The sequence below is a fragment of the Mesoplodon bidens genome (genome assembly GCF_964165515.1).
Source record: "Mesoplodon bidens genome assembly, chromosome: 16".
Taxonomy (NCBI): Eukaryota; Metazoa; Chordata; class Mammalia; order Artiodactyla; family Ziphiidae; genus Mesoplodon; species Mesoplodon bidens.
Window position 1 is genome coordinate 63,423,579 of NC_138173.1, and position 288,358 is coordinate 63,711,936.

The 288,358-nt window shown below is 45.2% G+C and overlaps 4 protein-coding genes across 20 annotated transcripts; 2 read left to right on the forward strand and 2 right to left on the reverse strand.

Moving 5' to 3' along the window:
- Positions 1-1,380: 1,380 nt before the first annotated feature.
- Positions 1,381-13,661, forward strand: RNF139 (ring finger protein 139). The gene is made up of 2 exons (XM_081214341.1): positions 1,381-1,905; positions 11,671-13,661. The coding sequence occupies exons 1-2, from the start codon at positions 1,725-1,727 to the stop codon at positions 13,482-13,484; spliced, it is 1,995 nt and encodes a 664-aa protein (XP_081070467.1). The 5' UTR covers positions 1,381-1,724; the 3' UTR covers positions 13,485-13,661.
- TATDN1 (TatD DNase domain containing 1) lies at positions 3,711-54,276 on the reverse strand. Of its 9 annotated transcripts, none has more exons than XM_081214351.1 (13): positions 54,230-54,250; positions 43,813-43,878; positions 43,195-43,244; positions 40,968-41,080; positions 38,572-38,635; positions 36,906-37,049; positions 36,762-36,804; positions 27,764-27,849; positions 27,358-27,398; positions 25,602-25,678; positions 19,097-19,167; positions 17,802-17,928; positions 3,711-3,970 (listed from the first exon to the last, which is right to left on the reverse strand). In XM_081214351.1, the coding sequence occupies exons 6-13, from the start codon at positions 37,045-37,047 to the stop codon at positions 3,826-3,828; spliced, it is 732 nt and encodes a 243-aa protein (XP_081070477.1). In that variant the 5' UTR covers positions 37,048-37,049; positions 38,572-38,635; positions 40,968-41,080; positions 43,195-43,244; positions 43,813-43,878; positions 54,230-54,250; the 3' UTR covers positions 3,711-3,825. The 9 variants fall into 9 exon arrangements, with proteins under 9 accessions (XP_081070477.1, XP_081070471.1, XP_081070472.1 ...); XM_081214345.1 differs by having other exon boundaries at positions 38,496-38,635; XM_081214346.1 differs by having other exon boundaries at positions 38,496-38,635; positions 40,956-41,080.
- Positions 54,277-54,348: 72 nt separating this feature from the next.
- NDUFB9 (NADH:ubiquinone oxidoreductase subunit B9) lies at positions 54,349-63,456 on the forward strand. Its single transcript, XM_081214353.1, has 4 exons — positions 54,349-54,499; positions 57,483-57,675; positions 58,250-58,363; positions 63,233-63,456. The coding sequence occupies exons 1-4, from the start codon at positions 54,399-54,401 to the stop codon at positions 63,362-63,364; spliced, it is 540 nt and encodes a 179-aa protein (XP_081070479.1). The 5' UTR covers positions 54,349-54,398; the 3' UTR covers positions 63,365-63,456.
- Positions 63,457-64,219: 763 nt separating this feature from the next.
- On the reverse strand, positions 64,220-228,960 carry MTSS1 (MTSS I-BAR domain containing 1). 9 transcript variants are annotated; one of them, XM_081214332.1, is made up of 15 exons: positions 228,860-228,960; positions 227,878-228,113; positions 206,715-206,776; positions 203,054-203,127; positions 101,008-101,092; positions 98,683-98,774; positions 97,230-97,304; positions 80,591-80,748; positions 79,283-79,390; positions 77,898-77,995; positions 75,389-75,608; positions 70,563-70,757; positions 69,069-69,242; positions 68,554-68,716; positions 64,220-67,164 (listed from the first exon to the last, which is right to left on the reverse strand). In XM_081214332.1, exons 2-15 carry the CDS (start codon positions 227,947-227,949, stop codon positions 66,464-66,466), a joined length of 2,277 nt encoding a protein of 758 aa, XP_081070458.1. In that variant the 5' UTR covers positions 227,950-228,113; positions 228,860-228,960; the 3' UTR covers positions 64,220-66,463. The 9 variants fall into 9 exon arrangements, with proteins under 9 accessions (XP_081070458.1, XP_081070461.1, XP_081070465.1 ...); XM_081214335.1 differs by lacking the exon at positions 228,860-228,960 and having other exon boundaries at positions 64,220-66,702; positions 66,811-67,164; positions 227,878-228,508; XM_081214339.1 differs by lacking the exon at positions 228,860-228,960 and adding an exon at positions 71,586-71,705 and having other exon boundaries at positions 227,878-228,508.
- Between the last annotated feature and the right edge of the window lie 59,398 nt (positions 228,961-288,358).

Consider the following 288,358-nt stretch of genomic DNA (forward strand, 5'->3'; position numbering starts at 1 on the left):
TAATGGATAATAAGGATTAGCTTAATACGCTTTGCCAGTGATTCAGTCTAAGAGTTGTCCTCTTCTTGGTAAGGGAAGGGAGACACCTTTACCAATAGAAATTTGTCCTATTTTTAGGCAAATGGGAAGGAGGGAAGTGTTGAGGTGGAGAGCTTTTTGTTTGTTCCTGCTGTTTCTCAACTGTCTTCAGCTCAAAATAATCATGTCAAAGTAACGTATTTTGGGGTGGCATGTTCTGATCCTCTACAAAAACAAAAATGTATGGCCTCTTCTGCCCTGAGAAGGAAAGAAGGCACTGCCTGGGTGTTCTTACCTCAAAGATTAGAAACAAAGACAGAAGTCAGAGTTCTTGCCCTTAAGTCACATTAGTAATGAGTTCTTGGTACTTCCCTGGTTGCCCAGTGGTTAACAATTCCCCTGCCAGTGCAGAGGACACTGGTTGGAGCCCTGGTCCGGTAAGATGCCATATGCCGCGGAGCAACTACGCCCGTGCCCAACAACTACTGAGCCTGCGCTCTAGAGCCCGCAAGCTATAACTACTGAGCCTGCGTGCCAGAACTACTGAAGCCCGCACACCTAGAGCCCGTGCTCCGCAACAAGAGAAGTCACCGCAATGAGAAGCCTGCGCGTCACAATGAAGAGCAGCCCCAGCTCGCTGAAACTAGAGAAAACCCCCGTGCAGCAACAAAGACCCAACGCAGCCAAAAATAAATAAAAAACCAAAAAAAGGGTTCTTGCCCTTGACATTAGTATAATGTGGCCGACCACGGTCCGCAGTTCTGCCTAATCGGGTAGGACATAGAAAGGATGATGTGCAAAGAGATGAGAGGGATGTTTTTCTCGGTAGCGCCTACCACTCCAAGCCCAATACGACGAAGGGCGGCCGCTCCGCTCCATACACTGCACGCAGCGACGCCTCCGACAGGCGGCCTTGTAGCATCTTCCCCGGAAGGTCGACCGCTCAGACCCGGCTTCCCGGTGGGGTGGAGTAGCTCTGGCAGGCGGCGCCCTTTGGCTCTCCTCCTGCCAAGCAGTTCTGAATCATGTTTATGGGACGTTTAATGGGCTCTAATAAAGCAGCTAATAATTCCCTCCCGAGGAAGTAGTGACTGCCTCACAACGCCAACGCCTTTGCAGGCGAGGCGCCCACCCTGAGGCTGGAGGGCGCGGCTGCCCAACCGCGCCTGCGCCACTGGGTGGCGCCAAAAGCAGCAAAGGCGGCCCCGGCTCCGGAGATGGGCGGAAACCATGGCAACAATAGGGACGTCTGCTACGCCGAGCGTGGTGACCGCGAGGGGAGCGCCCCTAGCGCCCTATTATGACGCGAGCGTCGGCGCGCGGCTTCCGCGGTTTCGCGTGACCGCGGGCGCAGCCTCCGGGCCTGGCAACAGCCGCAACTTGCAGAGGCGGGCGGGCGAGGTCAAGATGGTGGCTTCGCGGGCGGGGAAGGCGGTGGAGGGAGGAGGAGCCAGACCATAGCCGGCCGGAAACACCGACACCCACAGGCCTCCCGGGAGCCGCCGCTGCTGCCTCCGCCGCCGCCTCCGCCGCCTGCTCCAGCTCGAGAGACGCGAGCGGGCGGCGGGGCGGGCCGTGAGAGAGACACGAGAGGAGGGAGGGCGGGGGCGGAGTCGCCCGCCTTCGCCTCCGCCCCCGGCCGCCGTCCCGGCCCCTGCCCCGCGCGGCCCTGCCCGGCCCGCCCAGCCCCGGTGTGGCAGCGGCTCATGGCGGCGGTGGGGCCCCCGCAGCAGCAGGTGCGGATGGCCCATCAGCATGTCTGGGCGGCGCTCGAAGTGGCGCTCCGGGTGCCCTGCCTCTACATCATCGACGCCATCTTCAACTCCTACTACGATTCCAGCCAAAGCCGGTTCTGCATCGGACTCCAGATCTTCCTCCGGCTCCTTGGTGAGGGGGACGGGGTAGCCTGCGTCCGGGGACGGCTCCGCGGGCCGAGACGTGCAGGAAGGAGAGGGCAGCCGAGCACAGGCTGTGGGGTGTGTGTGTGTATGTGTGTGTGTACTAGTTTCGCGGGCCGAGACGTGCAAGAGGGAGAGGGCAGCCGCGCGCAGGCGGTGGTGTGTGTGTGTGTGTGTGTGTGTGTACGCGCTAGTTTCGTTTCCCTCCGGGGGCGTCTTTGCGGGTCGGGCGGGAGGAGGAGATGACATTTGTCTCAGAGTTGACAGCGGAGCGGTCCTCCCTGCGAGTCAGTCTCCTGTTCATTTTTGCCTCTGAGCGAGGGCGGGGAAAAAGCAGCGAGGTGTGAGCCTGCGGCTCTGTGCCTGCTGTTTCCCTAGGGGAATGAGTACTGGCTTAACCGCGTTCTATGCGACAGCCTTGGAAAAACAGCAACTCTGCTTACGTTTTTGATCTCGCCGTGTGTGACCTTGGGCTCGTCGTGCCGAGGCCTGGGCCTCAGTTTCCCCCTTTCCAAAATGCAGAGTACTCGTATGTTGTCATTTAAATGACATCCAAACGAAAGAGAATGTCAGACCTTGAAACTGTTAGAAAAATCCTCACGAAGAAGGCGATACTTACAACGAGTCCTAAAATTTTCCGTGAATAGAGAAGAAGGTATTGAGAACGGTTATAAAAACGTGGCTAGGAAGTGGTAAGACTTGAAAATCAGTGTCTTCGTTGCATATGAATGGAGTGTTAAAAGCATCTTATACTTCACTCCCCATTTTCACTTGCATTACCAGAGTGAGAAGCATTTACGCTTAAAAAGTTTTTGAGTAATTGAAACGTGGCAAATTTTGTTGATGAGGTAGTTCTTGTGTTAGTTTTTAGTGAGGCTGTGCTTTTGAAGTGTTGCTGAGGACGAGCTAATGGTGAGGTCCTTACCAAGCCTTTCTGAATTAGGAGCCATCTGTTGCTGCTTTATTCCTACTTTTTAAAAAAGTGGTGATGTTGAGTTTTGTTTATAACAACACTTTACATTTGTTTGGTACTTTACTTTTGCAGTGGCTTTTCACTGGTATTATCTAACCTAACGTTCAAAAATCCCTCAAAGGAGGGTGGGTGGTGTTATTCTCATTTTACATATGAGGAAACTGAGAGAGGTTAAGTGTTTTGCTTTTGATACACAGCAAATAATTGGTTGCCAGCACCTAGGCTTAACAATCTTCTGACATCAGGCATGGTTCATCTTCCTCCTCAGTACAGCTGCAATCCAGATACAGAATGCTATAATAATGATTATATGCTAGATCTTAAAACTAACAGATGTGAACGTGATGTTCTTTAGCACAAGACTTCTCAGTAACCCACCAGCTACTTAATCCCAGCCATCCTGCTTACCACTGCAAAATGTAATGCCCTCTTATTTGTGGCAAAAATGGAGCTGTGTGATTTCCAATGTATAGGAATAGCGAATCATTATGTTGTACACCTGAAACTGATATAATGTTATCTATTGATTATACCGCAATAAAAAAAGAACATTAGCTAGCTTTAATGTTTTGTACTTAACATATTTTGTTTAATTCTGATAGGGAATACAAGTGAGGTTAGTTAAATAATGTTACAATGAAATTAATAAGAATGGGGACCTGTTGGGAAAGCATTTTATTCCTGCCAGTTAGAAGTCACTCATCATGATCATAAATTAACAGGCAGTTGCTTGTCTCATTATAGAAAGGTGGTCCCAGCTGAGCCTGATAGACTCCCAACCCCTCCCCGCCTCTCCACGTTAATTGATGACATGCGTGCAGTCAAGGCCTGTGCTGATTCCTGGGTTGCGGAGACTGAGAAATGGAGAACACTGATGATTTCTATTCCTGAACCCCACAGGAGAAGAGAGAGTTTGCTAGAGAGAGAGCAGAGGCTCTAGGGAACTTTATGAAATTTGGGATTACCAAGTGTTGTTTTGGGCACTGAATAACCAAGTGTATTGTAACATGGACTTGAGGCTGGTAGGAGGGGCTTTCCCCGCTTCTGCTTGGAGAGGAGGGAGGAGGCCATGGTGGAGGAGCTGGAAAAAAGAAACCAAAACAAAACTGGGTTTGAGAGGATTCACATACTCTTTCTGCCAGTAGTGTAGCCACTGTCTTGAGTGTTCTTCTGGCATGTAACTACAGAGCCTCTGAGAGCCCCTTGGGGACCAGGTGCTTTAGTGCAGTGTACTCAGAGTTGAGCTTCAGGCTAGGGAGCTTTAAAGGAGTATTTTCTTTAGTTAAATCTTTTGTAGTTTAAGAACACTGAATAAAGTAATCTGGTGTTTTCCTTGTACTATATCCCTGCTTCTTATTTTTTGTAGCAAGTCATGGAAGTTTGCATTTGAGAGGTTAAAGAAGAATGTGACCTCAAGCAAGTTACACCTGCTCTGTGCCTCCCTTTTCTTATCGGTACCTTTTTAAAGATGGATCATAATGGTGTATCTCTCTTATCAAGTGTTAAGGGCAATAAATAAGGACATAAGTTCTTGTAACAGTACCTGGAACCTAGTAAGGGCCATTTAATTGTTAGCTACTGGTAAACATGGTAGCTTTAAAAAATTTTTTTAATACTTCAATTAAGACCATACTGTGGGGCTTCCCTGGTGGCGCAGTGGTTGAGAGTCCGCCTGCCGATGCAGGGGACATGGGTTCGTGCCCCGATCCGGGAAGATCCCACATGCCGCGGAGCAGCTGGGCCCGTGGGCCATGGCCACTAAGCCTGCGCGTCCGGAGCCTGTGCTCCGCAACGGGAGAGGCTACAACAGTGAGAGGCCCGCGTACCGGGGTGGGGGGGAAACCATACTGTGTTACAGATATTTCAGTTTTTGGAAGTCATCAGCAAAATGTTGGTGCTGTTTATATGAAAATTTTGATCCCAGAGTATTCTCTGGGTCAGACTTTATGAGAGATACAAAATATTTTCCAAATCTGTCATTTGACTGCTCCTCACATTATGGCAGTGTAATTATGCTAATTTATGACATTTGTAAGAATGCTAAAATTATTAAAAACTGGTTTTGGTGGTAAAAAATTTCATCCTGAATAAAAACAAATGTCTTAACTATTTGAGGACCATTCGATGAAGCATCTTATTTGTTATTGAAAGTGACAGGTTTGTGTGTAAAAGATACCAAAGGATGGTTGAGATCAATTGTTCTACCTGGTTAGTTTTTTAATAATTGTAGACCTCTCTGTGCTACTGTATATAAATCTCAAAATTTGTCACTCTCACCTTTTTCCCGAAAATGGAATTGTAAACATGGAAATCTATTCTGCATCCAGTTTTATTTAGTGTCTGAAGAATTTAGTCTCCTACCCCTACAAAAAACTATTACTGCTATACTTTTATTTGGTATCAAACTAATAAGAGAATTTCAGCAAGTCAGAATATAAAGCATCTCATTTTGGAGATCCAAATAAGGTCATATTATATAATATATATAATTTTTAAGAACATTAAGCTATTCTTAGGTGTTCAATGCTAAATGAAATGCAGCCCAGTGCATCGTAATGCTGAATTAACAAGTCTAAATCCAAGGCAGAAAATGCAAGCATAGTAGTTTGTTTTAATAGTATTACTCATATAATGACAATTCATTGAAGTGGAAAGTCCTTTCTAAACATAAAAGAAAATCCAGAAGTTGCAAGGGAAAATTTGATAAATTTGAGTACATAAAAATGAAAAACTTCTTTATGAAAAAATTCTTTTTTTACAAAGATTCTTAAAAATGACACACTAAGGGGAAAATATTTGCGTCATATTTAGTTGAAGTACTAATAAACGTTTTACTCTGTCAATAAGAAAAATTTATACTCCCAGAGAAAAATGGGCCCAGGATAAGCATTTCACAGTAAATGAAATGCACATGGTCAGTAAGCAAAACAAAAATTACTCAGCCTCATTTATAATTTAACAAATGCAGTTAAAACAAAATTTCACTTATGAGATTGGTGAAGAATTCAAAGTTTTAATAAAAACTAGTTTGGCAGAAGTATGGGGAAATAGATGAAGTTAAACAATTTTTGTAAGGTGTTATTTCTATGTAAAGCCATTTGGTGCTATCAACTAAAATTCATCGTATACCTTTTGACTCACAATTCCAGTTCTAAGAACTTGGCCTGAAGATATAGTTGTGCAAAAACTGTTGGCAAGGATATTCATTGCAGCATTGTTGGTAATAACAAATCAAAAACAAATTGTTAATCTAAATGTCTATTGAAAGAGAATCTGTTCATTATACAACATTATCAGTTTCAGCCATGCAATGAAGTTGTTGGAAAAAATGAGAGTTATTTTTGGTGCTGTAGAAAGAACTCAGAAAACCTGTGAAGTGTAAAAACAAAGTGAAGCAGTTGTAATTATGACTGCATTGGGATAGCCTTAGGGGTTCTCAGCAGAGATACCGTTGACATTTTGGATGGGATAATTCTTTGGTGGGGGCGTGGGGATTGTGGCCAGATGACTGGAGGGGAAGGGAGGGTGTGCAAACTGATCCTGGTTGAGAACTACTGAGGTGGACAAATAGACCAGTAAATAGCACAGAATAGAAAGCCCAGAAACAGACCACCCATGTATGTAGAGAAACTTGATGTGTTTCAGAGATAGAATTGGAAGTATACATTGAGGTAAATACAGACTATTCAGTTAGTGGTTATTTAGTTATTCACGTGGAAAAAATTATACTGGATCCCTACCTCACATCAATATATAAATAGTTCGGACTTTCTGGTGGCGCAGTGGTTAAGAATCCACCTGCCAGTGCAGGGGACACGGGTTCGAGCTCTGGTCCGGGAAGATCCCACATACCGCGGAGCAACTAAGCCCGTGCGCCACAGCTACTGAGCCTGCGCTCTAGAGCCTGTGACACACCTACTGAAGCCCCTCCATCTAGAGCCCGTGCTTCGCAACAAGAGAAGCCACCACGATGAGAAGCCCGCGCACCGCAACGAAGAGTAGCCCCTGCTCACGGCAACTAGAGAAAGCCCGCGTGCAGCAACAAAGACCCAACACAGCCAAAATAAATAAATAAATAAACTTATAATATATATATATATAAATAGTTCTAAGTGGATTAATATCTACATGTGAAAAGCAGAACTTTAAAAGTTTTAGAAGAAAATATAGAATTTTTTTTTAGGGTTAGAGTAAGGGAAAAGTTCTTTAGAAATATGTAAAAGCAAATGTATTAAATAATGATTGATAAGTTCAATGATATTAAAATTAAAAACCTCTATTAATCAAAAGCCAGCATCAGAAAGTGAAAAGAGCGGCCACACATCTGGAGAAGATGTTTGCATTACAGATAACTACAAAGAATCTGTAGTCAGAATATTTTTTAAATGACTACAATTCAATAAGGAAAAACAACTCCGTAAACAAATGAGCAAAAGATAAACTGGCAATTCACAGAGGAAGAAACATGAATGGTCAGTAAATCGAAAGGTGCCCTCTTTGATGAGTAATCAGAAATGTAATTTTTAGAAAAGGTTAAAAAACTCCACTATTATAATGAGATCTCCTTTGGGTAAAAAGCAAAAACAAGTATTTATCCATGAATGTGTGTTTATTTATGCAAAACTTGGTTAACTTTTCATTTAATACCTATAGGGTTGAACTTTTTAAAAAAATGTTCATATATTTCTTTTTAATAAACACATAGTTGTTAAAAATTTAATTTAAAAGCAAATTTTATCTTAATAAAAAACTTAGAATACTTTTTTTAACCTAAAGTAAGAGCTTGATAGAAAAATTTTCTTTATGCTATAGTTTGTCAAGTACACCTACAGACTGACATCCCAAGATGTACATCCCAAGATGTTTTATTTACTTTGTTCTATACTTCATTGCATAGGGTTCCCTTGGGAGTTATGTAGTTAAAACATTTATTTTTGTACTGTTCCGTCTTTATTCTGTCAGGCATTGAAATGTTTTTCCACAGCTTGCTTTAGATTTTATATTAAAGGTATTTAAGGTACCTGGGGAGTTATGTCTTATTTCCTTCTAATTTTTAGTCCCCAACTTCCAGAAAGGTTAAGGATATGAATGGACTTTACACATAAAAGAATTAAACACTTTGCTGTGTAACATGCATGGTGGTTTGTTTTTTGTTTTCAGCTTGTTTTGTTTGCTCATTTTTGGTAATCCAAATTGAAAAGGCCCTGAACTCTTTCATGAATTGAGTTCATGTATATCTTCAAAGCTCTGAATTGATTTTGATACCTGCCGCTTTTCCTACCTTGAGCACTTTAGTGAAGCTCTCTAATCACTGGAGAATTGGATCCCTGAATTGTGATTCCAGTTAATTCTATGCGCCACTGTCCCACGGTGATTTTTCTTTATAAAGTAGCATTTATATATAGCCTTGATTACTTATTGCTGGTCACTCTTAAATCCTAATGAGGAAACTGTCCTGGGGCTTAATTTTCTTAGGCCTACAGGTTAAATATTAAGAGTTGCCTGTCTGAAGTTGTGAAAATGCAACGAAACTTTGATATTATTGACAACACTTCCCGAAGGCCATGAGAGGGACTATTACTTGAAAGACTTGGAAAGTTAACTTTTTTTCTTGTGAAATGAGAACTGATTCTACATTCCATACACAGGAACATGAGTATAAAGGAAAAATTTAAGAATTTTAAAAATTAAAATAATTTTAAATAATAATAATAATAAATTTAAAATAATAATAATAAAATTAAAATAATTTTATACTATTCTTGAAATGTTTGGTCATTATTAAATCTTGGGGAATAATTTTGATCAAGAAAGAGTAGTATCAGGGGCTTCCCTGGTGGCACAGTGGTTAAGAATCTGCCTGCCAATGCAGGGAACACGGGTTCGATCCCTGGTCCGGGAAGATCCCACATGCCAGGGAGCAACTAAGCCCATGTGCCACAACTACTGAGCCCGCATGCCACAACTACTAAAGCCTGCACGTCTAGAGCCCTTGCTCCGCAACAAGAGAAGCCACTGCAATGAGAAGCCCGCGCACTGCAACGAAGAGCAGCCCCTGCTCACCTCAGCTAGAGAAAGCCCGCGCACAGCAACGAAGACCCAACGCAGCCAAAAATAAAAATAAATTAATTTAAAAAAAGATTAAATGGAGACAAATCAACTTTAGGGGTGTTTACTTTAAAAAAAAAAAAGATTAGTATCAGATTGTTAACTTGCTAGGAGACATCCAAACTTTGAGGTTGTAGTCTCACTACATTATTTGTCTATCACACTCTCTTTTGTCCAGAAGTATTTCTAAAACCCAAATAATTCCTTAATCTGTGTAAAAATAAGCTTCAGGGGGGAAAAAAGCTATTAGAATAAAAAGATCTGGTTATAAGTCACAGCAAAGTTCATGAATATTCACAGGTAAAAATTAATGTACCACTTTGTGAATAGCAAGTTAAAAATAATTTACAGTCCCTGCTTGACTTTCTACCTTTTAAAAGGTAACATATAATAGAACTGAAGTTATCTTGGTTTTGTTTTGACGAATTTTAGGAGATTAAGTTTTGTTCCAGGAAAAAATACTTCTGTTTTTCTGTGTAGAGAAAGATTACATATGGCATATGGTGGCTGACTAAATTCCATTTCCTGTTACCTTCCAGAGGAAGGGTTTCTAAACCTGCTCAAAAAAAAAGCCCATTTTCTGTTGAAAGGGCTCTTTGGGAGGATTATTAGTGGCCCACTTGTTCAGCGAATTGGGTGGTTCTTGCGCAGAGGTTGATGTATCTTCCAGGTGATTGTTTTCTTCTGTTGTTCTTTTCACAAATGACCTAACACATAGGCACAGGATAAAATTTTAAGTTTGTGGGCAAAGTCATCATTTGGAGGAACTTGGCCCTTGCTTTTAACTGCAGTAGATTGTGGAATGGCTCTATTGTATTATGCAGTGTTGGTCTTGGTTGCATGCTGAAATCAGGTGGAGAGATGGATGTTTAATTTGGAGTTTGTCACTTTTTCTGTACTCCAAGGTCTGATTTCTCAGCTCTGTCTTACCTTTTCATAGGTTTCAGTTTCCAAGTGGGCTGTATTTTATGGCTGCCTTTAAAAATAGAACACAGAATTCAACAGAAACGTTTATTTCCCCAATTATTTTATTTTCTACAAAATATTTCGGGATCTATAGATGTAAAAGGTAGGATCCTTGCTTGCTATCAAGGACCCTATAATAGAGTAGGTACCTACTCAGATAACTACAAACTTCAGTATCAGGTGGTGTATGAGTATTAGGAGTTTCGCCAAGTTCTATAGATAAGCTGAAGGAACAGTCAGTATCAGGAAAAGTGGGTCTGTAGGATGGGTAGGATTTGAACAGTCAGGGATTTGGGAAGTTGATGGGGCCGTTCTGCCAGGCAAAGAGAAGAGTGTAAATACAGCTGTAATTATGGCAGAGAAGAAGGGGTATGTTTGGGAAGGAAATCTGGAGCATTGGTGTGTGTGTTGGGAGGAATGTTACTTTAAAGCAAATTGGGTCCTTGAATGTTAGGACAAGGAGTGTAGGTTTTAATTGACAGTAATTTCAGAGCTGCTGCAGTATTTTGAGCAGAGACATGAAGAAAGGCAATTTGGTGATGGCTTGTAGATGGATTTGGATGAGAGAGTTTTCAGAGACAGACTAATAGGTGAGTGTCACTGAGAAAAGGGAGGTATAGGTATAAGTAAAATTTGTCACTGATTGTCAGTTTGAGGATGAGGGGCTAGAGGTACTGTTAGGAGAATAACAATGGTACCTCTGACTGACATTGGAAATCGCAAGGAAGAGCTGTTTGAGGCGAGAGTAGGTTCAGTAGGTTTTAGAAGATTTGAGTGTTGCAGTCGTAATGTAGAAGTGGAAGTAGGTGAATATTTGGGTGTGGTTCCCATAGCTGAAACCTTGGATAATAAAGTTTATCGTAATCTCACTTAAAAACTTGTCAGAGCACCAAGAAAGATGGTGCTGGATGCACAACAGACTGTACATTGGTTGCTTACAGAGGGGGGGAGGGGGAAGATTTATTAAAACATGTTGTGGTTTTCTGAATGTTACTTTTGTAATTTGAAGAACAGTAAAAAGGGTTGACTATTTGAAGAAAAAGAGTCAAACATACAGGAAAAAGGAAACTTGGAGGAAATGTCTGGTATCTGTGGGAAAGTATGTACAGAAAAAAGTGAATTTGGACTGACGGAGAATACTCAGATTTAAGGAGCAGGAAAAATAAGAGCCAGCAGGAGTTCAGTTTGAGTAAGAGGAGGAAAATTAGGGGTAAGTGTGAAACTGAAACTTGATTTCCTAAAGAACACGTTTAAGAAAGAGAAATCTCAGATTTAATAGGAACAAGTTTTCCACTTGGGTTATTTTTAATTCTTAATGTTTTTGTAATGGAATTATCTTAAATATTTTTAATAATTACGAATATGTTCTTTCAAGTTTAAAGCTTGTTAAACTGTGTATATCATGACAAACTCATCTTGAAGATAATTTCGTAATTTGGTGTCTGGACATATACTACTACTTGAATTACTTTGGAAATTAGAAATAAGGGGTAGGATTTTTAAGGATATGTTTGACCTGTCCTGTTGAACTTTGACTTTACAAAAAACATTTATTGGCCTTTAAGCCTAAATTGTCTTGAGGCTTAATGTTCATCAGTTTGAAAATATTCATACTTCCTTACTAAGGGAAGAATATCATAACTGTTAGTGGAAAAAACATTCTTTAAAAATGTTTCATTCCAATGTCCTTTCTTTTTTTTTTTTTAGGTATATTTGTATCCAGTATTGTTCTGATCTTGTCACAGCGATCACTTTTCAAGTTTTACATGTACAGCTCAGCCTTTCTATTAGCTGCAACTTCAGTGTTGGTAAATTATTATGCTGCTTTGCACATTGACTTCTATGGTGCCTACAACACATCAGCTTTTGGAATTGAGCTGCTTCCTCGAAAAGGGCCCTCGCTGTGGATGGCACTCATCGTTCTACAGCTAACATTTGGAATTGGATACATTACACTACTCCAAATTCATTCCGTCTATTCACAGTTAATTATTTTGGATCTCTTGGTTCCTGTAATAGGCTTAATCACAGAGCTACCATTACACATCCGAGAGACTTTAGTCTTTACTTCTTCCTTGATTCTCACGTTAAATACAGTGCTTGTCTTGGTAGTGAAACTTAAGTGGTTTTATTATTCCACAAGATACGTTTACCTTTTAGTGAGGCACATGTATCGAATTTATGGATTACAGTTACTGATGGAGGACACATGGAAGAGGATTCGTTTCCCAGATGTCCTGAGAGTCTTTTGGCTAACAAGAATGACAGCTCAGGCCACAGTATTAATGTACATTTTAAGGATGGCAAATGAAACCGATTCCTTCTTTAATTCTTGGGATGATTTCTGGGACCTCATTTGTAATCTTATAATTAGTGGATGTGATTCTACACTCACTGTACTGGGCATGAGTGCTGTAATTTCCTCAATAGCCCATTATTTGGGTCTTGGAATATTGGCCTTTATTGGATCAACTGAAGAAGATGACAGGCGGCTTGGCTTTGTAGCACCTGTTTTATTTTTTATTTTGGCTCTTCAGACTGGTTTAAGTGGGCTAAGACCAGAAGAGAGACTTATTCGCTTAAGTAGAAACATGTGCCTTTTATTAACAGCAGTCCTGCATTTCATCCACGGAATGACAGACCCTGTATTAATGTCTCTCAGTGCCTCTCATGTGTCATCTTTTCGTAGACATTTTCCTGTGCTCTTTGTCTCTGCTTGCCTGTTTATTCTTCCTGTTATACTCAGTTACGTTCTTTGGCATCACTATGCACTAAATACATGGTTGTTTGCAGTTACAGCCTTTTGTGTGGAACTCTGCTTAAAAGTAATTGTTTCTCTCACGGTTTATACGTTATTCATGATTGATGGCTACTATAATGTCCTCTGGGAAAAGCTTGATGATTATGTCTACTATGTCCGCTCAACAGGCAATATTATTGAATTTATCTTTGGAGTGGTAATGTTTGGAAATGGGGCTTATACTATGATGTTTGAGTCCGGAAGTAAAATTCGGGCTTGTATGATGTGCTTACATGCCTATTTTAACATCTACTTACAAGCAAAAAATGGCTGGAAGACATTCATGAATCGTAGAACTGCTGTAAAAAAAATTAATTCACTTCCTGAAATAAAAGGGAGCCGCCTACAAGAAATAGATGATGTATGTGCAATCTGCTATCATGAGTTTACAACATCTGCTCGTATTACACCATGTAATCATTATTTCCATGCACTTTGCCTTCGGAAATGGCTGTACATTCAAGATACTTGTCCAATGTGCCATCAGAAAGTGTACATTGAAGATGATATCAAGGATAATTCAAATATATCTAACAACAATGGATTTATTGCACCCAATGAAAATCCAGAGGAAGCTGTAAGAGAAGCTGCTGCTGAATCTGACAGGGAATTGAATGACGACAGTTCAGACTGTGATGATGACGCGCAAAGAGAAAGAAATGGAGTGATTCAGCACACAGGCACAGCAGCTGAAGAACTGATTAACGATGATACTGATTAAAATAGCATTTACTAATCATTGGTCATTGAGGTATTTGTTTAAAGTTCAGTTCGTCCAAAATGGAGTAATACGCTTCACTTCAGTGTGTAACCAAGCACAAAAACAGTATCAATGTTGAATCTGTGAATGGTTTTCCGTTTACTGTGATGTGCTACTGTAAATATACCTCTTCAATTACTTCTGGTCTCTTTGGTGACCTATTTAAATTTGTGTACATTATTGTACATAGAATAAAATTTTCACATTTTTATGACAAATTTGAACAAATAACTTCTTAACAGATGTAATAATATGGTGCGTCAACTGTGCCAAAGATTCCTCAATGAAAGTATATAATGTATCTAACTCTGGACCCTAGTTTTTCTTTAAAATGGGTGGGAGCGAATAAAAATGCAAATCAGGGGAAACCATGTTAAATCAAAGAAATCAAATAATTTGGACCAGAGGATAAATGCTAAATGTAGAGTATTTTTAAAACTAAGGGAAAAAATAGGCTGCCAGAAGTGATTGAGACACTTTTTTGAAATTTGAGAGTAGCACTGTGGTTGAGCTGGGTTTGAAAGTCCCAATTCAGAGAGTGTGTGAGTTGAGAAATAGGCTTATTTATATGTCAACTAACCTTTGGTACAAACCAGGATGTGCTAATTGTTTTAATTTTGATGTAAAAATCACCATATTTGTTAGCCAATCTGTTTGCAGAGTTGACATAAAATTGTCCTTTTGAACTTTTGAAGAGATTACAACATGAAATACTTGGGGGTTTTCACTATTTTAAACTAAGACATTAAGTGACTTTAAAAAATTCTCATCTGACTTCATGGGTGGCATACAGTGATACAATACCTCTTTAGACAACTTCCAGAGAATTCCTTTATTGAAACTTTTAAGTTTTACCATGAAATTTTATATACATGATGGAAAAATGGGAGACACATACCAATTACATGTCAGGAAAAAAAATTTTAATAGTGTTGTTATATAGCGTATTGGCTAGTTCCAGTGGATCTTCATCTCTTACTGCTGACATTATTTCCAGTATTTGACTAAAACAACAAAAATGGATGATTACATTTCTAAGTACATATTCTGTTTTAAAGGTATTATCTTTTTTCACATAAAGGAAAAGATACTGTGTGTTTTAGCATCTTTAACATAAAAAGCCTAACAGGCGTTGTTAAAGTTTTCAGCAACGTTAACAGAAAGTTTGACTGCTAGGATATTTAAAACAGAGCAGTTAAAGACAAATTTCTGAGACAGTCTTGCATATAACTAGAGCCAGGCACCAGGTTCAAGTAAATTACAAAACCAGCCCATATTATGTGTACCACAATTACGGAATTAACCCAGTGGAAATGAAAAGTCCTTTTAAACTGTGGGTTAATTACACATTAGTGGGTCGTGATGCGCTTTTAAAAAAGAAAAGCACACTGCATTTAGTAAGGTAAGTACTGTTTCATTTTTGTTTGGGTTTTATTTATACATGCAAGTGTACTGAGTCACAGTGTGGTATTGTGGGGATAGCAGTTAAAGTTTGAAAGCCACTGCTTAGAGAACTGTTCGTAAAGGACAGCAAGAAATTGCTGCATCACCACCAGCAGAGTGACAACAAAGGAAGTTAGAACAAGTTACTTAGAACCATGTATGGTTAGTAGGGGGGATGGGGAGAGAGAACTTCCTGTGTTTTTCCCTTCAACAGAAAGGTGTGAATCTTTCTGTTTCTTTGCCTAGAATAATGATAATTATCAGTAGCTGTTTTCTAGCAATATTATATGTAGACAGTATATCTTATACATGAATTAGTTCAAAGTCAGAATTAAACATTGAAATATTCTTTGTCTTAAGCTTTTTGTTCCCTTTATGGGTTTTTAAAATATGAACACCTAAAGGAATCAGGGACAGAGATTAGAGATTAACTGGAACTTTTAAATTCTATAGGAGTAACAAAAGCCTTGTTTATGATTCCTGCCACCAATCTCCCTTCTGGTCCCTTCTCCACACTGATACCAGTTAATAGCTTTCCTGCTTAAAATCCTTTGGGTCCTGATAAAATCTAAATTCCTAAGAGTGGCACACAAAAGCCCTCACTCTCTGGCCTTACAGTACCTTCCCTATCACTTACCGAGCATCCTACTTTATACCACACTGCAGTCATTGTTCCAAGCTCTCCCTCAGTCTGCCTTCGCTGAAGGTGTTTGTCTTGGTCTGGCCTAACTCCTGGTCCAACTTAGTAAACAGATGAAATGTCACCGTAGTTAAGCACTCCATTTCCCCTCAGGGCAGGCAGCTGCTCTGTCCTATGGTCCCAGTCATATGTTCATACCTCTCTAACAGCACTACTATCTTGGATTATACTTTTTACCTGCTTGTTTGCTCCAGGAGGATCCTTGTCAGACTTGGTTAACGCCTTAACCAAAGTGCCTGGCACAATGTACCTAACTCATCTGGTGGGATGAGGGTGGGAACGGTCTTGATTCTTCTGTGTAGTCTCAGTAACTTGTACCTTTCCTGATATTTGGCAAGAGCTCCAAAATGTATTTCAAGGAATTTATAATCTAATGGGGGTGGGGGGGAGATCTCTATACAAATAATTAGAACATCAAACTCTTAACAGATGGGAGTTTATAAAAATGACTTTGTAAGTAGGAGTTAACTTGCTAATTAGTATTTAGCATTAGACTAGGGGCATGTGTATTTCTGAAACGTGGTTTAAAATTTTTCAGTTTGCAAATGTTGATTTTCCCAAGCTCTGCCTACTCAGAACTGGTATTCATGATTGCAGTAGATACTCAAAAGCCGCCTTGGTTCTTAACAGTCTGCATTTAGAAACACCTTGAAATTTTGTCTTGCAAATATGTAGCTAAAGTCAACAGGTATACTTTTACTCAAGGACTAAGGCAGTGTGGAAAACCAATTTAGATACACTGTTGGCAACTACTTCCTCTAAGCTGGCTGCTGGAAAACTGCCAGTTTCTTGTCTCTAGTGTCCTTTTAAATCTCCAAAGAATTACTGAAATGTCTCTGGACTGAACTTGTAAGTACCTACATTTCATAAAAATTACAAGTGTTTCTTTTACTAATTAGAGTTTAAATATATTCCTCACCCTACAGATTTTAAAACATTCAGTTTTAAAGTCTTTGCCAACATCAGCATGTTTATAAAGGAAAATCTTTCCAGTGTATCTTTATAGAATAATTCTTTATTTTTCTGCTCACTGAATTTTAGATCTGGCTTATCTAATATACTCTTACCTGTTAAAACTACTAAAAAAAGATGGAGCATATTAAAGGAATTATTACAACAATCTAATATTCATTTTTATGAATATGTGATAAATATATCCAGTTGCCTGAACTGGTAAGCCGTACTAGATTGATACAGTCAGATTTAAATTAACTGCTTGTGCAACAAAAGAAACTGGATGACGGGCCCATTAAAATAAACGTTTCCTATAAATTACAATATGCTGTACAGCTCCTTGGCAGTTAGATGGGTGATACCCCCCTTCTTTTCACATGTGCTCTGTATTAGTAAAAAAATGATTCTGAATTAGTTTTTTTTTTCCCTAGGAAATAAAATTCTATGAAGTTCTGCCCTTTTTCTCGGTTGGAAAAAGGAAATCATTTCTATAATTTGTCCTTTTGTTCAGAGGCTTAAAGAACTGTGTTATTTCTTAGGTTTATTCAAGCTGTCAAATCACTTGAAACACAGATACCATTAAAAAAAGGTCTCCTGGGCTTCCCTGGTGGCGCAGTGGTTGAGAGTCCGCCTGCCGATGCAGGGGACACGGGTTCGTGCCCCGGTCCGGGAGGATCCCACATGCCGCGGAGCGGCTGGGTCCGTGCGCCATGGCCGCTGAGCCTGTGCGTCCGGAGCCTGTGCTCCACAACGGGAGAGGCCACAACAGTGAGAGGCCCATGTAACGCAAAAAAAAAAAAAAAAAAAAAGGTCTCCTGCTAAGACTGTGCTTTTATACATCAGCAGGAAACCTGCAAGATAACAGAACTTAAGCCAGGTAAGGTGATTCTATGTATGGATAGCTTTAAGATTTTTTTCCCTCCCTACAAAATGACAAATGGCCAAAATCACATGAAGTTCTTACTCTGTAATAAAACCACTCTGGGTTGAGAGGATGTGAAAAAAGGAGCTGATACACAGCAATTAGACACGAATTCCTCCAAATCACTGCATTAAAATGGTCTTTGATAACTTCACTTGGATTTCACCCAACTTTAATTCTGTCCCTTGAGTTCATTTTGTAAATGGCATTTGGTGGTTGACTTTTAATGTTCTGAACACCATGAAAACAAAATACTTACATTATATGGCAGGGTTCATTTCTGTCCTTCAAACAGTGCCCATTTTCCCACTTCTTTTTGGTGGGAAATGAAGTTTTTATATATTTTGATCCAGCATGTGTACCTTTGACTCCACACCAAGGTGCATCTAGAGTTAAGCAAAGAAAGAGAAGTCTCTCAAAGAGATTTTTACCTTTTTAAATTACTTTTTAATGAATATTATCAAACTATTATATAACCTCTAAAATATACGCCATGATTCAGCTTAAAAAATGGTAAAAGGCAACAGAAAACAGCTTTAAGAAAAGTACAAGATAAAATCTTGAACTGTACAAACTCTTAAACTTTTATTTCGTTTTTTCCCACTAACAGTATTGTTGGTGTATGGTATGCTTTAAAAAATCTAAAGCTAAAAGAAATACAACATGAAAACATTTAAGTTGAACTTCTGTTTGCCCCTACTGAATGTAAAACAGTGGCTTTGATTTTTTTGTTTTTTGTTGTTGTTTGTTTTTCTTGGCTGTGCCACGTGGCATGCGGGATCCTAGTTTTCTGATGACCAGGGATCGAACCCCGTCCCCCCTGCAGTGGAAGCTTAGTCCCCCCTGCAGTGGAAGCTTAACCACTGGACGGCTCCAGGGAAGTCCCCAAAACAGTGGCTTTGAATACTGGGATTATTTACTTACCTAAATCTCTAATAAAGAATTATAATAGCTTACACATTTTACAACCATTGTATTTTTAATAAGATAATTCAGTTTTCATGACTCCCCAAGGAAATACACCTGATTTCTTCAGAATGGCTTAGTCTTGACTTTACTAAAGTCCATGTGTATAAGAAGAGCCTTGAGTTCAGGGTAGAGAAAACATTTTTAGCTTCTAACTTTGTCTTACTTTGAGAGGCAGCAGGTTAATTTCTAAAATTCTTAAATCCAATTTGATTTAAATGTTTGCACTTTACTTAAAAAGTATTGTACAATTAAGCCATTACAAAGAAGACATTGTTTTAAAAAAAATTCTGAATAGTTTTTGAAACCCTGAGGTGAAATGCTTAGTTAAGACTCCTTGTTTAATAAAACAACCTCCTTAGTTACCACATAGTCTGACATTCCATTTTTAAGTGCTTAGGCTTAGTCAGACTTCTAAGATTGAAAAAATCGCCTGGATAAATACTTTTCCATTACAACTCCTAAAGACTTCCTGAAAAGTGTAATTGTTGAGGTTGAGCATGCTAATAAACTAATACCTGTTTACTTGTCTCTAGCTCTTTTTGGGTATGGTTTCATACGAAAATTAAGTTCTAAAAGCAAACTTACCAGTCTCGATCATTAATTTTTCACTAGGTATTGACTTCAGAACTTCCAAATTAGCCTCAGTTTTCAGTGAGCTTGAAAAAAAAAAGTTATTCATATATAAAATAAAAAGGTGCATTTAAGGAACAGAAACTTTTTCATATTATAAACTTGTCTAAAACAGATTACAGAACTAACCCAAAATCCTGAAACAAAACTTTGGTTGGCTACAATGGAAGTATACTTTAGAAAGTATTTGCACATTCCCATCCTTACAGAATCCAGATTAAGATCTATTCCAACCAGATCCTGCCTTTAGGGGGTGCAATTTTTCGTGCCTATCAGGTGATCGTCCAATAACTTTCTGCAACAGTCTATGTTGATTCTTTGAAAAGAATTTATTTGCGCCTCTGGGTAATTTGCATAATTTAGAGCTCATAAGGCTGCTTTTGAAGGTATGGCCAATTTCTTTATGGGCCAAATACCCAGGGATTCACTGGTATAAAGGAATCAGATACTCAAGGTTCATGTTTCACTAATCAGAAATAGAATCTTCACAAAGGATGAAAATCACAATCACTGTTAGAACTATGAGTATTTAACATGGTATGAAACTAGAAAGCTGGTTAGGAGATGCCAGTTTTATTATTCCTGTTTAGACCCCACCGCAACCCACCCTCAAATCTGGAAACTTTTAAGATCTTCCATTACTCCTGAAATTCTGAAACGTGATAATGTGTCCGGGCATAAAACCTTTTCATCCATTTAGGCAGCTGGAATCTTCCAATTTAGACTCTTCCCCACCCCTAACTGGGAACACATTATGGAAAAACAGGACTTTTCCTCTTTCATTTTCTTTCTTCTCTCTGGGGCTTTTATTAGTTAATTTTAGGACTCCTGAATTGGTCTCCGAGGCCCTGTTCCTTTCATACCTTTTTTTCTGGGGAATTAATTTTCATTTTCACACCCTTAGACAGGATTATTGGTTCCAATTCTCTCTCATTTGACAGAATTACATATCTGCACCCTTGCCATGATTTCTTAGTAGGAAGAAGGAACCTGAATCTGGCCATGGCCTCAAGACTTGCTTTGACCAATGGGATGATACGGCCAAGAGGCTTGGAATGCACTCTCGTGATCTTCTGAGATTAGCATGCACTAAGTAACTGTACCTCTTCAGCCTAGGCACCCAGAATGAAAACACATGGTGAAGATCTGAACCCAGCATGGAGCCTGTGGCAGAGCTCACCTCTATCAGTTAAACCCCAGCTGATCCAAAGACCCATGAGTGTTTAAAAAAAAAAAAGTTTACTGTAATATGTCAATGAGTTTTGGGATGGTTTGCCATATATGTGATGACTAATACTGTCCTTATGTTGCATTTTTAACTTCAGGACTTGATATAACTTTTCATTATGGAGAGTTTCAAATATACACATAACTAGAGTAACACAGAACCCCCCATCTCCACGTATTTATTACCTAGCCCCATCAATTATCAACTCCTGGCTGATCCTGTTCCATCCACTGAATGCTTTCCTCTGGGATCGACATAAGCGTTCCAAGTCTTAGTCCTCAATATTCCAGTTTGTTCAGTTTTCTTGAGAAAAAATTACTTTTCCCCCTGAGTATAAATGCTTGCTGCTTCTGTACTCTGTGCATGGGAGTGGATATGGGGATTGGTATCTTTCTCTATATAGGCCTTCAATCACCCTGTTTTGGTCGCAGTTCTAAGCCCGAAGCCTTTCTGGGATTCTGTCTGCTACACCTGCTCCCATCTCCTCTGAGGCCCTTTAGTGGTCAGTCTAAGTTTTCTCTTCCAATTTCATCTGTCTTCCAGAAATCTACAAAACATTTCTCCATTAGCAAAATTTTGGCCTTTTTTTCTTTTCCTTTTTGAATATACTTTTACTTTAGCAGGATTTTAGGAGGGGTAGGAGGGAAATGTGTGTCTAGTTTACTGCAAGTACCAGCCTTTTGTTAGTGTTCTCTAGAAAAAACAAAATTCTTATTTTCAGCCAGCTTAATACTTGGTCAATATATTTTCTAAAATATGCTGATATATTTGATATGGATACTAAATTTAAAACATCACCAAATTTTTGGAGTATTTGCATATTTTTAATCTCATGAAAACAAATTGTCTGACTGACTCTTTTCCTACATATATTAATGCTTGTAAAAACTGATCTACACAGACATAGGAAACAAACTTATGGTTACCAAAGGGGAAAGGGAGGCGGGGAGGGATAAACTGGGAGTATGGGATTAACAGATGTACACTACCATATATAAATAGATAAATGAGAAGGATTTGCTGTATAGCACGGGGAACTGTATTCAATATCTCGTCATAAACTATAATGGAAAAGATGTATAACTGAATCACTTTGCTGTACACCTGAAACAATATTTAAATAAACTACACATCAGTTAAAAAAAAAACTGATCTAAATACAGAACTATATACTATCAGAAGAAATATTTTTAATCAAAGCCAGAATCTCTGATAAGGTTTCCCGTTTAAGGAAGAGCATCTGCATAATTGTATGGTCAAATTTGAAACTTTCCCATTTTCTTGGGGGGAAAAATTCTAATTTAATCTTTAGAAACCAAAGACTATATCATAATGTAAACAGATTAAATTACTATACCCCAGAAACTCAGAGTAAGACTACTCTAAACTGAATTTCAAAAGAATAGAAATATTGACTTCGACTAAATAAACTACTGACCCATTAATTCTGAGTTAATGTAGGAGAAAAAAGATCTCAGGTAGTGAACTTAAAGCCAAGTCTTTATAAACTCAAGATCACTTAGAAACCTCTAAGACAGACGTACAGTTCAAGTTGGTGAAATAAAGGTGTCTACCCCCTTCTCTTGAAAATCATCCCAAAATAAGAAGAAACAGCATATTTTGATGAAACTAGGAGACATTTCTAACTCATCACAAAATATAAAGCAGAAAGTAGATAGAGAAATGGTAAATGATCTACGTTTATGTGCTAAGTGACTTAAGTGCTATGTGCCTGTACAGAGATACTGAAGATAAGCAAACCAGTTCTCCCAAGGAAGTTCTAAGAACAGGAAGAACTAGGTACCTAGAAAGGCTGGGGTAGGGCAGGGGACTGAAATGGGGATTGCTTGAAAAGTCAGGGTAAAGAGAAGATGGGGTTCTCAGATTACTTTCCAATAAATTGGTGCAGAGATGACAACTGCCCTGTACCCTGGCCCGAGAGAGAGAGGCAGAGACAGAGAGAGAGATGTGTGCACAGTCTCTGGACTGGAAGACAGGCAGCACGGAGGAGGGCAGGGTGAGGCATGGACTAGAAATGGAGACTGACTGCTTACTGAACGGAGACACCCTCTCTCCAGCACCATCCTGCTCCAGAACATAGGTATGTTTATGAATTCTCATCCCATTTTCCCAGCGGGGATCAGAGGAGCCCTCTCTGGAAAAACTGAACAAACCCAGAGGAAGATCTTGACAAGCTGACATTAAGGATTCCCCGGCGAGAAAGTCAGTTGGCCATCTGTGGGCCTGCAGTTGATGGGCTATCTCCCCACAGAGCTTCCAACAGCTTTTCCCTCTTCATTCTTAAAATATACAGCAAAGAACTGCCTGACATTTGAAGAAAGCCTCTATCATGATAGAGACCAAAACAAAGAGGAAAAGGAACTCAGAGAAAATAAAAGCATTAAATGGCAATATATATATATATATATATATATATATGACACATCTTTAGAGAGATGGGAAGATGCTGCATCTACCAAACAATATGGTAGGAAAAAAAATGAGAGCTTTCAGAGACTGAAAACAAAAGCTTAAGTAAGTTTCCTTAAATAGTTGAAAAAGGGAATTCCCTGGCAGTCCAGTGGTTAGGACTCCAGGCTTCCAATGCAGGGAGCACAGGTTTGATCCCTGGTCGGGGAACTAAAATCCCGCAAGCCGTGTGGTACAGCCAAAAAAAAAAAAAAAAAAAAAAAAAGGTTGAAAAATAAAGCACTTGTTTGAGAGGAGGAAAAAAATTAGACATTGTAGAATAAAAAATGAGATCAGGGACTTCCCTGGTGGCACAGTAGTTAAGAATCCACCTGCCAGTGCAGGGGACATGTGTTAGAGCCCTGGTCCAGGAAGATCCCACATGCCGCGGAGCAACTAAGCCCGTGTGCCACAGCTACTAAGCCTGCGCTCTAGAGCCCGTGAGCCACAACTACTGAGCCCACGTGGTGCAACTACTGAAGCCCACGCGCCTAGAGCCTGTGCTCCGCAACAAGAGAAGCCACAGCAATAAGAAACCCACGCACTGCAACGAAGAGCAGCCCCACTCGCCGCAACGAGAGAAAGCCCACGCACTGCAACAAAGACCCAACGCAGCCAAAAATCAATCAATAAATAAATAATTTTTAAAAATGAGATCAGAGTATCAGCCTGGGAGGTCCAAAGAAAGAATAGAAAAAAAAAATTGAGAAAACTTCTCAGGCCTGACAAAGATGAGCATCTAGCTGGAAGGGGCCAGTGGAGAATGACAAAAACTCATCAAAACACCTTTGCACATTTTGATAATACCAGAGATAAATAACTAAAATAATCCACAGGGAAAAATGTATGTCACAGGTAATGTATTGGGAAACAGAATAGAGACTGGAACCTAGAACTGGAATATTGTAAATCCTCAGTGAAAATGATCTCTAATCTAGAATTTTATGCCTAGAAAAAATATCAAGTGAAAGTATGTTTTTTTTTTCCCCTTTCATTGACTATCCAGGTAAATTTTCAAGAGGAAGAGCAGAATTAATTCATTTGCAAACATGTGTTCCATCAAAACAAAATAGAATACATGGGATTTAAAAATAGGAGTTCTATCACAGAAAAGACACTAGTCCAAACTGTAGCAGAAAGATGGAAGGGTCAGGAACTAATGAATTATCTGATTATCCACACAGGTTTCCTCATGTGGAAAAATAGAAAAAAGCATTTTACAGAGCTGTTGGAAAGTGTGAAGAAGGCTTCAAGTTTTGAAGAAAGCCAAGTAAATAAAAATACGAGGAAAGTTACTCCAGGAAAATAAAAAAGTGGTACATCACATGGCTCAGCAGTCAACAATATTTTACATAGACATAATAATGCAAACACGTAATATGCATATAACCAAAAATTCTCAAATAACTACACTGAGAGGGCTATAGAGGAAATCATGGAGGTGGGGGGGGCAGTATTGGATATAAGAACTAAAGTGCTCAAACACCTTAATGGAAATAGACAAAGGGAATGAATTAAGAGTTAATAGCATATATGTAATATTTAGATACCAGGTGATAAAAAGTAAAGTGGTTGGCTGTGGAAAAATTAACTTGGGGTAGATGGCATGCTGGGAGACTGTGTTTATAAGTCTTTTAGTACTACTTCTTTATGCATGCATTATTTCCATATTAATATATAAATTAATTAAATCATCAATTTATTTAAAATATGAAAGCAGCACCTAGGACATTTATTTATTTTATTTTTTGTGTGTGGTATGCAGGCCTCTCACTGTTGCGGCCTCTCCCGTTAAGGAGCACAGGCTCCGGACACGCAGGCTCAGCGGCCACGGCTCACGGTCCCAGCCACTCCGCGGCATGTGGGATCTTCCCGGACCGGGGCACGAACCCGTGTCCCCTGCATCGGCAGGCGGACTCTCAACCACTGCGCCACCAGGGAAGCCCACTCTATAGCAAATACTTAATTTCATGATTCTATTTTCCAAAGTGGAGTTTAGTAAAAAAAATAAAAAATAAAAAAAATAAAAGTACTTGGAAAAGTAGTGATTTTAAGGAAATGAAACACTGAAGAGGGAAAGGAAGTCTTATTTTTTGCAATTTACTTTGCAATTTATTTCATGAGCTACACTGATAACCTGAGGAAAGACACTGGTAGAAGCTCACCAAATTATTTGGAAGAAAATGAGCCCAGGGACCCAGCTGTGCTAGCAGACTGTACTGGCTGCGTGAGGTTTAGTGTGTGTAACAGCAGGAAGGCCACCAAGTGAGGAAGAGGATACAGGTTCGCACACTCGGAGGGACTTTACTCCTGTTTAACTTCTCTGAGCCTCAGGTCCTTGGCCTTCAGAGACACAGAAGACAATTATGTCACAGTATGACCTTTCCCCCATAGGTGGACATCACTTGTGTATATGTATATGCAGTGCTGCGAACACATACGTTTCAAAGAGATAAACTGATCCGAGAAGAAACTGCATTGCTAGAGAAAGCTACCTGCTAACCTCAACAGAAAATTGGTTTCCATTACTGGAACACAGGATAGCACTTTATAGCTTTCAAGCTTTAATCTGTAATAGTAACATACTGTTTAACTTCTTACATTTATCACTGAAATTCACAGACCAAGGTCAATGCAAAACACACAAATTTTAATAAAAACAAATTTAAATCTTTATCAGTAATTCCCTATAAAACAAGTTAAGGAATCTGCTTAATATAAAAGTTAAAAAAACGAAAACCAAAAAACAACTCAAGGACCTACCAACCATTAAATCCTATGTAGAGACCCAAGTCCATCAAAGCAGCTGCTGCTTCCTTGGTACCGTCAAATGAATGCACCTAAGGACATGAAGGCATATTTTATTATAATAATTACTTTTCTTTAAAATTCTAAATAACATTAATAGGACTTTCTAAGCAAAAATATAAATGCAATAGGGGTTTTTTGAACATGGGGTTTCAAATGTGGCCCCTACAATTTTAATTTTCAAATCAAATTTCACAATTATAACCTGTCATCATCTCCAATGTGATGAGGCAAGAAGGAGATGGCTGCCTAGAATTTCTGTCTGTGGCTGTGCTGAGGTCTCTGCACCAGCACTACTGCTGTACCTCCAGGAAAGGGGACTGGAGGAGAGAGCCACATTCTAGGCAAAAGCATGAGGAAAAAGTAAAATGTTACAAGACTATTTTAAAAATATTTTTAAATGTTCAGTTTTCCTGTTAGAGGATACTTTTTTTTTTCTGGAAGAGAAGTGAATTTTAAGAGAAAAATTTAAGATCTATAAAGAGATTGTAAGAACATCGCTAAGAAACTGTAAATTGTTATACAGTCAACAACATCAGCTCAGCAAGCAAAAAGGATTGAGATGGAATTTTTCTCCTTCAAAGATAAAGGAGTTAAAGCAAAATTTTTCACACTTCAGATGTATTTATGTAATCAAAACAATAAGTGACAAGACTCCTTTAAACACACCTAACAAGTGAAGTCTCGTTAATATAGCATCCAGAGAGTCTGAATACACTGTGGCTAACATGTTTCTCAAAAATAACTGTTACACAGCTGGTCAAAAGGGTTTGTTCTTCCCCTCAGCACTTCCAGCTGACTAGAAAGAAAACACAGCCTCTATCAATATAAGATAATTTTAAATATGACCCTCATAAACCATTTTAGAAAATCAGTTATTAATTCTTTATTTGGCAATTTTTTTTGATAAAAGTCAAACATTTAGGTTGGATTTGTTGTTGCTGTTAAGTCTTTTAAACTACAGCTGACCCTTTAACAACACAGGCCTGAACTGAGAAAGTCCACTTACATGTGGATAACAGCTTTTTTTGCTAGAGACCAGTGAGTCTCTCCTAAAATTACATGTGAAACTTGTACATATGAGCATTTTTCTGAGGCAGATTTTCAAAGGAGTCCATGATCCAAAAGAAAAAAAATTAAAAATCACTGCTGTGGATACCCAAGCTAAGTGATAGACAGATAATATTTATGGAACTTTCTCAAGACTAATGACTGAAATGACCATAGGGAAGTGTTTCGAGCAGAAGCAAACTACAGAAATGAGAATGTGTCTCTAATCAGAGTGGTAATAGTAAATAAATACAGTTGACAAGAAATTAAGAAGGCAAACCTGAAAAGAGTGCTAAAATATTTTAAAATATTATTAAATTTCATCTATATTTTGCTCAAAATTTAAATTGAAGAACATTAAAGAACGGCTGATGGAAGAAGCAGAGAAAAAGAAGATCATGCAGACTCTTACAATGTGCAGGACTAAATTCACGGGGTTTTCTTGTGAACAGAATTCTGTACTCATTCTTGTACTCTGAACAAAGTAAATGTAACTAAAATAGTGTGGTTTATGTTTGTACCATATGTGATCTATAGATTCAACAGTAAATTTAAATGCCCTTCAAATAAGAGAGAGTGGAACCTTAGTAACTTTATTGCTGACATCTGAATCACTTTATAGAGGCCAACATCATTTATTAAAAGCAGTTTCTATACTTACCACCCCACCTACACACCGATCTCTATTCCTTCTCATTATGTCTGTGAATTTAAAACAGAAACAACTTTTAGCAAATAGCTTGATTTCTGCAAATTCTTAAATTTTAAATGAGATTTTAGCTTTAGCAAATAGCTTGATTTCTGCAAATTCTTTTTGTTTGTTTTTTGGTACGCGGGCCTCTCACTGTTGTGGCCTCTCCCGCTGCGGAGCACAGGCTCCGGACGCGCAGGCTCAGCGGCCATGGCTCACGGGCCCAGCCGCTCCGCGGCATATGGGATCTTCCCAGACCGGGGCACGAACCTGCGTCCCCTGCATCGGCAGGCGGACTCTCAACCACTGCGCTACCAAGGAAGCCCGATTTCTGCAAATTCTTAAATTTTAAATGAGATTTTTAGCTTTAACTCACCCAAAAATTCAGCATGTGAGTTCCGACAATGAAGAAACATTGGTAATTTTGTTTGTTCTGACAGTTCAAACTGTTTTTCAAAATATCTGCAAAATGGAAAAAAAATTTTCCTCATTAAAAATTTTATTTTAGCATGAGAAGAATAATTGTCAAATGATTTTTTTTAAGTTAAAGGGCTTTTATTCTCTAGAAATGATAGAACAGAAATAGTGAATTCAGGCATTTAAAACACATTAGGCCTAGCCGAAAGCTTTTATAAAAACTTCCTGAAAGGGTTACTTCATTTTCTGGGATTACAAAATTATTTTCAGAAATGTTTGTTAGTTTTTCCATTGTAACTGCCAGGTAAATTAGGTAGCACTTTACCATTGGTCACTAGAAGTAAAGAGCTGTAAGGTTTAAGTTTACAGTGATGGAGACTGTTCCCCCAAATAAGTACTTTTAACTAGCTTTCTGACTAAATCTCAACAAATGAAGTGGACACCCTCCTATCACCCGTGGGATCCCTCCCCGAAGCATGTGTTGGTGGCCGAAAAGACATGGCCAGCCCCTTGTCCTGAGAGCTGGCTGAGCACCACCAGTGGGAATCAACTCACTCCAGTGAGAAGCCAGGCTTTATACTCAGTGTTTTCTATGTGCTGTTATACAAGGAGTTATTGCCACTAAGCAAAAAGGATTCCCTTTAAAACTAAACACAAGGGGCTTCCCTGGTGGCGCAGTGGTTGAGAGTCTGCCTGCCAATGCAGGGGACTATGGGTTCGAGCCCTGGTCTGGGAAGATCCCACATGCCTAGGAGCGGCTGGGCCCGTGCGCCACAGCTACTGAGCCTGCGCATCTGGAGCCTGTGCTCCGCAACAAGAGAGGCCGCGATAGTGAGAGGCCTGCGCATCGCGATGAAGAGTGGCCCCCGCTTGCCGCAACTGGAGAAAGCCCTCGCACAGAAACGAAGACCCAACACAGCAAAAATAAATAAATTAAAAAAAAAAAAAACTCAACACAAAGAATTTATGAAACAAATGAGCACAAAAACTGAAATACTCTATTTTTCAGAAAAATGAAAATTACATGATAAAATGGCAGTCCTGAACATTTTAGAGTACTTTATAAAAATTTTTTAAGTGCCTTATACCATTGTCTCATCTAATCCTCAAAATAACCCTAGGATAGATAGGACAAGAGCTGGTGTCAGAGGGGTTTAAGACCTTGTCCAAGATCACAACACACAAGAGGCTTTCAAGAAGCCTCTTCCTGGTCCCAGCATTTAAGAACAATATCCAGAGGACATGACAGGGTGGGAGTTTTGTGTGTCTTTTCATTTCAGCACTGTTCCCTCTCGTTCTCATTAATGGTCATGTAGTTTAAGCTAAACCAGGAGTTGCAGACAATAGGTGTCATATTATTTTCTTAAGGGGTTTACCTCTTCTAGGCCCCTAATTTGGGGTAACAGTTTCTCCGTGTATAACTTAAGTCTCTTTTGCTGTTTTCCTATATCCTGTCTCCTTGAAGTGCCAGACAACTATTTTCCTAAGAGTACCCCCTTTGTAAAATTCTTGAAAATGCTACGTTTTAAAATTAGAAATAGAAATGTACTTCTCAAAGAAATAGTCATCCTAAAATTGGTGGTCTATGTCTTTATTATCCAATTTTTTTTTTCAGATTCTGCTGGACTAGAATAAGCAAAAATATTTTTAGTTAGCATGGTGCTGAAACTTCACAGTGTAGGAAATATAAACGAACACTCGGAAAAAAATATTTTAATAATTACTACTGGTCACTATATCCGTAACCTCTAAAGTAATTCAAATGTCAGCAATTAAGTGTTCTCCAGTCATTATGTAAACTTTACTCTGTATTTGGCTTCTGGCTACACACAGCCATACAACCAAGCCACAGATTTACAGAATCTAATGATCAGCTTGGAAATAAGCCTTCTTATTGCAGAGTAGGCAAAAGTACAATTTATGAAAATAACAGATGCCCAAGCAACGTGCTTACAGAATTTTATATGAGAAAAGAAAGGTCGATGTGCTCAAGCCAGCTAGGTATCATAAGAAAACCATGTGGTAAAAAATCATTCCCAATAATACAAATTGAGGATAATTGGTACTTAACATCAAATGACTAGTCTTTAAAGAAAAAACAACCCACTACGGTAACTAGGAATAACAACAGAAGTTAAAGGGCAGGAAGTGGCACCTACTTTTTTTTTAACTAAGGTTTTAAAAAATATATATTTATTGATTTATTATTAGTTATTTATTTATGGCTTCATTGGGTCTTCATTGCTGCACACAGGCTTTCTCTAGTTGCGGCGAGCGGGGGCTACTCTTTGTTGCGGTGCAGGGGCTTCTCATTGCGGTGGCTTCTCTTGCGGCAGAACACTGGGCTCTAGGTGCGTGGGCTTCAGTTGTGGCACTCAGACTCAGTAGTTGTGACGCACGGGCTTAGCTGCTCCGAGGCATGTGGGAATTTCCTGGACCAGGGCTTGAACCCGTGTCCCCTGCATTGGCAGGTGGATTCTTAACCACTGCACCACCAGGGAAGTCCAGTGGCACCTATTAAGAGACTTCTCTGCTTCTTTTAAGATTTTTAAAAATTCATAAATGAGAATCATTCTTTGAGTTAGATTTGCTCATTTTAGCAAAGCTGTAATTTGCCTCTGATTGTAAATATTACTGCTTCTTACATTTTAGGGTCAACAATAGCTAAGGACAAGGGCTTGAAAAGTTCAACTTCAGAGTACCAGCTGTTATTACAGGCATACCTTGTTTTACTGAGCTTCTTGGATACTGTTCTTTTGTTTGTTTTTACAAATTGAAGATCTGTGGCAACTCTACATGAAGCAAGTCTCTCAGCGCCATTTTTCCAACAGCATTCACTCACTTTGTGTCTCTGTGTCACGTTTTGGCAATTCTTGCAATATTTCAAACTTTTTCATTATTGCATTTGTATTGTATTATTGTATTTTCATTATTGTATCTGTGATCAGTGGTCCTTGATGTTACTCTAGCAATTGTTTTGGAGAGCCACAAACCTTGCCCATACCAGACAGCAAACTTAACAAATATTCTGTGTGTTCTGACCTACCAGCGTGTTCCCTGTCTCTCTTCCTCTCCTTGGGCCTGTCTATTCCCTGAGACACAACAGCATTGAAATTAAGCCAACTAATAACACTACAATGAATGGCCTCTAAGTGTTCAAGTTAAAGGAAGTGTTTCATGTCTCACACTTTAAATCAAAAGCTAAAAATGGGGCTTCCCTGGTGGCGCAGTGGTTGAGAGTCCGCCTGCCGATGCAGGGGACACGGGTTTGTGCCCCGGTCCGGGAAGATCCCACATGCCGCGGAGCGGCTGGGCCCGTGAGCCATGGCCGCTGAGCCTGCACGTCCAGAGCCTGTGCTCCGCAACGGGAGAGGCCACAACAGTGAGAGGCCCACGTACCGCAAAAAAAAAAAAAAAAAAAAAAAGCTAGAAATGTTTTAAGCTTAGTGAGGAAGGCATGTTTAAAGCCAAGACAGGCCAAAAGCTAGGCCTCTTGAGCCAGTCAGCCAAGTTGTGAATGCAAAGTTAAAGTTCCTAAACAAAATTCAAAGTGCTACTCCCGTGAACACACAAATGATAAGAAAGCAAAACAGCCTTACTGCTGACATGGAGAAAGTGTTAGTAGTTTAGATATGAGATCAAACCAGCCACAACATTCCCTTAAGCCAAAGCCTGATCCAGAGCAAGGCCCTAATTAACTTCAATTCTGTGAAGGCTGAGACAGGTGAGGAAGCTGCAGAAGATAAGTTTGAAGCCAGCAGAGGTTGGTTCATGAGGTTTAAGGAAAGAAGCCGTCTTCATAACATAAACGTGCAAGGCGAAGCGGCAAGTGCTGATGCAGAAGCTGCAGCAAGGTATCCAGAAGATCTAGTGAAGATAATGAATGAAGGTCGCTACACCAAACAATAGATTTTCAATGTAGATGAAACAGCCTTAAGTTGAAAAAAGATACCATATAGGACTTTCATAGCTAGAGAGGAGAAGTCAATGCCTGGCTTCAAAGGACAGGCTGACTCTCTTGTTAGGGGCTAATGCAACTGGTGACTTTAAGTTGAAGCCTATGCTCATCTACCAACCTGAAAATCCTAGAACCCTTAAGAATTATGCTAAATCTACTCTGCCTGTGTTCTATAAATGGAATGACAAAAGCCTGGATGACAGAATATCTGTTTACAACATGGTTTACCGAATATTTTAAGCCTACTGTTGAGACTTAATGCTCAGAAAAAAAGATTCCTTTCAAAATATTACTGTTCATTGACAAGGCACCCACTCATCCAAGAGCTCTGATGGGGATGTACAATGAGATTCATGTTGTTGTCACGCCTGCTAACACAACATTCATTCTGCAGCCCGTGGATCAAGGAGTAAGTTTTACTTTCTAGTCTTCTTATTTAAGAAGAACATTTTGTTGAGGTTATAGCTGCCACAGATGATGGATCTGGGCAAAGGAAATTGAAAACCTGGAAAGTATTCACCATTCTAGATGCCATTAAGAACATTCGTGATTCGTGGGAAAAGGTCAAAATATCAACATTAACAGGAGTTGGGAAGAAGTTGATTTCAACACTCATAGAGGACTTTGAGGGGTTTAAGACTTGAGTGGAGAAGGTAACTGCAGATGGGATGGAAACAGCAAGAGAACTAGAATTAGAAGTGGAGCCTGAAGACAGGACTGAACTGCTGCAATCTCATGATAAAACTTTAATGAATGAGAAGTTTCTCTTTATGGATGAGCAGAGAAAGTGGTTTCTTGAGATGGAATCTACTCCTGGTGAAGATACCGTGAAGACTGTTGAAATGACATGACATAAACTTAGTTGATGAAGCAGCGGCAGGGTTTGAGAGGACTGACTCCAATTTTGAAAGAAGTTCTACTGTGGGTAAAATGCTATCAAACATCATCACGGGCTACCGAGAAATAGTTCGTGATAGGAAGAGTCAATCGAAGCAGCAAACTTCACTGCTGTCTTATTTTAAGAAACTGCCGCAGCCAGCCCAACCTTCAGCACCACCACCCTGATCAGTCAGCAGCCACCAACACTGAGGCAAGATCCTCCACCAACACAAAGACTGACTCGCTGAAGTCTCAGACGATGGTTAGCATTTTTTTTAGCAATGAAGTATTTTTTAATTAAAGTCTGTACATTGTTTTTTTACACATAATCCTATCACACACTTAACAGACTACAGTATAGCGTAAACATAACTTTTATATGCACTGGGAAACCAAAACATTCCTGTGACTTGCTTTATTGTGATGGTCTGGAACTGAACCCCCAGTATCACAGAGGAATGCCTGTAAGTTGGATTGAGGCAAATCCAGAAGACCCAAAGCGTTCCAGCAGTACACCTGAACCCAGTGTTACTCCCTCCTCTAAGCCAGAGGAGAGACTGAGGCACTCCTTGCCATCATCTGAGGTTTCCTAAATCCACAAATGATTATTTTGAAATTTTGTCTGATGTCTGATTAAAAAAAAAAAAAAGACCTGCTCAGTATTAACATTCTAAAACCCCAAGAAAAATGCCCAAAGCAAATGCCCCCCATTCAAGTGAACAGAACTCTAACTTGCAACAAGGAAAGGAGTGTAGTAGCACCAGGCAGAGAAACTGAAAATACAGGGTATGCCTAAAGGCTAACCTTTCCATAACTAAATCAGGACTTTTCCTTGTCTTCTTGCTTTTCTTCTCTTTTTGCTCTTTAAAAAGCACTTTTCAAAAATCCCAAACAGAAACTATAGCCAGTAGCTTCCTTTAGGTTGGCAGTATTTCTAAGAATAATACAACAGCCACAATTTATGGAGCTCTGACTCTGTGCCGGGCATGGCACAATGGCCTTTACATACTAAATGTTAAGAAAGGCAGGCGGTATTATCCCCATTTTAAAGATGAGGAAATTGAGATTTACAAAGGAATATATAGGTACCAAAAGGCAGTTATGATTCAAACCTAAAGATCTGTTGATCCCAAAGGTCTTTTAATACTATGTTATCTACTGCCTTTACTTACCATTATTTTCTGGATATTCTGTCTATTGCACAGTAGTGGGTTTTTTCTTTTTTTTTTTTTGGTCTTGCCTCCTAATCCATTATACTAATTTATTTTCTATTTTTCTCTTCTCACAGGTCTTTTTTTTTGACTATACGTTTTTACTTAAAAAGTAAAACAAGGGCTTCCCTGGTGGCGCAGTGGTTGAGAGTCTGCCTGCTGATGCAGGGGACACGGGTTCGTGCCCCGGTCTGGGAAGATCCCACATGCCACGGAGCGGCTGGGCCCGTGAGCTATGGCTGCTGAGCCGGTGCATCCGAAGCCTGTGCTCCGCAACGGGAGAGGCCACAACAGTGAGAGGCCCGTGTACCACAAAAAAAAAAAAAAAAAAAAAAGTAAAACAAAAATGACAATCACACTAGTTAATTGTTTCAGATGGATAACTGGCATATATAAGCACAGACCAAAATCTAAATTCTTTCAATAGACTCAACAGTAAAAGCTGAATTATAGGCTTTTTATCCATCATGCTCTACAGGAATCAAAAAGACACTTTCCTTATTATTAAAAATTCAGTGCACATTTATGATGTGCTAAGAGTACTGTGCTAGGTGCCATAGGAACTAGAACATGAGGAAGACCTGGTCTGTGCCTTTGAAGAACTCAGAGACACTAGTTTGTTGTGGGAGCGGAAGTGGTAACACAAACACTTTTATTACAATGTGAGCAATGCTGAAACAAGTACAGAGTGCTGTGCGGCAGAGAACAGGGGTGATGCTGTTAGTACGTGCTATAGGAAAGGAGGGAGCAAAGGTAGAAGACATGGGTATATGTTTCCATAACAACAATCCAAATGCAATTACTACTGGTTTGTCATTTTTTTAGTAAGTCATTTGATGATCTATAATAAAATGAAATTTCAAACTGAACTGCCCATCTATTCAAAATTTCTAGTGTACTTTAATTCGTCCTTAGCTTTACCTGTTCTGGAAGAGGCCTAGGTCACATCCCGTCACCTTAGCAAAGCCTTCTGACTCCCCCAGAAAGTGAGTCTTTCCCTCTGCTGTTCACATACCTTTTTGATAGCACTTTCCAACCTATTTTAATTATTTATGTCCTCTCTTATCTGTAGAGGCACTTATTCTTCTTTGTATCAGACTGAGGAGACACTTGGTAATCATTCATTTAATCAATGGAGTTCAGCTCTCTTACAGATCAACATCTGGACATCTGGCATGTGTGCTGAAGCATAAACTATATACTGCTACATATACATCGTTTTACGTTCTGATCTGAAGATGATGGAGCAGTAAAAGAGAGCTGACACTATCAATGTTTTCATTAAACACACACACAAATCAGGTTTAAAGTATTTAAGTTGCACTTTAGAATCAGTTTAAGTCATCTGGATGACAAGTCATATGGAGGACTCTGCCACTGTCCTTGATGGTCACACCACACAATCTGTTTGCCTCATGAGGCTCATCTTGGCCAAAAACAGACATGAAAGTGGAGGAATTAAGATCTGTGGGCTTAACCGAAGAAGCTATTACAGCCAACTGTTTCTCTTTTTACGTGTGAGTATGTGAACTTTTAAGGTTAAGTGAACTGACCTACATGATACTCGAGAGGGGTACAGAGATTTAATAATCCTGCCAGGAATCACCTGAATGTCCCTGAAAAACACAGCAAATAATATGCTGCTAACTAAACAGCTCTGAAAGGTTCTATAACTGTGAAGCCTGAAAGGAAGAGTCCATAGAACACTACTCTAACCCATCCTGTGTCACTTGGTTATGGTCCTTCAGGAATTCTGGACCCTGAAGTCCAGGGTACGACAGGCTCACTGGTCAATCTGCACCTCACTGGAAGCACTTTCACCTGGACTGGTCACACTGGGATTGTGTGTGTGGGCAGCGGAGGGAGCGGGAGGAAGTACACTTCTGGCAGGTATGGTTTAAAAAGTCCCTTCAGGCATCAAGCGCTGGCTTAATCAAGATCATATGACAAAAAATGGTTAATTACTAAATATTATGAGAGAGCTAGATGGTATCTTGAGAGAATGTGATCCAGACTCCTCCTTCATGTATGAGAAACTAAGCAGGACGGAGGGTTGTTTATTCTTCAATGGCTCTAGGAGCAGATACCTTATTCAGAGTTTTGTACACTATGAGTATACTATGAGTTCCCAGCAGTTTCTTGCACATATTACTCCATAAATATTTGCTGAATAGATGAATAACTAAATGAGCCTCCTTTAGAAACTCATTTTAATGTTTTACCATCTTGACAATTAATACACTCTTTTTGAAATTCAACAAAATGCTTATGTCTTAAATTAAGCCTATAACATAATTTTTCTTTTCAGCCTTCAACACGACCCCACCAGTCTGGTGACAGGAGTTCCAGCTAACAGCTAAAGGCAATGGGTTGTAAGAAGTCTCTGAGGCTTGTGAGCTTGGAGTTTTCTCAGAAGCCACCACTCCCAACATGGATCCTATGAAAGGATTCTCAGGTTCCAAACTGACAATATCCAACACCCAGCAAGAGTAAAATATGCTTTTCTAGCTTTGGTGATCAATCCTATAATCTCTTTTTATTAATAATATCTTTTACTCTTAAATCATATGCCCCACAACTGAATTTAATTCATTTTATTGGAATGGTTCATGTATGAATGCACTTATTATTAAACAAACAAAAATCGTAAGTCTATCATGTAAACTCATCCCTGTTTCTACCATTAAAATCAAGTTAAATGCTTAAACAATTAGGGAACTATATGCTTCCTTATGAATTCCATTCAAGTATGCATGGAATTTGTTCCACTTAACTTTTAATATACAAAGGGAAAAACAAAAAAACCCTCACGCTTAATCTAATTACATTCTGAACTGATAAAATCTACTTGAAAATCGCCCTTAAGATTTTACAATATGATAATTTCTAAAGACAACAAATTTCCTTACTTGAGCTGAGTACCTTTAGGACAAAACTGCAGTCGGTCAAAATCTTTAAAAGATAAAAAAGAATCAATAATTACTCATGACTTGTACACAACAAATCAATTATTTTCAAACAAAGTCACTCTAACGGGATAAGTTGGCACTTACCAAGTCCACATTCCCCTATTGCTACAACTTTCCCCTTGTTGTTTTCAGCGAGATTTTGTAACTCCATCAAGTAAAGATCAGGGTTATTCTTTTCAAATTCATCACATCTTGTAGGATGACACCCAACTGTACTGAAAAACATATCTAGCACAAAATAATGTCTTAGGATTATTTTCAGAATATTTTCTCATATTTATATTTAATATGCAAAAATGATATAATATCAAATAATTTCAACTGGTCAGTTTTTAACAATACCCATAAACTAGTCAAACTACCAGAATTGCACTGGGTTAATCACATAAGAATTTTTGGAATACTAACAAAGTAGGACATGAATATGAAAATTGCCTTAATGTACTGGTAAAAATAATTCAACTCTTCCAAAGTTTGGTATTTACTGAGCCTTTTGAATGGAAAATGAAACAGTTTCTTAGGTAATGACATTTCATTCTACAATTTTATCTTTAATATTCACTGTTTATGTGACTCAGGTTTCATGTATTAACAGTTAAAATGCATTCCTTTCCCTTAAAAAGGGTAACAGAGGTGGAAGTAGGATTCATTTTTCTAATAGAAAATAAAGTTCACTTATTTGGAGGCTGTACTTTGGTATCTTAATCGTGTGGAACACAAGTGTGAGGTTGAAAAGGGCTTAAGAAGCTTAAGGCGCTTGCACCTGCTGAACCCATGGGAGAGACCTGTTGCCTTCCTCAGGCTCCCACGAATATGTTCATGCACAAAAGGAGCTTTTAAAGCAGTGAGGTAGCAGCTATATGCAGAGGAGTGGAAAAGGGTTGACAATGGAGATCCGAGAACTTTTAAAAGCATATCTGTTTGGGGAGTAACAAGTATGCAAGATAATATTCTTATACCCATCAAAAGCTTCTGGGAAGATGATTACTTTTATGACTTTAATCACTAAGAAAAAGTGTCAGTGGATCCTGAAGAGAAGTATGCATTTTAGAAAGATTTCAATAAAAAACAGCTTTTAATGAATAAACATGTATTTTGAAAAATAACATGGAATGCCTAATTCTTCAGTGTCTAGCACATGAAGTATGCTCCCTGCTGCTCCCCCGCAAAAAACAAACAAAAAAAAAGGTTAGGTAAATGAATGCCAGATAAAGGAGGTGTTTTATGTAACTAGGATTCTTGTAGGAATCAACTCCAAAACTTTACAGACTTTAAATAAATGCAAATATATGAACATAAAATGAGCATATGAGGGATTATATATTATATTATTATTTGCATTCCTGGGACCTTGCACAGTGTCTCTGATCTGCATGATGAATATTTAATAAATGATCTTTCACAGCCTAAGTTAAAAAAGAGCAAATAAAAAGCAACTCCTATCTTAAACACATTACGGCATATACACAAAAATTCTACATCAGGGATATCTGAGGTTAAATTCTGTGCCTAGTGAACTTAATTTTCATTAACTGAAATCTTAAAATAATCCTTATTAAATACAAGAGGGTTCATCAAGCATCTGATATAACAATGGGCACTTTCAATTTTTTCATCTTAATCATGTCACACTGAAATTGGTCTATCTTCCTGTTGTGTCTACAGTATTTGTACCTGAGGCAGTTCTCAGAAAGACTTCTTCAAAATAACTTAATTCACATTTTGAGGGGTAAAAGTAATATGAGGATACCATTTGTCTGTGCCAAATGCAGTGCATCTTTACTGTCTTGTAGATTTCCACCTGTAATCACAAACTGAAACAGAAAGAAATAAAACAAGTCCACTTTAACAGGGTGTCAACCAGTTTCCCAAACGTGCTTTCCTGCTGCTTTTTTCCAGAATGCTTCTCTCTCTTTGACTGTCACACACCAACCCTCCTTTAAAAATTCAGCTGAGGGCTTCCCTGGTGGCGCAGTGGTTGAGAGTCCGCCTGCTGATGCAGGGGACACAGGTTCGTGCCCCGGTCCGGGAGGATCCCACATGCCGCGGAGCGGCTGGGCCCGTGAGCCACGGCCGCTGAGTCTGCGCGTCTGGAGCCTGTGCTCCGCAACGGGAGAGGCCACAACAGTGAGAGGCCCGCGTACCGCAAAAAAAAAAAAAAAGACAAAAAAAACCACACAAACAAAAACAAAACAAAACAAAAAATTCAGCTGAAAGATCACCTCCCGTGCAGAGTGGATCCTGAATACCCTCTCCACATGCACACGCATGCACACGCACGCACACACACTACAAAGAATTTGTGACTCCTACCAAAATGTATTCACATGTCTGTCTTTCCTATTAGACCACGAGTTTCTTGAGGACAGAGATCACATTAGGAAAGAATGAATAACTAAAAACTTCTGAACTTAGAATTCTGTTCATCTAAATTAGAGATTCCATAGTTTGACTAAACAGTTCTCCAAGTGTGGTCCTGGACTCTCCAGGGGATGTTAGGTCAAAACTATTATCATAATAATACTACGATGTTATTTGCCTTATTCACTCTCACCTGTCACGCGTGTGCAGTGAAGTATTCCAGAGGCTACATGATGTGTAACATCACAAAAGACTGCAGAAACAGATAATGAAAGCTCAGCAGTCTTCTGTTAAGTCAGACATTTAAAAGATATTAAAAAAAATACAAATTCCACTCGTGTTACTAAATGTTTTTGGTTTAGAAAATACTTTTCATAAAAATATGCTATTTATTTTACATAATGGTCTACTGTTTTAAAATGAATTAATAAATAGATACAGTTGACCCTTGAACAATGTGGAGGTTAGGGGCGCCGTTGACAATCTGTATGTTACTTACAGTCGTCGGCCCTCTGTATCAGGGGTTCCACAGCTACATATTCACCCAACCTCAGAGCACGTAATACTGCAGTATTTACCACTGGAAAAAAATCTGTGTCTAAGTGAACTCACAGTTCAAACCCGTGTTATTCAAAGACAACTGCATTTAAAACTTTTCTGTTTTAATTTCTAATACAATATATATCAATAGATAGAACCCACATAAGAGCTCTTTGGGGTCCTCAATAATCTTAAAGAATATGAAGGGGTTCTGAGGCCAGGTTTGACAATCACTGGATTCATTGATAAAATGCTCTGTAGGGAAATGTATAGCTCTGGGCAAGGAAGCCCTTCTACAGAGTCCACTGCAGTTAGAACACCATCTTTGCTAACCTGTTTAAGGGAAAACGTCACTAAGGAGCTGTGTGTCGATGGTGACTGCTGAGGCAGTGCTGCTTAAGTGCACATTCTTCTGAGGAAGTGATTTAAACACACTGAGGTATATTTTTTAAAGCATACTTCACGAGACTCACTGAGCTAAAATGAAGAATTCATTCTAGGTACACACATAAATAGAACACACAGAAAACACAGGAGATAGTGCAAATGATAAACAGACATTTTCACAGAGTGATAAACTTCTGAAATGATAGACACTGAGTATCTATTCTGCTTGTAAAACATATATTAACAAAAATATTGAGAAAACTATTGTTTACTAACACTACCTAATTCTTTAATAAAGGATGAGGTGGGGACTTCCCTGGTGGCGCAGTGGTTAAGAATCCGCCTGCCAATGTAGGGGACACGGGTTCAAGCCCTGGTCCAGGAAGATCCCACTTGCCGCGGAGCCACTAACCCCGTGTGCCACAACTACTGAGCCTGCGCTCTAGAGCCCGCAAGCCACAACTACTGAGCCCGCATGCCACAACTACTGAAGCCTGCGTGCCTAGAACCCGTGCTCCGCAACAAGAGAACCAACCGCAATGAGAAGCCTGCGCACCACAATGAAGAGTAGCCCCCACTCGCCACAACTAGAGAAAGCCTGCGCATAGCAACGAAGACCCAATGCAGCCAAAAATAAATTAATTAATTAAAATAAAATACTCTGTAATGTCCTATATGGGAAAAGAATCTAAAAAAGAGTGGATATATGTATAACTCATTCACTTTGCTGTACACCTGAAACACGTTATAAATCAACTGTATGCCAATAAAAATTAAAAAAAATAAAAGGATCAGGTGCCCACAACCAGTTTTCAATTATGTAATATACTTTGTAATCAAATCTACCTTTTATTTTACCTGTAACTTTCCCAAATAGATGAAAAAGTAAGGACAAGGCTAGGGGACATATACTTTCCTCTCCCACTTTACGATGATGACGACGACGATGATGACGACAATGACAGCTTCCACTATGAACATAATAAATGCTGCTTACTTTATGCCAGGTACAATATCAACTGCTTTGCATTCTATATTTTATTTAATCTTCATAACAACTCTGTTTATTAGCTATTATTATCATTCTTGATTTAGGGATGAGAAAACTGAAGTCTGGAGAGATGAAGCACCCCAGGTTACAAAGCTCTGAAGGAGGAAGCTGGGGCTGGAACCAAGGTTTGTGATGCCATAACTGTGCTTTTAATCACTACCATAAAGCTACAAGGTACTGGATTAAATTTCAATTTGGAACCATGTCCAAGTAAATTTGATTTCAGTTCTTCAGTTCTGTCATTCCTAAATCCATGTGTGTTATAAATGTTAAGATTAAACTATTCATGGATGACACACGAAAACTGTCTACAAAAAACGTCTCCTGCCATATCAGTCAACAAAGGATGTTATGGTCATCAAGCCCTCAGCCACCGCAGCCGCCTCTGACTGTGCACCCTGAGGGGATTCAGGATGGCGAAAAACAGGACACTTGCTCTAGATAGTGAAGGTGCACATCAAAGGAATGATTTCAACGAGCCCAGACTCTTGCATCTTCCCATATGTAGAAAAGTGCTAAATTCATTAACTTGAGATTTTTTTCTTTAATTAGCAGTAATCTTTTGATGTTCCACTACCTGTTTTTTATGTTGTTGTTTTTTTTTTTTTTTGGCGAAACTCCCATATATCCTGGCTCCTCCCTTACCTCTCTGGAAAGGTCCCTCAGAGCCACCTGAGAGGATTAGGCAGCTACTAGTTGCCTCTTAAGAAGCCTGGTAGGGCTTCCCTGGTGGCGCAGTGGTTGGGAATCCGCCTGCCAATGCAGGGGACACGGGTTCGTGCCCCAGTCCAGGAGGATCCCACATGCCGCGGAGCGGCAGGGCCCATGCGCCATGGTTGCTGGGCCTGCGCGTCCGGAGCCTGTGCTCCGCAACGGGAGAGGCCACAGCGGTGAGAGGCCCGCGTACAGCAAAAAAAAAAAAAAAAAGAAGCCTGGTAACTCAGCAAGTATGCCAAATAAAACATAATTCACAACCTTTAGGTTGTGCATTTTTTTTCAGTTGACAAAATTTAGGAGCTTGGTATTTCAGAGTTTGCAGAAAAACATTTTATAAAGTGATTTACCAAGCAAAGAATGAGCACATAATGAGAAATTATGTTGTAACTTTTATCCTTACTACTTCTGAATAATAACTAATACAATTTTAGAGCTGGAGACTGCAGAACTCATTTAGCCAGGAGTATCGCTTTTTAAAACTGAGGTTTATTTAACTTAGAAACAGTAGCTACTAAGTGCCCTGATACCACACTATGGAACTTAAATCTTTTTTTTTTTTTTTTTTTTTAATATTTATTTGGCTGCGCTGGGTCTTAGTTGCGGCACGCGGGTTCTTTTAGTTGCTGCATGCGGGATCTAGTTCCCTGACCAGGGACAGAAGCCAGGCCCCCTGCATTGGGAGCGTGCAGTCTTACCCACTGGACCACCAGGGAAGTCCCCTTTGGAACTTAATCTTATTTCTTGTGTGCATGTGTGGGCTAGCTTGCTACTTAAAAAAATACTGATTATATTCAAAAAATTTGACACCGAACTAAAATTCTTTTGCTTAGAACGCTCTAAAAGTAGTAGGAATTCTCCTGATTATCAAATTACCACCATAAAAATTAAAGTGTTCTCTCAGTTATCTGAAATGTTATACGTAGTATAAAAGCTAAACTTGGTGATTAGATACATGTCTTCTTGATGATTGCTTACTTCTAACAAATGCTAAATTGTTACAAAATCTACTAATAGTTGCCTCTTAAGAAGCCTGGTAATTTAGTTGGGTTTTAAAAAACTTTTCCAGGGAGACTTGGCCATTTACTACACTTCTGATCACATAGAAGATACACTCACAAGGTTTGTGTCACTTAAACTGCTGAGAACAGAATATTTTGATATTTTATTTCATTAACTTGCTAATATTACATGTTGACAATACCTATCACAAAATGCTAAATGTGGTTTGGCTTTCTCTTCTTTTCTGCAGTATTTTAACCAAAATTTAGTTTTTTTTTAAAAAAAAAAACCATAAGGGTAACAAAAATGAAATGTTACCTTTTTAACACCAATCTGAACAGCTCTCTCTATCACATCCCGTAAGTCATCTGTAAAAGATGAACCCCACATTAAGAAAATGTAACTAAAAATTCACTTACCCATAATTATCCTTTATTGAAAGAAAAATACATAGAAAAATCATATTTACTGAAGTCAAATCAATACTATTTGATGAGTGCTTATCATATAATAAGCAAAGACCTAGCGATACTTTAAAAAAAAAAAGATACCCATATAAGGCAAAATAGATGAATAGTTATCCATTCAATTGTATTTTTATTCTGTTGACCACAACGGGGAAAAGACTGTTCGGCTTTATGGTTTGCCTTTTATGCATATGGTTATCTAAAGTTCTATATTCAAAGTTATAAACTTCTACAGATAAGAAGGGCTTGATAACACTTTGTTGTAATAGGTATTTTATAAATGTTCATGATCATGGTTTACCAATATAGCTTATATGTGTTTCACTTTGTTTATAGTTTTATCCAAGATGCACAATAAATTCTTTAATATTTCAATTGTAAGAGTGGGTGAAGCTTCTTATGGTCTCCCTTGAATCAGAAAGTTTGTCTTCACAGATAAACTATTTACCTTAATAAAAGAAACATTTACCTTGATGCTTTTGAACCCCCCTATAAATTCCTCTGAACATAGGATCTGTCAAGTTGATACCAATATCTGTAGAAAGCAAAAATAAAACACATGATCATTAAGAGCCTCTATTTGAAACTTTAAATAAACTTTAAACTTTAAATAAAAGGTCCTGTTACTAACCTTTTCATTCACACATTCATTCATTCAAACAAAATCTAAGTGCCTACTGTTTGTCAGTCACTATGCTAGACACCTGGGATACAAAGATGAAAGATGTAAGTCCTGCTCTCAATAAACTGTAGAATTGGGAAGGCATTCCCATTAACAGACAATTAAGAAATCACAAGTAGATACTAGCACTGTGGGACACAGAGGAGGCCCACCCAACTTAGTCTGGTAGTTAGCCCAGAAGAGGCTTCCAGAAAGAACGGATTCTTGAACTGAATCTTAAAGGATGAGTTGGAATTACCCAGTAGAAGACAGGAAATTGCAGATAAGAGGAAGTAGCAGAAGCAAAGCTTCTGGGGTCTGAAATAGCACAGTGATCACGGAGAGCTACAGGCTGTTCTGACTGGTGGAGAGAAGTGTAGGGAAGGGAGTGACCAGAAAAGGGCAGACTCAGCTATGTTACAGACACTTGTCTTTAAAATACCAGATGCAACAAGAAGCACTGATGGCTTCTAAGATTTGTATTTTGGACATCTCCTTCTGGTGTCTTTGTAGAAGGTGGGATCTAAAGGGGGCAAATGGAGTCAGGATAGTTTACTTGGAAACAGGCAAGAGCTCATATCTGCAATGAAGAGAACCTGAATTAGGGTAATACGAGTGGAGATGCAGAGAGGGCAATAAATTATTTATTTCCTTTATTCACCAAATACTTATGAAGACCAACACTATGTCAAATACTATTTAAGGAGTTAGGGGGTGATGAACAAGACCCGACGCTTGGTCCCTGCCTTCCAGGAATTCACAGTCTATATGGGAACTACAAATATAATCTGTGATATATAAGAAGCTGCACTGTAAGCAACATGAGGCAAGAAATGTTTCTCTTCTTCAATGCTGTGTCCCTAGAACCTAGCACGATAGTTGGTGTATAGTAGGATCTCTATACACTTTTTTTTTTAATTTATTTATTTTTGGCTGCGTGGCTGCGTGTGGGCTTTCTGTAGTTGCGGCGAGCAGGGGCTACTCTTCGTTGTGGTGCACAGGCTTCTCATTGTGGTGGCTTCTCTTCTTGCAGAGCACGGGTTCTAGGGCACGTGGGCTCAGTAGTTGTGGCGCACGGGCTTAACTGCTCTGTGGCATGTGGGATCTTCTCAGACCAGGGCTTGAACCCGTGTCTCATGCATTGGCAGGTGGATTCTTAACCACTGTGCCATTAGGGAAGCCCTCTCTATACACTTTTAAGCCTGCAAATAATTATTTTACAGCTTTGTGCTTTGGAGCACAAAGAAGTAGCACTAACAGTTTTCGCAAGAATGATGAAAAAGGTTCACAGAAGAGCTAGATCTTGAGAGCTAAAGCTTAGAAGCTGACAAACAGAAAAGGCATTCTACATACAGGTGTGTGTAGGTACACACTGCATCCGGAGAACTGGAAGAGACTCACTGTGCCTGTGCAGCTGAGGTTCACAATGCAGAGCGATTCTGCGGTGCCTCTCTTCTTCGAACCTCTCCCCTCCCCGCCTTCCCCCACCCCAACATTCAGCAATGTCTGTATTCATTTCTAGTTGTCACACAGAGGGGAGTGCTACTGGCATCTAGGCTTGAGGCCATGGGTGCTGCTAAATATCCTACAATGCACAGGATAGCCTCCCACAACAAAGAATAATCTGACCCCCACACCAAGTGCTGTTCCTGATAAATCCTGCTGCCGAGTATAAGGCGACTGAGGGGAATAACGAGATGTGAAGTCAGCTTGTGACGGCCATGGGCAACAAGAACACCTTCCCTATTTAAAACACACACCCGGGGGCTTCCCTGGTGGCGCAGTGGTTGAGAGTCCTCCTGCTCATGCAGGGGACACGGGTTCGTGCCCCGGTCCGGGAAGATCCCACATGCCGCGAAGCGGCTGGGCCCATGAGCCATGGCCGCTGAGCCTGCGCGTCTGGAGCCTGTGCTCCGCAACGGGAGAGGCCACAACAGTGAGAGGCCCGCGTACCGCAAAAAAAAAAAAAAAAAAAAACACACACCCTTTAGCTTTTAGCACTAGGAGAACCTCCAAGTTCATGGTTGGGGTGGACAGTTGCCTACCCACAGACCCCCAAATTATTTCTGCTGAGTTTCGGCTGCTTCTTGGTATCTTCTCACTCTGATTTCTACCAAGCTAGCCCTCAACAAGCTGTGCCGCTTCAACATTAAGCCAGACCTTGAGAGATGAATGGGAATTTGGATAATCCAAGAGATGGTGGGGAGCGTATTCTAGTCATTTGTAACAGCAAGAGAAAGGCACAATGCAAAAAACTTCAAAGATATTTGGGCAACAGCATATATGTCAATAGACGGTAGGAGATGAATTCACAATTGATACCCTTTATAGGGCTATTAACACACAAATGTTACCAAATACTATAAATACAAGGTAGGGGTTCAGTGGAATGGCCCAAATCACAGGAAATCAGCATCTACTTTCTTTTCAAGTAAGGAAAGGGGGAGACTGAGAAAGGAACCCAGGGAAGAGCGCAGGGGTCCTTCTGCCTGCAGTAACCCTTCACACGCTCAGTCTACAGTCACCCGCCACGGATGAGCATTAGGAACATAGAAACGGCCTGTGTCTCTTCTGGCCCATTACCCCTTTGTGCAGCAAAGAGATCAGAATTTTTCTAAAGCAATCTTTTGCTAGAAAACAAAGTGAAAAACAAATGAAACAGCAGCAAGCATATTTAACTAGTGAACTTTATGATACTAATTTTAAAAGCAAATTGAAGATTAACTTGGAGGCTCAGTTTATGAAGCCTTCCCGCGTCCCTGTCTCAACCCTAACAGGAATGGATGCTAAATCGTTCTTCCATGCTCAGCCTGAGGCCAACTCCAGGTGATGCCACTTCTTAGAACCTACCTCTTCCTGACGTGGGTCAGTCTTTGAGGCCCCAAGTCATAGTGTACATCAAAGATCTATATTCAGCTTTGGACCCAGGTGAGCCTTGGGCTTTACGATATCCTGCACTGGCTCAGCCACCAATTTCTACCCCCCCCCCTTTTTTCTTTTTTCTTTTTGCGGTACGCGGGCCTCTCACTGTTGTGGCCTCTCCCGTTGCGGAGCACAGGCTCCGGACGTGCAGGCTCAGTGGCCATGGCTCACGGGCCCAGCCGCTCCGCGGCATGTGGGATCCTCCCGGACCAGGGCACGAACCTGTGTCCCCTGCATCGGCAGGTGGACTCTCAACCACTGCGCCACCAGAGAAGCCCCCAATTTCTTCCTTTTTACGTAAGAATCTCTTGTGACTTATAGCTCTTGGCCCTTTCCTTTCTGACATGTGGTTTGCATGAAGTGTATTCCCCAGCCAGTTATTAAAGCTGGTTTCTGTCCTCTGATGAATAGGCTGCTTCACCTTAGTCAAGTTTGGTGAAGGGGCTCAGGATGTCACCCCAAAATATGCTGCTTTGCCGTATTGGTTATTTCGAGCTGAAGGCACTTAAGAAACAGCAAATGCAGGAAAGGATCCCTAGTGTCTCCTTTTCTACCTAAAATAGGTCATAAAATTTCCCACGAGAAAGGCACTCTCCCTGTACCAGGAAGAGAACATTCTTATCACCAGAGACTGGGAGTCAAGTCGAAATGGAGCTGTATAGCCAAAGCCAAAACAACTCCTATCTTCCATTAGTTTCCCCATTTTTTCCTAGTCACTGTCCCACAGTTTGCATGACTTAAGTCCCTTTGTCTTATCACATCCCCGCTTGGCCTTTCGGTAAGCTTTCTGGTCTAAAAGCTTCTTTGGGTCTTCATTTTCCTTTTGAAAACTCCCATGTATGTGAAAAAAAAAGAAAAAGTATGCTTTTCTCCTGTTAATCTGCCTCATGTCAGTTTTATTCTTAGGCTCAGCCACAGAACCTAAGAGGGTAGGAGGAAGTTTTTCCTCCCGTACGGAGGCAAGTAGCTTCTTTTTCTGGACACTGTGATTCACTTCTGTCTCCTCTCTCCTATCCTGGGTGGCCTCTGGGCCTCTCACACCCCACCCACCGACTCCCCAGAAAACACCAACAGAGTGATTAAGATAATTAACAAGTCAACATAGAGGGGTCAGAGAAAAGTTCAAATTGATGATCAAAAAATATTCAATCTGTGAGCAACTTCCAAGAAATACAATAAAATGGGGAACTGCAGTTTTGGAAAGAGAATGGGCTTTGGAGTTAGAGTTCTTGGAATCCTGACTCATCAGCTGAATGATTTTGGGCAAATGAGTAGGCCTCTGAGCCTCAGTTTCCTCACTAGTAGGGTGGGCATAAAATTTCTCCTTCCAGGAGTGAAATGTGGCTCAAATTGGAAAATGAATGTGAAAGTATCTTGCAAATTAAAAGCCTTATAAAATGTAAGTATTATTATTATTATAAATTCTGTAACATGCGAACAACAAGTGGAATTTTAGTCAACATTAGCTATACTGTCATATTACCTTAAGTGGTTAACACTCCCAATCAAGACCTCATTATTAAATAGCCAAATGTAAGTCAGTTTGTTTATGATTCAGGATGCAACCACGAAAATAAACCAGTCAAAATCCCATTTATTTAACTTGTTCGAAATGTTCTGACATATAAGGGACAGTATCTTTTAAATTTAAAAATTCCTATCAGATGTATGCCTACTGTCAGTAAACTAAAAAAATGAAATCCTGTACAAACATCGACTTCTAGCTTGAAAAACTAAGTACATGAGAGGTAAGGGTGAGAGAGCACGACAGGAAGAAAAAAAGGCAAAGCAGAAAATCACTAACTCTGATTGGGGGGGGGGAAATACTGAGGGATTCATACATTTAGTGGCATGCCATCTTAAAAGGATAAGTAATGTTTCTTTTCCATTAATTTTCTCCTTCATTAGCTGGCTTTAAAAGCATTACTCCATTACTGCTAAAAACTGTTGCCAGTATTAATGAGTTTTATTTTTCAAAACAATGTAAGAGTGGAAAACTGTTTGTAACCAAAAGAAAACTCCATCTCCAAACTGATGCCTCACTGGTCTCAGTGAATCATGTCATACTACTACCACCATGATCTAGGGATACAAAGGGACAGCAAGTAGAGAATTTACGATTGTTTTAGCCTTTAGATATAACTTCAAGTTTACAGGAAATAGAAGCGATTAGAGAACAAGCTAACCACCACTACATGGCAGACCAAGTTGCTTCTGCAAGGCAGTGCCATGAAGAAATGCGCTAGATCAAGGGGTTGGCAAGCTACGGCCTGCGTGCCATTGCCTATTTTTGTTTGCCCCTAAGGTAAGAATCGTTTTTTTAAAAGTTGAAAAAAAAAAGTCAAAAGAAGAACAGCTCTTATGACATGTAAAAATTATAAGAAACTAAGGTTTCACAGTGTTCACAAAGTTTTATTGGAACATGGCCACACCCATTTGTTTATATAGTATCTATGGCTGTTTCTGAGTGACAGGTCAGAGTTGAGTAGTTGCAACAGATATATGGCCTGCAAAATAAAAAATATATACCATATGACCCCTTAAGGGAAAGCTGGCCAATTTCTGTGCTAGATTAAAAATCTGAAGGACACTCAAATACATGGCTCCAGATTGGATATTGTTTTGGACAAGGCCACCTTGTAAAAGAGGCTCCAGAGAGATCCTTTGCTCCTTCTTCCATGTGAGGACACAGTAAGAGGGCACCAGCCACGAACCAGGAAGAGGGTCCTCACCAGAACGTAATCACGCTGGCACTCTGATCTTAGACTTCCCAGCCTCCAGAACTGTGAGAAATAAATTTCTATTGTTTATAAGCTACCCAGTCGGTGCTATTTTGTTACAACAGCTCAAAACGGACTAAGACAATCTATGACATCACCTTCTCTCTCAATCTGTACATACCAAGTAGGTGGATTTTATCCCCTAACCTCTCAATCTGTGCACTGTTTTCCATCTCCACTACCACCGTAACACCTGAAGCAACCAACTCCAGCTTGGATGCTACCCTGACCCCCTTTCATTCTGTTCTCCACCTGACTGAAGATTTCTTTTCATTCATAAATCAGATCATGCTACTCTTACCTGTCACTCCTGATACACCCCTAACATGGGAGGACCTTAGCTCTGCAAACCTCTAGCTGATTCTGTACAATTCTCCCTCCTCCCTCAATGCCTTCCCCACTTCTCTCTGCCCCAGACCCACTGGTCTTCTTTCAGTTTCTCAAAAGTGCTATGCACCCTCCTGCCACAGAATGTTTGCACAGGCTGTTGTATTTGGAACCTTCCCCCTGCCTTTCTTTGCCTACTTAACTCTTAATCTTTCAGAGCTCAGTCCAAGGGACACTTCCTCAAGGAAGCCTTTTCTGACCTCCCAGTCTAAGTTCTGTTCCTCATCAAATTCCCAGAGAACCATATTCCTTTTCTTCAGTGCCCTCTTCTCTGTCACTGTGGTAAAGTCATTAGTGCACTTAAGAGGCTGTCTCCACCACTAGACTGTAACCTAATTTCTACCCACCGCTGAGTCCTAGCATTTAGCACATCAGGTGGCACACAGCAGGGATTCAGTAAATATTTGTAGAATGAATGAATGAATGACCAGGTTGCTCAAGGGAATCCAAGACAGGGAATAGAAAATAAGGTCCAGTCCCTAGCGAGATGGGATGTGTAAGAGGTGGCCAGCAGCCCCAATCAGCCTGCTTCTAGGGACACAGGGCAGGATCAGAATCCCGTTAAAATAACACAACTATAGATAAATCTTAGATACCTAATAGCTCCCAGCTGGTTGGCGCCAAGGGGTAGTTGCTACTAATTACTGCCAGCTGCTCACTGGCTCTTTTGGTGGGAGGGAGCGCAGAGGCTACTAGATAGGAATCACCTTAAACCTACGCTTCTCAAACGAGGGGTATTCCAGAGAGTATGTAACACCCTGGAGTATTCCCTGGAGTATCAATTTTACTTTGGAAGATTTAGGGGATAAAATATCTTTTAATGTTAAAAGGGCTCTATGTTATTTCAAAGTTAAACACAAGACATCCACAGAAATTTTGTAAATGCATCAAGATTTACACATCACTGCTGCCACGCCATCACCCCTGGGGTATACTCCACTCTATGTCCTTAAGTGACCTTTGGAGGGCGAGTTTCAGAGCATGAACCAGCCAGCATTGAAAAGGGAGCTTCCACTCCATCCCAAGTTCTATCACTTTGCAATGATTAAGCATAGATTCTTATTGCTATTCAGACTGAGGATATAGTCATCTGTGGTACGATACTCAATGTCACAGAAATTAGTCTCAAGTATAGCCGAGGACACAATGTTGAAGTGTCCTCTAGGAGGGAGCAATGTTTCCCATAAAACACAAATACATCTGCTTCCCGCCCTCCTTCCCCACATTAGAAACACTGGTTGTAGTTGTAAGGGGCAGCCATTGGTTACGCAATTTGAGAAGGGGGAAATTTAGGATTACAACCTGGTGACAGCTGTCCTAAATCAAAATCTAAGGCTGCTCTTATAACAGTGGTTTTTCTATTACTACTATTAAATTTAAAAAATTTTGGCCGTGCCAGGCATCTTGTGGGATTTCAGTTGCCCGACCAGGGATTGAACCCGGGCAATGGCAATAAAATCGCCGAATCCCAACCACTAGACCACCAGGGAACTTCCTCCACTGGTTTAATTCTTCATGCAACTGTTCCATGTAAAGCTTGTTCATGGACCAATTGTCCATGGGCCTAATATGTTGTTTTCCAAAGTACTGCTCATGGCTATTTTGGGCAGAGATTTGTGTAGTGGGTCGTGTGTAGTGGGCAGAACTTTTTAAATGGCATGGAACAAATATTAACTATCAGTAAGTCACAAAACAAGATAGAATGTATAGTATGATCCCATTTTTGTTGTACAAAAAACACATCGGATATGTTTGCATATTTTTATGATTCTGTATAAATTTTAAAATATGGGAAGGATATAAACTTTAGACACCGGTTACCTCAGGAGAGTGGAAATGAAGGAGAGCATACAAAAAAAAAATTGTTCCAATTAAACCCACCTTCTTTAAGAAATCTTTTCTAGCTTATCTGGTTGAGATTCCTTTCTTACGAACTTAGTACTAAAATAACACATCTTGTTTTACCCACTCATTCATACTTCCATTGAACAGTCACTGTACTAAACCCCTGGGAAACAAAGATAAATACCACCAAGTATCTGCCTTAGAAGAGTGTGGTCTAGTGGGAAAGGCAGATACATATTTTAATTATATAATAACGGGGTAAAGTAAAGGGTAGAGTTATGTAGTCTTAAGGAACAGGTAAAAATCAAACAGGCAAGAGGATATTAGAGGCAGAGGGGACATTACGACCCCAAACTGCCACTCTAAAACCTTATCATAGGCAAGAAACAGCACCTCCAAGTGTTTATAGAGCATAAAAAGAATGGGGCCGGAAAAGTGGGCAGGACCACACCACAGAAAGACTCTGTATGCTATGTTAAGGCACTTCAACTGTCCTGAGGACAGTGACTGAAAGATTTGAAGCACAAGAAAAATGTAGCTGACTTGGTTTTTATACAGACCACTCTGGAGGCTACACAGAGGATGGGTTTAAGGAGACAAAACCTGAGGCAGGGATTTAGTTTTTTTATTACAATACAGACACAAACCTTTAAAAGAAAAAAATAATTGTCTTTTGTGGGGTGTTTCATGGCTCCTACCCCATCTCCCCCATCAATTATATCACAGATTGCAATAAACAGGCTGAGAGACATCACACCTGGAAAGTGCCTAAACCTCTGATGACCTTCCCATCCCCCAACCCCACGCCAGGCTTTCCCACAGCATTTTAAAAAACCTTTAACAATGTGCCACTTAAACATTCTCCCCTGCATTTGCTTTGACTGTACATACCTCTCCAGTCTGAAAACTAATTGCACCACTAGATTCTTTTTATAATTCCACATACTTAGCACAATGTCTCTGTAAAAAATATTGTCTAAAGTAACTGTTAGATCTAAGTTTATAATCCTAAGCTCTCTCCTGAGTGCCAGGCATTTCCAATTGCCCAGTAAATGTCTCCACCTGGATGTGCTGTAAGAATCCCAAATTTAACTTAATCCAAATGGATCTCGTTACATCTCCCACCCACTGCCAAACTACCCATGCTTCCATTTCATGTTTAGGTATTTATCCCAACACTGAGTCATCTCTGACTGTTCACTCTTCCTTACCTACCATAAACACTCAGCTGCTAAATGCTGCATATGTACCGCTCTTCCATTTCTCTCTCCCTTTTCCAGTGCCCTTGTTCAAGCTCTGAAATGCTTCCCTGTCTCTCCCTGTGACCCACCAAACCTACACAACACCTGTCAGGATTACCTTACTAAAGAGAGAGACGTGATCACTGTCGTCTTCCACCTTCAGGTAGCTGGAAACTTCACAAAGACAAGGATCATGCCCAGTTTTACCCACTACTGTATCCCACAGCTCAAGGCTCCCAATATATGTAACTGGCATTCAATGATTTACTTAATGAATGCCCCTTGTCAAAAGCCTTCAGTGAAGCTCTACTCTATACACAGAAAATTAAACTCAGCAACACATTCGAGTTCCAAGTCACCCTTCCAATCCGAGCTCTTACAACCTCCCCCAGGCTTTCCTAAGTCTGGTACTAAATATGCTTACTCCTTTAGCTCCTGTCGAATTCTCCATCTCTTGTTCTACCGATGCCGAATGGATTATTGTACTTGCCAAGTATAAAACTTGTTTCTCTTCCCACTGTGTGTGTCCTCCAGTTCCCCCACCACATGGTGATGCCAGAAGAGCAGGGGCCGTGCCTGTGTTCCTAGGCCAGTGCCTGGCCCACCAGAGGCGCCCAGTAACTGTGATATGAACTGTGATATGAATTAGTGAGTCAACGAGTCCCTCGAAGCCATCCTCCTCTCCGCCAAGGCAACGGGAAACCGCGGGGAGGTGCACGTGGGATGGAGGAGAATATAGCGACAGGCCTTTCGTTTGCTTTTTAGTAGTTTTGCTTCCTTTTTTTTTATTGAACACAACACATATGTTGGAAAGAGCATAAATCGTAACTGCGCAGCTCGTGAATTTTCACAAAGAAGCACACCCGTGAAGCCAGCACCCATACTGAGATCCAGAACATTACCGACACCCAGAGGCCTCCCCGCACCCTCCTCCACGGAGTGCACTTTCAACGCTCAAAAAGCCGGAGAGCTCACGTCCTGGGCCCTGTGGCCGCGGTGCACGAGGCCCGGGAACCGATAGAAAGGCCCCAAACTGGGGGAAAGTCTTACCTACGAATTTGAAGCGACTCATGACTGCAGCTGGCCCAGGCTCCTCCCTGACGGAAACGGAAGCGGAAGCGGCCGTCCGTCGCCCCGCCCCTCATGCAGCCCCGCCCCCTCGCCGCCGACGTCCGGTTTCCCAGGAGCCCCCGCGGCCGCTGAAGGTGATCCGGCAGTCATGGCGTTGTCGGTGCCGGGTGCCTACCTGACCCACCAGCAGAAGGTGCTGCGGCTTTATAAGCGGGCGCTTCGCCACCTGGAGTCGTGGTGCATCCACAGGTGGGCGAGGGGGACCCAGAGCGCGGGGAGGTGACCCCGGGGGCCACCACAGAGGCTGAGAGGCTCTGGGGACCGAGCGGCTCAAGGACTTCTGGGACGGGGTGGGAAGGCGGCCCCTCGCCCCGCGGAGCCCTCCTCTAGACCCGGGTTCGAATGCAGGTGTCGTCGCCTACATCTGGGACACTTTGAAGACTTGTTTATCTGGTCCGGGCCTCAGTTTTCTAATCAGGAAAACGGACGCGGAACCCAGCGCAGAGGGTTGCATGACGGTTAAGAGAAAGGAAGTGCCAAACATGGAAATGTCATGCCTCCAGCGCTCACTAAATAATAGCTTCCTTCGTGACTTTCTCGTTCCTGGTACTGGCAGTAATAATAAATGCGTTATTTTCTTTAGTCCTCACAACTCTGGGTGTTAGGGATTATTTAGCCTTATTTTATAGATGAGAAAATAAGAGGCTAAAATAAGAGGCAAGAGACTGACTTGCTCAAGGCCCAGCAGCTGGTAAGTGGCCGAGCCAGGATTAAAACTCAGGTGTCTTAACTCCAAAACATCATCACCCCTCCCATCAGCTTTCCTCTTTTTAGCTTCATTCAGTCCTTTTCATTTGTTTCACATCCCACCTAATTCTTTACCTCCCACATAATTCTCTTCTTCTTTCCTCCCTCTGTCCATGTGGGACTAGTCTTAGAACACAGTCTTAAAACATATAGGTTTTCGTGATCTAGATGCAATGCGTGGTGGGGTGACAACCCAAGATGTATGAATGCCAGGCCTCCATGCCCTTAGCAGAATCCTAAAACCTAGTCCCAGGAGAAGGGCTTCTGAGAAAAAACCTCTAAACAGTGGGAAACTGAGTATGTCTGGAAGAGTTGTGGAGAGGATCCTGGAAGCCCAGATTGTATATTTGGGATTATTGTAAAGTCATCGACCTACTTCTCTTTGCTAGGCAGGAAGATGGCCAGGTTCAAGGCTGTAGGGTTAGTTACTTCCCTAATTTTTTTATTCATCTGACAATTTGCAATTCAGATTCTATGGTGGCTGACAAATAAACGTTAATAAGGCTTCTTTCTCAGCTGTAGCAGTTTATGGATTAATGAGGAAGATGGACATATAAACAAACAGGTAACATAGAGAATTATCTTTCATAAAGATGAAGTCAAGCCATCAGGAATTCAGGTAGTGCTGAACTACATCTGAGAATATTAATATTATCTTGGAGGAAAGGATAAACGTAGTTACTATGATAACACTGACTTGTCATTTCTTTAAATCTCACTAACATCTTTTCTCAGTACTTGCCTGATTCTCTTCCTTCCATTTGCCCTCATAGTGCTATTTGTTCTGCATGGGTCCATCCTAGGCCCTTGGTCATTGCTGTGTATACTTCGGGCAGCCTCATCTAACGCTGGGACTTGAGTTACCACCTGTGCTCACTTGTCTGTAGAGGTGTATTTCCAGCTGTTTGCTAGATTACCTACAGTTCTCTAAAACTGAACGTATTTTTCTTTTCACTACCTCATTTTGATTCTCTTCCCAAATTCCCTGCCTCAGCTAATGGCATTACTAGTAATACAGTCACTCAGCTTTAAGTCTTAGCATTATTTTCAAGTACTCCCTACTTACCCCTCTGCCAACGACACACATACTTGTATGCCGTTGGACACTGATTTTTGTAAATTCTCTCCCCAGTGTAATAATACTCGTAGCTTACGTTGGGCACGAAGGATGTACCAAGCACTGTCTGAAGTGTGCTGATATGTTTTAGTTTATCCAATCTTTAGGACATCCTTAAGATATAGGTACTGTTATTAACTCTTTTATGGAGAAGGAACCCATGGCCTAAAGACTTTAAATAATTTACCCTGGGTTACACAGCTAGGAACTGCAGAGCTGAAGCAGTCTTAAGCTATCTGACTCCATGGCCTACTCTTGTAACTTTGTAGTCTAAATGTTTTTCTCTTGTCACTATCCATCACTGTTGCCTGCTTCAAGCCCTTGTCATCTGTGGCCTGGATTATCAAAGCCCCATTACTACTGAGCCATAAAAAAGAATGAAATAATGCCATTTGCAGCAACATGGATGGACCTAGAGATTATACGTTAAGTAAGTCAAATGGAAAGATAAATATCACTTATATGTGCAATCTAATATAAGGTACAAATGAACTTAATTACAAAATAGAAACAGACAAAAATTTATGGTTACCAAAGGGGAAATTGGGGGGAGGGATTAATTAGGAGTTTTGGATTAGCAGATACAGACTACTGTATATAAACTAAACAACAGGGTCCTACTGTATAGCACAGGGAACTATATTTAATATCTTGTGATAAACTATAATGGAAAAGAATATGGAAAAGTATATATATGTATGTATAACGGAATCACTTTGCTGTACACCAGAAACTAACACAACATTGTAAATCAACTACAATAAAAAAAATAATAATAAAAAATTAAAAAAAAATTTAAAGCCCCGTAAATGATCTCTGCCCATGGTTTCTTCTAGACCCTGACCGAAACTTGCCTAAGGTCAGGCAGCTAGTGTCAGAGTCAGCATTCAAACCCAGGTCTGTCTGATTTGAGCAACACTCTTTGCACCATGTATCAGTAATACGTGCCTTCTACATCTTTGTGTCTCCAGAATTTAGCACAGTGCCTAGCACAAGGTAGGAGGAAATGCAGTAAGCTGTCATTGAATGAATGTTGAATGATCCTACAGAGGTGATAGAGGAGACAGGGGAAAGGGGTTAGGTTGTATTTATCAGTAATATAGTAGCATTTTGTTGCTGGTGTTTGGGGGGCTGCCAGGGAAGCCGTCGTAATGATGCGGCTGCTCCATTGACAGGGTCCAGGGAGGGGCTGGGAAGTCACGCTACTCACCTGAAAGGTGTTAGTGGAAGTACTGCCTCTTGTCAGACAGTAATACTGCCTGACTGAGTAGATAACATTTCTAATCTCCAAAATCATTTTGGTTTCAGGGACAAATACCGGTACTTTGCTTGTTTGATGAGAGCTCGGTTTGATGAACATAAGAATGAAAAGGACATGGTGAAGGCCACCCAGCTGCTGAGGGAGGCAGAGGAAGAGTTCTGGCACTGTCAGCATCCTCAGCCATACATCTTCCCTGAGTCTCCTGGGGGTACCTCCTATGAGAGATACGAGTGTTACAAGGTAGGTGAGGACCACAGGTGTCTCAAATCCCGAACCTCAGCCTTCGAAACCACTTGCCCTTTTAGGGGCAGCTAGGACATTTCTTTCCTGACAGTTACACTTTTTTTTTTCAGTGTCAGTTTTCTTTCTCCCAGATGCCATCATTTTCTTTCCAAATTCAGTGCTAAGGTCTTGCAGTAAACTTTCTGGCAAAGCAAAGTGCTAAAGGAATTGGTAAATAACTCATTTTTGGACCTTAAAGTTAACCAATTTCAATTGGTGCTTAGTATTCTAAGTGATATTTCCAAATAACATACAGCCACGTTGGATCTTTAGAGAACTCAGGTAGGGGAGGAATGATGCCAGTTCTCTCTGGACTGACCTTGCTCTTTTTCATCCCTAGGCTGTTTCACTCTAAGGCATTCTCCTTTGTCTCGGTCCTCTCCTGTTTATTCCTTAGTGTCAGAAACAGTCTGGTACTTGGAATGGTTATAAAAATGCACCTTGATTTTTGTCTTCTGTCTCTTGAGCAGGCCCTACCCTTGACATGTAAATGTGTCCGGTGGAATGACGCCGCGATTTCCTCTCCTGACAGGTTCCCGAGTGGTGCTTAGATGACTGGCATCCTTCCGAGAAGGCAATGTATCCTGATTACTTTGCGAAGAGAGAGCAGTGGAAGAAACTGCGGAGAGAAAGCTGGGAACGAGAGGTGAGTCTTGCCTGTGTTTTACCATGTAGTTTGGCCCACATGGTCAACACCTGGAAGGAGCTGAGGTTTGGTTCCCCGTGTGCAGAGGTCCACATTCCAGCTCCGACAGTTACTCTGGCCCCTTGCCTCTCAGATATACTTTCTCTTTCAAGTGTGTTAAATGTAACATTTACAGCCATCTTAGAAATAGGTTAAAATGTGTTCCCTGGTCTTTTGGCTTTTCTGTTCCCTGATTTTGCTTCTTCCCTCCTTCCCCTCCATAGTCCTCTGCCTGACCTTGCTCTACCCTACAGTCCCTTAACCTTCTCCACCAACACCTTGGGTATTTTTCCACTCATGATGTCTGATTTATATTTTTAAAAAGTCAATCTTGCTGTAGTGTGAAAAATATATTGGAGAGGGCAAGTGGAGAATTGGAGAGACCAGTTTGGGGTTATTGCAGTAGATTAGTCCAACGATTATGGCAACTAGCACTAGGGTGGGTGCAGTGGATATGGAAGGAAGTAGATTCAGGATATTGTCTGCAGGGGTGTGAAGAGGGATTGGATGGGGGGTGGGGGCGGGGGGTAGTGAAGGACAGGGAAGAATCAAGAAGGATTTCCAGGGGCTTCCCTGGTGGCACAGTGGTTGAGAGTCTGCCTGCTAATGCAGGGGACATGGGTTCGAGCCCTGGTCTGGGAGGATCCCACATGCCGCGGAGCAACTAGGCCCGTGAGCCACAACTACTGAGCCTGCGCGTCTGGAGCCTGTGCCCCGCAACAAGAGAGGCCGCGATAGTGAGAGGCCCACGCACCGCGATGAAGAGTGGCCCCCGCTTGCCACAACTAGAGAAGGCCCTCGCACAGAAACGAAGACCCAACACAGCAAAAATAAATTAATTAATTAATAGACTCCTACCCCCAACATCTTAAAAAAAAAAAAAAAAAAAAAAGGATTTCCAGGTTTTAAGCTTCAACATCTGGAGGTTGGTGGTGGTGTCTATTGAGATAGGGAAGAGGGGAAAAAACAGATGTCAAAGGGACAATCAAGTGTTCAGTTTTAAATGTTAAATTTGAGAGTCCTGTGAGACGTCAGGTGCAGGTGTCAGAGGGTGACTTTGGATGTATGAATCTGGAACTCAACTCAAAGGAGAGAATTGAGCTCAAACTAGAAATGCGGGAGTTATCAGTTGTTTTAAAAGCCACGGAATGAGGGCCTCTTCTGGGTGCCCTCTCCCCAGTAAAGGAAGTGGAGGGAAAGCCACAGAAATGTTTGAGATCCTTAGATCCAAGAGAAGGTGTTTCAGGAATGGCCAGGGGACTTCCCTGGTGGCCCAGTGGTTAAGACTCTGCACTTCCACTGCAGGGGACATGGGTTTGATCCCTGGTGGGGGAACTAAGATCCCACATGCTGCACCACATGGCCAAAAAAATAAATAAATAAACAAGAATGGCTGGGGCCAAGTCATCTTTGATTTGATGGAATAGAGTGAGTACTAGAAATAACATCCAAAGGTTTTGGCTACAGGAAGGGCATTAGTGGCCTTGATTAGAGCCATTTCTATCACACAAAGACGGATCAGAAGGTGAGGAAGAGTAAACAGGAGGGAGTGATGACTCTTGAGAAGATTTCCTGAGGATAACAAAGAAATGGGGCAGTAACTGGAGGCCGAGGGATTACTTTCTTTTAAGATAAATGATGTGTATATGCTGATTAGATCTGGGGTTTGAGGGAGAAATTGGTAATGCTGAAGAGAGGTGGAATAGGTACAGAAGGAAAGTTTTTGAGAAGAGGGGCGGGATCCCAAGCATGTGCGGGGGGCCTTTGGAAGGAGAAGGGATTCTTCCTCCATTCTAATTGGACAAAAGATGTGTATAAATACATTTGGGTTCGAAGTTTTGATGATAGGGAAACAACAGACTTCAATGTGATGGCTTCTCTTCTTTAAGTGAAGTCAGGAAAAGCCAGGAAGTGGGCAAAGCATGTTTGGAGAATGTGGAAAAGGTGTGATAATCGTGGGCAGAGGATGAGCTTGCTGGAGAATAGTAGTAAGATTGCCACGTGGTGGTGAAGGCCCATGTGAAGTTGGGAATAATTAACATGTTGTGACACCAGTTTGTTCCAGTATTTTTTTTTCTCTCTAGCAATACTAAGCTGTATGGTTGCAGGTTTGAAGGTAGACGGTGTGGTTGTCCACTGTCAAGAGTGACAAGGAACTTATTCAAGAGGGAGTGATTGTCGTGATGGAATCTAGCTGGATAAAGGAGGGAAGTAGACAGGGAGGCTGATGGAGAAAGAAGGGCAAGTTGGGTGTGAGGACCTGTGAACTGGCAGTATCTGAGTTTCAGGAATTATTTTCAAGGGGGCATTTAAGCAAATGAGCTGGAAGGGGACACTGCTTGGATAGTGGGTTACTTAAATTCATAATTTTGTGACCAAGGAGGGCAGTGTTTTCTAAGAAGTATGTCAGCATTTGGGAACTCAAGGCATATTTATTCATGGAGAGCAGCAGATTCATCTTGCAGTTGATCACTGTGATAACCACTTCTCCCCAAAACATTCCTCCTTTACCAATTCCATCTCTTTGACATTATTAAACAGCACGTGTGCTTGAGGCTCAGATTAGCCACAATCCAGAGTTGGTTTTTTTGGAGGAAGCTTCAAAAAATCATGGATCTGGAAAGTGGGTGTCATAGGTCTCATCCTCTGTTAGGACAGTGATGGTCTCGGAGATCGCTGGAAAAGGGGTAGCTGGGCAGTGGGGGCAGAACTGAGCACACCTGTACCTGTGATTTCATGTTATTTCTTGTCCTCATTGCTATTTGGGGGGCTTTTAAATTAACATCCCTAATGTATTCAAATTGAAGTTTCTTTTTTGTTTGTTTGTTTGTTTTTGTGGTATGTGGGCCTCTCACTGTTGTGGCCTCTCCCGTTGCGGAGCACAGGCTCCGGACGCGCAGGCTCAGCAGCCATGGCTCACGGGCCCAGCCGCTCCGCGGCATGTGGGATCTTCCCGGACCGGGGCACGAACCCGTGTCCCCTGCATCGGCAGGCGGACTCTCAACCACTGTGCCACCAGGGAAGCCCCCAAATTGAAGTTTCTTAATAGTGCTTTTGGAGACCTCTTAGCTGAGACACAAAAATAAACATTTTTGGGGGGAAAGAGGTGGGGGGACCATAACAAGGGGGAATTGGAATGGTAATTGTCAGGGTTTTGCTTAATGAGTAAGAGGTGGGGGAGGAGGGTTTGTTCTCAGCATTGCTGTTTTAAGAATGGGAAAACATTTAAGGAGAACAGATTTTGTGTCCGAGTTAAAATGTGGGCATAAAGATAATGCAGCTATAGAGTCCCTCCCATCAAGCCTCTTAGATAGCCTCATCCACCAGAGGGCAGAGAGTAGAAGGAAGAACTACAATCCTGCAGCCTGTGGAACAAAAACCACATTTACAGAAAGATAGACAGACAAGAGGAAAAGGCAGAGGGCTCTGTACCAGATGAAGGAACAAGATAAAACCCTAGAAAAACAACTAAATGAAGTGGAGATAGGCAACCTTCCAGAAAAAGAATTCAGAATAATGATAGTAAAGATGATCCAGGACCTCGGAAAAACAATGGAGGCAAAGATCGAGAAGATGCAAGAAATGTTTAACAAAGACCTAGAAGAATTAAAGAACAAACAAACAGAGATGAACAATACAATAACTGAAATGAAAACTACACTAGAAGGAATCAATAGCAGAATAACTGAGGCAGAAGAATGGATAAGTGACCTGGAAGACAGAATGGTGGAATTCACTGCTGCGGAACAGAATAAAGAAAAAAGAATGAAAAGAAATGAAGACAGCCTAAGAGACCACTGGGACAACATTAAACGCAACAACATTTGCATTATAGGGGTCCCAGAAGGAGAAGAGAGAGAGAAAGGACCAGAGGAAATATTTGAAGAGATTATAGGCAAAAACTTCCCTAACATGGAAAAGGAAATAGCCACCCAAGTCCAGGAAGTACAGTGAGTCCCATACAGGATAAACCCAAGGAGAAACATGCCAAGACACATAGTAATCAAATTGGCAAGAATTAAAGACAAAGAAAAATTATTGAAAGCAGCAAGGGAAAACCGAAAAATAACATACAAGGGAACTCCCATAAGGTTAACAGCTGATTTCTCAGCAGAAACTCTACAAGCCAGAAGGGAGTGGCATGATATACTTAAAGTGATGAAAGCGAAGAACCTACAGCCAAGGTGACTCTACCCGGCAAGGATCTCATTCAGATTCAATGGAGAAATCAAAAGCTTTACAGACAAGCAAAAGCTAAGAGAATTCAGCACCACCAAACCAGCTCTAAAACAAATGCTAAAGGAACTTCTCTAAGTGGGAACCACAAGAGAAGAAAAGGATCTACAAAAACAAACCCCAAACAATTAAGAAAATGGTCATAGGAACATACATATTGATAATTACCTTAAACGTGAATGGATTAAATGCTCCAACCAAAAGACACAGGCTTGCTGAATGGATACAAAAACAAGACCCACATATATGCTGTCTACAAGAGACCCACTTCAGACCTAGGGACACATATAGACTGAAAGTGAAGGGATGGAAAAAGATATTCCATGCAAATGGAAATCAAAAGAAAGCTGGAGTAGCAATACTCATATCAGATAAAATAGACTTTAAAATAAAGAATGTTACAAGAGACAAGGAAGGACACTACATAAAAAAAAAAAGATAATGCAGGTATATACAAACAACACTTCAGTAGTGAGGATCAGGGTGTGTCATGACACAGCAGAAACAATGCCGACAGTTCCCTGTAGCAGAGAGATTGGACAGTCAGTTCAACTCCTTTTCTAATTGTTCCTTCCTTACCCCCCCCCCTTCTAGGTTAAGCAGCTGCAGGAGGAAACCCCGCTTGGTGGTCCCAGAACTGAAGCTTTGCCCCCAGCCCGAAAGGAAGGTGATTTGCCCCCACTGTGGTGGCATTTTGTGACCAGGCCCCGGGAGCGGCCCATGTAGAGAAAGAGAGGAAGATGCCTCACCAGTCACGCTCGCAAGTGAAATAAGTTACAGGACATACACTTGCCCTAATAAAATAACTCCATATGGTATGACTGACGTGTTCTTTTGAGGAGTAACATGATGCCAGGTGACTGGGCCACTGTCGTTTTCTTAGCAGTTGTGCATATAAAGAAAAGTACCTGAAACGTAGTCAGATGTATTCTGTTCTTCCCCATTAAGTCATACTGATAACACGTGCTATCGAGGGAAAACTGCAGCAGAACCAGATACAAGATTTACTCTGAAGATTTAGTTGAAACAAACTTGAGTTGAAGGCTTAAACTAGCTATGGTGACTGGAGGGCATAAGAAGCCAAGAAGAGGCATGCCAATACTGAGGACATAAGATACCTTTTCTGTTTTCTAGATTCCACTAACGGAATTTTAGCTCTGATTAAAGGACTACTAAGAAGCACGCATTCAGCAAATAAGCATGGAGTTTATGGGGTTCTCTGGAGTGGAGTTTGATGGCATCCAATGTGGATGACACTTTGGTGGCACTTATTTTGGAGGCAGTTTTCCAGCTTTGCTCCCTCTACCGTAGCTTGGATTGTCTGCAGACACAAAAGGTAAGGGTAGCAGAACTCTAAATGTTTGAAGTTTCTTTTTTTAAGGGTAAAGCCATTTTTAAAGCTCAACCAAGCCCAGCTAGTTTTAGTTCTTGGTAACTCACTGTTCAGGCAACTAGTGTTCTTAAAGTGCACAAAAATGATGTTATCAGTTTTCTAACTAAGCTCAGTCTGAGTCTCAGTCCATTTTCTAACACTTCACTAAGACCTCCACCTGAATTTTAATAAGACTTGAAATGCAGGGCTTTTTTTTTCTAGTGGTTCTTTATTTATAATGTAGGCTGAAGCAACTGATACAAGGTAAAAGGGAGACACGTTACACAATTGTTATTTATACAAGTTTAGAACAAAAAACTGCACAGGGAGAGGTCAACTCTCAGTACAAACTAGCAACTAAACCACAATAATTTACCTTTAGAAACGATTTCTTTATTTTTAGCTGTGACACTGCTTTTACAATATGCAAAAACACAAACAGAACTACCCAAGGCGTTTTGTCACATTCTTTCTACATTGAATTTGGCAACATTTTATATTAAATTTATTCAGATTATACTAACGTTTAAAAACTAAACAAGTGAAAAGCTGTACCAAGGTACAGTTACATCCATTTATTTCAAAGGTTTAAAATACCACTTTTATCTATCGTAATTACCTTGCAGTGATTTCTGCTTTTGCAAAAACCATCTCAAGCATCATATGCACAATGCATCAGCTACTTTTAGTCATCAAGATTGGTGGGCTAAACCACAGGCACTACTGTTGCTTATATTCTGTAAATGGAGCTTGTTTTTCAAAGAAAAAAAGCTTAAACAGTTTCTAATAATCATGCCTTTGCTTGAAAGCCGTAACATAAAATGTTTGAGCGATCACAGCAGTGTTAAATGTTAATATAGAGAACACTGACTATACAGGTATGTTTCTTTCACATCCAGTGCAGTTATGTGTTAAAGCAGAAGATTATGTAATCGACGATTGGAGCCAACAGAGATCTGCAGGGTCTGTGGGACCCACCAGGCTCCTATTCCTTGAGATGTTCGGTCCCAAACGAGCACTTTCAACTGACCCGAAGGGGCTGGCTTTCTTTTTTAAACACCATTGCATTCCCCAAACGTGGTCCCTTTGAATCTACAAATCTCTGCTGGCTTTAGGGGATGGGCATTATATGAAATTTAACTTTCACTTAGAAAAGACAAGACAGAAATCCATTCCAAAAAACATTACCTAGAATACAAAAAAAAAGGGACAGTATGGTGGTCAGATTCCCAGTGACGAGAAATAAATCCTCCTCTCTTCGATGTTTAAATGGCTTCGATGAAGCCAATTAACTGCCATTATTTAAAAGAAGATAAGAAAAACAAGCCCCCAGACTGGTAAACACATTGGCAAGTTGCCAGACTCCAAGCTGGTTACCCTTGTCAAATCCGCTCCAGTTTTTCCAAAATATTTGGGCTTTTCAACGCACCCAGCCTGCTAGGCACGGTTAAGTAAAAGGCATTTGCTATATCTAAGAATTCCCTGCTAGCAATCATTTTTAAATGTTTTCACATTTTTTAAACTGCCTTACCCTTCTGGATGTGTTTGGATTCAATGAAAGTGGGTATAACTAACAGACAAGTAACTGCAGTGGGGGGGGTTCTATGTCTACCCGGTGGCGGCAGCATGCACGGGACTGGAGGTGGGTGCTGTGTGCAGTCAGGAGCGGTCGTGGGAGAAAGGAAGTCCTTAAACACCTACAGAGACAAACACTGCAACCCAGTGTGGCTTACTCGGATGCATTTACCATGAAGCTACTAGAAATTCAACCTACGAGGCTACTCTTAAATGTAACAGGATCGGCTGTGTTGACAGTGTGCCCCTCCCGCGACCCTCCCCCTAGTCCCAACACAGCCTGCCGTTTCCAGAGTTCCCTCACTGACCTAATACTGCGCATCAACTGACTCCCGTTTTCCTCATTCCGAATGTAGTATACTTGAATAAGAATTTTTACCCCTTACCCATTTTGTTTGTACATTACAATAACTTGAATTTGTGTCTAAGCCAGACTACTACAATGCATCTACAAAAGCTTGCAGGAAAGAAAAGAAAAAAAAAAAAAAAAGCTAAGTATAGTTATCCTTTTTTCTGAAATTACTACTTCGTGGTTCCCCTGCCCGACCTCCCCCCCTTATTATGCATTTAAAATTTTACAAAGACTTGTAAAAAATGGAATTTGGCACCTTCAGAAAAATCAAAAGGGAAACTTAAGATTAAAATGTGCAGAAAGAAAACTCAATATTTACAAATTAAAAGATCAAGGTTATGTCAGTTACATATGTTGCTTTTAATTCTTATCTAAAGGTGTCGAGTACTTTCAAAAGAGCTGTGTTCTGAGTTGCCTACAAAATCTTTTGTTTGATTACAGATTGGAATGGATCAAGACAAACTAGGTCTTATTAATTAGACAGTTCGTTCCCCACTGGCAGCATTTTTTGTGAGCCTAAGAGAGCCTAAGTGAAGCGCGGGGCTGAGCGGTCGTTTGTCGTGGTCTTCTTCAGCTTCACGCCCCTGCGGATGGCGTTCAGCATGTCTTCTCCTTGCGGGGCATCCCTTGGGCTCAGGTCTGCAGGGTCACTCTCTGGAATCTGGCCTGGGGAGGCACTGGCACTTGGGGGATCCCTTTCCTGGTCTTCCGCCTCGCTTTCTGGAATTGCTTGTCTGTGCTCCTCGGGGATGCTCGGCTTCGGGCCTGGAAGAGGAGGGTTGACGGAGGCTTGGCCGCTCCACATTGAGGAGGGCATGCTGGTGCCACCCTGGGGGCCCTCACCCACGGACGGCGACTCGGGGCTGTGCTCACCCCGCTCCTCGGGCCCATCTGGAGGGGCTGGCAACACCCCAGGGAGGTCTGGGACGGTGGGGGTCTTGACAGGGATCACGGGTGTTTTGATGGGGATGGGACCAGCTCCTATGGTCCCCCGGCGGACAGAAGGCTTGGTGGAAGGGGTCCGTCGGATGGTTGCAACCCCTGGGGTGACCATAGCAGGTCCGAGGGTGGTGGGGAGGCCAGCAGTTGAGGCTGGGCGCTTCGCTTGGAACATCCGTCGATAGGACTGGCTGATGTCGCTGTTTCTCGGAATGGTGGAGGATTTGTCAAACTCCTGCTGATCTGCCTCCTGGTCACCACTTACAGAGAAATAATCGTAATCTGAAACTGATCATAGGATCCGATTAGAAATCGCCAAGGCAGTGGCTGTGCCTTTTGATCCTTTTGTGTTGGGAGGACAAAGGGCCCCAGAGGCCAGGTACTTCGCCCGCAATCTCATCCCAAGCCTTCCGGGGTTTCTGGGCCAGCCTTAGCAGCCCTCACCATCTAAGAACTCCCTGACAGGGACTGTCGTTTCGTTCACCAAGGGAACGCTGAGCACCAAGAGCAGCGCTGGACACAGCAGGCCCGCACGCAAACACCGCTGAGCGGTGAATAATGCAAAACCGCCAGGCCGCAGCGAGGCTACCTCTGAGCACCTCTGGGAGGAATAAAGGGGGTGGAAAGAGGAAGTAACCTCTACAAGCCTTCCAGCCCGGAATTTGACATGAGAGACAAACCCCACACGGACCATCACAGACCTCACTACCTCCCTCACGATCAACTCGTTAGGCGAGGGCTAGACAAGCAGTGGAACTACTGGTAACGAGTCTCCGAAAACAAGGCACAGAGACAGGTTCCATCAGTGAGGGGTGCTCACTTTCTCTCCAAAAATGGGGTCACATGGAGGGGGGGAAGCATACAGACTGAACATCATAGAGCTCACTTCTGAAGAGCAGCACTCTGACACTCGGGTAAGTTCTGGGGTGGGGGTGGAGCTGTGTGAGGGGTGGTCAGCAGCGTCCCTGGCCGTCTCCCAGATGCCAGCAGCACGCCCTCCAGTTGTGACCACTAAACATGTCTCTAGCCATTGCCAAATGTCCCCTGAGCAGCAAAGTGGCCCTCCACTGAGACCCACTCTTCTAGAGACTTGGACTGAAGGACTGCCGACAGGCTTGGTCAGCTCTCACAGGTCTTTCCTAGCGACCAGCCTGCCATCTTGCTGGCTTGTGTGTGTGTGCTGGCGAGGGCAGTGAGGGAGGCAAGTTCATAGAGAATTTGGCTGGAGTTTGGGCTTCAGACTCTGACAGCCCTTCGACTCAAACTCCAGCTCTGCTGCTTATTGTGTGAACTTGGGCCTCAGTCTCCATGTATGTAAAATGGGGATAAATAGACTTATGACATAAACGATTGTGAAGAATAAATGGGAAAATAAAGAAAGTGCTTGGTACAAAGTGCCGAACACAAATGATGTCGTTATCATTAACAGCATCTGTCTGCCTTCAAATTGGGACATCCCTGTACCCTGATGGTGAGAAACAAACCAAGTTGTGAAATCTGGCCACTTTCCTGCATGGCAGCGACCCGACAACTACAGACGAGCCCTCCAGAGCATTCCAAGATGCTCTACTGTGGCTGGACAGACTCCCGCACGTCTGCCTCCTCCCAGCGGGGAGGGCCTCCTTCCTCACCTGGCACTGCTCAGGAAGCCCGGCTGGAAAGCTCAGGCTCTCCTACCTTGGGAGGGGATGGTGTCCTCAGAGCAGCAGGGGGTGGTGGTCTGGGTGCTGTAGCCGCTGGAGCACTGAAGCGAGTCCCGGCTGCTTCTCTGGGTGTCAAGCTGGAGGCCCCGAGACAGGGCCAGGGCCAGTTCCTCACAAGCCTCCATCTCTTCTCCAGGCTGCAGGTGGGAGGAAAGTGACAGATGAGCCACCAGGGCCGTGAGTCCCCTGTCTGATACCCCCCGAGCCTTTCTGCACTCCTCGTCCAGTGGGGGCCTCAACAGGACTCCTATTCTGCTCCCGTGACCGCCACTGTCTGTGGGCCCAGGGGGCTGCTAACTTGCTTGGACCCTACCCAGGCTCTAGAAAGTTCTAGAGTCTAATTGCCATACAAGGCCTTCCCTGGGGGCCTTCTAAATGCTGTAGCAGGGAGTAGGGGAAAGGGGCTCGGATCCCTCCAGTTGCTGGCCAGCACGTGGCCCCCGCCATGTCTCGAGGGGCCCAGCCAGCTGTAGAGAACAAGAGCGTCACCCTGGTGGCGGCCGACACAGTCATGCTCCGCGGCCTCTGAGCCTCCTCGGCAGCGGCGGGCGTGCCTCCCGCTGCGACGGGGCCTCCACCGCTGGGGTCTGGCTCTCGCTTGTCTTTGCGGCGCTGAAGGGTGTTCACCAGAGGCTGATCGTAAGGTCCTGGCTTGGCCCAGTCCTAAGTGGAACAAGTGTGGTCAGGCGCCAGGGCCTCTGCCTCCACCGGGAGGCCACAGAAGCCTCCAGACAGCTGCCCGCCCACAGAAGGTAGCTGGTCCCCTCGGGGGAAGCTCAGGCTGGGACAGGCCAGCAGCCCCTCCTCTGCCCTCACCCGGCACTAGAAGAAGGGAGCAGAAAATCCTCTGGGGGTCCCCTGGGTACCTCCCCTTTCCTCCCATCCGCCCGAAGACGGAAAACCCGCAACAACGGGGCAGGTAGCCTGAGGGAGACTCAGTTACAGCCATCAAACAACTGACCAACTGCCTATGGTGTCTGAAGGCACCGGCCAGTGGAGAGCACATCCCCAGGGACCAGGCCCTCCCTTCCCATGTCTGGGAGCCCCCTGCTGGGGCCTAGCGGCTCAAGTGACCTCACTCGCCCGGAGTGGCCACCGGGGGGCGCTAAGGGGACTTCAGCCACTCTCCCTGAGGCTGAACCTTACTTCTGGGAAACCGCCCCAAAGGGTGCTTCAGGATGTGCTCTCTGAGGTCCTCACAGAGGAAGGGAAGGCCCCTGGGCCAGAAGAGAGATTCTGAGGGGTCCGAGGGGCCCGCACCACTTGTGAGGGAGGAAGTCACGGCCTGCTCGAGATGGCGGGCCGCCTAGGGGCCTACTATTCAAGTTAGGGACCTTCTCTCCAAATAAAGGTAGAATATCCCCCTGGCGTCAATCGGACTTGCTAGGAAATAATATAAAAACTTTTCGTTTTTATATTAAAGCAAACATGTTTTAATATAAACAAGACTAAAAATAAAGTCTGCAGGTCCTTTTAAGATAAAACATGATAAGCCAAACCACATTTTGGGGCATGGTTCTGTTACCATGGCCCAGTAAGGGTTCAAGGGAACAGTCTGGGGAACGTGGCCGAGGAGGACAATCCTCCCTGATAACAGTGACACCCTCAGGAAACCCCCGGGAGGGCAGAACTTGGACTTACAACTTGGGAGCGACATCCCTGCAATGCCACATCTGGGTCTACTGGGGTCTTACGGGGGTTAACTGGTGTCCCCTAAAGGGAGCTCCTCCAATCTCAGCTCCGTGTGGACATTCCTGTCTCAGCGCTGCCTGCTGCTTTCCAGTTCTCCCCAGTGGGAATTTACTTAGGGAGGAGGTGTTATGGGGAAGAAGGCAGAGTGTGAGAGGAAAGGGGTGGGGGTGGGGTGAGAATCGTGGGGCAGCAGAGGGGTGAGCACAGAGGCAATGAGGGACGGGGGAGAGGGCGAGAGGAGGGCGAGAGGAGGGCGAGAGGAGGGCGAGAGGGGGGCGGAGAGACACAAACCTTCCAGCTAGGGATCTGAGATGACGGGAACATGCCGGGCCCAATGGTGTAATAATGAGCGTAGTCTGGAAGGTGGACAGAGGTGGCCCGAGGGAGCAGGCGGGAGGCGGGCAGGCAATGAGGGAAAAGGCTCGCCCCTACGGGCCCCACGTGGGGCTCGCTTGATAAACTATAGTGAGAAAACCCGTTAGACAACTGGAAACAAACAAAAAAAGGGAGGAAAAAAAAATTAATACAAGAGGATGAGTGTGGAGATACAAGATGGCATTGACATTCAAGGGACGGGGGAGATCTGAATATTTGCAAATAAAACAAACATCAGGGCTCTGCCACTCATGGATGGTCCAGGATGCGAGAGAAAAGCGCTACCGGTGCAAACAATGCCCGCATATTTGACACCAAGTAAGTATTCAGTTGCGGAACTATTTAATCTACATTTTAGAATAGTTTGGAAATGATCAGTGTCCCTAATGTTTGGTGCTCTCAATGGTTTTCGATTATTTCACCAATAATTTCATAGTGACGGTGATTCGCTCATCTCGTGCAAATTTTAAAATTCAAAAGCGTCAACTGAAAGCTGTTCATTCCAGGTTTCCAAAATCATCACTGTTCAGGAGCAGATTCCAAATCAGGGTGAAGGGTGGGGTGATTGCAACTAAAAGGCAGGAAAGCACACAGCCTCGGACGCAGTGAAGTGTCACATCCAAGGGCACGGTGAAGAGGAGGCCATGGTGGGTGGGGGGGTGCAGGGGAGGGGAAGGGGGGAAGACGGATGACCATCCATGTCCTGGGAAGAAGCCTTCACACTCCGAGTTCCCCATACCCCTTCCTCTCCCTCTGGACGACCGCAGAGTCATCGCTCAGGGCCAGGCACCCATTCTGGAAAAAGCCCTCAGTCCTGTCCCTCCCTCTGGCCCCAAGAAGGGCCACGCTTGGTGGAGATTTTGAGTTTCCAGGTTCCTGCGGCTGTGCGGGGAGCAGCTGGCAGGGGATGGGGGAGAGGCTGGGACCCCAGCCGGTCACCTTCTCCGTGGACGCCCAGGCGCCCATGGTGGAGCCTGAGCTGACTGAGGTAGGCGAGCTGCACTCGCTCACGGACTGGCAGGTTTCCGAGGCTTCAGAGGAGGCCGAGCTGGACGAGTTCTGCAGCCGGGGAGGGGCCACACGCCACCGAAAAAGGACGGTCATAAAAAATAAAAGGGTGGGGGGGCAGGAGGGGAGAAGGGCACGCACGGAGAGACAGACATGCATACAGAAGAGGGAAGGATGAGAGAAGCAGAGGGTTAGGGTTATTTTTTCCCCCAAAGCTGCACCAACACAGAGGCCTCCAAGCCCTGGAAAGGAAGCATGAGACCCAGCGAGCCCCAGACCTGCCGGACTGCAAGGCCCCCAGAACCCCGCCGTCTGTGTGTGTGCCTGGCACGGGGGAGTGTGCTCAAGGCGCTGGACTCCCTGCGTTCTCTAGGGCCTTTCTTCCTGTGCCATAGGCCCAGGGCCCAAGGGATGCCATGACTTTTACATCTCTCAGGTGTCCAGGCATTATTGCCAAGAGGACTGACCCCCAACTTGGGTTTTTGCTCCATGTCTGCCTAGAATGGCTCTAATTCCTGGACTCTCTCCCTTTATCCCATGCAACTTCTGGATGTGGGTGGCTTCCAGCTATGAAGCTGCATCTTCACAAGACATGATTTTAGGTCTCTCTGCCTGGGGAGCGATTCTGAGGTTTGAGGCAGTGAATCCCAGTGGTTAGGGTAATGTTTCCAGTGGCCGTCATAGGGAGAGATGAAGCATCCTGGCGAGCTCTGGGACATCACAGAAAGGAGGTCTGGCTTGTGAAAACATCTCTTCAGCCTGATTTTATTAACGCTCCAGTCCCTGCCAGTCTCCCGGTGTCGGCCAGGGAAACCGCTCCCAGCTCCTTAACCTTGGGCAGAGGCAGAGACTGCCTGTTAGCTCATCACTACCTCACGACGTCCTGGTCCTGTCCTGGCATGTGGCAGGTGTTTAAAAGTGCTGAATGGGTGAGTGACAATGACCATCTCTTCCATGTAACTGGGTCCCCCAGGATAGTGCTTTGGGCCCACCCAGGTATCTGCTTTAAGTTTTCTTCACTGTTAACTGCAATCTCATCCCATTCGTATAAGGAAGTCTGTGCCTTCTCTGCTATTTCCCTGGAAGCGTCCCTGTATTCACTGGCAAGGCGGCCAGATGCGTGTTTCTGTCCACCACCCGCCAAAGAAAGGCTCCTACCAAAGGACAGATCCTTAGCCTCCCATCCTGCAGGAGCAAGGAACCGAAAAGGCATTCCACAACGCATGCCGCTCCGAGGAGCCCAAGCAAGGCCAGGCCCCATGGGGGAGGTTCTGGCCACTTCCCCAGCTCGGTGTCTGGTTACCATCCAGGATCTGAAGTCTGAAGGTTCAGATTGAAGTCTTTTTTCTGCCACTTCCCAGTCAAGGAACCATGGGCTTAATCTCTCTAAACCTCAGGTTTTTTTCATCTTTAGAATAGGGATCCATAATATCTATCAGATGAAGATTAAATGAGATCTTGTGTGTGTGTACCTCTGTATATCAACTATAAATAAAAATCAGTTATCACCAGGACTATTTATTTTGGTTCCTGTCACTCAAATATGTTCAATTTTACTGAAAAAAGAACCAGTAAATCACCCCAGGACTGCAGGTTCATATTTTCTTTTTGACTTCCTCATGTTTTTCCTGAAGAACTCCTTGCCTTGATGGAGTGAACAGTGCTAGGCAGGAGCCTAGCTGCACACGTGGTCCATGACTCCTGGGCGCACATGGCACAATTTGAAAAGAGCAGAGTGGAGGAAAACGGGAGAATTCTGAACACATCCTGCCACGTGGCATCCATTTACATCTGTGTACCTGAGGGATCTCCCCCTTTCGGATGTTTGCTCCCTTCCTCCCACCCAAATTAAGGTAACACTACTTCCTCCAGGAGATTGTACTCTCTGGCCTGTGTGATGTGTACAATTTCCTTAAATTTCCCCTCTGCCTTAGAAGCAGCTGTAATGCCTTTTTTTAAAAATAGAATTCTCCATTAAATTTTGCGGTATCCCTGAGTTTATTAAAACTACCCTGGAGTTACTAGTCAAGCATATCTTGGGTACCGGCTTTCAGATTTCAGTAAATCCCCACAAGCTGCCTTCCGCTTCCCTCAACATTACTGGAGACAGAAAGCCCACTGCATTCAGCCTGATCCACACGCGCACAGCAAGGCTGGAACACACAGCTTCTTTTTTTTTAGAAAGGAGTGTCAGTGCACAATACTTTGTTAATGTGTCAGTTGTTAAGAACACACAACGACGCTGCACATTAGAAAAGCCTTTGAGGAACGGCAGATCCCTGCTCCCCCTCTGACCACTCTCACTCTCTGCTTGCAAGACATGCAGGTGCTGTTTAGTGCCACACATAGTGGGGACGGACAGGGGACGGGGTGGTGACCCCTCAGAGACTGAGCCAAAGCACCCCAAGCACATCAGGACTTAAAGCTGCAGCTCCTGGCTCCAAGCGTTTCCATTCGAAATTGAGTGTTGACCCCAGGAAGACAGAGAGAGGCCACAGTGCCCGGGGACGGCTGTAAAATGCCAAAAGGAGCACCGGGCTGAGCAGCTCTGGGTTCACCAATGTCAGCCATGTCAGGCGAGTGACCTAGGCTCCCAAAACACCTCAGATGCCTCTTCTACGTAGAGTGCTCCCCAGAACACTCTGCCAGGGGCACTTTATGGCCAGGGTGGTGCAGAAAGGGTGCTGGACCAGTTGTCAGAAACCCTGGTTCCAGATCCCCAACCTGCAGGTCACATAACTGTGCAACTCGGGCAAATTGCTTTACATCTCCGAGCCTCCGTTTCCACAACAAAACAGGGATAACAACACCCCGCGTGGTTGTTGGCAGGACTACACAGTTAACACAGGCAGAAGCTCCTAGGATGGTGCCTGGCACACAGGAGATATTCGGTGACTGTGAGGCAAATTGGATAGCTGGATGAACAAGACAAGCACGTGACCTTCTGAATCCCAAGGATCTTGAACCAAAGGCTGTGGTCAGCCTCAAAATGTACACGACGGGCTCGGAGCCACCATGCTCCCCAGCGGATGGTGCTGAGAGGCACCCTGGAAGTTCACGTTTCCCGGTGTCTATAGGTCAGGTCCGTGCTGCTTACTAATTTAGAGGCCAACCCACTGGCACAAAAAGAGGACAGAGGGGAGCAGGTGAAGGGTGCTCCAATGCCCACCTCCTGCTCTGGCTGGACCCATTGGCCTGGGCACCTAGCGCCATCTAAGCCAACTGTGGTCAAAGAGACTCAACACCTCCCCTTCTCCCAGGAGCAAGGTGCCAACAGAATCACGTGCATGGGCTCTGAAGATGCTTTCTCATTCTCAACACAAATTGATAAAAGGAAGCTGAGAGTGCCAGGGCAGGTCTCCAAGGCACTGTTCAATGACAGAATCTCCGCCCCCATTGGCAAATGCCCATTAATTACTACATCACGCTAAGCCAGGCACTTACAGGGATGCCAGGGAGTGGCCAAACCTCTTTGAGTCTGTGTACGTGTGAAAACTCCCCAAATCAATGCAGTGACTCAACCATCACCGGCATGATGATCGTAAGCTTCAACCCCCTACTTATGGTATCTCTCCCTTTAGGGGAGCAGCTCCTCTAGAGATGAGAAATTAAACCAGAGGTTTCCCGTCAGAAGACAGGGGTCTGGCCAAGCCCAGGTCCCTCTCTGGTTCCAGCCACTGAGGGTGGTCCAGGCCCCAGGTGCTGCGGCTGCTCCAGGAGCCAAGGACCCTTACCTGGTTGGGGGCCTCCGGCGGCATAGGCGATGGCGACTTGGACTGGAAGGCGTCCTGGGAGATGAACCCTGAGTCATGGGAGGACACGCTGGACAGCCTCACGGGCGCCTGCTGGGCCAGGCTGGAGCCGCGGTAGCGGTAGTGGGAGCTGGGCGAGTGCGAGTGGGAGCCGTGGGAGCCGCTGGACCGCGAGTCGCTGCTGTTGACACTGTTCAGGCTGCTGCGGGAGCAGCGGGGGACAGACGACACGGGACGACAGGGGAGAACGACATCATGCAATCAGCCCCCGGCCCCAAGAAGCAGTGCAAACGGCGAGCCATGTTTTCAAAACACCCCATCATTAAACTAACAAACAAAACGGTTTTTCCTGTGAGCAAGGGGGGGAACACCAGCCACAGAGACTCAGTTCTCCGACGGCACAACCGGGCGTCCTTAGGATGGAGGCCCGTGATTCTAAAGCTCTACTCTGTCACCAACCACCAAAGCCAGGGGACCCGATGTCCGCGGCATGAAAAGGGCTCATCGCATCTGCTCGCAAAAACTGTGACCCTGAAGCCAAAACCGCTAAGGCTTCAGCATGACCCGGTTGGAACACCCAAGTGCCTCCTTTCGATGGACCATCTGGGTCCAGGAGACCAAAGTCAACCCGGCCAACCATCACTCGGCACCCAGACACTCCTCAAGGAGTCCCCCGTACAGAGTATCAGCAAATCGACTCTCTTCGTGTCCATGTGTTTTACATTTTATTTACAAAGTTGGTGTTTTAATGAATGGCTTGACCCTGAACACAGGTTCTCTGTTAAAATATCTGTGGGCCCGGCAAACAGAACACCAGGCAAGAGGCAGGCAGCTTTCAGGGACTCAAGGTCATCAATCTAAGCTGTTTGCTTCCAAGATGGAACAGTAAACAGGATTTCAGAAAATGACACATGCCTCTGGTGTTCTGTCTGCATTCCATTTCCAGGCGTAAGAGATACGTCCTACACTCTGTCTAATCACTCAGATCACGAAACCCAGAAAACTGAACAAAGTCTCGTGGTCCAAACGAGCAGAGCTGACATACAAGAGCAGCTGTAGAAGCATCAGAAGGCGTGAAATAAACAACCCAGCCTGGGATTAGAATGTTTGTGGTTTCTGCTCCTAAACCCGCAAGAAATTCTTGTCAAATTTTGCAAACTCGGACAGCTAATAAGGTAGTCTAGGGCTGCGTGACTGTTCTATACCAGAATTACTTGGTGTGAATGTTCCAACAGGTATAGGGGAGTGTGCTGGAGGGAAATCACTGGGGACATTTGCCAGGGATAATTATCATGATTTTTTGCTTTTCCCCCAGTCAGCCAGAAGAGGGCATTTGGAGACTGACAACAAAGTTCACTGCAATTCCACTGCAGCAAGCTCAGAACTGGTGTTGTCCATGGGACATGATTTTCTATGGAAACTAAAACTGTAGAAAGAAAAGATACTCGTGCAGCTTTGTTTTATACTCATCGAGATAAAGTTTTCTTGGTTACCAAACAAAAAACATCCTCAGTAAAAAACTTGAGTAGATGTGTCATACACACGAACACACACACAGCCCACAGAGGATGACAAGAAACCAACATCTTCAGGTTGCTGAACGTCAGGATAAGCATCTTAAGTCTGAACTTCCTGCTCCGTGTACACTGCACAAGCTCAAGTATGAAATGAAACACACACAAACACACGTGTAGAGAGATATTACCAGACACAGATTCGGCAGATCCATGCTGCTTTTTACCCTCAATGCTAATTCACAGGAAGTGGAAATTCATTTGGCTTTGAAAAGTCAAAGAAAAAGATTAGCAGGTGAAGTGTACCAAGAAAGGAATGATGCACGAGGATCACGGGATGCACCCTCATGGGAAGAGAATAAACTTGGCAGTCAGCAAGCCAAGAATGGGGCTGAACAGAAAACTGCCAGAAAACAGCGTGGCCAATGGCAGAACTATTCCAGTGGATTCTCACTGTGAGTCACTAGGTAACGCTAGCGCTTAACAGAGCAGTGATGGGAGTAGTGGGAGTGGTTAACAGATCAAGAATTCTGTTCACTTTATGAAGCCCTGAGACAAAACTTGGGGGGCAAATGAGGGCAGGAGCCACTGTTACTGCCTTCACTTGTTCTGGCGACAGCAAGATGAGCCTGCACAAGAATCAACCTGTTTGCCTTTTTTTTTAGCCCATGTGCTTCTTACTCTGCTAAACAGGGAAGATCCAATGCGAATTCGTAAGATGGGAAAATCCATACGATGTACACTGAGTGAGAAAGCTGTGGCCACTAGTCCGAGACCTGATGGGATTTTCCTTATGACCCAAAACTAATCCAGAGACTAAAGAGTGAGACCAAAATCATGATGGGATCCTTTCACCTGATCACCATTTCCTGTTTAAAATGAGCCATTTTAGAGCTCAAGACTGACTCTAATGCTCACATTAGCATAAAGAAAAATGCTGTGTCCCCAAAGCAGTGGCCCAGCCGGGCCTCACTTACCTGCAGACACTTGATTTGCGGGACATGGTGGTGCTGGGGGAAGAGGGTGGAGTCTGGTACGACCAACTGTAATCAGAACCTTTCAAGTCCAAAATCACCTAAGGGGATAGAGCCAGGAGGGTAAGCAAGGTGTTGAGAAGCAAACGTTATCTGTCCAATCTTAACAGCCATCATAACAGTGGAAATTCTGCCATCATCGAGGAGTGGGGATCGAAAAACATGCTGTTAAGATTTTTTTTTTAAATTAAAGAAGCGTAGTACCAATCCATCAACGTCACAATCCTTTTTCTGAGACAAGCAAAAATATAATTAATGCGGAGAGGGGAGGAAAACCATGACATAAGTCATGGAAAACCATGACAAAAAAGAAAGAGGAAGATTTACAGTTAGTTACATTAACAATTTATAAGAGCCATTTACACCCAAGGTTAGAATTTGTAGGGTTTTTGCTTACACCACCACATAGACAATAATGGGTTCAGGATGTGTTGATCTTATTACATCTTAGCTACCTGATATTCAGTGGTCACTTGTGCCCTGTTTGACCCTTAAAACCTGACAGAATCAAGAGAAACCAATTCTTTCACAATGACTTCTACATCTGTCTCCCTTACTTGACAAAGAGCTGTTTGAGTACAAGGTCTACCTTCCATTCATACAGTAGGTGCTCAATAAATGTCTACTTACTGAGTGAATGCCTGCAGGCTGTGGTCTGATAAACACAATTTCATAGGATGGAAAATATAAGCTCCCAAATTTGTCTTCCTAGTTGGCTCCCAAGGCAGTGATAAGAATTTTATACAAAAGGCAAAGGCCAGCACATGATTTATCACCTGTTCCCCCAAACAGGTCTCTTCCCACTGGATACAGTGTTAATGTCACATGAACCAAATGAATCAACATTTAAAAAGTCACCTTTTTCATAAGATAAGAGAAATCCTCATGCACTACTTACTTAGAATGGGAGAAATTCAGTGAGAATGATTCACAATGATGACCAAGATACATCACTGTCATGTCTCTAGGAGAGTTTATTTCTAGAGGGTCGGTGAACACATGGTTAACAGCATGGGCTCTGGAAATTGACAGCTTGGTTTAAATCCCAGTTCTACCAGTAACTACCTGATTAAGTGACTTTATCTCTCAGTGCCTCAAGGTCCTCCTCTGTAAAATGGGGTTAATAGTAGAGGAAGTCTATGTAAAGAGCTTAGAGCAGAGCGTGGTACACAGTAGGTGCTGTATAATGACTAGGGAAGATGATTACTAGGCTTCACAATGTAAAACATGAATGTTATTTAAAATGAGATATTGCCACAAGGAACCCTCAGGGCCTTGAACCTTTGTCTCTTCGGCTTTCTCTCCCATGCTTACCCCTTGACTCCTACCTGTTCACTTGAAGAGGGCAGTTTGTGAGGGTCCATGGTCAGGCTTTTCAGATCTTCTGATATGGTCTGCAGGTGAGTTATTTCCCCTAGCATTGAGATTTCTTCTTCCTGAAAGTAATTCACAACCTGTTATGAGTGATTCACTTTATCATCTTGATCCAACTGTTTTTATTAGGGACACTATCTAACACTTTCAGCTTTTCAGAAGAGGCATGCAGGGACTGGTACATCTTTGCTGAAGCCATTACCAGCCCTTTTTTGGAGGAAGTGGAGAGGAAAATGAAATCAGCCATCATCGTGGAGAGACTTGTGCACCTGGGACAGGGGTGAACAAGCCACAGCCAACACGTGGGCCTTCCTTGAAGTGTCTGGGGGCTGGTGGGCCTGCTAGGGTGGTCCGCCTGTGTGTCCTCACGGGCTCCTGCAGCACAGCCCCTCTGCAGGCCACGACCCGCCCTCCCCACCCACGAAGTCACTCAGCTTCAGTGGATGACAACTCTTTGGAGACGTTTTGGCCCAGATTTGACAGCCCTTTGTGACAGCACGTGTGTGTTCCCTGGAGGTTAACGTCCCCCTTCTTTCTTGTTTTCTCCACCAACTTAATCAAGGGCAAGTGAGGCAGGAGCGGGGGACTATGGAAGAAACAGTCATTCACGTCACCAGGGCACCAAGCTGCAGCTGTGGCACCAGGGAAGAATGAAGGAGTCAGGGAAAAGTGCTCAGGGGAAGAACTCAGACTTGGGCGTCTTGCTAGGGCAGAGCAAAGGGAGTTGGGGCACTTCCACCAGCTTCAAGAACACCCACAGCATAAGTTCTCAAGGCCTGCAGCCGATTTCCTTAAAAAATAAGTCTGCAATGACTCACTGAGGCTTCTCCCATATTAACCTCACAGTCACTCCTTGGCATTCAGCTTGGTCAGTGGGTCTCAAAATCAGCTGGAGGACTTGTTTAAAACCCAGATGACTGGGTCCTCACCCCCAGAGTTGTGGATTCAGTAGGGCTGGGTTGGGCCTGAGCATGTACGTTTCTAACCAGTTCCCAGGTGCTGCGGCTGGCCTGGGGACCACACTTTGAGAACCACTCTGCAGGGCCTTCTTGACTTGGGGAGAAAAAGTAAGTGGAACCATCATTAGAACATAGAGTGGGCCGTGCAGCCATCAGCAACTTGCAGACAGCTATTCATCCATAAAAATGACTCCACCATCATGATTCCCGACACACCGCAGCTTCTTAATGCCTCCAGGATAAATAAGGAGGCTCTCCTCCAAACTGGCAGTTCACGCCTTCTGGCACTTTCCACTAACTCACAATCACGGGCCGCAGCATAGAGATGAAGCTGCAGAACCGGCCACGTTCTTCGATCAAAGCCCTCCGGACTGCCTGCTTTTCTGTTTCTTCCAACAGGAGATACTTATCGTTGACGTCTTGGAGCGCGCTGTCCAACTGGGGCTGGATGTCGCCTCGCCCTGCAAACGAAACAAAGCCCCAAGCTTGGCATGCTGAAACACCAGCTCCTGGAACCAATGCCCTCCTCCCTCAGGTCCTTGCTGGAGTAGAAACCACAATTTTCCAGGACTTTTCAAAAGTATGTATTTATACCCAGAAAGGATTAAAAGAAGCTGTTTTCTAGGACCAGCCACTTCCAATTTCCAATGCCCAAAGAGCCTATTTATCCTGGTTTATTCATGACAAGTAAAATTTCCTGGGGTAACTCGTTCTGACCTGCATTCTGAAGAGGCTAAGGGATGAACAAGGTGAGGGCCTATGGATGTTGCCAAAAATGGGCACAAACTGGCTTTGTTGGGTCATCCTCAATGAAGGAGCCTCTGTTTAGACAGAAGTTTCTGTCCCAGAATACAAAGGTGGCCAGCATCAGCTCTCTTGGCTCTGGGGGGCCCCTGGGACGCCTTGGCAGTTACTTTAATTCCCTAGTGGAGAGTCCTGAATGCCCTTCCTGTAGAACAAGCCCAGCAGCAGAAACACCTGCAGTCAGGTCTCTGCTGGTGGAGGACTGAAGAGGGCCTGGGTGCTGAGCCCGGCCCACGCCTGGGAGTCATCTGGCCCTGTCCACACAGCCCAGTTACGCAGAGGCACCCATTTCTAGACTTGTCGACAATTCTAGAGCTTGGTGAGGCAACTGTCTTTATAAAGTCTTATTTGAATGCAGCCACGCCCATTCATTTACAGGTCGTCTATACCCGCGCTCGTCACAACTGCCGAGTAAAGCTGCTGTGACACAGACTGTTTGGACCCTGGACTTAGATGATTTACAGTCTGGCCTTTTACAGAAGTCTGTATAAACATGGGGAAATAGGCACTGTGTCAGAGGGCGTGGCTACTGTAAACCTGATCTGGGGACAAGAAGGGGACTGTCCCCAAGACCAGCTCCTGAGCTTCCACACTGGGCTCCCATGCTCACCTACCACCTGAACCAGAGGAAGAATTTCTAAACTCCTTCAGGATGGAGGCTTGGACTCTCCAAGTCCAGCCCCCAGTGAAATGCCACCTGTGTATACAAGTACTCAATAGGTGTGTAATAGGTGTATACAACAAGTACTCAATAGATGCTTTAAACAGAATATTGGAGTCGAGGGGCGGTAGGGGCTATCCAAGCAAACCTGCTCCCAGTTCAGAGGAGGTGGAGGCCTAGAGAAGGGGAGGGGCTGTCCAGGGCCATTCAGGGGGGCAGGCAGAGTCAGGACAGAGCCCACACCGCCTGACCCTCTGACGCTGGACCCCTCCTCCTCCTCCGCGGCTGCCTCAAGCCGAGGGACTGGATTCCACTTGCCTCCTGGGAAGGGGCCTGACCGGTCACCACGTACCCCTCCTTAAGAATGCGAACGCCATAGAGCAGGAGTCCCCAACCCCTGGCCTGTCTGAGGCCTGTTAGGAACCGGGCTGCACAGCAGGAGGTGAGCGGTGGGCGAGCAAGGGAAGCTTCGTGTGTCGCTCCCCACCGCTCCCTCCCCCTCCCCCTCGCTCCCCACCGCTCCCCGTCACTCCCCACCCCTCCCCACTGCTCCCCACCACTCCCCACCCCTCCCCGTCCCTACCCATCGCTCCCCACCGCTCCCTGTCACTCCCCGTTGCGCCCTATTGCTCGCATCACCGCCTGAACCTCCCTCCCCAGACCCCATCCGTGGAAAAATTGTCTTTTATGAAACCAGTCCCTGGTGCCAAAAAGGTTGGGGAGCGCTGCCGTAGAGAACACTAAATGCAATGTGTTATTTGGTTTGAAAATGTAGAGGGTCAGGGAAAACTACCTCGTATGTAGGAATATATTCTGTATTTTCTCACAAGCAGATGAGAAAGCTTCATTTGGAAACAGAGGCAGTCAGGCGTCAGGAACATCCAACTAGCAAAAGTCACTGGATTTTTGGCAGGAGTTAAGTCCTAAGCTAGCAGAAAAGGGGACTATCATGGGCAGTCAAAGGTCACCCTCGAAACCACCTTAGGTGGCATTCAAGTACAGTCCGTGCCCCGTATGTGGAGCCCTCACTAGTCAGGTGAGCACACACGTATGCTGGGTACAGCAATACACAGTGTTTAATTCCACGCTGGAGCGATTTTATCCAACAATTACGTTACGTGAGAATTTGCTCTGAGAAGTTTCGCTGTACTTTCAAGGTGACCCACTCACCCATTCCTCCACTCAGTCATCGGTCACCATCTCCCATCCTCCCCACCCCCCCATAATTCTACCAGTTCTTCCAGTTTCTCTACCATGGTCACTGTTTCCATTACTTCCGCCAGGATGCCAGAGAGCCACCCTCACACATTACCTGGCCCCTGAGTCACAGGTTTCACAAGTTTTTAGTGGACAAGACACTTGTCAAAGCGTCCTCCCATTCTCTCAGGGGACTTGCAGGGAAGCAAGGGCTCCCTCTTGACACAGGCCTCATGGAGGGTGGGCGGGTGGGTGCACCTCCAGCCCCATGAGATTGGGAGTTTTCTCTATTTTTTTTTTTGGCCACGCGGCACACTGCAGTCAGGGATCTTAGCTCCCCGACCAGGGATCGAACCCAGGCCCTCAGCAGTGAAAGCATGGAGCCCTAACCACTGGACCACCAGGGAATTCCCCAGCATTTTAAAATAGAGGAAACTCTGGGAATTCCCTGGAGGTCCAGTGGTCAGGGCTCCATGCTTTCACTGTGGAGGGCCCGGGGTTCAATCCCTGGTCGGGGATCTAAAATCCTGCAAGCCCTGCGGCACGGCCAAAATAAAATTTTTTTTGAATAAATAAAATGCTGTCTTGCGTGGATGAATCCATATACACCAAACGTGTACATGATACAAGCCCTCTGGTAATGAAACTCCCTGTGCCTCTGCAACCTGCCAAACAGCCTGGCCAACCCCGGGCCCTGCAGGTGAGGCCACATGGTTGCGGCTGCTCCAGAGGCCTCCTTGTAAGCCTCTCAGCCTCTACAAGGATGCTCCAACTAAGGAACCACGGAGGGCTGCAGACCAAGTCAGCGTGTTCTTAACTCCAGAGGAGGGAGGTCTGATGATGGTAGCAATTTCTTTCAGTACCAACTTATAAGAAATTGAGGAGGTATCTTTACGTCCTTTCACAAGTTATAAGGCACACACCTATCTGTAATTAATGACACTGACTTTTAAAAATACACTGACAGGGCTTCCCTGGGGGCGCAGTGGTTGAGAGTCCGCCTGCCGATGCAGGGGACACGGGTTTGTGTCCCGGTCCGGGAAGATCCCACATGCCGCGGAGTGGCTGGGCCCGTGAGCCATGGCCACTGAGCCTGCACGTCCGGAGCCTGTGCTCTGCAACGGGAGAGGCCGCAACAGTGAGAGGCCTGCGTACCGCAACAAAAAAAAAAAAAAAAAAAAAAAAACACTGACATAGGAAAGCAAAGTGACTAGAACCAAGTGTTACCTAATCTAATCTGGTAAATATAAACTTAAATTATTCTATGATTAGTCAAGTTATTTTCAATGTGTATTATGTTATAACTAAAGGACTTCCAAATTGTAGTATTCTAAAATAAGTATAGGGCTTCCCTGGTGGTGCTGTGGTTGAGAGTCCGCCTGCTGATGCATGGGACACGGGTTCGTGCCCCGGTCCGGGAAGATCCCACATGCCGCGGAGCAGCTGGGCCCGTAAGCCATGGCCGCTGAGCCTGCGCGTCCGGAGCCTGTGCTCCGCAACGGGAGAGGCCACAACAGTGAGAGGCCCGCGTACCGCAAAAAAAAATAAATAAATAAAATAAAATAAAATAAGTATAATCTATAAAGACTGCTATAATTATAGAGAGTACATTTCCATGTGGGATATATCATAACCTAAAAACACAATCTTTATTTCTTAAATTCACTAACACAACATGTAATTACATTTATAAAAAACTATTTTTTTAATAAAGAAATTATTCCATGCCTCTGTTGGATGTACTGGTTTTAAGATACAGTCATCTTTCTAGGTCCACAAATTCAGAGTTGTATTGGCATGGCTTAATATACAAAAACCTGTTCATTTCCCTCCCATCAGCAATGTGAGGAGAGCCACTGCTGATGACCTCAGTACAGGTCCTGGCCATGCCAGCCCCCACATGGACCTGACTCTGTCACCTATTTCACCTTTGTTACTGCCACCCTCACTGTGCCACCTTGATCTCTCACCTGGACAGCTCCATCAGCCCCTAATAGGCCACCCTGATTGCACTGAGACCAGCTCGCCCAGAACAGCCCCAAATTCCTTTCAAAATGCAAATCTTATCACTTTTCAGTAGCTCCCGCTGCTTTCAAGAAAAGTCTAATGTCCTTAACGTGGCCTGTCCTGCAAGGCATGTGTGGGTCAGCTTCTTAGACCACCCTCTGCCTCTCCTCCTCCCCTCCTCTGTCCACTTCCCAGGCACTTCTCCAGGGTCTGGCTCCATACCTACACATCCACTCTCCCTCCCCACCTGTCTAGCACCTGTTCATCCTGCAGGGCCCGGTTCTTCACGAAAGCCCTCCTTGAACTCTTTCACCAGACTAAATTCTCTTACTTGATTCTCAGAAGTTCCTTATACATACCCTTCACGACACTCCTCCCAATTCTAATTTTATCTTTATTTCTCCAGTTCTTTGATTGATGGCAGTCTCCCCTACGGATCAGGAAGCCCCACGAGGACAGAAACCACAAATATTTTTGCTCAGTGCTGTATCTTCTCTGTCAGCACACCTGCTTGTAAGGCAGGTACTCAAATATTTGCGAATGAACGAGGCACTGATATAATAGCCTGATCTGAGTTTGCTCACTGGCTCAACCATCATGCCCTTAAATGGCCTAACAATGGAAAATGAGCAAATTCCAGGGCTGTCCATCAGCCAAAAGAAGAGAGGAGGTGCCTTAAACATGCTTTCCAGACAAAATTCCTGAGCAAAGCATTGCTTGTGACCTTCTCTGGAAAATCTAAGTCAACTCAGTCTCGAGAATTTTTTTTTTCCCCTGCTGGTTTCCAGGTCTTGGTTGGATTCATGCTGGAGAATTCCGCTAAACAACAGCCAGCAGCCCCTTACTCCCTGCACAGGGGAAGTCATATGATTATTCTCTTTACAAAAAATGCTCCTGGGGCAAAGCTCTATTAATGGGCACCATGTCATGGGCCAAAGCAGCACCCCTAAAGGAGAAAAGATTTGATTTTTTTTAAAGTAGATAGAGGTCACAAAGCTTTCTGGAATGAAATCAAGATCCCATATTTTCCCAACATTTACATTTTAATTTTCCTTAATCTACATACACATAAACGTTCAACACAGGAATTAACACCCCCATTTGGCAGAGGGGGAAACTGAGACTGAGGGAACTAGGGTGGCTTGCAAGTCCCTGAGCGAGGAATGGGCACAGGCAGATGCAACCCTCCGTCCTTCTCATTCAGAAGCCCACATTCTTTGTAGCTTCAAGCTCACAGCAAACATAAATCCTGGGAACAAGGCGGAAGGGGCTAAACATTCTACATAGTAACAGCCTGATCAAAAAGCCAGTCAAGTGATTAGCGTTATCTGGAACCTCCCAGCCTCTTCCTACACGCACTGCAGCCCATACCTGAGCCTCGTGGCTGAACCAAGCCAGATGCAGGCAAAGGGCTTTCCAACGGGCAAGAACCAACCCAAGACACACTGGGCCAAGCTCACCGTCAGGAACACATCCGAAGTCCTCTTTGCCCCCAGACAGACGTATGGAGAAGCCATTGGAACCCCACAAAATGACTTCCATCTGCCCCTGACACACTCATGCAAATACCGTATTTAATCTGAAGACGCCCACTTTTTCACATTTATACCTTACAAATTAAGATGTCTTACAGTCAGTGGGGATGTCATCGTGTAATCGGCATTTTTTTTTCATCATTCAGAAAATAATAGTGCATCTTACAACTGATGGCATCTGAAGTCAATGGAATACGGGACATAAATACTGAAACATGGGGGTACAGTTTCAGAAACAGACATGCAAGGTGATGCTGGAGATTAGAATTTGGAGTGAAAAATTCTCTTTTTCCACCAAAAGGTGGCTATCCTTATTATGGCTACATATATCATCTTCTACTCTTAATATCCTGCAGCGGTTTTTGATCGATTCCCCAAAGCAAAACCAACCAGAAATCAAAAGACAGAGAGATTTGATCAGATAAGATCGGAAGCTTTTGGACTTAACCATTTTCTTTTTTTTTTTCTTTTGACGTAAACATTTTCAAACAAACTCAATTTCTGTTATTCTTTCAACAGGCTGTGCCTCAGTTTTCACTCATCTGTTAAATATAAAAAAACAGTACCGGGGGCTTCCCTGGTGGCGCAGTGGTTGAGAGTCCGCCTGCCGATGCAGGGGACACGAGTTCGTGCCCCGGTCCGGGAAGATCCCACATGCCGCGGAGCGGCTGGGCCCGTGAGCCATGGCCGCTGAGCCTGCGCATCCGGAGCCTGTGCTCCACAACGGGAGAGGCCACGACAGTGAGAGGCCCGCGTACCGCCAAAAAAAAAAAAAAAAAAAAACAGTACCGGGTTCACATGGTTGTTGTAAGACCAACCAAATGGACTCATTCACTAGAGCATTCAGCAGAACGGCCAGCAGGTGGTCAGCGCTCGGGAAGTGGCAGGTGCTGTCGGCAGCCGCGCAGTGTCTCTGAAGTCCTCCTTCTAACCCGGGGCACCGCAGCAGGGGACAGCGTGCCTCCGTAACGATAAAATGCGACAAAAACTCCGAAGCGGCGCGCTCCAGTGAATCCATCAGCGTGCCTGGCGAGGGCACAGGAGCTCTGTGCCCACCCCCACCCCACCCTGCATCCTACGGAGCTCTTCACCGGGACGCTCACTGGTTTCCTTTATAATAAGTCAGCAGCTGTAAGCACCGTGCCTCCCTGAGTTCCGTGAGCCCTTATAACAAATTGTCAAACCTGAGGGGGTTCACGTGAGAGCCTAAACTTGAGATGGGCTGGGCGGAGGGGTGGGGAGCCTGCGGACCCCGCTTGTGGCTGGTGAATCTTGAAGAGGAGGAAGTCTTGTGGGACTGAGTCCTTAGCTAAGCCAACGCTGGTAGTTAGTATCTGAACTGATGTGACTTGCAGGACACCCTGTTGGTGTCAGGGGACTGACGTTAGAACATAAAGGCCTCCGCCATCCTGGGGACGGCTTGAAGGCAGAGGCTCCTTCTGCTTCCATGGCTGCCAAGGGGCTGTAGCCGAGAGGAGGCACTTTCTATCTACCTCCTGAATGAGCGAAGATGCGCGCTTGCCTCACAGGGCTCCTCTGCGGCGGTCACTGGGGATGCATGAATGAAAGAGAGGCGCCGGAAGTGAAGCAATAAACCCCCTGAAAACTGAATGGCTTGCAACTCAAGAAAGGCAGGACTACACCCCAGCCATCCAGTCCTGCACCCGCACCACCGGCTCAGCGTTCTCGGGGTAAATCAAAACCACGTTGCGCAAGGAATCGATATTTCAAGCACGTCGTCCTTTTTGTCCTCCGGCAAAATTAACACCGAGAAAAGCACTGGGCTCCTGCTGGGGGCTCTCCCTGCCCGCCCGCCCCCCCCACTGTAAATGCATCTTCCCAGCTTCTAAATGCAGCCACAGGGAAGCCAGGCGCTCCACACCTTGACAACAGTCACATCACGCACAGGGACGTTTCAGGGCATCCGTTTCCGCTCCCGCAATCAGCCGTCTGCAGCCAGAGTCACAAGCAAGGCACTTGATGAGCTGCGTCGGGGCAAGGCTTTCCCAGAGACCAGCTCTGCGAAGGAAGGGAGCTCGTAGCTCTGGGCCTCGGGGGGATCTGTTTGGTCTGTTTTTACCTAGAATTCCCTGGTGTGAAGTATGACGAATGAGTCCCCTGGCCTCCGAGGACTACAAGCTTTCATCTCAAAATGCAACAGTCCCTTTCAGGAACTTCTTGGGTTAGATTCCAACATCTCTATTGACTGCAGTTAGGTACAGCGTTCCGAATGCCACCCGGGGTCTAAAACGTGAAGTTTGACCACTGCTGCTTGTACTAAGATAGAAGGAGTCAGGCTGCTTTTCGTTATGCTTTTCCCCCATCGGCCCATTAGCACAGGCTGGCAGGGTCGGCTGCATCACCCACTGACCTCTCCCTTCTCTCTCCTTGCTCTGCTGACTGCTTCACCTGGCATTTCTAGGGCCAGAACCTTATGTCAGGCTGTGGTTCTCTAACACTGACTCATTAAAAAGTCCATTTCACACAGGTTGCCCCATTTAGTAAAACTGTACCCATTCAATTATTTCCTGCATAATTAAATGTGTGCACTCCTATAACACCTTTCCCAAGCCTAGAGTGAAGCAGTGACTCGATAATCTTCCCTGCTGTGTTATGTGCAGTTGCATCTAAATATCCAGAAAGACCACAAGGCTACATACAAGTGGTCAAGCAACCCCTGGAAGTCTAAGTGATCACCCGTCTGCATTTGCAGTCACCGCCTTGACCTCAGAAGGAACTTTTCCAGCTTTAGCTCCAATAGAGAACAATCATTGGTTTGGGCTCAAAGTACCCTTTTCCCAATCGCACTGGTGTGGTGATCCATCCCCCCCAGGGATGCCCACTGGAGGTGAGCAGGAAGTGGGGAAGACGCCTGGAATCATGGACCAGCTCTTTTCACCACCTCACGTCAGCATTCAGAAAGGACCGTTGTTATTTTCGGTTGTCCCTTTGCAGACAGCTGACATGCATCACAGGAGGTGGTCGGAGAAAACATCCAGAGGAGATTTCTGGGGGTCGCTGCCTTCTTCCAGGGCTGGGTCTTGCAACCTAGATCACCGGCAATACAGGGCGGGCCACCCTTGGCTCCATGCTGACTCCAGGGGCCCAGGAGGTCCTGGGGGCATGACAATTCCTGACCACTCCTGGAGGCACACACGACAGACGGGGTTAACCGCTGAGAGGGTCTCTGTGCAGGCCACACCACCTTCTGAGCAGTCTGCTTCTTCTCCACCTCCCTAACTCGGCAGTGGGAATGGAGCAAAGAAGCCTCTGCACTGTGCCAGGCGAGAAAGTCAGCTGACCCATGAACCGATAACCCAGACTTCAGATTTTTGGGTGGGAGTTCCCTCTGGGCAAGAGGGCTCCCAGGGCTACTCCTTTTCAAAAACCAAAGGGGGAGTGGATGGAGGTGGCTGAGACATACTCAGTTTTCACCACTGAGGCAGGGAGAGTGATCCACTCGTTGACTGCAGTTTCTGGGGCATCCCGGGAGTGGTTTTTGCCAGTTTTGTAAGCACAGAAGAAATGGGTGAGGAAATGCAAACATTCACCCTGATGCAGCCAGGGGCCACGGAAACCACTGCACCAGTGGAAAGGATTCAGCATTGCACAGGCTTTTTGCTTTCTCTGCATGGAAGAAAAGAAGGGTGATGGGTGGAGAAGTTGAGTCCAGTATGGGGTCTGATCAGAAATGGGGCCGAGTGATAGAACCATCTGGAGGCAGGTAGCTGAGGCTGACACAGGGTGTCACTGTGGTTCTCAGTCCACCCAAGGTGGAACTGGCAGTCTCCCCAAAAGCTGACTTGGGGTATCACCCGCACTCCCCCTCTGCAGCATGGTCACCCTACCCATGGTTCTGGTGCTCCCGTCTAAGTGGTGATGGCTCACACTGTCCCCTCTACCCTGAGCAGCCCTTGTCCTATTCTCCACCAGCTGACCCCTCTTCATCTTCCTCATCACCCACCCACACCAAGCGTACATGGGTTCCTTGCGCCTTGCCCAGCTGCTACACCTTCTGCTTACACTCATCACGGTGCTGAGCTCACCAGATTAAACTACAGTTGACCCTTGAATAACACGGGTTTGAACACGGGTCCACTTATGTATGGATCTTTTTCAATAAATATGGAATTGGCTTCCAAATCCACAGGTTCCGCATCCGTGGATTCAACCAACCATGGATCGTGCACTATGTTCACAATCCTTGGCTGAATTCGCAGATGCAGAACCGTGGATATGGAGGGCGGACTACAGCACTTGAGCATCTCATAGTCTGAGGCAGGTCCTGGAACCAATGCCCCTCGGATACCGAGGAACGACTATAATTGGTTTCTTTCCACTAGAGTCTCGATTCCTGGAGGGAGCAGTGTATCCCTGGCTCAGTACACTTTATTGAGTTGTAAATTTCGCCCCTGTGGAGGCCCCCAGTCATTGCTTATGCAAGATTCAAGGGAAATACTTTTAACTGACGGAGGGAAAGTTCTGTATATACGTATTATTTTCTTCTTTTGTTAAACCAGGACATTTTAACTGCCATGAAACTTTGTTAAAATACAGATCTCCAGGTTCAAACATGATTTAAAACTTGTAAACTAAAATTTATGAGGGCTTCAAGCCACACAGCTTTCTGAAGTTTCTATGCCCAAGTTCACTGCTATCATCATATGTCACTGTGGCTTAGCCCTGTGAACGGGCCCCTGCAAGACAGAGAACTAGAGGGGGCTGCAGAGATTCTCCCTAAAATGAGCAGAATCTAAGTCACAAAAGGCTGCGTGGTTCCTTTCCTCAGCCCTAATCCTACTGTCCGTCACTTAAAACAAATAGCATGCCCCATTTACTCCCGACTCATGCCAGGCTTTCAAGCAAACGTTCTAGTAAAACTCTGTGTCCTCAAATAGGCCACATATTGTATGATTCCCTTTTTAAGAAATGTCCAGAATAGGCAAATCCACAGAGACAGAAAGCAGATGAACAGTTGTCATGGGCTGGGGGTGGGAGAATGGGGCACGACAGCTTTAAAAGGAAAGGGATTTCTTTCTGGGGTGATGAAAACGTTCCGAAATTAGACAGTAGTGATGGTTGCAGAGCATTGAGAATGCACTAGAGCCACTGAAATGTACACTTTAAAATGGTTAAAACAGTGCATTTTATGTTATATGAATTTTATCACGATAAGCAAAAGAATGGCTGTGTCTTACCTTCCTCCCAAAGGTGCACTAAAAACTGTTCAAGCTGTCTCAGAACCACAACACTGAGGACTGGAGAGGATTATCAGCTTTAAAAGGTGGGGGACAATGGGCTACCCTGGTGGCGCAGTGGTTGAGAGTCCGCCTGCCAATGCAGGGGACGCGGGTTCGTGTCCCAGTCCGGGAAGATCCCACATGCCACAGAGCGGCTGGGCCCATGAGCCATGGCCGCTGAGCCTGCGCGTCCGGAGCCTGTGCTCCGCAACGGGAAAGGCCACAACAGTGAGAGGCCCGTATATTGCAAAAAAATTAAAAATAAAATAAAATAAAACAACTTTAAAAAAAAAAAGGTGGGGGACACTATCCCAACATCAATGTGACGGGAGGGCGGCAGAGCTGTGTCCCCCGCGACAGCTGGTCATCCCAGCCCCACCTGTCAGAGGGGACCTGTGTGGTTCAGGCTCTTCGTAGACGACAGAATCCGCCACAAAAACCTCTTTGGAGCTGCTCAGTGCAAAGGCTCAGAGAACACTCGGGCACACTCAGCAAGATAAACTACAAGGACGGCTCACAGACAGACCTTTCCGAGACACAGGGACAGCCACAAGACACCGAAAGCGACTTGAGGTTTTTAGTAGCGTTGTCACCCACAGAATGAGGGTCAATTTTCAGTCAAGAAGAATCATTTTGATTACTGAATTTGAAGATCTGATACCTTTGTAATGAAGCATTCCACAAACTCTGCTGAAATAAGAAATACTTTTGATATTTTAAAAATAAATGGTTGGTTTTGAAAAAACTATATGGTCCTGGGGGGACAAAGTTAAAGATATGTGGCAAGCTTAATCAACCAAATCCGATTTGGGAATTTTTTTGAGGAGTTATTTAGCATAACTTTCCACGTTTTGTTTGTGATATAAATACACACATATACACCTAGATATGTATGTATAGTTATATTTATTCCCTGTGGAAAGGAGGGTTTAAGTCACTCTGTATTTCTTTTTTCCATGAGTCTAATGCTGAATTATGAGGATGCAAAGACTCTTAGAATGTTGAGCTAACCCATTAAAGGGCCAGACTTCAAAGAAAGAAAATGATTGATTGAAACACACACACACACACAGAGTTTTCTTAAAGTTATGGAAGATTAAGTAGGTACCATTGATTGTTCTGAACTGGCAGGAAAACTGGGGCAACTAGCATAGGTCTGGACAACCACGGAAAGCCCACAGTAAGGACCACACCGTGACCAGCCACCAGAGATTCAGGATGACAGACTTACCCAGAGCGTCCACTGGCAGGGGGGGGGCGTGCGGTGAGAAAGTGCAGGATACACAATTGACACAAAAAGGAAAATAATAAAGTCAAACTGGTATTCGAGCAGCAGTCTTACCTTTCTTTCATGTGTTAAAACAGTCCGTGGCTTGCCACCGAATTTTACATTGGGGCGATTAAACCCACATCCACCAAGAGCTGCAAATCCAAGTTCCCTTCCTTGACTTGCTAATAGTCTTTCCTTCCTATCTAAACAGACTTCCTAGTTAGTAATCAGCACCCCTAGAGAATGCAGCAAGGTTTTTTCTTAAAAAGAGAAATGAAGACTATATTCCTGTAAGAAGCCAATTAAGATGCTTTAACAAGAGCTTTCAAGTGTAATTTATTGTAACTTGAAAAGTAACTAGGGAAACCAGGATCGAAAGTTCAAGCTGGGGTGAAAGTGAAAATTTTTTAAATTTTTAAAAATTTAAAGAACTTAAAATTTTCATATAATAGCAAATAATATGCTAATATGGGACTCTGGGAGTCTGTTTATTAGGTTTATAATATTAGCTTTGCAGCCTCTGGTGAAAACAACTATTTCAACGTCAGGTTCAAGGGTTAACATATTAAAATGTTCCAGTTCCCTCCCTCAAAATCTCTGATAAACTTTTAGTAGTTACAGATGGAAACAGAAGGCTTTACCATAATTAATTTTTTAATTAAAATTAATAATAATATGGGAGTTAACTAAATGAGAAATAAGGCTTACCGACTGTACAGTAAGGTGGCAGAAGTGGACAAACAGCATAAAATGTTTCCCACTTCTGATCTTCTCTTACTTCCCCCAGTTGGGTTACAATCAGCTCTAGGACCTCAAGGGTCATGCGCTGACGTCAAGCAGCAGGGCTCGATGAGGGCTCAAGAGATGTGCCACTCAGAACCTGGGGCTTCTGGGTCAGCCCCACACCCCCTCCCCACCCTCCTGGCTGCCTCTGTCTTGTCCCCCTGACCACTCAACAAGGAGGCTCTGCCCCATGCACTGACCCTGGGCGCCGGCCTGGAACTCCTCAGAGGGCGGGGACCATTCCTCCAGCCCCCAACTCCCTGCCTAGTTTTTACGCCCGGTAGGTGTTCAATAGCCTGCCTTCCACAAAAATAGGTACATTCACCCACAGTTGGAGCACATGTCAAGTTGTTTTAAAATGATTTTAAGATAAAGTCTAATCAAACCCAAAAAACCATTAAGAGTTTTTTGACAGTGATATTTAAATACCTTTAGAGTACAAATTACCCTTCTATAGTATAGCAAAAAAGAGTCAAACAAAGAATGTGGCAAAAGGTGATACAGCTGCAGAGTGAAAGTTAAGGTAAATTAGTCACACACAAAAATAACACCCCATATGTGCCTGCCGAGGTCAGAGGGAAGTGCCAGAACCATGCTTAAATGTATAAACGCATTTCAACTTTGAAAAGGAGAGTCAGAAGATATTTTTAGATCAAAGATCACAGTTTTGGAAAAAGGAGTGGCAGAAAGCTGTTTGATGACCTTCTGAAAACATACTTAAGAGGAAGTGATTATTGTGCTGTATAAACCAGATTCAGTTCTATCAGGACAAAAAAAAAATGTATCCAAAGCATTGGATAAATCTCAGAAGGAACTACCAACACTTTACAAGTCAAGAGTCTAGGAAGCTACCACTTGAGCACTTGAGGGAGATGAAACCGACAGAGAGGCATTTAGGCAAAAAGGGACACTGCAGCTAACCAGACCCCAAAATAACTGGGAGTCTCAAATAACCAGATTTCTTCCAGCCCTTAGCTTGTACTGTTTCCATTCTCAGGCCATACTGCTTCTAGGAGAGTACTTCATTAACATTCACTCAGAATGATAACTCTGGTGCCTCCTAGAAAGCTCCATTCAGCCCAGAAATATACAAATGTGAGTTTTAAAAGGCACTTACATATTTTAGAAGAAAATTTTTTTATAAAGGAAAGAAACAAAAACTGTGTTCTGGTTGTTCACTGGAGTATCTAGAAAATCATCCAGAACATGCTAAGCTACTGATCTGACTTGGCATAAGAACACCATCACTGCTACCTTGTCTGGAAAGGATATGGTGCCCAAGACCATCAGATATACGACTGGGGCTGGAAAGATGGATGCTTCAGAAAGCCCTGATCACAGCCTCTACCGTCTCAGCCTTCAGGCCCAAGTGCCCCCAAGAAACCTCACAACTAAAAGCCAATTATTCCCGAGTCCCAGGACCAGAAGCATCCCCTCATGTTATACAGTCCGGCACCTCCATGTATCCTGAATCTTTCTAACCAGCGCCTTAATGGGAAGCTCATTATCCTCTCTAGGCAGCCTAAGCAGAGCTGGGCAAGTCTAATTACCAGCAACTTCCTTTTGTGTTGCACTGCAATCAACCTATCAGGCATCCCCTGTAGGTCCAAATTCTGCTAATTGGACAATGCCAGTGACTTTGAGTGACATATGAAGACTGTTTCAGCCTCCATGTAGAATTCAGATAAAAGGATTATCACTGCAGCCAAGAACTTAAGGCCTCTGAAAACCGTGGAAGAGAGAAAGGAAAACCACTACTTTTTCTTACCTCAACCTTTTCACCAAATTCCTAAACCTTTTCCAAGCCACAGATCTTCCTTGGACACTGGCTCCAAACTCATTAATCTCTCCTGTTGCAAAGCTGGCATGTTGTCAACTAGGTAGAGTTCAGCTCCAAATTTTTACCATCCTGTTCTTTTATGGAACCTCAGATTCAATGTAATATGGTGGCAGTTTTATTTACATTTACCTTTAGACTCACTAAAATGTTACTGGCCACAAACCCTATTCCACTTGTCGAATGCTAGCTCTCAGGCACCTGAGTTAGATAGAACATAAACTGCAGAAGCACCAAGACCAGGAAAACACATCCAAAAGAAACAAATGGGGCCAATACTAACAGAAAACCTGATCGTGGGTGAATATCCTGCTGTCTTTATCCTGAAATGGTCTCCTGGTTATTATAAGAACTGGGGGACATTTTTCAGAAATGCCAAAGCTTGAAAACTTTGTCCTGTCCTCTCCCCTCTTCTACCAAAGAATCCCATCTCTCCAGATGTTTGTTTTAATTCCAAATGAGAACTGCTTGCTTAGGAAAGAGGAAATCTGGTTTTGGGGATATCTACCTAAAAAAGTCGTTGTCTCAAAAAAACGCTCAAGGGCTTCCCTGGTGGCGCAGTGGTTGAGAGTCCGCCTGCCGATGCAGGGGACACGGGTTCGTGCCCCGGTCCGGGAAGATCCCACATGCCGCGGAGCGGCTGGGCCCGTGAGCCATGGCCGCTGAGCCTGCGCGTCCGGAGCCTGTGCTCCGCCACGGGAGAGGCCACAGCAGTGAGAGGCCCGCGTACCGCAAAAACAAACAAACAAACAAACAACAAAAAAAAAACCGCTCAATACTACCCACCCACAGAGCATCCTGATGGCGGGGGGAAACCCATTTTATCAATTGTGATGCAGCAAATTCCAAATCGTGGTATCAAGAAGAATTAGTCTAGAGGGAATGTCACCTGCTCAAGTTCGAGAGAGAGTCCCTACATCTTGTTAGGTCTTAGTAAAATGTTACGAATGCTTTCAAAGTGGATGGAGCTAGATTTTTCTCTTAAAACTCCCAGTTCAAGCCGGAAGAGCAAAGCTGCGTCATGGATCTGATAATTAACTGGTTTGCAAATGACAATCAGCTGGGGGGGGAGGGGCACCTTGCACCAGCAGTCTCATTTTCCTTATCCAGCTCCCACCCTCATGAACACCATGAAAAATCTCCCTACACAGCAATGATTCCCAGCTCCCACTGCAGCCTTTTCTAACATTCTCACGAGACTTAATAAAGGGTTTCAGAGATTATAGGCTGTGAAGGATGGAGGAGAAAATGACCTAATTTCTGCAATAATTACTATACAACATTTGCAAAGATGCTTTTATGCATTATTCCAAGGCTTCCAAGAAATTTATAGGTCTCATCACAATGCACAATAAGCATGGAAACTGTCAAATTTTGGAGACCAGGTCGGGGGAAGAAATGAGTCAAGTACAACTTTGCAAGGGTCTCAAATTAATAGATATTCTGCACGTGGGGACTTCAGTTCAGATAGATTCTATTAGCTCCGATCTGTTCACAGGACCATTACATGTAAGGCAGTCTGATTGAAGACTTTCCACTTCAAAGAAAAATCAAGCACGTGCTCATTTTCCCCAAGTAACACATTAACAGCAGAATTTGCAGAATTACCTTTTTTTGCTTTCTTCTGCAGTTTCAGTGTATCTGAGGACTTCTTTTTTATCTCTTGGCGAGCTTTTTTATATTCTAAGAGAAAGCAGAATATTGAATAATTTTACCACTTAGCTCAACAGAAAACACTTTAGCAACAGCCACTACTTTCATCACCAAACGCATAAACTATGACATGCAATAAATAGCTTTATTGGAATACAAAATGATAAAAATCTCATGAGGACATTTTACAGCAAAGGGGCTATGAACACGAAAACCAACAAAATGCACTGGGGTCTTTCCCTACAGTATTCATTCATACCAGCTTTGAGGAAACATGGTACCCAGGAACATTTTAATAAAAATTTTAAAATTCACAATTTCTCAGCTTAAGTGTCAGGAAATATTTTCAATATTATCTACTTTCCCAAGGCCCAGATCCACAGTGCTTCATTCCAAAAAGAACCCACGTGGCAAGATGCCAGCCAGATGTTACAATTCAGAAAAGAGCCCCTCAGACTACAGCAGGAGAAACTAGACCACATGGAAGAGAACTGGGAAAGGCCCAGCTGCCTTACTGTCACATTAGTACCAAGACCAGACACTGTGGACACGGAAGAGGGGCAGCCCACGTGACTCACATCCCCACCGGCCACTTCCTCTTCCCCCACCAGCCTACACCCAGCCTGGACTTTTCCATTTCTGTTGTTGGCATCTCCGTCACCCAGGCACGAACATCTGAAATGACAGTCACCTCTGATACTTCTCTCCTTTGCTACCCTCATCAACTAATCGCCAACTGGACCAGCTCCCACAAAGCCATCCCCGACCTTTCCCTCCCACCAGCCCTGAGCCTATCAGAGCAGGGCTCTCCCTTATATGCTCTCGGTAGCACCTATGAGTCAACTCTTTCTGGCTTCATCCCCTCAGATCTGCCCACACGCTTTCCCTCCACCACACTTACTGCAGGTTGTATGATCCGTGGAGCAAGGTCTCCTGCCCCTTCCGTACCACCAGCACCCCACCCTTTGGCTCCAGGAAGACTGACAGGGGTGGCGTCTGCCTGGACCATTCTGTCCCCAGACCTAGCACATGAGGTACTGAGACCCACTGGTTGAAGGTTAGCTTACATCATTAAAAGTTTGGTTTTCACAATGTGCTGAAATGCCCTAAGTGCGTCTCTGGCATTTAACACTGCTGTTACAAATCACTTTTAATTCAGCTGATCACAATTAATGTCACAGAGCGCGATCAGGCTACCCACTGAGTGATGCTTCATGCCCAAAACCCAGCACTGAGTCCTGCAATGGGATCACTTTTGACCCCTCATCCTCCAACACTGAGATGTCCACAGCAGCAGCGGGGAAAGAGCAGGTCCTCAGGGTGACATCAATGAACCCAGCAGAGGCACAGGCAGCAGCCGGCAACATGCCACCTGACACTAATATGCATCAGCCGCCTTGCCCAGTACCTTTTGCATGGTCTTTATCCAGCTGGTTGGCCACTTTCTTCCATTCTTCCATCTGCTCTTGAAGTGGGTTTATCAGACAATCGATTAAAGCACTTGTACCAAAGGAGAAAGAAAAGGAGACATTAAACAGACACATTCTGTTGTCAAGGTTTACGCTCAGCTGTCAAAACGTACCTGAATCACAATTACCTGAAGCAAGACAAGGCAGCACACTAAGCCCAAGTTCACATCCAAATCCCCCAACTTCACAGCAACCGTGTCCTCGGGAGGCTTTTCAATGACTGCTAAGAAGCTGTACACGTGACTGAACAGCATGACCTCTTCTCACGGCCCCTTTTTCCATTCCCACACTCTATTAACAAGCCACGCTGCAGATCAGTGGGGTCACACCTCTGGCTGCACAAGGGAACCAGCTGGAGAGCTTTTAAAAGGTGAGGACACCTGGGCCTCCCCCCATACCTGATAGAAACTTGGAGGGTGGGGGGCCAGCATTACCTTTTTTAAAAAAGGCCCACATGATTCTGACGTGCATTCAGGATAAGTAATGAATGTAGACTGTGGACAGCCTAGGCAGGATCAGAGGGGTGAGGGGTCTCCAGGTACATCCCTTCTTATTTTGTGCACTCTCCCAAACACACTGCAGTTAAATGAGTGGAAAGGTAGCTCTCAACAGAGAGGAATCCTGAGTCAGGGGAGCCAGGGTTTTTGTGCAATAGAAGTAGAATCGACCCGATCCTACATTACAGAGATGTTGTTGGGAACTTACAGAATGCCCTCAAACTGTCTGAATGGCACTGGTGAGAACTGCAACAAAGGTATATTCTCAGACTGCTTTTGGATGCTGGGGCTCCTGAAAATCTCCAAGCTTTTGGTACCACCCCCCCTCCTCTTACCAGGGTCTAGTGGCACCACCCACCTCGCACGCGCATCCTCTGGCCTCACCTCCTCCAGCTGTCCAAACCTTCCTTCTGAACAGAGACGCTCCCTAACCAGCCTGTGTCCAAGAGCCGCCACCCACCTCATCCCGTGTGTTCCTCCTCCTGTCATTCGTCACCGCCTGACACTCTATCAGGTTTATATAGTGTCTGGAGCATAAGCTTCATGAGTGCAGGATGTGTTTCCTACTCAGGGCTATGCCCTGTACACCTGAGACGATGCCGGCACATAGTAGCTGCTCAATACACAGTGGCTGTTGAACTGGCGTCTCTTCATCACTAAAATGCAATGAGGTGTCACAGGATGGGCCCCAGAATAAACAAGATGACGTGTGTGGGAGGAGGCGCAGGGGGTGCCATCCCGGGGAGCACTCCCCAGGGGCGAGGAGGGAAGGAGGAAGCCAGATTTTATCACACGCTCCAGCAGGTGCTTTCCACCGTGTGGACACTGCGTGCATCTGCACAAGAACACTGCAGAGATTCCTACGCCCATCTGACAGGGGCTGAGAGCCCAGCCCAAGATTACGGCCTGTCAGCGGCCAGCCCGGGGTTCAAACCTAGGCCCGGTTGACTCCAAGACCAGGTGCTTCCCACTACATTCTGCAGCCTCCTGAGGCGGTCCTGCAAGAGGGTCAGAGGGATTCCACCGTGACAGCCTCTCACGCAACTTGCAATTCCCAAAGCGGAGCGGTGCAGAAGTGCTGAATTATGCTGATCTGTTTGGGAGAACGTCCCACTCTCACTGGAACACTGGTGACTGTAGACCCCCGTGCCAGCCACTGCCATTTCTACCCATCCTGGACGCTTGTGAAACAGACAAGAGACTGGCAGTGTGGAAGGTTCTAGGAGCCACCCCCGCCCTCCTCGGCGGGTCTAGAGGACGTACACAGGTCCCGGGTAACAGGACGGCAGTGCACGCCTCACTCTCCAGGACGGCAGCTCCTCTTCCTATGAGGTTCCTGCAGGGGTGGGGGACCCAGAGGTCTCAGCAGGGTGCTTGGCGCCTCACACTGATGAAGCGTGAGGAGAGACACACAGAGAAGATCCCAGAGGGGGGGTGCAGGCTCCATGAGGCAGGGACCCAGGCTGTCTGGTCCTTCACTGGACCCCCAGGGCCCAGACCGCTGCTGGCAGATGCCCAGCCAAATACTTGTTCAGTGAGTGAGCAGACGGACGGGCTGTGATGAGAGATGGTCCGCGGGGCTTTAACGTTATGGGGAAACCAGCGCTGCTTGAGGCGAGTTATGCTATGTCTCACTGCTTCCTTAACCTGAAATCAGCAAGGGCGTCTCACCGCTTCCTTAACCTGAAATCAGCAAGGGCGTCTCACCGCTTCCTTAACCTGAAATCAGCAAGGGCGTCTGAGGTCTGGGAGAAGCATGGTCCTCACCTGGAAAACTGCCTCAGCTTGGCTTCTATGCTCCGATGCCTCATGCACATCCTGGTTAAGGCCGAGCCAATCTCCCTGGTACCACCTGCAAAAGCAACAGAAGCAAACATGAGGGACAGAAGACAAGTAGGACTCACTGAGATCCTTAAAGAGAGAATGAAAGAATTAAACTAGCCAGACTTCACCATGTTATAAAACCCAAGCCACGGTCTTTCAGACTTCTCACCAGGCTTGTGTACACAGATGTAAACATTTACATATGGCTACATATCTTGAAATCATCATCAAAACAAAAGCTACCTTTACTATATACGATACCCTCTAATATTTTCTATTGTTTTTTTTTTGGTTTTTTGATGCTGATTGTGACCCAGAAGTTGATTTTACAACCCACTCATGGGTCTGAAAAATACTTCTCAAGGAAGATGATTAAAATAGTATCTGATAGGGCTTCCCTGGTGGCGCAGTGGTTGAGAGTCCGCCTGCCGATGCAGGGAACACGGGTTCGTGCTCAGTTACGGGAAGGTCCCACATGCCGCGGAGCGGCTGGGCCGGTGAGCCACGGCCGCTGAGCCTGCGCATCCGGCGCGTCCGGAGCCTGTGCTCCGCAACGGGAGAGGCCACAACAGTGAGAGGCCCGCGTACCACACACACACACACACACACACACACACACACACAAAATATATATATATATAGTATCTGATATAGTATCTGATATCTAGGGGAAAGCTGTAGTTTTATTTTATTTTTTCCACTTCTGGCAAAATAATCCTCTTAGCATTATTCAGAACCACCAATGAAGCCACTCCATAAAGCCACATATTCTAGAATACAAGTCATGTAGAGAAGAGCAGGGCTAAGCAAGATGAAAGAGCAGGGTATGTTTTTTGATGGGTTTGGGTAACACCAGAGAAGTCCTCAAACGCAGCAAATGTCGAGTAAATTGAAATACAGCTTAGTGTCCCTGAAATTCTTGTCATACCTTTCCCTTCAGACACACCCTTTTCTAAGATTATTTTTGAAGTTCCCTTCCTTGCTCCCCTTAGAAACAATGCTTAAATCAGCATTTACTTGGGCGTGGAGGAGGGGGAAGCAGACTGCATCTACAGATGGTAACTCTGCACTGAGACTGGAAAACACAATCACAAATGTTATGAAAACACTGGGGCTCATGAAATCAGGGGGAAAAGTGTCCCCAAAACCATTGTTTTTATTTAATTTTTTTTTACAGACAAGGCCTTCAAGGGAAAGCACAGGAATTTATGGCAGGTTTAACCAAATCAAGTTAATAGGAAAAAAATTCCCTCCCCTATTAGTACTTGTGATATTATTACGGGCTGTATTTTCCACTCTGCCTTCTCTCCTAGAAATGCCAGTGTGCTGCTTCACTTCCACCTGTTTTCCATTTTATTCTGCAAAACGATCAGGTTTCCAGAACCAAAAAATAAAGTAATAATGGTGATACCTATTTAATATTTCTATATTTTATTTCAGTCTGAAAAGAAGCCTTCTGGAGCAATTCTTCCATTCTTCTAAAACAGGGTTTCTCAATCTGAACCCTATTGACACATAGGGGCAGGAGGATTCTTTGTTAGGGGGCCGTCCTTTGCGTTGTAGGATGGTTTGCCGCATCCCTGGCCTCAACCTACCAAAAGCCAGTAGCAGCCCCCCAGCCTGTGATATCTAAAAATGTTTCCAGACAGTACCAAGGGCTCCCTGGGGAGCAAGCTCTCCCCCAGTTGAGAAGCACTTCTGTAAAAGAAACTGACTAAGAATTAAAGGTCACCTGAGGCTGACTTTCTAAATGGCCAGAAGTGTAAAATGTTGCCCTAGCACTCCTGGCACCTGCCAGGAGTTAGTGACCACTGGAGCTTCATCATCTACACTGCAGCTTGCACCTCTCCACCCAGGAAAACCAGTAGAGGGCGATGTTTTCACATGAGCCACTTGCCTTCTGGGCTCATTTCAGGTCCTTCAGCCTTTATTGCTTACAAGCAAGGACGAGGAACACTTAATCCGCAGGGAAATATCTCTTATTTTTCCTGGGCCTTCATTTAATTAAAAGTTAATAACCCGGCCACACAAGGAAACTGGCACACTCATTCACAGCTGTTAAGAGTGTAAACTAGCACTTTTCTGGAGGAAAATTTGGCAGCATTTATCAAGAAATGCCTTAAAAACAAGCCCCCTCTCTGACCCAGCAATTCTACTCCTAGAAATTTTACCAGAAGAAACAACTAAGGGTGAGAGCAAATCTTTACCTATGAGGACAGTCACCGAAATGTTGCTTACGGCAGTAAAAACTGGAAATAACATCCCATTCTAGGGAGCAGGTTGAATAAACCCTAGGACACAGCCACACAACGGACGAGCACACAGTCACCCAAAGTGCTGGAGAGCGATGGTGCAGGTCCCAGGAAGTGAGTCGTTTGTAGAGACCTGAGGATGTGCTGGGCCCTGGGATGAGTGCTGTGCACACGTGAGCTCATTTAATCCTCCCAACAAGCCCAGGTGTGCTGGTGTTACTATCATCCCAGACAGGAAAAAAGCCTTCCGTAATTTGGCCAGCGTCACCCTGCTCGTAAGTGGGATTCTATCCCAGGCCCAAATCTACGGAGTCCATGCATTTAACCTCTCAGCACATGGCACTTACTACAGACAAAGGGCAGAGCCAGGAACCCCAAACACTCCGCTCAGCTACCTTAACTACACGCTCTTATGGATGCTGAGGCTTTACGGTCCAGCTCTCAAATGTTTGTTCCTGAGCCTAGAACTGTTGAATTGGCACCACGGGAACTACGCTCCAATCTTTGCTAAGCTGTTACACAGAGCTAAGTGACCCAGAGCTGCTTCGTTGATTACCCGTGAGTTTGAGTCTCCTCAAAATAAAATGCTGCAGTTGGAAAAGATCACCTCAAAGCTCAGCTCCCTCACCCCATTTCTCTGCTCCCGGTTTCTGGTAGCTTCCCAGATATTTTCATATGTTGCCACTGGTCATTTATCATCCCCAGGAAAGCCCAAGGCTTCCCAGAAACAGCTGAACTGTGGGATGAGAACAAGCAGTTTCTCAACATGCTGTGTGCAACCCACCACTGTGCTCTGCAGCACAGGGCTTCCTGTGAGAGAAGGAAATGAAGAACCGGAGCAAACTCCCAAATCGCAGCGTCTCTGTCCAAGTGGCACGAGGGCAGGAGACAGGCAGCTGACATCCTCCGCGGACCCCGGGACCCAGCCATCAGCACTGCGGCTGATCTCAGCCACACAGGGAGGGCCCTCTAAAAACAGCTCCATCCATGGATGTGCTTCACAGGGTCTTCTGCTCTTCCTGACCCCTTGCTAAGAACTAAAAAAAAAAAAATCAGCAGGTTTGAAAAAGCTTCAGAGGAAGCTGACTTTAGTTACAATGCCAGAGCCGACATCTGGAAGAGCTCTGAGCTGACAGAGAGAATATTTATGGAATCAAATGACTGCGATGTACTCAGCAGCTTGCGAGTAAGGACAAGATCTTACTTGTTTTCTGTTTTCCCTGCACCCAGCACTGGTACAGACTGAAGAAACCAACATGGACCACTCGGAGAGCACTTTTTTGCTATACCTGGAGGCGGAGCAAGGGACTGGGTTTGTCTTTAACACATAAATATTTGTGTATCATCTTTGGCACACAATAGAAGACTCAAAATAAATACAAGATCCTTATTATCTTACAAAAGGTCTATACGGATTCAAGGTCAGCCTGGAGAAACAATGGTGTATTCGTTTTTTTTAAATTGCAGTATAGTTGACTTACAATGTTGTGTTAGTTTCTGGTGTACAGCAAAGTGATTCATATCTATATATTCTTTTTCAGATTCTTCTCCATTATAGGTTAATACAAGATATTGAGTGTAGTTCCCTGTGCTATACAGTAGGACCTTGTTGTTTATCTAATTTTCTATTGTTGCTGTAATAAATTACCATAAATTTAAATTTATTTAAAATTTAAATATATTAAATTTAAATTTATCAATATTTTAATTTAAAGCAGCACACAGCTATTATCTTAGAGTTCTGGAAACTGGAAGTCCAAAATCAATTTATCCAGGCTAAAATCAAGGTGTCAGGAGGGCTTCGTTCCTCTGGAGGCCCAGAGAATCTGTTTCCTTGCCTCTTCCAGCTTCTACCGGCCGCCTGCACTCCTTGGCTCCTGGCACCTTCCTCCACCTTCAAAGTCAGTGTCCTCTCATCTTCTCTGACTCTGATCCTCCTTCCTCCTTCTTATAAGAGCTCTTGTGCTGTACTGGACCCACCTTAATAATCCAAGATAATCTCCCCCATCTCAAAATCCTTAGCTGAATCATATCTGCAAAGCCCCTTTTGTCATGTACAGTAACATATTCACAGGTTCTGGGGTTGAGGACGTGAGTGTTTGGGGGGGCATTATTCTGCCTACCAAAGATGAATAGGAGTTGTTAATTTGGGGAGAGTGCACGGGGCACTATGGTCCACTCTCCAGAGTCCATCTCCTCCTCCCCAGAGGATTAATCAGGGCCAATGATCTAATGCCATCCCCTTTGGCAGTGGCTGGTTCAGGGATGAGACAAAGATGGAGAGGTTGATGGGGAGGCCTTTGGGGAGAATGTCCCTATGTCCCTGATCTTTTTTTCTTTTTAATAAATTTATTTATTTTTGGCTGTGTTGGGTCTTCGCTGCTGCGCGCGGGCTTCAGTAGTTGTGGCACGTGGGCTCAGTAGTTGCGGCACGCGGGCTCTAGCGCGCGGGTTCAGTAGTTGTGGCGCACAGGCTTAGTTGCTCTGCGGCATGTGGGATCTTCCCGGACCAGGGCTCGAACTCGCGTGCCCTGCATTGGCAGGTGGATTCTCAACCGCTGCGCCACCAGGGAAGTCCCGACAATGTCCCTGATCTTAAGATCAACACACCGCAGAGACCCCACAGGTCATGAACTGGAAGCAGGCTGCCCAGCTGCTGTGGTCAGCCAGCATTCTGGCCGTGGGGACACCTGCCTTAGCAGGAAGCCCGTCCTGTGGACGGAACACAGAAGGAGCCCGAGCCTCCAGTGACCTCGCTGGGCTGCCAAATTAACACAGTGGGGAGCCTGCTCTCCTAGACCTGGGGCTCCTGTTTTGCAAATTCACACATCTCCTTATTTTTAAAGCAACTTTGATTTGGTTCTCTCTTTTGCCAGTTTAAAGAAGAGGGAAGGGAGCAACAGCCTCGTGCTTCCTCACAGCACCAGGAACCACCCTGTGGCTAAAGGAAATATTAAGTCCATCACGCGCTGCTGAGAGAGGCACAGATACTTTATGGCAAAAATCTTCATTCTTTTCAGCGTGATACATGTTAAGAACTTTCTCCCATAACAAGCAAAGGTTTTTATGATAAATTAGTGCAAAATCAGCTGACGATCAAAACTGGGTGATCTGCAAAGGAGATAATCCGTGGGAAGAAAGAAGTAAAAAACCTGGAGGTTAGACTATCAAAGTATGAACATGGGGGCAGAATACGATGAGTTTTGCACGTGAAGACACAAATTCCACAAACATTTATTCAGCACTGTATTAGTTTCCTAGGGCTGCTGTAACAAAGTACCCCAAACTGGTTGGTTTAAAACAACCAAAATTTATTGTCTCACCATTCTGGAGGTTAGAAGTCCAAAACCAAGGTGTCGGCAGGGCCCTGCTCCCTCTGAAACCTGCAGGGGAAGAATTCTTCCCTGCCTCTTCCTAGCTCTGGTGGTTGCTGGCCATCCACAGCTGGTAGGTGCATCACTCCAGTCTCTGCGTCTGTCTTCACATGGCAATTTCCCTGTGTGTCTGTCTTCACGTGAGACATATGTGAAGGTATTCTCCTCTCTGCCTGTTATCTGTGTCCAAATTTCTTTCTTCTTATAAAGACACCAGTTGTATTGGATTAGGACCTACCCTAATGACCTCATGTTAACTTGATTACACCTGCAAAGACTTTATGCCCAACTGAGGTCACATTCACAGGTACCAGGAGTTAGAATGCAAGTTGTCTTTTGGGGGGAATACAACACACCCCATAATAAGTATACAACAAGGATTAAAGTGATTCCAAAGATGACAAAGACCTAACCCTGGAGCGGCTCACAGACTGGCTGGGAGATTGCTATGAAATGGTGCAGGGAAAGTGATTGCTGCAGCAGCCCTATGAGGTAGGTGCTATTGTCCTCATCTTAGAAATGGAAAAAACTGAGGCTCTGGATGGTTAACTAATTGGCTGAGGGCCACAGAACTGGTAAGCAGTAGAGCTAAGATCCAAGCCCTGCTTTTACAGATACCGGAAGGCTCTCTCCCACCACGACAAGCTGGGGGCATTCTCCACCGAGGACAAAGAGACGCATTAAAGTCCCAAACATAATACCTTTACATAAACATACACAAACATAAACCTTTTAATGCCTATTGGGGAAGGATACAGGCAGTGGGGGGATAAGGAGAGGAGAGCCACTGACCCACTGTTCCTTCCCCCACAAAGCCTGACACGGCTACACCCTCCAGACTGCCACCTGCCACAGTGGCTTTGCAGACAGAGGCAGGCCGGTGGCATCCATCAAGTGGCATCGCCCATCCCTCCACGCTGCCTCACTTGCAGGTGGCGTCCATCTCCCCACACAGCAGAGGACTAATGGACAGGCCATCTTGGGGTTTACAGTGTGCAGGTGGTGAACGAGGCTTGAAAAGCTGTTCTTTCAGGCTCGGCTTCTGCTGCAGGAGGGGTCAGGGCTGGAGGAAGCGAGGTGTAAGAAGTGCCCAGGTGGAAGCACAGGGCTACGATAAGGTGCTGTGCATCTTGGCCACTCCTCTGAGCACTGATGTTGGGAGGCTAATTAAGAATCAGATGGGGCTTCCCTGGTGGCCCAGTGGTTGAGGGTCCGCCTGCCGATGCAGGGGACACGGGTTCGTGCCCCGGTCCGGGAAGATCCCATGTGCTGCGGAGCGGCTGGGCCCGTGAGCCATGGCCGCTGAGCCTGCGCGTCCGGAGCGTGTGCTCTGCAGCGGGAGAGGCCACAGCAGTGAGAGGCCCACGTACCGCAAAAAAAAAAAAAAAGAATCAGACGGCACCCCTGGACGGGAAAGTGCTCTCTGAAACCTCTGCAGGGGAGAGGGTCACAGGGACAGGCCCACCCAGGGCAGGTCCTGACCTCAGCACTGCTGACATTTTGGACCAGATCCGTCTTTGCTGAGGGAGCTGTCCTGGGCACTGGCGGATGTTTTGGTTAGCCCTCCCCCGCGCAAGTCAAGTCGACCAGGAATGTCTCCAGACATTGTCAATCGTCCCCTGGGTGCAGAATCACCCCCGATGAGAAGCACTGGCCTAGGGGAACACGTGTCCACCCACGAGGAGGGGTCGCTGATTCCGGTGCCAGACCTCGGGAAGCCTCAACTGACACACTCCACTGTCACGGCAGCTGCTATGGGAGCTATTAGCTGGTTGCCCACCCCCAGCTTCACAACCTCAGACAGGCAACTCCTGTCCCCACAATGAAGAAAAGATTCCACTTGCCACTAGAGACACACTGATTTCAGAATACGAAATTGACATTCCCCACAAAGTCAACAGGCACAAACTCCCTCACCCACAGACTTAGGGCCACAGGAATTCAGGCAGAATGTGTTCAAGTCCAGAACACGAGAATACCCAAAGGATTAGGAAAGAGCCCAAAGCCCACGGCAGGCGGAATCTCAGCACAGAAGTGCCACCATCTGTATGGTTAGGAGAACTCCTCTGTGAGGCCAACAAGAGGCAGGGGAGTAAGACATTGACCTCAAACCACTCAATGGCTTGTGACTTCTCCCTGGACACCAGCCAGCGATGCACTGTCGGCCCCGAAGCGTCTCTGAAAATCTGTGACTCTGGACACCAAACAGGCACCAAGCACACCTAACCCGACAGGCACTCTCTCTCTGTGGATATGTGAAACTGCTTGCTGCACCCAGTTGTTCATAAGTTTAAAAGATCTAAGAGAGGTGGCCATGCTCCCAGGCACATAACCACCAAACATAGCAAACATCAAATACAACTGTAGGTTGCCCCATGACATATTTTTATCAGAAATCTTTTTCCAAAACATAGGTTTATCCACACCCAATCTTACTTACCTGTTGAGGTGTAAGTGGGCCCCCTCGCCTGTCCACTGACCCCCAAAAGAGTCCTGGGGGCACCATAACAGCTGTATCCCACCCTTGCTCTCCGCCGTGCCACACACCTGGGTGACAGGCAGACCCTAAGCAGCCTGCAAGCCGCAGAGCATCCAAAGCAGCCGCTTTCCCACTGTGGCTGATTTGGAGTCTTAGCACAAACTCCTTGGCATCTCCCGAATTAGCGTGAGGGTCAGGAGGAAAAGCAGTGGAGCCAAAGGGTTAAGAGCTTGGCTCTGAAATCAGACAATGTGGATTCAAAGCCCAGCTCCCCCATTCGCCAACTGCGTGACCTTGGGGAGGGTCTAACTTGCTTAGATTCAAATGTTGATGACTGTACTCCAAAAAAATGGTTATGCCAATTGGTGTTTCATGTCATCTTGGTTGCATATAAATACCACATCCCAAATGCATCATCTGTAATTTCCAGTTGGGGCTTCTTGTGAACCAATCTGAGGTATCCTAGATTTTTTGTTTTTTTGGGTTTTTTTTACGATTTTTGTCACCAATCTTTCACAACTGCCTCATCCATATTTAATTTGATGGCTATATATATATTGTTTGAAAAGCAACTCGCTTTTATCTTCCTAAACATTCCACTTATTCTGCAGAAACAACCAATCTTGATTTTCACACTCCTATCCCAAAGATTTATGTACCTTATAATTAAATAATGTGATGACATACAATTGGCATATACAGGTTTGGGAACACGCACAACTGACCCTTGGTTAAGCTGACAGCTCAGGTAGAAGAAGTGTGTGGACACAGAGAGAAGCCTACTTAGCTTCGAGCTTGTTGCAGGCAGGGGTTGGTATATTTTATAGAGAAAATAAAGAGCCATGGTTACATCGATGGGCCAATTAAGTAGGGCTTTGATGTAGCAATAATCAGCCAAGTCCTACAAAAAGGCAAAGGCCAGAGTAATTAGCTCAGGCCTGGTTGGAGTGTCCATCCACAATGACGCGTTAGCCAGCGTGTGACAGCCCTCACTTTTCCCGCATCTAATATCGCCCTTCCCCGAGGAGCTAGCTAATGGGTACACAGAAGGCAAGGTAAGAGTACAAAGGAACAAAGCCAGAATTGTTCTGCTGGGGCTCAGGGTGGGTCGCCCCCAAATGCGCCACACTGGCATATTGATTATTTTGAATTCAGGTTACTTAAGAAATGGCCAGGGCTTCCCTGGTGGCGCAGTGGTTGAGAGTCCGCCTGTCGATGCAGGGGACACGGGTTCATGCCCCGGTCTGGGAAGATCCCACATGCCGCGGAGCGGCTGGGCCCGTGAGCCATAGCTGCTGAGCCTGCGCGTCCGGAACCTGTGCTCCGCAACGGGAGAGGCCGCAGCAGTGAGAGGCCCGCGTACCGCAAAAAAAAAAAAAAAGAAGGGAACTTAATTCTGATGCCCGAAGAGGCTCAACCATGACGCCCAGTTAACGAAGACCACACTTTACCCAAATGTTCAGTCCAAGGGACCGAGTCCAAAAGGCCATTAGATGGACCCCTACAGTGAGACCAGCAACAGGGTCAGCAGGGAGCCCTCGGGCACTCCAGGCCGGGGACCAGCAGGACCTCAGGTGGAGGCCGGCACACCTGCTTGAGGCTCTAGGCAGCGGATCTTCCAGGTGACCTCCAGGCTGGATTAGATGAGCCCCCTTTACCGCTGTAAGAAAAATGATCTTATGGCAGCTGGGATGCTGCAGGAGAGACAAGGGGCATTCCTATATTCCACAAACACTGCTGTGCTCGACGCTACTGTGGTCTTGACTCTTGGACTGTCAGCGGAGGAGACACACCCTGCCCTCCTGGGATGCAGCTCATCTAAACTCGGCAGCCACAGAGTTCAGGGTGACCTTAGGGCTGGGAGGTGCCTCGGAAAACTCACGAAGCAACAAACCAGTGGTTCCTTACTGCTCAGCACCCGACGCTTGCCTTAATGAGCAGAGAGGCTCCGGATGCCCCCTCAGGAGTCCCTCACCCACTGCCGTTTCTCTTGCTCAGGGAAATGCATCCGTGTCCTTCACTGTGTCCCTGTGAGAAGGCTGGTTCCTGTCGGGGGCACTGTCATTTTCATTAAAGGTCTAAGGAGGCATGCAGGGTATTAAGAATATCAAAAAACCAAACTGTTTCTTCTGGCTTCCTCAGCATTTTATTTTTATTCTTGGGCGCAGACAGATGGACAGCGGAGAGGTGGCATCATCTAATGCCCTGTATCTGTTTAACTACAGGAAGGGAAGGGAAAGGGATAAACAACTAGTTCCTGGTATTACGAGTTACCATACAGACCACCTATCATTTATATCAGCCACTCAGTAGAGACACTGGTCATCCATAAATCACTGAAGAATATCCAAATACCTTATGCTGGTCCTTAAAATGGTTTCAAAACTATCCAAACATTTCTGTATGTGCTATCTACATCACCGAAATATTCTTGCAACGAATACACAATTTGATTTCAAGGAAACGAATGAATGAGAAACATGAATAATATTTTAAGCGTGGAAGGATCTGTCCCTTTGTCTTCTGAGGGTAACTTAGGACAAAAGTGGAAAAACTTAAAAGATTTTCAAAAATAAACCCGGAAATCTCCTGGACAAAGGAAGCCTGACTTCCCTTTTGCTACAATGGCAGTCCTAGCGTGCTTCCATCCTCAAGGAAGAGAAAAACATGCAGAGTTTCCTGTTCAGAAACTGTATTCTTGGGCTCCTGTATGTGGCTGAGATGTGTGGGACAATCCAGCTGGTGTTCATGGGGCACCTAATACTGCGCATGCAACAAATGCTGGGGAGGATCGGCCACAGGTTTTGGGAAGATGCCCTTGTGCCCACACGTGGGGTGGAAGATACTGCAAACTGTTATCAGCTGACAATCGTTCAGCCAATCTCACACTTCCCAGCTTCTCCCACTTCACGACTTTTCAAAAAGCAGAGGAAACAAGAAAGAAAGAAAGAAAGAAAGAAAAAAAACTACACACAGTCCCACCACCATCTGGTGGCTTCAGACCAGCACGCACGAGATTCTGGCATGCACGGCACTGGCAGCCACAAAGAGCAATATTCCTCTTCTTATGTTGCTATTTCAAAAGCGAAGTGAGACTGGTAATATGGAAACACAAAAACACGGACACGCTCGCACTTCTAGGAAAAACCCCAGTAGGAGCAAAGGCATTCCGACAGGGACTCTCTCCACCTTCACTGCTGATGGAATGGCGCCCGGTTGCAAAGTACTGCGGGAGTGTCACCTGGGAAATGCCGCCGGCTCCCCGACATCTGCCACCATGAACTCCCGCTGCCAGGGTCTGCCTCTGCTGTATGGGTGCAGAAAGACGCTCCCGCTGGAGCCAGGCCTGAGCAGCTCGAGGACGCCAACACGTGCCAGCAAAGCAGATGTGGGTTGATGTGCAAAACCACACGTCGTTTTCTTAGCACATGAAATTGAACTGTCAGGCAGATAAGATGCTCACAGCCACTGATCTGAGCATTACCTCCCAGGCGGCTTTCAGGGATAAATCTCAAGGTGGCTTGAGGAATATGGAAGCAGAGGAGGGCAGTTCGTGTTTTAGGGGTCAGAGTTAAGAGCCTGAGGCACCCGTCTCCCCCAAAGGGTTGAGACCCCTGAAAGCGAACCCTTGATGCCTCTTTAGCTGCTCCTCTGGCTCTGCTTCTGTTGGTGACCAGACCCCTTGTAACAGAGATTATCCTTAGGACAGTTTATCCTAAAGCCTCCAGTATCTAGAGTCAGGTTACCCTTGTGTGTTGCTGGCCTAAGAGCTACTCTATTCTCTTAAGGGGCTTCTATACCTCCCTGAACTATGCCAGAATGTGCTGACTTTACCATCTCTCAGGAAGCAATCTTGCTGCTTTCCAAATTATTAAGAGTAGCTACCATTTACTGAGCATTGGCAATCTAACAGGCACTTGCAAGCACACTGTATTCAATTTTTAAAATCTCATGATACTCCTTCTATAGGTATCATTGTAAGGTAAGGATTATTATCCTCATTTTACAGATAAGGACAAGGGGGCTCAGAGAAGTTAAGTAATTTGCCCACGGTTGCACAGGAGAATTCAGGATTTGCATCCAGGGCTGAGTCCATAGTTAGAACTTGTAACCATCTGTGAAGATATCTCACTGTTGCTAACATGTACCAACATATTTGGTGGATGAGAACTTAGGTTTTTGCTCTCCAGCCCCATCCTGTGACTGAAGGGAAATAAAAACCCTGCCACCAGACATCTGTGTCATCAGCCAGACTCAAACCACACTGCCGCCACTTCAACTGTGTGTGAGCAGGCTGGTCTGCACGCAAAGCCCTGGGATCAGGGGGGCATGGGCTGTCTCAGCATGCCTCACCTCCTGCAAGCTTCCTGTGGCACTGGGGTGCTATTTATTCGTGCAGAGGACCCTTCTCTACTTGCCAGAAGAATCTTTCCCCAAATCACCCTTTCAGCTACTGACCCATCCCAGGAAGGGCCGCTGAAGTAGCGTTTCCCAGAAACGGCCATCCCTGCTTAGCCTAATTCAGCATCCCTTGGTTTTCTACAAACACTGTGTTTCTCATAAAACAGCACATAAAGTGCATATCTTTGGACATAGTAGGTGCTCAACAAACCTGACGAAGTGGGACCTGGCAGACATGCCAAGCTTCAAGTTCTAGGCCCGTAACACTGGCTCTGCCCAATTCTCTTAGTACATCTCCCTCCTCCCCACTCTTTCCTCCATCCCCACTCCACACCCCACCCATCCCTGTAATAAGGAACCCATCAGGAGAGGTTAAGATTTAAGATTCCAAGGGAAAAGTGGTTGCACTTAGGCCGAGACGACACCCGTGACACTGGAAATGCAGTCAGAGTTCCCTTTTGTAGCTAACTTCCCAGCCAAATTCACTTAAGATCATTCAAACACTTAATTACCATCTTAGTGTCTTCCCCTCAATTTCTATCTCGAGTCGTACCTTCCCCCAACGGTTTCTGCATGAATGTTTGGATGGTTTCTGACCTAAGAGTAATTGAAACTCTGACCCTGGTACAGCCAACAGGAGGCTGACTCTTACAGCCAAACCGAGAAAGCAGGTCTCAGGCTCCAGGTGGCAAGAAAGCAGCACCGTGACACAACCAACGTGTCCTGAAGACCCTACAAGCCCGGCCAGCCCTGACCTCCCATCCTCCATACAGGGTACAAACTGGTTTTAGTTCCTAGCTCCCCAACTGAGTCTCAAGGTCAAGCGGTAGTAATGTGGGTCCCAAAACTATTCCTCTCCTCAATTCCCTGAGCATTCCACCGCCACGCAGACCGTGCCAGGTGAAATGCAGGTGGACCAGGTGCCCTGGACAGGGAGGACAGACACGTGGAACGTGAGTGTTCACCATGTTGCACGCCCATAGGACACGGTGGTTTTGCTGGGACAGGCTCCTGCTGGTGAAGCTTCCCCACCCCCGCCAGATGTCTTCCTGCCAACAGAGAAACGGCAACTCTGGGTCCAGAGAAAAGAGGAGGCTTGGGAGCATCTGACAACGTTTGAGGGCAAAGTGGCTCAATGGAAGCTGAGAGCGGGTCACAACGTGGTCCTCGGTTCCCACTGGCCTCCATCCCTCCCCATGCCCGGGACAGTAAGAAGCCTGCAGAGGACCCAGTATACAAAGGTGGGCGTGGAGTGATGTTTCTCCTCTGCCTTGCGCAGGGCTAGCAGCTCAGAGGCCTCCGGCACCGGCACTGAAGGATGGGGTAATGGAGGGAAGGCGCGAATAACGGGGCCAGGTGATCGCTAGCTCACCTCCCCGTTCCCACGCATATACACACGTTGTCACATTTGTAGCACTGTCCTGGGTTTACTAACTTCTTGGGCCTGTGTCCCCCATTGATAGGTGACCTCCAGAGACAGTTTCTGAACCACCCCTGAATTCCCAGTGTCTGACAAGATACATGACCCATCTTTGACTCAATAGATATTTTGCAGATAAAGGAAACCAAAAAAGCCAAAAAAAGAGAGAAAAGTTTAATAATTGGATAATATCCTATTCTGAAGAGCTGAGCTAAATCTGAGCTCCCAGGAGAGGGTGCTAAGAGGTTCTTTTTGAGTATTAGACTCACCCCTGGATCCACTCTGCCATGATGTGAAGACAAAAGGGAACAGGAGTTCTGGATGGAAAAGCTGTGAATTCTGGGAGTCCTGCCTGGTTTAAGGTTCAATATCGTCTAGGGAAAAAGCATATCTAAATGCTAATTTGATAAAGAATATTTAGACCAATGTTTGGCTATTCTGCCAACCTTTCAAATGAAATATTTGAGCACCTACTACATGCAAGCCGTTGAGGAATAATAAGAGGGTGAGTCTTCTTCCAGGTAAGAACGCACACAAAAGAAAAATAAGGAAGAATTGAGTCTTTTTGTTTGAAGATACGGGGCTGATAACGGACCTCAAAAATCCCCATTAGCATGGAAGAGGGTCCATTAAAATGTTCACAATATTCCGAGCGTATTTTTTTTTAGAACATAATTACTAAGAATCTCAGGAAGCTTCACATCCCCTTATATGCTGTTAGAAAAGCCTTTGCAGGAGCAGCTCTGTTGCCATGACAACAATCACTTGGCTGAGTATAAAGGAGGACCAGGGACCTACCAGATGGTATTCTCAACAGTCAGCCCTGAGATTTTTGAAAGCCACTTTCTAAAGGACCTTCAGCATCTCGGAGTTACAGAATTTACAAGCTGAGTGAGACCTTAGGGGTAACCTAGTTTTAGCAAGTCACCGCAATTTCTCTTTTCTCACCCTTGCCTGAGTTGCCCAGACTCAGCTGAAACATCTCTACGGCCAGAGACCTTACTCTGCACCCACCCCCATAGGAAAGGGCAGGGAGCTCTCCCCCCACCCCCATAATCCTTAGAGTGGAGTGAGCATAGGTTTAGGAAGAGAGGGAGTTATTTGAAGAAACCTTCCCTCCCCAAGCAGAAGGTTTGGGTAAAGCATTCTGGCCTCTTTGGCAATGGCTGCCACTGCTCGATGAGTTTGAACAAAACAAGAACAGCCATGGAAGGTAGCTCCTCCCAGGTCTTAAGCACAGAGCTGGTTTCTAATTCCAGCCATCGAGTACCACCTGGAAATTCATAATTGTCACCTAAACAGAAAGAGTACCAAGGACCCTGGTGGGGCTCAGTAAACCACTCAGGAGGCTACATGTGGCAAAAACATAACCACATGGCTTCTCTCCACCTGCTGTATACACAGCGCACACGTGTGCGTGCACGTACACACAAACCCACCACGATGTGCCTCTTGAGTCACCCTGCAGAGCATCACTGAGGACGGCTTCTCTCAGGGCCCTGGTCACTTTTTGAGATGAATGCATGTGGATTCTTCGGTAACTCCCAGGGGGCCACATTTATGTAGACCAGGACTGGGAGAAGAGGGCGGGGTGAGCTGGAGGGACTGCAGGGTAAGTAATTCATCCAAGTGGGTGCAAGCCTTCCTGAAGGGGAAAACCCACACCTCGCCCGCATGTGCTGCTATGAGAAGCGGCACGGCCTGCAGAGGAGCCTTCCAGATCGAGCCAACCTGAAGAGGCGACCTCCAAGTATCTCCTGACACCACCCCATCGTGGTGAGGTACCGAGACATCAGGGGCCCGGGAAGCTCTCCTGGGTGTCTGCTTCCATTCTGTCCGCAGCTCCCTTCAATTCACTGTGCCCTGCAGCTCACCACTTCCCAGGTGGCTCTGGACACCATCTGCATCTCCCAACAGACACTCTGGGCCAGTGCAGCGGTACCTGGGACCACCACCATGAAGCAAGCTTAATGGCTCATTTCACATGCGAAAGAGTCAGAAAAGTGTAAAGGGAAGAATCTATCTTTAAACCCCAGTGTACTTGGCGCCTTATAAAGAATTTCCACCCTCCCAAAAGAGGATTTTGAAAAAATGAAACAGATTTGCATGACCTGCAGTACTCTCCTTGATACCAGACACCCAAGTGGACTTCTTTTCACAGGAACAGATTTGATATGAAGACAGCACCAGTGAGCAGGGGTCTCCCCAAAAGGCTGCCACGCAGCCCCCCAGGGTTTGCCGCCAACGTTTCCAATCAGGAGCCCAGCACTCCTTCGGTGAAGAACCCAGCAAACCATCTTGATAGGACTCCATCGGCAAACTTTAAAGTTTGAGGCAGGAATTAACTCCAGTAAGAATCCGTGTCGATTCTGTGAGCATCCCAGAGAGATGGCATGACACCACTCCAAACTAGTGGTGACAACTGCGGGAGACAAAGGCAGAGAGGGGCTCCCAACCCGAAGGCGGAGGACAAAGAGGGCGGGACAGGCAGGCGTAGGCTCGTTCCTGGTCCAGAGAAAGAGCTGGCCCTCCCCCTCTGCGGGCCTGTCAGCCAAGTTTCCAGAAGACCACGCAGGGCCACAGGAAACGGCACAGGCGGACAGCCGTGAGGTAAGAACGGCTCTGTGTCCAGATGGCTGAAAAGACCAGCTCCCAGCCCTGGAGAGGCTGGTTTATTTTAGGAGACAATTACCAGTTATTACAAAGCTGAAACTGACCATTCAGGTAGAAGTCTTAGCATCGGGGATCTTCTGGTTCCAAGCAAGAAAACAGGAAAAGCTATGACATTTGAATGAGGCCAAGTATAAAGAGTGTGTCTGTGTGCATCTGTGTGTCTGGGTGTCTATGAGAGACAGATACAGACACGAGTGAACCCAAGAGTAGGGACAGGTTAAGGCACCTGACAATGCTAACCCACTAGGTTAACACAGAATTGTATTCAGCCCACAAACAAGCATTCAAAAGCAGATTAATAACTGCTTAAAAAAAGAGAGAGACTAAAGAAACCCAATTTTCTTATTTTTTAAGGTCAAAAGACTGAGACCCATCTGGTGGATTAATAAGCCCAGGACACCCACCATCCAGCTGAGTGCCCCACCAGAGAAACAACCAAATCCCATATGCAGGCTATTCCTCTAATTTCATTCTTCGGGAAACAGGGAGAAGGGAACCCTAGGGAACGTTTCTCTGGCCCTGGAGAGATGGCCTGTTACTGGACGCCTGAGACGGAGAGTAACAGGCCCAGCCGGTCACGAATCTAGACCCAGGCCCCCGGGTACACCACCTCTCAGCTAGCGCAGGGCAAGCCAGCCAAGCAGCGGTGTCCCACCAAGGTTCAGAACCGGGTTCAGGTGCTGGACATCCCTTGTCACTGTTCCAGCTCTCCCTCCAACCAACGGTATAACCTTGGGTGATACCCACTCTGAACCTCAGTTTCCTCCGCAGACAGTACCTCCACCACAGACGGATTGAGTGAGATAATCCAAGTAGGATGCTGAGCACCAGGCCCTGTGCGGATGGAGTTAAGTATGCAACAGATACTTGCTATTAACATTCAAAACTGCAGCTCTCTGTTTCCAGACCTCTTCACTGCCTTTATGCGCACACAAGACTTCGCAACTAAATCTGGTTTTGGATTTACATCTCACCTCATTCCAAAATGCATTTGAGGTTTCTGTTTAGTACCTCAACAGCAGCAAAAATTTGTGTTATGATCAATTAAGAGGAGGAGGTTACTGCCTTCAAAGACAGCCACAGGCCCTTCAAGCCTCTTGGGGCTGCTATATATGGCTGCACAGGCTGTGCACTGCACAACTCCAGGGGACACCATTCCCATACACAATGAGTCGTGAGCATCCTAAAGTCTGGTTTCTATCCCAGTCAAGTCTGGAATGAGGTCTAGAGTTATATATGGCTGCACAGGCTGTGCACTGCACAACTCCAGGGGACACCATTCCCACAGACAATGAGTCGTGAGCATGCTAAGGTCTGGTTTCTATCCCAGTCAAGTCTGGAATGAGGTCTGAGTGGAATCTGAGTCATGGCACTGCCAGCTCTGCCATCCCCCATCCCGCACCCTCTCCTTTCATTTCGTCTCTTAGTAAGCTTTAAAATAGACTAAATCACTCTCAGCAGAGGGACAGCTCCCACCCCAGACAGCTGGAGGACAGAATGGGATGATTATTTACTACTGAAACCTGGTTTAAACAGAGGGTAGTACCGATGGCCCACCCACATATGTGAAAAAAAAGAAAAAAAGTCACACCTTAAGTTCTCGGGAATTACTCAACTAAGAATGAGGTTGCCACACCCTTTTCCTCTCCTTTCTGGGTGGATGGGTAGATTTGTTTTCCTGATGTAGAGAGGACCACTCATCTTTGTCCTCTTTATGGGGCTGGAAAATCATCTCTGATTTCCAAACCAACAGCAGACTCACCAGCTGACTTCAACTTACCAACGAGGTGCGTGGTCCAGAAAACTGTTTATACTTCAGCTGTTTTGGAAATAGACATGATTTTTTTTCCCCAAAGAAGCAATGTGGTGAATGGTAATTATGTTCTCAGGGTAACTGACAAACTGAACCCATTACATGTCTAACCCAGGTACTACTGAACCTCAGTGTTTCTATCGGAAAAAAGTATTCATTTTCAACATGGGACGTGGGTTTTGGTGGCAAAGAGAAAAGGGCAGAGAGAGAAAAGGAGGAGACTCCTGCATTTGAAAGGACGACACTTTCTGCACTTAATAAATATTCTACATCCACCACGCACAAACACCACAATGAGTCAATATAACAGTCCTTGCTCTAAAACAAGCTCCCAAGCCTGTGGTACAAAACGACAGCTAAATAGGAATGGATGATCCAAGGTGATAAGGTTCCAGATTTGGGGAGTCAAGAAGAGCTTGTCTCAGCTGAGACAGAAGGGTCCAGACAGGCTAAGACAGGATATCGGAGGGTCCAGAAAGTTGGGAAGATAGAGCATTCCAGACAGAGAGAAGAGCATTTGCAAAGGCCAGGCAGCAAGAGGGAACAGTGTGTGTCTGGGGGCCTCTAAGGAATCCAAAGTGGCTAGAGCATCACAGACATGGGAGTGGCTCAGAGGATGAGGCGGGAGGGAGAGGGCAGGCTTTGAAATGACCTCAGCAATAAGGTCAAGCTTTGGGGGGTGGGTAACTTCACCCCAAGGCAAATGGGAGCCCCAGAAAGGTTTAAAAGAAGGTGCATGGCCAAGAGGTGGAAGCAACCCATGTCTGCCTACGGATGATGGATAAACAAGATGTGGTATATACACACAATGGAATATACTTCAGCCTTTAAAAGGAAGGAAATCCAGTGACATGCTACAAACATGGATGAACCTCGGGGGTATTACATCAAGTGAAGCAAGCCAGACACAAAAAGGCAAATACTATATGATTCTACATATATGAGGTACCTAACATGGTCAAGTTCATAGAGAAGAAAGTAGAATGGTGGTTATCAGGGGCTGGGGGCAGGCGGACATGGAGAATCGTTTAATGGGTACAGAGTCAGTTTGCAAGATGAAAAGGTTCTGGAGATCTGTTGCAGAACAGTGTAGATATATTTAACACTACTGGACCGTATACTTTAAATGGTTAAGATGATAATTCATCAACTAATGTAAAAGCCAGGTGTGAATGGCAGAGGTCGTCCCAGATGAAACGATCAGTCCTTGGCTATAGGTTTTTCTTTTCTCAAAAAAATAAAAAAATTAAAAATAATAGTCACTCAAATCCGTTTTAAGCTCTCTGATAGCAGGGACCGCCTCTCATGAAACAAGTGTCCCCTGGCATGGGCAGGTGGAAGATCCGTGAATGAGATGCTCCTACAGGAAGTGCCTGCTTTCGTGCCTGCCTGCAATGACCTACTTAAGCCCGGGTCGTTTCTGATACACATACCCCACAACTCCTCTGTGCACTGAGTTAGTTATTTGTCCCCCCTCTCGCCTGTGTTCCTAATAGAAAGCCCAGTCCTTGGCCAGTGCCCCCTGAAGAACAGTGGTTCAAGGGCACACGCACCAGAGTCAGGACTCGGTTCAAATCCCAGTTCCCCAAGTCCCTACCAGTCCTCACCTTCTCAAGCCTCAGTGTCCTCATCTCTAAAGTGAGGGGCAACAGTACCAGGTTGTTGAGAGGACTCAGTGAGAAGGCACCTATGAGACACAGGGCCAAGCACACAGTCAGCACTAACGTGGTGGCTGTTATTTATAGAGTCCCTAACACTGTATCCAGCGCACTTAACAAAAAAATTTTAACGGTAATGTCCATTCAGAACTATTCAACAAAATGGCAGCTGTGGCTTCCAAGCCCAAGTGAAGCACTGGCAAAACCTTTCAACAGGGCTTCCCTGGTGGCGCAGTGGTTGAGAGTCCGTCTGTCGATGCAGGGGACATGGGTTCGTGCCCCGGTCCGGGAAGATCCCACATGCCGCGGAGCGGCTAGGCCCGTGAGCCATGGCCGCTGAGCCTGTGCGTCCAGAGCCTGTGCTCCGCAACGGGAGAGGCCACAACAGTGAGAGGCCCGCGTACCGCAAAAAAAAAAAAAAAAAAACTTTCAACAAATGCAACAGTCGTACTTGGTTCATATGAATCATAACCCTTCTTAAAAGCAGAGGAAGTGGCTCAGAAAAAATGAGCAATAGCATGTGGACAAGCTAAAGGGCACCTAAGTCCATTAGTCACTCCTCAGCAGTACAAATACACATGCAAAGGAGCTCTACAAAAGGATATAATCAAACCTTAAGATGGAAAGAAATCCTGACACAGGCTACGGCGCGGGTGAACCTTGAAGACATTCTGCTGAGTGAAATAAGATGGTCACAAAAAGGGGCCTCCCTGGTGGCGCGGTGGTTGAGAGTCCGCCTGCCGATGCAGGGGACACGGGTTCGTGCCCCGGTCCGGGAGGATCCCACATGCCGCGGAGCGGCTGGGCCCGTGAGCCATGGCCGCTGAGCCTGCGCGTCCGGAGCCTGTGCTCCGCAACGGGAGAGGCCACAACAGTGAGAGGCCCGCATACCGCAAAAAAAAATAAATAAATAAATAAAAAGATGGTCACAAGAAGACAAACACTGTCTGATTCTACTCACAGGAGGTGTGCAGAGTATCCAAATCACGGAAGCAGAACGTGGAAGAGCCGCCAGGGCTGGAGTAGGAAGAGAGTGGGTAGCTGTCATCTCACGGGTATAGCGTCCATTTCGCAAGATGGGCAAGTGCTAGAGACTGGCTACGCGGCAATGTGACTATACGTTAACACTACTGAGCTCTACATTGGCATTTTGTAATATCAAGATGGAAATTGTTATATTATATGTATTTTCCCACTATTAAAAATGAACTGAAACATGTCAAAGGATCGCAACAATCTCACCGCAGCCTCAGTTTCCGCTTTAGGGATGGTTCTGGAGGAGGAACTGAGGCCAGCTGTCCGACCAGATCCGTCTGGTGGCCTTAGAACGAGTCATTCAGCATCACGGGGTGAACGAGCCCAGGCCCCAGGGCCTTTGAACCCGCAGGGTCCCCTGTCCCTCCTCAGTACCACTTTCCCCTTTGCCACCATCAGAGGTGACATCAGGTCCTCACGGCTCTGGGCCACATCTGCCTCCAACCGAAACAGGAATGCAATTTCATGTTTGCAAACGCAGGGCACGGATCCACCAGACCAAATATGAAGACACTCAGCGTACAAAGGAGCATGCAAACACTCTGCCGAGAGTGTGTCAGAAGGCTCTGCGCCGTCCTAGGCTTGAGTCTGCAACACGTGACTCCAGGGCAATGAACTGCACACGGAGCCATGTTCGTGTGCATCTGGGCTGATTGGGAAGCTGGTGGAGGTTAAGAACACGGGCTCAGGCACCTTCTCAGTCTGTTTGTGCTGCTGCTGCCGCCACTGCTGCAAGTGTGCTTGGTCTTGAGCAGTAAACACACGCCATCAGCATTGCTCTGTTACGTGGGCTTAGCCCACAGATATGCCTCAGTATGTCCTGACATCCTGCCCACATGCCAGCGTTGGGCACGGGAGGTATAAAAACAAGTAAGGCCATCCCTGCTGCCAAGAGTCTGTGGTCTCATAAGAGCGTTAGATACGCAAGCTAGTGGGCACCTGTTCCTCACAGGTGCTATGATGGACTAGAGGGACATGAAAGGAAGAAGATGGAATAACTGAGCACCCCTCCCCCTGCCAGTCCTCTAACACTCCCTTTCTGAGTCTGAAGTGATTGCTGCTGCTGATAATACCTGGGAGAGAATTAAACTCTTTCTCAATTCACCCCTCGAGCAATAAGGCATTTCCCTGTTGAAATCTTGATTGCTTTTTCATTTCAAATTTTGAGCTCCTTTAGGAAAACAGGGATTGATTAGCAAACAATCAGATTAACTGGCAGAAATCCACACCTAAGGACTAGCATTTCATCGGCTCTCTGCCTGCAGCAAATCCTAATGTTTTTCCAATCAGGATTATGTAAGTAGGCGACCCACAGCTGGAAAGGCTCTCTGCTCAGAGTGAGGGCAGTGTGTCTCCTTCAGCCTTCAAAGTCCGTGCCTAATGTTCTTCCCAGGATTCCTTCCCAGAACACTGGTGGCAAAAAGATGCTTTGCAGGCAGCCTGGGTATCCAGTGAGGGCTTCCTCCCTGCTGTAAGAGGTAGTGATGTGGCTGCCACGCAGCCTAGAATCATCAGGAGACCAGCAGCTGCCGCCACGAGGCAGGGGTCCCGTGCCTCTCCCTTCCATTTGCAGGAGAACAAGTACCCACCAGAGGGCCAGTAGGGTCCAGAGAGTCCCCACTCAGGTCGGGAGGGAGCAGACATTCAGGCGCAAGTGCCATTAACTCCCTGAACCCACTTACTTAAATTTTCCTGGCCAGTCAATGATAGAAGACCTAAAATTCAGTTCTTCTCCTCCTTAGGAATGAAAGAACCGGGGGAGCTGGGAGGATCCTTAAAAAACCATCTGGTACTTCAGAAGGGATCTTGCCTGAACCAGAGGTTTGCAAAAGAGTAACTTTTTTATTTTTTATTTTTTTTTGCGGTACGCGGGCCTCTCACTGTTGTGGCCTCTCCCGTTGCGGAGCACAGGCTCCGGACGCGCAGGCTCAGCGGCCATGGTTCACGGGCCCAGCCGCTCCGCGGCATGTGGGATCTTCCCGGACCGGGGCACGAACCCGTGTCCCCTGCATCGGCAGGCGGACTCTCAACCACTGTGTCACCAGGGAAGCCCCAAAAGAGTAACTTTTAAGCAGCAAAATGCTATTTAGATTTGAGATGTTTCAATGGAGAAAAGAGGTCCAGTTCTGGCCGGAGGGCGTGGGGACGTGCAAGGGGTCTTTGCAGACACCATTCTCCACCCCAAGGGCTTGGGCACCCTCCAAGAGCGCACCCACCTGACAATGCCACTGAAAACCAGAGCATACCTGAACTTTAGAGACCTCTGAGATTTAAAACAAAACAAAACAAAAGGGCCATTGGCAACGGCGTGTTACAATTCCTGCTTGGGACAGCAATCTCGTGCTAGGCAACGCATATACTGTATTTCTAGTATTCATGTCAACGTTTGTGGTGGGCATGAATATTCCCATCATGGATGAGGAAAATAAGCTACAGAGACTACAGTGATTCCAAGAGGTGGCCTGGTGCTTTATCCCTCACCCTGCCCCCAACTTTATTTTTGGAAAGGGGGCTCTTTACATACGCTACACATGCTCTCTCAGTCTTGTATAAGTACCATGTAAAAGTACTCCTTCCAGACGGACTACTGTCTAAACACTTCCTCTAAAACATTCTCAAGCTGCCTGTGCACAGAAAGGGTAAGTAACCTGCCACAGGTCACACAGCTAACATGCAAGGGAGCTGGCCTGCAGATCAGGTTCTGTGCCTCCAAAGCCCATGCACCTTCCATCAGACCCCACTGCTTCTCTAACTGAAATCCCTAGGGCTGCTGACCAAGCCCCAGGGGAAGCTGAGGAGGACCAGTCACCACTCCACTCTGTACCAATCTTTCACATGCGAGGGGACAAGTACCCAAAACACACTCTTCGGCTTCACAACGTTTCTGGCCTTCGTTCACGCAGAGAGGAAGCGGCCGCCACTGCGTCGTTGCACATTATCACAAGACAGGTTTCCAAAGATGACGTCAACAGGACAGAGTCTGAGTGCCAAGCTTTTCATATTTAATCTGCAGTTGACAAAACAAATGCCTGGGCAGCTGGTAGAGCAGACTCGGTGACCCCGCTAAAACCACACCGCCTCGTACGCGTTGTGACCAGGTGGAGGGACAGCAAAGAGGGGCAGGAGCCCGCTGTCATTTCTTTCATTCCCAAGGGGACTCCAAGTACGGGGTTCCCTGCACAGCCTTCCCCGAATCGGCTCTGCGATGACCCTGGCCCCCAGCAACCTTCGTAAGTCAGCAGCCTGCTCACCCACAGCACCAGGGACATGGGGCAAGAAGAAGAGGCTCCCCCAGACACAAGGGACAAGGACGGAAAAGCAAACAAACCCCCCAAAGCATCGGCTAGTAATAAGCATGCTGAAATACGGCTCTAATGACCAGCGTAAAAGGGAACAGATGTGATACAGTCTCGGGTCTAACAATGACTTTTGCACACCCTCCGAGTCATTCCACGACAACAGATTTATAACATTTTGGGATAAAATGGCTGGAAAATGTAAAGATGAAGTGCTTTGCTCCAGATGAGTTGGACAGATGCTTGCTAAATTGGTTTATTGCAGATTTCCTTGTACCCGGTTAACGGGAGGTAATTAGTATGCATGGGAGAAGGATTTCACCTGAATTTCATAGAATTGACATCTATTAAAGTCAACAGACAGAAAGGCAGAGCTGTGAATGTTCTTTTAAACTGGCACCTGAGAGTCTTTGCAAAAAACAATCGGCACCAACTGCCAACACACACGTTTCCAGACGCCAGGCTTCCCAGCAGCTCCCACATACCCAGTCCTCCCTTCCCCTTGTCTCTCGGCCTCGGTACAAGCCGTTCCCTCTGCTGGGACTCTGCCCTGCCTGCCGGCGTCTGTGCCCCCGTGTGACCCTGCCTGGGTGTCACTGGGACTGAGCAGCACTCCGGGAGCTCTGCCTGCAAGTGGCCCCCTCTCTGCTTGATCTCTGCGCCCATCACACACCATCCTGCCATTGCTTCTTCACGCTGTCTCCTCCATCAACACTAGGCTTCTTGCAGGTGGGGCTCCTGTCCATTGCACAGTGCCCGGCATGGGCAACACTCAAAAGGTATTTGCTGAATAATGGAAACCGGGAAGCTGGGAAGGAAGAAATCACTTGGGAAATGGTGGGTGATGGTGGTGGGTTTCATTAAAGCCAATGGGAATGCAAACAAATTCACACAAAATAGATTTGGTTTCTCTTTTCAGACTTGCTTCAGAAGACTTTTTGACATCTCTAGCTGGTTAGGTATTAAGTACCACAGAGTTTATTAGACTCGTGGAACTGGAAGGGATCCTCGGTCACGTGGCCCAGCGTCTGTATAATGCAGGAAACATGTGTCTGCTTTGCTCCCAAACATACCACCGATGCTGTTACCCTGGCAGACATTTCTCCCCAAAAAAGCCATCAACTGCAAGCCGGAGAATAACAGTACACAAATTACAGCCGAATTCTTTTCTTCCCACTGCTTCAGCTTTCTCCCCGCTTGTCCTCTCCAACAGATGCAAAGAAACTCGGGAGTTAGGGCTTCATCTCCACAGCTGGGCATGTTTGTCCTCGGGAAAATGGCATGGAGCGGTCTTCTGAAAGGGACAGCTTTTGCTCGTCCCCTCTAAAGGCACTCAGGGAGGTCGTCCGGCCAACTCTAATTCCCAAGGGTGCTTAGCAAGGTCTCAGCGTGCAGTGGACACTCAAAATATTTCACAGTTGGTCTTTACCAACATGAATCCAATGTCAACCACACACCTTCCCTTTCGAGGTCCTCAATTCCGTCCCCTTAAATTCCCATCAGGTAGAGCAGGACGGAGCACTTTCTAGGACTCACCTAAAGCTAATTAAGTCACCCAGTTTTAGAGCAGAGTCTGTGTGAGGACAGACGTGACGGTGGCAGGAACGGCTGGCTTGTGCACACAGCAGTAACACTCCCAGAATTCTCAAACATCTTTTCTTCTGCCTGCTTGCAAAATTAAATTAAAAAGCAGAACAATGGGACTTCAATGCCTCACTGAGCTCTGAGAGGGCAAATGAAACACTATCTTGAATGACTGGACAGGGAATACGGTTTCTCCTATTGAGCTCGGCTGTCTAGTTCAAAGGCCGTCCTCGCCCACATTCCAGCCCCTTCTCGGCATCCCTCTGGAGAATCAAGACAAGAGAAGGCAAAAAAAAAAAAAAAGAAAAAAGAAAAGCACAGCCACTCTGACCACCTGGAATCCCTTCACCCATAAAGGCAACTTCTATCAAACCATCTTCCTTCCCACACGCCCCTTGCTTCCCATTCCCCACCCAAACCCACGAGGAAAGAAAACAATGACACCACTGCAATCACCATGACTCTAACCTTTAAACGTTTAACCAGGGATCTATTTTTTTAAGGGCCCGATAAAAAGGCAGGTGATTTGTTTTCAACATGAGTCACAATATCCCCACAGTGAAATAATTCAATTAAATATTTAATGGCCTTAGGTTTTGTTTGAGGCACTGGTGATGGCTGTGCCGTGTCAGCGCTGGCCATGGTCTCATGAGTGAAGGGGTCAGCCCCAGGAAGGGAGAGGGGCTCAGGGGAGGGCGGGCTGCCCTAAACCAGAGCTGGGAAGCAGGCTCGGCGGTGGGAGCAGGGCCAGCACTGTAGCATCATCTTTCGATAACACAGAAGCAGAGGCCGTGACCTCTCATGGACTATTCCCTATCGCTTTTCCCAGAGAAATCCTTCTTAACCCTTGGAGAGACACCAGGATTCTCGAGGGGGGTCTTGGCACTGAACTTACGGTTCAGGATTTGGTTGGGTTTTGTTTCTCTGGGGTGATGTGCTACCATGAGCTGGCTTTACCCTCTCAGTTCAAAAGACCCTCCCGGACTGGAGTCTCAAGAAAATAAGGGGAGGGGGCCTAAGGGCAAGGTCAGAGTACAGACGCACACACACCACCCCCCTACAAGAGTAAGAACAAGCCAACCTACTTGCCTTTATCAGTCCTTTCAGGAGCTGAAGTCTTGGGTATTAGAGGAAGCATCCAAATGATACCTAATCCAGAGAACTGTTTCATCTGAAGGATTCCAGTAACAAAAGACTCCCCAAACTGCTCAATTTAGCTGTTACAGGGTATGGTTACCCTATGGAAAATGTTTAACTTCACACAGATATTTATCCTCCTTACAAAGAACACAGGGGACTAAATTGCACGTGCTCATACGTAGGTATTAAACTTGTCATATTTCCCCCAGATAATTTCCATTAAGGTACTGATCCATCATCTTCACAGGTGGCAAATACTGAAAGGCTGAAATCATTAGAAAACGTGGTTTAGGCTCAATTCTGTGAACACCACATTTCCTTTTTACCCAACATAAACAAATCCAGCACCCAAAATAGTTTGGTGCCCTGACCTTCTCCCAAAACCACTCATCTGCACAATGAATTTCTGTTGAATTAACAAATCGGCCAGAAAGCGAAATTTATAATATCAACCATCCAGTTTAAGCATTTGGCTTAAAAAACAAAATCAAACAAATAAAAAACACCTAAAACACAGAAACACCTTCCAAAATATGTTGCCATCTTGTCCTTCCCCGAGAAGATAGGAAACTCGGCCTTCTCTCGTCAGCTCATCAGAGCTATCAACCACTGCTTCCGGGGGTGAATGGATAAGCGCTGCTTAAATCAGCTTAAAACAAAGGGGAGAGATTTCCTTGCAGGCCCCATTGAAACATGCTAGTCAGCACTCATGCACAGAGTCGAGAAAACTCGCCAGTGTGCAAAGACCTGTACAGACAAAAGAAGAACAAGACAGCCCTGCTCCCAAGGACTGGATCCCAGAGTAGGGGAGGCGGGAGCTCACACATACTGGGTTTTTTTGTTTTATTTTATTTTTTTTTTTTATTTTTGTGGTACGCGGGCCTCTTACTGTTGTGGCCTCTCCCGTTGCAGAGCACAGGCTCCGGACGCACAGGTTCAGCGGCCATGGCTCACGGGCCCAGCCACTCTGCGGCATGTGGGATCCTCCCGGACCAGGGCACGAACTTGTGTCCCCTGCATCGGCAGGCGGACTCTCAACCACTGTGCCACCAGGGAAGCCCTGCACATACTGTTTAACATGAGCTACAAAAGAGCTCCAAAGCGATGGCAACGGAGTGCCATCTTTCGGAGCAGGGCAGGGCCGTGGCGCAAGATTTTCTGTCCAGGTTGTGGAAGGGCCGGTGAGAGGCATGGATCAAAGTTCAGAGGGGAGGTGACCCAAAGCAGTCTAGACTCAGGGGGTGATGGGACAGAGAGAGAGAAAAAGGAAGGGATGGGTATGGGAAGGCTGCAGGGAGCAGTATCTGTTCACCCTGAGAGCGGAGGGTGATGAGCGAGGCGGGACCAGGAATGGAAAGTAACTTTGACACCCAAGGCGCAGGCAACCTCGGCTGGGAGCTCTATGAACAGACATGGAAATCAAGAGGCGGCAGTTTGGTTTTTGGCTGAGTCTCAGGCGCCACTGGGAGGGCCATATATCCCTGTATTGTGACAGGTGTGTTGATGGCGCTGAAATAGATGTCTGTCCGGATAAATGGAGACCAACCAGCAGACAGCGGGAGGAGAGTGCAGGCTGACCCAAAGGGGTGGACTGGCCCAGAGCGGGGAGGAGTGGGCACGAGAATGAACGAAGCCCTCACCCAAAGCTGTTCCCTACCCTCCACCTGACAAATGGCAGATGTCTGGTAAATGCCTGGAAACTTCCTGACACTCAGCTCCTTGTCCTTGTTTCATAGATAAATGCTATAAACGACACGGCCACATTTCCCCGATAGATACTTCAGTGGCTGGAAGAGCACGAGGCCCCCAATCTGTCGGGGCCTGGGTATGTGGATTTCAGATCCAAATATGCAAATCGTCCCCTTTTAGGGGAAATGGTTTTCTGGGCAGGACTTGGGGCTTGGGAGCCAGAAAGAAGAGTGAATGAGAAGGCACATGCGAACGGCTGTCCTCTTTGCTGGGCAGAATCAGACTCATGTCCGGGCTCGGCCTCCTGCTAGTTACGTGACCCTGGGAAGGATTTCTCTGAGCCTCGGCATACTTGTCAGCAAAGTGGGCCTTATAAGATTCTACTCAGGGAACCTATGAGATAAATCACCTGAGAATACACTACAAAATGCAAAGAGCTCCACAAGAGCAAGTGGCAGAATCCTTCTAATCTCTGCATTGAACCTATCACAATAATTCTGACTCATTCTTATAGGCTGGAGTCCAGTCCAGAGAAATGAACACGTGGTAGAAAACTTAAGGATAATAATAAAACCCAAAACTTTAGACAGACCAGTACTTTCAGACACAGACGTTTAGTTCCCCAACACAGGTGGCTCTCGTGGCCAAGTTCAGCTGGTACAGACCATCTGCTTGCGAGGCAACTCTACCCCCAGAGGCAGCCCAGTCTTGGCTCTGAGAGAGAAGTCTAGTTAAGGGACCCCAAACCCCAAACACACACACAAAAACTGAAGCTTTGAGAACCACTGTGAAAGGCACTTAAATGCTCCAGCTGCAAGTGCAGCTATGCTACCTTCTTTAAACACATCGAGTTTTCTTTACTTTCTTAATGAACAGACTCCTAGGCGCTGCTACAGAACAGGAAGGCTACACATCCATTTTCATGAGCAAACCCTCATACACAGAGGTGTGTCCATCCAGAAATCCAGATGGCGGGATTACATCCAGGCAATGTCCCCAGTGCCCGCCTGCACCTCCCAGTGGGCTTACAGGGTCAATTTTCCATAGTGTGTGCCTTCGATGTAAGCAAAATGAGCGCCCACTACATGCAGGGTACTGTGCAAAGCCTGATGAGGACAGGAAGGGGGGGCGCTGAGATTCAAACCCCATTATGACTCCAGGGCCAGGGCTCTTAAGCACAACACTATGCTGACAAGGATGATGATGATGATGATGGGAATGAGGGAAGGGACCAGACAAAGGCCAAACCACAGCCAATCTGAAGGGCTGCAGGAGAGGAAGTTGGGGTGCATGGATCTTCCAGAAGTAGAATAATTTCTCACTACATGGAGCCTTTCTAATGTTTCACTGGTTCTTTTCTGGAGAACCTTCTACATGCATTCTACATGCGTTGGTCCAGACCACAGACACCTTTTCAGCTGCCTTTTCTGCCAAGATGCTTGAGCTAGAAACCGATCCCATAGCCCAGGTAGCCCCAGTCAAAAAGACCTGAGAAGCATGAAGTCCAGAAATTAGCAATCTCAGCCACAGAGCAGGGGGGTCATAGGAATCTAGTGTGATTCCATTCCATGAGGCAGTGTTTATTGGGAAGCACTCCTCCTGCCCTTGGAAAAGAGGTGATGAGATGTACCTGATCACAGGATAGGGTGGTTAGAAATGACCAAAGCTCAGTGAGAACAGATCAGAGTGCCCTGCAAATTCCGTCTGGGATATCTGGTTGCAGGTTTCTTCCTCTGGGCGTGGCCCCAGCCTCTGCTCCAGCAGACAGAAGAGAAAGGAAGCAGGGATGGCATCTACATGGTGACGGTCGCAGGGGCCGGTGCATGCTGCCCTGGCGCTAAGGTCTCCCGAGGCATCTCCCGGTCACTGTGGCTGATAAGCCAGCAGTTTGTTCCCAGCCCCTGGCCAGCCTGCACACCTGGAGTCGGAAGTGAGCCTGTCATAGGATACTGCTCCACCCCTGGGGTCCTCCCCACATTCCCGTTCACCAGGTCAAAGTTCGCACAGAGAAAACTTTCCAGGGCCTCAAGAAGCTGTCAGCCGGTTCTCAAAAGAGAAACTGAGGCTATGTTTATCCTCTCCCGCTCCCTGGCACCTCTGATGGCGTCGACCCGGAGTCCTCTTAAACTATCTAGAACTGGTTCCATTAAATTATTTAAGTGAGTGCTCGAAGGATGACGGTTGGCGATCAGGGAGAAACTGGAGCCCAATCAGTGCACGAGCTAACACTTCTGGGCTCCACTGCATGCACTGGGTACTCGACACTTCCCCTTCTCCACAATCCCACAAGGCAGGCACCTCTACTTGATAAAGAAGGAGACTGGGGCTCACAGAGGTTGTCACTTCTCCAAGGTCACAAGATGAGAATGTGTTGGAGCAAGGATTCGAACCGGGGCTGTCAGGTCCCCAAAACCCCATTCTCAACTCCTCCAAAACAGAGCTGCAGCCAAGGAGAAGAGGTGACATGGGACCAGGAAGACAGGAAGGTGCCAGGAATAAGCCACAGAGAAGGCAGGATGGGATCAGAGCCGGAGTAGCACCGTGGGTCCCCCAGGGGCCGCCCAGGGGGTCAGGTAGGGAGGTGAGAGGCCTCGGGTGCCAGCCTGAGATGTCTGAATTTCCACAGGTCACAGAGAACCAGGAAAAGAAGACCGGGGAAGCCACATGAGCCGCACTTTAGAAAAAAAAAAAAATCGCCATTTCCTAGGGATAGAACTACCGATGGATAGAACACTAGCTGTGACGCAAGGTACAGGACAGGTCCCTAAAAGCAGAGGCTAAAAGCTTGGCAGGGGAAGAGGGGTGCTTCCCATCACAGGCAGCAAGTCTGAGCTCCATCAACCTCGCCACCCCTGGCCTTCCCACTCTTGGATCATGCTCCCAGTACACAGCTCCAATTATCTGTTCCAATTAGACCACTGCCACAGGACACTACATCCAATGACACAAACCAGCAGCAGGATGCTTACCCAGCCCTGGGCTGGCATTTATGCCCCTGAGTAGCAGGAAGCCTCCATCTCCAGCTCCCCACAGCTCGCCCGAGGAACCTGGGACCGTAGTTGAGCCCAGCGGGACCCCCACCTCCGTCCCCCACAGGCCCGCACAGCAGGGGCTCTGGAAAAGGGCTAGAAGACACCGACGGCAGGACCTGGAGAAGACAGGGCTCGCTCACTTTCAAGTCCACTGTCCTGGGCAAGGAGGCTTTCGGGATGCCAAAGGCAATGGCACCAATCCCAAAGGGGGTTCTTTCCCCACTGACAAGAGCACTTTACAGAACATCCAAGTTACAAGCGTTTTGTTAGTTCACTAATAGACTCCTAAGCTTGGGTGTCTACAGTGGGCCAGAAACTGTGAGAAGCACTTGATATAATTTCATTTAATCCTCACTCATGGCAACCCTCGGAGACAAGTGTTACGTTACCCACCTACTTCCGTTTTATTTTTTTATTATTTATTTATTTTATTTATTATTTATTTATTTTATTTATTATTTATTTTTGGCTGCATCTGGTGTGAATTGCGGCACGCGGGATCTTTCATTGAGGCACGTGGGCTTCTCTCTAGTTGTGGCACTCAGGCTTCTCTCTAGCTGTGGCGTGCGGGCTCCAGAGCACATGGGCTCTGTAGTTGCAGCACGTGGGCTCCCTAGTTGTGGCGCGCAGGCTTAGCTGCCCCGCAGCATGTGGGATCTTAGTCCCCAGACCAGGGATTGAACCGGCGTCCCCTGTATTGCAAGACAGATTCTTAACCAATGGACCACCAGGGAAGTCCCCACCTCCATTTTAAAGATGGGGAAACTGAGGCTAAGAGAAAGTTGCTGTATGTGGGTCAACCCAGGATTCAAATCCAGATAGGGTCTAGCTCCAAAGTCTGTCCTTCAGGTCCCATTACACCATGGCACGTTCTGGAAGGAACATGCATAGATTTCATGTCATCCTAGACTATCTAAAGGAAAGTTTTATCCACCAAGAGGGCCCACGGGGCAAAAAGGGCAATGACAGTTAACATACACGGAGTGCTCATGAGCCAGGCCAAGGCTTAAGCTTTATACACACGTTAATTTATTTTAGTTCCTCTAACAAACTGTGAGGAGGTACTATTATCATGCCCATTTTATAGACAAGGAAACTGAGACTCAGGGCAATTAGGTCACTTAAAGTGACAGAGCTTAAGAAATGCTGGAGCTGGGTACTGAGCTCTAAGAGTACCTGACTCTGACACCCAAGATCTGACCACTGAGCCACACTACAGCTGGATTTCGTGTAAGCCCCTCCCCCCAAAAGACCCCAAGTACAAGAGCCTACGTTCCCAGTTGCTGAGACAGACAAGCGCCTCTGATGTAAGTAGCTTCCTGTCCTGGTGGAGGTTGGGCAGGCATTGTTTCCATCCCAACCCACAGAGAGCCTGACTGAAGAGTGGGTCCTTTCTCCCAGACAGCACAGCGCAAGGCCTCCCCAACACACTGGAAGAGCAAGATGTCTGCCTAAGTGAATCATCCAGACAACTAAAATTCCCTCTGTGAGCATCATGAGTCTTCATTTTCATTTTTTTTTTTTTTTTGCAGCACGCAGGCCTCTCACTGTTGTGGCCTCTCCCACTGCGGAGCACAGGCTCCGGATGCGCAGGCTCAGCGGCCATGGCTCACGGGCCCAGCCGCTCCGCGGCATGTGGGATCCTCCCGGACCGGGGCATGAACCCGTGTCCCCTGCATCGGCAGGCGGACTCTCAACCACTGCGCCACAGGGAAGCCCCATCTTCATTTTAACTACGAGTTGCTTAAAAACACATTGCACGTATTATGCCATCTGTCAACACAGCCATCGAGAGCCAAGCAGGCCCCTGTTACACAGACGGGTGTCATTCACTCGGGGAAAAGGTGACTCGGGGATGGAGCAGGCGCAGGGCATGAGACCTGGAGGCTGAGGAAGGGGAAGGACTGGGAAGAAAAAGGACGACAAAGGCCACGGAGGGTTTTCATTTTTTTATTTTCTTTTTTTTTTTAATTAATTTATTTATTTTTGGCTGCGTTGGGTCTTCATTGATGCACGGGCTTTCTCTATTTTGAGAGCACAGGCTCAGTAGTTGTGGCGCACAGACTTAGTTGCTCCGTGGCATGTGGGATCCTCCCGGACCAGAGCCCGAACCCGTGTCCCCTGCATTGGCAGGAGGACTCTTAACCACTGGGCCGCCCGGGAAGCCCCTGATTTTCAAATATGTCACATCTACGATCTGATTTCTCCCCACAATTCTAAGGAAGGAGGAGCAAGCAAGAACTGATGTCCTTGGTTTACAAACAGTGGAAGTGAGAGTCAAAGAAATTCAGCCACATACCAGGTGGTAGAGACACTGGCTAGACAACGGGAGCCACGGACCAGCCGCAAGACCTGGGAGCCCCCGCTCCAGACCTCCTACCTCACGGCCTGCATCCCAACAAGACCCCCAGTGGTTTGCAGACACTTTCAAGTTTGAGATATGCTGGTCTAGTGCACAGGCTTTGAGGTCAGAAAAATCTGGGTTCCGGTTCCAGCAACACTACTCACTGGCCACGTGACTCAGAGCAAGCTACATAGCCCAACAGGCCTGAACACTCTCATCTGTAAAGCCGTACTTATTTACAAGGCAGTTGTAAGAAGGAAACAAAATAATGCATGTAAAGCACTTAGCACAAAATCATTACCCGCCCCCCCAAACTAGCAGTGAGCTCTGCTATTGCCAACGTTTAAGAGTAGAACCCAAGTCACCACATCCCGCCTCTCATTACTTTCATCCTTCGGGAAACTTCCGGCCATGGCACTCCAGAACCTGCCTGGTCGTTTGCAATGTTCTGCCACCCACCACGGTGTTCTTAAATACACAATTTAACACAGCATCATCACCGAGATAAAGCTGCCAACCACACTTGGAGCCAAAGACCCATTTGTGCAAGGAAGGGAAAACAGTGACTCATGGTGGCACTTAAACATCTCGTCAGCCAGCAGCACAAGGCTCTGCCCTTGAGCCTAAAGCACCTCACACACCAGGCACTGAGGTCAAAGGTAAGGAAGCTGGGGGACGGGACAGGTCGGCTCTTCTGGACTCTGATTCCAGGCGAGTTGCCACAGCTGGGGGCCCTGAGGACACGGTCACTACCTTGACCCAAGAATCTCCCCATTGACACAAAATGTCCTTTACTTCAGGGCCAGCAAACGCAAGACAAACAACACGTGAGCCCTTCCAGACACCGAAGGCACGTACGAAGGAAAGGTTTTGTCTACACAACAGGGTCCCAACACCTCTGTGCAGGTCAGAGCCTGTCCCGGGCAGCTGGCCGTTAGCCCGCTCACAGCCCTGCTTTTCCCCTGGGCCTCACCAGGCACTTGGCCTCGAGTCCTGGTCAACTCTTACCTGTCCCTCACTCATCTCAAGGCTCCCCAACTGTGTCCTAAGATGTCTCTAGGTCCGTACCGTGCACTTCACTCCCAAAGGCCCCCGGATCTACCGGCTTCCGTCTCTTCCAAGCTCAAACCATTTGCAGCACCACTCTCGTCTTTGTCAACCTCCTACAACAGATCCTGCCTCATCGGGCCCTACTGCTTACAGAATAAGACCCAGGGTTCTCCAGGGTCAAAGGCAGCAAAGCTAAGGCTCCCATCACTGCGCGACCACCCACGTCCAGCCTTCTGGCGTCACCCATGAGATAACAGATCTGGAGTTGACTGGTGGTGATGGTTGTCCTACAGGTTTGGTATTTTTTTTTTTTTTGCTGTATGCGGGCCTCTCACTGTTGTGGCCTCTCCCGTTGCGGAGCACAGGCTCCGGACACGCAGCCTCAGAGGCCATGGCTCACGGGCCCAACTGCTCCGCGGCATGTGGGATCTTCCCAGACCGGGGCACGAACCCGTGTCCCCCGCATCGGCAGGCGAACTCTCAACCACTGCGCCACCAGGGAAGCCCTACAGGTTTGGTTTTAACAGAAGGTAAACAGAACAGGGAGGAAGAGGTAAGGAGCTGACTCTCCACACTGCCCTTTATTAGCGCGCACACACCACAAACCAAAGTCAGCAAAAAATACGCTGGATCTTGCTACCAACTGGAAATTTCTCCAACCAAGGGGCTGTTGCTATCTTAGGAGCCAACACTTTAATAAACCTACTGTTGGTCAGAAACTTTTGGGAACTCACATTTAAGAACAGCATTCAGGGGCTTCCCTGGTGGTGCGGTGGTTGAGAGTCCGCCTGCCGATGCAGAGAACACGGGTTCGTGCTCCAGTCCAGGAAGATCCCACATGCCACAGAGCAACTAAGCCCGTGCGCCACAACTACTGAGCCTGCGCTCTAGAGCCCACGAGCCACAACTACTGAGCCCTCATGCCTAGAGCCCGTGCTCCGCAACAAGAGAAGCCACCACAATGAGAAGCCCGCGCACCGCCATGAGTAGCTCCCACTCGCTACAACTAGAGAAAAGCCCGTGCACAGCCACAAAGACCCGATGCAGCCAAATATAAATAAATTAATTAATTTAAAAAACAAAGTTACCACTGTGAATGGTTTTAAAGTAATGTTGGTTGATTCCAATTTGATATTTGTGTAGAGTTCTGATGGCAGTTCTAGAAATGGTTCCCTGGAAGAGCTGAGCAATGGCCACACTGATGGAGCAAAGTGAATTAGTTGCCGAGAGCAACTAATGCAATGACTGCTCTCACGCTTCAAGGTGTGATCCAGATCCAAATTTAGGTATGAGAGTAGACATTCATCAAAATGACAAAATAGCCATGACCTTCTCCAGGTAGCTTCCTTTGAGACCAGTAAGAAGGATACTATGTAGGTCAGTCCTTCTTCTAAATGAGATATCCAAAGCTCCAATGACCCCTGTGTTTCTTTGGACTTCCCTTCATCGTCCTTTCAAACCACATTGTATAAATATTTACAAATACGAAGAGATCTCCACCTGTCACCAAGGACACACCCTTTACCAAAAGGGTTATGACAACTGGAAAATATAAGTCACCAGCCTGATTTCCGTGATCAGCTAACTAGAGCCTTCACATTTTCCTTGATCTAAATCCCTTTTCTCGCCTGTTGCTAAAAAAAACAACTGGCAGATGTACAGTCCGTGCCCTTGGTATTCAGTGTGTGGTCCCTGGGTCAGAAGCACCAGCATCCGGGAGCTCAACAGGAATGCAGCACCCCCGGCCTCACCCAGACTGGCTGACTCAGAACCTGCATTTGACAAGACCCCAAGTGATGCCTGTGCACATCAGTGTTTGAAAAATGCTGCTCTATGTGACAATTTTAAAAGTCAGCAAATGATTTTAAAGAGCCCTAATGAATGTTTTGTCTTTACAAAATAACGAACCCTCCACTTTTTGTTTTTGCAAAACAACAAACTCTCCTCTGACTCTGCTTCCTCATTTACTAAAAGGGAACACGGCCCATTCTCAACCCTGCACAGTCTCCCTGGATTTGTGTTAAGTTAATGCTGAATCAGCCTTGCTCAGAGCCTGGAACATAAAAGGCGCTCCATGAAACGCCCACTTCTTAACCCTCCGATCATCGCTTCTCTCCTCTCCCTTTCTTCCTCTAAGCAAACCTCACTTTGGGGTTGAAAAAGAGAAAGACTAAGGAACAGCACTTGAGAGAAGAGGAGGAAACAAACGCAGAGAACAAGTCACAGGACACAGCTGCTCTACGTTGCCTCAGAAGTAAGTGAGAGTATGCGGGTTGTAGCTCCCCCTTCAGACAGCAGATCAACTCCAGGTAGCCCAGGAACGTGGCTGCCGCCCCCAAAGTTTAAGAAGACTTGGACTTCTTTCCTAAAACGCTCAGCTGTAAATTTACATGTAAACAGACAAATGTGTAGTGCTTGATACATCCCAGCCAAAGGCCCTAACACCGCTGTTCCTATAAAGCCCCAGGTCCCTCTAGCCAGAGTGCAGGAAAATCCTTATCACTGTCACCTATTGTGGGTTATCTCCCATCTGCCAGGCTAAGTTGCTTGAGGCTGGGGAGAGTGGCTTATTCATCTTTACGCCCTCCAAAGCACTGCAAGACCCAGGAGACAGTGGGTGCTCAATCACTGCTGTTGCGAGGATGTCCTGAGCTGTTACTGTCTGTACTGCAATTGCCCTATTTTGAGGTGGACTCCACTTATTCTATGGCCCCCGATTTCTCTTTTGTTTGACTGTTATCATGCTTTCCATCTGGCTGCTAAACAAAATAATGAGGATGTTTACTTTCTCAGTATTCTCACCTAGGCTAAATGAAATGCCCTGTACATACATCAAGTACTGAACAAGTCTCTGAGGAAGGTCTTGAACACAAAGGTGAGAGGGTCTGTTTGCCAGGCTCCTCAGGCTATGACACAAAGTCCAAAGCAGCCTCAGACACAGGTTCCTGAGTTTTTTTTGCAGTTACTGGCAGATTTCTTTCTCTCTTTTTTATTAAACATGTTTTGAGACTCCAAATGCGAGGAAACTCTAACAAAGGTTATTATTAACTCAGGGAGCTTACCTCCAAAAAGTTGTCCAAAGGGCAGCCAATGTGACACGATCATTCTGACAGCTATGACAAATTAAGCTTTATTTGCCCAAGAGCCCTCCCTGTTCATTTAGCTGTGATCACTGAGGCCTCATGATCCTAGCCGAGGAAATGCATACCCAGCTGTCACTCAGAGCCTCAGAGCTCGCAGATTGAGTCTCCAAGCATTCCTGTACAACAAACAGAAAGCACCCAAACACCATCACGATCGGGAAGGGCACCCTCGAGAGGGGGCTGCCTCACATCTTGGTACGTGGGGCTCCATCATGACCTTGTGTGATGGCCTCAGAGCCTCTTTAGAGGAACCAAAGGTCAGCCTTTGCTGTGGGCAGGGAGCCAATGGCAACTGACTCTACCGACTGCATGATCTTTCAGGACTTGCTTACATCATTTAAAAATTCAAAGGTATAAAACCTGGAACCAAGATGAGACTTTCCTCTGGTGTCCATGGAAATGGCTAAGGAAAGAAGGATCTTTTAATCTGCTGCATGCCCTGTACCTTACATGGTCCCCCATTCTGATATCACAACAACCCAGAGAGTCAGACATTTACTCCAAAGACCAGGAAACTGTAGCCCTGCTATGGCCCCAGAAGTAAGTACCAGGCTCCAGGACTGTCTACTCCAAAACAAGTACACTTGTTCATACTTTTCTAAAGGGCCATCCTGCTCCCTCAAAAGAGAGTTCAGATTAAGGTGGCTAGATTTTAAAATGAATTTATTAACCTGATTCCTCCCAAGGATATATTCTGTGAAAGAGAACAGGGAAACGGGGTCAGAACTAGAGAAGCAAACAGAAGCAAGAGAGGTTTCGGATGGTGACAATAAAGAATCACTCATGGGGGGCTTCCCTGGTGAAGCAGTGGTTAAGAATCCGCCTGCCAGTGCAGGGGGCACGGGTTCGAGCCCTGGTCCGGGAATATCCCACATGCCGCGGAGCAACTAAGCCCGTGTGCCACAACTACTGAGCCTGCGCTCCAGAGCCCGCGAGCCACAACTACTGAAGTCCGTGTGCGTAGAGCCCGTGCTCTGCAACAAGAGAAGCCACCGCAATGAGAAGCCCACGCACTGCAACAAAGAGTAGCCCCCGCTCGCTGCAACTGGAGAAAGCTCACGTGCAGCAACGAAGACCCAACACAGCCAAAAGTAAATAAATAAATTAATTTTAAAAAAAAGAGCATCACTCAGGGCCAATACCAAATGAGGGATGCATGGGGTGAGGCACCTGAGTGCGCTGAGGCAGGGGTACAAGCCCAAGGAAGCTCTTCTCCCAAGGGGTAAGCAGAGTACAGGGCTCTGATGGATGGGCTGGTGCCGGGCTTGGTACTGGAAGGTGAGCACGAAACACTTGCAGAACTGCAGGCAGGAGGGGGTGAGAGCATCTGCAAACCTTTGGCCTTGGCCCAGCTGCTGTTTCATGCTGGGGCCTGCAGGAAACAGGTGGTCATTTCCATTCACATCCTGGCAGGAATGGAATTTCTGTGTCACATTTGGGCCTCAGATTCTTCACCCAAAGCAGTGTTCTCCTGATGAGCCTTTAAGTGAAGGGGGGATCTGCCTCTAAAAGCTAGAGGGCTGGGTTTCATAGCTACACTTTGGATGCATGCACTTGCTCATTCGTTCATATCATACAAACTCTGACTGAGCCCAGGTGTCAGGGTTACTATGGGAACACGAAACCAAATCAGTCTGAACTTGCCCTCAAAGAAAGTCTGCTCTCATAGAAGACTTAGCCACAAGTTAGATAAACTAAGGAGGTGAAACAGGTTTGGGACTTTATAAAGGAGATGTATTAATTTCAATTGGGAGTTAGGATAGTGCTTCCCAAGCTTTACTGTGCATAATAAAAATCACCTGAGAAACCTCGCCTTCCTTCTCATGAAATTTCGTGATTCCTCTGTCTTTTTAGGGGATAAAGATAAAGATGGGGATAACATAAAGATGTTAATCATAATTTTTTTTAACCTTAGAGAGATCTAAGGAAATTTCAAATGTCATGACTACAAAAGGTTTAAAGATTGAACACTGCTACCCAATGTTAAAGGTCTTTCCCTTTGATCAATGGAGAAGACATAGTTAAGAAAGTACACGGAAGTGTTTGTGATCAAATCCACAACCAAACTGGCCCTTAGAATTCAGTAACACTGCTGAATGGAGCTTCAAAGGAAGCCCCAATCATCCAATAATAAGCTTGGAAAGAGAAGAAACAGGAAAAGGGATCACACTCGGACATTCCATTTTCAAAGTTCCTTCCCTGGAGAAGATCCGTGCCCTTTGTCAGGAAACCACAGGGTCCATGATGGGATAAACCTGCGGTCCCCAAATCCTCAGAGCAGTTCTGGTCTCCCCGGTGCTCCAAGAGAACAGAAAGGGCCACAGAGCTAATTACTACCATTCAAGCATGAAGCTGAAATATCCCCCAAATGCTTCCCTTATAATAACCTAGGAGTTTTTAGATTAACACCCATCATAGACAGACTTCCTGCCACTTTGGTCAGGACACAGGAGGGTGACAGGGACCCTGAGGCCACAAAAGAATGAGTAGCAGAGGACAATGATGCATTTCTTAATCACTAGTTACATTACTGCCTTAATGTTAAAAGCAAACAAATGATAAATATCATGTCTGGAAATACAGAAACAGCGCCCACAAGGTAAAGAATTTTAATTAACTGGGAAGGCCACTTTGAATTCATCAAAAGGCTGAACTGGCGATACAAATGGATGTATTAACTAGACATTTTAACAACAAAAAAAGGACTACTATTTTTCAAATGCATATACAGTAATGAGCTAGGTTAAAAGGTGTTGGCAAGCAGAAGTCCTAGCAACCTGCTTTAATGAAGATGTAAAATTCTCACAGCAAAACTGTGTAAACAAGCTTCTCTAAAGTGCCATAAAAGCAGATGCTATTAAACAGACAATCTTTCTAATAGTATTAACTTGCCTCATAGATTTCTTTCCTATGTAGTGTTAAGACCGTTATTGTCTAAATGTGCATAAACTTGGGAGCTGGGAAGCCAAATTGAACAAGATTTCTGCTAAACTGCCTGCCCCCCAAAACTAATAATAATAGTGAATGAGATAAACGTTATAAAGACTAATATAATAAGCCTATCACACTGAGCTGACATTTAATGAGCACCTACTATGTGAAAGGCTCTTTCACATATACTGTTTACTAGCGGGACCCTTCTCAACTTCAGTGCTGAAGAAGAGCTGTTCATCCCATTTCACAGATGAGGAAACTGAGTGGCTTCCCTTAGTTCTTACAACTGATCATGCTGGGCTAAGAACGCCGCTCTCTCGACTCCCAGGCAGCCCACTCCCTATTCTTTCACCCTCTGGAGCCTATTTCCCACCAAGCAACTGGAGGCAATGCTAAGAAATGCAGTCACTCTGGGTCAGTAGAAAAACTATCCTGTCTGATGTGATGGCTGTTTGATTATTTTAAGAAGTCAGAGCAGGAAATGACTCAAAAATTATACACACCCTTTAAACACTTTAACTTAAAACATTCATTCTTCAGTCTTGTGATAAAGGGCCAAGGTCTTTCCTTTCTAGTATGGACCTGCTGTATGGAGGTCTGTGGTCTTTCTAGCAAAAAACCACACCCTGCAATGTATGATTTCAGGTTCCTTTAAGAAGAGTTTCACTACTTGCAAAGAGAAGAAACCTTCTAGATTTTAACCGCCACGACACCCCCCCCCACTTTATTTAAACCGATTCAGCTCAACCATACCGAAAACACCAGGATTTTTTTTTAATAAGTTGTTTTTCAAGTCTTTCCAAAACACACATGTAGTTTTAAGAAAAACCATGTCTCTTCACCCTCAGAATTCATCCCTTAATATATTTCATTCAATCACATAATTACAAAAAGCAAGTACTAGTGATAAAAACAACGTTGGGGGACAAAACACAATGAACCAGGAAGCACAGCACACTCTTCTGGAGGGAGCAGATGTGGGAGGGGCCAGACAAGGGATCAATCACACCCCCACTGTGACCACAGGGAGGGAGGGCAGCATCTCTGCCCACTGGAGGCCAGTTAAGATAGGGTTTGTCACACACACCCGTAACTGCCTTGGGACAAACACTGGGCGATTCCAGCAGAAAGCAGAGCAGTATTCGAGCAGGAGAAAAGGTGAGCCCCAACAAACATGGGTCTAAGTAACCATGACCTTCACAAGCCCCAGGACCTCTGTGAGCCTCAATCCCCGGAATGAGTGGTTCAAAGCGTTCCTCATGCAGCTGCCACAAAAATTCAATAAGAATATAGAGAGAAAGCACCCAGCCCCAGCCTTGGAACGTAGAAATGCTCGATAATCATGAGCTCCTTCTCTGCCTGTGTACCTTTCTCCCTCAGAGGCTAGCAACGTGCTTCAAAGTTGAAAGCACTGAAGATGGATGGATGGATGGATGGACAGATGGACAGGAGAGCCAGATGGACAGCTGGTGTGGTGGCAGAACTTTAAAAACCCTTCATTTTAGTAACTTCCTTGGCTCAAACAGCCCAAATAAATGAATCAAGAAGCTGTATCCTGAAGCAGAGTTTGCCCCACCAGAAGATAAATGAATTCTAATTTTATCAACAACATGGATAAAAGGAAGAGAGGCAAGCGGAAGAGAATTCAGAAAGTATCAGTCCCGGATGTTAAACAAAAGAACTGGCTCACTGGTGGATACATCTTTTTCCCCTCCTCCTTCCAATTGCAGTTACTGAGAATGAGGATACAGGAGAATGAGTGTGTTTTTTCTTTCAAGGGGCAGAGAAATGCATAGACAACTAAATCCAGCAAAAAGTTAAATTATTTACCTTTTGTTTTCAATAAACAGCAAGTCTAAAAAGGTTAAAAGGAAAATAGTTCCAGAAGGACAACCATGTGGCTTGGTTTCAAGTACAATGCTTAGCATTTCATAAAATGCACAGTTAACTGGAAAGATGTTTAAACTCTGAAATGAAGCAGGTGCAGAATGCACACTTTCTGTGGTGGAAGTGGTATGAATGAAAAAGCAGGCAGAATGGAAGGCCCTAAGCTCAGCTCATCTTAAGTTTTTTTAATGGAATCAACCACAGCAGATAAAGCTTTCACTCATTCTGTAGATTTTTTTTTTTAAACAAAAGCTCAAAGTTCAAGAAGACACACCCAAAATACCTTGGGAGGGGACACTATACTCAAAAGAAAAACACCTCATTTTTAAAAGGAGCCAAAGTCAGCTTACCCTTCTCAGTTTCAGCTAATTCCCATCTTCCTTCCAACAACCCACGTGGGTCTCACTAAGCTTTAAAACTCCAGATATTTCTCAGCTAGTAACATATGCATTAACCCACCCAACTGGGAAATAATGAGCCTCTTAAGGCAACCTCACTTTTCTTCTATGTAACTGAAAGAAAATATGAAAACAGTCAACGGCCTCTGTTTCTCTAAGCCTCAGTTTCCTCATCTGTGAAATGGGGATAGTGGAACCTATTTCAGACAGCTGTTGTGAGAACTAAAGATACATAAGAGACTTAGAACTCCCCGTATAATAACTCCTCAATCCACAGTAGCTGCTATCATTCTTCTGCTCTATATAATTAGCAAAATAAATAAATAAATAAATAAGGATCTTCGATCAATAAACTTGGCAGAGTGAAAAAAATTGCTAACACTTAGTGTAAAGGAGACAACTCTCCATCTAGTGAGAGGGTATCTGGCCAAATCCTTCCAAAAAAAGCATTTGGCAATAAAGAACAAAAGCCTTAAAAATGCTTGTGCCTTGACCCAGTAATTCTACCTTAGGACTCTAACCTAGGGAAATACGATATGCAAAAAAATGCACAGGAAAGCTTGCTGTGGCATCATTTATAATACTGGAATGCTGGGAACAAAGGTACAATCAACAGCCAGGAAATGGCTGAAGAAACAGTTGTATGTTCATATGAGCTCATGTTTCTGCAGCCATGAAAAAATTATTACAATATAATTTAAAAATTAAAATCTGTACCCCAAACTTAGAGACTTTATACGTAATATATTAATATATTTAAAATATTGTGCATTCACACAGTTGAACTATACACATATGCATATATACATGTATATACATATTTATGGAAAAATATTAGAAGTACAATAAAATATTATGTTAGGTATTTCCAGATGGTGAAATTACAGGTTATTTTTATACATTTATAAGAGGATAACTGCTCTGTGTTTTTGAAATTCTGTGCAAAGAATTTATTTTAAAAATCAGGGGGAAAAAAGTTATCCAAAAGTTTGTGGGAGAGGGAAGGGGGAGGGGCAGTATAAGGGTAGAAGATTATTAGGTATAAAACAAGCTACAAGGATGTATTTATTGTACAACATGGGGAATATAGCCAATATTTTATAATAACTATAAGAAGAGTATAAAAAAAGGTTTGTGAAGTGTGTGTGATGGAGAGAGAGAAAGTACATTAAAGAGATATCTCCACAGCCTATCTTCATGAGAACCAATTGGAAGCGCACTCTTAGTAGCTGATGCTTGAACACACTGACACAGTTTGAGACACATTAAGCCGGGGGTCATTTCCTTGAAGACCTGGCCACATGGGCATTGCCCATTTCCACGTATGTATGATCATTTGTGTGTGTGTGTGTGTGTGTGAGCTCCCAAACCAAAACCACATTTAAATGCGTGAGTAGCACATAATTCTGTAGCACTCTGGTTTCCCCGGCAACCTTATCTCTGTCTTCCTTGATCTCGGCCACAGATGAAATCATCTTGTTCTTCCAAAGTCCCTGAGATCCACTGCCAGCTCAAGAATGGCTGACTATGGCAGAATGCTCACTCGCTAAGAAAGAAGTTCTGATCAACAAATTTGTTCATAACACAATGGATCTTAAAGAGTGGAATCTTGACATCTTCACCATTTGAGTTCCAAACTGTCTGATTTTCATATGCTACCAAAATTTAATTTTAGCATCACGTAAACATAATTAATCTTTTTCACTAAGAGGAAGGAAAAAGGAAATTACATTTGAGTCTCTAACTTTGTTCAACAGTACCAAGGTCTAAACATTTACCTGCTGTCTCCACCTGGGGTCCCTTGAGCAGCAAGTGGGGGGTTTCCCAGACCTAATTTTAACAAGTGAATGTCAAAACGGGGGGAAAAAACCCTCCAGGGTCTGTGAGCAAGGCTCTGACATCTGAACACTACAGACAGAATATCATGGAGAAACCAGGAGATTATTTCAAACAGGGGATGAGGAAACTTTAAGTCATCCATTTATGATGTGGTAACTGTAAGAGGACTTAAAACATTTTATGAAAATGTGTCTGCCCCTTAAGTCATCTTTCTAAGGATGTATCTGTCTAAATAAACTGGCTAAAGTTAGGCATGTCATGCAGTTCTTTAACCATAAACATTTAGTGGGGGCCGACCATTAGGTTGGCATTGTGATAGGTCTTGGGGACCCAAAGGTGAAAAAAGGTCGCCTGACTCAGACACTTTCTCGGGTTTGTCAAAATATACATCTTTCCGTGTACAGAACAAAACAGGGGCTCCCACACACGCGGGGTGGCTGGTAGAATTGTGCTTCCGCACAAGAACCCTAATGACACTGATCTTAGAGCAGCTACAATAATGTGCGTCCATTGTGGAATCACAAGCTTAAAGCATGCCCCTTTACAAAACAAATTTTTAAACTATTTTCCCAAGTCTCATTTTCTCTGTTATAGCTCAGCGTGATTTCCAATTTTAAGCTCAAACCTTTGACTTCAACTCCTTATCATAAGTGCCCGGAAAGCAATAATGACCACGTGCATCTTACTATTCTGAGAGCTTCTAAGCTTTCAATGGAAACAGTTGTCCAAGTTCCCAAACAGACAAAACCCAGCGTTCTCTCCCTCAGCCCAGGTGGTAACACAAGGACCTCTGCTCTCTAGGGGCAGAAAGGTCAATGACCCTCACCTAACTTCAAAGAGAGTGTGGTACCACCAAGAGCTGCTAAGGCAAACGAATCCCAATAGCTCCTGCTATATTTCTCCCCCCCGCCACGCCCCACTGTAAATATGTCTATTTAGAAAAAATGATGACGTATTCAAAATACACTTAATGGACAGTGGGTTTTTTTTTTTTGTATTTAATTCTTTTTTTTTTTTTTTTTTTGGCGGCACCACACAGCATGCAGGATCTTAGTTCCCCAAACAGGGATCGAACCCGTGCCCCCTGCAGTGGAAGCACGAAGTCTTAACCACCAGACAGCCAGGGAAGTCCTTAATTCATTTTTTAAAGGCAGTCCTGGGCCATGCTGAAACCTCAACTTCAGGAAACCAGGAATCCATTTCCTTTGTATTTTCTTCCCTTCCTCCCAAGGTAATATTACCAAGGCTGAGTTCACAAGCTTTAGTCCTTTAACCTAATGGCTCTGCCATCTCATCTTTAGTCAATTATATATTAAACAGTTTATGATCTGGAAAATGTGCAATAATAAATATAGCTGACATCTAATTAGCATTTCTTTGTACATAAATGGAATAAATAATCAGATACTAGGAAATTTTTTTTAAGCTTCTAAACATATTTTCCTGGATCACAAAGAATAAGTCCTGGAGTTTCTCAAATTATCTTTTAAATAAGGCATCTCTTACACATTAACTGATTTTTAAAAGCAAGTTAAATCCATACTTTGATAATTTAGATAACCTGCAAGAAATCCAATGGCAAATCCTTCAAAACTTAAACTACTACTGAGAAAACGGTATGCAATGTTTGGATACAACAGAACCGAGGTTTCCCAAGTGCTTTAAAAGACTAAATGCCGGGCTTCCCTGGTGGCGCAGTGGTTAAGAATCCACCAGCCAATGCAGGGGACACGGGTTCGAGCCCTGGTCCGGGAAGATCCCACATGCCGCGGAGCAACTAAGCCCATGCGCCACAACTACTGAACCTGAGCTCTAGAGGCCATGAGCCACAACTACTGAGCCAGCGTGCTGCAACTACTGAAGCCCGTGAGCCTAGAGCCCGAGCTCTGCAACAAGAGAAGCCACCGTAATGAGAAAACAAAGAGTAGCCCCTGTTCACCACAACTAGAGAAAGCCCATGCACAGCAACGAAGACCCAACACAACCAAAAATAAACAAATACATTTATTTTTTTAAAAAAAGACTAAATGCCCCTGAGTTTGAAGCCTTTCATACTGAAGAGAGCCATTAGAAAGCTATTACCCACTCACTGAGAGCTCACTTTGCCCTCCTCCCCTAATTCCTCAGGCCCACAAAGAAGCTCATCTAGCTCCTGAGCAAGACGACAAGACTAGCACCCATAGGAGTGCACCCTGTTTCCAGAAAATACGTTAACTTGGAAAGGCTTGGGGCCTTTGCACCAAAGCCAGCGGGAAGCTCAGTGACATTTCCCAAGGAAGCCCAGCAGCCACCCACGTCCTGGTCTCAGGTTCAGGACGCAGGAAGCAAAAGCCACCCTCCCCTCAAACTGCATCCACTCCCAGCTCCTGACCAGGAGATATTTTATCGCAAAGTGAGATAAAGTGAGACTCCAAGGCTGCGGGAGCTGCAGTGAAACAGACACCATATGGCTGTGACTATGCCACGATGAAAAATGCCTAATTTAACCAACACCCATGGGGTCCACGTCTGCAATCACCAAGCCGTGGGGTGCACACAGCCAGCCCTCCCACAGCTTCTACAATATCCCGCCTCAAGCAAGAATGGATTGTGATTTAGTCTCCTCCAAAAAAGAGTTACCCTTCCTATCTTTTGTGAGCTACCTGTTATCCATCTTCCAAAAGTGTCAGAAAGTAATAGTCCTAATAATAATAGCCATTTCCATTCAGACTAAACCCTTAATCAGGAGTTGGCAAACCACACACTGCAGGCCAACTCGGGCCCACTGCCTGCGTTTGTAAATAAAGTTTTATTGAAACACAGCCAGGCCCACCCATTTACCTATTTCCTTAGGCTGCTTTTGGTCAACAATGGCAGAGTTGGGCAGTTGTGACAGAGATGCAATGGCTCTCAAAGACTAAACTATTTACTCTGCGGCCTTTACAGAAAAATTTTCCCCTAAATAGGATGTACATACCATTATCAGCAGGAAGCAGCCTTTACCTAAACAATGCGCTGCTGTGGACAGAGGGCTGGGGCCCTGCTTCTTACCAGTTTTCATGACCACCACATGACCCTGGCAGGCCGCAGCTCCTCTGTCTATACAATAAGGGCATCGATACCAGCTTTACAAGGCTGTTGTGAGGCTCAGACAAGAAGGCCTATATAAGAAGCCCCTAGAACCAGGCCTGGTTCTTCAAGGTCCTCCATTAATGCTAAAGACCCACCACGGCTCCCTGAGTAAGCATTTAGAACTAAATGTGAATCACTGAGATACTACTTTTAGTCATTAAGGCCCCTCTCACCGTGATCTCGAAAGATCACAGGCTCAGAGCACTATAATGCAAGGAAAGGGTGCAATGCTCTTAGAAAGTCATAGAAAGTTAAAGGCTCAGGATTTTGTTCTTATGCTTGGGGGAAAATACTGTGAACTGTTTGAGGATGAGCTCCTTCAATACTAAATGGAAGGCCACCTCCTGGATACGGAAAAGACCCAGAGCTTAGCCAGCCGCCTAGAGTCTGCCTTCAAACACTGTGTGTAACCTTATTAACAGGCATCAAGTGGAACGGGGGATCCCCAGATGGTGACCAAATCACACCAGGGGCCAGCCAGGGCGGTGAGGAGACAACTTTTTTTTTTTTTGCAGTACGCGGGCCTCTCAGTGCTGTGGCCTCTCCCGTGGCGGAGCACAGGCTCCGGACGTGCAGGCTCAGCGGCCATGGCTCACGGGCCCAGCCTCTCCGCGGCATGTGGGATCTTCCCGGACCGGGGCACGAACCCGTGTCCCCTGCATCGGCAGGCGGACTCCCAACCACTGCGCCACCAGGGAAGCCCAGAAGATGACATTTTAAAGGGCTGTGAAATCAGGCTCCTGTTGATTCATGCTGAGAGGAGGGGTCACTCCAGCCAGAGCACGTAGTGATGACAAGGAACCAGGTCACCAGGATGTGGTGTCCGACACAACCAAATCACGACAACGTCCCAGGCCAGGGCAGCCGTGTCTCCTGCTCCCCCACTCCTGCCCTCCCGTTTCCACCCCATCTTCTTGGACATTTACAAACCAGAGCCATGCACACCCACAACCTTCAACCACCCCAGACTGCCCCCAAACATTCACATGACAGGGCAACTGACCCTAAAAAACAAACCTCATAAAGTAGGCAGGGTTTGGGTACCAGTTTTAGAGTTAGGGAAAGTGAGGCTCAGAAAGTCGGTATGACCTAGCAGCAAAATCACAGCTATCAGACTTATCCACCGCTCCACATCCATCCCTGGGGCCAGTAGGACCTTGATAGCTAATATGGGTGCCCATCTACTAGCTGTTGACCTTGGGGATGTCAATTTACCTCCCTCTGCCCAAGTCCATTCCTCTGTGAAATGGAAAAAACAGTAACCTAGCACACGGGGTTGTCATGAGGCCTAAGTGAGCTAATACCCAGGAGTGCCCAGGACAGCACCTACCCCCAAGTACGAATCCATTAAATGCTGGCCATCTGCTGAATCAAGTCTATCTGACTTCAACCCAAATCTTTGGACCACCTCTGCTTTCTCATTCACACCGTCATTGCCCGAACACACGTATGGCAATTTTTAAAATTATGATCTAAGAAAAGCCACCTCCTAGGTTGTGTTAAAGCACCAGGCAACAAGAGCCTTTTTCCAAAGGACATCTGGCTTAAGCTGATAACATGCCACAAAGAAAGCTGATAGCACCCACTGGTCATGCGAGGAAGTCTAAAACGAGAACTTGAGTAGGACATGCCCCCTCAAAGAGCGTTTCTGTTACACACACGTAGCACGCTCACCGAAGTTACACTGATCAGCTCCACCTGCTCTGAGCTACCAAACACGGTCCTCGTGGCCCATTTTTTTGGCCAGAGATGACTACAGTTGGAAACATGTCACATTAAAAACATTTCTCTAGGGGCTTCCCTGGTGGCGCAGTGGTTGAGAGTCCGCCTGCCGATGCAGGGGACGCGGGTTTGTGCCCCGGTCCGGGAAGATCCCACATGCCGCGGAGTGGCTGGGCCCGTGAGCCATGGCCACTGGGCCTGCGTGTCCGGAGCCTGTGCTCCGCAACGGGAGAGGCCACAACAGTGAGAGGCCTGCGTACCGCAAAAAAAAAAAAAAACCATTTCTCTAGAGTTCTGCCCTCTAAATAAAGGCCGCTGACGAATTCTGACCGTAGAAGGGCCCTTCCCTGAAACCGCAGACCAGATAAAGAACAATGTGAAAGCCTCCGCAAGAAAAGCAGTTATTTCAGCCAATCTGGGACCTGAGTCTCCACCGAGTCGCACAGTCCCCGCTGACACCCAGCAGGAAAAAAACCCTCGCTCAGGAAGAATTTGCTAAATCGCCCAAGGGGCACAAGGACAGGAAAATGCACTGAGCCTGGTCACCCTGATCCCCGGATTAGGGGACCCAGTGACTTCCTGTTGGCTGGGTTTCACCCTTTCCTGTCTCAGAGCTGCCACACACGCCATCCTAGGGGGACAGCTTCTTTTGTGATTGTCTCCCAGACCCCTGTTCCTCCTCAGTGGCGAGTGTGGGCCATGCCTGGCTGTCAGAGAGGGCCCCATTCTGTTTCCTTTTCCCTAAAGGATTTTCACTCCCCAACTTCAAAACTCAGTCTAAAGGCCACCTTCCCCTGGAGCCCTTTCCTGCTAGTTCCACCCATTTCAACCATCCCTGGGGGTCCCTTCTCCTCATCCTTCCTCCCTGTCTATCCATAATCATAAACTCTTTAATAACTAGATGAGACCCAGAGAATAGCCATTCTAATTTCCTACCCAGTACAGGAATGTACTTATACATTAGCAATGTCCAAGAGAAACATTAGGCAAGCCACATAAGTACTTTTCAAATTTCTAGTGACCACATTAACATAAAAAGATGGGTGAAAATAATTTTAATAAAATATTTTATGTAATCCAATATATCTACAATATTGTCATTTCCATATGAAACCAACATACAAATTATTAAAGAGATATTTTAATTCTTTCTTTCTCCATACTAAGTCTTTGGAATCTAGTATGTGATTTCCACTGGAAAATACATCTCCATCAAGACCAGTCATATTTCAAGCGCTCAAGAGGTGTACGTGGCCAGTGGCTACAGTATGGGACAGGGCAGTTCTATACCATGGTCTGTGCAAGGAGTGTGCTCCTTTAAATGATACATAGGAAAAACACAGTTCCTTCCTACAAACACAGCACATTAGTACATCAGCAAAGGCTACCATGGCTGGGAAACACAGGGCATATGCAGGAGGCCCAGCATTTCCCTGTTAATTTACTAGAACAGGAAGGGACCTGAGTGGTTTCATTGTCCAACTTGACAGATGAGGACACTGAGACCCAGAAAATTTATGTGAATAATCTGAAATCACACAGATAATAGCAGACGGAGGCCTCAAATCTAGATGTCCAGTCACGGGTTCTTCAAATATTAAATATCACACACACACACACACACAACCATATATCTATTTGGTCACCACCATTGTAGTCTACGCATAATTTAAGATCAAAACTGTTTTAGAAGGCAGCACAGCTCAGCTTCCTCCAAATAAGCCCTACATTTCTGAGATGTAGGAAATTCAACAGTCTCACCAATTCAGTCCAATGTTCCCCTTCCCATCCTTAACTGGGATGTGAAGAATAGCACAAGAAAAAAAAAAATAGTCACAGGCACACCAAGCATGCCTCTTAACTAAAAGTACAAAATAAGCAGCATTTCTCTAGTCTAGAGGCCTTTAAGACACACCCACCTCCTCCTTCCACCTCCAATGGACATACTAAGATAGTGAACCTTTCTTTCAAAATTGGATAGGAATCTGTAATAACTGCCATCAAAAGTGCTTTCCAGATATTGTTCCCGTTGGTTCTGCTTTAATGAGTAACCACCTAAACACTCTGAAGTTCTGCCCTTGTGTGAGATACCTGTGACGAGTTAATCTCTGCAATCTCGTTCACATCATGGCTTGACCGAAATGAATTCTCTGCCTCACCTGGACCACCCCTGTATTCCAAGCTATCTGTCCATTTGGGGGCCACTTTCAAAAGGAAGTGACTGGGGAATTCCCTGGCAGTCCAGTGGTTAGGGCTCGCGCTTCCACTGCAGGGGGCATGGGTTCGATCCCTGGTCAGGAAACTAAGATCCCACATGCTGCACAGCGAGGCCAAAAAAAAAAAAAAAAAAAAGTGACCGATTTAAAGCCAAGACATATTCCGTTCTGTGCCCAGATACATGGGGGCTGGCCTTTATCTGGATTGCCTGGATGGGGCACAAGCACAAGGTAGACGGGAGTGGGAGAGGAGATGGGGTGGGAATTCACAAAGCTGAATCTGATAGGAAAGCGCAGACTGGTTCCTGTGCCAACAAGGGGGTAACCAGCAGCCCTCTGTGCACTGACAGCTAGGGACAGTACAGAAAGGCTTCGGCTCAAAGTTATGCCAAGTACGCTGTGTGGCTTTAGTCTGCCATCTTGCAAAAAAAGGCCGGCTAATAACTTTCCACATGCTGTGGCTTTTATAAGTTTTTCTTTATTACAACTATGTTGGTAGAACATCAGGGAAAAGGAGATACGTGCTTTTTTTCTTTTTTAAATTTTATTGGCGTAGAGTTGAGTTACAAAATCGTGTTAGTTTCAGGTGTACAGCAAAGTGATTCAGTTATACATATATTCATTCTTTTTCAGATTCTTTATCCATATAGGTTATTACAGAATATTGTGTAGAGTTCCCTCTGCTATACAGTAGGTCCTTGTTGAATATCTATTTTATATATAGTAGTGTGTGTATGTTAATCCCAAGCTCCTGATTTATCCCTCCATCCCACCCCCCCCCAAACCACGTCTCTCCTTTGGTAACCATAGGTTTGTTTTCAAAATCTGAGTCTGTTTCTGTTTTGTAAATAAGTTCATTTGTATCAAGTTTTTAAATTAGATTCCACATGAGTGATATATGATATTTGTCTTTCTCTGTCTTATTTCACTTAGTATGATAATCTCTAGGTTCATCCATGATATGTGCTATCTTTAAAACAGTACAGAACAGGCCTTCATAACATTACTATGCATAAAAATACTCCTTTCCTCCTAAGACATACAACATGTATGACTTTCTGTGACAATGCTGGGGGAGGTCTACAGTCCACAGAACCACCAGAAGTAACATGCTCTCGAAGAATGCTGAGAACTTAAAAAAATCTTAACTCACTGATTTCCGCCCCCCCCCCACCGCCCCCACCGCCCCAGTGCCCATCAGGAGGCAGCTGGAGGCCTTGGCTGCAAGAAGTCCTCTTTCCTATCACAGACTGAGGAAGAGCAGCAACGTCTCAGGTTATCTGCATTCCAGAGCTGGTACTACTGGGCGGACGCCTCCGGAAATATCTTACCATTACCTCACACGAGGGCAATGAGATGTATCAGCGTCACTAACCGGCCAGCTAACAAAGCAGCCTCAACTCCACAGAAAGGAAGGACAGGCCTGAGGCATTCCTGAGGACAGCTGCCAAGAACATCCTGAGGATGAAGATCTTTGCCAAATGAATTATTAACCTATATTTAAACGTTTGACCCTCTTCTCCCATCCAGTCTTCATGTAAAAGAAACGCGTCATTAGCAAAGAAAGAATTTGCTGTCTTGAGAAGCGAAACAAGAGCAAAAGTCCCTGCCTCTCCCTCAGTCTCTGCCACTTTCCATGGGGATAATAGCGTCTGTAAATGCAAAGCGTGTTAAATTATATAGCAGAGAAGTCCTTCATCCCTCCCCATAGATCACGAGAAAGGATAAATCAAAACTATGGAGAGTTTTCAGAAAAACAAGAGTTCCGGGCTTCCCTGGTGGTGCAGTGGTTGAGAGTCCGCCTGCCGATGCAGGGGACACGGGTTCGTGCCCCGGTCCGGAAAGATCCCACATGCCGCGGAGCGGCTGGGCCCGTGAGCCATGGCTGCTGAGCCTGCGCGTCCGGAGCCTGTGCTTCGCAACGGGAGAGACCACAACAGTGAGAGGCCCACATACCGCAAAAAAAAAAAAAAAAAGAAAGAAAAACAAGAGTTCCATCAAGTATAAACAAAGGTTCATACTAAACCACATGACGTATATTCTTTTTTTTTTTTTTTTTGCGTCACATTTTGGTAATTCTTGCAGTATTTCAAACTTTTTCATTATTATATTTGTTACGGTGACCTGTGATCAAGGGTCTTTGATGTTACTATTGCAAAAAGATTACAACTCAATGAAGGCTCAATTGATAGTATTTTTTAGCAATAAAGTATTTTTTTATTAAGGAATGTACATTGTTGTTTTAGAGATAATGCTATTATAACACTTAATAGATTTACAGTAGAGCATAGATGTAACTTTTATATGTATTGGGAAACCAAAAACATTCATGTGACTCGTTTTATTGCAATGTTTGGTTTATTGCAGTGGTCTGGACTCAAACCCACAACACCTCCGAGGTCTGCCTGTAACACTGATAAGCTGTTCAAGGCCACAAAGTTAGAAAGTAATAGAACAGGGTGTTGGGCTCTGGTTTTCCGACGCCAATACTTCTAAGAGTCTAATAATAAGGCTCAAAGATCAATTAGGCACTTGATTCTGAATCCTAAAACCACTTCCCGAGTGAAGCACCAGGCCCTCCTCCCTCTTCTGCTCTGCAGCCCCGCAAAGAGCAGAGTAGAATGTGGCCTGGAAAAGGATGCAATTATGAGAGAGGAGTGATCACTGCAGCTCTCAGTGTTGACACCCAGGCTTGGGTACCTGCCAGGAGGGCCCACAGAGCTCTGCCTGGCCTACAAACCAAGTCCACTGACCCCTCCTAGGGAAGCTTTTGTTCCTGAAGTCACTGCAAATGGTTCTAAAGGGCAACACGATAGACGTTGACTCTGCTGCCACGGCCAACTGGACAAAGAGAAAGGCATTTCTGGGTGCCTGGGACTTCTGACTCCCTCAGCTGGGCCTAGAGGTCCATGGAATTCCTGAGTATGGAGTCACATATCCCTTTCCTGATGTCAGCAGAGCAAGAAGGGGTCACCACAGTGCCCTCAACACAGGTGAGAGCAATCAGAGTCCGTGAAACTCCACAAATATTCAACTTATACCATGTCCTGGGACATGGACTTGCCTGGCAAAAGTCAAAGATGAAGATTAAAGCTTTCTGCTTTCCACACTAAAAAGTTTTTTTAAATGAAGTCACGAAAATTAGAACAGAAAGATGGTTTTCCTTCTTCTCTAGACACGTCACTAAAGGCAGTCAGCTTAAAAAAAAAAAAAAAGAGAAAAAGGACACAGTCACAGATGGACTGGGTGTGAACAGAGGCTAGTTCCCTCTGCACAGAGCAAAAACAGAGTGTGAAGACACAAAGACTCATCAGCAACACTGTGCCAAAGAGGGTTCCGGGGCCAGCCCCAAGCCTACCGCACATACACTGTGGACAAGGCAATTGTCCAATCCAAATTTAACCAGGAGACCAGGATTGCACAGGACCCCCAGGTACCTACCTCCATAAATGAAGCATAAGACCCTCAGCTCACATGTGCATCCGCAAGTGGGGTGGAACCCACCCTAATATCTCACTGTTGACCCATTTCAAGTTGTCAGGTTACAACAAGCATTATGAAATGAAGTCCCTCTCCAATTGCTATGGCTGAATGTTTGTGGACCCCCAAAATTCATGTATCGAAGCCCTAATCCTCAGTGTGATTGTATTTGAAGGTAGGGCCTTTGAGAGGTAATTAGATCATGAGGGTGGAGCCCTCATAAATGGGATTAGTGCCCTTATAAGAAGAGACACAAGAGACATGATCTTTCTCTGCCATGTGAGGACACAGCAAGAAGGTGGCCGTCTGCAAATCAGGAAGAAGGCCCTCACAAAGAACCAAATTGCCTGGCACTTTGATCTTGGACTTCCCAGCCTACAGAACTATGAAAAATAAATTTCTCTTGGTTAAGCCACCCAGTCTATGATATTTTTGTTACAGCAGCCCGAACTGAATAAGACACCATCTTTGCATTATTTCAAATGAATCTGAATAAACCCCAGTGATTTTGAACTTTGTTATATATACTAACAACCTATCAATTTAATTCTGATAAATAATTCCTTTACAAGAACTTAACACTGGTTAAGGACCAGATATAATTAGAATCATGGATGATCAGAGATGAATTCCACAATTTGCTATGAAAATGACCTTTCTGCCCTGTTCAGAAAAGTTATTTCTGACATTAGGGCAACTTTAATAATAGCCAAATGGTATCCATTACCACACTGATTTAAGAGCTCAGATTCTGTGGATCTGAAAGTTATCATTTATTAAATTTTCCCCATAAGTCTTAATCCATTTCAGTAACTCGCATCTCAGGAATGATCATAGATATGGCGTGCCTTTATTTGACAATATCAGGAAAGTTTCCCTTTAAATAAAGCAAAACACTTGGATCACAACACATGGATCACCACTCTAGGCTTATTCCAGAAAAGCTACCTAAAAATCACATGGAGCTACTCAGCTCATTTCTCAGGAGATTAAGGCTGAGAATTATGATTTGACTTCAGAAGCACAGAGCCAATACACTTAAACCAAATTGTTCCCATTGGTTAAATTATAAAGTCCACAGAAATCCTTGGGAGGAAACAAAATACAGTGGTCACAGTATCAAAAGAGACCACATAAAAGTACCTGGTCATCATCTGGATCCTCTCCCTAAGCACACTGATGGGACACCACCTGGGCCACTCCACTCCCACCTGGGTGCCCTTCCTGCCCTATTACAGAAGCCCCTCCAGCCCCTGGACCCTATTTTCCCTGGGGCTGGTTCCCCAGGGATATGTCCATCTAGACCAAGTCCCTGAAGGAGAGGCCTGTGACTCACACATCTTCAAATCAGCAGCATCAAGCACCATGCCTGGAACATAGCTGGCATTCAAATGCCTGCTGAGTGAACAGTAGGTGGATGGATGGATGTGCAGAGAACCTGTATCCTGAAAAATTCATGAAATATACAGAAGAAACAGAATGAACTAAAATACCTTGAATAGTAGGTGGATGGATGGATGTGTAGAGAACCTGTATCCTGAAAAATTCATGAAATATGCAGAAGAAACAGAATGAACTAAAATACTCTGACATTAAAGAAAGGTATGGATATTTATATGAGGAACAATTAAATCAACTTCAGGCAGAGGGAGCTGTCCTGAACATAGAATTAAATGAGAGTCCAAATAAAATAATTACATAAGTAGAAATACATCCACATATACACCACTGGAAGGAATAATCCCTCCTGCTGACTCTCTCTGGGTGTCTGTTAAAACCAGACCTTGTGCTCCCATTTCCCGAGGAACTTGAATAACAACAGTCACAGAGAATTAGGAAGTCTCTATTTTCACAGACTCAAAGGCTCTGCCTTGACACCCCCGTCCCCCATGCCAAATGCGGCAGGTGGGATAGTCGTTCTAACCAGGTAGATCTCAAAACCACACAACTGTGCCAATGCCATCCTTGGACTTCAAGAGCATCCACCCACGGCCACGTCAGAAAAGAACTTTGAAAAGCCCTACTATTCTCTGGGCTCAACTGTGGGAGATAAAAAGGCACCCGGCAGCCCAGAGTTAGGTTTCAAAACAGCTCAAATAATCATTGGAGCGGGGTAGAATAGGCTGGGCCCCAGAAACACAAGGCCTAAACAAGAAGCATTTTAACCCACAGAAAGTCAACAGAGGAGGGAGGGGGCAGGGAACCAATGACACAAGTTTATAATTAGAAGGTATATTTTGGTATTTAGAAAGAAGTACACACACACACACACACACACACACACACATCCTTAAACAGGGGAGGCAAGATCACGGCAATAAACCAGCAGAGCCTCTCCCACAGCAGCACAGATCACTACCCCATCCCTCCAAAAGAACGGCACCTCCTGGGTTGCAGCTTAACCCCCTCCCACATGCCTCCCGCCGTTGGCCAAAAATGAGGCCATGGCTTCGTGAGGGAATCCACACAGTCACAATACTTCTTTCTGTGAAGCACGTTCTCAGTGCATATGACACCAATGGTTCTGAAATTCTGAACGTGGTACAGTTTCGAGCTAGTTCAATCCCAGAAGTCCCCGAACTCTTCCACGCCTCCCTTCCTCCTGGGTCCACCCCCTCCCCGGGATATCCTGGCTCTCCCCTCTGTGAAGGGGCTTCTTTCAGTATCCTCCCCAGGAGGGCAAAAGGATGAGGGATTGACACCCTAAAGGCACCGGTGAACACAAGCACACACACGCACACACAATTAATCTGGATTACAATTAATCTGGATTACGCTTTGTCCTCTAAAAGGTGCCACCTCTCAGCCCTGAGGCCATTTTTAATCTACAGAGACAAACGGGGGACAAGGAGCCACCAATTGGTGAACAGGAAAAACCAGAAACAGGCCCCAAGCAAAATGCCAGAGGGCAGGAAGATGAGCTTGGTCAGTAGAACGTTTATCACTCAGAACCTTCACCCTCTGAGGAAAAAGAGTTTCCGTAAGAAAAACTCACTAACACATCCCTGTTTTCTAAAATAAAGTTGATCGCTTTTTCCAACACCAAAGGGGAACAGTGAAACGTAAAAAGGCTGGGAAACCAACACCCATAAAACCCACCACCCAGAAACAACTCCAAAAATTATATATGTCAGTTTATTTCCTTCTGGGGTTTTTTGGTCCTGTAAACACATGGATATTTGCAAACAATTCATGCCTGCACAAGCTGATTATTACAGTATCTAGACAAAGAGCAAGCTTCATCATCCCCAGTTCCCACCAGAGCGCTCCCTCTTAGAAACAGAAGCTACTATTGTCTCAGGCTAATTCAAAAAGAACCCTGCAGTTGGGACTATGCACATGACCATCACGCAGGAAAACTGGCCAAATGGTCAGATAGTGGGATCCTAGCAAAGCCACGGGGGCAGACACCACTGAGAGAGAACATAAACCAGAGCCTCCCCTGCCCAGGTGAGGAGTGCAAGGCTTCCTTCCTGGACCAGCCTCATCCTTCACAGATGAGGCTGGGGGGACCTGGGGATCAGCACAGCCCCACAAAGGGTTCCCCTATGCACTGAAACCATCAAAGCCACTTTAGCGATGAGCCTGTTCACAGTTTGCGCAACACACGTTCAGAACCTATTACACTTCTTCGCATGTGTCTGTCTCCCAACTTAGACTAAGCAATCCTTAAGGTTTGGGGCTGTGCTTCATCTCCGTGTCCTCTGTGTCTAGTCGGTGCTCAAGAAATGTTGACCGAGTACATAACCCGCGAATACCGAGTACTAACCCACGAATACAAGGAGTGGATGGAAGAGACAAGCCTTGGAAATGAACGAGGTGGCCAACTTCAGTTTCCTTTTACATTAAAGGGGCAGGATCCATCCCAGTCTTGTCTGCAGGCTCTGTTCTTTTTTTTTTTTTTTTTGTAGTACACAGGCCTCTCACTGTTGTGGGCTCTCCCATTGCGGAGCACAGGCTCCGGACACACAGGCTCAGCGGCCATGGCTCACGGGCCCAGCCGCTCCGCGGCGTGTGGGATCTTCCCGGACCAGGGCACAAACCCGTGTCCCCTGCATCGGCAGGCAGACTCTCAACCACTGCGCCACCAGGGAAGCCCTGCAGGCTCTGTTCTTTAGTCTCAATGGGAAAGTCATGGTTGGAGTTTTAGATCTATGTATCCCGTTTGCTAACACTGACAATATTCCAGGGGTCTCTTCTTGGTGAGCTGGGCTCCAGGTTCACTGTGGGAAAGGGGGTAACCTCCATGCTGTTGATACTTGGTACCTCCCTCATGGTACCTGGGAAGTCCAGGATCCAATGATGCCTGAGAATGAAGAGAAGCCGGTCTCCACACTTTCTTGCATCTAACACGAACCGGGATCCCCCACTCCGGGGAGAAGCTCCAGGAGTACCAACAACAGTGGTGCTCAGCACTGTATTCCAGGGCCTGGCCCACAGCAGGTGTTCAATAAACATTTCTGAGTGAATGATAAAATGTACTACATGCCAGGTAGAGCAGGGGACCCCAAGATATACACAGGGCTCAGTCTCTGTCACCAAGAAGCCTTCCCACCTAAGGCAGTGGTTCTTGATCTAGGCACCCATAACAATCACCCTTTCCAAAATACTTAGGAGGGCTTCCCTGGTAATGCAGTGGTTGAGAGTCCGCCTGCCGATGCAGGGGACATGGGTTCGTGCCCCGGTCCGGGAGGATCCCACATGCCGCGGAGCGGCTGGGCCCGTGAGCCATGGCCGCTGAGCCTGCACGTCCAGAGCCTGTGTTCCGCAATGGGGGAGGCCACAACAGTGAGAGGCCCGCGTACCGCAAAAAAAAAAAAAAAAAAATACTCAGGAGCCATGCTCTGTCCCGGACCTCCTGAACTACCTCTGAAGACAGGGTCGGGCACATGTACTTTTCAAAGAGCTACCCAAGTGATTCTGACACTAAGTTAAGAACCTCTGCTCCAGAGAGTAAAATCAAGCTATTGTTATAATATTTATAAATAGTGGAGTGCAGGCATTTTTTTTTTGTAAGCACTAATACCTCCCTTCCCACCCTCAGTTTTTCTAACCCTGACAGCACTTTGCCATAATACAAAGCGGGTAGAGATCAAGGGCAACTCCCTAAGGGTCCAAGTGGATACAGCCATGACGCTGAGCCATTTCAGAGTGGAGAGGCAGATGTTCTCTTTAGCCACATGATGACATTGGATGTCAGGTCCCCCACTTGACACCACCTCTTGGGGCCACTGTGCCAGGAGTTGCCTACGTGGTCTCCAGAAAGTGGTAGCCAACACTGGCCTGCACCCTGAGGTCTGTGAGCACGTCTCTTCAGGAAAGAAGGAGCACCCGCAGCCCGAAACTCCCTTTTGGGAATTAGCAGCACACTGTGCTTGGAGGTCTCCTTAGGCCACCTGCTAAAACCTCACGCTAAGTGAACACCGCACGTTTGTTGAGAAAGCTGTAGCCTCAGGTGCCCTCTGCTTCCAGAGGCCTCGGCTAAGAGGTGCAGTGGAGTTTCTTCCCTGGAGTGAAGAAAATCCCAGCATCTGGTGCGCGCTGAATGGTCCATAGCCCCCTCCTCCCAAAGCCTCCAAGAGCAGGACTGGGGACTCAGGAGGCCAATAGGAACCTAGGTTCACGTGTGCACGACCAGCCCCGAATCATCCACCTGCCCGAGCCGTGCCCCCATCAACGTCAAGTAGGGGTCCTCACCTCCCTTGCCCCACACTCCTCACTGCAGCAGACTTTGTGAATTCTCTTCCCTTTCTTGGCTCCCCTGTCCATGTGGTCACACTATTCATCTACATTCAAGGGCTGCCTTCCCCTTCCTTCTCCTCCAAGGACGCTCAGAGTATCACCTTTGCTATTCTGCTTTGTCCGCTCCAGTGCCCTTTTGTAAACAGCCTACTATGTGCCGAGCATAGTAGACACAAAGATAAATAAGATGCAGAGACACAGAGAACAGAAAATTATGATAGAAAAACACAACAAAAGAGATAAGCCAGGGCGTCTCAGGAGCACAGGGGCTGAGTGAGGATCATGGACAACTTTCTGGGAGGTGGTGCCCAGCTCGAGTCCAAAAGACCAAGGACGAGTCGGGGATGGCCGAGTGGTGTCTGCAGACCGTAAGCAAAGCACAGAAGGAACCCTGTGTTTGGGTCTGCGGGAAGAAACTCAACATCTGAGTGTGACGAGCAGGTGCAGTCCAGGTGGGGTATGGCGGGCAGGGGCCAGCGTTGCAGGGCCACCCTCTCTTGAATCCCCAAGGTGCCACCCCCAGTTTTGCTAGGCTTTTCCCAGGAGTGGTTTCATGACACAGAACCACAGACCTTACTTCAACCTGTCATCACAGGGCAACCAAGTCTACGGCCCTAATTAAAGTCGCCTGAGCACAGGCGTGGCCATCTCCTCCCAACAAGGCCTGTCGCTACATAAAGGCTTCTCAACCACAAGCGCCAGAGGCTAGGTTCTCCAAGCAGCTTCTCACTGGCCTTTAATTTGGTAGCACCCAGGCACTCTGGCCTGCACCGGACCATTATGGTTACAAAATGTCTCTCTAATGGTTGGGAATGTATAGATCAGAGTGCAGGGCTAAGGCGAGATTAGAGGCCAGGCCCTGCAATTGAGCCCTTTGCTCCCCTCAGGCTTGGAAAAGCTCGATGACCACTGGGTTGTATCATGCCTAAAAGCATACATGGTCACAACCTGCAGTAACATGGAATTACAGGCAACAGGGGCTCTCGCCTGTCTGGAGACCCGGCCAGTCTGAGATCTGCAAAATCTGCAAAAAGAGCACTTCCCTGATAGCTTTTGCTGGCATCAAGTCACTAGACACTGCAGCCTCCAGACCTGCTTCCTTCTCTATATAAATATCGTCGCCACCATCACCACAGCGGTCTGAGTAATTACTGCATGTCCAGCACTGTCCACAGTAACCCTACGAAGCAGATACTGTATTTCATTGATTCTAGGACAATCCTAGACTCAATTCTGTGGCCAATCCTTTTTTGCCCCACATTTTAACATCTCTGAAAAGCATGTCACAGTTTCATTGGCAGGATATTTTTCCTCAGTGGTATGAAAAATTAAAGTTGCAGCTTAACTGAGGTTATCTTAAGTTTGAGGAAGTATCTATTTTTATCCTGCTCTTCCTGATAGGGACACTGAGAAGGGAGAGGGTAAATAACTTGCCCTAATGCAAAGGCTGATGCCAGGTAATCTGCTGGGTGCCTTTCAGCATGTAAATACTTGAACGTGTGTATATTCAAGAAGCAACGCTGCCTTCCAACACTGAAAACAAAAATTAGCCCTGCAGGGTCTAAGACATTTCACTCTCTGGGGTTCTTTAAAGATTCCTCTGCTCAATTCAACAATCTGCTCAGTGGTTAATTCTATTTTTTCCCTCAGTCTATTCAGTGAACACTGCCTTCCTCCCCCCTTTCCTAGCTCTACAGACCTTCGTTCATAAAATTTCACCCCAAGTTTATTCACTCACTCAGCCTTGCCTTTGGCCCTTGGCTTACTTTGTCTTTATCTTGCACCCTCCTCCAGGAAGCCTTCAGGGATTTCCTCTTGGCTACTCTCTCTCTCCTCTCCTCGCCTCCAGCCTCCTGTAGGGTCCTGGCTTCCTGGTTAGTCGATGGGGAGAGTAGAGGGAGAATGAAAGGGGTCACACATTTCAGAATGAGCCCAGCTGGAAGAGAGTTAGAATGCTAGTTGGCAGAGTTTGAAGTTTATTATGCAGCAATGGGGAGCCATGGAGGGTTTTCAAATAGGGAAGTGGGGTGATCAGATTTGAACTGCAGGAAAGAAAACTCATCAGCACATGGAGGCTGACCAGGAGAGAGGAAGAGGAAGACAGGTTGGGAGACCGCTGGTGGAGTTCAGGAGAGAGAGACGCAAAAGCGGGTGGGAATAAGAACAGAGAGCAAGGTTCCCAATTGAGGAGCAAGGAAATGCTCCAGTGCCCTGCAGACAGACGTCTAGCCTTGCGAGCTCTATAAAGAGGAAAGAAGAACAAGTCAGGAAGCAGGCTGGGGTTCAAGTGGAGGGGAAAGCAATGCCTCCATCTCCTCCTTAGAATTTGATTTTAGTTTGTAAGTTGGAGGTGTGGGCAGGACATCCATGGGTCACTCTTCCCGGGGGATCTGGAGTGTCGTCATTGGCGAGAACCTCAGCAGAATGTAATAGCAAGCCTCATTTGTCCTAACTCTCAACCCACCCTTAGTGACAGATCAGGGAATAGGGTATGCGTTCACTGAGAAAAATGCATCTTTGTAGATGGTACCAATTAACATAACAGATTCTTAGGAGATGTCCGACATTGAAGACAGCAAACCCTCTTGAGTTGTGATGTGGTAGAAGAGACATCACGGGGCCAAAAATCCTGGGTTCAAATCTCAGTTCTTTTAGGGGAGAGAATGGGGAATTTTTGTTTAACTGGGTATAGGTTTTCAGTTTGGGAAAATGAAACCGTTCTGGAGACGGATGGACAACAATGTGAATGTACTTGATGTCACTGAACTGTACACTTAAAGATGGTGAAAGTGGTGGGAATTCCCTGGCGGTCCAGTGGTTAGGGCTCTGTGCATCCAATGCAACGGGCACAGGTTCAATCCCTGGATGGGGAACTAAAATCCCATATGCTGTGTGGCGTGGCCAAAAAAAGAAAAGAAAAATGGTGAAAGTGGTAAAATTTATGCTATATATATTTTATTTCAATAAAAAATAATAACCCTGCAAGGGAGGTGTTATTATCATTTCAGGCAAGTGAGGAAACTGAGGCTTAGAAAGGTTCTGCAATTACGACGAGGTCACACAGCTGCTAAGCTGCAGTGCTAAGATCCAAAGGCTCCACGGCTTTCACCCCCACCGCTGACTCTACAACCAAGATGGCAGCAGGATGGGGGCAGCCCAGGTCAACAGGCTACTTGAGTTCCCACAGTGCTGCTGAGGGGCTGGAGGAGGGCGGCATGACAGAATCTCTACCCTATTGTGTTCTTACAAGCTCGATCAGCTCCACATGCCACATCTGGTCAGGCATGTTTTATTATGGCCCTAAACCTACAGATGTCTGCATGGAGAATGACGCTGTAGACAGGAGGTGTCACCAGACCTGCTTGATCCAAAAGACACAAAGCTAGGTTGCCACACCTCAGTTCACAGTTGCAGCAGGGATTTCATCCCATCTCTTCTCCATTCTCAACCTCCCCTTTCTCTTTCCTACTCCTACTGGGTCTGCAAACGGATCCCTCACTCCATGTGACCACGGCCAGCTAAAAACTTCCCATCCACCATTTTATTTCAGCCATTCTGTTTAGACCTACAAGGTCAAATTCACATACATCCTTGACACTAGTCAACAACTCGGCAGATCTGGTTATCAGGGTGGGGGGGGGAATCAATACCTCTGAATGTGACCAGACAACCAAAATGCAAAGACGCCTAAAAGCAGTGAAGTTGAAATCAAGATCTCAGTGTATTCAGTCAACCAGTCAAAACTGACCACCCTTTTGAAAACAACTCCTATACCCAGAACCAAACTCCATTCTACAGATCTCACCTGCTCCAAGCTTTGATCCAGCAAATTCTACAAAGCTTATCAAGGTTTGACTCACTTTGCTCCTGTGACATAAAAGAAGCACCTTTTGGTACACACGGGGCCTTTCCATCCAGCTATGGGCTTTCAAAGACATCTTGAATGTATCAGGTCCCTAGTCAAAGCTGCTGAATGAACACAAGCCTCGTGGTTTAGATGGACATTTTTGGTCTATTTGGCTTCTAAACCCTTGTTTCAGAGTGGGTTTACTGCCACTGGATTTCATTTTGCTGACTTGAAACTTTCAGCAGAATCTCTCAGCAAACACCAGCAGCAAAATAAGACCCATACCACCTACACACTCCAAAAGTACAATCCTTAGGAGATGGTGATAACATGGTACAATTAGAGAAGGTTTCAACCCCACAGTTTTAGATTTTCCCTATAAATACTTACTCATTTTCTAATTAAACAAACAATTAGTAGAAGGCACAGCCTGAGAAACTATGTGGGTGTCACCATCTTACTACACGGAGATAGTGTGACAAATGATGCTAGCCAAGGGGTGAATAAAACATGTTTGGCTCCGAATGTTTACACAAGCTGTGATGACCCATCCAGCCTGACTTTTAAAACACAGCTTGCTCCAAATCTGAAATATACAGTCTTAATGACAGACATCCTAAATAGAAAACAGTCCCTTTAGATATAGCCCAGATTTCTTGGGCTGGGTGGGAAGAAAAAAAAAATAGAGCTGGCTAGTTAATACATCAAGGCAGGTTTTTTGTTTGTTGTTTTCATAGGATGCTACAGTACTGCAAAAGGTCCCAACCAGAAATGAGTCAAAGACAATGAACCACATATTTCTGGCTGGTTTTTACTGATGTTCAGCATCCCTGTCTACACAAACTCAGGGATACAAGGCAAAGCGATGACCTTTACAGCTCATGTGCTAAAATGGGCTCATTCCACTTGACTAAGCAAAGTTAATATTTGTTTTTCTTGGTTTAGTTCTGGTAAAAGAAAATGGATAGTTGTAACACTAGAGTCTCCCTCCACTACATAAAGGCAGATGGTACGAGCGTCTCGCTCCTGCTCTACTAATAGTATCCAAATATCATCTCCGCAGAAGGATGTGTCTGCAAGCACAGGCTATTTTTAAGTTCATTCATTTAAAATTCTGATTCATTCATTCATTCAATAAATCTTTACTGAGTGCCAGGTACTGTGGATACAGAGATACACTGCCCTCATGGAGGGCAGAATTTATCTCTTTCCTTCCCACTTACATGCTAGCAGAAAGGAAAGAGATGCAACAGGTCATGCAAACAAATTAAAGCTCCATATAATTCCAAGTGCCATAAAACATGGCTGTGGAAGAGAGAGTGAATGTGGGAAGCAGAGTACAGAATAAGGAGGATGGGGGTATTTTATCCAGACTGGTTAGAAGGTCCTTCCAAGATTACATTTGAGCTGAAACCATACAAAAGTCTGGGGAAGTAAATTCCAGGCAGAGGAACCTGCAAGTACAATAATCCTGGGATGGAAAAACATCTTGCCAGTATGTTTTTTTTTGTTGTTGTTGTTGTTTTACTTTTTTTTTAAATTAGTTTCTGCTTTATAACAAAGTGAATCAGTCATACATATACATCTGTTCCCCCATCCCTTCCCTCTTGCGTCTCCCTCCCTCCCACCCTCCCTATCCCACCCCTCCAGGCGGTCACAGAGCACCGAGCTGATCTCCCTGTGCTCTGCGGCTGCTTCCCACTATCTATCTACCTTACGTTTGGTAGTGTACATATGTCCATGCCTCTCTTTCGCTTTGTCACAGCTTACCCTTCCCCCTCCCCATATCCTCAAGTCAGTTCTCAAGTAGGTCTGTGTCTTTATTCCTGTTTTACCCCTAGGTTCTTCATGACATTTTTTTTTCTTAAATTCCATATATATGTGTTACCATACGGTATTTGTCTTTCTCTTTCTGAGTTACTTCACTCTGTATGACAGACTCTAGGTCTATCCACCTCATTACAAATAGCTCAATTTCGTTTCTTTTTATGGCTGAGTAATATTCCATTGTATATTTGCCAGTATGTTTGAGCACAATAAACTGGGGGGACAAGTGATGGGGGGTGGGTTAGAGATCAGGAAGTGGTACCATGCAGCCTTGAAGGCTGTGGTTAGGAACTTTTGACTGTGTTCTACCTGCAAAGGAATCACAGAAATCAACAGAGCTACTACTTTAAATACAAATATACAGACGCTCTCGGCAAACATACTACATTTAGAATTGATGGTTTTGGAGAATAAAAATAAGGAAGTGGGCTTATGATAAACACCATTTGTATAGCACCCTAGGGCCTACAAACAGCATTCACAGCATCTCATTTAGATGGTCATGTAGAAGGCAAGGAGCGTCAGAGGTTAAGAACAAGCTCTTAATTACTAGAAACCAATTCATCCCATCTCTAAAGTGGTTAAAGAAGACAACTCCAGGGCTTCCCTGGTGGTACAGTGGTTGAGAGTCCACCTGCTGATGCAGGGGACGCGGGTTCATGCCCCGGTCCGGGAAGATCCCACATGCCGCGGAGCGGCTGGGCCCATGAGCCATGGCCGCTGAGCCTGCGCGTCTGGAGCCTGTGCTCTGCAACGGGAGAGGCCACAACAGTGAGAGGCCCGTGTAACACACACACACACACACACACACACACACACACACACACACACAAGACAACTCCAGAGACTGCAGTTGAACGAAGGTGGCTTTAGGGGTCTTTTCCCACTAAAGACTTCAAATCATCTCTTTAACACAGCTTTAGACACAGACCCATGAGTCCAAAAGGCCTGGTCACCAAAAAAAAAAAGAAAAGAAACAACAAAACCCACACCTGTCATATGAAAATACAAGACACAGGCATCCTTAATTCTCCATGTTGATTGGTTCCCCTGAGACCGTCTGGAACACTTGTCTTTTGGGGGGTTGTGTATGTTTGTTTGTTCCTGGAGTGCCTCTGCATCCCTACTGCTGCTAAGTTCATCAGGTCTGGGCGGCTCCAAGCACCATCTTTCTAAACTGGGCTCCTTTGCGGGTCCATCTAGCCCTCCTTAGATACTTCTCTCCAAGTATACTCCTTCCCCAAGAAATCCCGCCACGATCAACATCCATTTCCTTTGTAAACACAACTTAGGAAAAAGAGATTGAGAGCCTCTATTCATAAACATCATGATCAGAACTATTTGTACAGGACAACAAGAAGACAAACAAAAGCTCAATTTCTGCTACTTTCAGTGGCTTTACAGGAAAATTCCCAACCGATGCAACACACACTAAGGATACACATCTCCACACCCAGTAAGTACTATTCTGCAGAAGTTTTAAGGGAAATTAAGCAGTCAAAACCACACTGCACCTTTAGGGATGTCAACTGGAATACATGCTCCATAATTAGCTCAAGGAATGCTAATTAAGATGTACTTTTTTTAAGCATGTGTGGAATAACAAGATGCACCCAAACTGTAAGGGACACAAAGGCAGTATCAACCCATTCATATTATTTTCATCCACTTAAAATTATGGAGAAAGGAGAAGGCCATCATGAGAAGTATGGCCTTTCATTCACTGTCCAGGGAAGAGAAGCAAGCTGACTTCTACTTCCTCTCCTCTTAAGTTAAACCTCAAGAATCCAACCCATGCACCTGGCTCTGGGGCTAAGTAGTCAGGGTCTCCTTCAGGGACTCCCCAAGTTTAAAATGAAAAGCTCCACACTGGACTGATGTGTTATGTTAGTAAGGCGAGCTTTGCTTTAAAGTGGTTCTCAAATACGAAATGACAGCCCCACAGAGGTGAAGGAGGGCAGGCCATGTAAAATGAGACACTAAGCCAAAGAGGAGACCACACACATTCTCCCTCTCGAAGAAAATCACTCCTAGGAGGGCTGCGCATGGAGCAAAGCTGGTCACGAGCACACGCCTGACCCAGATGTGGCCATGCCAAGTGAGCCCAGCATGGGCCGAGATGCTGAAATCCTGGGTGAAAGTCCCTAAGGGAGATTAGAAAGAGAGGGCTGCTGTCGGCCCCGCCACCCTGAGCTATTTTCAGCACCATGACTTCATTCTTGTTTGTTCTGAAGCAGCACAGATGGGCTGCGTCAATTTCTGTTACTACAGGAAGATAAGGAGCCCCAGGCTTGAAGCAGCATCTTTCTCTTGCCTCCTGTTAGGGCATCAACAAGCTGGAACTGTGGCATGTAAGCAGTTGAAAACACTGTTGCTTTTCTTTTCTTTCCTTTTTTTTTTTTTTTTTAAACCAAGAGCATTTCACAAACATTGCCATGTTTCTTGTAACTAGAAACCAGATCCACCTGAAAAATGGCACAAGGTCAACTGCTGGGAAAGCACTTTAGCCTTTTTGGTTTTGTCGAAGCCACCCAACTGCGAGAACAGCTCCGGCCACTCTAGACACGGGAAGGCTGGTCCTGGTCAGAGAGCAGAAGAAGGGAAAATGCCCACAATTCAAGCTGGAGCTCAGTTTAAGGTCACTGGGGTCCCACACATCTCATTATGCAAATATACCTCTAAAGGCACAGAGCTTTTCCTTGAAGTTTGCCAAGAAACTTAATGAACCAGACTGTACAAGGGGCAGGTATATACGTAACAGATTACATTTACTACACCTCTCCCAGGCGTTGCACATCTTAGGAAGAACTCCTAAGGATCCTCTTATAATTCTTATCATTTCTATTTGAAAAGAAAGAAAACCAGCTCAAAGAGAAGGGGAAAGAACCAGGCCAAAAACACACAGCTAGTACGAATCCAAGAAAAGACTACCCCTTCTGCTCCACGGTGGGGACTGTCATGAAATTCTCTCTTTGAGAGAGGCAGACTTGAAGCTTTAGGAAGAATCCTGATCCTTCCCTAGTCTATCCAGTTTGTCAGCTTCTGTCACCCTGCCAGCAACCATCATATGGAAATAGAGAAGATGGACAGGAAAACCCAGGAGCCAGTCCTACAACTGCCGCTTCCTAACGACCCTCGAGCCTCACCCTTGAGCCTCAGGCCCCCCATATGCAAAGCTGTGTTTAGTGCTCCCTCTGTTACAGGCTGGAGACCAAGCACATCAAGGACTGACAATTCCTGGCAATTCAGCAGGTGTACCATACATGGTGGCATTGACACAGGTGTTATGTGTGTGTATGTATGTGTGTGTGTATGTATATGTGTGTGTGTGTATATATACACATATACACACATTTTTTAATGGAATTGAAATTGACATAACACAAAAGTAGCCATTTGAAAATGAACAATTCAGTGGCATTTAGTATATTCACCACAACTTTGTGCAATGACCACCTCCACCTAATTCCAAAATATTTTCATTGCTGCAAAATAAACCACCATGCCCACATGGCAGTCAGTCTCCACTTCCCCTTCCCACCACGAACATGCTTTTTGCCTCTGTGGATTTGCCTATTCTGAGCATTTCACATAAGTGGAATCATATGAGACCTTTTGTGCCTGACTTTCATGTAGCATAATGTTTTCAAGGTCCATCCGAGTTGTAGCAAATACCAGTACTTCATTCCTTTTTATAGTTGAATAATATTCCACTGTGTGGATATATCATATTAGTTTATCCATTCATCCCACGATGGACAGCAGGGCTGTTTTCACCTTTTAGCTATTGTGAATAGTGCTGCTATGAACATTCATGTAGCAGGTTCTCTCTTAAAGCACTTTTACATTTGATCCTGACAAGTCTGTGAGGTAGACCTCAGTCCTACAAATAATATTTGAGGTGCACTGCCTTCTTCATTAATTTATCACACTCGAATCCTTGCCCCCCCCTTTTTTAATCAATAAAAATGACTCCTGGACATATATCCAGAAAAGATGAAAACTCTCATTTGAAAAGATACATGCACTCCAATGTTCACTGCAGCACTATCCACAATAGCCAAGATTTGGAAGCAAACTAAATGTCCATAGACAGATGAATGGATAAAGTTGTGGTATATATATATACACACACATATACACACAATGGGATATTACTCAGCCATAAAAAACAATAAAATAATGCCATTTGCAGCAACATGGATGGACTTAGAAATTATCATACTAAGTGAAGTAAGTCAAAGATAAATATCACATATATGACATCTGATACAATATCACATATGTAGAATCTAAAAAAATGGTATTTATAAAACACAGACTCACAGATATAGAAAACAAACTTATGATTACCAAAGGGGAAGGGTGGGGGAGAGATAAATTGGGAATTTGGGATTAACAGATACAAACTACCATATATAAAATAAACAACAAGGACCTACTATATAGCACAGGGAACTATATTCAATATCCTGTAATAACCTATAATGGAAAAGAATCTGAAAAACAATATATGTATAAAACTAAATAACTTTGCTATACACCTGAAACTAAGTCAACATTGTAGATCAACTATACTTCAATTTAAAAAAAAAAAAAAAAGAAAGAAATACACTACTTAATAACCAAGAGATCACTGAAGAAATCAAAGAGGAAATCAAAAAATACCTAGAAACAAATGACAATGAAAACACGATGACCCAAAACCTATGGGATGCAGCAAAAGCAGTTCTAAGAGGGAAGTTTATAGCAATACAATCCTACCTCAAGAAACAAGAAACATCTCAAATAAACAACCTAACCTTACACCTAAAGCAATTAGAAAAAGAAGAACAAAAAAACCCCCAAAGTTAGCAGAAGGAAAGAAATCATAAAGATCAGATCAGAAATAAATGAAGGAAATGATAGCAAAGATCAATAAAACTAAAAGCTGGTTCTTTGAGAAGATAAAATTGATAAACCATTAGCCAGACTCATCAAGAAAAAAAGGGAGAAGACTCAAATCAATAGAATTAGAAATGAAAAAGGAGAAGTAACAACTGAGACTGCAGAAATACAAAGGATCATGAGAGATTACTACAAGCAACTCTATGCCAATAAAATGGACAACCTGGAAGAAATAGACAAATTCTTAGAAATGCACAACCTTCCGAGACTGAACCAGGAAGAAATAGAAAATATGAACAGACCAATCACAAGCACTGAAATTGAAACTGTGATTAAAAATCTTCCAAAACACAGGGCTTCCCTGGTGGCACAGTGGTTGAGAGTCCGCCTGCTGATGCAGGGGACATGGGTTTGTGCCCTGGTCCGGGAAGATCCCACATGCCGCGGAGTGGCTGGGCCCGTGAGCCATGGCTGCGGAGCCTGCATGTCCAGAGCTGTGCTCCACAAGGGGAGAGGCCACAACAGTGAGAGGTCCGCGTACAGAAAAAAAAAAAAAAAAAAAAAGAGTCATGTACCACAATGTTCATTGCAGCTCTATTTACAATAGCCAGGACATGGTAGCAACCTAAGCGTCCATCAACAGATGAATGGATAAAAAAGATGTGGCACATATATACAATGGAATATTACTCAGCCATAAAAAGAAATGAAATTGAGTTATCTGTAGTGAGGTGGATGGACCTATAGTCTGTCATACAGAGTGAAGTAAGTCAGAGAAAAGCAAATACCGTATGCTAACACATATATATGGAATCTAAAAAACAAACAAAAAAAATGGTCATGAGGAACCTAGGGGCAAGACAGGAATAAAGACACAGACTTACTAGAGAATGGACTTGAGGATATGGGGAGGGGGAAGGGTAAGCTGGCATGAAGAGAGAGAGTGGCATGGACATATATACACTACCAAACGTAAAACAGATAGCTAGTGGGAAGCAGCCGCATAGCACAGGGAGATCAGCTCAGTGCTTTGTGACCACCTAGTGGGGTGGGATAGGGAGGGTGGGAGGGAGGGAGACACAAGAGGGAGGCGATAGGGGGATATATGTATATGTATAACTGATTCACTTTGTTATAAAGCAGAAGCTAACACACCGTTGTAAAGCAATTATACTCCAATAAAGATGTTAAAAAAAAAAAAAAAGAAAGAAAAATGGCAAAGGACTTCTGAGCCCAAGTCAGACACACGAGGACTTTATGAAGCAAGGAATGAAAAGGTGTTTATTAATGATCTGATTTTTTTTAATTCATCATAACTGAGCATGTATAACAGGACTTTCACAAACCTGGACAGCACTCCTAATGTGTGGAAAACGTAAAGGCTGTAAAAAAAGATTAAATTCTTTTTTTTTAAAATTAATTAATTAATTTATTTATTTATTTTTGGCTGTGTTGGGTCTTCATTTCTGTGCGAGGGCTTTCTCTAGTTGTGGCAAGTGGGGTCCACTCTTCATCGCAGCACGTGGGCCTCTCACTGTTGCGGCCTCTCTTGTTGTGGAGCACAGGCTCCAGACGCACAGGCTCAGCGGCCATGGCTCACTAGGCCCAGCCGCTCCGTGGCATGTGGGATCCTCCCAGACCAGGGCTCGAACCCGTGTCCCCTGCATTAGCAGGCAGACTCTCAACCACTGCGCCACCAGGGAAGCCCAAAGATTAAATTCTTTAAAGAATAAAGATACTGCAGTAAAAAGTAAAGATTCAATACTTTTTTTTAAAATAAATTTTTTTTATTTGTTTATTTTTGGCTGTGTTAGGTCTTCCTTGCTGTGGGGGCTTTCTCTAGTAGCGGTGAGCAGGGGCTACTCTTCCTTGCGGTGCGTGGGCTATTCTTCCTCTCAGCGTGTGGGCTTCTCATTGCAGTGACTTCTCTTGCTGCGGAGCACAGGCTCCAGTAGTTGTGGCTCGCGGGCTCTAGAGCACAGGCTCAGTAGTTGTGGCGCACGGGGTTAGTTGCTCCATGGCATGTGGGATCTTCCCAGACCAGGGCTCAAACCCGTGTCCCCTGCACTGGCAGGAGGATTCTTAACCACTGAGCCACCAGGGAAGCCCCAAGATTCAATACTTTAAAAAGTAAATGAGACACGGGAGAGAACAAAAGCTCATCCCTGTGTCAGACCTTCCCCAACAACTCATTCACAGCCTTCAGAACATGCAGACCTTCCCTCCGGCAGGACCACTTAATCATGTCAACGCTTTCACTACTGTCCAGAGACTTTCAGCTCAAAACCCTATATAAGCAAGGCAGGCAACCCGTGAGCAACCATGGGTGTGAGGGACCCTCACAGACCCTCGCTGCACTCGTCAAAATGGAAGGACAATTTGCTCAAATCTAAACTTCGGCAAATTAACATGGGCATTATTTGGCTTCCAAGACCACTCCTCATCGAGGCAAAGAGACCCAACTCCTTGTTGGTGTTAAGAGGCTTAAGTTGTCAAGAAATAAGCCTCAGTGCCCTTGAATTCTTTGTTCATTTAAGGTTTGGGGCTTCAGATACAGTATAAAGTGAATCCCATCACAAGAGGCTCCTTGAAAGGGCAAAATGCAACCTCACCCTAGGGAAGAGGCCTGCCAGCGCAGACACCCAGCACACACTGATCAAGAGAGCTTGGTACCACTCACTGTGCCATGTCAAGTACCCTTCATTGTAGCCATAATAAAGTCAGTCAGATGAACATTCTCATACTGTGTCCCCTATGTAATGCAAAGGAAAAAAGTGACTGTTCAAATTGTTAAAGGTCTTGGGGTGAGACACAGAAGGGAAGGGGGTGAGAACCATATGAATCCTTTTGCTGAAAACTGTATCAGAGCCTTCCTTTTCGCTGTCACCACTATCACCACTTGTTAATTTTTTTCTTTTGTCTTCCCCCAATCAAGACTCTGAATTCAGGGATATGCAAATCAGGAGGGGGGAAAAACTTTAACAGATTCATTTTAAACATTCAAATTTTACCCGAAGCAGGAGAAAAGTAAGGAATAACGTATTTTCTACCTCTACTCACCCTACCCCCGACTCCCTCTTCTCAAGCTCCACTGCCTTTTTTTTTTTAATTTTTATTGGAGTATAGTTGATTTACAATGGTGTGTTAGCTTCAGGTGTACAGCAAAGTGAATAGGTTATATATATACGGATATCCACTCTTTTTTAGATTCTTTTCCCATATAGGCCATTGCAGAGTATTGAGTAGAGTTCCCTGTGCTCTACAGTAGGTCCTTATTAGTTATCTATTTTACATGTAGTAGTGTGTATACATCAACCCAATCTCCCAATTTATCCCTCACCCCCCATCCCCCCGGGTAACCATAAGTTTGTTTTCTACATTTAAGCTACTTGGCTTTAAATCAGGGGTCGGCACACTTTTTCTGTAAGGGGTCATTTAGTAAATATTTTAGCCTTTGTGGGCCATTCAGTCTCTGTTCCTCCACTCTGCCATGGCTGCACAAAAGTAGCCACAGACCAACTGTGAACAAAAATGGGCTGGCTGTGTTCCAATAAAGCTTTATGGATGGACTTTTAAATTTGAATTTCACATCGCTTCTCGGCCTTTTGGCTAAGATCAAGTGTAAATTTGAATTTCACATTAACTTTCACATGTCGCAAAATATTAGTCTGTTCATTTTTTTCCAACTATTTAAAACAAACATTCTTAGCTTGTAGGCCAGCAGCAGGCTGGATTTGGTACACGGGTTATAGTTTGCCAGCCCTTTAAATTTTTAGGGATGCAGTATATATGGTTTTCTCTTTCTTTTTTTTTTTTAGAGGCAAGGGAGGCTTAGAGTTCTGCATAAAGCAGAACAGAACTAGGCAAGGGGAGTGTTACAACAGTATATTTCAGAAAGAAAACACATACCTCTGTTACATAAATCCCAAGACACTTGGAAAACTCTTTTAATCACCTCTTGGCAGAGGGCTACAAATTTTAAAATGTGCCTGCTTACTTCTAAAAGTTAAGATGTTTCACTCCCTTCTTGTCTAAAGAAGCATATAAGAGACATTATTTATATCTTCTGAATCAGGTCGGTAGGTACTCACTAGATGCCTCTGTGTGTTCAGCACTGGTCACGCTGATGGATGTAAAGGACATCAAAATACATCTTTTCCCCTGAAGGTCTTTGATCCCCAAGAGGTTTCAGGGGTAGAGCCTCAGAATGGAGGCGACAGAATGGGCTGATCCCTCCCAAACCATGATCCCAGCTGATCCCCCTTTGATCCACTGCATGCATTTTAGAGATGATTTTAGCTAGGGGTTAGCAGTATACATATTTATAGCAACAAAGTTCACATGGTCCTGTAGGAACAATTCCAGACTTTAAAATACTGATTCTGCCACTTAGCTCTGCAACCCTGGGAAAACTAATTAACCTCTCCAAATCCTCTATCCTAATAAGAACAAAAATAAAAATTTCCTCAAATAATCCTGACACTCTGGTGCAGGGCCCCGTAGGCACTAATTCATCCTCTCATTCAACAAAGGTTCAATGAGCCCCTACAATGTACAGGGCCCCAGGAACACAATGAACAAGGCAGATCCAGTCTCCAACATTGTGGAACTTACAGACCAATGGGAACTTGTTGGTTTTTTCTTTAAAAACAAATATGCATGCCTAAAACACTCCTTAGGCTATAAAACGCCTATCCTTCCTTCACTTTCTCTACTTTTAATTCCATTTCAACCTGTAATTCTGAGAGTGACACCAGCTTTGGAGTCTTACAGACCCAGATCAACGCACAACGTCTATCAAATATCTGCCACTTTTGCGTGATTTCAGGAGACCACTGGCGGCATTCAATGATGTAAACATTTCTGATTGAGACTATGTTTAAAAAATTCTATAGTCCATGGCAAGTGCTAACTCGTGGTTTTGCCAAGGCAAGGCTTGAATCCCATCTCAGGATATGCTGCCCCCAAAGATGCTGCTTCCCTGTAAGAAATATTTTAAACTGAAGGGATTGGAGAAACGGCAGGTGCAGGAAGCACTCGCTGACCTCGGAGGGGCGCCGAGAGGGATCCAAACAAACAGTCCTTGCTGTGTTTCCCCCAGTAACAGCCCTTAGTTCATTCCCTTCCGTCCCATCACATTTTCCCACGACTTTCCACTCTTCCTTAAACTTACTATAAAAACGCTCAGGTTTAACTGTTTCTCAGGGGCTTCATTGCCTTGTGAAGGCTCTCACGTCACATAAAACTTACATTAAATAGATTTGTATGCTTTTCTCTTGTTAACCTGTCATGCATCAGTCCAATTTACAGTGCCCCAGCCAGAAAACCTAGGAAGGTCATAGAAAAAAACATTTCTTCCTCCCCTACAGAGGCAAGGTTGGTTTGTGAGGGCAAGTAGTTTGGCTAGTGAGTAAGCCAAGCCTAGCACCTGCATCTCAACTCACTTTTGCTCTTTTCACTTAACAAATGGTTTTATTTTATCCCTGCAATTACTCTAAGAGATAGTTCTAACCATCTTCATTGACCACGTATGGAATCTGAAAGTAACTGCACACAGTACAGGCTTTTTAGCATTTGAAAATCCACAAGGATCTTGCACTGTCACCCTCCAATGTTTAGGGGTCTAAGCAGTGGTTCCTGACCTCGGCTGCCCTTACAATCAACCTGGGAGCTTCAGAAAATACTGATGCCCAGGCCCCACTTCCAACGAGTCAAATCAGACCATCTGGGTGTGAGTCCCAAGCATCAGGACTTTTTTTTTTTTTTTTGCAGTACGTGGGCCTCTCACCGCTGTGGCCTCTCCCGTTGCGGAGCACAGGCTCCGGATGCGCAGGCTCAGCAGCCATGGTTCACGGGCCCAGCCGCTCCGCGGCATGTGGGATCTTCCCGGACCGGGCACGAACCCGTGTCCCCTGCATCGGCAGGTGGACTCTCAACCACTGTGCCACCAGGGAAGCCCGCATCAGGACTTTTTAAAGACCCCTCTGAATCTTTGGGTGGAGGTTGGAAAGTGACAGCCCATGGGCCAAATTTAGCCTGCAAACTCTTAAAAATCAGAAGATTTCACATAATGCCCAGATTCTGGCTGCATCTACAGCTATGCTGCCCAACATAGTAGCCATGAATCACCTGTGGCTCTCTAAATTAATTCAATTGAAATAAAATTAGGAATTCGATTCCTTGATCACACTAGCCACATTTCAAGTGCTCAAGAGCCACATGTTGGCTGCCTTACTGGATGACGCAGATAAGGGACACTTCCATCATCACCAAGCCTTCTATTGGACAGTGCTGTTCATAAAAATCCAAGAATCGAGGCCCACATTCCAACAATACAACACTGGCCAGAGGGTCGTCTGTCTGCTCTAGACAGGGCGCACGCTTTCTCATTGTCAGCCTGACTCCATTCATTCATATACACGACCTGCCCGTCCCTTAGAACTCATATGCAAATCCTACCTAGACATTACACGTGCTAAATAAAACTTGCCCAAGGGCTTGATCAGACAGATTCAATGTCTTCACCTCTAAAGCCTAACTGCAAGCCCCGTGCAAGGTTAGGGCAGGCTGAGAAGAGGGCATTACTCCAAGGGAAAGGTAGGGAAGAGGATTATAAGAAAAAACAAAGGCTCTTCACATGCCACAACTAGGGCGCTTAGCTTCCAGAATCCGATATACCATTTCTATTATATTAATAGTATATAATATACCTATTACAGTAATAGAATGCTATTACAGTACTTCTATTATAGTCGTCTCTTTGAAAGAACACCTTTGAAAGGACCTGACCACCAAGGTACTCTTTTTTTTTTTTTACATCTTTATTGGAGTATAATTGCTTTACAATGGTGTGTTAGTTTCTGCTTTATAACAAAGTGAATCCGTTATACATATACATCTGTTGCCATATCTCTTCCCTCTTGCGTCTCCCTCCCTCCCACCCTCCCTATCCCACCCCTCCAGGCGGTCACAAAGCACCGAGCTGATCCCCCTGTGCTATGCGGCTGCTTCCCACTAGCTACTACCTTACGTTTGGTAGTGTATATATGTCCATGCCTCTCTCTCGCTTTGTCACAGCTTACCCTTCCCCCTCCCCATATCCTCAAGTCCATTCTCTAGTAGGTCTGTGTCTATTCCTGTCTTGCCCCTAGGTTCTTCATGACCTTTTTTTCTTTCTTTTTTTAGATTCCATATATATGTGTTAGCATACGGTATTTGCTTTTCTCTTTCTGACTTACTTCACTCTGTATGACAGACTCTAGGTCTATCCACCTCATTACAAATAGCTCAATTTCGTTTCTTTTTATGGCTGAGTAATATTCCATTGTATATATGTGCCACATCTTCTTTATCCATTCATCCTATGATGGACACTTAGGCTGTTTCCATCTCCGGGCTATTGTAAATAGAGCTGCAATGAACATTTTGGTACAAGGTACTCTTAATAGAGAAACTTGACAACCCATCATCTGTGTCAGAGAACATTCACTGGGGCCCAGCACAGGGTTTCTACCATATAAATGAAGGGCACGCCCCTCAGCAAAGCAGGGCAGGCTGCAGGAGCTCTCACTGCCACCCCCCCTGCCTCTAACGCCCTGCTACTCTACATTTATTTTTACCCCAGTCCTCCTTCCTAAGGGAGGAAAGCTAAGCCAGGCCACAAAGACCCTCGAGGCCAGAGTGGTGGTTTCCTTAGACCACAGGGAAGGAGCTCCCTAATCACATGTAAGCAAGTCAATGAACTATTCAAGGCCACCTGGGGATGAAGCCGCGGAGCACAGAGCAGGAAGCTTTTCCCCCTGTGGAGTAAACTCCAAAGGTAAGTGTTAGAAAGGAAAAGGAGGATTATTGCATTCAGCCTCCTCCCAAGTGAAAAGCTGGACTTTGGAATCCTTACACAGACTGTGAGTTCAAAACAACACAGGGAAGCAGTAGCATGCTTTAAAAAAATAAAGCAAATGATAAGCTCAAGTAACTAACCTTCCGCTGGGCATCACTAATCCCCTCTCGGCAGAGAGAAATGCCAGCCGCAGGACTCCTGCATCTGGTTACATCGGAGAAGCTATTTCAGGCACGAAAGGGACTCTTTTGTACCATTCCTGGTTGTGGTCGTTGGGGGGTGTGTGTTATTTAAAATATCCACAATGAAAATGTACCCATCCTACATATATTTCATATTGTTTCAATGACGGAGGCAACCTGACCACTGTTTAGTTTAAAGCACCACCACCTGTCTCAGAGCAACGCTCTATAAAAATTAATATGATCTATACATATACATCCCAAGCACGTAGCACAGCGCCTGGCACACCTGTGTGTACTGACACACAGGAGCTCTCCTTATTCATAATAATAGCTTCTAAAGGCTACCACAGACCAGGCACTGAACTCTGCCCTTTACACACATTCTCAAAGACTCTTCCCCACAACCCTACATAGGTGCCATTATCAAGTTCAATTTACAGACGAGAAAACTGATGTACACGGAGGTAAAAGCAACGTGCCAAAGGTCATGCTGCAAAAAAAAGCAGGCTGTGATTTAATCTAAATCGAAGGTTCTTCACCAGCATGCCATGCAATTTCCTAACTAACAACAGGGCAGTGTGCGTGCCAGAATCACCTACTCTCTCTTCCATTTCATGCTGCAGTGATTTTTGAGGTCTCTTTTATGTGGAATGAGAGCAGGGTGGGGAAGCCGTTTATCAGCGTGTGTGCCCATCACCACCTTTGGCAGCCTCCCTCATGCTGGGCTCAGCCCTGCCTGCTGAGGTTCTCCTTTTAGTCTCAATTCTTACGGGGTAAGAAGATAGCAGAGAGGAGGCTGGAGTGGCCTGTCTTGGCCCCTGGGAGGCAAGAGGAAGCCTGGAGTCACGAAGCGGGGGTCCAGGCTACTGGAAGGAGTACAGAGAGTGAAGCGAGCTGCCGGGGCCAGTGGCTAACTGCAAGGCCAGCTCAGCTCAGCTGCACACAAAGTTCTTACTTCAGAGAAGGGGGACAGAGTGACAAAGTGGGGAGAGGCAAGGACGTGGTAGAACATCTTCCTATGGTGCACGCACGCGCACACACACACACACACACAGCTCATGACTACATACAGTAATGTGAAATAGCATTTCATGCCAAATTTATACTAAATACAATCAAAGGAAACAAGAGAGTTTCTAAAGCCAAATCACACTATGAAGAAAACAAAAATGGATGGGCTTAAGCATTATTTACAACTGCCAAGATACAGAAGCAACCTAAGTGTCCATCAACCGATGAATGGATAAAGAAGATGTGGTACATATGTATTCACACACGCAGGCAAATAGATATATACACAGGTATATATAATGGAATACTACTCAGCCATAAAAAAGAATGAAAATTTGCCATTTGCAGCAACATGGATGGACCTGGAGGGCATTATGCGAAGTGAAAAGTCAGAGAAAGACAAATACTATATATGATATCACTTATCTCTGGAATCTAAAAAACACAACAAACTAGTGAATATAACAAAAAAGAAGCAGACTCACAGATACAGGGAACAAACTAGTGTTTACCAGTGGGGACAGGGAAGGGGGAGGGGCAAGATAGGAGGAGAGGATTAAGAGGTACAAACTGTCAGGTATAAGATAAGCTATAAGCATAGGGACTTCCCTGGTGGTGCTACGGTTAAGAATCCGCCTGCCAATGCAGGGGACACAGGTTCAATTCCTGGTCCGGGAAGATCCCATGTGCCGCGGAGCAACTAAGCCCATGAACCACAACTACTGAGCCTGTGCTCCAGAGCCCATGAGCGACAACTACTGAGCCCGTATGCCACAACTACGGAAGCCCGTGTGCCTAGCGCCCGTGCTCCAAAGAAAGAGAAGCCACCGCAATGAGAAGCCCACGAGCCGCAATGAAGAGTAACCCCCACTCGCCACAACTAGAGAAAGCCCGCACGCAGCAACAAAGACCCAATGCAGCCAAAACTAAATAAAATAAAATAAAATAATTTTTTAAAAAAAGCTTCAAGCATATATTGTATATCACCGGGCATATAACCAATATTTTATAATAACTATAAATGGAGCATAACCTTTAAAAATTGTGAATCACTATATTGTACACCTGTAACTTATATAACACTGTACAGCAACTATACTTCAATTTTAAAAATATGGAAAGACAGGAAAAGAACGGATGGGCTTAGAAACAGGGCTAACTGTCTGTCTTGCTTTTTAAACACTGACAAGTGGGCATCCGGCCCTTCCTTCCTCAACCTCTGACCATAACAGGCCATCCTGGATCCTCTCCTGATGTTTCTAAAGTAGTCAATCAGCAATACATTGAACTGTCTGGCCCGTTTTCTTTCCATGTGACCTAAGCCAGATGGGTTCATGTTTAATGTTATAGTGCTTCCATTTAAAGTAAGCCAAAAATGAGAATAATAAAGTTTCTTACGTACAAATGCCTTTGGTTCAAAAGGAAGTGTCCATTTCTCTAGCAGGTGGGTCAAAAAGGATCTTGCTGTGATTTATGTCATAGAGTGTTCTGTGTATGTTTTCCTCTAAGAGTTTTATAGTGTCTGGCCTTACATTAAGGTCTTTAATCCGTTCTGAGGTTAAATTGATACAGCCACTATGGAAAACAGTATGGAGTTTCCTTAAAAAACTAAAAATAGAACTACCATATGACCCACCAATCCCACTACTGGGCATATACCCTGAGAAAACCATAATTCAAAAAGAGTCAAGTACCACAATGTTCATTGCAGCACTATTTACAGTAGCCAGGACATGGAAGCAACCTAAGTGTCCATTGACAGATGAATGGATAAAGAAGATGTGGCACATATATACAATGAGATATTACTCAGCCATAAAAAGAAACGAAATTAAGTTATTTGTAGTGAGGTGGATGGACCTAGAGTCTGTCATACAGAGTAAAGCAAGTCAGAAAGAGAAAAACAAATACCGTGTGCTAATGCATATATATGGAATTTAAAAAAAAATGGTTCAGATGAACCTAGGGGCAGGACAGGAATAAAGACACAGACATAGAGAATGGACTTGAGGACACGGGGAGGCGGAAGGGTAAGCTCGGACGAAGTGAGAGAGTGGCATGGACATATATACACTACCAAATGTAAAATAGATAGCTAGTGGGAAGCAGCCGCATAGCACAGGGAGATCAGCTCGGTGCTTTGTGACCACCTAGAGGGGTGGGATAGGGAGGGTGGGAGGGAGACGCAAGTGGGAGGGGATATGGGGATATACGTATGCATATAGCTGATTCACTTTATTATACAGCAGAAACTAACACAACATTATAAAGCGATTATACTCCAATAAAGATGTTTTTTAAAAAAAAGGAAGTGTCCAAAATTCAAAAGCAGAAAATTAAAATTTAAAACAGAAGGGGGACAGTGACCCAAAACATCCTTACTCAAGAAACTGAGCAGAAACCAAGTCTTTCAACAACCTGTGGCATATTATCAAATAATAGCACATACATGAACATATGCACACACAAAATCTCTGAGCCTTGAGCTCTAAACTTAGGAATGTAACAACATAGGCCCATCTCCAGTCTAGAAAACCCCAACTGGAGGCCAGAGGCAAGACAACCACTTCCCAGGGTTTTAACATGAAGGACCACATCTGGGTCAACTTCTCTGGCAGCAAATACAGGACACAGGGCAAGTAGGGACATCAGAAACTGACTCACTGAGATGGTCAACCGATGGCTGGGCAGACACACTCAGGACTGAGGCAACAGAATATGGTGGTGAAAAGCCTGAAGGTTGTGAAATCAGACCCTAGCTCACTTCCTGCAGTGGTAGGAATAGAAGCTACCCTGTGACTGTGGTGAAGCCATAATCATTCAGTGATGGCAAACAGTGAGGGCTGACTGGCTACCGACGCCCATCCCATCACCTCCATCGCCAAACCAAGAGTGAGCTTCAGCTCCTCAGAGGGTGGGCAACAAGGTGACCTGAGTCTTGGGATTCTCAAGCACTGATCATCTGAACAAATGGAATTTTGCATCTGTCAACAGCAGAACACTTTAGAGAACGGAAATGATCCTTTGGTTTGCAGCCATGACCAAAACTTTGAGACCTCAAATGCATCACAAGAGTGGAAATGGCCACATTAAAACCAAAACCTTTCATTATGTTTTGTTTTTTTTCTAGACAAATGAACAGTAAGCTACTCTGCATTCTTTTCAGCTTTTTTTTTTTAGTATCTGATACCATGGCTATTAAAAACAATCTCTAAAAGTCTTTGTTGAGCATCAGAATGAGACAGCTGGGATATTGGCATGAGGAAATGTTCAATCTTGTCATTTTGCAAAAGGAATTCATATTCATAATTAATGATGCTTTTGTCTATGCCAGAAAGAAAATCTAGAGGCTCAACTATGCTTAAGTAAATTCTACCCAAGCCAACTTCAACACAATTTTATAAATTATAGAGCAACAGAGAAAAACAAGATTTTGTGAGCAGAAAGAAAAGGATTAACAAGGCAGCCACACTTCAAGGACAAAATCGGAGTAAAAATGTTGATTTCTGAAAGGATGGTTTCATTTCGTCTCCTCCCTAAGAAAGAATAATCAAAAACTTTTAACATCCTTAGATGTGATATGACTACATGTATTTGAAAGACTCAATACCTCTTTGTTCCCAAGTATGCCAGACACACATCACCAGATACAGAACCAAGACCACCATTATCAGCCCAAAATGTCAACTAAAAATAACCAAGATGGGCAGATAAACTTACAAATTAGCTTTGGTTTAAGAGGCATTTCTATGGAGATATCGGTGGAGAGTAGAAAACCCTTAAATAAATAAATTACCTTAAAGATAACTTTTCCCATTACAGAGCTATTGAAGAGATTACAAAAACATATCAGTTGTCTTTGTACAGCTCCCATGACAGAGCTGTTGAAGAGATGACAAAGTTTTATTTAGTAACAACTTTGTTAATGGCTAAGGAAATAATGATGAATACAACACAAAACACGCCAGGGTAAGGCAGGGAAGAGTAAATGCTTAATGGGTATGTTTTTTTGTGGTGAAATATACCTAATGTAAGATTTACCATTATAACCATTTTTTAATTAGGATTTTATTTCTTTAAAGCAGTTTAAGGTTCATAGCAAAATTGAGGGGAAAGTACTGAGATTTCTCATATATTCCCTGTCCCATACATGCACAGTTTCCCTAACTAATCAACATCCACCAATAAAGTGGTACATTTGTTACAACTGATGAATTTTACACAAATACATCATTATCACCCAAAGTCCCCAGCTTACATTAGGGTTCACTGTTGGTGTTGTACATTCTACGGATGTGAACAAATGTTTAAGGACACGTATCCATTATATGGTATCACATGGAGTGTTTTCACTGCCCTAAAAGTCGGCTTTGCACTGTAACCATTTTTAAGGCTACAGTTCAGTGGCATTCAAGTACATTCACACAGTTGTACAACCATCACCACTATCCTAGCCATCTCCAGACCTCTTTCATCATCCTGGGTCCAGGGTTTAATTTGGGGTGATGCAAGTGCTTTGCAAGCAGACAAGGGTGGGGGTTGCACAATACTAAATGCCACTGAATCATTCACTTTAAATTGGTTAATTTTGTGCTACGTGAATTTCACATTAAAACAGAACAACAGTGCCTGGCACACCACGGCGCTCACTATTTGTTAATAAATGAATGAGTCCTGGCCTTAAGGAAGCTCACGGGTTGGTAAAGGAACAGGGAGAGAGCAGGAGGTGCCCAGATTCTGGGCTTGGAGCAAAACGGGGCAGCTCCTAACCCCTTTGAGGACTGAGAAACGGGTTCCCAGAGGACAGACTGCCTGAGAGAAACCTTAAGGGATCAGCTAGAGAATGTGGTGGGGGGGAGGTAAGGGAGAAGAACATCCCACGCAGGGGAGGGTGACATTCCCTATCCCCGAGCATGGGGGAGATAACTAAAACACTCAATGTTCGTTTCATAAACTGGTAACTATGTCAGGTGATGGATCTATTAATTAACTTGACTGTGGACTTCATTTTGTAACGTATAATACATATATTAAGTTATCATGCTGTACAACTTTAAAAATCTCACTGTACAACCTAAATAGACACATTTTCATTTGCCAGTCATACTTCAGTAAAGCAGGAAAAAAATGAAACATTATTAAAAGAAAAATCAAAAATTCAAAAAATCAAAAATCAAAATGCATTCATTTTCCCATTATAATACCCCAAGTCTAATAAGCAGTATAATAAAATAATAATTATATGTAATATATGTAAATATTTGTTTGTAATAATTAGAAAAAACATAATAAAATGTAAGAGTAATAAACAAACTAGTAATAGGGGAACTTGTAAATGTTAAAAAAGTCTTTGGGGAGGAAAAACAGTGACCTCAATGGATCTAGAGTAGGGGCAAAAGGTGGGAGGAGACAGGCAAACAAATCAGAAGTGGAATCAGGGGTGGGTGCCGGGGTCTAGAAGTGACCGGGAACCCACCGCGTCTGATGTGAGCGGAGGCCCCAGAAGGGACAGGTAATCTGTGTCAAAGCTGTTTGGGGTTCTCATGGCCTCGACCTCACTGGAGCTCCACGGTCACCCTGACAGGCAGGTACAGCAGACCCGACTATCCTCTCATATATGACAAAACCAAAGGGTGTCCGCTCAGACTGACCCACCAAGGCCACACGGCCTGCATGGCCTGCAGCCAGCCTCCTGACCCAGGCACAGCCTCTCCGAGAGGGAGGGCAGCTCAGCTAGAATGAAAACTCTAACACTCCGTTCAACTCCTTCACTGTTCTTATTTGAGTTCATCTTTTGGGGGGGCGGAAAAACCTGCATATTTTCACTGTGGGAAATGGCCTTTAGAGTAAAAAGAAAGCATTCCTTTTTGGTAAGATGTGGACTCTTCACAAAGTTTTACACACAACTCAGCATGGTGGTCATTTCCCAGATGAAACAATGCACGAACCGTCAAATTTCTAAAATCCTAAAATAGTTATGAATAATTTAAAGCCTAGCGTAAATGAACCAAGCTGTCCACAACTGCCTCAAGAAAAGGCAGAGCCGCGGGTCCATTAAACTGCCAAATAAAAACACCTAAGAGGTCTAGCTCAGTGGTTCTCGACCAGGGTCATTTTGCCCCACCAGGGGACATTCAGCAATGGCTACAAATATTTTTGATTTTCACAACCGGGGAGCAGAGACCAGAGATGCTGCTAAACAGCCTGTAATGCACAGGAGAGCCCTCACAACCAAGAATTATGCAGCCCGAAATGTCTAGAGTGCTGGACTGAGATTCTAAATTCCCAGGTGATTCCATATATCCAACTGAAATCAGAGGTGGAAAGGTGGATTGGTGGGTCCTGAAGAGCCGATACACACACTCCAGGCTCTGTGGCTTCAGAGCTGTGTGGCATTTTAACCAAGGCGCTTCAAGTCACCGGCCGGTTTCCCTTGTTTGCAAAACGGGGTTCCTACTACCTTCCTCAATGAGATCAGACTAGCTGAGAGCCTCAACAGGTAGAGGGCCCTCCGTAGGTCCTCAAGGCCAAGGCTAGACTAAGGTCCCAGCCGCCTGCAACAGGCAAAGCCTCCAAGGTACTTCACTGTTTCTGAATAGCACACACTCCTGGCCTTTGCTTTATACACACACATTTGGAAAAGCAAACACCAGAGCACAAAGGCATCCATCTAACATGGTTGGATGCAATTTTATTATCCTTCAGTCTCATGAAACAGAAGTCTGTTGATGGACAGTGGGAGCCTGGCGTTGGGGATCACTGCGTCTCCCTTACAAACGTGCTGGAAGCCCACCTGTGGCCGGTGACCAACAGGACCACCACCACTGGGAGGTCAGGGTGTGTTTACACGGTTCATTTTTTCCTCCGGGTCCAGCACAAGCAACGCATCTTGCGCTTGGCTTTAAATGGTATCACCCGAATGAAGCACCGCTCTCATAATCAGCACTGCCTTTCAACAAGCACAGACGGCACTCAGGTGCTTAAATGGCAAATCAAGGGCTAAAATTCGGTGGAGCTCTCCAGGCTCTCAGATCTGGTTCTCCGGGTGGGTTCTGAGAGAGAGGGGTCAGGAAATGGAGGCTGGCAGGCACGTGCAGAGTGCTGAAGGTCTTTTTTGTCTGCCGTCAAGCCCCTGCGACAAACTGAATGGGCTCAACCAGAGTCAGTGGGAATGAAGCCCGTGTCAGTCTTGCACGCCCGTCATTCCCAAAGAGAAGCCTGCAGGTTCGTAGCACAGGATGAAGGTTCCATTTTCACTGTCTCCTCCACAATTCCTTTGTATTTTATCAGGTACCTCTGGCCATCTTCAGAGAACTGTATTGCCCCACTATGGACAATCACATTAAAACAGTACATTTTAAAGATCTCTTTCTGCCTTGGCTGAAACAGTAGTTTCTTTTTATTTGTAATCACTCAGCATTTTCCCCCTCCTAATTTGAAAGGGGGTGGGGGGAAGATGCAGCACTGCAGCGGACTGCAAAATGCACTCAAACGCAGCTCTAAAGGAAAGCACCACCCAGCGGCTCCATGTTGGTTTCCATGGTAACCGGGGTCCCTGGGCCCTGGCACTCACAGCAGGAAAGGCTGCAGATTTCCATAGCAGTATCTTTTTTACTAGACATAAGATGTCCCATGGCAATTTTAAACATTTGGGAATCAAAAAACATACCGTGTGCGTATGTGTATGTGCACGCGCACACGCGCGCACAGATCAATATATTTACAAAACTAAGACAACGTAGATGAAAGAAGCCAAGATATTCTTACAGATAAATATGCTTATGTCAAACATGACAGATGATTAAAATATAAGCAAAACAGGCTGTCACACACTCATACACATACACACACACACACACACACACAGGGCTAAAAGAAAACAAAAACATCTTCCATAGAAAAAGAAAGGACTGCAATGGAAGTGGAAAACTATTTTGGGAAACCAGACAACCAAGGATTCCATATAAAAAAACAAGCCAAAAAAAATCTTGACTAACGATAATCAACTGAGAGTCCAGGACGGAGCTTTTTTCCACAGCTCATGTTCTTTCCTACTTGAATGGTCTCAGGAGCTGAAGTCAACAAGCGGCTGGCCAGGTGGCTCTCAGGGGAAACCACAGGACAGAAAGCCCTGACCTAGAGTGAGAATCCCACGGTCGCCCCTGCAAGCTGAGCGGCCTCAGGCAAGTGACTTCAGCTCGCTGAGTGTGCCCTGTAAAAATGAAAAGGTTGCGCTACATACTAGATGGTCTACAAGAGAGACTCTCTACCTTCTAAACATGAAAGACCAGAGCGTTACGTTAAACAAGACAAAACAAGGCATCAAACCTCCAGGTAATTCTCATGTCAGGCCACAGATATGTTTCCAAAAGCAGTGTATAAGAATCAAATTTCTTTAAATTATAACAGGAGAATTCACTGCCAGACTCTGGGTGAGGGAAGACCTTTGGGATATTCTTTCTCTCTCACTTTCTCTCTTCTCTGAGTGATTTCCCAATACCACGTTTCTTCCAGCAGAGCACAAGTGAACAGCTAAGGTGAAATTTTTAGTTCAAAGTAGTTTTCACATTTCGTGCATGTTTTCAGGCTGGGGCTTTATCTGAGCAGAGGGGAGGCAGCTATGCAATCAGGCAGAATAGACTCAGCCTAGAAAAATACTAGTTTGACAACTTCTAGTGTCTTCAAGTTCACGTTTACACTCCAAATGGTTATTTTTATCTGAGGCAGGCAGAACAAACCAAGTTCACAACTCTATGGCAAATGATCTTCCATAAGCAAGCATTGTTTAAAAAAACAAAAATTGCCTCATCTGTATGAATTCAAATAATTGCACTTTTTCATTAATGCTCATTTATATTTTACCAAACGTGACTGTGGTATGTCTGTGTGTGTGGCAGTGGGATGGGGTGGAGGGGTATTAGTTATTTTAAGCCGAAACAAAAAGCAAAGGGAAAGAGCTAGGGTGGGGAGGAGGGCGGGAGGGAGATGATGGTGGGAGAGTCCCCCCAGCTTGTGCACACAGCCCCGCAGGCAGCTGGAAGGATGGAGCTGCTGAGTAGACCACTTCATTATGTAAACTGCCTAATGACACAAATAACCGTGCTGCACGCAGACCGACCCAGTCACCCATAAAAACACACATCCCCTCCACGCTTGGACCTTCCTCCCCACTGCCACTGCTACCACCGCCACCATGTAATTCACCAGCGTTTATTAAGGCTGCCGAGGTTAAACAGAACAGCACGCATCATATCTTCCCTGGCGTTGCCTGAATTCAGTCAAACCAGAGAAACACTACTGACTTGAGCGGGAGCAAATGCTCCTCTTGGTTAGTGGGAGGACGAGCCTTAACTGGACACCAGGGCTCGGGTGTGGGATTTTTACATCCCTAACTCTCCCTGGTAGAGGATATTAGGATTCTAGTGACAACCTGCTCTGGACACCCAGAATACACGTATGTAAAAGTGGGACTCAGGTTAGTGCCCTTCAGGCTAACGCACAATAACTGTTCAAGGGTCATTTCGGGAAGGTGCAGTGAAAAGCCAAATACCATCTAGGCAGGCCACAGGGAACCACAAGGAAACAGCCCATCTCTGGCAACTGGTGCTACCCAATCAAAGATCAATAATAAGCCACCTGTAGAGCGGGAGACAATGCTATTTTCAGGGATCACTTTTAATATTAAGATGGGATTAGAAATGAGGGACTTTCATTTCAGCACCAGTGATGCTTGACTCATGATTCCCAATCTCCTGGAATATACAAATTTGCCCACCAAATTAACTGAATATACAAAGTCCCCATTGCCTAACTCCTTTAACACAAAAAAGGAGGGGAAAAAAACAGAAAATAAGATTTTCTTTTAGAAATTTATTAAACAAAAATACTCAATAAATATATGGATTCCTCTGTTATTCCTAGTCCTTACCTATAGTGTGCTTTGTAAAAAAAAACAAAAAACAAACAAAAAAAAGTTTAAAATCCACATGTCTCCCTACTGTGCTATAGACTCAACACCAAGTCTGAGTTTCATGTAAAGCAAACCAAAAAATAATGACGTTTTTAAAAAATGGAAAATGGTAAGACAATCCTCACATTCACAGGGCCATTTTTAAAAAGTTGTTTTATCCTAAGCAGAATATGTAGGATTAAATGTATTGTGCTGATGAGTTAAAATGACTCAAGGTCTATCCGAGTAGAAAAACAGCAAAATAGTGAAACCCAAAGCAGAATGCACACTTAGGAGCTCATTTTAAAAGGCATTACATCTTTTTATGTCATCCCTTACTAGGTCAATGATAGCTTCAAAATCTCAGAAGAGATGGAAACTTTATATCTTGAAGCTATATTTAATAGGCATACAGTTTTTAGCTAGGTTACATATTATTAGAAATAGCAATAATTTACAAAATTTTTTTGTACTTCATATAAGATTGAAACTCATAGGTATTCAATATAAACAGATTACATACACATATATGTACACAGATTCGGAGTGGCTTGAGGGGCTGAAGGAAGTGAATAAGGCTACACTAAAGCTATTCCACGTTTTGGTCCCACCATAGCCCTCAGCAAAGTTGTAAGCATATCAAAGATGAGCTCTACATAGAAACCAGTCATCCTGGAACAGAGAATTTGTCTCTCTGTCATTCTAAGCAAGAATCTGCTAAGACCAGTCCGATGCTTCAGTTCTCTCAGCTAATATATATATGTATGTATATGCTTATATACACATACACATGCACGTGTATATAATGTTATACACAAAGGTTGTTATATATGTGGTTACAGATACTGGTTGTATAGATATGTGTGTGTATAGACAGACATACACACACACATATCCTCATTAAAAGGATTACAGCTACAAAGCCCAATTAATAAAGGGCAGTTTGACACAACCCAGTGTTAAAGTTGTTCTTTGCATTCATCACGGTTCAGAATATTTACAAATGGTGAATACATAACCGTGAGAAGGCAACCCAGTCTTGGATGCCTCTGAATCCACTTATTGTTCAACACGAGGTGACTTTCTGACTACAGAATCTGGTAATATGGATTCGTTTTGCCAAGATATTTCAAGTAAAGGAGATACGCCAACAGCAATCACCCTCCTCAGGTTCATGAAAATTCCTTAAATGCACCTTGAAGGGAACAACAAGCAAAAGGCTGACCTTCCTTAAAAGCTAGGCTTCATCACAAAACAGTTTTCTCAAGCTTGTCCGTTTTTTCTGCTCCCATAAAGAGCCTTTTTTGGACACATTTTTCCTAATCACCCCCCTCCTCATAAAACGTTAATTCCACAGACCTATGTATGTCTGTGTATTACTGTATGCATATCTGTACCTGATATATAAAAAGGGTAAGACCCCCTCCTCTCCTCAAGAACCAATTTCCACCCCCTTTGGAATGATATCCACTGAGAATGCATGAAACGGATGAAACGGACAGGCTATAAAAAGAAGATGGAAGCATTTGTTGTTGGGAATTATTATTGTTTACATGTACCTCTCCACCTAACACTCCACCACCACATGCCTGTCTAAACCTTTCTACCACCCACTGACCCAGTGCCTCAGAAACAACACCTCTTTGCATTCTTTACTAGGTATACAGTAAGCTCTCAGTAAAACTTTCTGATATAAAACAGAATAAATCAGATAACTCATAAAATATATACATTTACTGTTAGTCTTTCTTTGTAGGAACTGTTATACTCCTTATATCCATGCTGTGTCATGTGGTAGCCACTAGGTATATGTGGCTATTTAAATTAAAATTAGTTAAAACGAATTAAAATTTAAAAATTATAAATTCAGTTCTTCAGTTACACTAGCCACCTTTTAAGTGCTTGATAATCTCAGGTGGCCGGTGGCTACAATACTGGACGGCAAAAACACATAACATTTCCATCATCACAGAAAATTCTATCACAGAGAACAGCCCTGGCCCAGCCTAAAAGCTCCACGAGGCCAGGACCGCATCGGGGTTACTTACCATGGCACACGCAGGATGTGTTAAGCCCTGGCAAAAAGCAACACAATTAAAAGGAAACAAGAAATATGGGAGAAAAGGTAGCTTTGTCTTGGCTCATCCAATTTCCCACTTTAATCAACTACAAATGTTCTTATTTTTCATAGCTTTGCTCTTACTTACTCCCCACACCCACCTACAATACAGCAATGAGAATTTTCAAGATGTAACTACCGGGCTTCCCTGGCGGCACAGTGGTTAAGAATCTGCCTGCCAATGCAGGGGACACCGGTTCGAGCCCTGGCCCGGGAAGCAACTAAGCCCGTGCGCCACAACTACTGAGCCTGTGCTCTAGAGCCTGCAAGCCACAACTCCTGAGCCCACACACATAGAGCCCGTGCTCCGCGACAAGAGAAGCCACCGCAATGAGAAGCCCACGCACCGCAACGAAGAGCAGCCCCCGCTCGCAGCAACTAGAGAAAGCCCGCGTGCAGTAACAAAGACCCAACGAGGCCGAAAAATAAATAAAAATTAAAAATAAATAAATTAAATTTTAAAAAAAAGAAAGATGTAACTACCAGCAGGGCAAAATTGGCTTCGGGCTTCCTCAGAATAATTCATGTGAATCAAAATCAAGAGGTCAAATTCAAAACCCCAAAAATGAAAGGCAATAGAGAGTTTCTAAATTCATGTTTTAAAACATTAGAGAAACCAGCTGCTGGTCCATCCACTATGCAAGCAAGATATGAAGTACTTCACTTTATCAATTTTTATTTAACAAATCAGCTACTGTTTCCTGGGCATCTATAATGTGCTAAGGCTCCAGAAAATCAGAGCTTGGCACTATGGCAACCATATACAGACTCTAAGTAAAATTAACACCAGCAGGTTTCCATAAAACTTTGTGGCTCCAGATGTATTCTGCTAGATTCCTTTTGCTCCCCATTACCTATAAAGCCTCAGCTGGAATAAGATCATCAGAAAAATTAATACACTCTCCTTGAATCTTTCAGAACAATAAGCTTGGCTCTTAAAGAAAACTACAACTGAGCTGTTTCTCAAATACTCATAAGGTCTCTCCTCCTTTAAGAATCCTAAGGACAATAACCAAAAATAACTAAGGAACCTGAACGGGCACATCCAAGTACAAAATCAGTTTAGTGATCTATCGCCACACCTATAGATTAGCGGATTGCAGTTTTATGCCTTTTTATTTTTAATTAAGTGAATGAAAGTGTCGATGTTTCTTTAAGGTCATCTTCAAACAATATGCAGTTCCAGGCCTGCAAAAAAGTTTTTTTAATGACATTTTTTTTTTTTTTTTTGCTGTACGCGGGCCTCTCACTGTTGTGGCCTCTCCCTTTGTGGAGCACAGGCTCCGGAGGCGCAGGCCCAGCGGCCATGGCTCACGGGCCCAGCCGCTCCGCGGCACGTGGGATCCTCCCGGACCGGGGCACGAACCCGTGTCCCCTGCATCGGCAGGCGGACTCTCAACCACTGCGCCACCAGGGAAGCCCTTATGACCTTTCTTATTTTATTTATTTTTTTCAGTTCGTGGCTGAGTAGCTTCCTAGGTAGAAATCATGACTTAGTTACATGAAAGAAAGTTCAGGTCTCAAACACCGAAATCAATCCAGAAGTTAAGGGCCAGTGAAGTTTCAATTAAACAACCTGGTTAAAGTAAAACTTGGGGGCAAACAAAACCAGTCTGGCTGCCTCTTGAAAACAGCTTCCTGTCGCCTCCTCCCCTAAAAGCGAAGATTCCCCCTTTTCCCCCACCCCAGCCAAGAGCAGGTAGCTGCCTTTAACCTACCTGTCCCCTTCCTGTGACCCCCATCATGGATTTGCTGGGCCCTCTTTGGCTACAATGAAATACAAACTCACTCAGTCCTGAGACTCAACCTCAGAGAAGGGTCCCAAGATTCAAATTCTGAACTCCCAAGTGGAATCTGGCCAAAGACCCCACCTCGCCAGCCTCCTGCCCCCAGAGATGACAGCCTTCTTCACCTGGATCCTCCAAGGGCTGCTTACAAACCCTGCCTTCCCCCTGCTAGATGCCAGATACTTACCAGTATTTGGGAACCTGGGTTCCTCAGAGAGAAGCAGGATGCAGGCCCTGCCCTGGAGGCAGTTGAGTCTAGTGGGGAAGATGGTGACCACACAGGGAGGTCAACACTCTAGAGGGAGAAGGTGCTACAGAGGCCTCAGGCCTGAGACCCAAGTTACCCTGGGGACAGAGGAGTGGGAGCGGTGGGGGACAAAAGGTTCACAGGTGACGTGACTCTCAAACTGGCTCCAGGAAGACAAGCCGAAGATCCTCAAGCATCTAAAGGGGGCAGAGAGGGGGTGGGCTGGGAAGGGCACTCCAGGTCTGGAATGCACATGTGCAAGAAGAAAGGGATCAAAGGGTTTAAGGGATTCAGGGAGCAGGGAGCATTTTCTTGTGGGTGGCACTGCCGGCCGTGGGTAGAGATGTCATTGGACAAGTGGGCGATGGCAAGATGGCGAGAGGCCTTATTCTCCTGGGAAGCCTTAAAAAATCTGAGATTCCTAAGTGCCACCCCACTCCACCCCCCCAGTTAATCAGTAACCACAGGTATAAGGAAGGGCTCTGAAATCTGTACTTTAAAACAAGCCTCCTGAGCGATAGGATCCACGCAGCGAGATGAGGAGCGTGGCGTTTAACAAACTCTACACTAAAAACACAAGGTATTTTTAAGAACCACGACTGTGCCATTCAGTGTTAAGCTGTGGAGACTGTCTTCATCAAGACAGTCTCCACAGTCACTGAAGACTGACTGCCTTCACCTTGGCAATCCAGGCTCACTGATTAAAGTCCACCTCTGACCGTCTGGACCTCGCTGGCTGTTGTGAAAGTTCCAGCTTCCACCTGCCCTCCTCACGCATACGTTGCGGGTCTCTTCTAACCGTATTTCTCGCCTAACCTTCTCTCTCCTTTATCCTCTGCTTAACTCTGCTTCCTTCCACTCCCTTTGTCCCCGGAGCGAAAATTGGAAACTCTAAAGACAATATAGAAAGAGAAATTTTAGACTGTCCAACTTCATTCGTATTTTAAGATTTAATAGGGCCAAAAGGAGATTTTAAATTGTAGAATATTAGAGCTGAAAAAGGTTACCTGCGATCATCTAGGACCCTACTAGGTCCTGGGAAAACCCCTTTTACAAGTGGGGAAATCAAAGCCCGGAGAAGTGAAACAAAATTATTCAGGGTCACATAGCTGGCCAAGCAGAAGACAAACCCAGGCATCCTGGCTCCCAATCTATTCATTACTCCAAGGTGCTACATAGATTGTTTTTGGTATTTTTTTTAATGCATTCAGGATCAAGTAACTTTAAAAGCAAACGTAAGTTTATACTAAATCCAGGAGCACCTTACATGAGGAATCATAATTTAATGGTTAAAATCTAGACTCTGGGCCAGGCTTCAGTCTCCACACTTCCAAGCCATGTGACCTTGGTCGGTTTAGATAAGCTCTCTTCGTCCAGATTTCATCATCTAGAATGGAGGTCATAAGCACTGACCTCACAGCGCTGTTTCGAGAATGAAAAGACTCAATCCGTGTAAAGCACGGAAGGACGGAGCCCAGCCCGTGTTACGTATTCAATAAAGGTGACTAGAGATGATCTAGTCGGCTGGGGATCCATTTCCTTCCTTCTTAGAATCTTAAACTCCTCACTCTGGGTTTGGTGTATTATCATCTCAACATCCCGGAGATGGTTTTTGAAAGCTATAAAGTAATTACAGAGGCACACTGAGGCAGCCAAAAATGAAAGTCACACAGCATTACGCTCTCAAAGGCCCTAGCTGACACAAGCAAATGATGCGAGGGCCAAGAAGGGCCAGTGCTAAGACGTGCCCCCGCCTTCCAGTGAAAGGGGGGCACCAGGCTGCACGCTTACAGGTGTAGGAATGCTACTCCCCAACACCAGCCACCGAGGGTTGAGAAGCCTCCCCCCACCTTTGTTCTTTTCCTTTTCTTTTTTTAAGCAACCCAGACAACTGCACACCAGTCAGTTCAACAACTCCTATGACAGCCCGTGTGCTGGTCCATCATGGACACGAAGAAAACGGAGATCCTGCCTCACAAAAGTCAGGCATCCTTTGTACAACAAATGCCTAGGCACTAATTCTTTGCGGCCAATAACACAGAAACAGGTGTACTTTCACACTGAACACAAGTTGTACATTCATTCCAGAGTGCAAACATCAAAAACATATGGAACTGTATGTATTATGGTGTTGATTAACTCTTAAATTTCATTATGGTTTAATTATTCACCTAAACATGTACATTGTAAGAGCGACTTACACTCTTTCGTTAAAAAAAATGAATAGAACAGAGTTCTAATGTATTTCCATGTTCTACTTAATAGTTATTATGACTAGATTGATTTTGCTCTTATAATGCCTAGCTTTAGAAGATTTTCCTAAATAAATTATATTCATAGCTACTGCAAAATATTTGCTAAAAAGGACAAAGACCTTTCAGAGCCATTCCCTTTGGGAAACAATATGGAATGCTAATATTTTGGAAACCAGACAACTGCTAGCTTGAGATTCTGGATACCAGCCCAAAAGAGACTCATTTAAGAATAACTGCTATTCCCTTCCCATCTTTCCAGCAAGAAAGACTCAAAAAATATGATAGCTAAAGGCTCTAAGCAAGAGACTGGACTTTCCATAGAGGGTAGATATCAAACTTCAAACTGCATCAGCGTTACACCCTGTAATGACCACAAGCCCAAATATGTTTGCTGCTGACCAAAACAGATTGAAGCTTTTTTTTTTTTAACAGATTCTTCATTTCCTTGGAGGTGCATACACCATTAAAAAGAGATTACCCATAGATCTCCAAAAGGATGTATACATGGACATTAACTGCAGTGTAGCTTGTAACAGTACATAAGTGGAGATAATCTAAATATTCCTCAAAAGAAAAATGATTAAATCGTGCTACATCCAGACAGTAAAATTCCACTTGGCTTCTAGAACCAATGAGGCAGCTCTCTAGGTACTGACATAGAAAGATAATTATAATAGACTGTGGAGTAAAAGCACGGGAACAATGTTTCTTACAGGTTACCGTTTGAAAAAGATCTTACAAATATATTTTATTGCATATATCAACCTACATATTGTTCAACGAGTAATTTTTCTCCCATATGTGTTTAAGTATGCAATAAAGTCTATAAAAGACACTAAGCCCAATCTCTGCAAATGGTACTGAGAGGGTAGATTTTACTTTATATACATCGTTACATGACTTTTTTTTAAACTAAAGAGCATGTTCTATATTTTTCAATTGTTAAGTAAAAATTAACATCATACAACTAATTTGATGCTTACTGAACGTAAGATGTGCATTCAAGTTTCTCTCTTATCGTCTCCATAAAATATAACTTTTTTGTATCAACCATACATTTTTTTAGGTCATGTGAGTTCTCACACTCCCATATTCAATAAAGTTATTTCCTCCCAGTGCATATGGATTCTAGACATCGAGATGTAAAGTATTCTGGTATTGCTAAAAGTGACCTAAAATCAAATGGTTTAAAAATATATCAAAGCAGGGGGCTTCCTTAGTGGCACAGTAGTTAAGAATCCACCTGCCAAGGCAGGGAACATGGGTTTGAGCCCTGGTTTGGGAAGATCCCACATGCCTCAGAGCAACTAAGCCCGTGCGCCACAATTACTGAGCCTGCACTCTAGAGCCCATGAGCCACAACTACTGAGCCCACGCAGCACAACTACTGAAGCCCGCGCGCCTAGAGCCCATGCTCTGCAACAAGAGAAGCCACTGCAATGAGAAGCCCGCGCACCACAGCAAAGAGTAGCCCCCGCTCAAGGCAACTAGAGAAAGCTCAAGCACAGCAACGAAGACCCAACGCAGCCAAAAATAAAATAAATTAAATAAATTAATTTAAATATATATATATATATTATATATATATATATATAATCTCAAAGCAGGGATCTTGTTCCCTGTGACATTATTTGTCTTTTGTCAATGACATCACCTCCAAACTCCTTCTCTACCTCCACCAGCACCACAGAGAAGCTACTCTGGTTTCTTTTCCCACAAATAATTGTTTTTCCTCCCTTCAACCGTGAGAACTTGCAGGCCCTTCAATATCCCACCGAGAACCACTCTCAGAAGTGGCGTCTGCAAAAACCCAGGTTCCCACTGAAGGAAATTATGGACAATCGGGATACATGTCTATTCAATCCTTTAGGGTCCATCCAGTATATTAAACATTAAAATATAAACTTACAAACCACAGAGCCTCAAAAATGCAACACCAGATACGTAAGTTCTTTAAAATAATGGAGCAACTCTTTTAAGAAAGACACACTCTGATGGCTATTCTAGAAAGACATCCATATGACTGATGAGTCCAATTCCAGATCCTGCTGCAGTCGGAGAAAATATGAGAAATCTGACCCAATAACACTAACAGCCGTGAACACTGGCATGACCACTGTATTCCTCTTTATACTTGTATATTCTAAAGGTTCCATAACACACACATATGTGTTACGTAACAAAAAAAAATTTTTTTTTTAGATGTTGGGGGTAGGCGTTTATTAATTTATTTATTATTTATTTTTGCTGTGTTGGGTCTTCGTTTCTGTGCGAGGGCTTTCTCTAGTTGTGGCAAGCGGGGGCCACTCTTCATCGCGGTGTGCGGGCCTCTCACTATCGCGGCCTCTCTTGTTGCGGAGCACAGGTTCCAGATGCGCAGGCTCAGTAGTTGTGGCTCATGGGCCTAGTTGCTCCGCGGCATGTGGGATCCTCCCAGACCAGGGCTCGAACCCGTGTCCCCCTGCATTAGCAGGCAGATTCTCAACCACTGTGCCACCAGGGAAGCCCCCATAACAAAATTTTTAAGGGGCTTAGAAAAAGATACTGGGTAAGACCCACGTCAAGCTGACAAACCAGATGAAGAAACCAATGCTCTGATGTCTCCATCACATTCTCCTAGGGAACCTTCTGAAACACCGCTGGCATCTTGGAAATGAAGAGAAATACTACTTCTCCTGGGAGAATTTCCTCGACTCCCTGAGCTAATAGCTCACTTTTCCATACTCCCCCAGCACTCTGTTCTACCACTATTACCATACCAAACATATTATTTCTACACTGAAATTCTTCATTTGCACATAGCATTACCCCCCTCCCCCCTGCCACTACAAGCTCCTCCAGGACATGTAGAGTAATATATTGATTTTTGTGGTCCCATGACACTGCCTGAAATATCAGCAGTTTTCAAGCATCTTAAATGAGAAGAGTCCTCACTGCAAATTCATTTGAATATTTAATTAAGCACCTATGGTACATGGGTACATACTGAAACCCACTGGAGGTACATACCCATCATGGGCTTCAGATAAGCTTAACCCTTGTGTGACTGGGAGCAATCCCCCCAACACTGGCCTACAACACCCACATTTTCCCATGTCACCAAGACAATGACAAGAACAGGCATATAGCCGTCAGTGGACAAGCAGACGCAGAAAGAAGGCAACAAAAGAGGCAGGAGAGATTCTCTGAGAATGAAAAGGAAAGCACCCCCTTTGAATGGGGGGGTCTCTAGGTTATGGGTGATGTCCTATTTCTAATGATGGTGCTGGATACAGACAGATTTACTTTCTTCTCTACACCTTTCACATGTTATGAATATTCTTTTCTACGATTCACAGTCACTGAAAAACCATTACAAATTTTCAAAAGATTTCCCTTTGTTCATTGATTTAATAAACATACTTTAAACACTTACTGTGTTCCAGGTACTACGTTTTGGGAGGGTTCAGACATGCACACGTCACCGTCTAGTCTATACCTGTAGGGGTCTGCAGTCAAATGTGGGAGACACACAAACAGACACAACACAATAGGACGCTACTTATAATAGGTTTCCTCGTTTTATGGGAACCTAGAAAAAATGGTCTAACCCATCATTCTCATTCCACAAGGGACTGAGGAAAATCTTAAGATGACACATGAGAGGGAAAAACAAATTGCAACCAAACACACAGCTCAGGACTCTACAACCAGCACACCGTTAAAAGTGATCACAAAAACATATCAAGCCAGGACTTCCCCGGTGGCACAGTGGTTAAGAATCTGCCTGCCAATGCAGGGGACGTGGGTTTGACCCCTAGTCCGGGAAGATCCCACATGCCATGGAGCAACTAAGCCCGTGGGCCACAACTACTGAGCCTGTGCTCTAGAGCCCTCGAGCCACAACTACTGAGCCCGCACACCTAGAGCCCGTGCTCCACAACAAGAGAAGCCACCGCAATGAGAAGCCCATGCACCGCAACGAAGAGTAGCCCCTGCTTGCCGCAACTAGAGAAAGCCCGCGTGCAGCAATGCAGACCCAAGGCAGCCAATTAGTTAACTGATTGATTGATTGATTAATTTAAAAACACAACAAGCCATCTCAGGCATAAATAGTGGTTCCTTTCATTTATTTTTCACTCTTCTCGTGCATTTTATTATCTAGAGAACGATTTGCAGCTTCTACGATGTGGAATCCCACAGAGTTAAAAAATCTATATATTTTTAAATATGAGTCAGCTAAGCTCTGATAACTTAAGCTCTATATTCTTGTAAAGCGCCCAAGGGTAAGAGCCCACACACTGAGCGCCGTCAATGCTGGGAGCCATCCCTCCACCTGCTTACCACGTGTGTTGGTGGCCATGTCAGCCACTTTCTGAAAGGCATCCAAGAAGGCAGCTGCTGCTACTACTGTTGTCCTAAGATGTAAACAGAAAACAAAAAAGCATGAGGAATGTCTCACACTAGCAGATGCATAACAGCAAAAGGGCCGCAACCGCTGCTGAGGACTGAAAGTAACCCTCCAGGAGAGACAACCCGACTGGACACGGACAACCATTGGCTTTGTGGACCCACTTTATTCTTAAGGACACTTTCTCCTTCTCCTGTTAGCACTCTCCCCCGATAACGTCCAGCTCATGCAGCGCTAGTCAATAAATGCTACCAATTCTTCCCACCCCATCCCACCCGACAGTATAAATTATCACCAGGTTAAAATTTCACCAATGAGGAAAAAGGTGTTTCTGCCTAAAAGAACAAATTATTTAAAAATATAAATGGTATAGGTGAAAGTGATTTTAGAGTAGGAAAACGATATAGCTACATGGATTGGCAGAAGGAATCTTGGAGAGTAATCGTCTAGGTTAAACAATTCATTTTAGAGTTGGGAAAACTGAGACCACAGCTACATAGTGATTTTCAAGATCACTAGCTCATACCAGGGCTGAGACCAGTAGCCCAGCATGACTTACAGTGCCGTGTTCATCCTACTACAAGATCCAGGCTAAATGACTTTTCCCCCTAAATCATAACTATAGGGTAACTGAGATACTATTTTTTCAATGTTAGAATGCTACCTAAACAGCATCTTCTGAATTCCTAAAAGCTGAGAATGAGGAGGAGTTACTATACTCATTTGCTGTCCTAGAAGTTATTCTGAATTCTTCACATCCCCTTGAGCACTGGGAGATGCCTTGAGCACTCTGTGGTCTCCTGGTTCCTAGAGTTGTGGTCCAAGATGTCACTGAATGAAAAGTAAGCACTGCTGCATCTCAGGGCCGTGATTACCCAGGACAAGCAAGCAAGCCCCAGGCTCACTCACAAGAACTTTATAACAGAATTTACAGCCTGATGTTAATTTCCAAGTATTTCACACATGAATCTAGCCCTCACTGAGCATTCCTAACAATGCAAAATTGCTGAAGGATGAAGATGAGAATAAGGCCTAAAAAGGAATGAGTTCAAATCAGAGGGGAAAAAAAAAAGAAAGAAATGACCTTTGAACATAAGCAAGAGTAGCTATGAAGCAAAAGGTTCCTGGAAGGTGATGGGAGTGGTCCCCAGGAAAACCTGGGCAATGGTCCCTCAGAGCCAAACTTCAAAATGAGGCCTGATATTTTCCAGTAGAGCAAGAGAACATTCTGCTCAAAAAAAAAAACAAAAACAAAAAACCCACAATAACATACACACTAAACAAAACAAAAACAAAAACAAAAAAACACCACTTCAAAGTATATTTCTTAAAGAGTTGGCACCATGGAAAAGTTAGCTTTATCAAACACCCTGAGATTTATGAATGGCTCATTCTGATTTATAATTCATATCTGATACAACAGCTGGATTTATTCTTATTCAAGTCAAGGCCAATCTTCCAAATTTAATGAGCCAGCTGGAGAGGTGCCTTGAGTATGACACAGTCCCCAGGGCTCCTGTGAAAACGAAGACTGTGGTCAAGTGTGACGAATTAAGAGCTTTTAAACACCGACTTCCGATGAGCCATATTTCACGGACCGCTTTTGTCACAGGACATCTTAGCTCTCTCTGACAGGGCAGAGCAAACATGCATCCATCAGCAGGAGGAAGGAGTGCTTCCGCGTACGTGCTCCAAGACTATCTGCCTGGTCTACGGTCGTATCCTTATGCATTCCCTAGCACAGAAAATTAAACCATGTGCTTGAGGCTCCTATGGTGCTCTCAGCCAAGTACTAGTGGTTTGACAAAATAAGGAAATGGTCCCTGCCCTCAGGATGCCTACATATTGTTAAAAAAAAAATATATATATATATATATATATATATATATATATAAAACTATATGGTACTTTGTACCAGTGGGGATAAGACTGCTTTAAGTCCCACTCTGTATGTTTAAGGCAGCTAATCAGTTAATTATTTTAAGCTTTAGCGTCCTCATTGGTAAAAGGGGAAGAGCGTCTTTTCCTTGTTCAACCCTGAAAACCTGCCAGACAATTAAATGAGGCTGGATAAGAAAAAGTGTTGGAGGAGGGGTTGGACTTAAATGTCTTACTGTTTTACTACAGGAGGTGACCTCCTACAGGGTGGAGACTAATCTATTTGAAATAAATGATGATAGCGGCAGAGCTGGGGGAGGGGGTCTTACATTCTGGGCAGAGGGGTTTGGATCTGATCCAGGATAAAGTAATCAAAGGTTCGTAAGCAAAGAAATGGTAAAGGACCTGACAAGTGGCAAAGGGGCCATAGTCTGGAGCCCATGGTCCATCTGGATGCCCACTCGTGGATCTGGAAATCCCAGGCCCCATGAAGCTGAATAATGGACAGGGAAAGTTCCACGTCTCCTAAGTTCTTCTCTCCTAATCTACTGGGGAGCCATGGAATGCCCCGTCCTATGGCTAAGGTTCTGGGCAGGGACCCCTGGTGCCAACAGGCAAAGTCCTAAGAGCCCCATGTCATTCCTCCCTCCTCTCTCTGTCATCCACATGGCTTTTTATCCCAGAAAACACCTACCAGCTTTGGTCTCTGGAAAACCATCCCCATACATCCAAACCAACCAATACGCCGTGAATAGGGGTCGTGAAAGTAACTGTTTTTTTTTTTAATGTCCCAACCCTCTTGAAGCACCCTCTAAGTGCAATCGCACCCCTCCCCTCACTGATTTCAAAAGCATATCGCTTTAAGAAGAAGATGTTGCCGTGTTTTCTATTTCATATGAAATGATATATTAACAAGCACAAGATGAGGCAATAATAATAGCCCCTTAGAGCACATCAGCATTAGATCTTGGTTTTTAAGCAGTTTTATTGAGACATAATTTGTATACCATAAAATTCACCATTTTTAGGTGTATAAGTCATCAATTTTTCAGTAAATTTAGAGTTATGCAAACACCACCACAATCCCATTTTAGAACATTTCCATCACCACAGAAAGGTCCCTCATGCCCATTTGCAGTCAACCTTCTTTTCCACTCCTAGCCCCAGGAAACCACAAATCTACATCTGTCTCTACAGATCTGCATTATCTAGACATTTCATGTAAATAGAATTATACAAACTAAGTTTTAAACTCTATAAGGATAGGCAGTAATCAGAATGGACTGTGGAGCCAGACTGCCTCAGATCAGTTCCCTGTTCTGTCATTTATCAATACTAGCTGTGTGACTTTGGATAAGTTATTCAGCTTATCTGTGCCTCAGTTTCCTCATCAGCAAAATGGGGTAACAACACTACTTATCTCTTGGGGTTGTGAGATTTAACTGTCACCATGTACCTGGCCCATTATTACCTTACATACAATACTTCATTTGACTCTCAACATTCCAGTGGAAGGAGGCAGAGTGGATATGAGTTTAATTTTACATACGGGAATCAGAGGTCAGGACGCATGGCTAGTAAGTGGCAACGCCACTGCACGCTTCTCTATCTGCAACACTTCCAAAACTAACCCTAATTTGCCTCTTGGGTCCATCCTATTCCATCCTTTGTCTAAGGATGCTGCCGTTTTCCTAGGGATGACATGCTTCTACTTACCGAAGCTGGGACTGTAGCTTTCCGGCTTTGTTTATGAAATCTTCCCAAACTGGATAGCTCCCCTATAACAAAACAAAGCCATACGTCAGTAAGTCATGCTGTGATAGACATCTGATGAAGACAGCGACAGCAAGCTCAGGTCCAATTATACAGGAAACAGTATATGCTCTCTTCCTTTGCAGTCTACGACAGGTTGCCCAGATTACTGTACATACAAGTGTATTGGCTCAGAAATGGGTTATGAATGTGCTCAGTCCCTGTGATCCTGTAAACACTACAGATACCAAGTGGAACAAGTTTGGCAGAATCTAAGCCATATATGGATGCATCACTTTTTGAGTCAACAGATGGGTGGGTCCAAATTCAAGATATGTAGACCATTTAAGGCTCTACCCTGAACCACCTGATCATGGCTCTGGCTGTTCTCACCCTTATCCCAGAAGGCAGGGAGGGGGGAACCAGAGTGACTGGGGCTCCTCTCCAGGACAGGAGACTACTGGGAAGCATTATTAGACGAGCAGAATCTCGAGGTTGGGAAGTTACCTGAATACAGCTGCTTCAGCTGATGGCTTGAGCCCAGCACCTACATACAACATGGTTACAGGTGGTTCCCCAGCAAACAGCAGCTGACAGGGAACTCATCACCCTCCACGGCAGCCTACCTACGTCAGCCACCCTGTCCTTTAGGTCCACGCAGCCCTAGTTCTAACCTTCTAGGGATCCACAGAGTTAAGACCAATCCTGCTTCCACGCACACATCTTTTCAAAGAACGGAGGATAAACAGCACATTCCTCCACAGCTTTCCTTCTTTCAGCTCCCAGATGGAATTCTGTGTCTACCCGGGCCCCTGCCTCACGTCCCCACAGCATCTCGGGGACACTCCATCACATGTCTCTACTTTTCTTCTAAGTGTGGTGCTCAGGCACGAACTCAAAACTGCAGGTGCAATTCTGACGGGGGCAAACTGGGGGCGGGGCGGGGTTACAGCTGCAGGCTAGAATGTGAATGTTACAAACCTTGACAAGGTAAAAATAACGTATGACACCTCTTGATTTTGTCATTAAGGAGAGGGGATGAAAAAACTATAATGAAGTTAATCATCTCATCTTTTATTATAGAAGCCCCATCAAAATAGTCTAAAACTGAAACTGACCTAAAACAATGATTTCACCTTCCTAATGGTTTTAATAATCTTTTTCTCTTATGCTTAGGAGCACAGTTTCTCTACCTTGCCACTACTGACCTTTTGAGCCAGATAATTCTTTCTTTCTTTCTTTCTTTTGCTGGGGCGGGGGGCGGGGGAGGGGTTCCTGTACATTGCAGGGTGTTTAGCAGGATCCCTGACCTCTGTTCACCAGATGTCAGGAACATTCACAGATGCCACTGGATGTGACAAAATGTCTCCAGACACTGCCAGATGTCTCCTACAGGGCAAAATCACCCCCAGTTAAGAACCACTGCCTTAGAGGAATGTCTGAGAAACTGATTTCTTCTAGTGAAGAAACAGTTGTCTGAAGTTCTGCAATTTCTTCAGTATTACTTCACTTCAGTTTCAATTCTTCCGTTAAATGAAAGTAAAATTAAATATATTTTTATTTTGAAAATATCTTGCATAGAACATGTTAATAAAAGTGCCCATTTATACATTTCTCGAGCTATCAAGTCTGTCTGAAAACGTGCACAGAGACATCTGGAAAACCGTCTACCAAATATTATAGTGGAATATTTCTGGGAGCTAAGATTTGGACCAATGTGTTGTTTTCTTGTTTGTACTTTCCTCCATGGCCACAGTTTTGTTTTGTTTTATTAAATAAGGGTCATGTATCATTTTTATAAAAACAACGAAGTCATTACATTAAAAAAATTTAAGGGCTTCCCTGGTGGTGCAGTGGTTGAGAGTCCGCCTGCCGATGCAGGGGATACGGGTTCGTGCCCCGGTCTGGGAAGATCCCACATGCCACGGAGCGGCTGGGTCCGTGAGCCATGGCTGCTGAGCCTGCACATCCGGAGCCTGCACTCCGCAACGGGAGAGGCCACAACAGTGAGAGGCCCGCGTACCGCAAAAAAAAAAAAAAAAAAAAAAAAATTTAAGATCAAATTAGCATTTCTGGTAACAACAGCACCGTGAATTTACAATCCACTCAAACCCTAAAGTCTGTTTCGTGCATACTGCTAGATCACAACCATCAATTCTGCATTTGGGCATCCGGGACCTGCTTGGCCCAACTGCAGGTGCTGGATTTATTCCTTCAAGCAGCAGTGTGCTCCCAATGGGACACTGAGCTGCACCAGGCCAGGGATTCTGTCTGACTGGCTACTGGCAGAAGTCCTTTGGCAGCTACATCTGAGCTACTGACACCAACACCCATGCACAGGTCCTGTCTTCATCTGCTAATTAAACCACTTAGCCTCCATCCCATCTTTGTGCCCCAGGGGGTCTCTTCAACCCAAGAGCATAACTTTATTTGTGTTGAATGAAACCTTGTGAGGGCTCAGGCTACCTTTGCAGGCCCATCAAGACACTGTGGGGAATCCCAAGTATAGCACCTAATACATTTACAATTTTCTTATCAAGTCCAGGTATGGACATGCCTTCTACATCTACATCCAAGTAATTAAGGGTAAAGGCTGAGATCAGAGTCCTCCGGCTGGTCACTAGAGATCTCTGCCCAGATGGAAATCAGTTAAGCACCCTTAAGAGCACAAGAGTGCAGCTAACCAATTACGACCTCATCTAGCCATCCCTTCTCTTTCTGGTCCACAAGACAGTATGAGAAGCTTCATGAAAGGCCTGAGGAAGTTCAGAGACACGGACCATCAACTTCTAGCCAAAGGAACCATCACCACTCATCTGCACACAGGACACGAGAGCCAGGTCCTCCTCTCCCCAGCAGCAGTCACTCCCATCCACGGAACCCCTGGAGAAGGTCACTGAGATGATCCATAATATTTCTTAAGAAAAAGGTGAGGGGCTTCCCTGGTGGCTCAGTGGTTAAGAATCCTTCTGCCAATGCAGGGGACACGGGTTCGAGCCCTGGTGCGGGAAGATCCCACACGCTGCAGAGCCACTAAGCCCGTGTGCCGCAACTACTGAGCCTGCGCTCTAGAGCCTGCGAGCCACAACTACTGAAGCCTGCGTGCCCAGAGCTTGTGCTCCACAACAAGAGAAGCCACCGCAACGAGAAGCCTGCACACTGCAACGAAGAGTAGCCCCCCGCTCGCTGCAACTAGAGAAAGCCCGTGTGCAGCAACGAAGACCCAATGCAGCCAAAAATAAATAAATTAATTAAATAAATTAAAAAAGAAAAAGGTGAGGCACATTCACTGAAAACACGCCAGAATGGCACAAGGCCTGCGCAGGGAGCCCCAAATCCTGAGTTCTAGCCACGGCCCTGGCAGTAAATTATGGGGGGTAAGTCACTTGACCTCTCAGGCCAGTTTCTTATAATGATCAACAAAAAAAATGCATAATTCCATCACTGTTTTTGAACACTGACATCACGGAACACTGAAAGAATGTTGGGAAGGAATAAGGAACACAAACTCCAGGGGCCCATCTCCTGGCTAGAATCCTAGCTCTCCCGTCTGCCATGGGACATCGGGCAGGTCGTCCGACCTCTGCCTGGGTAAGTCACCACTGCCCAGGGCTGGTGTGAGGAAGAAATGAAGTCAGCCATCTAAAGTGCTCAGAGCAGTGCCAGGCACTCAGTAAGTGTCCAATAACCTTTGACAGGATTGATCCAAGCGTCTGCAGGCTCCCAGGAAATCTCCTTCGGGATGCTGGGAGAGATGTTTAAAACTCTCAAGGTCAGATGGTCCACCCAGGCTGGGATCCCTCATTCTTAGTCCTAAGTACAGTTCGGACTGTGCATCTCACTATGAGTTCACCATAGTTAAAGCAGACACAGAGCAAGGCAGCGGGACACACAGTGTCAGTCAATGTCTCCGCCATTCCCAAGTACATGGCAGGTGGAGTACTTAAACCCCAGATGAATGTGCCTGAAAACAGCTGCTCAAACCACTTTAAAAGCTACTTATCTGCTCCCACTGGGAGCCTCATTCCAGTCTTTACCAAATTAGCAACAAAAGGAGGGTCCCCGCTCCAGTTTGGGGGTACAGCACCCAGCTCTCCGCCTACGAACGAACACCCACTCAGCCAGAAGAAGGCTGCCAACCGCAGCTCTCTCCCCACTTGATGATATTTGACAGTCTCTCAAAGAGTGTCAGGCCCACCTGTTTTAGGCAATATATAATTTAATGGATTCTTTAAAAAAAAAAAAAAAGAACTTCTAAGAACGGGAGACAAAAACCTCCTTGTTGAGGAATTTTTTTAAGTGTATAAATGTTATTAAAATTTAAAGGCAAGGTGATGTTGGGTTGTTTCAGATTTTCTTTTTTAAAGTTTCTTTCAAGGAAAAACAAAAAGTTTCTACCCACCTGAAAGTTTTACTACAAAAATTCAAACGCTTGGAGGAAGTGAGGAAGGAGGGAGAAGGCACTCGTAGGAAGATAAAAAGGTAATTGAGAGAAAAAGCGCTGGGTTGTTCTAGACGACAAGGCTGGGCAAAGGGAAGCAGACTCAAATTTCAGAAGAAATTTGCCAGTCGAGACACTGTGTGCACTGAGAATCCTTTTAGAAAGCAAGTCCAACGTGGTCCTTAATTTTCTAATCTGCACCACCCACCAAGAAGTCCCAGAAAGCTGTCTCCTGAGGCTATGTGTCTGGCAGGCTCTATTCACCATGCATCCCCAGAGCTATGAGAAAGCCTCAACACAGACCCCACTGCGGAGTTCACCAGAGAACATGGAAGCATTTCACAGCTTTCCAGACATACCAAAGTCAACGAAAATAAGACACCCACTGAGCGCCTGGGCTTTGCCAAGTCCAAAGTCACAGGTGAAGGGAAACAGGCTCTCCTCCCTCTGGAACCCCCTGAATTTCTTTGGAGAGGGGGGCAGGGAGGTTGTGAAGCCCTGGCAGTTTGTTGAGAATAGAACTCAGATCACACAGGGTTCTGGGAGAATGGAAGAGCTCCCCGTCAAAGCTGGTGTGTTTACAAGCACGTGGAGGGGCTTCCCTGGTGGCGCAGTGGTTGAGAGTCCGCCTGCCGATGCAGGGGACACGGGTTCGTGCCCCGGTCCGGGAGGATCCCACATGCCGCGGAGCGGCTGGGCCCGTGAGCCATGGCCGCTGAGCCTGCGCGTCCGGAGCCTGTGCTCCGCAACGGGAGAGGCCACAGCAGTGAGAGGCCCGCGTACCGCAAAAAAAAAAGAAAAAAGAAAAAAGAAAAAGAAAAAAAAAACAACAAGCACGTGGAGAGCTCTCTGCATCAAGCTGCCTGACCGTCTCCACTTCCCTACAGGGAGAGAGATGGGGCTTCCCTGAAGACGGGCTCTAACTCTGCAGCCACCAGACGGGGCGCCCACCACACAGCCCCCCCGAAGGTTGTTCTCTCTTCCAACCCCCAGGGGGATTCAGCAATCTGGAAAACTCCTACTCGGCCGTCACCGCCCAGCTCAAATGTCACCTTCTGCAGAGTATCCTGGGACCCACCTGCTTCCCTCGTATCATGCAGTTGGCCGTCTCTGAGCCTGAGTCTCCCCCGCTGAACTGTGGGCTCAAGAACAGAAAAATGGAGGGAGGAAGGAAAAGCATTTCCGATGAGAGGAACAAAGACAGGGAAGCAGAAACAGCACAAGTGGGTTCCTCCAAGGGCCACTGGAGTGGCACATTTATGCTGGGAGAGGCAGGAGATGGAAGGATGGACAAGGGGACCATGGGCGGCCATCCAGGGCAAGATCCAGGGCTGAACTACAAACAGGGCCTTCATCCAGATGGCGAGTGATGTAAATCCCAAACCAGCATGGTGACAAGAGAAGCTGGCTACCGCATCACATACCTGACGGGAGCCTGGTCCCTTGGGGAGTGGGGAGGAGAATGACGTTATTCTCTTACTTCTGAGGGAAAAAGACCATCTGATCTCCGTCGACTCCCCAAGAGTTTGGTGACCACCTAAGCAAACATGCAAGTGGGCTGCCCTGCCTACCCGCAAGGTTGAGCTCCAAGAACACCCCCGAGCTCCTGTCCTCTCCTCTGCTTTCCCCACAGCCAGACGGCTGCGCAGGCCACTCGCCTAACCCGAGTACAGGGCTCAGCCAGTGGTCATGCTGACTTGGGGCTCTGTTTTGCTTTGCTTTGTTTTGTATTAAACAGAGGCCTGGGATGGCATCCCACACACAGCGCAGAAGAATAAACTGCGCGTAACTCATCAGCCCGGCTGGTTAACGATGCCCCATAAATAATGCAGCCACTGCCTCTCCCAGCCCCGCCCGCAGAACCTCAGGGGACAGCTGAGGGAATCAGACACCAGTGCTGCCACTCGGGGAACAGAGGGGAGCCGGGAGCCTTGGTCAGAGAAGGGACCATCTGAGGGGAGCCAGAGACTGGAGGGGACTCTCACGAGGAGGCAGAATTCGGCTCAGCTGAGAATGAAACAGGGACCAGCGGGGACAGGCTACAGGGAGTCGGGTTCCAGCTCAGAAGTTCCAGACAGAGGCTGGCTCACCAGCGTTTATGGCTGATGAGAATCCAAGTCTTGGATATACGACTGGACAGCTCAGCTCCCAAGCCCTTCTTTTCACCTTGACAAGCATCACTGTCACCACCATCATCATGAAGCATCACCAGGTTCTAAACAGTTGCTAGATGCCCGATACATAGATCAGCATTTCTCCAATGTTAACTTTCGTATCCGTCACCTGGCGATCTTGCAAAAATGCAGGTTCTGATTCCCTTGGTCTGAGGTGGGGCCTGGATGTTGCATGTTTAATCTGAGTAATGCCGAGGCTGCTGGTCCGCAGACCACACTCGGAGCACAGCTTGATACACACACTTATTACATATTCACAAAAACCCAATGAGGTGGGTGCTACTAATTATCTCACAGCTGAAGAAACCAAGGACCAGGAAGGTTGCATCCTAGTGGTCTAGGCTGAAACTTGATCCTAAATCTGCCTGACTTTGTGGCCCAAGCGTTGCCCTGATTCTGCTAAGTGCAAGCAGCAAGATGCACAGACCCAGCCTCCCGGCCCAGCCCCAGGGCTGCAGAAAGCCACTCAGTAGGCAGGCTGGGTCCTGCTTTACATTGGGTTCAGTAGGAGCCCAGACAAAGTAAAGTGGAGACCAGGGGCTCCAAACACATAACCCCCGATTACAACCACAAAGGCCCTGGACAAGCTGTAATGTCGACCTAGGAATGGTCAAGATTGTCAACCATGTGAAAAAGAAAACACAAAACAAAGAAAAGCTCTTTGTGCAAAAAACGTCTGATAGAAATGCACGGGAAATGTTCAGTCACCATCATTAGCGGTGTGATTATGGGTAATTCTGTTAAGTCTTCAGGTTTCCTGTGGATACGAGAACTGATCTGCTTCTTCCAGGACGTCGGAGAGCCTGTCTGGAGCATCTATATAGGCTGCTGCCACCAGCCCTGCCACCGGGTCCCTCCCCAGGGTGGGTGTGAGGAACACAGTCCATATCATCCCTCTCCTTCTTCTTCTAGGGACACCCCTTAGTGACCTCAGGCTTCAGGGAAACGAAAAGCAAAGCTTCAAGAGGAAGTTTCTGACCAAAGCAGGAGTGCCTCTGGACTCCATGCTTCTTGAAGCACAAGGCAGGAATCTGCAGCTTCCAGAAGTGGGTGCCTGTCACAGCTTCGTCCCCAAAGCCATCCTCCCCACCCCATCCTACAAGATGAAGGGCTCCCAAGATCCTCTGAAGAAAGGCGCTGCGTAAGCCCATCCATCATAAAAACCATTCCTGGGCTTTTATTTTCTGATTGGGGCTTGCCTAATCCACTAATTATCCCTGTCCATCAAGTGGATAGCAGCCACTCAGATAATCAGTGGTTGCCTCCTTGCACGCCCACCCTCACCCACCTACTCAAGCTCACCAGCAATAAATATGCCTGTGAAAAGGACCCTACAGCTCTGTGCACACTTCATGGGCACTGCCACCTTCCACGAAACAGATTTCCCTTTCCACTGGACTCCACAAACCCCAAATCCCAGCCGGGCTATTAGGAATGACACCCGGCTGGGTACCACGAAAAAGGGCTGTGCTTGTTACTTCTATAGTCATTGCCCTTTTTTAGTGTCTTTCACAGAATGTCCTTCTCTTTGCCTGGATAGAGGGCCCTGATGGGCAGTCTAATCCAGCGTCTAAAAGGATCAGTGTGGTCTAGTGGGTTGAGTCAGGCTGCCCAACTTCAGATCTCCCCACTAGGGACCTAAGTGACTCAGTTATACATTGCTGCTCTGTCTTCATCTGTAAATGATACCCCCGGTAGTTCCCACCTCAAAGGATGGTAACGAGAGTAAGTGAAAGAATACGAGGGCATAAAAAAATGACTAGCACTTAGAAACTTAGAACTCCAGAAATGCCAGCAACTGCTATTTTAATGAGTCAACATACAAGGCCAGCCACCCGGACTCGGACATTTAATGAGCACCTACTATGCACAGGCACCGGGGGGCGGGGGGGATGGTTAAAATGGTCCAGAGTGTTGAGGAATGCTGCTGTGTAAGCCACCAATCCCAAAGCCTTCGGAGGGCACCACACTTCAGACATAAAGCACTGGAAGGTGGGGTTGGTGCAAATTTCTGGAGGGGGGTGATTCCTCACCGAGGTCTTAAAGGACAAAAGGGAATTTTCTGGGCCAAGAGGAAGGAAAGAAAGGACAGGAGGAAGCATTCCCTGCAGAAGAAAGAGAATTAGCAAAGGACGGGAAGTTGAGAAGACTATGCTACATTCAGACATGAGAGTCATTCTGTTCACCTGGAACACATCCCGGGAAGGTGTGATCTGGGGGGCGGGGATGGGGTGGGAAGAGCAGGGAGATCCTTCCTACTCACTTCATGAGCTGCAGAGGAGGCTCTTGGTGGCTCAGGGTGGCCCAAGAGCCACCCCCACTTCTACTTACTCATGGTACACTCCCAGCATGACCTCCCAGAGACTCACCACCGGGGAATGTCTGCTAAACCTGCAGATGCCTGAGCCCCGCCCCAGATCCGCACAATCAGAATCTCTGGGGGTAGGGCCGAGGGGTCTGCACTTAACACATTCCCCGGGGGACACTCATGCTCTGATGGCTAAAATCACATGCAGATTTGAGAATTATTGCTCTAGATAAGATGCCACATCCCACCGAAGTCTTGGATGCTGTGGTCTCAGCAATTTCTCAGTCCTGATGTTCAGACCTTGCTTCTTCAGAAGTAATCCCTGATGATAAGCACTTGCACATGGGAATGTGAACTCATACACATTTTCTGAAAGGCATTTGGCAATGGGTTTCAAGAGCCATGAAAGTATGTACCTTTGACCCAGGATAAATCCTTCTGGGGAAACCACCAGTGTAAATCAATGTGTAGCTACAAGGAGGATATATTAACTGGAGTGCTGCTTATAATTAGTGAAAAGCTGGACACAGCCTAATCACAAATCAGTTTGTAGCTGGTTCCCACCTCAGGGCCTTTGCACATGCTCATTGTTTGCCTGGAACATTCATTATTTCTCTAATATCCACATACTTCATAAGCTGTTGCTCAAACGTCACCTTCTCTGTGAAGCCTTCCTTATTTAAAAACTGTCACACTGGGCCTGCTTTATTTTTTCCCATTGCACATATCCTTCTAAAATATAACACAATTGACTTATTCAGTTTGTCTGTCCCAGACCCCCCACCCCCTCTCCACTAGAATGTAAGTAAGTTCCAAGAGGGCAGAGATCTGTGTCCATTTTATTTACTGCTGTATCCCCAGCACTTAACACAGAACCTGGCACATGGCAGGTCCTCAAATGTGTGTCAACTAAATGAATTAACTACAAACAAACAAAACAATGGACCACCACACAGCCATTAAAACTGACCTGGCTTCTAATTACATGCACAGAAAGTACAAGTGAAAAGCTAAGTGGAAAAAGAAACTTCTGGCAGGGCACAGGCCACAAGAGCCTTCATCTAAAACGTGTGTCCATAACCCACTTTGTAATCAAGTGGTTATGGGTGACTTTTATTTTTTACTTACCTGAGGTTTTCGTTTTCCTTTCATTAACTTTCTATTACTTGCATAATCTTGGAGAAGTAATCCCTCATGAAATGCTCTCAAAACATTTGCTAATGCTTTACGCTAAATGTAGAGGAAAGCTCTCTTCTTGGTGATTTAATTAGGGTGTCCCTAATTAAGGCCAGCACAACATCAAAGAGGCCAGGTTCCAGGGGATCCTTGCTTCAGGTCTACTCCCGGTTGCAAGACAACCCCCGTCTCCCAGCAGCAGCTCAGAGCCTCCCAGTGCCCGGACGCCAAGGGCCAGGCCATCAGCTAGCTACTCCTGGCCCTGCTCCCCACTACTTGCTTCCTATTGGGGTGCTTCATCCAATTATCCAGGCCCCAGATCACATCCTGCTGGAGAGCTGGCTTTGAAGGTTCAGTAAACAATCACTTCAAAACAAAGAGGGACCATTAAACCAAACTCAAAGACTTCCTTAATGGCCTCCTGCTCAGCTGCCGGAGCTGCCGGCAGGGCTGGGGCAAGCCGGGCCTCAGAAGCGAAACTGAGGTCTCCCTGTGAACTAATCTCGAAGCCTTTCCAGCCTCTACTGCACACAGCCCCCTCTCCTGAGGTGCAATCGTGTGGGTTGCAGAGCCAGTACTGGGGCGACCCTGACAGAGGGGGTTTCTCCAGCAAAACAAACATGTGTCATGTGGTTGTCACCTCAGACCCTTGGGAACCACACCCCGCCTGCCCCCCACATACTGTCCTCTGCTGACGAATCAGCGGCCCCCGGCTGAGTCCACCGCCCAACAACTTCATGTCGTTGGTTGGTCCAACTCCTCTCGAAATAAAGGGAGGCTTCCTGAGCCTCCTGAAGCAGCTCAGAGGACAGCCTAGATTTTTCTTGCTTTTTCTGGTTCATCCTGAGTCCTAAAGCTATAGGTAGAATAATCTTCAAAGCAATTGATAACATACACCCATTATGGAATCTGAAAAGGAAATCCTAAAATGCTGTGAGAGACAGGTCAGCACTGTGGATTAAGGGTACAGACTCTGGAGCCAGACTACCTGGGCTCAGCTCCCAGTTGTACCTCTTGATAGTTGTAAGATGGGGGCAAATGGCTTAACCGTTCTGCACCTCAGTTTCCCCATCTGTAAAATGGGAATTATAGCAGTAATTCCCTCACTGTTAGATGAACTAGTATTGAATAACTACTTCATTGGGTTGTTGGGAGGATTAAGAGTCTTTGTAAAGCACTAGAATAGTGCCTGGTGGTACCATAAAAATGCTTGTTAAACAAGTAAAATAAAACTCAGGTCTCAGCTTGGGGGTCACCTGTATCAAAAGCCTCCCCCTGATTCTGTCTTCCTACTCCAAATGAGAATCAGAGGCCTTCCCCAGGCCCCCCTTAAAATCTTGTGCTGACATCTATCATGGCACAGATCACACGGATTTCTAGTTACTTGTCTGTTCCTCCCCTAGACTAAACAATTTTCGGGCAAGGTCATAGGTGTATCTCTACCCGCCAGCAGTGCCTGGCACAGAGCAGTCATCATATTTGTTGAGTATGTATACTGTATTCTCTCAAATTATTTACATGCTGAAAGCTGAAAAGCATTTCACTCTTGTCTTTATTGCATTATCAAAGCGAAGATATAGGTTTCTTATATTTTCTGAAACATCTGAGTGCCGCTGTCAGCAGGGTACTCTGCTGGAAATTACTAGGGTGGCTCAGATAGATACATAAGAGAGTTTTATTCGGCATTCATTTTGTGCTAAGCCCTTAACATATATTTTCTCTTTTAATCCTCCACAACTTTAATAGGAGAGTATTACTCTACCCATTTTACAGGTAAGTAAATGAAGTGTCAAGGAACAAGAGTAACTTGCCTAGAGTAATAGAGCTAGGAAGTAGCAGAGCCAGGCTTCAAAGCCCAAGGGCACCCACTTCAGGTAGAACGTAGTAAGTACTAGGTAGAATCAACATGAACTTGGAAAAATGCCTAAGGGCATCTGACCTGGTAGGCGGAGGAGGGTCCAGAAATGAGGTAACTTTCTGGTGAGGCCTTGAAGGATGAGAAAGATTTCGATAATGCCGAAGACGGCAGCGAAGCTCTTCCAAGCAGGACAAACAGCAAGAAAGAGGAGCACAAGATGTGTTCAAAGAAGCCAGGGGATCCAGGCGGGGAGACACTGGGCACAGAGCAGGTCACTCTGCTGGGCCAAGTCACAGGTGGCCCCCAAGGCCTGGCTAAGACAGGGGGGCCATAGTCAGCAAGTAGGCAGGTAGGAAGAACCCAAATATGGCCAAGTCTTGGGAAGGAACGGAAGCCAGTATGAAGCTGCTGCTAAAAGGCAGACTAGAGGCAAATGAGGCACTTCTGTGGTAGTCACTCCAGAAAAAGAAGGGGTCACTCAAACAAGGTGAACAGAAGAAGATGGCCCTTATGAAGCAACTCAGTCTCCCCTTACACTGGTGTAAACATCTCTAAAAGGTTTGTGGTTTTTTTAACGCATTAAATTAAAGGCCCTGAGGACCTCAGCCAGGTACCCAGCCCTTCCCTGCCTTTATATACAGACAGAGGGTTTGCAAATAGAGAAATGCCAATAGGCCCTGCTGAGCCAGATGAGGTTATAATGAACTCAGGAGTGATTTACTTAGCAAGAAAAAAAAAAAAAAAACCTCAACTTCTCCATTTCCTGCAACTTCGCTGCAAGCTCTAAATACAGCTCAGTAAAGGGTGGGGTCATGTTTGCCCTAAGAAGTGGTGAAGATAATTACTGATTTCAAAACTTCAGAATACTTCATTCCCAAATCTGCAAGACAGAAAACAGCAGCAGCTAACATCTGAGTGCATGTATTTCAGGCACTGTGTGAAACCCTTTACAAGTACGATCTCATTTCAGAATCCCCCCCAACAACCCTATAAGATGGGTACTTTATGAGACCCATTTTACAGAAAAGGAAAGTGAGGCTCAGAGAGATGAAGAAATTTGCCCACAGGATTTAAAACCAGACCTCTCTGACTCCAAGCTCAGCAATAGCTCCAGAATTTCTACAGGAGGGGTTTAGGGGCAGTGATGTGGCCAGGAGGAAATAGAATGTGGGCAGGAAGCCGTGTTGCCAAGCAAGCACACTGTTTTTACTTGGGTGGTATGTTATAGATCTGCACTGTCCAATATGTAGCCACTAGTCACATATGACTATTTAAACTTAAACAAATTACAAGTAAATAAAATTTAAAAATCAGTTCCTCGGTTGCACTAGCCACACTTCAGGTGCTCAAAAGTCACATGTGGCTAGTGGCTAATGTATCTGACAATTTCCATGACTGAAGAAAATCATGCTGGACAGGACTCTTACAGATCAACCAAAAACAGCCAAGGATTCTAAAGATGCTTTTTCTGTTGTTATTTTCCAATTTGTTCACTTTAACGTTGTTTCACTATAAATTTATTCTTATTTTTAGTAACTGTAGTAAATACACATAAAATTTACCATCCTGAAGCCCAGTAGCGTTAAGCATATTCTCATTGCTGTGTGACCATGTAAAGATGCTTTTTCTCAGACTTAGGCTAGATTGAGAAAACACGTTGAGGGTGCTTAAACTGTGCATAGCTGGGGCTGCTTTTAAAAATCCTAATGTCCAGGATGTACTCCAGAAGCACTGAATCAGACCCTCTGAGGAATTAGGGTCCAGGCCTCAGTGTCTTATGGCTCCCAGGGAATCCAATGCGCTCATCCCTGTGACCATGCCCATTCTACCAAAATGGGCACACCTGCCCAGAACTGCCTCTTCCTCCTCCAGCCAGACCCCCTCCTCCGGGACTCTGGAGACACCTGTCTGTGGGAGGTGACAGGGAAGGGAGGCCCAGGCAACACCTGCCGTCCACCAAACCCATCATCCACCTCCAGGATTCGGGAGGCGGCTGGTGCTGACCAAGCTAATACTTTCACTGCTGTCCAAATTCTTCGAGGGGAAGAAAGCAAATAAAAAGACACACATCTCAAAAGGCACCCCATTGTTTTTTTTCCACCCAATTAAACTAGACAGGAAAAGAAAAACCACTTAGAAACTATGACCAAGGTCATATATGCCAAGAAATCAGCACAGAAAGGAGGTTTTTTTGGCAATTCCATCAACTTCCCCGAACACAGTCTTGCAATGGCTCGATCGACTCAACCCAACTCGAGGGTGACCGGGAAATAACTAAATACGGAAAGCCCTTTTACAAGAGTGTTCCAGGGCTGGACACAAAATGAGTTCAAGGCAAGGAGTTCTCTTTGAGGAGTCACTGAACTCCGGGTGAACTTATTTAATTCATATAATTAGGGAGACCGATGGGCAAAGTCACCCAACCTTAGGGACCAATGGGCTCCCCAGACACATAAAGGCAGCCCTCTGGCCAGTCACGGAGAAGACTGCAGGTGCTTTGTATGGTGACAAAGACAGAAGCCAAGGATGGAGGTGACTTTCCTCTCTGCGCACCCAGGGGAAGGAGAGGAGAGGGGAAAGGCAGGTTGTCTGTCAGAGAAGACTGGTAAGTGGGAGAAGGAAGGAAGCCACAATATGTCGATACATCACAAATTAAACCATTTCCACAAAAGTGACAGCCAGATGGGAGCCGTGCACCACCCCCACCCCCAGAGTTCTCCCAGCATCTCAGCTCAGGCTCACACCTCCAGGCTGCAGGCACAGAGATGTGACCTTGATTCCTTCCTTGGGCCTCCTGCAAGACTCAGGCAAGTGAAATGCTGTGAAAATAAATCCACAGCCCCCTCTCTACCTTAGGCATGCTCTAAAGAGCTCCAGCTTTAAGGTCAAATAAACCAAGGTCTGAATGCCAGCCCACCTCACCATGGCATTAAACAAATTACCGACTCTCTCCAAGCCTCAGTGTTCTCATCTGTAAAGTGGGGATGATGGTGAGGATGACGGGAAATCCTGGCACACAGTAGATTCTCACCGAGTCCCTTGCTGCCCCCTGTTCACTACATGCAATGATTACAGAGCACCTATCATGGACCAGGTGGCACCAAGAGCATCTTAAATTGGGACGCGGCAGACGACACAGCCCCATGCCAAGGTCTTCCCTAGGCGAAGAGGTGGGAAACATTAATAACGGGTGGGCTGCTCTGGAATCTACGCCAGGTGGAGTTTGGTTTTGCTTTTGGAGGGGGGCTGTATATGCACATGTGTATATGTGTATGTGTGTGTCGTGTGTGCACACGCGTGCGCGACACACACTCAGATGCAACCTTCTGCAGTCTCCAGCTCATTCGAGGGAGAACCTTGGCAGTCAAATACAATGGGCTTCCTCAATGCTCATCCAATTAATTTATTCCATTTGTCTCTCTGGTTTGCTACTTAATAAGGCCGAATCGGCAGTGCAATCTTCAAATCTGAGTTAAATGGCTTCAGGCATCAGTCAGTTCCCTTTCAGGAGTCCCAAATGCGTATTGTCTGCTGTCCTAGGCAGCTGAATCTGTCCTTTGGCTTTTTTTTGGTTCAGGGAGAGGTATTTCTTTGTTTTTGCAAAGGTGTGGGTTTTGCAAAGATGTGGGTTTTAAGGGAAAGTGTCCTTAAGGCAGTTCCAAGAAGTAATGGCAAACTCAAAATGATCTCATTTTTCCATACCCGATCTGAACATCTAAATGGGCTTGCTACAGAAGGAATCTGGCCAGCTCTCGACCGTCCCTAGGAAGATGGAAAAAGCCTAGATGAAAATTATAGGTAAAGCACCTAATGGATCAATAGTTTCAACCTTTTCACCCTCCAAGCATTTTAACAACCTCGAGTGAGCTGGCCAAATTGACAGTCATTGTTTTAAATTTTTCCATTTCCCTCCCTCAAGAGGCAAAAGAGTTCAAAGGCCAAGAGGTCAGCAGCAGAGTGTGGGTGGGACATACTTGTACTAAAAAATTGTTCACTGTTTCTCTGAAATTCAAATTTAACTGGGAATCCTGTATCTTGACTTGCTGCTATCAAGCTCGGTGCTTGCAATGTCACTGATGCTCAATCAATACTGTAGGATTATGAGTTCACGTTACTCTCATAAAGAGCTAAGTGATAGCTGAACCGGGCAAAATTCAAACTCAGCCTACCTTCCATGCAAACCGTGACTAAGAATGACCTTCTCTCTCCATCTGGGGCATTACCAACTAGGATCTCAGAACGTAAACGTTCACAGCATCGAACAAGTTCTAAACAATTTGGTTAAATATGACGTACAGGGCTTCCCTGGTGGCGCAGTGGTTGGGAGTCCGCCTGCCGACGCAGGGGACGCGGGTTCGTGCCCCGGTCCGGGAAGATCCCACATGCCGCGGAGCGGCTGGGCCCGTGAGCCATGGCCGCTGAGCCTGCACGTCCGGAGCCTGTGCTCCGCAATGGGAGAGGCCACAACAGTGAGAGGCCCGCGTACGGCAAAAAAAAAAAAAAAAAAAAAAAAAAAATGACGTACAAGGGATTTTCCCCACAGACACACTCAAGCCAAGACCAAAAAAATGACCTCTTCCCAAACCTCGACAAGATTTGCACCTAAACGCCCGGAAAGATTGATCTACAGAGAATAGGCCCTAAATCTCTCAACAGGCACCATTCTGGGCAGTTCCCTGCCGCTGGTTTTATGACATCTTCACTTCTCCTTCTTCTCCCACAGGCCTAAACTGAGGAAGCTGTAAAAGCCTGGACAAACACAGCCATTTGCTAAGAGAAAAGGCAACATGGGGCCCATCTGTACTTTACAAGGGCTTTGCTTGTCTACCTTTGTGTGTCACCGTTTACAGAGCAGCCCGCCTCCCTCAGAGCACCTGGCCACCAGCGGAGGCCTTGGCTGGGTTTTCACTATCTTCCTAGAGAAAACACTTTTTTTTCTTTTTTGAAAAGTCAAAAGGAAGGCCTGCAGGGGCTGACGGATGTCCCTCCCCAGGCTGGACTACCAGCCCTTCCTTCATGACCGCCATATTGAATTAAACGGGACAAGCAACTCTCCAAGGGCAGCCCTTGTGGATCTTTGGTTCCTCACAGCCCAGCAAAAGGCCTTCCACACGGCAGGCCCTCAATAAACACCGAGGAAGTGAACCTCTTGTCTGACAGACACCCCAAAGCCAAAGCAAAACAGTAGAAGTGAAAAACAACCCTGAAATCATTATCCAGTGCTGGATCCACTGCCCACATTCTTGATCTTGTGATAAGTAAGGAAAAATATCATGACATGTCTTTGAACCACAAAAGATTTCCATGGAATTCAAGAAGTCCCTTAAGCAGGTCTAATTTTAGGTAGAACTTAGGAGAGAGGATACTGGTGGCAAACAGAGGTGGGGGGCAGTGGAGGAAAACTGAACAAGGCCCCTATTCTGCTCGGCACAGGTGCTGGTAACAGGACACCCCTGCCTAAAGTGAGACGTGGGGTGGAGAATTCAAGGTGTGCTTGGGTATTTTTTTTCACCCCCAGTCACATTATACAACCCCGAACACACTCTCCAACCCAGTACAAAGTTCTCCCTGCATCAGGCCCAGTGCAGCTCCTGACATGCTGACTCTTGAGCAACAAGGCTGAGGAAAATATTTGATTTTAGCGTCCAACTTTTTTTTTTTTTTAACTAAGTTAGTTATTAAAAGAAGACAGACATCTACAGGCTGAGCTGCCCTCAAGTTTGGCCAGGGTCTCCTGGTCTTAAAAGCTCTCCAAACATCACTGAATTCTACATGCTGGTTCAATTACTTAACTAAAAAAATTTAAAACTGCAAATATCAAATCAGTATGCTGTACACCTGAAACTAATGTTATATATTAATTACAGCTCAAGTTTTAAAAAAGAAAACGTAACAGCACAAATCTGCTGTTTGAAGCATTAGCCTGTCTTTCCCGGGACTTGGAGAGACATTCCAAAAAGATGCCAGGATCTCCTTAATGCAGTCAACAGTGTTTAAACATCAGAAGTCAGTCATCTGGCTTTCCACAGTCACTTCCAAGCTACTGTCCCCTAGACAAACTGGCGATGGGCCCTTGCCTCCAGCCGCATGAATCCCTATCTCCCCTTCCCTTTGGGACCAGCTCACTCCAGACAACCTGATTTATGTGGATGGCGGAACGGCAGCCAGTAAGCGATTTTGCACACCACCATTCACTACTGCCCACCAGAGTAGGATGGAAGAAAGGAAAAAACCACAGGGTTTCCCCTCATCAAGGAATCAATAAGTTATTTAACAGCTGCTGCAGGATCCCAATGGAAGAAAAGTGAGGGTTTCTTCACTGCACCCGACCCCCTGAAAAGGATAAAACACACACCCTGACAGCCCAGGACTTAGCCAGATGAAAGATCGTTAGAAGAATGCACAAAGAATCCTCTCCAGCTTTTCCATGTCTTGAGGTTCTTTGGTTTGGGAAGATGGATGGTGCTAGGCCTTGAAATTATTCCATTTTTTGTTTTCATTTTTTCTTTTTTTTTTTTTCTCCAGAGAGGAAACTGACTCCCTTCCTGTGCTGCTGTACATTTTGGAGAATCAAATGCTACTTAAAAAAAAGTTTTCCTTACCCTTCCCCACCCCCCGACTCCAACAACACTTCTGAGCAAATAAGCTAAAAGTGTTCTCAAGATAGCATTCCAAATGGGTTTCCAACATTTACATGTGTCCTTCATAGCAAAGGGAACCAAAGGTGTCATAAACCTATCATGGGAGTTCAAGGAAGTGAAAAGGAGGATAAGCAGGTCCTTAGAAAGACAGCCCATTTCAGATATTAAAAAATGACTTTTGTTGCTGGTAACTCCAGGCATAAGCATACTATACACTGCTTATCCTTTATGCCCAAATTTTAAAATTCCCTTTTAAAATGTCACTGCCATCTACTCCATGAAGAAGGCTTTTAAAAAGAAAACGCCACGAAAACACTGTCTTAGGCATAAACAATCTTGGAAATTAGACACCCCCCCATCTTTTTCCTTCTTATCTCTCTGTTCCCCAAAAGCCTGAAATTCTGCAGACCCCAAGGCATGTTTTCATCTTCCACTCCACTTCGCTTTTAAAATCTTTGACTGCCAAAACAAAATAAACCTTTAAAATAAATGTCTTCCCAACAGGATGTTGAACAAACCCAACTCAATTCAAAGGGAAAGAACTCGGGAACCACAACTATAGATCCAGCACTAAAAGGGCATTAAATAAGTATTTTTAACTGGAATCTTGGGGAGGGAGAAGCATGCCACCTTAGCACCCACAAATCCCCCAGGCAGAAAGCGCTGCAGGACAGTCCCGGGATGGCAGGTAGAAAGCCTTAGGGCCTACCTTCAAGTGAGTTACTTTCTGAAGGCCTTTGGGTTCAAACCTGTAAATTGGAAGAACTGAGCCTAGATTCTGGATTAAGGAACAAAGAGTGAGGAAAAAACTCCAGATGTGAACACTCTGGGACTGCAGTGGGCCGATGGGTTAGGTCACTGGAAACATCCATTTCTCCCCTCCAAAAAAACACAAGCAGCTCTCCCAACCCACCTCGAATTCTCCCCCTGGTGATAATACACGTGTGCCTCAAACCACATCCTGTTTGATTATAAAGCCTATAGAATTTCAGTTAACAAGAAATAGCCCAGAGTCTACAGAGGGAACACCAAGCTTTGCCTCAAAAGAGCACTTCAATTATTCAATGTGGATTGGGGGCAAAGGAATGAAAGGGCTGTCTTTGAACAGGGAATAATCCATCTAATTCCAAGGGGTTGGATTAGAGGAATTCCTGGGCAAGCAGGGTCCCGCTGAGGATAAGGCTACACGAATGTCAATTTCTGGCAAAAGGCACAGGCTCTGGATAAGGATTTCAAAATGGACAAGACCAGGACGGAGGCACCTTGGAAAAAGTTCCCCCCGGGTGAGGTGGCAGTTGGTTCTAAGAGGGGGAAACAGGCCATGACAGCTGAGCATTCCTTCCCAAAGTCCATCTCCGAGGCCGAACCCTCTCCAAACCTTACACTTCAACAGACAAAAGCTCCTGCAGGCGCCGAGGCAGCGGCTGAAGAGGGGCTGTCCACACCCACTCGCTGCACAGCTTTCCAAACCTGCCCACTCGTTTTGGAAGCCGAGCTTTCAATTAAACACCACCTCCCCGGATCTGCTGAGGCAAACTGGGGCTGGGCTACAGCCAAGGAGAAGCTCCCTAAATACACATGAAAAAAAATCCCCCCCACCGCCCCCAATTCCCACCTCCAGCCAGCTCGCTCGTATACATTTCCTTTGGATTAGTAACACAGGGCCCTGGTCTATCTCTGTGCACAGAAAATCCACATCCAAGGATCAGGTTATCCCCAGTCCCACCCTTCGCAGGAAAACGCCAGGGTGTTGTTCCCCGCCCCCATCACACACGCGCGCGCCCGCGCGCGGTCGGACACGCACACTGAGTCTCCACAATCCTTCCAAGAGAAAACCTGGAGTCTGTTTGTGTTGGGTGGCTAGGGGATACAGTTATTTACGGTGCCCCAGTCTGGACCTCAGGCTGGGAGCCTCAGCCAGGGGAAGTGGGGTCCCCACAAAACTGCTCTGGGAACTTCTCCGCGCCCCGGGGGAGGGCCGAGGGGAGGCACGCACTCCTTCGCCAGCTTTGGAAGAGCCTAATTAATACCTAATTTGCTCAGATCTCCCCCAGGTGGACCTGAAAGCCAACAAGGGAGAGGAAGGTCCCTCCCAGTCTCTCGGGCTGGGGGGCTCCTTCCCACGGCTGGGAAGGAGCCCCCCCGCGCTGTACCCCAGGGAATCAGGTGTCCGCCCAGGCATCCAGCCTCCGCGGGTCGCGGACACTCCGTCCAGCGACAGACAATGGAAAACTTGGAGCCGGGGCCCTGGGCCCCAGGGAAACGAGACGGTGCCGTCCCCTGGGACAATGAGCGGGGAGAGGTCAGGAGGCATCATATACCCCCAGAAAAGCCGCCCGCCCGGTGACCCAGCAGAGCCCGGAGCGGCGCCCCGGTGAGCAGGTGACACCCGGGCCGGAGCGCTGCCGCAGGTGGCCGGAGGCCACGGCGCAGGCAAGGGCCGGGCGGCTGGCCCAGGGCGGAGGCGAAGCCCCGCGGCGAGGTCAGTGCGCGGCGGCCGCCGCCGCAGCCGCGCCCCCAGCGTCCTACCTTCATGTCGCTGATGATGGTCTGGAAGAGGCCTCCGAGCGCGCTGCATTCCTTCTCAATCACAGCCTCCATTTTCCCGGCGTCGTCAGGGACAGGACACACACTCGGGGCTGCCTGGACTATGCGCGGGGCCGGGGATCGCTCACCCCGGGAGGAATTTCAGCCTCCGAGGGACCCACCGCCGACTCGCAGCCTCTTCTCCAAAGAGGACGAAATGCCCGAGAATCGACTGTTCTCTGCCCAAAATAAGAATAATTTAAAAAGCCAAACCGCTCTGTAGGGCGCCTACATGCAGCACTCAGCTCCTGGCCTTAAAAATGCCCGGAGAAGACTGACAATCAGGCCACCACTGGTGCCGACGACAGAAACGGCAAAGCCCATCTTGAAGCAGAGAAAACCACCCGCTGACCCAGGGCCAGCGCCATTTAAAAATGCAAGATTTTCTAATTTAATAAATGCTTTTGAAATTAAACAAACAAACAAAAATATCGCCTAACAGCAGAGCGGGTCTGCTCGCGGAGCCCGGATCTGTTGCTCGCAGCCGCGGCCGCCGCCTCCTTTTCAGTCCTGCGCGCCCGGCCCCGGCGCTCGCTCCTGCTCGGCTCCCGGGGACGTTCGCGGGGGCGCACGCGCGCTCGCGGCCGTGCGTCCGCCGCGGAGGCACGGGGAGGGCGCGCGCCCGGGACCGTGCGGCCGCCGCACGCGGGCGGGGCAGAGAGCGCGTGCCCGCGAGGCGCGTGGGGCGCCGGCTGCAGAGAGGAGCAGGCAGGCGCGCGGGCGGTGCGGGGAGGATCCAAACCCCGCGCGAACCTCCTCCGCGAGCACCACCCCCATCATCCCTTGGCCGCGGGTCGCTGAGCCGAGAGGGCGTGTCAGCACGCGGCTAGGCAAGCGCCCACCCCACAATGGCTGCGAGCGCCCAGCGCGGAGGGCGCAGCCGCCGACCCCCGGGACTTGCACGGTGGCACGCTTAGCGCAGTACCTCGCAACTAGGGAGCGCTCGGTAGGGCGGGAAAACTACCGCTGCTGCCGCTGCTGCCGCTACTACCGCTACTACTGCAGGCTTCTGAGAAGAGGCCCCTTCTCTGATAGCAGGACTGCAGCGCCGAGTCACGATTGCAAACAGCCAAATATGTAATTAAGGAGAGTTCGGCGACGTATCCCGCAGCGGGGTCCGAGTTCAATAAAGTTGCAGGATGCTGGGAAAGTGGATTGATTTTGCCATTGCGAAATAAATGGCATTAGAGCTTCCGTGTACTGTTCGTCAGTTTATGGAGATTGCTGACTGCCCCTGACTTGGACGGTTGTTTTTCAGGCGCGCTGAGGGCATCGGGTGGTGGTGTCACTACAGAGAGCCCTGTTGGGAGGTTTAACCTGAAAATAGCACAAATGGGCCCAGGTTGATTTGGGGGCTGGTGGTTTATTTTCCCAGCTCCACCGCCTAACTGCACAGCCGGATCTCATTTAGATCAACATCAAATAGGCAAGGAGGAGGGGAATCAAATGAGCAGCTTTTTAAAGACCTTAAAACATAAGCCCCCAACTCTGGGCTGTTCCCTTGGCCAGGTTCTGTGCTAGTGTCTCTTTATTCTGATGAGACTCGGAGGAGTGAGACCCAGTTCTCAAGAATTTTCCAGCCACTGGCTGCCTGGAACTAATCCAAATCCACCAGATAAAGTACAAGAAGCTGGTCCTGGTTTTACTTCTTGCTGCTGGACCACAAGAAGTGCTAATCTTCTCCCAAAGCTCATTGCGCTTATGTCCCAGACTCATCTTGAAACAACTTCCCAAACACAGGGTGCAGACGACTTAGCTTCACAGCATGTGGTTTTAGAACAAAAGAAAAAGCTTAGGTATTTAGGTGTCTGCAACCCAATAAATCCCTGGTACACTGCTACCACCCCCAAATCCAATGCAATCTAGAGCTGTTAAAACAAGTACAGACCAAGGAGCTATAGTGTACGCTGTGATGCTGGCTTACTTTGTATGACCCTTTAAAAAGGACATTGAAAAACCAGCACCTGTTTGGGGACCAGCTGACTCTTTGAAGCACAAAGCAGGACAAAGGGAAATAGCTGGGGGTAGTAACAAAAGAAACCATGTGCAAAAGGCTGTATAGACTTGTATCAGACTCCGTAATAGGAAAAGGTCTGGCTTTGAAAACTGCATGAACCAAAGAGATGCATGGAGGTAAACATCACAGCTGTGGAAGATTATTTTCCCCTGGGCCACTCTGCCCGACTCTTAACCACAACCCAGCTCTCCATCCCTCTTCTCCAAATCATGAAGAGTGTTACTTCTGGAATTAACTGTTCTCTTGGGCAACCCTGCTGGTCATTTGGATGCATGTCTCATCTTCACCTTGCCAGTAACAGTGCTTGACACATAGTTTGCTCTTAATCGTCATTATGATTTTAATACTCTCGGTGTTATAGTGATCGGGATCACTGCTTGTAGAGCCAAATGGCCTAGGTTCAAACCCCAGTTTAAAACCCACTAACGGTATGGCCCATACTAAGTGGGCCTCAGTTTCTTCATCTGTAAATGGGGATAAAGATAGCATCTACCTCATAGGGTTGTTGTGAGTTTTCCCTGCACTAATATATATAAAGCACTTATACCAGTTCCTGGCCTAGAGTAAAGAGCACTCAATAAATCTCATCAACAGAAATAGATTCATTGCAGCACGATTCACAATAGCCAAGATGTGGGAACAACCTAAATATCCATGGCAGATGAATGGATAAAGAAAAAGTGGCCTATACATACAATGATATATTAGCCTTAAAAAAGAAGGAAATCCTGTGGTATAGAACAACATGGATGAATCTTGAGGACATTATGCTAAGTGAAATGAGCCAGTCACAGGACAAATATTGCACGATTCCATTTATATGAAGTATTTCAAATAGTCAAGCTCACAGAATCAGAGAGAGTAGAATGGTGGTCGCCAGGAGCTGGGGGTGAGGGGATAGGGGGATTTCTAATCAGTGGTCATGAAGTCTTAATTACACAAGATGAACAAGTTCTAGAGCTCTGCTGTACAACACTGTGCTTATAACTAACAATGCCATATTGCATACTTTAAAATTTGTCAAGAGGTTAGGTCAAATGTTGTGTTCTTATCACAATGAAATTAAGTTTTTAAAAGATGTAGGGACCAGGTCAAGGTTCATTCCAGCCCTGGTCCTAGAGCGCATGACGCAAGCCTATAATTTTGGCATGCTGTCCCACTGACATTGCTAAGGGCCTACTATATACAGTCTAGGTATTTTACCTGTATTATATCTAATCCTCCCCACAGCCTTGAGAAGGAGGTTGTCATCCTAGCCTTCATTTTACTGTTGGAAAGTGACAGGCAGAACTCTAACTCTGGTTTTCTGACTCCCATGCCTGAGGTGTCCCTTCTACCCAATCTCCAACCCTCCTGGGATAGGGGCCCCATGCCTTAGCCCAAGGATGCTGTGTCCTGCTTTCCTGCCACATGCCTGCGTTTAGATGCCCCAAACCCCCAACCCTAGCAATGCTTGCCAAAGCTCACCTCTCTTGCCTCCTTATTCTTTGGCTTTACACTGGCCTCGGGCCAGAGAGGCAGGCCCTTCTCTTTCATGAGTAAGTGAAGGTCCAAAACCACCTTGAGGGGGAGTCTGGGAGTGTTCCAGGAGGCAGGAAAGGCCTGGAAGTGGGATGACACTTGGCGTTTTTAACAAAGTGAGTCTGGTGAATGGAGGGATTTTGAGCAGAAAAATGACAAGGTCAGATTTACAGCCCCTACGTCACATTCTTTCCCCATGTTGGAGCATCTCTCTAACTTTTCCTCCTTTCGAAACACCCAGCACTCACTGGGCAGACATCAAGATTCGATTAACAGGGACTTCCCTGGTGGCGCAGTGGTTAAGAATCTGCCTACCAATGCAGGGTACACGGGTTCGAGCCCTGGTCCGGGAAGATCCCACATGCTGCAGAACTCCTGAAGCCCATGAGCCACAACTACTGAAGCCCGCATGCCTAGAGCCCGTGCTCCGCAACAAGAGAAGCCACCGCAATGAGTAGCCCCCGCTCGCCGCAACTAGAGAAAGCCCACGCGCAGCGACCGAGACCCAACGCAGCCAAAAATAATTAAATAAATTTAAAAAGGAAAAAAAGAAAAGATTTGATTGACATGCAATTCTTCCCAGGAGTATTTGCTTTGTTTTTTAATAGCTCTTAGGTGGAGGAACCCAAAGTAATGAATCTTTACTAAAGGAATTTCAACTCCCATGATCTTGGGAAGGAGAGTTTGGGAGGCAATGAAACCTTCCCGAAGCAGCTCCCATCACCCTCCTTGTGGACAGTAGATCAGGATGCCCACCACCATCTCCCAGCCCTGTGACCTTGGGGAGGCTATTTGATCTCTAGAGCCAGCCTCCTGGGGAACCGGTTCCTAACCCATGGGCTGTTCCCGGGACTGAAATGGACGTCAACTGCCTATCACATAGTAATGCTGCACAGCAGAGTTCCCTTCCCTCCCGGAAGTGATTCTCAGCCCTGGCTTCAGGAGGGCCCTGCCTGGTTCTCAGACTTGGCAAATGACATGCCCTGGGGGAATATTAAAACACCCACACCTGGGCTCCACTCTCAGGGAGCCTGATTTAATTGGTCTGTGGCCTGGACTGCAGGACTTTTTAAAGCCTCCCAGATGAGTCTAATGTGCAGCAAATTTAAGAAACCTGATCTAAGGAAATTGCAAAGAAGATACCCATGCCCAGGGCCTACCCTTAAATAACTAAAGTAGAATCCCTGGGGACTGAGATCCAGAATTTTTAAAATGTATCATACATATTTCATTCCATCTTCCTGTAAGGATATATAGGCGCGCCTGTGTGTATTTTGTCACTATTTGCTGTACACAGATGGGATCACATCACACATATGTTTCTGGATCTTGTTATTAACACTTTTATTAACACCTCTTGCTATCGACAATTCCTGTAGAAATCCCTTCAGGTCAGTTAATATCGTCCTACTACCTTCTTTATTTACTTTCACTTTGTTTTATTTTGATGAAATTTCAGATGAACAGAAACACTACAAGAATAGTGCAGAGCTTTTCCATTACCCTTCATTAGAGTTCCCAAATGGTAACCCATTATGGTATTTGCTCCATGCCTGGGTATGGTTTAAAGGCTTCTCAGCTGATTCTAATGTGGCCAGGTTGCTGTGAGACTTCAGGCAATGTTTGTGAACCCCCTGACCCTCGTGAGGGGGTCTTTGCATTAGAGGCAGCTGTGCGAGGTAGTCGAGCGGGCAGGCTCAGAGTCAGGCTGCCTGGGTTTGAATTCTGACTCATCCTCGCCCCAGCTCTCTGTGCCTCAGTTTCTTCATCTGTAAAATAGATCATGGAAATACAAGCACTTAAAGCTGTGTGAGGCCTGAATGGGATTACTTAGTCTAGTACTTGGCACACAGTAAGTACTCAATAAATGTTAGCTATTAACATGTATTCATCATTACCATGGCTCATCTACGAAATAAAATTGGTTTAAGCTCACTCTCATGACCCGTAAGCAGAATTCTTTATATGAGCCCAGAGCCACTAAATCCCTTAAAAAATTGGGGAGTTGTCAGTATATTAAAAAGTGTCTCAAATTTAGAGACAGAGCCCCTTTTGAAAATGAAACTAGCAAGAATCAACAAATAATATCTGTGGCAATGACTCACCTTGAGATGTTTGGGACGTGCTTGTGGATGGTGGCCTGGGACACACCCAAGTATAACCTCAGTGTGCAGAATGTGTCACTGGGGCAGGAAACTAATGAAAGAAGGTATCACCTCATGAGCTGATTGGTCGCCAGGCCCAAGTAATGCTGGAACAGCCGGGTCACAAGCTCGTACCCGTGGGGGTCAGGCGGTGTACCTGTGTGAATCAGGCCAGGTGTACGTTCACAGGGGGCAGGGAGTCTGTCAAGATCTGAAGAGCAAGTTCCCCTCCAAGGGCCAGCTGCTCCCCAGTCCAAGGCCAAATGGGAATGTGGGCCCTTAACTTGGATCACGATGTGAAGTTTCCCCAGATCAAGATATTTTAAAATTTCCCCATTTTTAGAAACTCCTCTAGAGGCCAGTTTGCAGCTTCTGATCATGGGAATCAAGTATTGGGTTTGGTTCACAGGGAAGATATGAAAAGGGGAAAGAAGGTGTAAGCATTTTTGTTTCTCTGGAGCAGTACAAGGAAGGGAGACCCTACCTGATGGCTCCAGGTCAGGAGAGTGCGTCTGGCCCATACTGGGGTAGGGATGGTTCAGCGAGTTCCTGTTTTGTTTTGTTTTGTGGGCCCCGCATCATGCGGGGCCCTAGTTCCCCGACCAGGGATCGCACCCGTGCCCCCTGTAGTGGAAGCACGGAGTCTCAACCACTGGACCACCAGGGAAGTCCCCTTGAGATGTTTCTTAAGCATCTACTCTGAGCCAGGACACACTAGTCCTCCCAGGAGCCTCTGACATCCTTCTCTTTATTTATATTCTCCCAAATTGCCAGCTGACTACTAACTTGGCTTCTGAGTTACCTAGATATTGAGAATGGTGCTCCCAGGGGAGCAGATCTCCCCATTGCAAATTGTAGAACAAGACCATCCAGGGCCTTATCTCTTCCTCTTCTGAAGCTTAGCTTTTACTGTTCAATACAAGTCCGATGAGAAAAAGGAACATTTTGTATGTAAGATATGAGTTCTGGTTAGAGTAGCAGTAAAAGAAATGGAAAGCATATTATTTGAGAAAACCCTACTTTTAACACACCATGCGAAGCCATTGAAAACCATCCAGTTATTTCTAATCAATCAGAGGAATCTGAGTTGACCTAGAAATGGAAAATATTACACATTACACAAAACCCAACATTTTGTGATGTAAACAGTCTAAAAAGGGGACTTCCAGTTTTCATAGAGGCCGATTCTATAACATGAAACCCCCTCCTGCTACAGCCATGAAGACAAACTAGATAAAATATAACCAGAATTCTTTAAAATACATGGCAGAGCTCGCAAGGAAGAAGGGAAATCCTCAGGGGCCAGAAGCAAAGAAGAAGCTGACAACCAGCAGAGAATATGTGAAAGCTGATGCCACGATTGCCCTGGAAGGAGGCCTTGGTTTCAGTAATGCAGGGGCCTGGGTGTTCACCCACAAAGGGGGATCAGAAAAAGAGGCCCTGAACCCATGCATGGAGGACACATAGCTCAGAGCCCCCTCACAGAGACAGGACACTCCCACCCACCATGATCATACAGTTTCAAGGACAGGTGGGCCAGGAAGCAATGTGCCTAGCAGGACAGGAAGCCAATACAAAGTTTGATAGCTTTGGTCCAGGCTCTGGTAGGGGGCTAAAAGCATATCCTGAGAATTTGTAACCAGAGGCCTGCACCACATCTGTGTTTGGAGTTTGAATTTGCTTTACCTTGAACAGATCCAAAATGCCCAAGATAAGAATTAATGTGAAAACTTGTTACTGGCCTAAAATAATCCTTGGTACCCGGCAGAAGCAAAAGAGAAATGGCTCTGAGGGGACCCACTGTCAATCAAGTCCTCATAGGAAATCCCATAGATAAAGGCCCTGAAATGAGTTCACAATTCAAAACTATAAATTATATAAAGAAACAGTCTATTCATCATGATCAAGAGTCAGCACACACAACTAATATCAGGATTTAACCCACAAGAGTTAAAGATAATCCAACAGTCTGATAGAGATAAGTATAGTTAAAATGATTAAAATATGGACAGAAACAAAAACACAACACACTGTAAAAAGAGGAAAAGCACTGTGAAAAAAATTAAATTGACTGATGAAAAATATAATCATTGAAATTACCACATGTATTTGAACTTTGTATGGATAGGTTAGGAAGCCGAATAGACACAGAGCTGAAAAGAGAATTTTTGATCAGAAAGATCAGAAGAAAGCACACAGAAATAAAGGAATAGAAAATAGAAAAAAGAAGTTAGGAGACTAGGACACAAGGAGAATAAAGCTTACTGTTAGAGAAGCGGGTGGGAGAGGAGAGAACAGATATTCCAAGAGATATTGGCTGAGAATTCTCCAGAGTTGATGAAATACATAAATCCTCAGATTTAGGTAGTTCAGCACATTCTGAGCAAGATAAACCCAATGAATATATATTCTCATACTGAAAATTGTAATTTCTGCTGTAGCCTCTTTTCCTTCACAGTGGTTAAAAAAAAAAAAACCCTTACAACAACAATAATAATAAAATCGTATTTACTGGAACATCCTTGTTGCTGGAGGGTGTAATAAAATCACTTATTATCAGAACTTACTGTCAGGATTAACAAATATCTGCAGAAACTGAAGGAGGGTTGATGCAACGGCTCTTTGGAAGAGATCTAGCAGTGTCACTGTGCTGACCACACTTTTCCTTGTCAAATTTCTCTTTCAGGCATTTATCTGGAGTTTTGTATGAGTAGGGTACTGGCAGGAAACAGATGGCCCACTGCAACTGAAAATGGAGGAAGTTTAAGAAAGAGACACGGGCAGGGTTTAAGGAAACCAGTGGGACCGTGCAGTATGGGGGCAGGGGGCCAAGGCAGCATGCCACTGCCACTCCTGGGACTGAAGGGCAAGGAGAGGGGTGGAGCCTGGAACCCAGAGAGGAAGCAGCATGGAGAGGGCCGCCTGGCAGGAGCTGTAGCCCTCAGTAGAGTGATGCAGTCAACCTGCACTGCAGGGACCAACCCCCAGCAGAACCAGGACCCCTGGTTTGCCCAAGAGAGTTTGTTCATCTCCATTCTTCTTTCTCAAAAGTGTTCCAGTTTAGACAATAAATTATTTGATCACTTGCATAAAGGTGCTTGTTGGTACAATCCATAGCATCAGCTTCCTGGGGTGCAAGCAGAGTAGGGAAGGATGGAGAGTGAACTGGGGTGGGGAGAGCAATAGAAGGGATGCAGGATAAGCGACTCCTGCTTAGCAGTAAATTTCTTTTAAAATAGCTTTATTATTCACATACCATAAAAATGCACCCTTTTAAGTATAAAATTTCCTGATTTTTATTTTATTTACAGAGCAGTGCAACCTTCACTACAACCAATTTTAGAACATTTTCATCACCCCTCAAAGTCACTCTCTACCCATTAGCATCACTCCCCGTTTCCCCCCAACTTCCCCAGCCCCAGCCTAGGCAAACACTAATCTACTTTTTTGTCTCTATAGATTTGCCTATTCTGGACATTTCATATAAATGGAATCATAAAATATGTGGCTTTTATGTCTGGCTTCTTTCGTGTAGCATAATGTTTTCAAGGTTTATCCATGTCATAGCACGTGTCAGTACTTCATTCCTTTTGATGGCAGCATAATATTCCATTATATGGATATACCACATTTTGTTTATTCATTCATCAATTCATGGACATTGGAATTGCTTCCACCTGTTGGCTATTATGAATAAAGATATTGTGAACAATCGTGAACAAGTTTTTATGTGAACATGTGTTTTCAATTCTCCTGGGCATCTACCTATAGTGGAACTGCTGGGTCATATGGAAAATCTATTTGTAAACTTTTGAAGAATTGTCTGTTTCCCAGTAAATGGATTTTTTTACTCCATATATTCATAAGGTTTTTTCACAACATGAAGTAGCTCTGATGGAGTCACTGTCTCTTTATAACAGTAACACCATCTGTCCACATCAAGATATTTGCCTGCTTTGTCATCCCCAACTAGTCATTGGTGGTGTGGTAAATCTATTACCCAGCATTGCACTCATAACAAATTGTTTCCCGAGTCTTCCAATAGCATAATTTTAGAGATTTTAAGACTTATTTTAGAATAATCCCATTGCTGAAATGCTTCTAGCACTAAGACTCCTAGGTAAACAGAATTCTACTGTAGCCAATTAACATTCTATCTATACATCTGTCTCTTATAAGTTTGGTTAGTGGGAGTCTATCATCAAGAGTCAGTTAACTCTAGATTCACTGGCAAGGCCAAGATCCTGGACCTGTAAAGCTGCATTCTGATTTGTTTGGACAGCAGAGTACATAAAGTGGCATAAGATTTAGGCAGGCATGGGGGCAAGATACTGAGCACCAGGAACTTAGCATCAACAGTCTTTGCTCCACCCACTTTGCACATTTAAGTGACCTAGGTGGCCCAGGGCTCCCTCTCCCCTGCAACCCCACAAGCATGCCTGCAATTTCAGGAGGTTTTGCCAGGGCAGATGCAAGCTTCCTTCTCCTGTGTCTTGAGCTTTTCTTTGAAATCAACAGCAAAAACAGGAGCACAGGAGACCTGTCTTTAATGGGGCAACATGCCAGGATGGAATGGGTGTGGGTTTTGGAGTCATAGAGATTCAAGTTCAGATCCTCATGGCTTTGTATTCCAGCTGTGTCCATGAACAAATTACTTGACCTGCCCGTACCATCACTGGCAAAATGCAAACTATAACGCCCGCTTTTAAATCTTAAGGATTAGAGATAATGTGCTTCTTGAGCCTACCCGGTAACAGGTACTCAGAAGTGGGGAGCACTCTTCTTAACAAGACGTGGCTGGCATTCCCCCTTTAGGTGTTCAATAAGAGAGGCTTTGTTTGGGGTAACAGGGGTGAATTTCAGCCAGGACACATTTAATCAATCATTGCAAAACAGTTCTGCCTGTTTACTTTTAATAATGGGTTTGTTTGCTTTTAATAATAAGAACCAGACGCAACCCTCCTATTTTCTGAAGCTTGTGAGCAAATGCATGCTTGTGAGCTGGAGCTCGGTAGCAATCTTTGCAGGCACAAGCGGCCAGTGGCCATGGGAAACAAGTGAAAGCAGGTTGTGTGCAGGGAAACATTTCATTTGCAGAGAGTAAGATCCTATCCAGCAGCTTCAAAAGTGGTGGCAAGCATTACCCAACTAATGAGCACAACACCCCCTGGCTCCCTGTCCTCAAGGCAGGAATGACGCTCTGTAGTAATCTCCCCACTGATGCCCATCAGGGGGTAGGGCCAGAAGAAAGGACTCTGTGATCCCCGGGGAGTCACAGATCCTCTCTAGGCGTCACTGTCCCCATTTGTAAAAGGAGAGTTGGTCCCTTCCAGGTGAGGTTAAAGGTGTCTTCCATGTGAATCCAGGACTGAATTTAGGCTCTCTCTGGATTCTGTGTCTGCTTTAGATATAGGTGTCAATGTCTGTCTCTGCGGGTATGTGTCTGTCTCTGTTTGCCAAACAGCTGGAAAAAGAGATTAGAGAAGGAATGTGTGCTGTTTGCTCCAGGCAGTGACTCAGTGAAAGAAGAAAGTGACTTCTCAGAAGATGCTTAATGCTTCCCCTCCCCCCACCTGGATGCACACATAAATGCAAACAGCTGGAGTCCCCCATCAGTGGAAAAAGCAGGGTAAGAGCTACCCATCATCTCATCCTCCCGCACCCCCCCACACCCCACAACCCCCACCCCCGCAACTGGGACACGTCCTTCCCCCCTCCCCCCCCACCCACTGTTTTATTTATTTTACCCTAAAGCTATTTTAACCTAAACTTATTGAAGTAGGAGAGGCCTGTCCATCTCATACCTCGTGTAGAGGCCTCCTATGTGTCTTTTCCAGAACAAATTCAAACCCAGTCTTTAAATGAAAATAGATTTCCACATGGTTGTTCCCATAATCTAAGTGTTTCTGACAGGGAGCTTAATACTGCAGATGGCAGCCCCTTCCCTTGTTGATCATAACGACTTGAAATATTTCCTTTACCCTGAGTTGAAATCTTTTCCCCTTGTTGAAATGAATTTCTTAAGGACTTATAAACAGGCACTACCTTTCCTTAAACGTTATCTCCCAGAGGAGAAATGTAAATAGCCATACGATTCACGTACTTTTTCACCACTGTGTCTCAACAACTGTTATTATTATAGAAATTGTATTCTATATGTTATACAGAAATACCATATTATATGCATATATTTATATATTCTATTCTATAATTTCTGTTTATACTTTAGCATATATTACAATATATAAAAATAATGATTTGAAAATTGGATTATAAAGAGTCAACTTTAGGGCTTCCCTGGTGGCGCAGTGGTCGGGGGTCCGCCTGCCGATGCAGGGGGCGCAGGTTCGTGCCCCAGTCCGGGGGGATCCCACGTGCCGCGGAGCGGCTGGGCCCGTGAGCCATGGCCGCTGAGCCTGTGCATCCGGAGCCTGTGCTCCGCAGCGGGAGAGGCCACGGCAGTGAGAGGCCCGCATACCGCAAAAAAAAAAAAATAATAAAGAGTCAACTTTAGAAAAAGCAGTTCTATCAGGGGCCTCATTCATGAAAATGGAAAGATCCTTTATCAAGTAATTCCCCCCGGGGGCCTTTAAATAGCAATCTCTCCCCCTCCCCACCCCGAATTTTGATTCAGTCTGTAGCAATCCCATTTAGCTGCATTACTGGACCACCTCCTTGTGTAAAAGGAAGGTCAATTGTGTTGGTAACCGTTTGGCTCTCTCTTTTTTTCCAGCTTGCTACTAATTCGTTTGGCCATTAATAGGGCTTTCCCCAGAGGCCATTTGATCTGTTTGGAGGATGAGCAGGGAGTTAGGGCCCCTCCTCCAGCTGTGATGGTTTCCAGAAGCAGACAATCCAAGGGGACATTGTAGGTATGACAGAAAGGATTAACTGAATAACTCACTTGAAAATTGTGTGCCGCTTTAAAGACCTAATAGCTGATCAAGTACGACTCCACATTGTAACCTGGCTGAGAACAATGCCAGGGGAAAAAATAAAAAAATTTTTTAAAGAATCCCATTAATGGAGTCCTTAAAATGCTGGAAGCATGATTTCAGGCAATAACATTTCTATCATCCTGATACTATTCACTTACGTTTGCATAACTCTACACCGTTTATGAAGCATTTTCACAAATAGTGTTGCCAGGAGGATGGCTGTGAAAGAACTAAGCTGGACTCGGGCTCCAGAAGTGGAAGCAGATTTGGAGCTATTGAGTTCCCAAAGGCACAGGGCTAGGAAGTGGTAGAAGTGGCACCAGAGCCCAGGGCTTCTAATTCAAAGTCTCTTCTCACGGCACACGGAACCATCTCCCCAGAGCACCACAGCTAAAACCACCTTGTTGAACTCTTACCCAGGAGAGAAGGGCACGCCGACTGAGAATTCTGCTCCAAGCCTGGGAAACACCAGGCCCTTTGGGTACACAAAGGTACAGACAATATTGCTACCCACAAAAAGGCACCTAAGTCCCAGGATACGTGCCAGCGATATTTTCCGATATTTTAGAGCAATGGATTCCTTTTGTGGGCTGTGAATTTACTCCATACATCCCTATGAACCACCAAGCTTTATGTATTGAGAGACAATATATAAACAGACAATGGTCAGATCGTATAAAAAAACAGAACTTTGACCCGCAACCTGCCCACGAACCTAACCCTTTATCTACAATATATGACTCAGGTAGCCAGCCTGCTCTAAGTCGAGCTTTTGCAGGAAGCCAGATTGCAATCTCCAGTGACAATCCAGGAAGCTAAACAATAATTCTGTAAAAATCAGCCCCAAACGTCCAGGGTTTAATAACAGCCTACCTAATTTTTGTCCCTGCTTCCAACCAGAGAAAACCACATATGTATCCCCTAACAAGTAGGATACCCGGCTTCTAGTTAGCTTGGAGATTCCCCAAGCCAACAGCCTCCAATCAGGGCCCAACTGAAGCCCTCAGTTCCTTCCGCTAGAAACCTCTCCCACTCCTCTGCCTGCCTTTGAGTCTCTGCCAAAATGCAAGTGACAGCGGCCGACTCCCTTGCTATTGTAAGCTCAATATAAATAGCCTTTGCTTTTCTCATTTGTTGGTCTTGGTTTATTCCCAAGGTATAAATCAAAGATATAATATGGCTCATTCGTACACATACCACTCCCTTCAAATATTTGCAGCTGCTGTTGTGCGTTGCAAAGTGCAAATGCTTTTAGAATGCATGATTATACAGTCTCTGAAATGCTGTTACGTTAAAAAGATGTCTATCTAGTCTATCTATTAGTACTAGCTTGAAAAAATACTAAGTGTAAAAGCAAGTTGCAGAAGAGTATGTATGTTGTGATCCCAATTTGCAGACATAACAAAAAACTGAATGATTAATAAATGCCCACAGCAAATTGGACGTAAGATTAAACAACAGCAGCAGCAACAAAGGCTGTTATTTTTTGAATATCCAGCCCTCACAATAAGCCCAAAATGTGGGTTCTATCACTAACCTCACTTAACGGGGAAAGAAACCGAGGTTAGGAGAAGCCAAGTAGTTTGCTCATGTTCATGAAACTAGTAAGTGGTGGAGCTGGGGTGTAAGCCCTGGTCCACTGGACTCTAGAGTCTGCCATTGATTTTTTTTTTTTTTTTTTTTTGCAGTACGCGGGCCTCTCACTGTTGTGGCCTCTCCCTTTGCGGAGCACAGGCTCCGGACACGCAGGCTCAGCGGCCCTTGACTCACGGGCCCAGCCGCTCCGCGGCATGTGGGACCTTCCCGGACCGGGACATGAACCCGTGTCCCCCGCATCGGCAGGCGGACCCTCAACCACTGCGCCACCAGGGAAGCCCTGCCATTGATTTTTAATTCCAGTTGCCATTTGCCTCTGTAAACCCTTGTTCTGCTTGGCCATGCTATAGGTGATACTAATGTCTGTTACAGTGGGGCACTGGCTTTTATATTTTAGTCTGAGGACCAGAGTCCCATTGTAGTTGTGTTTGCAGTTAAGTTTCCGTCAGGACAAAAGCCGCTTGATCAGAACACAGGAGCCTGGGTCCTAGTCTAGACTCTGACACCAACTGCACATCCAGCTCTGAGATTAGTTTCTCTTGGTAAGTGTTTCCAATACATGCAGCCCTACCAGTCTCCTTCCTAGTTCCCAGGGCATTTGTCATTCCTGCTCAAAGCAGGCCTGTTCAGCCCCTCTGGGCCAGCCGTAATAATAACAACAGCCACAGCTAAGACATACTGAATGGCAGGCACTTTGCTGAGTACCTCATGGGTATTATCTTATTCAAGCCTTTCCCTGACCCCATGAGGTGAATGCTAGTAGCATCTGCTTTTTGCTGATGGGGAAACTGAGGTATGGCAGTGTTAGGTAACCTTATTCAAGATCATGCAGCTGGTGTGACGGAACCAGGACTCTTCACAGGCAACTGGAATATTTATTGATTGATTGATTGATTGATTGATTGATTTTTTTTTTAAAGAAATGTGTACAGTCTGGTTCTAATAGTGTTCTGGTCAAAGGATAGTGGGGGCAACTTTTAACTTTTCTTTTTTTTTGTTATTATTTATTTTTGGCTGCCTTGGGTCTTCGTTGCTTCTTGCGGGCTTTCTCTAGTTGCGCTGAGTGGGGGCTACTCTTCGTTGCGGTGCACCGGCTTCTCATTACAGTGGCTTCTCTTGTTGCGTTGCACTGGCTCTAGGCGCGCGGGCTTCAGTAGTTGTGGCTCGCGGGCTCTAGAGCGCAGGCTCAGTGGTTGTGGCGCATGGGGCTTAGTTGCTCCGCAGCATGTGGGATCTTCCCGTACCAGGGCTCGAACCCATGTCCCCTGCATTGGCAGGCGGATTCTTAACCACTGCGCCACCAGGGAAGCCCCTGGAATATTTATTGATTTATTTAGGCTGCACCAGGCGGCAGGCGGACTTCTTAGTGGCGGCATGCACGTGGGATCCAGCTCCCCGACCAGGGATCACAGCCAGGACCCCTGCACTGAGAGCGTGGAATCCCACCCACTGGACCACCAGGGAAGTCCCTTCACGGTCAGTTTGAACCTCACCACTACAAGCCCACCCTCTGCAACGTCAGTTGCATGTGGTCAGAGGCCAGGGCCGCCTGTGCCCCACTGAATTCCCAGCACCGACCTCAGTGCTTAGTACATAAACTGGTCTTTACAGAATGAATGAAGAATGAATGAATGGCTTCTATCTAATCCATATAGGGCCTAACACAGCATCCCATATACACAGGAAGTTAATACTATTCAGTGTCCCTGAGAAAGGCTTTACTACACACAAATAGTTGTTTGTTTACCCTGCCCCCACCAGACTTTTGTTTGTATTTACCTGATATCTAATCATATCTTTTGTTATATTTGGATGTCCTACAGGATGAAAAGGCACATTTGTTTCAACAGGTGCTAGAAAAAAAAAGATCATTTGCTTCTTTCCCACCCAGATCTATATCCGTAATTCACTCCCCTTTCCCTTTGGGTGTGTTGTCTTTATGCCCCAATAAGGGACTCTGTCATGAACGCTTCCAAAGAGCCCTCACCTGGGGGTCCCCTTGTCTTACCCTCTCTCTGGAGCTCACCCACTTCTCCTTGACACCATTTACAGGAAGCGGTGCTAAGTTTACAGCCTCATGAACAGCCACTCCAAGAACCCAATTCGCACACACTGAATACCGCGGGATCCTGTTTGCTGCTGGCAGCTTTTTTTGGGTTGTTCATTTCCCCCGGCATGGCAGTAATAACTTTTTCAGACATCTCCGGGGATGTGGACTATTTTGCATTTGTAAGCCACCTTTATGGAAAGGGCCTCCAGGTTTGAAGTGTCCTGTGACCACTTATTCAGTTGGAGACGTGTCAAGGCCACATTCATCAGAAAGTGAAAGCGAGGCCCAGTGTGACATTGCGAGTGTTCTTGGGGCACTGGATGTTCATGCGGGACTTCGGTGGGGCTGAAATAATGTTGGAAAAAATACTGGATTTTTACTGATGCAAGGGTCATTCTGCTATTGCTTTAAAGTAGGGTAGTGGGTAAAAAGGAAGTACAATTGTGTAGGGAGAGGCTCAGAAGAGAGGAAAGGAAGGAAGTGTTCAGTCTGAAGACTGGAAGATTTTTTCCCTTCCAAAGCCAGGGCAGGGGATCCACCCAAATCCAATTATCATCCTGTCGCCTCTGTCTGATTTGCAGACAGAGAGATGTCTCTGACCTATAATTTTGACCCCTTCTTTAAGCTAGGCACTCTTTCATTATTTAATTTTCACGAGATCACTGTAAGAATGTTACTATTGACTTACTTTGTAGTTGGGGAAACTGACGCTTAGGGAAAGGACATGACTTGGCCAATGTCGCACTGCTAAGTGACTGAATCACTATTCAAGTTCAAGGTTGCCCGACGGCAAAGTCAGGCTTTTCCCTCTACGCCACTCAAGTACAGACTTGCAAGGCAAACAAATCATGTCATAAGGACCTGTTACCCTTCCTCAGTCTATTAGACGTTGCTCTTTTTTGCTATTTTGGGGATTCTCCTGCCGTGTCCCCTTGGTGTTGAGTAGTAAAACCCCGTTCCAACAACAAGGAACAGTGCTTTCCCTTGTAGGAAACTGAATTCTCTGCAACAGATAATCTTGGTGGGGAAGGACGCCCCCGAAGATAAAGTAGTTGATGGCAGGTACTATATAAAAGGAAAGTCCCTTGTCAGGAGGAAGAAGGGCAGCAGGAGGGACTGGCCAGACACTTGAGTCATCTGGGGACTTCACCTCGGAAAAGCCTGAGAAGGCCCTGCTGTGTGTTTGTTTCCATGACTCCCCAGCCACCCCCGACAGAATTAATTTCCTCAAGGGTGCTCCCTCACGCTTTGGGCATTCCTTTTTCTCTAATATTTGTTGAGTGTTTCCACAGGTTAGCACACAGATAAGATTAGGCTCTGCTGCGTATAGTAATAGAAACACACGTGGTGGCTTACACAAGACAGAAGTTTCTCTCTCTCTTATGTCCAAGACTACACGTTGGCCATGCAGGACGAGTATGGCAGCTCCGTGGCGTCATCAGGGACTCAGGCTTCTATCTTTCTGCTCCTCTCTCCTAGCTTGTAGCTTCTTCCTCAAAGCCATCTCATGGTCCAGGACGCCTGCTGGAGCCCTCTGTAGGATGAAAGGAGGAGGAAAAACACAGGGGCAGAAAGAGGCCCTTCCCAAATGAATCAGTCCTTTGAAACAGCCTTCCAAGCAGTCCCAAATAATGCTTCCACCTACATCTCGTTGGCTAGAATCTAATCACATGGCCACACGTGGCTGCAGGGGTAGCTGGGAAGTATAGTTGTGCTTTGGAGACGGTTGACCAGCAATAGGCATGGCTAAAAGTGAGGACTTACTAATGGAAGAGTGGCTATTATAACAGACCGGGGGGGCAGCAAACTATGGCCCACAGCCAAACCTGGCGCACCACCTCGTTTTGGAAGTAAAGTTTTATTGGAACACAGGTTCAACCTGTTACGTACTTTCTATGGCTATTTTTGTGCTACAACAGCAGAGTTAAGGAGTTGTGACAAGATATGGCCTGCAAAGCCTAAAATATTTACTATCTGACACTTTACAGAAGTTTGCTGACACCTGGAATAGACAAATAGCAAGCAGTAATAGCCGACAAATAGCCTACAGCCAGGCACTGGGCTCTGCACAAGAGTGCATAGATATGGGTTCTGTCCTCAAGCAGCTTACAGTCTAGTGAGTGAGAAGCCAAGTGAATTACTAATTACACAATGATGTGGTGAGTGGAACGGTAGAATTCTGTTCAGGGTGCTATGGGACCACAGAGAAAGAGCATCTAAAAAGGACCATGGAGATGGAGGTCAGGCAAGTTTTCCAGATGAGCTAGAAGGATGAGCAGCTTGAAAAGAGAGAGAGAAAGGACTTGCAAGCACAGAGGAAAGTGTGAGCAAAGACTGGAGGAGTGAAGTGCCCATCATTATGCATTCATCACACCGCATGTCATAGTTGCCCATGAGTCTGTTTCCTTAGCTGTGTGTTGCATCTTTGCTGTGTGTGGCACAGGTGTGTGTAGTGCCTTGCAGGGGCCTCCAAATGCTCTTCAGTTAGCTGATTACATTAGCGTCACCTGTGATCCTGTTATACCAATTCCTGGGGGCCCTGGCCCACTGAACCAGAATTTAGTGTGGTTGAGGGGGGTGGAGGGATACTGTTCCAATTCCAAGATTGGAAATCACTAGGTAAAAGCAAGTTCTTTGGATTAAAGTCCAAGCCCCACCCCTTCTGACCTTGCATAAGCCTGGACAAGTTGTTCAGCTTTTCAGAGCTTTATCATCCATAAGGATGAGGACAGCATCATGAGTTTGTAAGGGGTTTTCTACCTTTGGTGCTATTGACGTTTTGGGCCGGAGCATTCTTGGCTACGAGGGACTGTCTTCTGCACCAGAGGGTGTTTGGTGGCATCCACGACCCCAGCACACTGGATGCCGGTAGCACCCCTCGAGCTGTGACAACCAAAACTGTCTCCAGGCACTGCCAAATGTCCCCTGAGGAGGCAAAATCATCCCTGGCTGAGACCTGAGGAGCTAGTGTAAAGATTAAATGAGATAATGTATATAACATGTGTAAGTAGTTAGGAGGTGTGATAACTATTACTGTTATTGTCATCAGTGCTCAGAAAATATTAGTTGAAGAAAAGATTTGTCTTGGGTTAAAAAAAAAAAGAAAGAAAGAAAAGAAAAGAATAGTTGAAAGAACTAATGCACGTCAAGGAACAAGAACAAAAATCTCATAGAAACTATGTCTAGTTTTAGGCTGGCAAACTCAGGAGAGGTCTTCTTAGCCATGACTAACAAGCTTTTCTGTTAAACCCACCTGTCCTGAATCTACATTATTTTAGGAATGTTGGCTAAGAGGCATTTTCAAGTGAGCTGTCAGGGACATCTGTTGTTTTGTTGCCTATTTCTCCAGCTGCTTGAATTAAGTTTGGGGGGAAATACCCACCCCCACTTTCAGCCATGCACTTTGCATGGAGCTGACCCTCTAGGTTGGTTCTGGCCATGGATCATGGGGAAGACCATTCTCCTGGCCACAGGGTTTGGTCCAGGAGTTGGAAGAGGGCTCAAGCCAAGGCCCAATCAGAGACACCCAGGGGTTTGCCTGGACAGCTCCAAAGATGGGGTTTCCCTTCCCCACTGGACTTGACCAAGAGAGGTCCTAAGAGCCAGGTTGCAACTGGGAGGGGAGTTTGTGACTGAGGACAAGGCTGTCACGTGGAGGAGGGCAGAGTTGAGCAGGGAGATGGGGAGAAACTGAGCTCTGTGATTTCATCTGAGCTGCTGTATTCAGCTATGCCTGAAACCCAATTTCTTCACTAACTGTTTATGTTCTGAGCTAATAAATTCTATCTTTGCCTGTTAGTTTGGGCTAGTTTTTCTGTCCTTGAAACCAGAGGACTCTTCCCTTCCCAGTTGATACTTGACCTTGGTTATATTAAAACACCTCATGAGTATATTTGTACATTTTGAAAAATAACCTTTGGGGACTTCCCTGGTAGCTCAGTGGTTAAGAATCCGCCTGCCAATGCAGGGGGCATGGGTTCGAGCCCTGGTCTGGGAAGATCTCACATCCCGCAGAGCAACTAAGCCCATGCACCACAACTACTGAGCCTGAGCTCTAGAGCCCACGTGCCACAACTACTGAGCCCACATGCCTAGAGCCCATGCTCTGCAACGAAGAGTAGCCCCTGCTCGCCACAACTAGAGAAAGCCCACGTGCAGCAACGAAAACCCAACACAGCCAAAAATAAATAAATAAATAAAAGTTAAAAAAAGAAAAGAAAAATAACCTTTGGATCAGCTGAAATTCTTTGGGTGACAAATAAAAGAAAACCCAACTCTAAATGGCTAAAGCAATCAAGGCAATTCATTGGCTTGGTCTTAAAAATGCCCAGAAGTATGTGGGCTTCAGCTCCATGTCTCTGCAGGTCTCTTGGCTTAACTGTCCTCCTCGTGCTGCCTTGCTTTAGGTTAGCTTCCCCAGTAGCAAAACTGTGGCAGAGTTTCCAGGTCTCAGGGATAAACACCACCGGAAAAGAGACAGGAAGAAGAGTCTTCTCAGCTCGAAACCAGCAAACTGAAGTCCTGGCTTTACTGCAGTTAGATCAGTACAGATCACGTGCTCAGCCTTACACTGAGGCGACGGGGAGGAATCTCCAGGGTTTGTAGCCAGGGCCTGAAGCTGGACCTGGGGATTGGATCGGCGCCATGCAGAGCTCAGAGCTGCTACCCAGTGGGGAAGGGGCATGGGTGCTGGGAGGCACGCCCACTGCTCACTTCAAGAAAATAATATTACATGTCAACTAAAATGTCATCTTTTAGTGACACCTTTCAGCTTCATCCTTGGATATCAGCATTCCTTCTTCTGGGCTCTTTCAGGATTTGCCTGTTGATATATTAGCAATTATATCACTGCTGTTAGCGTTGCTTGTCTAATATCTATTTTCCTCATTAGACAATGTGGGCAGAGACCAAATCCAACATCTTTTCTTCAGTGCAACCCTGTACTCAGTGGAGGGTCTCTCTCTGTCTCATATAGTTTGTCTTTATTTTATTTGCCAGATCCAGGAAGAATATGCCTGGCATATTCTTCATGGCACCAAGGGGCTCTCCTCTGAATCAGAGGTACAGCTGATAGTTGGCTCAGTAACGGAAGCCTGTTGTTTATGAGAAAGAATTCTTTGATTAGCAATACAGCTAGCCTATCTGCAATAATCTGCCCATGAACTTCAGTCCAGATGTTGAAAGACTAGTCCTGAAATAAGGGAGAAGTGTATTTACTCAGTCCAATAATTGCTTTCATTTAACAGGTGTTTTGTTTTGTTGTTTCTATTTTTTCTTAATCCGATTAAATTTGTTCCTCCACAAAGCAAGGACAGAGAGTTCAAGCCCAGCTGGCCAAAAGCGTCTAGAAGCTCTGAATTGTAGTTCTATGACTAAAGTTAGAATCTTTCCTCCATACTTCCTGACCGTATGACCTTGGACAAGTTACTCAACCTGACTAAAGCTCAGTTTCCTCAGCTGTAAAATGGAGATAACAGCATTACCCACCTTATAGAGTTATTTGGAAATATAAATGAAATAATATCTATAAAAGTGCTTAGTGCAGGCCTAACTCATGAGGAGTGCTCAGTAATGGTAGCTGTTAATATGATGTTTGTTTGTTTTTTAATCAGTGGGTGTGTGAGTTTGAGCAAATGAGACAAATCTGCCAAGGCAACAGTTTCTTCATTTGTGAAAGCAGGACAGGCGTCCCTCGTTACAAGGCTGTTGTGAAGAGCATAGGGTAGGTGTTAACTAAACGTTCTCTCCAATTCACTTCCACCCACACCCATCCCAACGTGGAAGAGGAGAGAGGGCACCCTTCATTCCCCCACCCCTCCCATTGGTAGAAGAGGCATTTGAGAACCTAAAGGTTTGTTTTACAAATAATTACGAATCTGGGCCTCCCTGGTGGCGCAGTGGTTGAGAGTCCGCCTGCCGATGCAGGGGACACGGGTTCGTGCCCCGGTCCGGGAGGATCCCATATGCCGCGGAGCGGCTGGGCCCGTGAGCCACGGCCGCTGAGCCTGCGCATCCGGAGCCTGCGCTCCGCAACGGGAGAGGCCACAGCAGTGAGAGGCCCGCGTACCGCAAAAAATAATAATAATAATAATTACGAATCTAGGGCAAAGAAACCCTGTCTGGCTTACAGTGACATTATGGTTGAGACCTGATAGTCACAGATCAAGCAATCCAGCCTCTGTGGTTCCTGTTTCAACCATTGTTGACCACACTGGGCTTTCAGACAAACCTGCGACAGTAAGACTGAAACTTCAGTTGGAATAGGATAGGAGAGGGAAATGTATATGGGCAGCTGCAAAATGTTCTGACTTATGTCCATGAAACACAATGCTAGTCCGTGCAGGGAGACCCTGTTGCATTTTTCTAAGTTAATGAGTTTTTTTTCTCCCCTTTGGATGCTTCCAGTTACCTTGGTGGGGTTGTGTTTCCTAGGACGCAAACCACTGTTTAAGATGGCAGCTGACACGTTTGGAAACTACTAGCCTGAAAAAAGATTCCCAGTCTGAAATACCCCCTTGGTTTCCAGCCAGTGGTTTATGCACTAGTGGGTGTGTTTGGGGGATGGGGTGATTTCTACTCTATCCCATTATTCTTTTCCATGTTCCAGGCCCCTAGCACAGTACCTGACACCGAGTCCAGACTTAGTAGATGTCTGGCAAGTGAGTTACAGGAGGAAGTCAGTAATTAAACGGGTCAATGCATAAACAGTGAATTCTGACCAAGGGTGTTTACAGCCTATTGATGACTAAGAATTTCTAGGCTGGCCAGAGGCTTGTTTTGACATTTACTGACTTGTATTTACAGCAAGACCAAGAGGGAACCTGTTAGGGGCAGTTGATCCTAATTTTCAGTTAGGATAATGGGTATTGTCAGTCCAGGCAGAATGACCTATGAGCTTTGGATGTAATTGGTCTGGAGCCAGCCAGTTCAGCTCGGGGACAGGACCATGAAGCCACTGCTGCCAAGTGCCTGTAAGGTCATTGCATTCAGGTTTGGGATCATGACATTATTTCCTGGCCTCCCAGTCATCTCCTGCTCGGCAGAACTTCTGTCTGCTATAGCACACTGAAACAAAGGCTCAGAGGAGGTTGCACCTGGAAGGGACCAGTGTTTAGTCACTGGGCCTGCTGGCCATGAGCATCAGAATTACCTGGGATACTGATTCATTTTACATGTGACAAAATTGAAGCCCAGAGAGGTAGAGTGACTCCCCCAAGGTCACACAGCTAGTTTGCAACAGAAGATGATCACACTGTGGTATCATTAGAGCTGTATTCTGTTTGTTTGTTTGTTTATTTTTTGGCTGTGTTGGGTCTTTGTTGCTGTGCGCAGGCTTCCTCTAGTTGCGGCGAGCAGGGGCTACTCTTCATTGTGGTGCGTGGGTTTCTCACTGCGGTGGCTTCTCTTGTTGCGGAGCACGGGCTCTAGGCGCGCAGGCTCAGTAGTTGTGGTACACAGGCTCACTGGTTGTGGCTTGTGGGCTCTAGAGCGCAGGCTCAGTAGTTGTGGTGCACGGGCTTAGTAGCTCTGCGGCATGTGGGATCTTCCCGGACCAGGGCTTGAACCCATGTCTCCTGCATTGGAAGGTGGATTCTTAACCACTGCACCACCAGGGAAGTCCTGTATTCTGTTTTATATGTCATCACAAAGTATTTTCATCTCTATTCTTCCATTTGGTTTTCTCAACTACCCTCCATATGAGAAAATAGCATTATTTGTTTTCATGTTAGGAGGAAATGCAGTTTTTATTTATATTTCTGTGTCAGTAGCCAGACATGACCTTCTCAAGGAAGGTACCACTAGCCTATATAGCACCTTTGTTCAAATTAGTAGAAGGCACCCTTTCTTCCATGAGGATGTGGGCCTGACCCATGTGACCAGAGTGCAGGCTGGACTTGAACCCCTTCTCTCTCTCTCTCTCTCTCTCTCTCTCTCTCTCTCTCTCTGTTCAATGGCCTTGAGCAGTTTCCAAACTGTGCATGGCAGCCCTGCTTTTCAGGAAGAGGAACTTGTCTTGTACTTTGGTTTGAATTCCACAACGTCTAGTAGTAGGTCTGGAACCTCTGATTCTAGGCATGGCCTCAGGTGGCCTCATGCAGGAGAGGGTAAACATTAAGCTAGTAAACTGTCCATATTCCATCTCTTGGAGAATCGGCCACTATAATTTTTTAAAATTATATATCATGCTTTTAATACAAACTTAAAAAAATCTGGAACAATATAAACTGTACAGATTTGCTCAATCTTTTTGTTTTGTTTTTAAACTAAATCTCTAAACACACCAACGTTCCATTCCAAAATATTGCACAACATTCTGAATACAAAACGCTTGACTGTATTCCTCCTTCACTAAAGAAAACGCATTCATTACCCTGCTCCCCCGAGCTCCTCTCCGTGTTGCCTCAGTGCCCCCCTTCCCATCCCCAGGGGTCAAACTAGAGAACCTACAGCTCACTGCATTGAGAAAAAGACATCATTCTGGACTAAAAGTTTACTTTCTTCACAAGACGATCCACCTTTTGACTTGTTCCTGGGAAACAGGGGTAGACAGAGAGAGGATGGGGAAAGGGGAGAAATAGGTTTTATTCTCTTTTTTTATTTTAACGTTTGTTTTTCCTGAAAAAGTATCTTTCTCTCCTCTTCAGAAAAAATCTTCAAAAGAAAAAAATTACTTTTACATTAGAAATATACATATATTATATATACCTCTTACATTTTACAAATGTAGCAAATTATTCAATACAAACGGACACCAAAAAATGTAAAAAATTAAAAAAAAAGTTTTCCTACGAAACCAGGTAAATTAGTGCACATTTTTCTTTTCTTTTCTTTCTTTCTTTCATTCATTCATTCATTCATTTACGGTATGTGGGCCTCCCACTGCTGTGGCCTCTCCCGTTGCGGAGCACAGGCTCCGGACGCGCAGGCTCAGGGGCCATGGCTCACGGGCTCAGCCGCTCCGTGGCACGTGGGATCCTCCCGGACCGGGGCACGAACCCGTGTCCCCTGCATCGGCAGGCGGACTTCCAACCACTGCGCCACCAGGGAAGCCCTGTTTTCTTTTCTTAAAAAAAAATAAAATAAAATTGAAGCAAAAACGCCTAGATTTGAGACAGACAGACTGATGTGGGCCCAAGAGCCCAGCACAGGAGTCACGCTCCTGGTCACATATTTTTCTTCGTATTTCAAAAGACACTAAGGGGCTGGTCTCCCCCTCCCTGTATGTGGTGAGGAACAAGCCGCCCAGGGTGTGGTGGGTGCCTGTGTGCATGAGTTGGGGAAGAGGGGCTGGAAGGGGGCATAAGGCAGCATCCAACCTTTCCCAGAGAGCAGCCTGGGCCTGTCACCTGGGCGGGAGCTGAGGGCTCGGGAGAGGATGGCCCAGATGGGGCTGGCCCCTGAGAAGTCTAGGGGGGACAGACGGTGCCGGGCCGAGGAGCCAGGGCATTGCCCCGCATGGGGAGGTAAAGCTGGTGCCCACTGCAGGGAGAGGAGGCTGGCAGTGTCCGTCTGGGCTGGTCCCGCTGCCACAGCAGGTGCCCACTTGGGGTCGCTGGGGAGGAGAGGGTGGGGGTGCCAAAGGCTTTGGTACTTTCTGGTGATGGGGGCCCTGATGCTACGTGCCCACTTGCCAAAGCGTCATGGCGTGGAAGCTAGCCCACTAGTGTTGGGTCAGGAAACGTCTCTCCAGCAGAGGTGGGGAGGGCTCTTCAAGAATTCAGACATGCTCCCTGCTGCGGCCAAGCGCCTGTCCAGCCCAGCCTGCTTGAGATCATTCCTCACAGTATCGGGCCCATTGGGCCTGGGTCGGGCAGTGAGGGGATGGCAAGAGGTGCCAAGCGGTTCCCAAGCAGGCAGGGGAAGAAATGCATTAAAGCAACAGCTACAGCCAAAAGACCAGAGTCTCAACTCAAGGCTTGGACTGCCCACTCCAGGCACTGACCCAAGACTCCCACCTGCCAGGGCGCTCAGGGGAGCATTTCCCACCCTGGGCTAAGGTTACACAATAGGAGGGTCCGAGTCCAGGGACTTCTCTTAGGTATCAGAGGCTGGGTATTCCCTCAGCCCCTCACTGCTAACCTTTTTTTTTTTTTTTGGTCAAAAACAAACAAAAGTGCAGATCCCTCCGCAGTCTGGAAACCAGTTCCTTGTGCAGTGCTTTCCCCTGGGAGTGTCAGGCTCAGCCACAGTCTCGCACCACCACGTGAAGTACCCCACAAAAGGACTGACAACCCACCCCCAGTGCATTCCCCACCCTCACACATAAATAAACACTTGCTGAAACCTGGAATCACATCCAGAGGGGAAGTTTCACGTGGCTCGGAATCCTTTAAAACAGGAGAGCAAATCACGCACGCACTCATGCGCACGCACACATGCACTCACCCCACCCCCCTACCCACAAACTCAGGCCCAGGAAAGAAGGGGCTACATGAGAGAGCCACACATGCCAATGGATGGGTCTCCAGGGCCTCGGTGATGGTCTGGGCCAGGTGGGAATGGTGGCATGGGACCACAGGACAGAGATGAAAGGGACACCAGATAGAGTGCTAACCTCCCTGGAGTCACAGACTTCAGCTCTAGGGGGAGGGTGGCAAGTGGCCAGCTGGCAGCTCCCTAGGGCCCAGGCCTGAGAGGAAGTGGGGACTGGAGTCAGACCTATCTGGGTGGCAGGGCCCGAGAAGGCCTGCTGAGGTTGGATGGCTTTGAGTGAGAGGATAGCTGGGTGATGAAGGCAGTGACACGGGGCAGTCTCTCCCTGTTCTGAGGAGGGCCAGGCCCCAGCTTCGGTTCTTCCTTTCCTGTGAGCTGGGACACACCAACCCTAAACCAGGCGTGTGAAGGAGGGAGGGAGGGAGGGAGCAGCCATTCACATCTGGACCATCCTTAGTCGGCCAGTATAATTTAGTTCACCAAAAATAAAGCACCTTGGGGTGACCCCTGAAAACCACTTTGAAGTCTAGGCGGGATTTATAGTGCCCCCGCCCTAGATGTGAGCATTGGGAAGTAGAGTTGGAAACAGCCTGATGCCCCCAAACCTTTAAGAATTCAAAGTCCATCCTCTGTGTTTGGCAGAAGCTAAGTAAGAATTTCCATATGAGGAGCAAACCTCCCCCCACCCTCCATTCCTGCCTCCACCCCCCGGAAAGGTATAAACACCTGAAGAGGTTTCCTGGGCAGCCCCACCTGGCCCATAATCATGGTAGTGACACTTTGGCCTAGTAATAAGCATGCAATTCTTAGCCTTTTTATTACACTGCTCCATGTTATCACAGAGAGGTGGCCCATCTCCTCTCAGGCTGTCCCTGGAGAGAACCCTTCCATGGCCCAGGGATGGAACCTTCTCAGCTTCGGCTATACATAGCAGCAGTTGCCAACTTTTATCAAGCGCTTCTCAGGGGCCAGGCCATGGGTTCAAAGCTTTACTGGGTCATCTTATTTCATGCCCACAATCGCCCTGTAAAGTAGGCATTATTATGCCCATTTTACAGATGAGGAAACTGAGAGTCAGAGGAGTTAAGTAACCCGCTCAAGGTCACACAGCTAGTAAGTGGTGAAGCCAGGACTGGAACTCACACCCCAGGGTGTCTGACACCAAGCCTGTGTTGCTGACCATAGTGCTACCCTGTCCTCAGTCTTGTTTGATCGCATACCATACTAGGTGCTGGGCACAGAGATTTAGGGACAATCCTGTCCATTTTGTGTGCATGTTTGCTTGGCTACATTTACTGAGTGCTTACTGTATGCCCAACACCAAGCTAAGCAGCTCTCGTGGATTTACATGCATTTCATTCATTCATTCATTCATTTATTTTGGCTGCACCGCGTCGGGATCTTTGTTGTGGCACACGGGATCTTTAGTTGTGGCATGTGGACTTTTAGTTGCAGCACGCATGTGGGATTAAGTTCCCCGACCAGGGGTCGAACCCTGGCTCCCTGCATTGGGAGCGCAGAGTCTTACCCACTGGATCACCGGGGAAGTCCCTACATGCATTTTCTTTTAATCCTCAAAGCAAACCTATGAGTAAGGACAATTGCTCCCACTTTCCTTGTGAGATCAAGTTATTAATTCAAGGAAAAGGTAGGATTCCAACTCCAGGCCTGCTTGACTCTAAAGCATGTTCTCACCCAAAAGGCGAGTGTGTGTCAAAGTGCGGTCCAGGGGCTACCTTCATCTAAATCTGGGGGCGCACGCAGAAATGCAGATTCCTAGGCCACGTGCTAGGCCTATGGAACCAGGACCTCTGACAATGGGGCCAGGGAATCTGCATTCCCTCCAAGTACCCCAGGGTTTTTTGTTTGTTTGTTTGTTTGGGCTGCAGCTCACAGCTTGTGGGATCTTAGTTCCCCAGCCGGGCCCTCGGCAGTGAAAGCATGGAGTCCTAACCACTGGACCACCAGGGAATTTCTCCCCACCCAGGAGTTTCGTATGGACATCTGCATTCAAAACTCATTTCTCTATGTTGGTGCTGTTAACATGGCATGTTCAGTTTTGAAAATTCATGAAGTTGTATGTTTCTGATTTCTCACTTTTCTCTGTGTCTGTTATCTCTTAATAAAAAGTTTACTTTAAAAAATCCCCTCCTGTCTAGGACCTGGTCTCTTTCCTACGAGCACTTTGCTGCTCTGCTTGTCCGTCACATACATCGTCACGTTGTTACATCTCCAACGTTGATTCCCACAGGGCCCCTCAGCGCACTGGGCCTGAGAAATCAGGCTATGAGTGTCCCGGAATCACCTCTTTCCTGCCCAAGGCCAGCACACTAAGGTAGTTCTCATTTTCTTTTCTCCAGATAATTCCTCCAAAATAGATCACCCAAGTGCCTTACTCTGAAAACTTCCATCAGGTTCCTTCAACCCTGAAACCCAAATCGGTACAAACTGGTCCCCTGGGGCCTCCTGCCTAATCACCCATGTTTCCACCCCCAGGTCACGGGGGTGGTCCTGGGGATGTCTCTTTGGGGGCTTATCCATCTGTGAGTCACTCTAAGACTAACCCTCTCATCTGTTCTTTTCCCCTGAACACTTGGTGAGGGTTTTCTCCTCTTCTGGCCTCCCTTGTCTTCTGGAACCTCAGAAGAACCCCACGTCAGAAATGATCTTAGTCTTCAACCTCCATTGATTGATTCATTTATTCTTGCATTCACTCACTTATTTATAGACCTTTATTAAGCACCCGTACGTACCAGAAACTCTGCTAGGGATGAGAGTTTAGAAAATAAATAGGACGTGGGCCCATTTTCTCGTGGAATATCAAGTGATTCCAAATCACTTTTAGCAGATTTTTCTGGACCTACTTCTTTTAATAAAAATGCTGTTGTTGATGAGGACACTGATGCTAAGCGGGGGTGGGGGGAATGGTGTGTTTTGAGCCCTTTCTCCACGGCAGACCCTCTAACAATCATTTTAGATGTGTTACTCAATTCCCTCCACAACCCCATGAGGTTGGTACTATTATTATCTCCATTTTACAGATGAGGATATATAGGTCCAGAGAAGTTGAGTAATTTTCCCAAGGTCACACAGTTTGTAAAGGCTAAATCTTAGAGCTGATCTGAAGTCTGACCCCAGAGACAAGCCTCTTTGATAATCAATCTGAGTTCTCAAAACCATGAAATGAGAAGTATCAGAAGTGTAAGGAAAGGAATTCCCTGGCGGTCCAGTGGTTAGAACTCTGCACTTCCACTGCAGGGGGCAAGGGTTTGATCCCTAGTCAGGGAACTAAGGTCCCACATGCCCCAAGGCATGGCCAAAAAATAGAAAAAACTAAAAAGTGCAAGGAAAATGGACTAAAAGAGAGAAGACAAAGGAGAAATGAGAAACAAAAACCTGGTGAGAACGTAATTTCATTCTGGTTGGCTCTGGACTAAGGGATTCTGAAAGGTACGTTGGCTGTAGAAGCATGGTCCCAGCTGTGTTGGAGCTGTCCGGTCCAAAAGATAGCATTTTCCCAGAATCACAGAACCATAAAATCTCAGGGCTGGGAGGGATGTTGACGTGGTGTAATCAAACCCCATCAGAGGCTGAATCCTTTTACAGCTTTGTCTCCAGGTGCTCATCCAGTCTGTCCGGAATACCTCCAGGGATGGGGACATCACTACCTTCTGAGATAGCTTATTCTGTTCATTGTAAACCCATGTAATGGATGGCTTGGTTTTGCCTGCCTGGCATCCCTCCCTCCTTCTTTGGTAACAGCATCCTAAGTTTCCTTTGGGTAGCTGCCCACCCCCATTTCAAGTGGTTCTACTAGAGGCTGTCAGTCAGCAAGAGAATGGGTGTATGATCCCAAATTAGGCCAATCAGACTGTCTCTTACTGGAATCTGAGTCTGGGACCAAGGGACATACGGATAGAAAACTGATAGAACCAAGTCATAGCAAAGAGAAATGACCCATGAGGGCTCCAGGCAGCTCCGGGACTCCTGACCTTCCTCAGCCTTCCCTTCAATTCTGTGAACTGTACCCTTCCATTAAATCCTTTTTTTCCTTGTTCCGCTTAGAAGCCAGAGTTGGACTTTGATTCTTGCACCAAAATACCTTAGCTGGTAAATCCACTCGTTTTTTCTTTCTGTTGTGTTGCATTATTAAATTTGTTTCTTCATCATAAATGTAATTCATGAACATGGTTTAAAAACATTTTCAAATGGCACACAAGGGTAATTTCAAATGGTGCATCCCCCTGGCCCCTCCTCCCTGGAGGTAACCACTGTGAATAGTTTCTTGTGCTCCCTCCAGAAACTTCTGTTTCATTTAGTAACAGCTCTGACTGTTAGACAGTTCTTCCTTAGACTGAGTTGAAATCTGTCAGCCCGTGACTCCCATTCATTTGCGCAAGCTCTGGGTTTGGGGAACCACCAGACAGGTTTCACTGACAGCCTTTTGGGTAATTGATGATTCTCAGACCACATGCCCCAAACCTCCCTTGGAACCAGACACTCTCAGTTCCTTTAGCCATTGGCCATGGAGCACCATCAGGAGGACCCTTACCATCCTTGTCCCTTTCCTTCTCAATACACGCTACTATGCTGTATCTTTCCAGAACTGGGGCGCCCAGAACTGCACAGGCTACTCTGCAGTGACCTGATTCAGGAGAGCAAACTCCTGCTGCTGCCCTCGCCTTGCTTGCTCTCCTGTTAGATTCCCCAAGTAACTTCCACCAGCAGCCTTATTATCCCATCGACCTTACTGTCCCCTAACACACACACACACACACACACACACACAAACTCGCTGAATCACATCTCCTTGATTATGAATTTCTGCTATTTGTTTTTTTGAATCCAAGTACTGGAACCAATACATATCCACATTCAGTTCTCTCTAGTGTGTGGATGCATGTTAAAACTATAGGCCCTCACTCTATCACTTATTCCCGATAAGGTCCCGGTCCCCGAGAGTCTATCCTGAAAGCACAGTCTCACTCTATGAAAGCTGAACCTCTGCGCAATGAGATATAGCACCAACATCAATGCGGGGAGCAAAAGCCTTAGGTTTCTGCATACCTCGTGGATCACCAAGTCTACTTCGAGGATGTTCTTTGAAACACTGTTGAAAAAATAACCCCAGTAATTCCTCTGTTATTCCCAAATAAACTAATTTTGCTGGTGGAAAAAAATCCACAAAAAACCCCAAACTTCAAACCCATAAATAGGGACTTGGTTAAATAAACTAAAGGATGGTCATATGATGAAGTATCATGTGGTTATTAAAGATCATGCTAGAGAGGAATAATTAATAATGTAAAAAGCCACTGATGCTGTACTGTTAAGTTTTTTTTTTTTTTTAAAAAAAAGGACTTCCCTGGTGGCACAGTGGTTAAGAATCCGCCTGTCAATGCAGGGGACATGGGTTTGAGACCTGCTCCAGGAAGATCCCACATGCCGCGGAGCAACTAAGCCCTTGTGCCACAACGGAGCCTGTGCTCTAGAGCCTGTGAGCCACAACTACTGAGCCCACGAGCCACAACTACTGAAGCCCACGCCCCAGAGCCTGTGCTCCGCAACAAGAGAAGCCACCGCAGTAAGAAGCCTGCGCACCGCAAGGAAGAGTAGCCCCCGCTCACCACAACTAGAGAAAGCCCGCGCGCAGCAACAAAGACCCAACACAGCCAAAAAAAAAAAAAAAAAAGATTATAAGACTCTTGGGGTGTGGGATAGGGAGGGTGGGAGGGAGACACCAGAGGGAGGAGATATGGGGATATATATATATATATGTATAGCTGATTCACTTTGTTATAAAGTAGAAACTAACACACCATTGTAAAGCAATTATACTCCAATAAAGATGTTAAAAAATAACCCCAACTCTTGGGGTAATACAATCCCACTCTCCTAGGAATTTAAATACACAGAACAAAGATTGGAAGGATGGACACAAAACTGTTAACAGAGGTTATCTCTGGGTAAAGGGATTCTGACTGATTTTTGTTTTCTCCTTTTTGTCTTATATGCACTTTCAGGTATGTTTCTATTATCAACACTACTTCTATAAAAAATATTTTATAAAGAAGAAATACGGCATTGATACCTCATAGAACAATCCAGACAGAGCACTACACTGAGATAAAAAAAAATAAGTTTGCAAATCATCGTGCTAACTGGAAGCTCTCATGTTCTTTGGTTCATATGTCCACCCCTGAGTCAAATCCATCTGGGTATCAGTGAAATCACAGAACACTCCATGTCCTGGACCTCCTGGCTCCTTCAGAAATACTAGAGGCAGCAGGTGCTCAGTGATGTACACCAAGGGTCATCTGCCTCAGGGGTCTCAAGCTCAAACGCCTTCAGGGTCAGTCAAGTTCCATAAACGAGGGAAGCAGGCAGAGAACTGTGATGAACTAAACAGCACACGCGACTCAGTTCTGGCCAGTGATCTCCAGGCGGGAAGGCAGGCCCTGTCCTGCCAGATCTTCCAACTTTTCAAGAAAAGCCAGAAATCCTAACACAACATTATAAATCAACTATACTCCAATAAAAATTTTAAAAAAAGTCAGAAATCTAAATTTTTTTCAATGTGAAGTTTTCTAATGTTTAAGTGTTGAGAACAAATTCAAATTTTTAAAATACGGTGTAGGCCCAATACCGTGTCGTAGGTCGTCTCAGATTCTTGGGTGGCCAGTGTGGGACCTCTGGTCCATGGTTGATGGGAAGCCTGGAAAAGAGGCATTAGGAGGATGACACACATGCAGAACTGAGTCGTCCTGTAAGTGGAGAACAGGCAGCAGGCTCAGGACTGAGGGCTAGAGAGCTATCCTGGATGAGGCGAAGCTGGCCGGGAGGAGAGGCGGGTTGCAAGCAATCCTTGAGCTACACAGGATTGTTCAGAGTTACTCTAAATTTGTTCCTAGTTCCCAGGAATAGAAGGTGACCACCATGAGGAAGGACTGTAGATTTCCCCCTTTTGATGCCTCTGACAACACAGCTTATTTGTTGAAGGTATATATTCAAGTTTGTAATCCTTAAATTTTAAAGCACTATAAAAGGAATTTTATGGAAAATTGGCTCTTATAACAGCCAGTTTTAACAGAAAATATAATTATTTTCTTTGTACACCTTGTCTATAATTTTTATCTAAGTAGTAGTCTTATTGATTATGTGACCATCAATATACCTTTGATGCTGTTGTAGAAAGGCTGGAGTCGTCAGTAGGCGTAGGTTCTATACTCAGCTCTTTCAAGCTGTGTGACCTTGAGAAGGTAGTTAACCCTCGTGGGCCGCTCTTGGTATGTGTCTCTCATTTGTAAAATGAGAGCGTCTTGAAGATTCTATCAGGAATGAGCAGAGAAAGAGCTCTTTAAATGCAAGCCTTCATTACTCTCAGGACTGCAGGGAAGTCTACGCTGTCAGTCAGGGGAGTCATTCTGGTTGCCATCCTCTAAGGGTCCATGCAATAGTTAACACTCTGGACTGGAAAATGGCTTTAATGTGCTCTGAGAATGGAGAACACAAGGTAAAGATGCTTTCCCTCCTCAAAACAAAATCCCTTTTCCTTAGATGACATTTGGAGACATGGCTTGTCAAACCTTCCTCAGAAACACCCCTCAAATACTGCTTCTTTTCCTCCATCACCTTGACCTCAGTCTAAACCTTCTTGCTGATCTCCCATCCTTTAGTTTCTCCTCTCTCAGAGGTGTCTTCCCCAAATGAGCATCCTATTCTCCTGGTGAAAAACCAGTCAACTGCCCAGTTCCCACAGGATCAAGTCAAACACCTTGGCCTGATATTCATACAAGGTGGCCCCATCTCCTGTCTTCTTCCCCCACAGGCCCTATGCTCAACCAAAGGGAACTTCTTGTTGCTGTGCAAGGAAACCAACCCCTCTCATGACGGTGCATTTCCAAGTGTTGCTCCCTCTGCATGGATTGTTTTTTCTCATCTTGGCAACCCTCAATCATCTTTCTAAGTCCTGGGGATTTGATGGTATATTTAAGAGAGAAGTCATTCCTGTCCACACACAGCCTGCACTGTGCCTGACAAATGGCAGTAAGAAGGTTCTCAATGAATGTTACTTTGATGGATGAGTGAATGAATAAATGAATGGATAGATGGATGAGTCCTTGAATGAGTGAATGAAACAATGAGTGAATGAATCAATAAACAGATGGTTGGAAGGATGAATGAAAGAGTGAATGAAGAAGTGAATAGATGAATAAATGAATATACAAATGTAGGCACTTAATTCAGAGAGTTTTAACAAAGCCAGATTCAGTGGTCAGAAAACAGAAATGGAAGGCAAAAGACTAGTTAAAGCCGAGCGCTGGTAGCCACCACTCTCTTCTGTTTCTCTGCAGCTACTAAAGAGGGCTAATGTTGCTCTCTGTTCTCCATGGCCCCAGCCTCAATTTTCCTTCTATCCTAGGTGCTCTTGCCCTTGGCAGTCTGAGAAGAAGCCGACCCTTTGCCTGGACACGTTCTGCTCTTTCTTCCACCATGTTCTCGGGATGGACATGAGAACGCTTGCCTGCTATGGCACTTGCAGGAGGGAGCAAGAAAGGAGATGCTGGGAAGATGAGTTCTGGGGTCTCACATTGACCAAAAGAAGAAAGGCCATAGATGTTTTTCCCTGTTAATATGTTGAAAGTCTTGCAGTCACCCCAAGGGAGCCAAGGAAGCTTGGGATGTCATCCTGCTGGGTCCCTAGAAGGGTTTCTTCACTGATAGCCTAGTCTTCACTGCAGGAGGCTCCAAGCCTGTGTACATTTCCACACTTCCCTGCATTTGCAGCTTCAACTTGACCCCATTCCCTATTGGGCAGTCCCAGTACTAATCGCTGCTATTTACTGAGTACTGAGCATTTCCCACATATTATCTCATTTAGGCTTTACAACAACCTATGCAGTAGGGACTCTCACCCTCATTATACAGGTGCAGAAACTGTAGTTCAAAGAGGTTAAGGAAGGAGGCTGAGGTCAGACAGTGACCTGTATGTACTGAAGCCAGGATGCAAATATAGTTTTGTTTGACACCAAAGTCCATATTCTTAAGAAGTATATTGTACAGCTATTAAGGTTTCTTCAAGGGTATATCCAAGGATCCCAGCACAAAACAGATGACGTGTTCTAAATGAGTTACTGGGCTACTTGTATGTATTGTCTTTTCTCTTTAAACAATTTTTAGACAAGGTCACATTTTCTTCTTTCTTTGTAACAGTTAGTTTTGGATAGTATATTCGACACTGTGACATATGTTTTAGAAACTCTGGACTTTTTTTTAAGCCTGGCTGTCTAGGAGTCACCCTTGTGTCTGCATAACCTGTCATCATCAACTGTGCTCAGACACCTCAAGCCTGTGCGCCTTCCACCTTCTGTTGCTCTCTATAGGTGAGTGGGAGTGTACTGGGTCGCAGCCAGTTCTCAAGTTTCCTTGGCTTTTACTTTCTGCCAGGCTGCCTCTGGTCTCTTTCAGGCGGGAGTTCCTCATTCAGTCAGGGATGTCTGGAGAGCTTATCTCAGCTCTTCTACAGCTCTTTCATTTCCAGGCTCTCCCACTAAACCTCTAGCTGCTCCATTGCTTGCCTTGAACTGGGACAACAAAGCTGTGGGTTCTCCTTGTCCATTCCCACCCAACCCCACCGCTTTCAGTTGGGAAAGCACTGCCTCCTCATTCAAATCCTCTTATGCCATCAGAGTTGCTGGTTTCCGTGCCCAGCTCCAGGGTGATAAAGCTGTATCTCCCCTCTACTGAGCTGGAGGTGCGCTGGGTAAGAGTAGCCAGAGGCAAGAAGGCCATAGACTTTGCTTCTCACCTGCAGCTCTAGTAGTTCTTCAAGAAAAAATACTTCTCAATACTTTTTGCCTTTAGTCAACTTCCAGTGCCCCCAAATGGTTGTTTTTGATAATTTTGTCCAGTTTATGATTGCTCATTTGTGTAGAAGGGATTGTTGTCCTTACTCTACCGTTATTGGAAGTCCTTTCCTGCTTTATCCTTAATAGCATGTTTGGACCTAATGTCTCCTTGCATTGTCCCAGGTTTCTTTAATCTTCTCCAGTCCATTTCCTTTTAACCTTTCAGAGTTCTTATATACCTCTCATAGTAGCGTAAAGTCGAATTTTGTTTTTCTTTTTATCCAGTCTGAAAATCTTTGCTTTTTAATTGGAATATTGAACCTGTTTTCTTTTCATACGGTTACTGATGCGTTCCTGTTCAAATTGACCATGCTATTATTTGTTTTCTATTTGTCATATGTTTTCAGTTTTTTCCTCTCCTTTCTGTTTTATTATTACTTCATTTTCCCACTATGTCAGCTTGTTAGTTATATATCCTTTTACCATTCTTTTCGTGGTGACCCTAGATATTTCAATGTGCATTCTTAACTTATTACTGTTAATATAAAGGACACTTTCACATAGGGCACTTTTACCACCTCCCAGAAAATGCAAGGACCTTAAAGCACTTGATTTTCATTTCCCCTCTTGCCTTTGTGTTCATATTATTCCATTAAAAAATATATATATATATTAAAAAGTGTATATATAAAATATATATATATATATATATATATATATATATATATATATAACCCAGAGAGAGCATATACCAAAAAGTTAACATTATTACCTCTGGGGGGGATAGGGTTGGGGGGTGGTGATACATTTTTTATATGTATATTTTGCTTTTTCAACAATAAGCCTGTGTTTTAGTCCAAAAAAATTTCTTAAGAAAAAGAAAACTTGTCATGCAGACACATTAAGCCAGAGCACTTCCTCCCTGCTCAGCGGCTGGGCATAGACTCCTGCATCTCCACTGGCTAGCAGGGTGAATCAGAAGCGGGCTGGGCTCTGAGGGAGGGGAAGGCCCTCGGGCCTGTGAGGGTTGCGCAGTTTGGGCAGGATGAGGAACTGGGACGGCCCAGTCAAGGTTTGCTCACCAGTCGGCCTCTTCCCAGGGCTTACCACCACGGGTCAGTCGACCCAGGATGACGAGCAGCCTCTGGCTGTGGACGTGACAGGACGTTGTGCAACGATTGGGCAAATCCAGAGCCCTCTTCTCTCAGAGCCAGTGGATACTGCCAGCAGGGCTGGGCCCATATGAAAGAGGGAATTAGGCACAAATCCACAGTAGCCTCTTTTTCTCCACGTTGCCATCTCAGCCCTGGCTTTGGTCCAAGTCATGAACAGGCCTCCAGGGCCTGCAAGCTCAGGGCTCCAGACCTCCCCTGCCTGCTTCTGACTTCCTGAGTCCATCCCCTCAAAACCCAGTCTCAGTTAGTTGTGCAAAGCTCCACTCTGTGCTAAATGACAAGGGGTTGAATAAGTGAAAACACTGCTTTGTGTTTCTCTAATGCTTTTGAAGTACTTCCATCCTGATTATATTTTTTGAGTCCTACCACAAGAGAATATAGAAAACACCATATGTGAATGCTCTGAGTTTTGTATCATCACACTCATAAAAGGACCTACATCTGTACCAATTCTCTATTTCCTTCCTGGCATCATAGAGGAAGGATCTCTTCTATAAGAGGCAACTTATTCCACATGAGCTATAGATTCCCTCCTTGCTTACCTTCTCAAGAACATTTATATTCATTGTTCTACATTTTCTACCTCTCCTTCTGCTGGGTCCTTTTTCTCAATGTTCAATTATACTATAATATCTCCAACGTTTGAAAACAAGCCTCAACAATCTAATCAAAGGCAGAAATTGTCAGATTGGACTAAAAAAAAATAGATTCAGCCATATGCTATGTATAGGATACAAACTTTAGTTCAACAAATAGGTTGAAAGTAAAAGAATGGAAAAAGATATATCAAGCCAACAACAACCATAAAAGAGCTGGAGAGGCTGTACTGATATCAGACAAAATGGACTTTAAAAAATGTCACTGGAAATAAAGAGGGACCTTTCATAATGATAAGAGGGTTGGTGCTCAATAAATATTTATTGAATAAATGAATAGAGTTGACAGAATGGAACCTCCTTTCACAGGTGAGAAAAATGGAGGCCCAGAGAAGCCTGGCAGATGTTAAGGCTCCAGTGGATAATTATTTGATGATCCAGGTCTTGGACTTAGATCTTTTTCCTCTATACTAACCTGCCTCTTTAGCAACGGTGACAATGACAATCATTACTCTGTACTGGCACTATGTGCTTTTCATACGTTAAATGCATTTAATCTCCGTAGTCCCCATAAATGTATGGGGATGGTACCATTATCTCCATCTGATGTACGAAGAAGTTAAACCAAAGAGGGTTGAGTAACTTGCCCAATATCACCCAGCTAGAAAGAGGCAGAACCTAGATTTGAACACACACAGTCTGATTCTAGAATCTATTGATTAAACTATCATGCAATATTGCCTCAATAAAATAATCTTGTTAATAGGTTAGTTCAATAATATGTAATTATCTCTCAGAGAATGATATCTAACTCAACTCAAGATCATAAGGGTCAGGGGAGCCATTCCAGAGAAAGCAACATTTACGCAAAGTCCTGAAGATTGGTAGGAATTAGCCAGCCAAAGAGAGAATTGTATGTGTAAAGGCTTAGCCAAGAGACATAACAAGACACATTTAAGGAATCAAAAGGAGAACAGGGCATGAAAGCGTTGAGATCAAGTGGTGAGACACATGGCAGGATAAGGAGGCACCATGTATGAAGGCCTTAAAGCATGTGTAACCATTAGAATGATTTTAGCTGTGGCAGGTTACAAAAGCTGGACTCAAACTGACTTAAATAATAAAGTTTCTGATTTAACATTATGAGAGGTTCAAAGGTGGGTGGCTTCAGAGTTTGCTGATTCAGTGGGGCCAGAATTTTTAGCTCACTGCTCTGTCGTTCTCAGCCTGTTTCTCCTCATGGTCACAAAGTGGCTTCCAGCAGTAACTGAAGCAACAGACTCCCTTGCTGTTGAAGCATGATTGATAATTACCAGAGATTGCCATGCATTGGAGGATAGACAGTTTAAATCCCCTCTGAAATTAGGAGTGAAGTGTTTACATGAACAAGTAGAGGTGTAGTTGGGAAGGGGAGAATGAATATTATGTAGGCAACCAATACTATCCACTACATCATGTTAGAGTTTGGAATTTTTTCCTAATATCAGTGGAAAGCCACTGGAGGGTTTTGAGCAAACACTTGCTTAGTGATGAAGTGGTGGAAGTAAAGACAGTTTCCTGATATTCTCACTTGTAGGAACAAACCTACTGTTTCTCTCTACATTTCTTCCCTCCTTTCCTCCTTTCCTCCCTCCCTCCCTCCCTTCCTTCCTTCCTTCCTTCCTTCCTTCCTCCCTTCTTTCCTCCTTTCTTTCCTCTAAGTGGTTGGTTAAGCTGTGTGAACTCTCCCCTTTCTTCAAAAATTCAGAGCCAGATTTCCCTACTGACTTTTTACTCAGTACCTGGGAACTGACAAAGTTGAGAAATATTCCATTTCTTTCAAATTTGGAAGCACTGTAAATCTGAAAATTTCATGACTATTGTTCTACAGTTTTAGTATGAAAAAGAGTAATTTGAAACCTTTAAAAACGTATTGCCTTTGCACTTTAAGTATGCTTTGTTAAATGCCTGGCACATAGTATATGCTCAATAAATGAATGAGGACAATGAAATTGTGCCATGGTCTTGCCATCCTAGCTGCAGGATATATACTTTCTGTAAAACTTAAGGTGATGGCATTAAAGCACTCTCATAAGTCCAGAAAATTCATATTAATTAAAACATTTTACTCCTTGTTTGATAAAATATTTCTCTTTTAAAAAACACTAAACAGGGCCTCCCTGGTGGCGCAGTGGTTGAGAGTCCGCCTGCCGATGCAGGGGATACGGGTTCGTGCCCCGGTCTGGGAGGATCCCATATGCCGCGGAGCGGCTGGGCCCGTGAGCCATGGCCGCTGAGCCTGCGCATCCGGAGCCTGTGCCCCGCAACGGGAGAGGCCACAACAGTGAGAGGCCCGCGTACCGCAAAAAAAAAAAAAAAAAAAAAAAACACTAAACAAGCAAAGTTTAAACAAATACTACAATTAACATTCTTAGGGAATTAAAAAATATGAACTAGGGAGATGTATTTCAATCTCTCCTCAGCAAATTTAATTCTCACAATTCTTTGTCTTTGCCTTCTTTTATACCTATAAAATGATAATCGGTTTTGCTATGTGCCCTGTGCTGTCTATGTATGATCTCATTTTCTCTTCCCTAGGAAACTCCTCCATGAACTAGATTCTAGTAAGATCTCCCTTCACAGACACAGGAACTAAGGCTTTTACATGAAGGAAATGGCTTTCCCAGTGTCTTAGAGCCAAGAGTGGAAGATCTGTCTTGGAACCCAAGGTCACACTCAATCACTTCTCTTTACTTTCTTGGTTTGTTTATTACAGAAGCTGTGTCCATGTCTTTCGCTTACCTATTAAATTTCAGTCAAAAGTAAATTCTCAATGATTTGCCTTTAACCTTATCCAAATTCAACAGCATTGACTATCTACTGAGTGCAAGGCATTGTGCCAGATGCTATGGTGAAGAGGGCATACAAAAGTGCAAGAACTGGGGTCTTTCCTGCAAGGACTTTGGACTCTAGAAAGAAGTTGGGGATGGTATGAAAGTGATCTACATCACTCTAATGGAAGGCAAAAGGAGCCAAGGTAGAAACTAACACTGGTTGAACATTGTACTTTGTGCCAGGGACTATGGATACTTTATTTACACGGTCTCATTTAATTTTCTGATTTTACGGAGAAGGAATCAGGGACTCGGGTTCCTTGATAACTTGCCCAAGGAACACATGTAGAAACTGGGAGATCTCAACAAACCAGGATTTGAACAAACCTTGTCCCTAACTCCTGCCTCAAGAACAAATGGAATTTGCAAGGAATGAAAAGTCACTTGAATTTTAGGGGATGAGCAAAAGCACGACTGAAGTAGAGGTGGCCTTTGGAATCATTCTTAAGGGAAGGGAAGATTGACAAGGGGATCAAGCAAAGAGGGCACTGCAGTTGCGGGACTAACGATGTGAGCAAAGGAAAGAGTAGGACTTGGGCTCTGTGTTTGAAGAATGACACGCAGTCCATTGATTGGAGGATGTGATGTGCAGGTAAGGGAAAATGCTTAGGAAGGTGGGTTGGGTTCCATTAGAAGGACTTTCTCTTGACAGGTGTTGGGGAGATGAAGGAGTGAGTAGGTGAGTGATGTAACCAGAGCTGCGTTTTTGGAAGATTAACTTTACGAGCTTCAGGCTGACTCATAGCTGATGTTACTCCTGCTGTTCTGCCCCCCAAGCTGCTTTTTCTCGGCTTCTCCTTCTCCCAAGCAGAGAAAGGAAGAAACCTCCAAGAATGGAAACAAATGATATTCAATGTGGATCCCCACTGATGCCTCCTTGAAGAGTTTCTGCCTTTCATCTTCCCCTTAAAGTCAACGATGAAACATCCTTCCTCAGGGAAAATGGCTAGTGAATGTACCAAAAAATTTTTAGATCCACTAGTACTAGAGAAATACTAATTAAAATTAAGCGAGTCAGCACCAAATTAATAATGATTTTAAAAATTGATAATACTGTTTTGTGAGGATGTGGTGAGGCAGATGCTAACATGCTGTGCCTGGAAGGGTGTAAATTGATGGACACTGTCCGAGAATTCCACTTGTAGGAATTCGTGCAGAGGAAATCACTGAAGATTAAGACAACGATTTGTACCCAGAGAGGTTCACCACAAAATTATTGAACATAGCTAAGAATCTGACACAATTCTGCTGTCTGATCTGAGAAGAAAGTTTAAGTAAAATAAGGTGCAGCCATATAATATTAAACAATATAATGATGACTATAATAAAGTCTAACTGAAAAATAATTTTGATTATATATGTTACACTTAAAAACTTAAATTTCTCTCTCTTTTCAAATTGACCATTGCTGGTAAACCTAATATCCCTGTTTTCCTGCATCCGTCTCTTTCTTCTTCCTCTGTCTCTCTCCAGAATAACCACTATTTTGAGTTTGAAGTGTGTCCATTCAGAGCTTTACAAAAACACTTTCCACATGTGCATAGAAAATACACATTAGTATTTTGGATAGTGTTTTTCCTGGTATTGGGCTAAATGTATTATGCTGCATCTTGCTTCCCTTCCTGATAATGTGTTTTTAATTACCTGGGAAAATACCTGTGGCCTTCCAAGTGGAAACACAAGGGATGGTATTATACAAACAGCATAATCTCAAGTACCTACACCTGATCTCATGCTTAGAGAAGAGACTAAAAGAGAATGTGCCAAAAATATTGGTAGTTTATTGTCTTGGGGGGAGTGGGATTTAGAGAAATTGCTCTTTTCTTTATATTTGTCTGTTTTCTTCCCCCAATTTTAGCACAGATTAATTTTATAGTCAGAATAAAGTTATGAAAAATATGTATAATGGATCAAAAATGTCCCTTTACCTGGGAAACACCAGCCTTCTCCTCTCCCCCAACCCCAAAGAAGAATTTTTTCTACTTTATTCTCAAGAAGAGGAGGAAACATAAGACATGACACCATAAAACTCCTAGAAGAGATCATAGGCAAAACAGTCTCTAAATTGTACCAATGTTTTCTTAGGTCAGTCTCCCAATGCAGTAGAAATAAAAACAAAAATAAACAAATGGGCGTAATCAAACTTACAAGCTTTTGCATAGCAAAGGAAACCATAAACAAATGAAAAGACAACCTAAAGAATGGGAGAAAATATTTGCAAATGATGTGACCTACAAGGACATAATTTCCAAAATATACAAACAGCTCATACAACTCAACAACAAAAAACCAAACAACCCAATCGAAAAATGGGAAGACCTAAATAGACATTTTTCCAAAGAAAAAGTGCTGATGGCCAATAGGCACATGAAAAGATGCTCAACATCACTAATTATTAGAGAAATGCAAATCAAACTACAATGAGGTACCACCTCCCACTGGTCAGAATGGTCATCACTAAAAAGTCTACGAGTAACAAATGCTGGAGAGGGTGTGGAGAAAAGGGAACCCTCCTACACTGTTGGTGTAATGTAAGTTGGTACAGCAACTGTGGAAAACAGTATGGATGTTCCTCAGAAAACTAAAAATAGAATTACCATATGATCCAGCAATCCCACTCCTGGTCATATATCCAGACAAAACTATAATTTGAAAAGCTACCTATGCACTCCTATGTTCATAGCAGCACTACTCACAATAGCCAAGACATGGAAATAACCTAAATGTCCATCAACAGATGAATGGAAAAAGAAGATGTGGTACATATGTACAATGGAATACTTCTCAGCCATAAAAAAGAAAAAAATAATGCCATTTGCAGCCACATGGATGCAACTAGAGATTATCATACTAAGTGAAGTAAGTCAGAAAGAGAAAGACAAATACCGTATGATATCACTTATATGGGGAATCTAAAATATGTCACAAATGAACCTATCTATGAAATGCAAACAGGATCACGGACATAGAGAACAGACTGGTGGTTGCCAAGGGGGAGGGGGAGGGGGGAGGGATGGAGTGGGAGGTTGGGGTCAGCAGATGTAAGCTTTTAGATATAGAATGCATAAACAACAAGGTCCTACTGTATAGCACAGAGAACTATATTCAATATCCTATGATAAACCATAATGGAAAGAATTATAAAAAAAAGAATGTGTATGTATGTGTAACTGAATCACTTTGCTGTACAGCAGAAATTAACACAACATTGAAAATCAACAATACTTCAATAAAAAAAATTTTTTTAATTTGAAGAAGAGGAGGGATCCTCCTTCCCCCATTTCTCTCCATGTGTCTCATGGATGGTGACAGAGATTTGAAAGCTTTTTACCTAGAACAGCTTTAGCATCTTTGCTGCAAGAATTTCAAATAATCATGTTCTTCCACACTGAACAGAACGTTCCGAACTAGAAATCACCACACTGGATGGCACTGTGTGAGTAGTGCTTACGTTTAACCAACCTCCTAAGTAGTTTCAAAAGACATAGTTGCCTGGTCCCAAGTCTAGGCAGACAGGGCTCAGATTATGAGGAAGCACATCCGCATGACGTGCCTGCAAGTCTCCGAGCCTCTTCTGACATCCTCCACCAGTGATCTCATCAGGACCGTACACCCGAGCTGAGTTTGTCTTCCTCGTGTCCAGGACAATGGGCAGCCCGCGGCAGGCACTCAGGGATGAAAAGAGAAAGACGATGAGGAAAGCTGGGAGAAGAGGAAGACAGAAAAGCCTAGAAGTCATCACCATCCCCAGGAGGCCCCTAGGAAGGGGTGCATCTGAAGTTTAATAGGCCATTTGTAAGATGGGCAAAAAACAAGGCCTTGAGAACAGAACCTAGGCCTTCAAAAGGAGCAGAGATTCATTCATTCATTCATTCCTCAGTGAAGAGCTACAGAGTGCCCACTATGTGCGTCTAGCTGTGCCAGGGCCGGGGTAGAGCTGTGAGCCAAGGGGCAGGTTCCCTTGTGCTGTTACGGGGCAGTTGAGGGAAGGGGCCAAGGTGGGGGAGACAGAGGATAAGCACGTAAACAGATAAACAACAGAGCAGACAGAAATGCTGTGGAGGAAACAAAGCAGGGTGTTGTGACAGTGCCGGGGGCAGGAGCCAGTGGGGGCAGGTCTGGACCAGGTGGTCAGCCTCTCAGCTTTGCCTCAGAACCAATCCCTGAATCCCAATATCCCATTCTGCCTCCGTCCCCCTTGGTCAGCCTCAGCTGTACCATCTCAAGTTCTCTCATTCATCCATTCATTCACTCATTCTAGAGTTTATTAAACTCTGTTGTCAGACACTGTGCTTGGCGCTGAGGCTACAAGAATGAAACGACACAGCCTCTGGCCTCCTGAGCTCACAGAGTGGCAAGGTGATGGCAAAGCCATGTGACGTGTGCCATGAGGAGCCCAGGCAGCTCGATGGGGGTGGGGGTCTGGGGTGGAAGGAAGCCTGCAGTGGAGGTTTTCATGGAAGAAATGTGGGCCTTGAGGCGAAGAGTTTACAACATAAGGAAAAAAAATGAGAGTGTCCAGGATTTGCATTTCTTGTCGAAGGAACTAGAAAGAGGCGCAGTGGCCCAGAGAAGGGGCAGCTTCTCTTCATGACTCCCCCCAGGCGGAGGGTGACTGTGCCTAGGAGCTGCTGTGGCCCTTGATTCTTCCACCGTCCCAGCCAAGGATGGCACCAAAGTGGAGCAGTCACTTAGGGCCCCGGCTGGGCCTCAGGCCAAGGAGTTGCTACAGGTCAAGGAGGGCTCCTTTGGGAGGGGGTCCCAGCCAGTTGCTCTTGGCGAAAGGTAGGAGTTGGTCATGTTGGTGGCATATCAAAAGTTAATTAAAGTACTTAAAAAGACATGCGCATTCACAGCCTCCTTCCTTCTTCCAGGGGTGTGTGTGTGTGTGTGTGTGTGTGTGTGTGTGTGTGTGTGTGTGTGTGTGTGTGTGTGTGTGTGTGTGTGTGTGTGTGTGTGTGTGTGTGTGTGTGTGTGTGTGTGTGTGTGTGTGTGTGTGTGTGTGTGTGTGTGTGTGTGTGTGTGTGTGTGTGTGTGTGTGTGTGTGTGTGTGTGTGTGTGTGTGTGTGTGTGTGTGTGTGTGTGTGTGTGTTGGATGCATCAGCCTCCTGGGCTGGTTTCTGTAGAAACGTGGGGGTTGCGGCTGGGGAGCGTGGCCCCTTCTTTTCCCATCAGCTGCTGGTTTGGATGGATTCTTCCTCCGCTCTCTGCCTGGGGCACCACTCCCAGCCTCCAGGTTGGACCTTGAGCTCTTCCCGGCAGACAGACTCTGCTGTGTGCTTCCCTGCACTTTGGAGATGGAGGACAGTACCATCCAGTGACCTCCTGGGCCAGACTCTGTTTTGGAACTACTTCCTCTGGCGTTTGACAAAGTCAGTGGATGAGAAGTCTTCTCATGGGGCCAAGGAATTTTGGGTCCCAAGGGGATTTGTTACAACTATCTTTGGTTGTTTTTCTTCTCTTTAAAAATAACGTATAGATACGTTTCTTTATTGTAAAGAAGTATATGCTTGTTGGTGTTTAAAAATAGAAGATACAGATTACTGAAAAGAAGAAAAATGAAACGTAGGCATACAATGCACTCAGATCTTGGTTGCTAAATACCATCATTCACTAAAAGCATGCAGTCCCCTTGGAGAAATGGCTAATTCCAAAGCTGGGGCATAGAAGATACAAGATAAGCCTAGAACATCTTCCTGCACCAGAAGGAAAGACAGGAGGGGCTTCCCTGGTGGCGCAGTCGTTAAGAATCTGCCTGCCAATGCAGGGGACACGGGTTCCTGCTCTGGTCCGGGAAGATCCCACAGGTCGCGGAGCAACTAAGCCCGTGCGCCACAACTACTGAGCCTGCACTCTAGAGCCCACAAGCCACAACTACTGAGCCTGCGTGCTGCAACTACTGAAGCCTGTGCACCTAGAGCCCATGCTCCGCAACAAGAGAAGCCACCGCAATGAGGAGCCCACGCACCGCAACGAAGAGTAGCCCCCACTCGCCGCAACTAAAGAAAGCCCGCGCGCAGCAACGAAGACCCAACACAGCCAAAAAAATAAATGAAGAAATAAAATAAATAAAGGAATAGGAAAAAAAAAAGACAGGAAATGCTCAAAAATTTTAAAAAAGATTGTAGAGCATGTCAAAGGGCACAAGAACCAGCTAAAATGGGCTCCTACTGGCCAAACCTATGACAATTTTGAGCATCAAGATAAATACAGACAGTAATGGATTGTAACCTGTTGAATAAAATAAGACCCTATAGTCCATTTTGCTAATAAATATGTTCTTTCTTACAATTAATAAATGTAAAAGGAATGATTAGATTTTTAAAAATCACCATATTGCAACTATATATTAATAGTAAAAATTGATTCAACTAAGATTAACGGATTCTACATGGGAGGTGGGGAAGAAGTCCAATAAGGAATAGGAAATTTACAGTCTCAAAGTATCTCCTCACAAATTAGTTATCAGTTACAAAAGGAGCGATAGAAAACCATACTGTGGAAAAGGCACACTTGATAACTAAGGGGTGAAAGCTACTATCGCCACGAAGGGACAAATAGACATCAAGTGTTTCTACATGTGATACCTTGAGAAGGACACAACATCACTTATGCCATATTCCAGCCCCCAAATGCATAGCCTGAATCAAATTATGAGGAAACATCAAATAACCTGAAAGTCTAGGTTTCTTAAAAACTGTCAGTGTCGTGAAAGATAAAGAAAGATGATGAACTGTTCCGGATAAAGGAGACAAAAAAAAATGGGACAATGGAATACAGTGCACTGGATTCTGGACAAGGAGGAAAGAAGTTCTTATAATAGACATAATGGGGACAATTGATTAAGCTGGACTGTGGACAGTAGCTTAGATAAAAGTGTGGTATCAATATTATATTTCTGGAATTTGCTAGTGGTTCTGTGGCCATGTATTGTAAGAGAATACCCTTGTTCTTAAGAAATGCATATTTAAACATTAAGGGGTAAAGGGACATGACATATATAAGTTACTCTCAAATGTTTCATAAAAAATAATTATGTGAGCACAAATAGAGACAGTGAGAGAAGAAAGAGAAATAACACGATGAATCAAAGTTTTAAAAACTGGTGGCTCTAAATGAAAGGTATGCAAGAGTTCTTTGTACTATTCTTGCAACTTTTCTGTAAGTTAGAAATTATTTCTAAATAATACATTTTAAAAATAAAGATAACACTGGAATTATCCATTTTGGAGTAATTAAAACTCAGCTGTGAAGAAAGAACACCTGTAATCTTATTAACCTCAGGTGATTCTTGCTTACACCACAGTGGTTATCAATACAGAACTGTTTTTCAAAATAAAATGCACCTAAGCCATCAAAAAAAAAAAAGAAATAAAATCAGATTTAAGCCAAGACTTGTTAGTAAAAGCAAAGTATTACAAATGGCTTTCCTCTATACACACACACACACATCATTTATAATTAATTATAAATATTAACAGTATTTATCATTATTTTATATTATTCAATTATATAAAAGTGCCTTCATTTATTTAATCACTAGCTGCCAAATGTATAATAGGTTGCTTCCAGTTTTTCCAGTTATTGCATTATATGAATAATTAGCATTTCATCAAATCTAAGGACACATTGCTTGTAAAATATACCACCATTATTTTATGTACCATTCAAAAAAGAAAAATACATCCCAATTTCTGAGATGTTGGAAAACGTGCATTTAGGATTTGTGAAATAAGCCCTTTTTCTTAAATGCCAAGGAGAGCTGTGGTCTGATGGCTCAGATTCAGGTCAGAAAATGAGGCCGCCTGGAGCCCTGTGTGATGGGCAAGTTGCTTAACCTTCCAGGATGATTCGCAAGTTCTTTGGGATTTTTCAAAACCTGAGTCATATTAAATGAAGATAATAATACCTTTCCTGACCAACTTGTTTTTCACTTTTACTAATGTTTACTAACCACTGATGTTCTGTGTCATTCACAGTGTCTGCACGTAAGAGGTTTGCATTTTAATGGGGAGACAAGCAAATAATTGTTCTGCCTGGGGAAATCAGGTCTGGCTAAGGGAGAGGGAGGAGGGTGGTGGGAGAGGGAAAAAGGAAGCTGAGGAGAGGAGTTGGGGAGGGGGACAGGGAGAGAAAGAGAAACTTGATCTTGAGGGATTTACTCACTGAGCAAATATTTATTCATCTTCTACTATGATAGGTGCTGGGGTTGAATTGGTATTTATGAGACATGTATCGGAAAGGGGCACCCCAGACAGAGAGAGCAGCGGGAATGGTGAGGCAAAGGGATGGGAGCGTAAGCACCTGGTGTATTTCGGAAACAGGAAGTGATCCATGGAATGTGGGGAGCTGCAGAAGATAGGATATTATTAGCCCCCTTTGGTTGGTGAGGAAACTAAGTTTCAGAGAGGGTATGCAATGTTCTAGGGTCCCACAGCCAAAGAGTGCTGCATTGTGTTGATTTATCTGTTTGACTGTCTGGATCTCCACTCTTTCCCCAGTGATGAGCTCCTTAAGAGAAGGTGTCACTGTTTATTCCAAGTTCCTTGCATGGTGAGGTCCCACCATGGATATTTAATATCTGTTGTTGAATGAATGAACAAGTGAATGAATGAGTGAACTACACAGAATGGGTGAATCCAGCCTCCTGGAACTGTTTACATCATTTCTGTCCGGAACAAGGTGTTTCCTAGAGACCTTGCTGTCCAGTGGCCGGCCCCGCCTTGCCTGATTGTGCAGGGAGGTGGCTTCCCTAGTCTAACTGCTCTCGATCAGGACCCCTGCCTCTGGGAAGTCAACCTGAGTTGGAAGGACGGGCAGTGCCTCCTAGGATCTCAGGGTAAGCACAGGCAGCCCTGCTTCCGGAAGTGCACCCTCCTGCCAACACTTCCCGAGCAGTGCCTCTGGGGAGCTGGTCTAACCATGTAGGCAAATCTTGTTTCCAAGGCAATCTGCTTAATGAGAAGGATGAGTAAGGGCTTTATGAACTGTAAAAGCCTGTGCAAACGAGAGGGGTTACCATTTGGTGTTGCTTCTGATCTGGTGGAAAGAGAGTTCTAATAGGGACCTTAGTCATCATGTCATCTGTCCCCTGTCTTCCATTTCACAGATGAGGACAGCAAAGCCCAGAGAGGGGAAGTGATTTGGCCCAAGTCACCCAGGGGGCAAGGACATGCAGAGAGGAGGCACATGGGTAAAAAGCTCAGGTGCCAGGATAGTCAAGCGGTGTCAAATCACCAATTACTAGCTGGGGTAGGGAGGTGGGGGGCTTGGGCAAGTGAACTAACTCGTCTAAGCACCAGATTCTCCCTCTGTAAAATGGGGGTAAGGGTCATTATTTTAAGGGCTGTTGTAAGGACTGAGTTAGATAACAAATGGCTGGAAAGAGCTTTGCATGTACAGGAACATAGAAGGCGATGAATAAATGTTAGCTCTTATTATATTATTATCCATATCATCACCATCATCATTACTATTATTACATATTGGCAGAGTTGGGCTAGGATACAAGACCCTCCAACTCTGATTTTATCTTCTACAGTCACTGGACTCCTTGAGTTCAGCGAGATATCAGACCCCCTCGAACTTACCCTGGTTTCATTCATTCATCACATATTGAATGGGCACCTTTTATGTGTTGGTCAAAATGCTAGTTGTGGAGTGTACATGTGTGTGGAGGAAAAGGCGGGAATTACCTGGCTGGCACATTTGGGAGTAGTCCTCTCTCCACTCTCCCTCTGGGACCCAGCAGCCGCTGAAGCGCACATTCTACCTTGCTCATCCACCTTATATTGTGGGGGGAGACTCACTACAGGGGGAGGCCAGGGCTTTTCCATCACTGCCTGGGGCCAGCTGTTATTAATATATTGGCCTGATACTCACTGGGAATAAAAGGAAGCCCATTTTTGCCATAAACCTAAGCCGGGCTCGCCAACACTGGTCTGTCATTTTGGTCTCCAGCTGTCAGAGCCCTCTACTGTTTCCAGTGGTTCAGAACCGGTGGGGAACAGATGAGGGGGGTGGTGGATGTCATTCAGAAGCCTGCTCTAATCTCAACACCTTCTGCATCCGGTGCTCAGTAAATGGGAGTTCCTGATTTACACCAGAAACACACTCCTACAACTCCTAATGCTGAGTCTGCCCTTTCCGTGTTCTTCTTAAGCATCCTCCTCACGCCCAGGCTCATGTTCCTTCCCACTCACCCCAGGACTTTTCCTAGTGCAATGGCCTGAGCTCAGCCCTCAGGGCCCCCCTCCTTACTGGGTGACTTCCTTAAGCCCCGCCCCAGATGAGTAAACTTCCCTTCCCTTCCCAAGAGGCAAGATGCATGTCTCCTTTGCCGGAGGCTTTTTATGGTAGATCCTGAGCTCCTTGTTTTTTTTTTTTAAAGATTTTTTTTTGATGGGGACAATTTTTAAAGTCTTTATTGAATTTGTTACAATACTGCTTCTGTTTTATGTTTTGGTTTTTTGGCCCTGAGGCATGTGGGATCTTAGCTCCCCGACCAGGGATCGAACCCACACCCCCTGCATTGGAAGGTGAAGTCTTAACCACTGGACCACCAGGGAAGTCCCGCAGCTCCTTGTTCTTAGATGTAGGATCTCTGAGGCATATACGAGGTGCTCTGCCTGCTTTCCCACTAATGTAAGAACGTGGAGAGAAGGCTGATTTTCAGAAATCAAGGGGCCTTCACTGCCGAATCTCCACTGTTTGCCCACAGTGTAAAAAAGTGAGATCCAGGCAAAGTGGCCATCCTAATGGTCAATTAACCAGCAGGAGAAGTAGGCAACAGTGGGATTTAAACATACACCTGTGTAACAGCTGCACTCCCCTCTCCCCACTCCCTAAGATCTTGCACATGTAAAAAGACGGGGGGCTTCCCTGGTGGCGCAGTGGTTGAGAGTCCGCCTGCCGATGCAGGGGACGTGGGTTCGTGCCCCGGTCCAGGAAGATCCCACATGCCGCCAAGCGGCTGGGCCCGTGAGCCATGGCCGCTGAGCCTGCGCATCCGGAGCCTGTGCTCCGCAACGGGAGAGGCCACAACAGTGAGAGGCCCGCCTACCGCGAAAAGAAAAAAAAAAAAGACAGGGAGGAAATCCATTCCAACATTAATGTAGGTTGAAGGGTCATAAGAGAATTTTACTTTTTTCTTAAGGCTTTTCCATTCTTTATACATTTTCTACAATGATGTTGTAATTGTAAAATTAAAAGAAAAAGTAAAACTCACCTTAAAAATATATACAGTTAGGCAGCTTCCTTGGTGGCACAGTGGTTAAGAATATGCCTGCCAATTCAGGGAACACGGGTTTGAGTCCTGGTCCGGGAAGATCCCACGTGCCATGGAGCAACTAAGCCCGTGCACCACAACTACTAAGCCTGTGCTCTAGAGCCTGCGAGCCACAACTGCTGAGCCTGCACGTCACAACTACTGAAGCCCATGCACCTAGAGCCCGGGTTCCACAGCAAGAGAAGCCACCGCAATGAGAAGCCCGTGCACCGCAACAAAGAGTAGCCCCCTCCCGCCACAACTACAGAAAGCCCGCACGCAGCAACGAAGACCCAACGCAGCCAAAAATAAATAAATAAATACATTTTAAAAAAATTTAAAAAATATATACAGTTGACCCTTGAAAAACAGGGGTTTGAACAGCATGGGTCCACTTATATGTGGATTTTTTCCAGTAGTAAATACTGCAATGCAAGGTTAGTTGAATCCAGGGGTAAGGAATTGTAGATATGGTGGAAACGTGTGTACGTGTAAATACTCGGATTTTCGACTGCGTGGAGGATGGGCGCCCCTAACCCCCACGTTGTTCAAGCGTCAACTGTACGTGATTTTACAAAATAATTCCTAGATCCTTTAGAAATACCTATTGGGTACGTACCATGTACAAGGCACTGGACCATCTGCTATGAAGGGTGCACAGTGTATAAAACAGGGTCCTTGTCCCAAAAGTGAGGAGGCAACATTAGCAACTACCCGCTGCACTTGTAAGTTGCAGGGGTTGAGCTAAAGAGATCTGTAAGCACACAGAGGCGACTGAAAGATAGTCTCTGTTCTGTTCAGTGAACTTTTACTGAGGAGCTATGTGCCAGACCCCCTCCTAGATGCTAGTGATACCAAGTCAAAACAGAAACTATCTTCGCCCTCCTGTTGCTCAGTCTAAGGAGGTGGGGTGGTAATTTTTATATAATGCACAAAGTGAACAGATAAAGATAGGCAGGGGAACAGGGGTACATGGAAGGTGGTGAGTTCTGAGAAGGCTTCCTGGAGGAGATGACACCTGAACAGAATTTAGTGGGATGAACAGAGTTTGCCAGATGAGAGGAGTGGGGAGGGATGGAGGAAGGTGTTTCATGCAAAGGCCATGGGGGGAGCAGAGAACTATATTTGATATTCCAAAGTCTTAAGAATGTCGTGGCCATCAGCAGGGGGGCAGGCACCAACTCATGAAGGACTCAGTGTGCACTGCCAAGTGCTTGGACTTGGTTTTGAAGGCAAAGGGGATTTTAAGGAGTATGACGTGATCACATTTGCATTTTAGCTTTGTTGGGGATGGAATTGAGGGTGGGGGGACAGCAAGACTGGAGGCAGGGAGGCCAGTTAAGAGAAGTCTATCTCATTAGCTTAAATTAGAGATGACGGAGAAGCCCTCAGTAGAGCAATGAAAGTATGGAGAGAAAGCAGACTGGAGAATTACTTAGCAGATAAAATATGCAGGATTTGGTGATAGGCTAGAGCAGGGGGTCTCCAAAATTTATTGTAAATGGCACAGACTTCCTCTCCATAGTGGAGGTCAAAAAAAAAAAAAGTCAAATACTTGCTTTGTCAGTCTCCTTTGAAGCTAGGCCTAAATCAGTGGTCCTGGCCAATGGCCCTGAGTAAAAAAACTGCTTGGAAATGTTCCCCTTCTTCTGCTGTTTGCTGCCATGTCCACAACGTGATGCCCGGAACTGTGGCAACCATCTTTCAAACATGAGGTGGAGGTGGTAGGGAAACCTAAGGATCAAGTCAGCAACCTGCAGATGGCTGAACTGAAGGATGGAAATTACATGCCTGGGCCCGTGGACTACTGAATTAACCAATTCTAAAAGCTTTCCTCTGGATTTCTAAATACATGTGATAATGCGTTCCTCTGGTTAAATCCCTTTCAGTTAGGTATCCTTTTTTTTTTTTTTTTTTTTTTTTTGGTGTATGCGGGCCTCTCACTGTTGTGGCCTCTCCCGTTGCGGAGCACAGGCTCCGGACGCGCAGGCTCAGCGGCCATGGTTCACGGGCCCAGCAGCTCTGCGGCATGTGGGATCTTCCCGGACCGGGGCACGAACCCGTGTCCCCTGCATTGGCAGGCGGACTCTCAACCACTGCGCCACCAGGGAAGCCCTAGGTATCCTTTTCTTGACGCCAACAGAAGTGACCGCACAAGCAGGTTGTCTGAGTGGGTGGCAGGGTTCAGGTGTACACGCGTGAAGTGTGAGTTACCCACCAGACACCCAAAGCACAGTTGGGTGTATTAGTCTGATAGGTACTATTATGGTAAGAGCTGAAAAGTAGTCATGGGATCTGATCATTACGCAGTTATTAGTAGCTTTTGACAGAACAGCCTGGGGGGAAGAACGGAGGCAGAGAAGCCAGATTGAAGTGGGTTCAGGAGTGAACCAGGAACAGGAAAGCACAGATGGTGGATAAGGACTAATACTCAAGACAGCTGGTGATTCAGAAGGAGAAAGATGGGTGATAGCTACAGGGGTTCACATAGGATCAAGACTTTTTCCCCTCTTTTTTTTTTTAATCTAGATGAAATTCACATGACATAAAATTAACCCTTTTAAAGTGTACAGTTCAGTGGTATTTAGTACTTTCACAACGTAGCACCACCACCACCTCTTTCTAGTTTGAGAACATCTGGATTTTTCCCACCTTTTGGCAATTGTGAATAGTGCTGCTATAACATTTGTGTACAAGTGTTTAACTGTTTCCAGTTCTTTCAGGTATATGCCTAGAAGCGGCATCACTGGGTAGTAGGGTAATTCTATTTTTAACTTTTTGAGGAACCACAATCAAGTTTGTCTGTTTGTTTTGGAGAATAATGGAAGAGACTTGAGCATGTTAGGGGGCTGAGGGGGGACATCTCCTGGAGAGGAGGAAACAGAGGACACAGAGAGGGGAGCTCATTTATGGAGCAGGACCTTGGAGCACGTGGGAGGGGATTAAGCATTAAGTGGGATGGGAGTGCAGACGGAGAGGCTGGAGTCAGTGAGGAGCTGGGACATTCATCCTCTGAGACAGCAAGGGATGTGAAGGTGAATGTGGAGATCGATGCCTTTAGAGGTGGGTGGCAGGAAGTTAAGATGCTTTACACCTGGTGGTCTCAATTTTCTCCACCAAATTGAGCGGGTGGAGTTTGAAAGAGCAGGGGCTTTGGAGGCAGGCAGACATGGACTTGAACTTTCATCTGCTGCTCACACCCTGCCAGCTGCCACTTAGTAGCCCCGAGCCTCAGGTTTCTCATCTGCAAAACAGATCACGTCCCCTCCTGCTGGGGATTCCATAAGAAGCTGTGTATAAAGTGCCTGGCAGGCTGGAGGCTCTATGCTGGGCGGCTCCCCCTGTTGTCATCACTGGGGTGAAAAGAACAGAGAAGATTTGGAGCAGGCGTGGAGGAGGTGAGGAGAAGAACGTGACAGTGGATAAATAAAACCCTCACTGAGCATGACTGAAAAGACTTACCTGGGAGCCATCCTCAGGCTGATGAGCTTGTTGTGAAGACAGAATATAAAACACGGAACTTCAATCACAGCGAATGCAGCTCTGGGTGCCGGGATAGTCAGAGGTGTCGCCCTTGTTGGCAAGGAGAGGAAAGGAAGGCTGACAAACAGAGAAGGTGGGAGGTCTTGACTGTCAGGCAGGGGGGTTAGCAGTTCTTTTGTAAAGTGTCGGGGAGGAACGAAGGTTCTTACCACACTGGCACAACTTCCAATCAAGCAAGAACAGCAGTGGAAGGGAAGGCACTTGAGGAAGCTCAGGTTGGGAGTCCTGTGTCTTTCTGCCTGTGTTCTTTTTTGCATCCCTGCATCCCTGGTGGTGACTCTCTGGTGTCTGCCACAAGCAGGGAAACCTTCCTGGAAGAACACATTCAGGGAAGTTTTCAGGGGTTGACAGAGGTCACATGGTGAACCAGAAAAGAGACCGTGACAGCCTGGTCCTCAGTAGGTCTGGGCCTCGGTTTCCTCATCTGTACAATGCAGGGATTCGTCTGGCTCACAGTGATTCTGATAGCTAAGGTCCTGAAAAGACGCGGCTGGCACTTAATGCCACTGCCTGTGGAGCACCCTCTCCCTTGCTGCAGAGCCCTGCCTCTGCTCTGCAGGCCCCTGCCTTCTACCAGGCTCCTCTCTGAGCCCTGGTCCTCTCCACCTGGATCTTGCTTCCCCCAGCTGTCCTAACTAAATATGCAAGCTACACTTACCCTCTCTCCTACTCCCCCACAGCCCTCACTGGAGAAAACTTAGCCATGACTATTGGTCTAATAAAAGCTTTATTGCCTTTTCTAAGTTACATGTTTAAGGTTTACTGGAGGCCTTCGGCAGATATGGTTTAAGGCCAAAGGGTGAGTCTCCTGGTGGGAATTGTGGAGGAGAGCTAGGTAGGGCAAACTGACCTAAAACGTGCCCCACGTCTGTTTCCGTATCACTGCCTTGATTCCAGTAGAAAGGACGACACAGAAACAGAGGAGAGACTCCTCGTTTTTAAGAGCTTAGAAGGTTCTCCAAGGCATTGTTATCTAATTTGGTCCTCCCCGCAGATCTGAAAGGTAGGTCTGGCAGATGTGAGCAGTTAGGTGTAGCAGATCAGCGTGCCGGCCCTGGGGATATTCAGTTGGGCCGGAATCCTGGCCTCGCCCCTCACTAGCTATCAATCTCTCTGTGCCTCAGTTAACTCATCTGTAAAATAAGGGTGATGATGATAATAATAAGATGCACTTCATGGGGTTATTGTATTAAATGAAGCAGTATATGTGAAGCACATTCTGAGAACTCGAAGCGTGATGCATATTATCACTATTATTCTTCTTGCCCCAGCGTCCCAGTGGTCCCACTGGCTGGGTACCTGGTGAGAAGGCTGTAGACACCCTCTGGGGGTTTGCTGAGCCCACCCCCTCCCAGCATTGCTTCCCTTACCCATGGGGGAGGGGTGCAGGCCCAGCAGCCCTGCTGGACTCTTAGATGAAACCAGGGGCAGCTACATGACCCAGGCTGGGCCAGTAAGACCATGCCTTGGGAACTTGGTATTTTCTGGAACAGGCATGCTCTCGTCAGCTTGGGCAGGTTCTTGAATCTAGGACTTAGGAACTGTGAGGCAGAAATGTATGCACAAAAGCAGAGAGAGGAAAATAAAGAAAGCGCGGGGAGAAGCATAAAGAGGATATCACGTGGCAAGAGAGAGGGAGAGGTGGGGAGAGAGACACAGAGAAAGAAAATGGTACCTTGGCCCTGCCCTTCCAAGAGAGAGTGGTGGGGAAGCGGGGGAGCTCTAGGGCCAGGAGTCTTTGGCTTAAACCCCACCCCCCCTTTCTCTTCGTTAAGCATATAATCTTGGACAAATAACTTAACGCCCCTGTGCCCAGCTTCTTTGTCTGCCCCGCGGGTGCTATACAACAAAACCCTACCTTTTAGTTACTGTGTCTTTCCCCTATTGTTCTATGATACCCTTGGGTGGGTGTGGCCTGGAGTTATATGAGCTCTCATTGGAATCCGAATTCTAGCTTTCAGTAGCTTTAAGATTTGAGACAGTTCTTTAACTCCTTTAAACCTCACTTTTTCATCTGTAAAATGAAAATGTACCAGTCTCATAGGACTGTTGTGTTGCTGATAAATGCTTAACCAGCTGTGCCTGATGAGGGGAACTCCTGATTTATAGCATTTGCTAATTTCCACGGCACAAATACTCCCACCACAGCTGATTTTAAGATAGCAATGTAACAGCTTTGAATGTGGAGTTGGAAAGAGATGTGCCCTGTCCAGGTACAATAGACATAATTTGAGCCTAGAGAACAGTTAAGGGTAGTAAAATAAGTAGGAACTGATGAGTCTTCGGTTTTTAGTACATTTGTTGTTAATGTAAACTTATTTAATTGTGGGTTAACATAATTGAATTTTTTAATAATTGTTGTGTTTAGTAGCTGGATTGCAAAATTCTTGAAAATTTAACAATCAGCCCTGGAGAGCGAGTCCAAGCTTCCTTCCTTCCCATGCTTTTGATGAGCTACAGCTCAGAACTGGCTTAGGAGAGAACCCAGCACCTAGGAACTGCTCAATAAATGGTAGCTTATGTGATTCTTGTCATTTTTTTTTTACACAATTTAAGATCGTAGTGGAAAAATCAGGAAAAAACACATTCCAAAAGCACCTTTTGTAAATTGAGGGTCACTTTGTTTAAAGGAGAAACATAGACTTGAGGTTTATGCAGTGTGATTTACTCATAAGATCACTGTTCTTGGCATAAATAAAGAACTGGGACCAAGAAAAGAACTGAAAAATGTTGGGTTAAAAAGTTGATGAAAATTCGGGACTTCCCTGGTGGTCCAGTGGTTAAGACTCTGCCCTTGCAATGCAGGGGGCACAGGTTCCATTCGTGGTAGGGGAATTAAGATCCCACCTGCTGCGCAGCACAGCCAAAAAAAAAAAAAGAAGTTGATGAAAATTTGGATTTATTGTGGTGTTGCCTGTGAAGGCTGGAAGTTGGAGGCAGTTCCTCATTAGGGGCTGGAGAAATAAGAGGAGAGATGCATGGGAGCAATGCTGCATGCAGTTAGAAGCAACAACCTGGAGTGTTTATGAGAATGCAGGCCGTATAAACAGTGTTATGCTAAATGCATAAGAAACGGGTAATATTCTACTCATTAAATACATAGGAACACACACATGTGCACACAAAGGAACATTCCATACTTTACAATGATACATACATTTGTGCATCTGACAAGATCCAGGCAAGAAAAAGATGGGCATACACATATTGCATAATTGCAGAATTAATACAAGGACTATTTACAAAGGCAGGAGCAGTGTTGGGAAAAGCAACCGTCAATGGTAAAGTGTCCAGGAGCTAGGAGCAGCCCTGGGACCTCCCCATGCCTTACACCTGAGGAGCTGAATGAGGTGAGAGGGCTCCCTGGAGAGGACCACCCCACAGGAGCTGGAGGATGCAGCCAACACTTTCTCCCACCAGAGGACCTTACTCGCTGGCAGGTAAAGGGGTCAAATACCCCAGCTTCTCTTTCCCGCCACCTTCTGGCTCTCCTGACAGTGCTTTTCATTGGCCAAACCCAGTGAAAAGCCAGGGGGCAAACAAGCTGTTGGTGTTCACCCTACAGATAAGCCGCCAAGGACTCAGAGCTGGACAAAGAGAAATGGAGAGTGGGTCTGGAGGTGCAAATAGAAGCTGCCCGGCACAATCTTTCAGGACTTGAATCAAATACATGAGGATGGATGTGAATGGGGGGAAGGGAGAAGGAGTGGAGACTTGGTGTGTAAAGGAACGTACTAAAAACCGAGGAGTTCTTGGTCCAGGTGTGGCGGATAATCATGTCTTTAATGGAGGAGCATAATTAACTCAACTCTCAGCACCTGAGGTCTAAAAGAAAACACAAATCTGATATCTGGGGAAAGGTAGCAACTATTCTAAAGAAGCCTTTGGAGATCACCCTTTTCCCTGGTGCTGTTTGCGTTGTAATCCAGGCCTCCCCATGTGAACTCAGGGCTGGAGAGAGAACGGACTCCTTGTGTGAAAGAATGTGGTGGTCACAGGAAGGGGCTCAGGGAGAGGACTGTGCGATGGAAAACCAAAGCAGAAATGTGTGGTGGGGAAGGTAGAATGGGTCTCAGGAGTATTTTTAAAATCTGTGTTTATCTAGAAAAAGGAAGCAAAGACATGGAGGCAATTAGGAAGTGATGGTATTTCTCTTGTAAAAAAGAAAATATAGATACGTGCAAAGGAAAACATCTGGCAGGCAATAAATCCAAGTGTGAATGTTGGATGTTTTGGGGTGTGGCTTATGAATAGCTTTTATTTGCTTTCCTATATTTTCTGATTTTTGTAAAGTAAACCTGAATTATTATGTAATGAGCAAGGAGTTAAGTAGAAAAGGTAATGCTATCTTTGCATAACCTTAATAGTTGAGAATTAGGATTGATGATATTTGAAAATTGTGCCACATTCCTTCCCTCTGCTC

Bases quoted from the DNA above. Each gene is read 5' to 3' on its own strand.
- RNF139 (XM_081214341.1), top strand. From the start codon at position 1,725: ATGGCGGCGGTGGGGCCCCCGCAGCAGCAGGTGCGGATGGCCCATCAG. The intron at 1,906-11,670 runs GTGAGGGGGACG...TTTTTTTTTTAG, and splicing joins GATCTTCCTCCGGCTCCTTG to GTATATTTGTATCCAGTATT.
- TATDN1 (XM_081214343.1), bottom strand. From the start codon at position 54,251: ATGAGTCGCTTCAAATTCGTAG. The intron at 43,245-43,812 runs GTAAATGTTTCT...CATCTTTTACAG, and splicing joins GGGGGTTCAAAAGCATCAAG to ATGACTTACGGGATGTGATA. The intron at 38,636-43,194 runs GTAACATTTCAT...TTTCTGTTTCAG, and splicing joins TTCAGATTGGTGTTAAAAAG to TTTGTGATTACAGGTGGAAA.
- MTSS1 (XM_081214339.1), bottom strand. From the start codon at position 227,949: ATGGAGGCTGTGATTGAGAAGGAATGCAGCGCGCTCGGAGGCCTCTTC. The intron at 206,777-227,877 runs GTAGGACGCTGG...GTTTTGTTATAG, and splicing joins CCATCATCAGCGACATGAAG to GGGAGCTATCCAGTTTGGGA. The intron at 69,243-70,562 runs GTTTGTGTCTCT...TGTTCCACTTAG, and splicing joins CTCAGATCCCTAGCTGGAAG to GACTGGGCCAAGCCAGGACC.
- NDUFB9 (XM_081214353.1), top strand. From the start codon at position 54,399: ATGGCGTTGTCGGTGCCGGGTGCCTACCTGACCCACCAGCAGAAGGTG. The intron at 54,500-57,482 runs GTGGGCGAGGGG...TTTTGGTTTCAG, and splicing joins GAGTCGTGGTGCATCCACAG to GGACAAATACCGGTACTTTG. The intron at 57,676-58,249 runs GTAGGTGAGGAC...CTCTCCTGACAG, and splicing joins AGAGATACGAGTGTTACAAG to GTTCCCGAGTGGTGCTTAGA.